The 230,969-nt window shown below is 47.6% G+C and overlaps 6 protein-coding genes and 1 pseudogene across 14 annotated transcripts in view; 3 read left to right on the top strand and 4 right to left on the bottom strand.

Annotated features, from left to right (window-relative positions):
- The first annotated feature begins 11,035 nt into the window (after positions 1–11,035).
- Positions 11,036–100,322, top strand: PNPLA6 (patatin like domain 6, lysophospholipase). 3 transcript variants are annotated; one of them, XM_079959143.1, is made up of 37 exons: positions 11,036–11,055; positions 23,499–23,580; positions 24,665–24,733; positions 26,218–26,305; positions 26,441–26,523; positions 28,199–28,293; positions 29,418–29,558; positions 31,066–31,225; positions 32,175–32,255; positions 34,025–34,153; positions 35,419–35,499; positions 36,173–36,323; positions 38,222–38,305; positions 38,420–38,526; positions 39,703–39,894; positions 42,809–42,886; positions 47,860–48,065; positions 58,756–58,887; positions 59,955–60,078; positions 61,427–61,540; positions 63,061–63,136; positions 63,216–63,356; positions 63,469–63,532; positions 64,518–64,686; positions 65,438–65,620; positions 67,814–67,932; positions 69,109–69,265; positions 71,474–71,590; positions 73,772–73,841; positions 77,622–77,738; positions 78,919–79,035; positions 83,920–84,068; positions 85,883–86,035; positions 92,688–92,804; positions 94,276–94,372; positions 94,944–95,059; positions 96,360–100,322. In XM_079959143.1, exons 1-37 carry the CDS (start codon positions 11,051–11,053, stop codon positions 96,435–96,437), a joined length of 4,242 nt encoding a protein of 1,413 aa, XP_079815269.1. In that variant the 5' UTR covers positions 11,036–11,050; the 3' UTR covers positions 96,438–100,322. The 3 variants fall into 3 exon arrangements, with proteins under 3 accessions (XP_079815269.1, XP_079815271.1, XP_079815270.1); XM_079959144.1 differs by lacking the exon at positions 11,036–11,055 and adding an exon at positions 19,159–19,596 and having other exon boundaries at positions 59,955–60,082; positions 61,431–61,540; XM_079959145.1 differs by lacking the exon at positions 77,622–77,738.
- Positions 100,323–100,445: 123 nt separating this feature from the next.
- On the top strand, positions 100,446–115,338 carry LOC307206463 (uncharacterized protein). 3 transcript variants are annotated; one of them, XM_079959763.1, is made up of 7 exons: positions 100,446–100,773; positions 104,969–105,073; positions 106,252–106,359; positions 108,037–108,099; positions 111,379–111,768; positions 113,177–113,274; positions 115,010–115,338. In XM_079959763.1, the coding sequence occupies exons 1-6, from the start codon at positions 100,692–100,694 to the stop codon at positions 113,260–113,262; spliced, it is 834 nt and encodes a 277-aa protein (XP_079815889.1). In that variant the 5' UTR covers positions 100,446–100,691; the 3' UTR covers positions 113,263–113,274; positions 115,010–115,338. The 3 variants fall into 3 exon arrangements, with proteins under 3 accessions (XP_079815889.1, XP_079815891.1, XP_079815890.1); XM_079959765.1 differs by lacking the exon at positions 108,037–108,099; XM_079959764.1 differs by lacking the exon at positions 113,177–113,274.
- Positions 115,339–116,400: 1,062 nt separating this feature from the next.
- Positions 116,401–143,172, bottom strand: SYDE1 (synapse defective Rho GTPase homolog 1). Its single transcript, XM_079959285.1, has 8 exons — positions 142,703–143,172; positions 137,484–138,197; positions 132,437–133,150; positions 130,647–130,864; positions 129,488–129,614; positions 127,791–127,948; positions 121,629–121,857; positions 116,401–120,340 (listed from the first exon to the last, which is right to left on the bottom strand). Exons 1-8 carry the CDS (start codon positions 142,791–142,793, stop codon positions 119,904–119,906), a joined length of 2,688 nt encoding a protein of 895 aa, XP_079815411.1. The 5' UTR covers positions 142,794–143,172; the 3' UTR covers positions 116,401–119,903.
- Positions 143,173–152,074: 8,902 nt separating this feature from the next.
- Positions 152,075–196,242, bottom strand: ILVBL (ilvB acetolactate synthase like). Of its 4 annotated transcripts, none has more exons than XM_079959424.1 (16): positions 196,223–196,242; positions 163,631–163,791; positions 162,553–162,754; positions 162,343–162,470; positions 161,973–162,111; positions 160,939–161,050; positions 160,442–160,541; positions 159,725–159,822; positions 159,254–159,390; positions 158,894–159,028; positions 158,582–158,696; positions 158,295–158,464; positions 157,425–157,495; positions 156,230–156,301; positions 155,311–155,416; positions 152,075–153,329 (listed from the first exon to the last, which is right to left on the bottom strand). In XM_079959424.1, the coding sequence occupies exons 2-16, from the start codon at positions 163,766–163,768 to the stop codon at positions 153,151–153,153; spliced, it is 1,902 nt and encodes a 633-aa protein (XP_079815550.1). In that variant the 5' UTR covers positions 163,769–163,791; positions 196,223–196,242; the 3' UTR covers positions 152,075–153,150. The 4 variants fall into 4 exon arrangements, with proteins under 4 accessions (XP_079815550.1, XP_079815549.1, XP_079815547.1 ...); XM_079959423.1 differs by lacking the exon at positions 196,223–196,242 and adding an exon at positions 169,730–169,863; XM_079959421.1 differs by lacking the exon at positions 196,223–196,242 and adding an exon at positions 169,194–169,336.
- Positions 164,225–168,113, bottom strand: LOC307206397 (phosphoglycerate kinase pseudogene; annotated as a pseudogene). Its single transcript has one exon. The product of its transcript is annotated as a phosphoglycerate kinase pseudogene (transcript).
- Positions 172,220–189,163, bottom strand: S1PR5 (sphingosine-1-phosphate receptor 5). Its single transcript, XM_079959666.1, has 2 exons — positions 188,525–189,163; positions 172,220–174,579 (listed from the first exon to the last, which is right to left on the bottom strand). Exon 2 carries the CDS (start codon positions 174,354–174,356, stop codon positions 173,196–173,198), a length of 1,161 nt encoding a protein of 386 aa, XP_079815792.1. The 5' UTR covers positions 174,357–174,579; positions 188,525–189,163; the 3' UTR covers positions 172,220–173,195.
- Positions 196,243–222,751: 26,509 nt separating the features above from the next.
- ATG4D (autophagy related 4D cysteine peptidase) overlaps positions 222,752–230,969 on the top strand; it is a 13,191-nt gene continuing 4,973 nt past the window's right edge. Inside the window, exons 1-7 of the mRNA XM_079959568.1 lie at positions 222,752–222,910; positions 224,714–225,015; positions 227,485–227,568; positions 228,729–228,902; positions 229,359–229,692; positions 230,660–230,724; positions 230,866–230,969. The exon at positions 230,866–230,969 is cut by the window's right edge and continues 45 nt beyond it. Coding sequence (XP_079815694.1) covers positions 224,796–225,015; positions 227,485–227,568; positions 228,729–228,902; positions 229,359–229,692; positions 230,660–230,724; positions 230,866–230,969 — 981 coding nt within the window. The 5' untranslated portion in view covers positions 222,752–222,910; positions 224,714–224,795. The remainder of the gene's footprint in view (positions 222,911–224,713; positions 225,016–227,484; positions 227,569–228,728; positions 228,903–229,358; positions 229,693–230,659; positions 230,725–230,865) is intronic.

Here is a 230,969-nt window from a genome sequence, read left to right as displayed (position 1 = left end):
TTATATCACCTATTTAACAGTTCTCCAAATTAATATTTCTAATACAGTGGTACCTCGGGTTACATACGCTTCAGGTTACAGACTCCGCTAACCCAGAAATAGTGCTTCAGGTTAAGAGCTTTGCTTCAGGATGAGAACAGAAATCGTGCTCCGGCGGCGCAGCGGCAGTGGGAGGCCGCATTAGCTAAAGTGGTGCTTCAGGTTCAGAACAGTTTCAGGTTAAGTATGGACCTCTGGAACAAATTAAGTACAAATTAAGTACTTAAGAACAAATTAAGTACTTAAGCTGAGGTACCACTGTACTATTAACTTCTTTCATTTACTAACTTCTTCTCCTTTATTAATATTGAAATCCATAATAATTATTAACACATATTCTTATTCTACCCCTAGGCCTATTTGTTACTTCCAAGAATTTCCTATTTATCTTATATTACAATATTCAGCTAAATCTTCTTTAAATTTCTTCCAGTCCTCTTGCGTCTCCTCTTCTTTCTGGTCGCGGATTCTTCCAGTCAGGTCGGCCAGCTGGGGTTCCTGGAGGCTTAGCCTTGACCCCCTTTTCTCTCTTGAAGAGGAAAAGTGAATGCAGAGCTGGCTTGAGTAGGAAGAGAGAGCCCAGATCTGCCAGAAGGTGATGCTGAAGCCGGAAGCTCCCTGGTTGGAAAGGTCTAGAAAAACGGGAGAGATTGCAGGGAGGAGAGGTTATCTGCATTTGTTGTGCCTGCACATGAGTGTTAATGCCCAATTTGGGCACATCCGTTTTTGCTTTGGCCATGCCTGGCACTGGCATGCAGCCCTCAGAGGATTGGTGCTGCCCTCCAGCTGAGAAAGATTAGCCACACCTGTTCTAAGTGGTGGGTGTGAGTGTGTAGACAGGATCTTCCCTTCCTTCTGCATCCCTTTGCAGAAGGGTCTGCAACAGCAACCTTATGAGGTCCTCCAAGGGTCTTCTGCTGGTTCCCTCACTGAGAGAAGCAAAGTTAGAGTGAACCAGGAGGAGGGCCTTCTCGGTAGTGGCACCCTCCCTGTGGAAAGCCCTCCCTTCAGATGTCGAGGAGATAACGAATTGTACAACTTTTAAAAGACATTTGAAGGCAGCCCAGTATCAGGAGGTTCTTAATGCTGGATGTTTTTACAGTGGTACCTTGGGTTACATACGCTTCAGGTTACATATGCTTCAGGTTACAGACTCCGCTAACCCAGAGATAGTACCTCGGGTTAAGAACTTTGCTTCAGGATGAGAACAGAAATTGTGCAGCGGTGGCGCAACAGCAGCAGGAGGCTCCATTAGCTAAAGAGGTGCTTCAGGTTAAGAGCAGACCTCCAGAACGAATTAAATACTTAACCCGAGGTACCACTCTATTATATTTTTAGATATGCTATGAGCTGCCCAGAGTGGCTGGGGAAACCCAGCCAGATGGGTGGGTGGTGATGATGATGATGATAATAATAATAATAATAATAATAATAATAATACTGCTTATTTTTCACCTGATGGCACAATCATCTACAATTAAAATAGTAGATTGCCATCTATGTAAAGAATTCCTCAGCTTTAAGAAATTGTTGGTGAACTAATTGACAAGTGTCCCTGCCCGTGTGAACATGAGCTGATTAGCTTTCTTCTTATTGAAGGTCTAAAAAATTCATGCTAAGTTTTTCCCTGGTCTGTTGCGCTGACAGGAACAGTGTGTTCATCAAACATGTGCTTTTTTGCATACAGATTTTTTCCCTTCCCCTGCTGGTTCTCCCTTGGGGTGATTTGGCGCCACATTAAAAAGCGGGGTAGGTTTTGCAGATTCTTTCTTGGCTTTTGTGAATTCTGGAGCTGCTGCAGCTTCTCAAGAACAGCAGAGGAAACCTCCTGATATGTTGGCCAGGGGGCTGAAATATAACGCATGTCCTCATCTTGAAGAGGGAGGGATAGAAGCACAAACATGGGTGTACTGTGGTGTCAAGGTTGGAACACCCATGCTGCCGGAAACCTCATAGCCCAAACCTGAATGCTGGTGGAAAGGTTGCTTTGATTAAAGAAGTTCGTTGGCACCATAAGGTCATGTGCCAGTTCCTGCCATCAAATACTAGGCAAGGGAGATAGGAGGAGCACATGGTGCAAGAGAAAGCAGACTAGAAGTCTGCCATGTGAAATTGTCTAATCTCAGTTAGCTTAGACTCTGGCTCCTATGAGGAGATTGCCCTTTCTGCTGCTGATAGCTTCAGGAGCAAAGAATCTCCACTCCTCTTTCTGTGAATTGCTTTCTGTGAGCTTGTCCCTGCGTGAATGTGCTCGAGACAAAAGCAATATATTATTATTAATAATAATAATAATAATAATAATAATAATTTATTTATTTATACCCCGCCCACCTGGCTGAGTTTCCCCAGCCACTCTGGGCGGCTTCCAATCAAGTGTTAAAAACAATACAGCATTAAATATTAAAAACTTCCCTAAACAGGGCTGCCTACAGATGTCTTTTATAGAAGATAGCTGCTTATTTCCTTCACATCTGAAGGGAGGGCGTTCCACAAGGCGGGCGCCACTACCGAGAAGGCCCTCTGCCTGGTTCCCTGTAACCTCACTTCTCTCAATGAGGGAACCGCCAGAAGGCCCTCGGCGCTGGATCTCAGTGTCTCGGCTGAACGATGGGGGTGGAGATTCCACCGCAGGGTTTGGCACAATTTACCACTTGCTTTCTCTTCGCCAAAGGAGGCTTTGCAGCCTCTTGGAAAATTCAGGGTGAGAGCAGTATGCAGTGTCTGCTGGGAACTGGCCTAAGAGCAAGCAGGAATTATTAAATGTGTTCCTCTACCTGTCGCTGTTTGTGCTGAAGTTCAGTCAGTCGGCTCAAACACGTTGCATTGACCCATAGCCTATCACAGTCTAAACTAAAACAGGAATGAATGCAACCAAAGGCATTATAAAATAAAATGGGTGGGTTGATATGGTGCGAGAAATGTAATGAAATCAATAAAAAGCAACTTAGTAAAATCTGGGAGTTGACCCAAAATGACCAAACCCAGCTCAGCCAGTAATTTAACTAGGCTTGAGTTTCCATCATACCAGTTCTTAATCTTAAGATTATTGGTAGCCATAATGAAACAAAAATAAAAATGAAACCATGTAAACACTCCGGCTTCTTCTACCTTGTGAAATTTGACTAGTTCTTTTGAAATGTGACTGTTCTTCTTGGTATCTTAATATCCTTAAAAGGCAGAATGTTCTGCTTGCGACACATATTTGCGAGATTAACGTATCGGCAAGATGCATCTCTGTAACGACTTGTGTCAGTGATTAATTGAATAATGGGGAAGATTCTTAGCCACATCTCAACCTCAATGGCGAGGGGGCATCCTGGCTGCAGTGCTTTTGAGAGCTGTGAGAAGGCATCAACTGGAACATAGCAAGAAAGTTCCTTTCTCCAACAGAACTTGCCAGTTCTCAGTAAGTAACCCTCTGGGCCTGTTCCATATTCTTAAAAAAAAGGGGGGGCAATGTCCTTCGTAGTTGTAATAGATGCATAGTCATTCTGCATAAACATTTGTACATCATTTGAACTTCTCAGCTAAGACAAGACCTCTCTGAGGGGAAAGTTCTCAGCAGCCAATTGTTTCAATGCCAGGAACAGCTGAGAAACTATTATTCTTGATGCTATAATTTAGCCAGACAATGCTGTCTCATCCCCCTACCTTTTGTCCAGTAATTACCAATGTGGCCAGTGTGGCGTTTGCCCATTCCTTGTGATTATGTTTGTACAGGGGGATGGCGATGTTTAATGTAGATTGACCAGTGAGAAAGCTAAGAGGCGGAACCTACCTGGCTTTGAGGCTCAGCCCAGCCCAGGGGTTTTGCCATGGGGAGATAGGAGAGTCAGAGTCGGACAGAACGAGTAAAAGACAAATATAGCGGTTGTGACAGAGTGAGAGACAGCGATGGAACTGAGAGAGAACAACGTGACAATGTGAGATAGTGCCACATCTAGTTAAGGGCGCGCATTTGAGAAACCGTTCTAAACATATTTAAAACTTGTTTGTTCTTCAATAAACTTTAATCTTCGTTATTGACTTTACAACGTGACAGAGACTCAGTATTTCACCAAAAGAAACCTGGTTGGTGGCAGCGGAAGAAGAAAGCAGTGGTGTACAGGTCAATAGTCCGTGAAACAACCGGGGGCTCTGTATGAACGCCACAGCCAGTGGCGGCAGCTAGACTGGTGACTGGGAGCGGCCGCTGAGACCATATAACACCAGTCTTGAAAGACCTACATTGGCTCCCAGTACATTTCCGAGCACAATTCAAAGTGTTGGTGCTGACGTTTAAAACCCTAAACGGCCTCGGTCCAGTATACCTGAAGGAGTGTCTCCACCCCTGTTGTTCTGCCCGGACACTGAGGTCCAGTGCCGAGGGCCTTCTGGCGGTTCCCTCGCTGCGAGAAGCCAAGTTACAGGGAACCAGGCAGAGGGCCTTCTCGGTAGTGGCACCTGCCCTGTGGAATGCCCTCCCATCAGATGTCTAAGAGAAAAACAACTACCAGACTTTTAGAAGACATCTGAAGGCAGCCTTGTTTAGGGAAGCTTTTAATGTTTAATAGATGATTGTTGTCAGCCGCCCGAGGTCCCAGCTCACAAAGGACCAACGCCAGTCCGTTGTTATATATAAAAGTCTTTATTGAAGTGCAGTTTCGATTTCAAAGCCGCGGCGCGCAGCTCTACGTCTTAAACTCTAGACCGCTGAAGCTCCGTCTGAATCTCCTCCCCCCAGACACCAGTTTAAGACTCTAGCCTTGCTCCACCTCTTCCTTTGCTCTTTCCTCCTCTGGGTCCGCCTGTCCGCTGGGGTCTTGCCCTTTCTAGACTCTTCTGACGCTGAGTCCCCTGAGTCTTCCCCCTGCCTCCGGCGGGCTTTAGGACCTGGTTCCCAATCCGGGTTTTCTGCTGTCCCGCGCGCCTGTACATTTGGACTTGGCGCGCGCGCCCAGCCGGCAACCTTTCTCCTGACCGTTACACTGCTCCTGTCACTGCTTCCCCCTTCGGGGGGGCTAGCTGGAACTGACTTCCCCTCCGTTCCCTCACTCTGCGATAGAGGCGTGGCCAGCCCTGACTCATCTTCTCTCCCTACTGGAGGAGACGCTGGCCCTGATACATGGGACTCTTCCCCCCCACTCCGCTCTGGTGGGGGAACTGGTCCTGATCTCCCGCTGCTGCTTTGGGAGTCCCCGCTGGCACCTTGTTTCTGGTGTGTCCCCCCTGGGACCCCCCTTGCCCTGGCCATCGGCGCCTCCCTCTGGGAATCTTCTGAATCGCTGGAGAAGCTCATGGAATCTCTCGGGCCACTGTCATACTCCCCTACGCTGCCCTCAGATTCTTCCCCTTCGCTCTCCGTTTCCTCTCTCCCCTGTGTCTCTGCTCCTGAGCCCCTGACAATTGTATTTTAATATTCTGTTGGAAGCCGCCCAGAGTGGCTGGGGAAACCCAGCCAGATGGGCGGGGTATAAATAATAGTAATAATAATTATTATTATTACCAGTGAGGCAAGGTGAGGCAACCGTGTCAGGCGGCAGGATCCACAGGGCCAGCAGATCTGTCCTGCAAGGAATGCATCGCCTGCTACCACAGTGGCAACGGTTTGGACTTCTTCCTTGGAGGCCTCCTTGGCTTCAGCCCTCCTATGCCACCTCTACAGTGGTCTCTCAAGAGGAGGAAATTGCAGGAGCTGCTCTCCTGTACCCACCCAGCATGATTCAGAGTGAGCCCCTTGCTCCCTGCACCATGGCAGCCTTTGATTCCCACGTCAACTGTCGGGTGAGGTTGATTTGATTCCTCCTCTTGTTCCCGACACAGATCTTCACCCTTCTTTCCTGGCAGGAGGGTGGGGAGTTATTTTGTGGTTTGCCTCAGGTGGCCAAATACCCTGGGCCAGCATGGATCAAAGGCAATAGCAGCATAAGAACATTTCGCACACTGTAACTTAACTGCAACCAGCTGCTGTCATGCTCCTGTATGTCTCACATGGTGTGGACCCAGGGGTCAGCAAAGTTTTTCAGCAGGGGGCCGGTTCACTGTCCTTCAGACCTTGTGGGGGGGCCGGACTATATTTTGAAAAATAATATGAACGAATTCCTATGCCCCACAAATACCCCAGAGATGCATTTTAAATAAAAGCACACATTCTACTCATGTAAAAACACCAAGCAGGCCCCACAAATAACCCAGAGATGCATTTTAAATAAAAGGACACATTCTACTCATGTAAAAATACGCTGATTCCCAGACCATCTATGGGCCGGACTGAGAAGGCAATTGGGCTGGATCCGGCCCCCGAGCCTTAGTTTGCCTACCCATGGTGTAGTCCAGTGGTTCTCAACCTGTGGGTCCCCAGATGTTGTTGGACTACAACTTCCATCATCTCTGAGCTCTGGCCTTGCTAGCTAGGGGTGATGGGAGTTGTAGTTCAACAACATCTGGGGACCCATAGGTTGAGAAAGGCTGGTGTAGACAGAACAGACTAACTCAAAAAAATGTGATATCCAGTCATGACTGTAGGTGGGGGGGGGGCAACCACCCCATCAAGAAAATAAAAATATTTAACTAAATGACCAACTGCATTGCAGACAACAGTTTTGCCCCCTTCAAGATAATGCTTGTTTCACCCCCGCCCCCCCCCCCCCCCAAATCCCATATGTCCAATATGGAGGTGTTCCAGAAGTACAGTGGTGCCCCGCAAGACGAACGCCTCGCAAGACGAAAAACCCGCTAGACGAAAGGGTTTTCCGTTTTTGGAGGCGCTTCGCTAAACGAATTTCTCTGTGGGGTTGCTTCGCAAGACGAAAAAATCTTGCGAGTTCCCGCTTTCCCCCCCGCTTTTTTACGCCCTTTGCCTAAGCGCTAAGCTGCTTATCAGCTGTTCCGCTGATAAGCCGCTTCTCAGCTGATCGCTAAAAGCCGCTAGACCGCTAATAGCGCTAATCCGCTAAGCTGTCAATGGGCTTGCTTCGCAAGACGAAAAAACCGCTAGACAAAGAAAATCGTGGAACGGATTAATTTCGTCTTGCGAAGCACCACTGTACCTTCCTTTTGGTGAATTGCACAGCAGCAGAAGGGGTCACTTCTCTGTCCCAGCTACCGAACGATTGTTTAATTGATATCATATAACAGTGATCCTCCCCTGAGAACCATTTGACACCCACCTCAGAAACTTCACAATGCTGGATCTAGACACATCGAAGAAGTGTTTCCGGAAAATGCGTTGTAAAATGGAAAGAAGCAGAAGTCCCAGCAAAGGAAGACTGGATACAAAAACTTATGGAATATGCAGAAATGGTGAAACTTGCCGGGGGGAAAAGGTCAAGACAACAAACTTTATAAAGGAAAGGAAATGGTTTATTGAATATTTATGAATAAATTGCAAACAGATAAGAACATTGGCAGGATTATTGTAATAACCTGCAGTTTCATACGAGTGTATATTTAAAGTACAGTCATACCTTGGTTCTTGAACACAGCAAACCCGGAAGTGAGTGTTCTGGTTTGTGAATGTTCTTTGAAACCCGAACATCTGATGTGGCTTCTATGGATTCCGATTGAGTGCAGGAAGCTCCTGCAGCCAATCGGAAGTCACGCCTTTGTTTTCAAACGTTTTCGGAAGTCGAACAGGCTTCTGGAACGGATTCCGTTCAAGAACCAAGGTACGACTGTAGTTGAACAAATGAGCAAATTTAAGTTAATCTGGATATGCAGAAGATGTTAAAAATAAATTTAAGGAACCGCAGAAAGAGGAGGAAGTCAGACTTTGAAATGTTAAAATGATTGTAAAATTAGTGACATATATAAATCTTAAAAGCATAAATAAAAAAGGGAATCCCGTTGTAAACTTTATATGAGAAATCGTGCTGGCAAAAACAGAACTCTGCAGCGCCATCTGGTGTCACAGTGTTGTAATCCACATATAGTAAGCGCCTTTTCTTTATCCATTGAGCTGACTCCTTTCTAGAGAGCTCAGCTGGTTAGAGCATGGGGCTGATAATGCCAAGTTTCCCGGTTTGTTCGACTGCATCTTCCTGCATTGCAGATGAAATAAAAAATTGAAGGTCATATATGTGTGTGTGTGTGTGTGTGTGTGTGTGTATGTGTGTGTGTGTTTTTATAAATGTACCAACAAAGCACGTACATAAATATACATGTCTGAAGCAGCACAGGAAAAGAGTCCTGAAACCATTTTGACTCCCAAACTGACCAAATGTTTTCTCTGCAAGGAGGGAGGGGGTGAGGGAACCTTCCCATTGTCTCGGAATTGGGAAATCACCATCTCAAAGGAATAGCCAGAAAAGGAAAGGCAATCAGATAAGGTATTCTCAGATAACCTGACAGACAGGAAAAACAACAACATTCAAATTTCTGTTGTAGACCACCTTTTCGGTGATGTTGGTATGATGTATGGAGGGGAATCTTGAGCTCCAGGGAAGGGAATTTAAAATGTCTATATAAGGGTAGGCACACCTTGACTCTGGGTTCTCCTCTTTTCCTGCATGTGATGGGAGCACCCTGTTGCAACAGATCAATAAAGATCAGGCTTAGGAGCTGCTTTGCTTCTCAATATTCTCTGGTTGGCCTCTGTTCTTTTCTCCTACCGATGGAAACCTACAAAGGACTCTACAGTATAAGGGTTCTTGTGTCCCCCATAAAGGAAAAAGCGCAGATTTTTGTTTATTACACAGGGGGTTGGACTAGATGAGCCTAAGGGTCCCTTCCAACTTTACAATTATCTTATTCTCAACTTTAGGCCAGAGGAAAAAGTAGATGGGCGGGGTATAAATGAATTATTATTATTAATAATAATTGATAATGCCAATTTGATTCCCTCCCCCCTTTTCTTTTTCCTCTCTCCTCCTGTGATGAGGCTGCATTTTAATATTTTACTGTTTCAATATTTTAATGTTGTATTTTAATCTTGTTTTTAAGTTGTATTCATTCAACTTGTTTTTATTATTGCTTGTTAGCCGCCCTGAGCCGGGTCTTGGCTGGGGAGGGCGGCCAAATAAAAATTATTATTATTATTATTATATAGACAACAAGCCCTAAGCACTGCAACCTTCCTTCCTAGGGGTGTGGCTCCTCCACCACCACCCCTTTCTAGACCCTTTTGTAACCCTTTCCCACAACCCTACAAAATCCGCTTCCTAGCCTCCCATGGCGTCTTTCCCGCAAAGGCGCTGCCTCTCTGCCCCTCGCAACATGGCGGCCGGCTGCCAGCTCGGCGGCGCGGCGCGATGATGTCATTGGCCAGGGCGCCGCAACCAGCCGGAGGCAGAGAGAGAGGCATGGGCTTCAAAGGGCCGCCCTGCAGATCGGAGCCGGCGGCGGGTAAGTCTTGAGCGGGTAACAGCAATGCGAGAGGGCGGGGGAAGAAAAAGAAAGGCTGGAGTCCAGCGCTGGGGTCCCGCTCGGTAACGTGCGAAGACATGAAGAGGCGGCAGTGGAGCCTCTGAGCATGCACAGAGTGCGCGCGCGTATTCCCCGCCACCCGCTCTTCCTTCAGCCAGAAACACCACGTCAAATATTTATTCGCGTGTTTATTGCACTTGTAGTCCAGCTTTTTCTCGGTGTACATACCCCCCCCCCCGCCCACAAACGTTCTTAGAAGTTGAAGGGACCACCAGGGTCATCTAGTCCAACCCCCTTTCGCCCCATCGCTGGAACCCATGACTCAGATCCATAGTCTCGTGCTCTACGGACTGAGCTACCCACCCCCTCCAGATTGAATCCCCACTACAGCCCTGGGAGGCCGAGAGATGAGGCAGTCAGTGGCTGGGCCAAGGTCACCCCAGGGAACTTCCTGGCCCAGTAGTGGGGATTTGAACCCTGGTCTCTCCCAGGGTCCTAGCCCGAAACTGTAACCCTGAGGCCACGCTGGCCCTTATATCTTGCGCCGAAAGGGGGAGAGCCTTTGAGCCTTGGTCCCTCTCCATTTGGGAATTTTTAAAACCCCATCCAGGCAGCAGCAGGGGGTTGAGGGAAGGCATGGACGAGCCGTCGCTTGGGCAGAAATGGGTGGGTGGACGGGCGGGCAGGGGCATTGCCTGGCATGAAGCCGCAGAGAGAAAGGCTGGGAGCAGGAGTTGTGCTGCAGACATTCAGGCACTGGGATGGAGACTGCTGTGTACCTGGAATTCTGGTTCATTTTGCTGCCCTCGTTTGTGGTAATAGAGCATAGCCTCCCTAACTGTGGCTCTGGGGTCAAAACCTTCCCCAGGCCTGGGTCATGCCAATGGAGCGTTGCTAAGAGATTGAGACCCGCTCTGGGTGAGGCTAAGGCCAGCCGGCCCCCTCCACGGCCTGGCTTGGCTGCTGCCCGGGTGGACCAGGTGCTGCCTGGAGCACAAAGGTGGCACATGCCCTTCTGGAGCTATCAGGTGGGCAGGGGGGCGTAGCTGAAGGCAAAAAAGGTGTGTCAGGAAAGACAGTGCCAAAGAGTCAGTAGACTCCTGCTGGGCTGGGGGGTCTGATGGCAGAGAGCGGGGCCGGCTGACTGTCCAGATGAGCGCCAGGACAGCTGCTCCCTTCACCCTCCCCCCATTAAGTGACCCGGGAAGGGGTCCAGCTGACCAATCCCAGCCTGCTGGTGGTCCTGCCCAGTTGGGTTGGTGCCATCCAATGAGGGCAGGGGGTGTTCAGTGGGGCCCTGCACAGGAGCCAATATTTCAAGCAGGCCGCATTGCCTGGCAACCTGGACCCCTTCCAGCAACACGTGCCCAGCCTAGGCTCAAGGTCATCTGTTTATCATCAGATGGGCACGAATTGGCTTTTGTTGGGGGCACAAAAGGGGCAGAGCGTGATGAAATCAGACTGTCCAAACAGGCCGTGAGAGGGTGGTATGTATGCAGTAAGTCAGTAATTTTTTAAACCCCAGCAAAACAGAAGCAGAGGAAGGAGGGAAGGTATGGAAGAGCCATTGCCTAGGCAGAAATGGGGGTGGGTGGGCAGGGGGATTGCCTGGCATGAAACCGCAGAGAGAAAGGCTGGACCCCCCAGCCAGGGAGTAGGAGTGATATAAATGCAGTAAGTAAATAAATACTCAGTGTCTTGTTTTCATTGGTAGGAAAATTAACATGCGCTTGCAGGGGGAGGCTGGTTCAGATTGACAACTCATGGAGCTGGCAATTAAACTTTACCCTGAGGACACTGTGGCTCAGCCTTTCGCTCCTCCCAGGGCCATCCTACTATCAGTCTTGGAGGACTTGCCAAGCAAAAAAACGGTTTCTCTTTAATTATGCCTTGGGCTCATTAACATTCCACGGCTTTTTAAATGTGTTTGCGTGATGGGGGAGGGGGTTACCGGTTGGTCTTTGTTTTGGTTCTTTTTTATTAGGTATTTTGTGTTCTCGCTTTGTATTTTCATGTTGTGAACTGCCCTGTGATCTTCAGATAAAAGGTGATATAATAATAATAATAATAATAATAATAATAATAATATAGTGGTACCTCGGGTTACATACGCTTCAGGTTACATACGCTTCAGGTTCCAGACTCTGCTAACTCAGAAATAGTACCTCGGGTTAAGAACTTTGCTTCAGGATGAGAACAGAAATCGTGCTCAGGCGGCGCGGCGGCAGCAGGAGGCCCCATTATCTAAAGTTGTGCTTCAGGTTAAGAACAGTTTCAGGTTAAGAACAGACCTCCGGAACGAATTAAGTACTTAGCCCGAGGTACCACTGTAGTTATTTGTTGATGATCAGGGGGTATATTATTATTTATTAATTAAATTTCTATAACACCTTTCACCCAAGGATCACAGGGCAGGGTGTGTGTGGGGGCATTTATATTTATATTTATTTATACAACTTTATTACGGGACGCAGGTGGCGCTGTGGGTTAAAGCCTCAGCGCCTAGGGCTTGCCGATCGAAAGGTCGGCGGTTCGAATCCCTGCGGCGGGGTGCGCTCCCGCTGCTCGGTCCCAGCGCCTGCCAACCTAGCAGTTCGAAAGCACCTCCGGGTGCAAGTAGATAAATAGGGACCGCTTACCAGCGGGAAGGTAAACGGCGTTTCCGTGTGCGGCTCTGGCTCGCCAGAGCAGCGATGTCGCGCTGGCCACGTGACCCGGAAGTGTCTCCAGACAGCGCTGGCCCCTGGCCTCTTAAGTGAGATGGGCGCACAACCCCAGAGTCTGTCAAGACTGGCCCGTACGGGCAGGGGTACCTTTACCTTTTTATACAACTTTATTACAAGACAGAAAGGCAGGAACTGGGGACCTGTGCTGAATGAGGAGAACTTCCTTGCCCTAATAGTACCCAGGGGCTATGTGCACAAACTGTCCCCACACTTATCGAGGTTTCCTTCTGTGTGAATGAGATCTAGAAGGCTGCCTTGGGGAATCTTTTTCAGGTATTCCATGCCTCCTCCTGCATACTGTGGTGAAATTGTTGCGGTGCTGGTTCATTATCTGACAGTTGTTTATTCCTAGGGTTGATCCGAAACATTTGTACAAATTGCACTGGCATGCATTTGCTCGTTTTCCACAATTTGTTCCTCTTCCACAAGTCCCAGTGAGGGGCAGTGGCAATAAAGCCTTTTGGTGTTCAAGAGTTTACCACGCATGGACTGCACACTTTGAAATGGGCTCTGCCATTATAAGGACAAAAGGGTGTTTTTCCTTTCTTTAAAGAAAGCTGAGATTTCTAGAATCCTTATTTCCATGCCTGACACTACATTATATGATAGATGTTTACGCTCCTGATTATAGAGTTGTAGAGCTGGAAGGGACCCTAGGTAAAGGTAAAGGTAAAGGTAAAGGTACCCCTGCCCGTACGGGCCAGTCTTGACAGACTCTGGGGTTGTGCGCCCATCTCACTTAAGAGGCCAGGGGCCAGCGCTGTCCGGAGACACTTCCGGGTCACGTGGCCAGCGTGACATCGCTGCTCTGGCGAGCCAGAGCCGCACACGGAAATGCCGTTTACCTTCCCGCTGGTAAGCGGTCCCTATTTATCTACTTGCACCCGGAGGTGCTTTCGAACTGCTAGGTTGGCAGGCGCTGGGACCGAGCAGCGGGAGCGCACCCCGCCGCAGGGATTCGAACCGCCGACCTTTCAATCGGCAAGTCCTAGGCGCTGAGGCTTTAACCCACAGCGCCACCTGCGTCCCCTGGAAGGGACCCTAAGGGTCATCTAATCCAAATTCAGGACAGGGACCCTGGCAGCTCTCCATCTAATTTAATGCAGCCCTCAGATTAAGGTCAAAAGCACCTTGTGAGCAATCAGTTCCTGAGCATTATATCTCTTCCTTTGCAGTCTTGCCAACTTTTGGACCTTGCCACATTCACTGCCAGTTTGGGGTCCACCTACTAGTGCAGGCATCCCCAACCTGCGGCCCTCCAGATGTTTTAGCCTACAACTCCCATGATCCCTAGCTAACAGGACCAGTGGTCAGCGGTGATGGGATATGTAGTCCAAAACATCTGGAGGGCCGAAGGTTGGGGATGCCTATACTAGTGGTATGTACAGCCTCTGCATGGAGTTGCCCAGGAGGGAATGCAGAAAATGTTGCCTACACTTCAATGAGGGGCAAATGAAGTTCTTCTGCTTGGGAAGGGTAGCCCATCTAGGAGAAGGAAAACTCTGACTCTAAACTTCTGCTGCTTTGTGGGATATCTTCGGGAAAAGAAAAGGAGTAAATTCCTAAACGCCTCGGTCCAGTATACCTGAAGGAGTGTCTCCACCTCCATCGTTCTGCCGGGACACAGAGGTCCAGCACCGAGGGCCTTCTGGCGGCTCCCTTGCTGCGAGAAGCCAAGTTACAGGGAACCAGGCAGAGGGCCTTCTCAGTAGTGGCACCTGCCCTGTGGAACGCCCTCCCACCAGATGTTAAAGAGAAAAATAACTACCAAACTTTTAGAAGACATCTGAAGGCAGCCCTGTTTAGGGAAGCTTTTAATGTTTAATAGGTTATTGTATTTTAGTGTTTTGTTGGAAGCCGTCCAGAGTGGCTGGGGAAACCCAGCCAGTTGGGCGGAGTATAAATAATAAATTATTATTATTATTATTATTATTATTATTATTATTACTACTACTACTACAAAAAATCTGGAGTGGAGTCCCTAAGACGGTTGGATGGTGCCTTGTACACCTCCTCCTGGCAACTCCTGCAGCCAAACTGGTGCCAAATGTATTGCTCTGCTTTCCTTTGGACTGAGGGCGGCGGTCTTGTCTGGACAGCCCAAGACCTCCAAACACACTGCCCAGACTTGCACCCCTTGGAGGTCACTTCAGTGCTTTTAACACAGCGGTTTGGCTTCACCCCCAGAGGCACACTCCATTGTCTCTCGAGGCAGACGGTTGCCACCACCTACAAAAGTGGCCTCCCTCCTCTCATGTGAACTTTCTGCACGAAGTAACCTGGGGTGGAGATGATGTTTGTTGGCAGGGATCTCCTGGGGCCTTCCTATCCCAGGAGCTCTTAAGATGTGGTGGCAACCTTCTAGCTCAGGCTTCCTCAAACTCGTCCCTCCAGCTGTTTTTAGCCTACAACTCCCATGATCCTTAGCTAGCAGGACCAGTGGTCAGGGATGATGGGAACTGTAGTCTCCAAACATCTGGAGGGCTGAGTTTGAGGAAGTCTGTCCTAGCTGGCCGTGCTCCTGCTGGTGCATTGTTGCCTAACAGCTTTGACACTCAAAGGAGTGCGAGAGATGGGGTCATTGCAGACTGTGCATCCTCTGGTCCCAATTCTCCCCTTTCCAGTGGGCCCTTTTGCAGGCTCAGAATTTCCAGGCCCCTTCATACATTACAAGAGCCAAGAGACGGACCCGAAAGAATAAACCAAAATCTATAAAGCTGGGGCCCTGAATCCTCTCTGTGCTTTGGGATTTTAAAAGCTGGCAAGTTTGCACTGATTCCAGCTCACCAGCTTTAGCCCAAGGTTGGTGTTCTCAAGTTCCTCTGATCAGCAAGTGCCGTCTGATAAGCAGGAATTGGCGTCCACAGTGATTGGATTTCTTTGCCAGAGGGTATTTAGGATTCCTTCTGCTTTTGCACAAAAAGAACAGAAAAATAGCTTTAGGACTTCATCCCGGTGTCAGTGTATGGCTGTGCAAGGGAAATTCCTTTCTCTAGCCCAGGGGTCAAGACCCTCAGGCTTTGTGTCCAGGCCTGCGTGAGGGCTTTTCAGGCCAGTCAGCACCAGCCTTGCTTGGGTGCTTTTGCCTGGCTGGAGTGTGTTCTTGTAACTGTGATTGTGCTTCTAGTTTCCTGTATGGAGAAGGGCAGGGCAGAGGCCAGTGTGATGAGCAGAGAAACCTCTGGCTTTCGTATGGCTAGAATGCAGCTCTTGCTTCACTGGTGAGAGTTCCATCCAGAGTATTGCCTCAGGAGGGAAGGCAGCCCTTGGGCCGGAAGATGTTTCCCTAAGCCTCCTCACATTCAAAGTGCTGGTTTTGGCCTATGAAGCCTTAAATGGCTCAGGACTGTAATACCTCAAGGACCACCTCTTTCCCTAGGAACCTACCCGGACCCTGAGATCAACTTCTGAGGCCCTCCTTTCTGTGCCTCCTCCACAAGAGGTCCGGAGGGTGGCAAAATGAGAACAGGGCCTTCTCTGCAGTGGCTCCCTGTCTGTGGAGTGCTCTCCTCAGGGAAGTTTGCCTGGCACCTTCATTATACACCTTTAGGCGCCAGGCAAAAACATTCCTTTTTAATCAGGCCTTTGGTTGACCTGATCAACATCCTATGCTCTTTTAAAATGCGGCTCTTTTTTAGGGGGGTGTTATTGAGTTATTGTTTTTATTTTATATAGTGTGATCTTTTCTGTGAACCACCCTGAGACCTCCGGGTATAGGGCAGTATATAAATTCAATCAACAAACAAACAAACAAACAAATCATTATACACCTTTAGGCGCCCGGCAAAAATGTTCCCGGTATAGGGCGTGGTGACCCACAGAAGCCAAGTGAAAGGCTCTGGCAGGTGCGTATGAGGGTGTTAGGACATGAGAGCTGCTGTTCCAGGCAAGAACTTACAGAACGAGTAACCCCGAGCTAAGCGCTTGTGAACTCACTTCGCCTCTGCTTTGTTTTGCACATTCAGCAGGCTGTGCGGGAGAGTCAACAAACAAGGTTCTTTGTCTTCCAACACACACCATCTTTCATCTTCCAACATACAACCCAGCAGTAGCAGGGTTTGCTTGTTCCCGCCGGAGAGAGAGAGAGGTGTGTGTTGGCTGCACTCCCAAACGCACTTACTAGAGAGTAAGCGCCACTGAACAGAGTAGGACTGACTTCTGAGTAAACATGCACTGTTGGCGATGTCCCTGAAGAGGCCAGGTTGACGCAGCCAGGACTTCTCTGGAAGGATAACTTCCTGAATTGTGTCAACAGCCCCTGAGGCTCCCATTTCCTCATCTTCCTTCTTGCTCCCCGCCCTGCTTCAGGAGCATGGCAAGCCACTGAATGCTTGAGAAAGCAAAGCCATGGCCATAGAGATCCCTGTGCATCTTTTGGCTTTTTGCTGTCTGGGTATGGGATTCGTGTGTGTGTGTGTGTGTGTGTGTGTGTGTTGCGGATGACTCTGGGGTTGCAGCGCTCATCTTGCTTTACTGGCCAAGGGAGCCAATGTTTGTCTGTAGACAGTTTTTCTGGGTCATGTGGCCAGCATGACTAAGCCACTTCTTGCAAAACCAGATCAGCGCACGGAAACGCCGTTTACCTTCCCACCGGAGCAGTACCTATTTATCTACTTTCACTTTGACGTGCTTTCAAGCTGCTAGGTTGGCAGGAGCTGGGACCGAACAACAGGAGCTCACCCCATCACGGGGATTCGAACCGCGGACCTTCCGATCGGCAAGCCCTAGTCTCAGTGGTTTATTGAAACATCCTTAAAATATCAATGACTTCCCTTCTTCGCTTTCCATTTTGCATACCATAAAACCCTGCATATTGTACATAAACCAAACCGTTCAGTACTCCATTTTGACATCCATCCAAACTTATTTACGCTGTTGAGTTTATCTTCATGCTGCCAACGTTTTCAAGTGTGCACAATTTCCCCCCATATATTCAATAAACATTTTCCAGTCTTAGGCTATGGGGTTCTAATCTGCAGTCAATCGCCGGGCAAAGAAAACAAAACAGCAGAGCTCGATTGTTCCTGGGTCTCCCTCTCAGTGGACTTTTGCCTTTAGCAGAACTGATTGGACGAGCTCCACCCTCGCCCATCCCAGATGAAAAGAGGATGACTGGATAAATGGTTGTGTTTGGCTTCCTCCCAGGACCTCTTAGCTGCCTCTCTGCCTGGCCCTCTGCCAAGTCAGACATTAACACGCTCACTGCAATCCATCAGTCCTTGCTGGTTCCAGGCTTCCTCTTGTTTGTGGCTACAGGGCAGCTGGTGTGTTTGCTCCATTGTTTTCCAAAATGGGTTTCCAGCGACTTGCCAGATGTGGGTCCTTCTGCCAGGGGTGTGTCCTGTGCCTGCCCCATTGAAGTGAGCAGGATTTGTAACGTTCTAAGCCACAGTAAGGCTCCGCAGCCTTTTAGTATCCCCCCAACTAGTCCTTGAAGCAGTTTGTCTGAGTCTTTGGTTTATTCTTTATCTCTTAGCATGACTGTCCCCTGAACTGGAAGGAGAGGTAAGCGCTGCCAGTGGAGTTGCCTGCCCCCCCCCCCCGGCTTTGTTTAATCCTGGTTATTTCTCACCAGGTTCCCCCATACCCCATCTGGGCTTATTTTGCCTCCTGCTAACTGTCAGACTTGGGTGCTGCTGGAGAACCAAATTGCTTCTCCCAGCCTTCTCCACATCTTCACTTTCCCTTAGGGAGGGGGTGTAGGTGGGAACGGGTATATCTTTGTGTTGTCCCACCTGAATCTGAGTCTCTGATCGGGAGAAAAAGGAGGGAGGGGTGTACACTGCTGCTTCCTGGCCAGAACAAATAGATTTCATATGGCAGGGTGAATGCTTTCTTATTTCACTTCAAATTGAGTTCATGCACTGCGTCTCTAAACTGACCACAAGCCATGTGTGGAAGTCTGCCACGATCTTAGGGAGGCAACTTCTCTTTTATTAATATAATTTTTAATTAAATTTTCTGTTTTACAATTTAGAATATTCATTTAAGCAACCTTAAAATATCGATGATTTCCCTTCATTTCTTTCCATGGTTCATTTTGCATAACATAAATCCCTGCACGTTTTACATAAAAGAAACCATTCAGTATTCCATTGTTACATCCACCAAAACTTATTTACACTGTTGAATTTATCTTAATGCTGCCAACATTTTCAAGTGTACACAATTTCCTCCCCATTTATTCAATAAACGTTTTCCAGTCTTCTTTAAATGTATGTTCTTCTTGTTCTCTTATTCTATATGTTTAGGTCCACAAGCTGCACATATTCCATCAGTTTAAGTTGCCATTTTTCTTTAGTTGGGACCTTGCTCGTTTTCCATTTTTGGGCTAACGAAACACGGGCCACAGTAATGGCATACATAAACAACCTTTTTTGACACATGGGAATAGGGAGACAACCTCTCTGCACTCATTAGCATAGGTGTGCATCCGCTGTCCAGAAAGAACTTATTGCATCCTGTTTTACACCACTTATGTTTTTTGCCCATTGTCTGTTTAATCCTGCAATATTACTTTATACTACCAGTCAGCAGTAGCTGGGTGGTGCCTCAGTCCTCTGCATTGTATGAGCCCCCACTGTTTTCAGTATGGCTTCCCCCTAGCCAAGCGTTCATAGACTTGCAGTCTAAATAGCAGTGGCCACATCCATGCTGAGTTAGATTTGTGTTGCTTTTACTATGTGGGTGGGGCATCATCGAGATTTCTGAAAAAATGAGCTGCTGCTTCTTGTCTGGCCCTCCGTGCCTGCGCTGAGCAAGTCCCAACAAACACCTGAAGGCAAGTTTGAGGATTCCCCATTCCTTAATGGTTATTCTTCCTATAATACGATTGTGGGTGGTTCCTGCACTACAATAGTAATTGTCTCCCACTTGGTGACATGGTCTATGGAAGCTGCATATTCATGCTTTGACCTTCCGGCAGAAGCTGGGCTCTGTATGAAACCCCTGTTTCGCACTGCCAGCTGAGGATGTTGTTTTCCTGTTGCCTCATCTGAGCAATGTGGTTTAACCCTTGGCTATTCCTGTGTCTTTCTGCTGCCTGAGGCTAGCGCAGCTACACTCCTTAGAGCTTCTGTCCACCTCCTCTGTCTCTTTTTGAGGCTGGCTCCAGAGGAGAAAAGAGGTTTCTGTGTGTCTTGGAGCAGGAGCAGTCTGCCGATGCTGCAATCCCTGGGCATGAAGCAACTGCGCCTCAGGCTCTCGCTATTGTGAAACATGCCAGAAGGAGAACATGACCCTGCTCTTGCACCGGGAAGCCGGCTAAAGACACAGTGCGCGACTTCTGCTGGCTGGCCTGTTGATCAGGGAAGAGGAGCAAGAATGGACCATTCCTGAAAGCTCAGCTTTAATGCAAAATCTACTGGGGGGGAGGCAAGTTCCCCACAAGTTGTGGTCAGGGGAACTGCCTGAGGAGCTTCTCTTGTAGGCTGGCTGCCTTGTCGAATACCAGTATTTGTTGTTTGTTTGCCTCCACGTCACAGGACAGGTAAGTGCTTTGTGTGTGTGCGTGCACATGTGCGCATCATGTTCCCCCAGAGTGGGAGAGCAGGGTTCTTATGTGACTGCTGAGGAAGGCACACTTGGTGACTATTGATCTCCAGATTCCTGTGGGTCAGTAGGCACATGGTGTTGGCTCCCACTGTGCAGCCCTCGCCACCTTGTCTTGTCTTTGTGGCTCTGTGCATTGTCTTATGTGGAGTCTTCTTCTTTGGCGATCCCTCGTAGCCTAGTAAGAGTGTCTTCCATAAACACAGTTTTAACAGTGAGTCTATAAGTGACTGTGGAGGCCAGTTCTGGATCCACATGTCCTTTCACAGTGGGGACATAGGTTTCCGGGCAGGAGTTGATCACAGTGAGGATTTGCCAAGTGTGCCTTCCTCTTGGCACGTTTCTCCCTTTCGTCCCAAGTTTGAGTGTCTTCAAAGTCCATGACACCTTTGGTAAAGGCTGTTTTCCAGTTGGAGCCCTCGCAGGCCAATGTTTCGCAGGCCAGTTGTCAGTGTCTATACTACATGTTTTTTAGCTTTGCCTAGAGTCTTTAAACCTCTTTTGTTGACCACCAGCATTACGCTTTCCACTTTTAAGTTCGGAATAGAGTAGCTGCTTTGGAAGACGATCTACATATATATGTGGCCACTGGTGTTACCTGAGCATTCAGGTGCAGGAGAACTCTGCAAATGGCAAATCCTCACCTTCACTGAGAAGGGCTTTAATACATTTGGAAGGGATTAGGTATCTGAAGAAGTGTGCGTGCATACGAAAGCTCATACCAATAACAAACTTAGTTGGTCTCTAAGGTGCTACTGGAAGGAATTTTTTTATTAGGTTTCATCTTGTTCATCTTCGTCTGGTCTAGGCTTACCGCCAACCAGTTCAAAACTTCTCCTGCCTCTTGGAGTTCAGAAGTTGGAAGCAAGAGGGTGGGTGCTCGGTGCTCGGTGTCAATCATACGCATCGTCCTGGGGGGGATGGGAGTTGCCTTTCCAGCCACATTCTGGGTCCCAGAATTTTAACGTAGACCAGGGGCCGGGAACACTGGCATTCCCGATGCCGTGAGTTGCCACCCGACATCAGCCCCAGCCAGCATGGTCAATGGCTAAGGATGGTGGAGGTTCAAGCCCGCAGGTTCTTCATCCCGACATAGGGATTGAAAAGCACAGGACCTGAGATGAAATCTTGTGGCTCCCTCTAACCCAGCAGCTATGGAGCAGAGCAGCAGCCTTTCGGCATCAGCTTCTGGAATCTACACTGGGTACCTTCGGAGCCACTTCAAAATGGTAGACTCTAGCCCCATACCTGAGGTCATTGGGATCAAAAGCCACCAAGCGGTCCAGGAGTATCCTGCTTTTTGCGTATTATCTGCACATGGCCTGTTTTGTCATTGCATTTTGAGTGGCAAGTTTTTATTTATACTTTTCAATTTTATACAATTTCATTAGTTTTACAATCAATTTAACATTTCAAAGTTTGACTTCCTTCCCCCTCTTTCTGCAGTTCCTTAAATTATTTTTTTAATATCTTCTGCATATCCAAATTCATTTAATTTGCTCATTTATTCATCTATTTTAAATATATACTCTTATAAAACTGCATGTTGTTACAATAATCCTGCCAATGTTCTTATCTGTTTACAATTTATCTGTAAATATTCAATAAACCATTTCCATTCTTTTATAAGAAGCTTGTTATCTTGATTTTTTGTTGTTCCAGTAAGTTTCATCATTTCCACATATTGCCTAAGTTTCTGTATCCATTCTTCCTTTACTGGGACTTCTGCTTCTTTCCACTTTGGGGCAAGTAGCATTCTTGCTGCTGTAGTAGCATACGTAAATAAATTTCTGTACAATTTAGGTAGTTTTGTCCATAAAAATACCAAAAGAAAGATTTCTGGGTTTTTGGGGGGTTTTAAATAAAACTTATCCTTTTCAATTCATTGTATATCATTTCCCAGGAAATGGGAAATTGAGTGGCAAGGACTCTGTTTGGTCATGTTGCTAGTGTGAAAGGAATGAGATGCTGGTGACAATTGAAATTTTAAAAATGTGAAATGGTGTTTCAGCTTTGAGAGGCCTCTCTTCCCAGTTCTTCCTCCTCAGTAGCCTCAGAATGGGAAGGAAGGGAACTGTCTTTCATAATAATATAATAATAATTTATTATTTATACCCCGCCCATCTGGCTGGGCTTCCCCAGCCACTCTGGAAAGCTTCCAACAAAATATTAAAATACAGTAATGCATCAAACATTAAAAGCTTCCCTAAACAGGACTGCCTTCAGATGTCTTTTTAAAGTCTGGTAGTTGTTGTTCTCTTTGACATCTGGTGGGAGGGCATTCCACAGGGTGGGTGCCACTACCGAGAAGGCCCTCTGCCTGGTTCCCTGTAACTTGGCTTCTCACAATGAGGGAACCGCAAGAAGGCCCTCAGCGCTGGACATCACATTCTGGATTAGTTGTAGTTAGTCATGCTGGCCACATGACCCGGAAGCTGTACGCTGGCTCCCTCGGCCAATAAAGGGAGATGAGCGTCGCAACTCCAGAGTCGGTCACAACTGGACCTAATGGTCAGGGGTACCTTTACCTTTTGCCTCCGCTAACATCCGCCTTGTCTAACGTCCATTCCGGCGAACGTCCGCAGCAAACCTGGAAGTACCAGAACGGGTTACTTCCAGGTTTGCCGCATGTGCAGAAGTGCTAAATCGCGCTACGTGCACGTGCGCAGGCATGGCGCTTTGCCCTGCGTCCTTTTCAGCTAGCGACCGGGGCTCCGGAATGGATCCTGGCCGCAAAACGAGGTACGACTGTATAGAAATTTATGTATACTACTGCAGCAACAAGAATGCTACTTGCCCAAAAGTGGAAAGAAGCAGAAGTCCCAGCAAAGGAAGAATGGATATGAAAACTTGTGGAATATGCAGAAATGGCGAAACTTACCAGAAGAGTAAGAAATCCAGACAACAAACCTTTTGTAAAAGAATGGAAATGGTTTATTGAATATCTACAGATCAATTGCAAACAGATAAGAACATTGGCAGGATTAATGTAATAACCTGCAGTTTTATATGAGTATATATTTGCAATAGATAAATAAGCAGAAGATATTGAAAAAATAAATTTAAGGAACTGCAGAAGAGAGGGGGAAGGAAGTCAAATTTTGAAATGTTAACTTGATTGTAAAACTAATGAAATGTATAAATTTGAAAAATATAAATAAAAAACCTTTTTTAAAAAATATAAATGTGTGAGCGGACTCTCACTCCAAACCCTGCCCCTCTGTTATGTGCTCAAATCTTCTCCAGAGAGATTTGGGGGAGCATAGGAGATGGGAGGATCAGGGGAAAGTCTCGTAGTACAAGCAGTTTTTTCACTTGTGCAAATGCTTCTTGGTGCTATGTTGAACACAGCCCAATGTTCCATAAAGAACAAATATTTTTGTAAATGATATTTCAATACTTCTTTGGCAAGGCATGCTTGCAGATCATTCAGAGGTTCATCATGCTCCCTATGAAACCATTCTTCTCTTAACGTAGAAAAACGACTCATCTTTCTCTCGTGAAAAGTTGGAGGTCATGAAACCAATTTTTTTACATATGTGTCGCCCATCATGACCCACAGGCTAGACAGAATATTGGCAACCTAAAATCAAGCCATATCCTTCTCTTGAAAGATCCCAGCCTAGAGGTTTGTAAAATAATGTCTTGGATGAATGAGGGTGTACAGAGGCTCTTACTCCCTGGAAAACCATAGTGGTGTCTGCCGTAGAACCACCACTATTGACAGGCCCACCTCGATTCCTCTCCCACTAACCGTACACGACTTGAAGCCCAGTTACATGAAAAACACACATTTTATATTGTCCTGGGTGCTATATAAAATTTCTCTCTTGTATGCAGGGTCCTTAATGCACTGGGCCTGGAAGCGAAATCGATAGCCGTCATGGGGCAGAGTGAATCAGAGCCACAGGAGGAGCAAGAGGTAACGCCAAGAACAGGCTAGAGCTGTTCTGCTTTCCCACCTGCAATTTGCCCATCCATCCTTTTTGCAGCTTTCCTTTATCCCTGTTAAGTTTCTGTTGCCGTACAGAGAAACAGCTTTGCTTCTAGACGGAGACGTTATTTTTGCTTGTTGGTTGGCTCTGTTATTTGAAGGCCTTGGGAATTAATGGGACCCTAGTTAATTAATTAATGGGATGCGGTTGGCACTGTGTGTTAAACCACAGAGCCTAGGGCTTGCTGATCAGAAGGTCGGTGGTTCGAATCCCTGCGACAGGGTGAGCTCCCGTTGCTTGGTCCCTGCTCCTGCCAACCTAGCAGTTCAAAAGCACACCAGTGCAAGTAGATAAATAGGTACTGCTCCGGCAGGAAGGTAAACAGCGTTTCTGTGCGCTGCTGTGGTTCACCAGAAGCGGCTTAGTCATGCTGGCCACATGACCCAGAAGCTGTACGCCAGCTCCCTAGGCCAGTAAAGCGAGATGAGCGCCGCAACACCAGAGTCGTCCGTATGTGGACCTAACCGTCAGGGGTCCCTTTACCTATTAGTATCTGTCAAAGGAACATTTCTTGTGTGAGCTGAATGGAAACTTGGGCATGACTGCTTGAAACATAATCTTTTTTATATAATAATTTTTATTAGTTTTCAATTATAGTCCAATAATAGCCTCATTATAACAATGCCAAATTATAATACAGTTACTAATACCAATCATTCAAATACCAAATTATATAATTTAGATGGCCCCCCCCATGTGCTAGAACTGATGGTGTGATGATTTTCTTTATTTCTGCGTTCCAAAATCTTATTAATTTCTGTTACATTCCAGTCAAAATAATAATTCCATATACAGCAACTGCAATATTAATAACATATTTGTGTTCACACATTAAATGATTTATGAAGCTACAAGTGAGGCACTCTAACTATATCCTTGAAACACCCGCCACAACCTGGCCTATACCCACTGCCCCAGGAAGCCCTCTAATCTCTTTCCCCCTCCTCTGTGTTGGAGTCCTCCATCCTTGATCCTGCCCTTCAGTGTCTGCTGTGTTCTCTCCCACTGCAGGATGCAACCCTGACCGCTGTACTTTCCAACGTCAAGCTCTTTGTGGCAGATCAGCTGCAGGCCAGCATGGTGAGTAGAAAGGGGACAGACACCACTTTTGGGGGGTCTGCCTCAGGGAGGTATGCGATGGGTGCTGCCACCTGTGGCACACCTGTACAAAACCACCTCCTAGCAGAGACACCAGGAAAGCTAGGTCTGTGTTTCCTGCTGCCAGGGACAGACACCTCTTTGCATGGGTGTCAAACTAAGTGGGGAAGGACACACACTGCTAGAGGGTGGGTTGTGTAATTCTGAGGAAAGGGATCTGTTTCTTCAGTCCTTCAGAAAGCAGATTCCGGGCTTCACCTCCCCACCTTATAAGGTGGATGTGGGAACTGTCACCATATTTGCTCTTGCACGATAAAAGCAAAGTGCCATGCCTTTGTTTGCTTGTTTTATCTTGCTTCTCTGAGCAAGTTGGTGACCCAACCATTAACGCCTAATCGAAGTCCAGTATAAAAGCAGCCAATAAAAATACCATAATCTCAGAGTAAGCCACTTGAAGCACCTCAGAAAACAGCCCTGGAATAAGCCAGATTTATTTATTTATTGAAATATTTTTTTATTTGATTTTACACATATAAAATTATAGCAATACAACCATACACATCAACGGTTGAGAGATTCCTCTGAATCTCTGGACTTCCCACCTTCCCCCTCCATGGATCCCATTATCAAACCTTCTCTACTACATCTTTTTCAATAGTCCATCTTTGGTAAAACTCCATTGTCTCCATAGTTCTTACTACATTACAAGTGTTATTGCAACCCTGCTAGTGTTTTCATCTGCTTACAGTGGTCTCCAAGATAAGGAATAAGCCAGATTTAAACACACTTCAATCAGCAACATCTATCACTGAGAATTCAAAGCCTGTCAAAGCAGTAGAGTCTCGGGTACCTTCCTATAAGCAGGATGAGAAGAAGATCTCTGAATGGGGGGGGGGGGGTGTCCCACAGTGTTGGCTTGCTATACACACAGCAGCTAGATTCTGTGTGCCGAGACGGGCGCCAGAGGCTTGTTTCATTGCATTTACCAGCAGCGTCAAGAAAACAGACTCGCCTCATTGGAGGCTAAAATTATGCCCGTTTAGTCACAAAATTATTATCCTGCTATTGCATTTTAAAGGCAGTAAAGAGGTTTGGACTGGTGAGCTTCGCAATCCGTGTGGCTTCCTAAGGCCAGTCGCATTCTGGCTCTCCAGGGCAGGTGGATGTTAAAAGCAATTATCTCACACACCCAAACCCACTTTACCTATAAATTCCAGTGATGGGCAAACCCCTGGGGCCACACCCACGACAGATAATTGACAGCTGCCTGTTCAAGGTTGGAATCTTCTATGCATCGACCTAGAACAGTAGAGCCTCTTGGGCTGTGTTTCTGCACAAAGGAACGGGGCTGTCCTGAGTGACTCCCACAGTAAAGTGAATCAACGGCCGGGCACAGAATGCCAGCCTGCCACTTTCCCAGCAGGCCATAACCCACACGTCAATTGGGCGCTAACCCTTCCCCACAGGTGCTGGGTGTCATGATAGGAGTCGGTCTCTCTGTGCTGCTTGTTGCCGCCTTGATCCTGGTGCTGATCCGCCGGTTCCGCCTTCAGAGTAAGTTCCTATGGGGCTGTGGGAAGTGGGCGCGCCATGCCAGTGGGCAGCTTTTTTGCCAAGGTGGGGCCGGGCCAGACCGGGCCTGCTGACCTGACCTGATCTTTGGTCTCCTCCTTCCTCCCTTCCCTGCAGAGGTCCAGGCCCAGGAACAACCCAAATATCGGTTTCGCAAGCGGGACAAAGTGTTGTTCTACGGGAGGAAGATAATGCGCAAGGTAATTGGAGGAAAGGGACAGGACCCACTTTTTGTGTGTGTGTGTGTGTGTGTGTGTGTGTGTGTGTGTGTGGCATGGAATGGTTGTGCTGGAGTGGTAGAACGACTTCTTTGAGATGAATTGGTTGACTTGGGAATGGGGAATTATGCGGCGTCTCAGCGAATGGCTTTTATGCATCCCAAAGCTCAGTTGGGGTTGGTCTGTCTGGGTCGGTCACCGTGACTCTGGCCCTTCTGCTATTGCTTATAATTTTTATTAAATTTTCTGTTTTCCAATTTATAGCCCCACCTTGGATCCTGAACGCCTTGCGAGTCAAACGTTTTGGCTCTCAAACGCCGCAAACCTGGAAGAGAGTGTTCCGGTTTGCAAACATTCTTTGGAACCCAAACATCGAACGGGGCTTCCGATTGGCTGCAGGAGCTTCCTGCGGCCAATCAGAAGCCGTGCCTTGGTTTCCGAATGTTTTGGAAGTCGAATGGACTTCAGGAACGGATTACGTTTGACTTCCAAGCTACGACTGTACTCATTTTTACATCCTTAAAATATCAGTGACTTCCCTTCTTCTCTTTCCATGGTTCATATTACATATCATAAATTCCTTCATATTTTACAGAAACGATACAATTCATTATTCCATTATTACACCCATCATAACTTATTTACATTGCTGAATTTATCTTAACGCTGTCAGCGTTTTCAACTGTACACTGTTATTTCCCATCTATTAAATAAACATTTTCCAATCTTCTCTAAACGCCTGTTCTTCTTGTTCTCTTATTCTATATGTTAAGTCTGCTAGCTGCTCGTACTCTGTCAACTAAAGTTGCCACTCTTCTTTGGTTGGGACCTTGCTCATTTTCCATTTTGGGGCTAACAAAACTCGTGCCACAGTAGTGGCTTATATAAATGACCCTTTTTGACAGCTAGGAATTTCAGTCTGCTTATTCAGGAAAATATCTTGGACAGTCAAGGCTTTGGCAGGTGTGGGAGTAGGGACTGTTGAGGGTGTTTGTGTGGCTGGGCCAGGATATTCCCTTCCTGTTGATATTTGTCATGTGGTTCCCAAGAGGAGAAGCTGATATGTAATTGTAATGGTTCTAGGGGTTGATTGTGCGTAAGTCGTCGCCACACCTGGCTGGGTTACCTGGGTGAACCCTTTCTGTCCGGACAGCCACTCACCCGTGGCTGCCTCAATCGCTGGCAGAATCCGTCAGTGGGCGTTTCTTGAACTTCTTCCAGCAAAGAAGCTCTTTGACGCCTAGTCTCCGCCTACTCTCCCTGCGCGGAAGTCTTCTGCGCAGGGAGGGTGTGGGCAGCGGAGGACCCGTGCTCTCCCCGCTGGTCTCCGGCGAGGAGTCATGGAGCCCCCTCGCCGATTCCCCCATCTGCCCCCCTTCTCCACTGGTGCTACACTGATTTCCTTCCCCAGCAGATGGGCTGCCTCTCTCCCTCCTGGGACGCTCTCCGGCATCCCTCTGGAGCCCTCCCTCCTCCTCTGGCTCCGATGGCAGTTCCCTGACAGTAATGCATGGCTCTTGGGAGGGTAACCTGCAGCCTTTGTTGAGGTGCCTTAATCCTGGCTAGTAAATGCGTAACAAAAGACCAGCAGCAGGTATATAGGGCTGGGTGGCTGCAGGGTTCCTCCTTCCACTTACCACATTTCCTTTCTTGCTAGGTTTCTCAATCCACTTCCTCTCTGGTTGACACCACCATGTCTGCTTCCCGTCCGCGCATGAAGAAGAAGCTCAAGATGTTGAACATTGCCAAAAAGTGAGTCGGTCAGCTAGAGCAGAAAGCATGCAAATGTCAGGGAAAGAGGCATAGGCAAACTCGGCTTTCCAGATGTTTTGGGACTACAGTTCCCATCATCCCTGACCACTGGCCCTGCTAGCTAGGGATCATGGCAGCCAAAAACATCTGGAGGGCTGAGTTTGCCTATGCCTGGTCTAGCTGCTGCATTCTGGATTATGTGTAGTTTCCAGGTCACCTTCAAAGGTAGCCCAACATAGAGCGCATTGCAGTATCCAAGCGGGAGATAACTAGAGCATGCACCACTCTGGTGAGACAGTCTGCAAGCAGGTAGGTAACCTGTACAAAGGCACAAATTGGGTCCTTCTTCGGACATGCCTCTGTATCCCTTCAAGTTCTGCATCTTTGCTCCCTTCACCTGTGAGGACTAGAAACTTGAAGAGAGATAGAGAGAGCATGCTTCATGAGCCTTGAAACTTGCAAAGTTGTTTATTCCTAAGTGGGCACAGTGAACTCGGGGCAGAATAGCGATATAGAAATGAAACAGAGGACCCGGTGTGAGGGAGGGAGTCAATCAGTGCCTCTTTCAGGCCTTTAAAACTGTGGAACGCCCTCCCATCAGATGTCAAGGAAATAAGCAGCTATCCTATTTTTAAAAGACATCTGAAGCCGGCCCTGTTTAGGGAAGTTTTTAATATGTAATGTTGTATTGTTTTAAACACTCAATTTGGAGCTGCCCAGAGTGGCTGGGGAAACTCAGCCAGATGGGCGGGGTATAAATAAAAAAATATTTTATATATATAGTCATACCTTGGGTTACAGATGCTTCAGGTTGTGTGTTTTCGCGTTGCGCACCACGCCGAACCCAGAAGTACCGGAACGGGTTGCTTCCGGATTTTGGTGCATGTGCAGAAGTGCTAAATCGCGATCCGCACGTGCGCAGATGTGGCGCTGCGGGTTGCGAACACTGCGAGTTGCAGATGTGCCTCCTGCATGGATCACATTCGCAACCCGAGCATCCACTGTAGAGGGAAGGAGGGAGTCTCTGTCTTTATTTGCAAGAACAAGAAGCTGGTTGGTTGGTTGGTTGGTTGGCTTCCTTCCATCCCTCTGAGGAACCTCCGCCTTTTCCTCCCTCCGCACAGGATCCTGCGTATCAAGAAGGAGCTGCCCACCCTTCAGCTGAAGGAGCCGCCCCCCTCTGTCCTGGAGGCTGATCTCACAGAGTTTGACGTGGCCAACTCTCACCTGCCCTCCGAAGTGCTCTACATGCTGAAGAATGTGCGGTACGTGCCGGGGTTTCAGGTTGTGACCTGGATAGGAGGTCAAGGGGGAAGCCGCAGGAAGTACCTGGGCAGCTGGCAGTGCCATGGAACAGAGCGTGCCTCTGCTTTGCCACAGAGTCAGGATCCTGTTGCCAGGCCACAACCCTTCACCAGAATGCAGGAAGCCAGATGATGATACAGTTAACAAAATTAATAAGAATATGATGGCGGTGGGGAAGGCGATGCTTTTGCATGCATGCTTCAAGCGGGAGAGAGGCCGTTTTTCAGCTTTTGCCAAAACGCTTCCCAATTTGAGGCTGCTGAACAGGCAACTTGGTGCCCTCCTCATATTGTGGACAACTCCCATCAGCCTCAGCCAGCAAGGGATTATGGGAGTTGTAGTCCGAAAAATCTGGAGGCCACCATCTTGGCTACCCCTGAAGTAACAGCTACATCTCCAGCTTTCAAGTTTCCCTGCATTGTTTTCCTTGGCGTAGATTTGAGCAGTGTCGGTTCCACACAACATTTGGGGCGGCCGTTTACTAGCTTCTGCCATTCTTCTTCTTGCTGTGTCTGATACTCTCAAGAGAATCCAACGAACTGGTTTTTAGAACAGTACACAGAAATGCCTGTCGGGGAAGGGAGGGAATTCAAGCAAATTGGATTGCTGTGTGTGGGGAATAACAAGAATTAATGTTCCGAACAAGTGGCCTTTGTGCACATTCACCACACCTCATAGAGGATGTGCATATAGCCTCACCCTGAAGAGGAAATTGTCCCTGGGGAACAGGTTGCTAAATCCTCTCCCCAGCTCCTTAGCTTTGCTGCTGCTAATGCTGTCCTTATGGGTTCTGCAGCCAGCCCAAGGCAAATAGCCAACATTGTTATTAGTATTAGTAGTAGTAGTAGTATATTACCCTATACCTGCAGATCTCAAGGTGGTTCTTAATGCAAAATCACAGTATAAAAACACAAAATATGTAATAAAAACAAAAACAACCCAATAATTCGCCTTGTCCACAACAAATTTTAAAACAAATTTCAAATCAGCCAGAGGCCTAGTTGAAGAGGCATGTTTTTGCCTGGTGTCTAAAGGTGTATAATGAAGGCGCCAGGCAAACTTCCCTGGGGAGAGCATTCCACAGACGGGAGCCACTGCAGAGAAGGCCCGTTCTCGTGTTGCCACCCTCTGGACCTCTCGTGAAGGAGGCGCACGACGAAGGGCCTCAGAAGTTGATCTCAGGGTCCTGGTAGGTTCATATGGAAAGAGGCGGTCCCTGAGGTATTGTGACCCTGAGCCATTTAAGGCTTTATAGGTCAAAACCGGCACTTTGAATTGGGCCCGGAAACTAATCGGTGGCCAGGGCAGTCAGACCGGTATCGGTGTAATATGCTCAAACCGTCTTGCTCCGATCAGCAACTGAATCCTGATGTTTCTGAACTAGCTGATGTTTCTGAACCCTCTTCAGGGACATGGCATGGTGCAAGGAGCGTGTTGTGGTGATGGCGCCCTTTTCCTTCCTCGCAGGGTGCTAGGCCACTTTGAGAAGCCTTTGTTCCTGGAGCTGTGCAAGCACATGACCTTCCAGCAGTGCCAGCAAGGCGAGTACGTTTTTCGCCCAGGTCAGCCCGACACCAGCATCTACGTGGTCCAAGATGGAAAGCTGGAGCTCTTCCTGTCTGAGCAGGTGAGGGCAGCGGGGAGCTCAGTTGGGCAACACCAGGAAACTCCATGGGGACGATTCCACAGCCGTGCATGGCTATGCGGCTCAGAGAGCAAGAGTTGGGCATGGCCTGGCGTTCATCGCGGCAAGGAACAAACAGAGCTGCACAAGACCCATTGGCACAGTTGCATGCAGCTCTCGTTCGTTTCAGTGGGGCTTGTGCAGGAGACCTTGATTGTGGTTCCTGCAAAGGATGACGTAGTCCCCTAGTTGGCTTTGAGCGCGGCTAGCCAATTGCAAATCTCTTTGTTTGGCTAAAGAAGGCAGAGTCCCTACCAGAAAAGAATGGCAGATTAAGTTGATGGAAAATGCCAAATTGGCAAAAATGACTGGAAGAATTAGAAATCGGGAAGACCAACATTTCAATAAGGAATGGGGAACATTTATCATTTATCTTAAAAACCATTGTAAACAGTTAAAATTGTTAGCCTGACTGCAATAACACTTGTACAGTTGTACCTTGGAAGTCGAACGGAGTCCGTTCGACTTCCGAAATGTTCGGAAAGCAAGGTGTGGCTTCCGTTTGGTTTCCAATTGCGCAGGTGCACCGGAAACAATAGCAGAAGCTGCACTGGACATTTGGCTTCCCAAAAAACATCCAAAAACCAGAACACTCACTTCTGGTTTTTGATCATTTGGGAGCCAGCATGTTCGACTCCCAAGGTGTTCGGGAGCCGAGGTACAACTGTAGTTTAATGTTGAATTTTGGACAGAATGGAGATGTAAAAGATTTGGATTATTATAAAAGATTCAGGAGGAAATGATTAACAATAGGACCCACAGAGGGGAGGAGGGAAGTCCAGGAGATTCCTTGGAGTCTTGTTATATATTGGATATGTGATTGTAAAACTTTGATTTGAAAACCAAATAAACAATTGTTTAAAAAATAAATAAATCTCTTTGTTTGATTCAGGATGGGAAAGAGACCCTTGTGAAGGAGGTCTTTCCGGGTGACAGCGTACACAGCCTCCTCAGCATCCTGGACGTCATCACGGTAGGATCCTTGTCCTCCTCAACTTGTTAGAATCCTAGATACGGAAGGGGCCTGCGGAGCCATCTACTCTGGCCCCTTCCTCCACGCAGGGTCTGCAATGCAGGATGCAACCACAGCATCCCAGACTTCCAGGGGAGGAGAGCCCACCCCTTCCTGAGGCAAGTCTGTTCCCCTGTCAGACAACTCTTGCGGTTACGCCTAAATCTGTTTCCTTGCCATTTCCACCATGTGGCTCAAGGCTCCACATTCTTCTAGTTGTGGGCTCCAGCCTCATTGCTCCTTCTGCCTCCTATGCCACTCCCTCCCCTGGCTTGCCCCACGGGATGAGCTAAAGGTAGGGACTGATCCCTAGGCTAGCAGCAGCCGAGGCACCATGATCTCTTCTGTGTCATGAAATTGGTGGAGCAGAAGGATCCAGATCTGTTTAAGTCCAGGGGTGCTGACCCATGAAGGTGCTGCAGCTGTTGCTAGGCTCCACCTCCCATTATCCATGTCCATTGGCTGTGCTGGCTAGGGTTGGAGTTGGAGTCCAACAACGCCCGGTGTTGGAGAGAGCTAGTGTGGTGTAGTGGTTAAGAGCGGTGGACTCGTAATCTGGTGAACCGGGTTCACTTCCCCGCTCCTCCACATGCAGCTGCTCTGTGACCTTGGGCCAATCACACTTCTTTGAAGTCTCTCAGCCCTACTCACCTCACAGAGTGTTTGTTGTGGGGAGAAATGGAAAGGAGAATGTTAGCCGCTTTGAGACTCCTTCGGGTAGTGATAAAGCGGGATATCAAATCCAAACTCTTCTTCTTCTCTTCTTCCCATCATCCATGACCATTGGCCGTGCTGGCTAGGGTTGGAGTTGGAGTCCAACAATGCTTGGTGGGCCCCCACAAGTTCCTCTCCCCCCTGCCACTTCCCCGTTTTAAGTGTCTGCCTGTTGATATTTTCACCCCCTCCCATTGCAAGAATCTCCTGATCTGATGTTTTGAGAAAGGAGGGGGCGGAAACTACTCTTCTCTTCTTCCGCTCCTGCCTGACTCTGTGTGTGGAGAGAGTCTTATCTATGTAGTGACTAGATGGCTGAGTGGGAGCTGTAACACTCATGCAAGCCAGTTCTTTATTTTGTAGTAAAGGTAAAGGTACCCCTGCCCGTACGGGCCAGTCTTGACAGACTCTGGGGTTGTGCGCCCATCTCACTTAAGAGGCCAGGGGCCAGCGCTGTCCGGAGACACTTCCGGGTCACGTGGCCAGCGTGACATCGCTGCTCTGGCGAGCCAGAGCTGCACACGGAAACGCCGTTTACCTTCCCGCTGGTAAGCGGTCCCTATTTATCTACTTGCACCCGGAGGTGCTTTCGAATTGCTAGGTTGGCAGGCGCTGGGACCGAGCAGCGGGAGCGCACCCCGCCGCAGGGATTCGAACCGCCGACCTTTCGATCGGCAAGCCCTAGGCGCTGAGGCTTAGTTATTCTTCACAGCTAGCTTCCATGTTATTTATACTCTGCTGAGTCTGAGTCTGAGTCACAATGCACAGTTGTGAGTCCAGTGCCCCGAGACCTGCTTTCCAGGATTGGAGGGTCTCTGAAAGTGCTCCAGTCGCCTAGCCCAGTTGGGGCAGAACCAGTTATTGAGCCCAGTCGCTGACATCGGTTGAAAGGCGTACTGATACTGCCTTCTGACAAAAAAGGCATGGTTGTCTAGGAAGATGGGCTCTTTGGAGCGGCGGGTGTGGGTCGAATCAGGGGCCAGCCTCCTGTTGTTCTAAGATTGGCTTCCCAACAGGGTCACCAACGCCCGTACCGGACAGTCTCTGCACGGGTAGCTGAGGACTCCACAGTCCTGCGTCTGCCAGTGGAAGCCTTCTCGGCTGTCTTTGAGAAGTACCCTGAGAGCCTGGTCCGGGTGGTGCAGGTGAGTGCCCTGTCCATTGCTTCACTGTCTCCAGAGTGGTCTCTCCCTCTCTGTCCCCCATCCTCCCCTCCCTTCTCTCTCTCTCTCTCTCTCTCTTTCTCTCTCTCTCCCTCTCTCTCTGTCTCCCCTTACTTCTGCGCCTCCACCATCTCTGTTCTCTATTTTCTGGCTTGCATGAGTGTTACAGCTCCCACTCAGCCAGGGACTGGGCAGAGGAGGGATGGTGGAGACCACCTCCCCAGATTGAGCAGGGAGGAGGAAAAGGAAGACCATTTAGATTTACAACACGGGTTTGCGGGAGGTCGCAGCTCAGAGGCAGATAAGAAGAAAAGCTGAGAAATAATGGAAGAGGAAGAGGAAGAGGCACCAAGGGGGTGACAGCCAACGGACACAGTGTCTTTAGAAAGCATTCCAGATCCTAGAACCTGACGAGCCTTGAAAGTAGGAGAGCAAAGAGCTCAAAGACAGAGGGAATGTAGAGGAGACTATGAGAATGATGAATGAGGAAGTGGGAGAGACGGGGTGGATATTCACTCGGGACAAGGCCATTATCCCAGAGGCTGGGTTCTATAGCTTCTCTCTGTAAATACTAATAAAAAACGGACGGTAAGAAACATTCCCTTGTCTTTGTACGTTCCTGGGCAACCAGCCGGGAGTTGCTGGCAGCAGACTGACACTGGTTCATGCATTTGGCCTGGCTTACATGTACAGCAGTTGACCTCCAGATCATGTTGTTGAGCATATTTCACATACTTGCCATGGGTGAGGGTTGAGCAGGGGTTTCTGGGATGTTTGTGTGTGTTTGTGTAAGTCATTGACTCTCCCCATGATTGGCAGAAGCAGGCCACGAGATGATGATGATGATGGAAAAAGAGGGCTCATCTCCCACTTGTCACAATCTTCAGAACACCGCATCTCTGAAAGTGTTCAGCCAAGGCATGCCCAGGAACTTAACAGCTGCTGGAGGCTTTTATCCTTTTTGGGAGGGGTTTCGTCTTCTAGGCATGCAAATGCCATTTGGATTTAGCCAATCCAAGGCAGAATTGTGCGGCTCAGTCTTTTTGATAAACCGAGCAGCTTCCAAGTCCTTGAAAGATGCGGTGGTGGTGAAGAGAGGTTTCTGAAACCTCCTCGCCAGTCCCTGCTATAGAGAACCCCACAAGCTATGATCAGACTGAAGCAACCCTCGGACTGAGAGAATTGAAAAGCTCCCTTTGCAAGGAAATTGTACAACTGACCTGCCCTTCTGCCTCTTTCCCTTTCAGATCATCATGGTGCGCCTTCAGAGAGTCACCTTCTTGGCTTTGCACAACTACCTTGGCTTGACCAATGAGCTTTTCAGCCACGTGAGTTCCTGTCCTACCCCATTCCACCTTCTCTCCCCCACCCTTGTCCGGCTGGAATCTGCTTTCAGAGTGGGAAGCAACCTTACCTTTCCCTTGAGCATGTGCAGAACGCATCGCACCTTCCCTCCGCTGTGTTAGGGGTTAGGGCTTCTAAGATAAGCAAAAGGCTTTGGTGGGCAGCATCTCTCCTCCACTACCACCCCCCTTCCCCCCCCCCCCCGCTTATGCAACAACAACAACAACATATTATTTGTACCCCGCCCATCTGGCTGGGTCTCCCCAGCCACTCTGGGCGGCTTCCAACAAAGATTAAAAATACATTAGAATGTCACACATTAAAAAATTCCCAGAACAGGGCTGCCTTCAGATGTCTTCTAAATGTCAGGTAATTGTTTATCTCTTTGAAATCTGATGGGAGGGCGTTCCACAGGGCGGGCGCCACTACCGAGAAGGCCCTCTGCCTGGTTCCCTGTAGCTTTGCTTCTTGCAATGAGGGAACCGCCAGAAGGCCCTCGGCGCTGGACCTCAGCATCCAGGCAGAACGATGTGGGTGGAGATGCTCCTTCAGGTATACTGGACCGAGGCCGTTTAGGGCTTCAAAGGTCAACACCAACACTTTGAATTGTGCTCGGAAACGTACTTGGACAAACATGACTGTGTTCTCCATCTCCAGGAGATGCAACCACTCCGGCTATTCCCCCAGTCGGGCCACACCTCTCGTACCAGCCCCGTCCGACACAGCAAGCGTGTCATTAGCGCCTCCTCCATCGAGGATGCCAAGGATAGCTCTGGAAGGCAGGGGGAAGCTTCCTCCAGGGACCAAGGTAAGGGAATTTAACCCGCGTACATCTGACTTATCCATGGGGAGGCTGTGGGTGGGTCCTCTGTTTCCAGAGAGCCTGGTGCTTTGCAGGCCCCAGCTACTAAACATTTAGCTCATCCCCACCTTGACCTTCAACTTCCCCAACGCAGATGAGGCAAGGGAGGTAAAAACAAAGGATTTAGCTGTCCGTTCCGGGGGAAGGAAATAAGGGCTGTTCTTGGAATCAAAACTGGAGCTCAGGGGAGACAAGCGTGGGTTGTCAGTTTTCTGAGCAGTCTGAGCCTGCCCTCTTGTCTACTGTGCCCCAGACAGCTGTATTTGACTCCTTCCGAGCAGGCAGAAATTTAAGCCGCTTCTCTTGGGTGCGCCAATGTTTGGGGCAGCAAAGAAGCTTGGCTTCTGCCTCCAGTGGCTTCCCCTCAATATGGCACCACAGGAGCTGGGAGGGAGGCTGAGATGCTACTGGCGGCCTCTGCAGGACTCTGTCCGAGTTACATAGCAGCCGGGAGAGCAGCACCCCACATTTTCTCAGCTGATTCTCCCCTCTTCGCTGTCCTTCCTCCTTTCCCTGCATAGCCTTGGCCTTGGCAGGTGTACGTATCTGTCAAGGCTAGAGCCAGATGATGGTCAGCGCTAAAAGAAGCAGATCTCTGTTTTCAGTGAGCTCTTTTCTCAAGGAAACGAACATACACTCAGCCTAGTGGTCTCAACAACACCTCCCAGTAGGTCTTGCCCCTATGGAGCAGTTGCCAGGACTGAAGGTATCTGCCAACCTTAAGGCTCCTCCTCTTCTAGGTGCTTCCCAAGCAGTCTCAAAATGCTTCTGCGCACCTCTGGCCTCTGCTCTGTTGCCATCATTATCCTGCGCATTCTTGGAGACCAGTGGAGAGGGGAGCTTGTCGCAGCAGGAGAGGGGAGACTCCCTGGAGTCTTCAGCAGCCTCTTGACTGCCCTCCTCTGCTTCAGCCTCGAAGTCTGAACTGCTCTCTGTCACAGGTTCTTCCTGCTCACTAAAGCCTATTGCCCCTTCGGCTTCTAACACCACCTCCCACCAAACTTCTCCCTCTGGCCGCTTCTCAGTATCCTGCCACCAATCCCCTGGCTCTGAGCCTTCCTCCTCTGGGTGTTCCCTTCATCCAGCCAGTCCCTGACAGTATCTGAGATGGTTATCCCTGGGCAGAAATGTCCCCGGGAATGATTTTGTGGCACATGTGTGTTTGGGGGGGTCTGGGTGTCCCTCTCATGGATGTGAGCATCCTGCTTGGACTACTGCCATGCTTTCTGCTTGGACTACTGCCATGCTTTCTTTGAAGGTGACCCGGAAACTACAATTAATCCAGAATGCGGTAGCTAGACTGGTGACTAGGAGTGGCCGCTGAGACCATACAAAACTGGTCCTGAAAAACCTACATTGGCTTCCAGTACGTTTCCGAGCACAAATCAAAGTATTGGTGCTGACCTTTCAAGCCCTAAATGGCCTCAGCCCAGTATACCTGAAGGATATCCCCATCGTTCAGCCCGGACACTGATGTCCAGCTCCGAGGGCCTTCTGGCCGTTCACTCACAGCGAGAAATGTACAGTGAACCAGGCAGAGGGCCTTCTCAGTAATGCTGCCCACCCTGTGGAACGCCCTCCTATCAGATGTCAAGGAAATAAACAACTATCTGACTTTTAGAAGACATCTGAAAGCAGCCCTGTTTAGGGAAGTTTTTAACGTTTGAAGTTTTATTCTGTTTTTCGTGTTCTGTTGGGAGCCACCCAGAGTGGCTTGGGAAACCCAGCCAGATGGGCGGGGTATAAATAAATAAATTTTATTTATTTATTTATTTATTTATTTACAACATGAGGTGCCCACGTTTCTCCTGGGCCTGGTGAGTGACAGTCTTTTATACTGCCAGGTGACCCATTGAAAGCAGGTCTGCTGGAACCTCCTGCTGCCCCGCTGCTGAGTCGCTGCATCTCCATGCCAGTTGATATCTCAGGTATGTGTCTCTCTCTCTCTGCCTTGACCACCTTCTGCCTTCCTGCGGAGATGCAGCATCCAAGGGCCTTGGACTCAGTCTGCTCCATTTCTCTGGTGTTCTTTCCTCACCCAGGGATCCAGAGGGGGCCCCGCTCAGACTTTGACATGGCCTACGAACGAGGCCGCATCTCAGTGTCCCTTCAAGAAGACAGCTCCGTCTCACTGGCTGGCTTCGCCCGGGTGAGTCTCTGGCCATTGGGATGCTGCTGCTGCTGCCCTAGATAGATACACAGCAAGGGAGGGAATAATAATAATAATAATTTATTTATTCATACATACATACAGTGGTGCCTCGCAAGACGAAATTAATCCGTTCTGTGAGGCTCTTCGTATAGCGGTTTTTTCGTCTTGCGATGCAAGCCCATTGACAGCTTAGCGGATTAGCGCTATTAGCGGTTTAGCGGCTTTTAGCGATCAGCTGTTAAGCGGCTTATCAGCGGATCAGCTGATAAGCGGCTTAGCGGCTTAGGAAAAGGGGGGGGGAAAGGGAAAAAACCCCGCAGGAACTCGCAAGACATTTTCGTCTTGCGAAGCAAGCCCATAGGGAAATTCGTTTTGCGAAGCACCTCCAAAACGGAAAACCCTTTCGTCTAGCGGGTTTTCCGTCTTGCGAGGCGTTCGTCTTGCGGGGCACCACTGTACATACATACATACCACACCCATCTGGCTGGGTTTCCCCAAGATGGAGCCTGTCAGGTGGTGATGTGTGGTTGTAGTCTCTCAGTCAGATGACTTCAGGTGAGAGGGAATTAGAGCTACCCTGCTTTTGTAAAAACTCTTGCATTGTTTTGTTTTTCTTATTGATTCAATAGCAACAACCAAAGTGCAAGCATATGACAAAAAGAAGCAAAGAATCAGAAATTTAAACCAGAAAGCGTCAGAGCCTAGAAGGGCAAAAGGAGAAATCGGGAAGACCAAATTTTTAACAAGGAATGGGGGGAAATTATCTTAAAAGCCATTGTAAACAGCTAAAATCATTAGCAGGATTGGAATGACACTTGTAGTTTATTTTTGGATATAATGGAGATGTAAAAGATTTGGATTATTCTAAAAGATGCAGGAGGAAATGGTTAATGAAAGAACCCACAGAGGGGAGGAGGGAAGTTCAGGAGAATCTTTGTAAGCTTGTTTTTATTTGGTTGTTGGATAATTGATTGTAAAACTTTAAATTGAAAAAGTAAAAAAAAAACCAAAACCAAGGTTCCAGTGTATTTATACAGTATATAAAAAAACGGGTTGTGCCTGGTGGAGATGGTGGGTTTTTTTCCTTTCCCTCTCATGGGAGCCTTCCTCTCCAGTAGCTTCTTGCCCCCTCTGCCGCCCACCCCGAGCTTACCTTGTCACCATCCTTGGCAGTCGACATCCCATGAGCCCCGGGAGCGGAAGTCTGTGACGGTGGAGGAGCAGCCGTCCGGGATCTACCACTACAACTACTGTGAGGATGACTCTGCAACGGGCGACTGCCCCTTCGGCCCCTACCAAGGATGCCAGACGAGCGCCATCTTTGAGGCTGCCAAGCGGGAGCTGGTCAAGCTCATGAAGATTGAGGTAGATGCCGTCTGGGATCCCTTACTTTTCATTCTGCATGGGAATTGGTTGTTTCACTGTACAATACAATACATACCTCTGGTTATGAACTTAATTCGTTCCGGAGGTCCGTTCTTAACCTGAAACCGTTCTTAACCTGAGGTACCACTTTAGCTAAAGGGGCCTGCCACGCCGCCGCCACACAATTTTTGTTCTTATCCTGAGGTAAAGTTCTTAACCTGAGGTACTACTTCCGAGTTAGCAGAGTCTGTAACCCTAAGTGTAACCCGAGGTGTTTGTAACCCGAGGTACCACTGTAAACCAATAATAGCCTCATTTTAACAATGCCAAATTATAATACAGTTCCTAATACCAATCTTTCAGATGCCAAATTATATCATTTAGCCCCCCCCCCCCCCCCGCGCATGCTAGAATTGATGGATGGATGATTTACTTTATTTCTGCATTCCAAAATCTTATTAATTTCAATTACACTCCGGTCAAAATGACAATCCCTTATACAACAACTGAAATATTAACGACTTACATTCGTATTGACACATTAAATCAGGGGGCAGCAAATTTTTCAGCAGGAGGCCAGTCCACTCAGACCTTGTGGGGGGCCGGACTATATTTTTTTGGGGGGGAGGGGAATGAACAAATTCCTATGCCCCACAAATAACCCAGATATGCACATTAAATAAAAGCACACATTTTACTCATGTAAAAACACCAGGCAGGCCACACAAATAACCTGGAGATGTGTTTTAAATAAAAAGACACATTCTATTCATGTAAAAACACGCTGATTCCTGGACCATTGTGGGCCGGATTTAGAAGGCATTTGGGCTGGATCTGGCCCCTGGGCCTACCCATGCATTAAATGATTTATAAAACTACAGGTGAGGCACTCAAACTGTATCCTTGTTTTTCCTGTGTGTGGCTATTATTCTGTCCGTGATGTTTCTTCCTGTCCTTGTAAAATATTATGCCTATCTTTTCCTGGTTGTTGCTGTACTCCATCACGCCTTGGGCAGAGCTAATATCTCATTGTTGTTTCAGAAATTCTCGATTGCTCTGTTTTCAAGGCCACATAAGAGGCTTCTGATCATTAGTGGCTAGTTTTGTGCCATTATGTCCCTGATTTCCAGTTGCTGGGGATCACAAGTAGTGAGCTCTCTCTACTTGTTTGTGCAGAGACTTTTAAATATATATTTCATATATATTTCAATGTTCATAGACTGAGGGTTTTTTGGGGGGGGGAATGCAGCAAGGCGTTATACAACATACAAAATTACATTAAAAGGAATTTTTAAAAATCAATCAAAACTGGTTAGGAAAAAGAACTTAAGGTTTCAAAGACTATGCATCTTTCCATCAATCAGTTGTTAATCCCACACTGTCTTCTTCCTACCTGTAAGAATTTGGTCGTGGATTTGTTGGCGGCAGGGCCCATTATTTAATCCTCCTTAATTGCGGAAACCTAAATTTCTGACATGCGGTTGAATCACTCCCACAAAATACCGACAGTCTGGAGTCACTCAAGAACCGTGACTGCAAAACTCATAAAAGCCTGATTGCGTAAAAGAATAATTACGTTCTGATCTACACATTAGTCTGGGAGGTGCCGATCAGGTCAATTTGCATTGAAATTAACAGAAATTAAATGCCCTGTAAATTACATAAACAATTGGGGTCAGGGCTTCTATCCAACTGCTTTAAGGTTCAGAGCCTCTTGAGGCCTGGAAAGGAGGTGAGTTTTGGTGCCTTGAGACAACTGCGGTTCCCAGGGTCTTTGAGGCGAGCCATGATAGCTAGACCGGTTCCGAATTAGTTTCATTTCTTGGGTTGATGTTTCTTTTACTATGCTTGGGTTGAGAGCCAGTGCAATGTTCACCTGTCACGATCAGGCCAGGGAATTTTCAAGAGTGCTGATTTCCTCACCTGGCCCAACAGGTTGTCTCCCTTCTGGGAGCTCAGCTACCCCACGTCTGCCGCTGCAGGAGCTGGGCTGTACATGGGCCTTGACATGCTGAGGACCTGGCTTCTTTGCTGCAGGATCGGTCACTGGCCTGGCTCCTTTTACCTTTCCCACCCCGACCTGGCCACAGTGATCCATGCGACGGTCACCTCCAGGCTTGACTACTGTAATTCGCTCTACGCGGGGCTGCCCTTGAAGCTGTCCCAGAAACTCCAGTGGGTGCAGAATGCTGCAGCGAGGCTCCTCACGGGGTCCCTGCCATGGGAGCATATTCACCCAGTGCTTTTCCAGCTGCACTGACTCCCGGTGGAGTACAGGGTCAGATTTAAGGTGCTGCTTTTGACCTTTAAAGCCCTTCACGGCCTAGGACCCTCGTACCTACGGGACTGCCTCACCCGGTATGCCCCACAGAGAGCCTCAAGGTCCATAAATAGCAACACCCTAGTGGTCCAGGGCCCTAAGGAAGTTAGATTGGCTTCAACCAGAGCCAGGGCCTTTTCAACACTGGCTCCGGCCTGGTGGAACGCTCTGCCTCATGAGACCAGGGCCCTGCGGGATCTGATTTCTTTCCGAAGGGCCTGTAAGACAGAGTTGTTCTGCCTGGCCTTTGGCTTGGAGCCAATTTGATTCCCTCCCCCTCTTTCTTTTTTCTTTTTCCTTTCTCCTCCTGTGATGAGGCTGCATTTTAATATTTTAATGTTTCAATATTTTAATGTTGTATTTTAATCTTGTTTTTATGTTGTATTCATTCAATGTGTTTTTATTATTGCTTGTTAGCCACCCTGAGCCCGGCCTTGGCTGGGGAGGGTGGGGTATAAATAAAAAATATTATGATTATTATTATTTTGCTCCACCAGGTGTTGGAGACCCTGGCTCCTCTTGCAGGGCTTGGACTACAGCCCTGATAGCACAACCTCGTCCCAGAATGCCCTCACCCTTCTTCTCTTTCCACAGGATTCCTCTTTGCTCAATAACCGGGTGTTGCTGCACCATGCCAAGGCTGGGACAGTCATCGCCCGCCAAGGAGATCAAGTAAGTTTTATGGGTGGCACCCGCAAAGTCGTCTGGCCCAGAGGAGGGAGGATGGGGTGCAGTGTTAAATACACACACACACACACACACACACACACACACACACACTGTGATGGCCTGGGATTCGGACTCAGATGCTGAACCTGAGGGATCCCAGCCTGCACAGGATTCCCCACCTCCAGAACCAGCTGAGCCGGGGCTGGGGCTTGAGCCTGAAGGGTCCTCACCTGTGCTGGATCCTCAGGTGCAGGTACCAGCTGAGTCTGCTCTGGCTCCTGAGGTGATGGAGGACCCATTGCCTGCAGGTGCTCCACTCTCAGCCCCATCAGAGGAAGGTGAGGTTGCCTCTGGGTCTGGTAACCCTCCAGCCTCTCCTGAGCTCCAGAGGCTCAGGGCAGAGAGGCGGAGGGAACTAAGTTCCCGCAGGAAGAGTGCTCGCCTCCAGGCCAGGAGAGGCGAGTCACCAGAGGATCGGGGACGCCCTATGCCTCAGGGCAGATAAAAGCCGGCCAGCCTCAGTCCCAAGTTGCGGGAGCAACATTGTTGGTTGTTAGTTCCTGCCTGAACCCTGTCCTGCTTTCCTGCCTGAGCTCTTGAGCCGCCCTGGCTTCCTGCTTGCAAGCCTGTTCCTGACTTCACCCGACTTCCTGCCCTGCACCCAGCTTCAGCTCATACAGACTGCCTTCATGTTGCACCTTTGACCACAGACCGGACTTGGACCTTGCCTCTCAAGTAACCCACAGGACCAACACACACAAACACACACACACACACACACACACACACACACACACACACACAGATATAGTGAGAGGATGCAATGATGAAGCACAGGAAAGAATTGGAAAGTGCACATTCCCCTCTCTTTGTCACCCTCTCTCTCATAAAATAGTTGCCTTTACCAGGAGACTACATCTAGTGCTGCCCCCCCCCCCCAATGTTTGATGGACATGTTTCTTAGAAATTCCTGCCTCCCCAAGCCTTTCTCCACACCCTCTGCTTCCTTTTATTATTGTTTAACTTTTTATTTATACTTTTCAAGTTTATACGTTTCACTTAATTTACAATCATTTTGACATTTCAAAACTTGACTTCTTTCCGCCTCTTTCTGTGGTTCCTTAAATTTATTTTTAATATCCTCTGCATAGCCAAATTAACTTAATTTCCTCATTTAGTAATCTTCTTTAAATATATACTCTTATAAAACTGCAGGTTATTACAGTAATCCTGCCAATGTTCTTAACTGTCTACAATTTATCTGTAAATATTCAATAGTCCATTTCCATTCTTTTATTTAAAAAATTGTTATCTTGATTTCTTATTTTTCCGGTAAGTTTCACCATTTATGCATATTCCGTAAGTTTTTGTATCCATTCTTCCTTTGCTGCGACTTCTGCTCTCTGGTTCCTTCAGCCTCGTTTTATATTATTGTAGGCCCTCGATTGTCTCTTGGATCTTTTTCAAGTTTTGGGCATCCATGGACAGGACAAGAAGTGATACTATGAAACTGTAGGCAGGCAAATTTAAGTTCAGCATTGGGAAGGGTTTCCAAGCTAAGCAGGGGGCAGGTCGCGTTGGAGCTGGTCAGGTTACCCAGAGGAGGCTGGAAAGGCATTGGAAGGTGTGGTTCTTAAGCACTCATAGGACTTGTGGTTGGATGTACCTTAAAAGACCTTTCTTCCCCATGGAGGGCCAGAAGGACCAAATATTGGATTGGGGAAACTAGCTAACATGTTTTAAAATGTTTTAAACGGTTTTAATTTTGGTTCTTCTGTTTTGTTTTTGTTGGGTTGAGGCTGGTTAAATGTTTAGTTGGGTTGGCGGTTATTTTAATTTGGGTATAACTGTAAACATTATTAGTATTATTAGTAATCTGTATAAGATATTCTGTTTTTTAGCGTTTAATGTTTTATTAAACATTTAGGCTTGACTACTGTAATTCGCTCTACGTGGGGCTGCCCTTGAAGCTGTCCCAGAAACTCCAGTGGGTGCAGAATGCTGCAGCGAGGCTCCTCACGGGGTCCCTGCCATGGGAGCATATTCACCCAGTGCTTTTCCAGCTGCACTGACTCCCGGTGGAGTACAGGGTCAGATTTAAGGTGCTGCTTTTGACCTTTAAAGCCCTTCACGGCCTAGGACCCTCATACCTACGGGACTGCCTCACCCGGTATGCCCCACAGAGAGCCTCAAGGTCCATAAATAGCAACACACTAGTGGTCCCGGGCCCTAAGGAAGTTAGATTGGCTTCAACCAGAGCCAGGGCCTTTTCAACACTGGCTCCGGCCTGGTGGAACGCTCTGCCTCATGAGACCAGGACCCTGCAGGATCTGATTTCTTTCCGCAGGGCCTGTAAGACAGAGTTGTTCCGCCTGGCCTTAGGCTTGGAGTCAGTTTGATTCCCTCCCCTTCTTTCTTTTTTCCTTTCTCCTCCTGTGATGAGGCTGCATTTTAATGTTTTAATGTTGCATTTTAATCTTGTTTTTAAGTTGTATTCATTCAACTTGTTTTTATTATTGGTTGTTAGCCGCCCTGAGCCTGGCTTTGGCTGGGGAGGGCGGGGTATAAATAAAACTACTTATTATTATTCTATTTTTATGTATGCTGTAAGCCACCCAGATGGGTGGGTATAAATATTATCATTATTATCATCATTATTTTTCTAATGCTGGGATGGACTCATTTGCAACCCATTGAACTAAATTGACTCACAGATAGCAATTAACACAATGAGATGGGCACTTGTGTACAGATTAACAAATCCTTGCACATCATAGTGGTCTAAGTTTATTGGGAGGTGAAAGGATTGAACCCAGAGCCTCAGGGTCCATGATTAGCACTTAACAAGCAAACCAGCTATGGAAGATACTAGGGAGTTGTAATATCATAGTAAAAAGGTAAAGGTACCCCTGCCCGTACGGGCCAGTCTTGACAGACTCTGGGGTTGTGCGCCCATCTCACTCAAGCGGCCGGGGGCCAGCGCTGTCCGGAGACACTTCCGGGTCACGTGGCCAGCGTGACAAAGCTGCATCTGGCAAACCAGCGCAGCACACGGAAACGCCGTTTACCTTCCCGCTAGTAAGCGGTCCCTATTTATCTACTTGCACCCGGGGGTGCTTTCGAACTGCTAGGTTGGCAGGCGCTGGGACCGAGCAGCGGGAGTGCACCCCGCTGCGGGGATTCGAACCGCCAACCTTTCGATCGGCAAGCCCTAGGCGCTGAGGCTTTTACCCACAGCGCCACCCGCGTCCCCCTGTAATATCATAATTCCCTGTAATTGATAGACAGACTACTAATGCTTAGTTACCAAGAACCTGGCCTTCTAACTTTGCCACCTGCCTGATGGCCTCCGAGTTTCAGCTCCAGTTATCTTTCTTGCTTCAGCTCATACAGAGACCAGGAACCGAAGACCCAATTGCCCTTTAGATCTGGTTCCTGGTATACCTCCCCATGGCCTCAGGCTCTTAGCACCAGCAAACACCCAAACACAGCAACAAGCAAATGGAACGAGTGTTTACAGGTAGTGAGTTGCATGAGTTACAGTGGTGCCTCGCAAGACGAAATTAATTCGTTCCGCGAGTCTCTTTGTCTTGCGAAGCACGGCTATTAGCAGCTTGCGGATTCGCACTATTAGTGGCTTAGCGGCTTAGAAAAAGGGGGGGAAAGGGGGGAAACTCGCAAGAACTCGCCCGACGTTTCGTCTTGCGAAGCAAGCCCATAGGGAAATTCCTCTTGCGAAGCACCTCAAAAGACGGAAAATTCTTTCGTCTAGCGAGTTTTTCGTCTTGCAAGGCATTCGTCTTGCGGGGCACCACTGTACTTGTTTTTCATCTTGCTGGAGGTTCCTCTCTGCCTTACATTTCTAATTCTGTGGTTTGCTGTTGCTCTGTGGAATTTAAAGCACAGACCTTTTTTTTTTTTACATTTTTTGTCATGGACTAGAAAAGGAGGGGAATAAATCTATCGGGAGAGGGCATGAGAACTGGAGCAAGAGAAAAGGAGCGGAATGCCAGGCTGGCTCCAAGAAGTATTTGTTGCCACCGTCAGAATGCCCGCTCTGGAATTTTGAAATCTTCAGCAGAAACTGCAAACGTGATTTCGGATTGTAAGGGGCAGAATGCGGCTTTAAAAAATGTATAAAATACTGTGCTTTTAACCGCACCTTAGGCCAACCACAATTTCTCTCACCACCAAAGGAACACAAGCGAATAGCTAAGAGAACGTGCTGACACATACATTAAGCAAAATAGAAATATCGCCTCCTGACCCCATCCCCACCCACCAAGACCCCCTCCACCTCTTTCCCCCTTTTTTCTACCTAATGTAACCCTAATGTCTCAAAAATTAAACTGACCTGTGGAAAATGTAACTTGAAAAAAGAGACATTGCGCATACCTTTGTAAACCAAGAAAACTTTTGTCAGGGAACTGCCATCGGAGCTAGAGGCAGAGGGAAGGCTCCAGAGGGATGCCGGAGAGGGTCCCAGTAGGGAGAGAGGCAGCCCATCTGCTGGGGAAGGAAAACAGTGTAACACCAGTGGAGAAGGGGGGCAGATGGGGGAATCGGAGAGGAGGCTCCAGGACTCTTCACCGGAGACCAGCGGGGAGAGCACGGGTCCTCCGCTGCCCACACCCTCCCTGCGCAGAAGACTTCCGCGCAGGGAGAGTAGGAGGAGACTTGGTGTCAAAGAACTTCTTTGCTGGAAGAAGTTCAAGAAACGCCCACTGACGGATTCTGCCAGCGACTGAGACAGCCACGAAGTGAAGGGCTGTCCAGACAGAAAGGGTTCAACCAGGTAACCTAGCCAGGAGTGGCGGCAACTTACGCACGAGCAACCCTAGAACCATTACAACTTTAATAAAATCTTTTGTTAAAAAAATAATACTGTGCTTTTTCTAGAGCTCTGCTGTTGGGTTCATGCTCCAAAGTGAGCCTGTTCCCTGGGGAGACACTGCTCACGCTGATCTCTCTTGCAGGATGTCAGTCTGCACTTTGTGCTTTGGGGCTGCCTGCACGTTTACCAGAGGATGATTGACAAGGCCGAAGACGTGTGCCTCTTCCTGACGCAGCCCGGAGAGATGGTGGGCCAGCTGGCCGTGCTTACTGGGGAGCCGCTCATCTTCACCATCAAGGCCAACCGCGACTGCACTTTCCTCAAGATCTCCAAGTCCGACTTCTACGAGTGAGTGGCACGTGAATGCGGTCATGGAACTCCAGTGTATACCGTATTTTTTGCTCTATAAGATGCACCAGACCATAAGGCGCACCTAGTTTTTGGAGGAGGAAAACAAGAAAAAAAATATTCTGAATCCCAGAAGCCAGGACAGCAAGAGGGATCGCAGCGCAGAAATCCCGCTTGCTGTCCTGGCTTATGGGATTCAGAATTTTTTTTTCTTGTTTTCCTGAAGGCTCCTGTTGTCCGGGAGAGGCTGTGCGCGGCTAAAGCTCCCCAAGAGCCGCGCTCCCTTTAAAGAGGGTGTGGAGTGTGTGTGTGGCTCATGTGGGCTTTTCCCCGAGGAGGGAGAAGCGCACACACGCTCCACGCGGTTCTTTAAAGGGAGCGCTGAGCAGAGCTTCCCGCCTGCATTTGCTCCATAAGATGCACACATACTTCCCCTTACTTTTTAGGAGGGGAAAAGTGCGTCTTATAGAGCGAAAAATACAGTAGTTAGCAGAGTACAAACTTAAACACATTGCAAGATTCCCCCAAAAATAGACCAGAGGCAATTGTATTGCATCCACCAGAGCTTTACTGCTACTGAAGGCAAATGAGCATAATGGTCACAAATCCAATACATTCAGGGTTGGCACTGTCCATAAGGAATCCACTTGCATTAGACTTAACCTACAGTAACTTATAATAAGACTAAGCCTTAACACTATCTATCTGCAGAACACCACACCAGAAGGAAAAGAGATAGAAAGAGAAAGTGAAACCCAGACGCCTTCTGCCTCTTATTATAGTCCGAACAACCACAAGCAACGCGCACCTAATAATGTATTAACAATAAATTTATAACATTATATTGTTTCTCAGTTCATAAACAACAAACATGTAAATGTGCATAATGATAGGAGTCCAATAATGTTCCATGAACAGAAATATTTGGTGTAGTCAGTGACTATCAAAGAATAATGAGATGGAGGCAAAAAGCCTTTCAACAGTCAATATCCTTCAAATATGCGGTGGTAAGTGCTCCAAATGTAGAAATACGGTATACCGAGAGCAGCAAAAGACAGTAGCAAACAGAACAGTTTTTCCTGGATAGATGAACTGTTTCAAAGATGATTCTTTATCAGCAAATAGATTGTCCATACAGGTACATCTAATAGCAATGGATCAACAATCACTTAAAAGTGTAGTAAGCTGATGGAACTCGACTCCTATAATTTGTGACTTTATGCATGTTTACATGTTTGTTGTTTATGAATTGTGGAACAATATAATGTTACAAATTTATTGTTAATACATTATTAGCTGCATGTTGCTTGTGGTTGTTCAGAGTTTTCTGTTTTGCAACACGGGATTTTCTTTGTTGTATACTCTTATTACAGTCAGCATGACCTTGACAGAAAGAGATAACAGGACCAGTTTAAGCCAGCTGTACTCAGCTTCTCTGAAGGAATAACCCAAACATGAGGAACCTTCTGCTTGTTTCTTTCACACAGAGAAGCTTCCAGAACCCTCGTGAATTAAGTAGAATAAGAAAGATCACACACATCAGATCAATACTTTCTGAACTAAGAAATGCAAACTGAGAAACACACATCTCCACCCATGCCTTGTGTGGTGGGATAATGAGCAGCTTGTGCGTTAAAGCTGGATCCCTCAGAGCTCACTCTGTGTAGTGAAACCCTGCCTGGAGAAGAGCCCTTGAGCATGGCTCCCTCAGTCGCTGGTAGAATCTGACAGTGGGCGTTTGCGGAAACGTTTCCAACATAAGAGCTGTTTCACAGACATGCGCCTCCTGGATTCCCTGCGTGACAGCTTCCGGCGGGGGGTGGGAGTCCTTATGGGCTGTTCTGATACCTCCTCGCTGTTCTCACTGGAAGTATCCCAGAGCCTCCCCTCCGACTCCCTTTCCTTTGGAGCTCCCGCACTCCCCCTACTGGTTCCCTCTTCTCCTGAAGAAGAGGCTCTCCTATTCTGCTGAAGCCTTCTCACCACCTGTCCTTCCGATGGCAGTTCCCTGACATCCACCTCCCCCCCAGGGCCCCCTTCACCCCCTCCCGCCTCTTCTCTTACTGGCGGCGAGGACGGAAATCCCTGGAAGGAACTCCCCTCATCCTCCGAGGATTCAAACACTTCTAACCACGGCCTACCGCCTCTTTCCCCCTCTTCCTCTCCTTCGTCGGAATCTGTTTCCACCTCCACTTCCGACTCTGGGAACCCTTCAAATTCCCCTTCCTCATCTGTAGTCCCGAAGTGCTCCCTCCTAAACCTTGCCACTGGTTGTGGTTTACTTGGGAAACGCCGATGAAACGTTTCTATTAAAATCTCGTCCTTGACTTCCTCTGCCGGTACCCATGCGTTTTCTGACTCTTCCTCCCCCTCCCATTCTACCAAGTATTCCACCTGATTCCCCTTCCACCTGGAATCAATGATCCCTGCCACATCCATGTTGCGTTCTCTCTCTTCTATGACGGGTGTCCGGGTGACCTCCCTCTCACGTTCCCCCCACTCACACCCCTCTCTGTAGGGCGACAGTAATGACCTGTGAAATACTGGGTGCAATTTCATGTGACTGGGCAATCGGAGTTTGAATGCTACTGGGTTGACCTGCTGTATGACCTCAAAGGGTCCCAATCGTTTGGGTCTCAATTTCTTACACCCTCCCTTGAACGGCAGTCCTTGGGTGGATAGCCACACCCGGTTACCCACCCTTATGGTTTCGCCTTCCCTCCTATTTCTGTCAGCTTGCTTCTTATATTCTTCTTTGGCTTTCTCTAAGTTGAGTTGGAGCTGACGGTGGATCGCTTCCATCTCTTCAACAAAATTTTCCGCTGCAGGTACACTCCACCTTCCCCCGCCCTCTCCTGGAAACGCCCGAGGATGACACCCATAATTGGCTAGAAAGGGACTCATCCCTGTGGACGCGTTCTCCGCGTTGTTGTAGGCAAATTCTGCCAGAGGTAACCAGTCCACCCAATCAGTTTCTCTGTCCTTTACATAACACCTCAGATATTGTTGCAAAACCCCGTTTGCCCTTTCTGCTTGCCCATTTGTTTCTGGGTGCCTGGCGGTGGAAAAACTTACCTCCACATGCAACATGCTCATTAGTTTCCTCCAGAACCTAGAAGTAAATTGTTTTCCTCTGTCGCTCAAAACCCTCAAGGGGGCGCCATGCAACCTGAAAATGTGCTCCACAAACAACCTTGCGGTTTCTTCCGCTGTCACTGCATGTGAACAAGCTATAAAGTGGCACATCTTAGTTAGTAGATCTACCACCACCATGACCGCGGTTTTCCCTTTGGATCTCGGTAGATCGGTCATGAAGTCTATGGATACCATCTCCCATGGCCTTTCTGGGGTGGGTAAGGGTTCCAATAACCCCGCTGGCGCCAACCTCTCTCCCTTTGCTCTTTGGCACCTGTCGCATCCCCTGACATACTCCCGCACGTCCTCCCGCACCTTGGGCCACCAAAACTCCCTGGTAACCAACCACATGGTTTTGTGCTGCCCGAAGTGCCCGGCCGTGGGGCTGTCATGCAACTGCTTAAGCACTCGCCCTCTTAGTTCCCCACCTGGTATGTAGAGCGCCCCTTTGTAATATAGTTTTCCGTTCTTTTCCTCAAACCCCCCTGCGTTTTCACCTGTCTCCCTGAGTTCCCTAAGTTTCTCTTGGGCATATTCATCGTTTTCAATACCCTCTACCAGTTCTCTTTGCCCCACCAATGCCGCCCCACAAACCCAGTGGTCCTCTGAGATGATATGTCTTTCTTCCGCCCCTCCTTCCCCCTCCAAGTACTCAGGTTTTCTGGAGAGAGCGTCCGCCCTGACATTCTCAGCCCCTGGCACGTAGCAAATCTCAAAATTGAACTTGGAGAACTCTTGCGCCCATCTTACTTGTCTCTGGTTCAACACTCGGGCTGTTCTCCAGTATTCTAGATTTTTGTGGTCTGTCCGTACTTGAACCTTGTGTTGCGCTCCAATCAACAGGTGTCTCCATCTCTTGAACGCTTCGTGGACAGCGAGTAATTCTCTGTCGTACACTGTATAATTCCTCTCAGACTTGTTCAATTTCCTCGAGAAGAAGGCACACGGCTTCCATTCCGACGTATTCGCTCCTGGCTGCAGAAGCACGGCCCCCACCGCTCTGTCAGACGCGTCGGTTTCCACCCTCATCGGCTGCTGCAGATCCACGTGTAAAAGTTGTTCTTCCGAAGCAAACGCCCTCTTTAAACTTTCGAAAGCTCGCTGCGCTTCTTCCGTCCAGACAAATTTCTTCTTACTGCTGAGACAATCCGTGATGGGGGCTGTTAAATGGGCGAAGTTCTTGATGAACTTCCGATAGAAGTTTCCGAACCCCAAAAACCTCTGCACATCTTTCTTAGTTTTCGGTGACCTCCATTCCAGCACTGCTTGCACCTTGCTAGGATCCATGGCCAGCCCCTTGTCCGACAACCGGTACCCAAGGAATTCCACCTCCCTGGCGTGAAACTGACACTTCTCCAGTTTCACCCACAGCTGGTTTTCTTGCAGTTTGCTCAGTACTTCTCTTACATCTCGCACATGCTGCTCTTCATCCTCTGAGTACACCAGCACATCGTCCAAGAACGCAGCGCAGTTCTTGTACAGCAATGGTCCTAGTACGTGATTAATAAATGATTGAAATACTGCGGAACCCGCCTGGAGGCCGAAAGGCATAACGCAGTACTCAAATGCCCCCAAGGGGGTGAACATAGTGGTTTTCCACTCATCTCCCTTTCTCATACGTATCAGGTTATACGCCCCCCTCAGGTCCAGCTTGGTAAAAATCTTCCCTTTTCTCACCCGGGTCAGAATGTCATCGATTCTGGGCATAGGGAAGGTCACGGGTTCGGACACTGCGTTTAGGGCCCTGAAATCCACAATTAATCTCGGTTTGTCCGAGTTTTTTTTGTCTACAAAGAACACTGGGCTACCCCCCACCGCTCGTGACTCCCTGATGAACCCACGCTTGAGGTTTTTGTCAATAAACTCCCTTAGCTCCTGCATCTCTCTGTCAGACATTGCATACACCTTGCCCACTGGCAATTGCGCTCCTGGAAGTAAGTTGATTTGGCAGTCAAAGGCTCTGTGCGGGGGTAGTTTATCTGCTTCCCTTTCGCTGAAGACGTCGGCAAAATCTGCATATTGTCGTGGTACCCTACCTTGTTCCATTGCTTCTATCTTTGCTAACGTGGCCTGAGTGCCTGCTTGGCCCCCTTTTTCTGTGCAGTGTCCCATACAATGTGCTGACCCAAAGGAAACCACTCTCTGATGCCATCCCACAAGCGGATCATGCAGCGCTAGCCAGCTCATCCCCAAAATGATGGGCGCTCCTCCCAACGTGGCTATATTAAACGCTATCCGTTCCGTGTGTCTTGCCACCCTCATTGTCATGGGGACCGTCTGCTGGTCTACTTCTCCCCCCAACAGCGCCCTCCCATCGATCGTGGTCACCTGCAGGGGATTTTTTAAAGGAATGGTTTGTATCTGATGGGCGGCTGCAAACTCCTTACTCATAAAGTTGCAGGAGCTGCCTGAGTCTAATAGCGCCTTCACTTTTAGTGGGTGTCCGTTTGCCAGCTCCAGCAATACCTCTATTACAAGAGCTGGTCTTGGGGGTTCTGGCGTGGGCACATTTACTGTTCCTTGGCCTGGCTGCTGTGCCCCGTCGGTGGCAGCCAGGCGTTGGCTTTTACTTGCTCCTTAGCTCCTTCTCCCTCCTCCCCAACAGCTCCCGCCATTCCTTGCCATTCCTTTCTTTGCGGACAAACTCTGGCAAAATGACCTGGCTGTTGGCAGAGAAAACATTTCTTGGCGCCTTTCCCCTCCTTCTGCCGCCCTTCACTGGGGTTTGAAATTGCGCGCGCGCGCGCGCTGTTCCGATTTCCATCGGCTCTGCTGGCAGAGAAGGCTGCTCTGGCATCTCTGGAATGCGGAAATCCCTCCAACGCTCCCCTTTCCCTTCCCGCTTCTCCAAGGCTCTGGCCTCCTGGCGTGACCCTATGGCCAGCGCAGATTTAGTCAGAAGGTCCATAGACTCCGCCCTGGGCCCCCGGGAAAGTTCGTCTTTCACTGCCGAAGATAGTCCTTCTTCGAACAGCATTTGTATCGGTTCCGCTGACAAATCCCATCCTAATTTATGGATCAACATGGTGAACTCAGTCCAGTACTCACGGACAGATCGGTTCCCTTGTTTACACGCCATTAACTGCCTGCGCGCCACTCCCTGCTCAATCTCGCTGGAAAACATCAGATCCATGGCGCGAAAAAACTTCCTTGTGTCCCTTAGGGCTTCATTATTGGCTGCCATTAGTGGCCTCACCCAATCCCGGGCTGTGCCTTCGAGATGCCCAATCACAAAACCAACCCTCGAATCCTCATCAGGAAAATCATCAAACTGCAGATTGAGGGCATATTGCATCTCTGTCCTGAAGGCTTGATAATTCCTGGGATCACCCCCAAACTTCTGCACCAGTCCTGGCACTTTCCTCGAGAGCTGGGCGGCTTTCCCCTTTTCTGCATCATGAGCCCTCCTCTCCTCCAGCCTCGCCGTTTGCAGAGCTAACTGTACCTCCAACATCCTGTACCTTTCTTCCAGGCTAGGACCGGCTGCAGCTGCTCCCCCATCTCCGCCTCCGGCTGGGTTGCTCATGATGCCTCTCTTTGCACAAGCTGCTTTCAGGGACTGTCAGATTGCTGTGGTGGGATAATGAGCAGCTTGTGCGTTAAAGCTGGATCCCTCAGAGCTCACTCTGTGTAGTGAAACCCTGCCTGGAGAAGAGCCCTTGAGCATGGCTCCCTCAGTCGCTGGTAGAATCTGACAGTGGGCGTTTGCGGAAACGTTTCCAACATAAGAGCTGTTTCACAGACATGCGCCTCCTGGATTCCCTGCGTGACAGCTTCCGGCGGGGGGTGGGAGTCCTTATGGGCTGTTCTGATACCTCCTCGCTGTTCTCACTGGAAGTATCCCAGAGCCTCCCCTCCGACTCCCTTTCCTTTGGAGCTCCCGCACTCCCCCTACTGGTTCCCTCTTCTCCTGAAGAAGAGGCTCTCCTATTCTGCTGAAGCCTTCTCACCACCTGTCCTTCCGATGGCAGTTCCCTGACACCTTGCTATGCGGTACCTGTTTTTCCCCACCTGCCCACCTGTCATTCCTCACTCCTGGACTCTTGATATTGTTCCTCAAGTCTTGCCTAGTTACTTCCGCTCTCTTCGCCTTTGCCATGCTTCCTCCTCTGCTATGTGATCCAGGGAGGGTCAGGTGGGCAGAATGAAAAGCCCAGATTCCATTCATTTCTTCATTCTGGTAATGTGGCTACAGTCCGGGGACAGGGGGAGGAGAGGGGCTTTCCTATCCTCCACCACTAAGGATTATTCATTCCTTTCTTGAGTAGCAAAGCAGCCACTGGAAATCTTTCACTTTTTCAGCGTGCTGGCTAATCTCTTTGAAAACAAAAGGATTGGCTGGGATGGTTGAAACTGGTACTATGACAGTCTCCATCTTTTTATTTTAATATTTATTATTCATTTACTTTATTTAGGGCAATGGAGTAAACTGGTTACTATATTTTTTTTAAAAAAATAACCAAATGTTGTTCTGCAAACTCAAGCGTACAGTAAAACCATCCGCTTAAGCCAGTAAAAGCCACACCAGTTAATTAAAAATAAATAAATAGATCTGATGATCATGAAGTACAAAAGGTAAAGATGAGCACAATGTCATGAAGTTCAAAAGGGAAAATTTATAACTTACCTTAGAGACCATTCAAAGAGTTAAAATTGTTAGCCGGATAGTAATAACACTTGCAATGTAGCAAGAATTATGGAAACAATGGAGATATTAAAATTTGGATTATTGTAAAAGATGCTGGAGAAAAGGATTAATAACGAGACCCGCAGAGGGGGAAGAGGGAAGTCCAGAGATTTGTGGGAATCTTGTATTTTTGGAAAGTGTTGTGGTATGACTGGAATTTTGCACATGTAAAATCAAATTTTTAAAAATTGAGGGGAAAAATAAAAGTTCAAAAGGGCAGATCAAAGTGTGCGATCATAAAATCATGATCTTTAAGGTGATAAAAGTTCAAAAGGACAGATCTTAAAGCACGATCATAAAATTATTATCCTTACAATCGTAATTAAGATCTTTGTGTTCAAAAGGGCAGGGCCCACCTTTAGCGGTCAGTAAAAGCCTGAGAGAAAAAACACGTCTAAAAGCCTGAGGAAAAAAACACATCTTCAAAAGAGTCCTGCTCCCCGTTTTTGGGGAGGGCTGTTCTGCTGCTAGTAGTGACTCAGTGCTGGTATGTGAATTGGCCCTTGCACTGAGCCCAGGCACTTTTCCAGCTAGCCTTGTACAGTGAACACTGGGACTTCCGGAGGCGGCGCCTCCGACAATGGCGGATTCCCTCTGACTCAGAGGGAGACAGCTCCACAGAAATCGGGCCTTACCGCTGCAGCGAAGCGGGGACCCTTTCGAAAACCACAGGCGGAAGAAGCCTGCGACCGTGGGACTCGGCGGGCACCGTTTGCGCCCCCCTGTTTGGCAAAGGAGCCCCACAAAGGGCTCCAGAGTGAGACGGGGGTTGGCGCGGTGCTGAGAGTCAATCACTACTTCTGCGGAGCGAAGCTGCACAGCTGAGGTCGGAGAGCGCTGTCCTTTTTCCTATGACAATTCGGATTTCAAACAACAACCCGTGAGTAGGACAATTGAAACTTGTGGATTAAAATTATACCTTTGAATTTGAGCCGAGACGGGAAGGTGCAAATAGGAAGTCCGCCTCCCATTCTTTGTATAAAGATCAAAGCAAAGACCTTACAAGCTAAAAGCCGTAAATTGACAGCATGGAATTTCCTGCTCTTTTAATCACCAAATCCCCCTAGACAGCAGGAGGAAAGGGGGAAAATAAATAGTGACTTTTTCAATCCTGCAGAGAGTAAGCTAAGAAAATAAGCCTTCGGGACGGAATGAAAGGAAAGAAACTGTTGGTGGTGCCTACAATTGGAATGCAGGAAAACTGACAGATAGATTTGGAAAAGGAAAAATAAGTCCAATGCTGCATTCTGCCTGTTTGTTTTATATTGAAAGGAAACAAAATATATGAAAATCGAAAGTAACTTTATTTTTCCTTGTTGGATACATTTCAAAAATGGATGCTAAAAAGTAACTACACCCCCTAGAGGAAGTCTGCCAGTGCTTTTGTTTTACTCTACAAAGAGAACATAGTAGCTGGGAAAATTAGATCGTGGGACCAGCTCCCTGACCTTGACAGAATGATTAGAGAGGAAGTTTTATCTGCCCTGGACAAAATATATGATGTGCTGCGACAGATGGATGAGAAAGTGTCTCTTATGAATCAAAAGATGGACTACATAACAGCTGCAGTCAGCAAGGAGGTGCCAATGGAAAATGCAGTTACAGAAACTGCACAACAATCTATCCAGGAAATTGATTCAGGGCAAGTGCAAGGGCAGAGAAAGATGGAAGAGGTTACGAACGCACCATACAAGACACAGAGTCTTCAAGTCCTACATGACCAGAAGCTGCAACACTGGGAGATGGAATTTGGAGGACACTGGTTAAATTGTGGACTTAAGAAAGCCACTATCTCTGGTGGGCCTGTGAAACAAGTGGAAGACTATTTTTGGAATAACTATCCTTTGGATTACAAACTAAATATTGGGGAGTGCAACACTGGGGAATGGGACAATTGGATAAAAGGAAATGAAGAATACTACTACATAGAACTCTCCAGAGACTGGCTCCCCAAAGAGAAAGAGAAGAAAATGCGAAAGAATCCAACAGGGAACAAGGATGTATGTAACTACAAACAGAAACATGAAAACCTGCAGAGGGGGCCTGGAAGTGACCCGAGAGCCTCAGATATTAGAACACCGGACTGACAAGGATTAAAGACTTAAGGACTGACATTATTTGGAACCAGGAAAAGGGACGTTGGAGAAGCCTAGAATGAGAAATGCTTTTTGTAACAAATTTATATTTATGGAATCAGTGTAATCCTAATGAAATATTAAGAGATGCTGGAAAGGAAGTAATTGGTTTTAGCAGAAAGGTTAAATATGGTTTAAATTTAAGAATTTTAAAGATTTGAGGACAAGATAAAACTAATGAAATTAACGCAAGAAAAAATGAAATGGTTTGAGTAATAAGGGGAAATAAGAATTTGTAAGAATGGTTTGATTATAAATGAAAATATGAGGTAATATTATATGGGGATATATAATTAAGGGCAAGACAAGAGGCTATGAATTTGCTGAAATAAATTTTTAAATGGAATACAAAGAGGGAGGTGAGAGGAAGTCAGGAAAATAAGTAAAAGAATGCTGAGAATTTGAAAGGAGAGATTTTTATTTTTATTTTTCTTATCTTTTTGCTTTTTGTGTGGAATTCTTGATTTTTGATTTTTGTAATTTTCCTTTGTTTTTTGTCTTTTGATGTCTATTCTCTTTTGTTATTTTGTGGTCCTTTTTTCTTGAGAAAACCTAATAAAATATTATTTTTTTAAAAAAAAAGTACAGTGAGCCCTGGCTGGCCTTTCCTGGGTCTCAGTCAGAAGTGCTTCCTGGGGCTGGCCCTGGAAATGCTGGGCTGGGTTGTGGGGGGAACCAAACTGGGGCAACTTCCTCTACCACTAACCTGCGATTCTTCCCCCCCCCCCCCCAGGATTATGCGGGAACAGCCCAGTGTGGTCCTGAGTGTGGCTCACACGGTAGCAGCTCGAATGTCTCCCTTTGTGCGCCAGATGGACTTTGCTATTGACTGGATGGCTGTGGAGGCTGGCCGGGCGCTTTACAGGTAAGGGGCAAGCACTGTTGCCACCCATGCCCAGCCTGTGCCCAGAACCCCCCATTTCTCCTTGGCGCAGGGCTCTGAAGTTATCCTCCCCACGGAGGATAAGTTTCTCGTCCTTTCCTGCTGCTTCAGTGCGGAGAGTGGATCAGGAGCTTCCAGGACATCACTGAAGGAGGACCCTCTTGCTAGGAAGCCCCAGTGGGTCCTCTCCCCCCCCCCATGCGCTCCATGTCACCATGTTCCCATCCAACCTCTCTCCAAACCACTCTCCAAACAGCCTCAGCCCAGTATACCTGAAGGAGCACCTCCACCCCCATTGCTCAGCCCTGAGGTCCAGCTCCAAGGGCCTTCTGCGCTCTACATGGGGCTACCTTTGAAGGTGACCTGGAAACTACAAGCTAATCCAGAATGCGGCAGCTAGACTGGAGACTGGGAGTGGCCGCCAAGACCACATAACACCGGTCTTGAAAGACCTACATTGGCTCCCAGTAAGTTTCCAAGCACAATTCAAAGTATTAGTGCTGACCTTTAAAGCCCTAAACAGCCTCGGTCCAGTATACCTGAAGGAGCGTGTCCACCCCCATTGTTCTGCCCAGACACTGAGGTCCAGCTCCGAGGACCTTCTAGCGGTTCCCTCCCTGCCAGAAGTGAGGTTACAGGGAACCAGGCAGAGGGCCTTCCCGGTAGTAGGGCCCACCCTGTGGAACACCCTCCCATCAGATGTCAATGAAATAAACAACTTTCTGACTTTTAGAAGACATCTGAAGGCAGCCCTGTTTAGGGAATTTCTTAATGTTTGATGTTTTATCGCATTATTATTATTATTCTGTTGGGAGCTGCCCAGAGTGGCTGAGGAAACCCAACCAGATGGGCAGAGTATAAATAATTTGTTGTTGTTGTTGTTGTTGTTGTTGTTGTTATTATTATTATTATTATTATTATTATTATTATTATATCTCTCTTTGGTGATGGCCTCTGCTGTCCCCTAAAGCCAGCCGTCGAAAGAGATGCCCTGCAGAGAGGGGGAGGGCAATTTGACCAGGGTTTCCTCCTCTTTCCATTTTTCCCAGGCAAGGCGATAGGTCCGACTGCACCTACATTGTGCTGAATGGCCGGCTGCGCTCCGTCATCCAGAAGGGCAACGGCAAGAAGGAGCTGGTTGGGGAATATGGCCGTGGAGACCTCATTGGAGTGGTGAGTCGCTATTAAGCGGAGGGTTGCAGAAGGGGGTCTTGGAGAGGAATGCTGGGCAGCTTGCCTGCTCTGTGTGTCTGGCTAAGTCCCCTCCAAGTCTGCAATTCTAAGTCATTGAATGGATGCTTCTGCTCCCAGGTACAGTCTCTCCCTCCCTCTCCCTCTCCTCCAACTTCCCCTATCAAATCAAAGGCATTGGTAACTTCTAGGGTTTACAAGCCATAACTGAGACCCAACTGTGCCCACTTGCTCCTCCCTCCTTGCAAAGTGTTGTGGTTTGGTTGGGCAGATAGTGAGCAGAAAATAAAAGTTCAAGGTGGGAAGTTGTCCAAGGGTGAAAGGCTCAGGGAGCAGACTGGAAAACAGAGTGATTCTACAAGTGATTCTACAAGTAGGGTTGAAGAGACCCCATTAATTGCCGACGGAGAATTTCACAGCACCACCAAACTGCGCTCTCCATCAGCGTGACCTCTGTACCAGCAGAACATTGGGACTTGCAGCAAATGTTAGATTCCTTGCAGATACAGATCCTCCTCTGAGTAGACCCGTGTAGTTGGTGAACCATCTGCAGCAACCTTGGGACCTGCTCAGGGGAGGTCTTGCTGGAACAGAGGCCTATTTCCTTGTAATTGTGACAAAGAGACCTACCCACCCAAGTTGGTCCCAAAGGTTGTTCTTGGGAGAGAGGGTACAGTGGCCCTAGCCTAGTCTTGGACACACACAGTGAGCATCTCTGCTTTTGCCCAGTCATGGCTCCTCCTAGATATCCGTCCTTCTGTGCCTGGAATGTAAATCATTAATGCCAACATATTATTTGTCAGGCACAGCTCTGACATCATCCATTTCATGCTAGGAATTCTGCTTAATGTGACCCCGATGTTAGAATTCCTGCTCCATGATTGCAGTCATGGGATTTTTGTCTTTCACATGACGGTATATGTTTTGGCTCCACAGAGTGGGAAGTGACGGAGACAGGATGTTTGTGTTACTGTGTTCCGTGAAGTGGGACTATTGTCCTTTGTCCTTTTTCTCTTTGCTGTCCGATGCTAGAGAGAGAGGGAGCCATGTTGCAGTGCTCCGTGTGTATTTACATGTAAATAAAGTAGATTAGCCAAAATGCTGAGTTGCTGAGGTTTGTCACACATGATGCACAAACTCTGTGGATCCCTAAGTGTGCCAGTGTCGGTTGGCATCAGTCACTGTGATGTTCAGGCTGAAGAAAGCTTATGAAGCTCCCAAATGATCGACCAGGAGGGAGGGAACATGTCAGTCGGGCATGTGTCTCTGCCAGGGTCCTACTTGAGTGTAGGCTGAACTCCTGACACCCCTGCCCCTCTTGCCCCTTCAGGTAGAAGCCCTGACTCACCAAGTCCGAGCCACCACTGTCCACGCTGTAAGGGACACAGAGCTGGCCAAGCTCCCAGAAGGGACCCTCAACAACATCAAGCGACGGTATCCTCAGGTGGGTGGCGAGGAATTCTGTGCTTAAGAAATACCAGATTCTGCCTTCAAAGTAAGTTATGCATGCCGGTTCACAAACAGGTCCCGAACTCGCATACTTTAATTTGTGCAACTGGTTTGAGGGTTTATTTCAGCATCATTTGTAATATGAAACTCCTGGCATAGTAAACATATGGGATAAGTGTTTGGGACAGAAGATGTGCCCAGGCAGAGTAGCTTTATAAACACTCAAAGTAAAGAGAGTAGTGGTAAAAGCGCGAGAGAGCAAAGCTTGGAGCCGTAACAAAGCACTTTTCTAACATCTACCACACCATTGTAAGCAGTTACTGCCCAAAATATGTATTAAAATTCCACGAGAATAAATGCACAACGCACAGAAAAAAGAGAGTTGACTTTCCTGGTGATTATAAAACAAATTAGCAATTTCTTTTTCTGCCTGCAAACTCTCTGGACAGTTTTTAATTGGGTGCTGGGCCCTCTGCTTGTTTCAAAATGAACTTAATCCCAAGTTTGTTGAATATGCCCAGAGATGTTGCTGAGACCCACACATCTGATTGATGAAGGCCGGCAAATCCTCATATTGCAGTTTCTCCTGGACTGCCGTGAACTTGCTGTGCCATGTGGCAGAAAGACCCTCTGAAACACACGCATATTGCATCGCCTTGGTGAGTGAGAGCAGCAACAAGAAGTTGCTACTTCACACTTAACATGATGCCTCCTACAAATATTATTATCAGGCTAGAGTCCATTATCCCATAAAGGGTAGCTGGAGAGAATCCTACCAAGGGGTACACTTTAGAATTGCTCTTTAGTGCCTGAGTGAAGCTGTAGCCAGAAGTGATGACATTCAGGGAGCTATTTTTAAAAATGTGTGCAGGAAGTTATTGTTTTATTTAGGACCTTGATGCGGGTGGTGCTGTGGTCTAAACCACTGAGCCTCTTGGGCTTGTGGGTCAGAAGGTTGGCAGTTCGAATCCCCACAAACGGTGTGAGCTCCCATTGCTCTGTCCCAGCTTCTGCCACCTAGCAGTTTGAAAGCACACCAGTGCAAGTAGATAAATAGGCACCACTGTGGCGGGAAGGTAAACAGCATTTCTGTGTGCTCTGGTTTCCGTCAGAGTGTCCCGTTGTCAGAAGCGGTTTAGTCATGCTGGCCACATGACCTGGAAAGCTTTCTGTGGACAAACGCTGGCTCCCTCAGCCTGAAAGCGAGATGAGTACCGCAACCCATAGTCGCCTTTGACTGGACTTAACCGTCCAGGGGTCCTTTACCTTTACCTTTTTTGTTTAGGGAAGACTAGAGGAAGGGCTGTCCTGTGAGCTTCAAGCAAGGAAGTGGCCCAGCCAGCCCCTTGCTCATAGTATATCCAATACCTGGCTCAGAGCCCCACATCAGATGAATGTGTGTGTTGCTCAGGAGCTGGCAACAACAGCTCATCCGGCATTCTGCTTAACCAGGCTGAGCATGCCAGAGATACTCGCTGGTTTCTGTGTTTTCTTGACTTCCTCTGCCTTAAACAGGTTGTCACTCGCCTTATACACCTACTGAGCCAGAAGATCTTGGGGAACTTGCAGCAGCTGCGTGGCCCTTTCCCAGGTAGGAGTGTGTAGAGAGTTCCATTTTCATTCATAGAATGCTTGGGCCAGCCACATGCTCACTGGGTCTCGTCCTCTAGGTTCTGGACTGGGCATGACCTCCAGCTCAGAGTTGACCAATCCAGCCAGCAACCTCTCCACGGTGGCCGTCCTCCCGGTGTGTGACGACGTTCCCATGGCAGCTTTCACCCTGGAACTCAAGCACGCCCTGAACGCCATTGGTGAGCCCAACTACAGCGCTCTCCTCTCTCGCTCTCACTCTCACTCTCTCTGTCTCCCGTTCCTTGGCCCTGGCTCCACCAGTCATGACCACTTTTCTTCTGGCTTTTTCAGGCCCAACTTTGCTTCTCACCAGTGACATCATCCGGGCCCGTCTTGGGGCCTCCGCCCTGGACAGGTAAGTTCTCTGTGTGCTCCTGTGTGCCCCTGCACAGGGTCTGAAGGCAGAATTGTCGTGATTGCCAGATTCTTCCAGGGGTTTAGAGGTTTTATTACATTTCCTGTTTTACAATTTCAAAAACTTATTTTACTTCCTTAAGATACCAATGATTTCCCTTCTTCTCTTTCCACGGTTCATTTTGCATATCACAAATCCCTGCGTATTTTACAAAAACTATACCATTCAATATTCCATTATTGCATCCATCAAAACTTGTTTACACTGTTGAATTTATCTTAATGCTGCCAGCGTTTTCAGCTGTACACAGTTATTTCCCATATATTAGGTTTTCTAGAAGCTCAGCAGTGGTGGTGTAGTGGGTAAGAGCCGTAGTCTCGTAATCTGGTGAACCGGGTTCGATTCCCCACTCCTCCACATGCAGCTGCTGGGTGACCTTGGGCTAGTCACACTTCTCTGAAGTCTCTCAGCCTCACTCACCTCATAGAGTGTTTGTTGTGGGAGAGGAAGGGAAAGGAGATTGTTAGCCGCTTTGAGACTCATTAGGGTAGTGATAAAGCGGGATATCAAATCCAAACTCTTCTTCAGCAGGGTGGGCACTTTGCGGGGTCAAGAGGGGATAGGAAGGAGAGAGGCAAAAGGTTGACTTCCCTAAATTTACTCTCCCACCTCCGTTCCTCACCTTGAGTACCACCTAGTGAGGAGGATACAGTGAGAACATGAACGGCTGTCCTTTTCTCCCCAATTATAATTAAACATTTTTCTTCTGGTTGAAATCGAATTCAAGCTTTCAATGTTAGAGAAGTCTTGTTTGTGCAAGTCTGAAAGCTTGCCTTTTATTTTTAATATCATTGTTGTAGCTTTTAAAACACATAGTTGAATACTGCTTGTCAACCACCTTGGTAGGGTTCACATCCTGAAAGGTGGGCTATAAAAAATGGCAGTAAATAAAAATAAATTTCCCATGTCCCCAAACACCCTCCAGCATCCATGAATACCGCCTGTCTGGCTGGCTGGCCCAGCAAGAGGACATCCATCGCATTGTGCTGTACCAGACCGACTGCACCCTGACCCCATGGACTGTGCGCTGCATCCGCCAAGCCGACTGCATCCTCATTGTGGGCCTCGGGGACCAGGAGCCCACCCTGGGCGAGGTGAGCAGGGTCTGGGAAGCGAGGTGTGCTCTGCTGGGATCGGAGGCCCGGGAGGGAGGGATCAGGGAGCCCTTGGCAGAGGCAAGAGGACGTACGTTGAAAATGTCTGTAAGAATCCAAGAAAATTACTATAAATTAGTTTGGAGATGGTATTTAACACCACTCAGATTAAATCAAATAAACAAAGGAATATTCAGTGTCATGTTGGAGGGGATGCCAGGATACAGGGAATTATGTTCACATTTGGTGGGGTTGTAAATCTGTACAATTTTTTGGGCAAAGGGTGTTTAAGGAGATAACAGAAATCACTGGGTTAAAGCTGAGTGAAAGTCCAGAGGTAGCATTGTTATCAATTTACGATGGGGTGGAAGGTTCGCGGGCTATGAAGGACTTGCTCACAAATTTATTGATGGCTGCACTGATTACGATAGCTAGGAAGGGGCAAGCAGAATATAAAATGGAAGAGTGGTATAAAGAGGTGTGGGATGTAGCTATTAATGATAAAGGTGGGGAATATGCAGGAGAAACGATTTTGAGGAGATATGGAGGGAGTTTGTAGACTTTGTACTGTTAAAACAGAAAGGGGTCTAACCATCGCAAGAGGCGTTGAAATATTGGGAGGTCGGATAGTTACAATGGAATGGCCTCGGGGGTGGGGTGCACATTTTTATTTTTATTTATTCATGATTATTACTTGATGATAAAAAGAGGACCTGCCCGCCGTGTCCTTCCTCTCTCTGCCTTTCCCCAGCTGGAGCAGATGCTGGAGAGCACGGCCGTCCGAGCCTTGAAACAGCTCATCCTCTTGCACCGAGAGGACGGCCCCAGCCCTGCCCGCACCGTGGAGTGGCTCAACATGCGCAGCTGGTGCTCGGGACACCTGCACATCAAATGCCCGCGTCGGGTCTTCTCCAGACGCAGCCCAAACAAGCTGGTACCAGCCAATTCCACTTTCCCATGTGTGTTCCCCACCCAAAAGCCTGTCCCTTCATCCCACTGCTCTCCCTGGCAAGGCTTAGTTGCCCGTTCTTAGGAGGATGTTACTGCCCTCCCCGAACCTATTTTGTTTGAGCTTAGCACCCTGGATCTCCATGTCTCCTTCCTCGCTAGAACCCCACTCGCCTTTGCATAGTGTTTCCCTTCACTCCAAGCCTCCTTCCCTCCCACACCTACCCCCTCCCCTGCTTATTTACCGTATTTTTCGCTCTATAAGACACACTTTTCCCCTCCTAAAAAGTAAGGGAAAATGTGTGTGCGTCTTACGGAGCGAATGCAGGCTGGAGGCTCTGCTTAGCGCTCCCTTTAAAGAGCCGCGTGGAGCGTGTGTGCGGTTCTCCCTCCTCGGGGAGAAGCCCCCAAGAGCTGCATACACTGCTGCGCTGCGATCCCGCTGGCTGTCCTGGCTTCTGGGATTCAGAATTATTTTTTTCTTGTTTTCCTCTTCCAAAAATTAGGTGCATCTGATGGTCTGGTGCATCTTATAGAGCAAAAAATACGGTATTTGTTTGTTGTCGCATTTGTACCCTGTCTTCTTCCCTCCAAGGAGCTCAAGGTGGCTTATGTGGTTCTCCCATTTAATCCTCGCGACAACCCTGTTGTTGGGGTGCGAGAGGCGGTGACTGTCCCAAGGCAGTGACGACATCAGATTTAGGATGCTGCGGGCAGTTCCACTGCACCGGGCGCCAAGCTAAAGGGCCCAAAACTGAGAGGAGCCATAATAGAGATTTATTTTATTTTATTTATTTATTTGTTGAATTTATATACTGCCCTATATCTGGAGGTCTCAGGGCGGTTCACAGAAAAGATCACACTATATAAAATAAAAACAATAACCTAATAACAACCCCCTAAAAAAGAGCCACATTTTAAAAGAGTGTAGAATGTTGATCGGGTCAACCAAAGGCCAGGTTAAAAAGGGAAATTTTGGCCTTGCGCCTAAAGGTGTATAATGAAGGCGCCAGGCGAACTTCCCGGGGGAGAGCATTCCACAGGCAGGGAGCCACTGCAGAGAAGGCCCCGTTCTCGTGCTGCCACCCTCCACACCTCTCAAGGAGGATGCACATGAAGGAAGGCCTCGTAAGATGATATCATGGTCTGGGTAGGTTCATATGGAAAGAGGCAGTCCTTGAGGTATTGTGACCCTGAGTCGTTTAAAGCTTTATAGGTCAAAACCGGCACTTCGAGTTGGGCCCAGATACTAATTGGTCGCCAGGGCAGTCAGATCAGGATCAGTGTTGTCAGGAAACTGCCATCGGAGCCAAGGGTGGTGGTAAGGCTCCCTAATGATGCTGGAGAGGGAACCAGCAAAGAGAGAGAGGAAGCTTCCTCTGGGGAAGGAGATAGACGTGACGCCAGGGAGAAAGGGGAGTCTGAGGGAGCTGCGGAGAGAAGGCTCCAGGACTCTTCCAGTGAAGCCAGCGGGGAGAGCACGGGACCTCCTCTGGGGACGCCCACTCTGCGCAGAAAGCTTTCGCGCAGAGAAGGCAGGCGTCGATTGGGTGTGAAAGAACTTCTATGTTGGAAGAAATTCAGGAAACGCCCACTGACGGATTCTTCCAGTGATTGAGACAGTCACGGTGTACTGACTGTCCAGCCTGGGGAAAGTTTTAACCAAACTACTCAGCTCGGAGCAGTTTGTGGCTTACGCACAAGCAACCCCAAACCCCATTACAGGTGTAATATGCTCAAACTGTCTTGCTCCGATGAGCAACTGAATTCTGCACTAGCTGAAGTTTCCGAACCGTCTTCAGAGGCAGCCCTACGTATAACGCATTTTTTTGGGGGGGGGTTGCCAAATTTTAGGCTTGCTCAAAGTTTACCAAAGTCCACCCCTGCCATTGAGCTTCATGGCCAAGTGCAGATTTGAACCCTAGTCTCCTAGGCTGACGCTCTAACCATTGCACAGCCCTACCTCTCAGCTCCTTAAATGGGAAAGTGTCCTTTGTTGTTTGGGCTCTGCTGCTAGGTGAGTGGACCTCCCTCCCCACCGGGTGCCTTTCTCTGGATGGGAAAAGTTGATGCCTTGAAGCAGGCAAACTCTCGAGGACTCCCCTTTACAGTCTCCTGCTTCTTGGGAGGCTGATGGAAGTAGCCCCCTTCCCCTCTTTTTCTGCTTCCCCCGTTGCAGAGGGAGATGTACGAGAAGGTCTTTGAGAAGAACGCCGATCGCCACAGCGACTTCTCCCGCCTGGCGAGAGTCCTCACGGGGAACACCATCGCTTTAGTGCTGGGGGGTGGCGGAGCCAGGTAATTTGCCCTCAAGCACTCGGGGAAGGTCTGAAAAATTTATACGATTTGAGGAGTAGCGAGGGTATTTTGGGAAATTATACGTGATGACATTTTTTTTTTAATTGTTTAAAATGAGTATATATTATTTAAAAAGCCTGAAGCGTTTTTGTTAGGTATTATTGGGGCAGAAATCCCCCCGAAAATTTTCAAGTTGTTTATGTACCGTATTTTTCGCCCTATAGGACACACTTTTTCCCCTCCAAAAATGATGGGGAAATGTGTGTGCGTCCTATGGGGCGAATGCAGGTTTTCGCTGAAGCCTGGAGAGCGAGAGGGGTCGGTGCGCACCGACCCCTCTCGCTCTCCAGGCTTCAGGAAGCTATCCGCAAGTCTTGCAAGCCCGGCGGGAGTTCCCGCGGGCTCGCAAGGCTTGCGGGCAGCAGCCTGCAGCCCAAAAGCTCGGGGGACAGCGGGGCTTCCCGCTGCTGCAGCACCGCCAGAGCACAATTTCTGTTCTCATCCTGAAGCAAAGTTCTTAACCTGAAGCACTATTTCTGGGTTAGCGGAGTCTGTAACTTGAAGCGTCTGTAACCTGAGGTACCACTGTACTTGAAGAAATATTATCACAGGATTTGAACTATGAGCAACTGAAGCAATTAGATTATAATTGTATGGTTATGATTAATAGCAGGTAGGGTACAGCAGAAGGGGAGAAACAACAACTCCATGGAAAATGAGGGTGGGAAGTCGACAAAAATAAGAGAAAAGGAGAAATTGTGTTTTGAGTGAATAAGTTTAAAATATTGAAACTTAATAAAACATAATTGGGGTGGGGCGAAAGGGAGGTCCGGAGGGTGCCCAAATGCAGCTTGCCTGGGTCCTGGGAAGGCAGCTATTTGCCCAGCACCCCTGCCCCGAAGAGGAGCCTAGCTTTTCCCCCGCCAAGCCTTTGGAGCCCACCTTTCTTCCACTCATGAAATGGGAGGTGGGATACCTTTGAGCAGCATGGCAGACCTTCCTTTGACCGTTCCCCGCCTCTGGAAGAAGAGGAGAGCCGTCCCGGTTCCCTTGGACTAGGGAGGAGCGAAGGAGGGGCCCAGACACTCTTGGAGCAGCCCAGGGCTGGGACATCGCGGCTGCCCTCGGTCTTTGCGCTCTGGCCTGCTTCAGGTGTGGCTCTTCCCTTCGCCGCAGGGGCTGTTCTCACATCGGTGTGATCAAGGCTATGGAGGAAGCTGGTCTCCCCATCGACCTGATTGGCGGCACCTCGATCGGCTCCTTCATCGGCGCCTTGTACGCGGAGGAGAGGAGCGCCGTGCGCACGAAGCAGCGAGCCAGGGAGTGGGCCAAAGTGAGCACGTATTGGAAGCGGCAGGGTTTGGAATGGGAGGGGAAACTCCAGCTGATTTGAGCCTGCCAAATTTCGGGAAACATAAGGACCTAGGAGGCTGCCTGACCAGTATTGCCTTCACTGCCTGGCCGTGGCTCGCCAAGGTTTCAGACGGGTGGCTTCCCAGTCCGAACCAAAGATCCCAGAGATTGGACCTGGGGCATTCTGCATGCAGTAAGTATCCAAACAAACCCCTGTGTTGCAAAGAGAACGTCAGCAGTGTCTAGGCAACACCATGACCATATGCATACATAATAGACAATCTTTATAGAATTCATTCAAACCATAAAAAGTTCAAAATGAAATCTTTAGTCTCAAAGAATGAATGTACGTAAATGAAAATATCAAATGCTGTGGAACAGTGCTCGTGTAATAATGTAGTCACTGCATTCATTCGAAATAAGATGGGTTTATGAAGCATTCTATAGCCACCCACCACGCTGACGAAGAATTCTACGAAACAGTAGTCAATATCCAGAATCACTGTTCAGTGTTGGACATCATATTTGTTGAATACACGAAGCTTCACAGCTTGTCTTTCATCGTACAAAGTTTGGCACCTCGCTTCATTTAAAGATTTTCAGAGGCTTTGAGACTAAAGATTTCATCTTGAACTTTTTATGGTTTGAGGGAATTCCATAAAGATTGTCTATTACGTATGTATATGGTCATCGTGTTGCCTAGACATTGTTGATGTTGGCCTTCTGCATGCAAGCAGGTGCCCTTCCGCAGAGCTACTGCGCTCCCCCAAGCTAAGAGAGGCATTCCAGTGTGCCTTGCAGGAGTTTCCACTTGGAGTCTTGCACGCCGGGTACATCCGCTTCTCTCTTGCATCCCTGGTTCTTGACTGAGGGCTCCTAGGTGGAGCTGGGACAGAGCAACGGGAGCTCATCCCATCGCAGGGATTCGAACAGCCGACCTTCTCATCAGCAAGCCCTAGAGGCTCAGTGGTTTAGAGCACAGAGCCACTGGCATCTCCCAGTTCGAAAGCATGCCAGTGCAAGTAGATAAATAGGTACCACAACGACGGGAAGGTAAACGGTGTTTCTGTGTACGCTGGCACTCATCCGAGTGTCCCGTTGTGCCAGAAGCGGTTTAGTCCTGCTGGCCACATGACCTGGAAAGCTGTCTGTGGATAAACACCGGCTCCCTTGGCCTGAAAGCGAGATGAGCGTTACAACCCCATAGTCACCTTTGACTGGACTTAACTGTCCAGGGATCCTTTAACCTTTTTTAGCCCTAAGTGGGTAGAAGGCAGTAGAGCTGGGCAATATTGCAATGCATTGTCTGAAACAGGTTTGAAGTTCAGATCGCAATGCCTACTTCAGATTTCTTGAGCTGGCGATACATCACGGCTCCCCAGCACAGGCAGGCAGGAGGGAAAGGCACGGTGCTGGTGGCGGCCGGGGAGCTGCAATGTACTGGCAGCTTAAATTGCCTGATCGCACATCTGCCTACACGTTTGATTCTCCCAAGCAAGTGGGCTACATCTTTTCTATGTTCACTCCTCCTGCAACCCACCGGGAGGAAAGAGCCAGCCCTGCTTGCTTTGCAAAGGCTAAGCAACAGACCAGCAGGCAGGCAGATGGAGCAGCTTCTCAGGCTCCCTCTGCCAAGGCCAGGACTGAGCTAGAGAGGGAGGGAGCAAGCAGGACCTCCTTCGCCCAAGCAAGCAGGCAATCTCCTTCCCTTTCTCCTGGTTGTTCCCTATCTCCCCAGCCCAGCCACTTTTCCAGCCTTTTCCAGTGTTATTTCAGACATCGTGATCTGTCGCTGTGTCACGATGGTTAGCCGGGAAAACCTCACAATGTTGAAAACCAAGTATCGCTCAGCCTTAGAAGGTAGTAAATAAAATGGGGGAGGGCCAACTGAATTCTTGAATGTTTACTGGAAGGACAGATTCAGAGTTTTAGATGAGGTGGGTTCTGTCTCCCTCATGCTTTTTAATCTGTGTACGCAACAACACTTTCTTCCCGAAAAGTTAGCATGAATGCAGAAGATGAAATAAGTTGAGAAATGAGAACACGTAAATGAAATTTGATAAAGCTATAAGAGGTAGTATGAGTGAGGAAGGAAGCCCATTGTTCTAGATTTGGTGAGGCTGAATCCTTTTTAAATTTTTCACCCATTTCTGTCTAACATCAAGACACTTTTCTGTCGCTTCTGCAGATCATGAATTCGGTGTTTGCCACAGTGCTGGACCTCACCTATCCCATAACTTCCATGTTCTCGGGCTCTGCCTTCAACACCAGCATTCACAAGGTGTTCCAGGACAAGCAGATTGAGGTATGCTCCCAGGGCCACCATGAGGGGTGCCTGTGCATGTCTCTTCCACTGCCATTTTGATCTGTATCATGGCAGCTTTGTGTCTGGCAAAGGGGCTGGGTCAGGGCCGGCTTGTGTGTGAGGCCAGGTGAGGCGGCTGCCTCGGGCAGCAGCATCCACAGAAGCAGCAGATCTGGCCTCCAAGGAACAAAATGCCCGCTGGTGTCTTGGCCTACCCTTTCCTGATGGCGAGGTTCTGCAAGCGCTTTTCCTTGAGAACATATCGGCAGGGTTCGGATCTGCGGTGTGGTGTGTTTTGCCCCCAGCACCGAAACATCCTGTGCTAACCCTTTTACTGCCAAAATGCAGGATGTTGAGATCTGGGGATTGCAGAATCCATAATTTTGGTGGTGCCTGCTTTGTGGCTCGTTCTCCTAATTACCACATGTGGAATTCTGGTTCTAGATGCAACATAAGATGTCTCTATAGTATATTTATTTTAAAAATGGGGTTTCAGAGTTTTTAGGGGGTTTTGAATGTTTTATGTAGAATTTCAATTTCATTGTTCTGTATGGGACAATGACAATAAAGATATTGTATGGAAGCTGCCGTGTTAAATGTCTGGAGCCACGTGCAGTAGAGATTCATTGGTTTACATCAGTGAGGATAAACCTGTGGGCCAGATGTGGCCTGCCAGACCACAGGAAGGAGCTCACCAACCCTGGCAGTGCTCTAACCCCCCAGCCCCCCCCCCCGGCTGATCTGAGCAGGAGATAAAGCCTTTCTGTTCTTTAAAGAGCAACTTCTAAAGGGCAATCAGCCCTCTTTATTGGGAGTTTACAAATCCCTCTGGCTGCCCTTTTCGAGAGAATCTATAAATAGCAGTCAGAAGGATCTGTTATCCCTGGTTTTAGCACTAAGCACCGCAACACTCGGTCTGGAGATTAACCTCAAAGAGCAGGCAGGAGGCTTTAAGGTAGCATTTCCTTCTGCCACCACCGAGAATGGACTTGAGCATGTGTGGAAATGCTGCTGTTTGCTTTTCACAAATCCTTCTATGCAAAGTAAAAGGCGAGGTTTTCCTGCAATTCCGCCCCAGTCCTGGAGGGAGGAGCACTGGGAATGCTCAGTACATGGTTTGTTTGTTTGTTTGTTTGTTTGTGTGTGTGTGTGTCTGTCTGTGAAAATGTATGTATGAGTGTGTCTTCTTTAGCGATCGCTTGTAGCCGAGTAAGATTGTCTTCCATGAACACAGTCTTAACAGTGAGTCCGTAAGTGACTATGGAGGCCAATTCTGGATCCACACGTCCTTCCACAGTGGGGACATAGATTTCCGGGCAGAAGTTGATCACAGTGAGGGTTTGCCAAGTGTCCCTTCCTCTTAGCACATTTTGACCTGAGTTCAAGTGTCTTCAAAGCCCATAACACCTTTGGTAAAGGCTGTTCTCCAACTGGAGCGCTCGCAGGCCAGTGTTTCCCAGTTGATGGGGTTTATACTACACTTTTTTAGATTTGCCTCGAGAGAGTCTTTAAACCTCTTTTGTTGACCACCAGCATTACACTTCCCATTTTTAAGTTCGGAAATAGAGTAGTTGCTTTGCAAGACGATAAACAGGCATCTGCAAAACATGACCAGTCCAACCAAGTTGATGTTGAAGAATCATTGCTTCGACACTGGTGATCTTTGCTTCTTCCAGTACACTGGCATTAGTTTGCGTGTCTTCCCCAGTGAGCATGAGTATGAGTGTGTACGCATATGTGTGTGGGTAAAAGAGCAAGATATTCTATGTCTGGTGGGTGTGCACTGCAAGTGAGTGTGTGTTAAAATACCCAGTGCATGTGTGGCATGTGAGTGTATCAGTATGCTGACCGCATCCCTTGCTGCACCCCTTGTAGGGCTGGCTGACCATTAAAGCAGCTGTCTGGCTGAAGAAAGGTTAGCCATCCCTTCTCTGCAAGGCTCTGCATGTTTCCCTTAAGGCTACCAGGAACAGAGCAAATCAAGTAGAGACAGCAATATACCTAAATTGTACCAGCTGCAGAATTTGACTGGTATAGAACTCGGGCGAGAGCAAGTGAGTTCACATGTGCAGGTCAGATGTGTCCTCTTGGCGGCTTTCCTCGCCACCCCCTCCTCAGAGCCCTTGAAGATGGGATTCCTGTGTATGTGATCACTGTCCCACTCTGCTGTGTCCAATGCAGGATCTGTGGCTCCCGTATTTTAACGTGACGACAGACATCACAGCTTCCGCCATGCGAGTCCACAAAGATGGTAAGTGTGCATTTCCTCTTCTGGCCCAGGGGGCTTGGGTTCGAAACACACACACTCACTCACCAGGCCCCTGAAGTTCAGCGACGGCCCATGATGTCCAAACACTTCTGGCCTTGAACCCCCCAATTGGAAGGAAATGTGGTTTCGGGAATGCCCTAGAGAGAGGCCCCTGGGGTGTTGGAGGTAATGAGACTGAAGGGGAAACGGGTGTCTCCAGAGAACCCTGGTTTCCTGCTCAAAATAGGTCTGTTGCACTGCTGTTGTTGTTCCAGGCCTCAGTTTTGGTTCTTGCCCGCATCCCCATTTGAGGATCGTAACACTCAATTCCTGGCACAGGAAGAGGTGTGGTGGTCCTACTGATGTACCTGTAGAGTCTCCTGCAAAATCCCAGGCCCCTCAGGTTGGGGGGTACAGATGTGAGGGCCTGTTGCTTGCCCAAGCGAGAGCCGACTGTGTCACCCTGCCCCTGAATACGCACAATTTTCTGTGGCAGATGCTTCCCTTCAGTTCTCAACGCCACTCAACGCCCCTTTCGCAGCCAAGACAAGGCGCCCTTCAGAGCAAAGCCTCGTTTAATGGGCAACATTTTGGGGAGGAGGGAAACCTTGCAAAGCCACAATAAAACATCTTGACATCATGACACCATGGCAGGAAGGGCCCATGGGGTGAATGAGATAGAGAGAGAAATAGATCTATAAAACAATGATAATTTGGGGAGGAGGGTCCTTGAGAGGGCCACACAAAAAATTGGAGGAGGCAGATGTGGCCCCCAGGCCCCCAGTTAACTTCCCTGCTTTAGAGAGAAGTTTCTTCTTTCCAAAGATCTTGGCCCAGGCCTTTATGGCCTCACACTTGTCTCTGGTCAAAGAGCTCCCACATTAGAGCAAGGCCCAAGTTTCTTTCTCTCTTAGCAGCACAATCTGGTGAGGTTAGGTCTTCAGCTTGCTGAAAGGCAAGCCAGGAGAAGCTGAGAAGACCTAGGTCGCCACCCAAATCTGGGGTGGCCCCTCAGGGTGGCTAGCCTTTCCTTAATATAGAAGACTTGGCCGGAGATGAGTCCTTTGCATCCTGCCTTTCTCTAGAGCAGTCTTTCTCAACCTGTGAGTCCCCAGATGTTGTTGAACTACAACTCCCATCACCCCTAGCTAGCAAGGCCAGAGCTCAGGGGTGATGGGAGTTGTAATCCAACAACATCTGGGGACCTACAGGTTGAGAACCGCTGCTCTGGAGGCAACTAGAGAAGGCCAAAAAGAACTAAGGTTGAACCTACTTCCCTTGGGTTGCAAAAAGGGGTGTTTTGGGGGGCGGGGAGACAGGGGTTTGTTGAGTCCTGGCATTCATTGGGTCCCATTCCTCCATCTCCAATGGCAGCGCTGGCAGAGTGGAGAGAGCACTCTGTGATCTGTTTCACCACGGCCTCCTCACTCTCCAGCCCAACCTTGCGGCCTGCTTTTCCTTGTAACCCTTCTGCTCTGCACTAAACTCACTAACTGTTGCCATATTTGCACCGGATTCCCATCTCTTGGGGGATCCAGAAGGCAAGCAGGGGCTAGAGCTCTCCTCTCCCAGCCTTCCCAAGGGGGGAGAGGTAGTGGGTGCCTGCAAGCTGCGTCCTGCCGGGGCAGAGAAGGGTGGGCAAGCGGTCTTAACGCCGTGAACTGCAATGAATGAATGAGCTTTGTAACCTGCTCCAGAAGGGGGATGGATCGTGTCTGGGGCAGAGAAGGGAGGCGGGGGGGGGTGTTGCCGTGTCCCCTCCGGGCCCCACTGTTGCAAACATCAGATCTCACCTGGGACATTGTCACAGCAGCCGTGCCTGTCTGCAGGGCAGGGGTACCGGGAGGCTATAACTGCCTGGCTTTCTTCATTCTCTGCCCACTTTTCTGTCCTTCCTAACACAGCTAACACCTTCTTCCCTATCCCCAGGTAGTCAGGCTGTGTGTGTGTGTGTGTGTGTGTGTGCATGTTCTCAGGTTACAGACGCTTCAGGTTACAGTCTCCGCTAACCCAGAAATAGTACCTCAGGTTAAGAACTTTGCTTCAGGATGAGAACAGAAATCATGCTCTGATGGCGCGGCGGCAGCGGGAGGCCCCATTAGCTAAAGTGGTGCTTCAGGTTAAGAACAGTTTCAGGTTAAGAACGGACCTCCAGAACAAATTAAGTTCTTAACCCAAAGTACCACTGTATATATCTTTTCATACCTAGGGAGTCGGATCTTCCAAACTAAGGTGGAGGAGGGGGCTTCATTGCAGATCCTGCCATCTGCAAGAGATTGGCTATAGAGCAGCGTTTCCCAAACTCCAGCTGTTTTTAGACCACAACTCCCATCATCCCTAGCTAGCAGGGTCAGTGGTCAGGGATGATGGGAATTGTAGTAATAAAAAAAAAATAGCTGGAGAGGAGACCCAAGTTTGGGAAACCCTGCAAAGGAAAGCTCGAGTGTGCTATGTTCTCTTCTTTGGGGGGCTGAAAATTCCAGTGTTTCCTATGAAGTGCTGCTCCTGGTAGCACCCTGCTCTCTTTTTTCTAGTCTGGGAGTGGGGAGCCAACCAAGGCAGGGCAAGTTATCTGCTGCTGCCTTAGACTTGCCAGCAATGGTGGTGGCAATCTGTCTGCATCATGTCAGCTGCCAAAGGACTCCAACACTTCTCTTTGCAAAGTCCCCTGGGAGAGTCTCCTACTGGACCCCCCCCCCCCATCCCACTGAAGGGGATGTCCCACCTCTCTCTGGTTGTTGTGTTGTTGGTTTAGTGGCCTTGTGTTTTCTTGAACTGTTTAGATGGTTCGTCACCCAGAGAACCCTGGTTAGGGCTGACTGTTAACCTCAAGAAACAAATCAATCTCATTGCAACCCCCATTCCATGCAACATAAGTTCCTCGTTGTTTTTGCCCTAATCCCGCTCATTGTGATCCAGGTAACTATGGTTGCTGCTCCATAGGCAGGGGCTCTCTGGTTTCCCAGTGATTTGGGATCCAGAACCAGCCTCCCTGTTTTGGAACTCTGCCATCTCTTGGCCATGATGGCTGCCCTGAAGACTCTGCCATATCCTTTACTCCAGCAATGGAGAGCTTCTGGCCCTCAGGCCTAATTTGGCCTGCTGTACCGTAGAGGTTGGGACGTGGGTGGCGCTGTGGGTCAAACCACAGAGCCTAGGACTTGCCAATCAGAAGGTCGGCGGTTCGAAACCAGAGCAGCACACAGAAATGCTGTTTACCTTCCCGCTGGAGCAGTACCTATTCATCTACTTGCACTTTGACATGCTTTTGAACTGCTAGATTGGCAGGAGCAGGGACCGAGCAACAAGAGCTCACCCCGTCACAGGGATTCAGACCGCCGACCTTTTGATCGGCAAGCCCTAGGCTCAGTGGTTTAGACCACAGCGCCACCCGTGTCCCTTCAGATGCTACTTGGAGCTTAAACAGGAGGAGAGGCCAGGAAACAAATTCAGTGACACGGCACAGCAGTGGGTAGGTGGCAGAGTTGTGCAAGAGATAGGAAGCACAGCTGCATTCCTAGAGGGCAGGATTTCAGCAAGAAGCCTGCTCTGTTTCGTGGCCTCTCACATCAAATGGATTGATGGATGCACAGCCTGGTCCTTCTCCAGTGAAGAAAGCCTTCCCAGAATCCTTTTCTCCACCCTCACTCCCCCACCACGTCCACGTTGTATTTCTGAAGCTTCTGTCATGATGTCATTTCCTGTCCTGTGCTCCTTCCCCTCTCCCTTCCCCTCCCCTCCCCTCTCTCCCTTTGATTGAATCTCCCGTCTTCCATCCGGCAGGGAGCGTGTGGCGCTACGTCCGAGCCAGTGCATCTTACACCCCCTATTTGCCTCCTCTCTGCGACCCCAAGGACAGTCACTTGCTTGTGGATGGCTGCTATGTTAACAATGTCCCAGGTCAGCATTGCGTTCGCCTCGCTACCTTGGCTGCTGGGCGCAGTGGGGATGGAGACAGTCAGTTGACTTGGGACACGCTTTTCACCCTTCTGAACTGCTGCCGCCGCCCTTCGTCTGCTACGACAAGCCTGTCTCCTGCCCACGGGCACCCTTTCCCCAGGCTGGTGGTTCTGCATGGCAAGGGAAGCTGGTGCACCGTGGAGGACAGTTCCCAATATGGGAAGGCGGGCCAAGATGGAAAGGGAACAGTTCTTCCCTACTGCTGCTGCTGGGCTTAGAAGGGGAGGCAAATTGGTACCGTATTTTTCGCTCTATAGGACGCACTTTGGGACGTGGGTGGCGCTGTGGGTAAAACCACAGTGCCTAGGACTTGCCAATCGTATGGTCGGCGATTCGAATCCCCGTGGCGGGGTGAGCTCCCATCCTTTGGTCCCAGCTCCTGCCCACCTAGCAGTTCGAAAGCACCCTTAAAAGTGCAAGTAGATAAATAGGTACCGCTTTATAGCGGTAAAAAATGAAGGGGAAATGTGTGTACGTCCTATGGAGCGCATGCAGGCTCCTTGGCTCCAGCGATATCAATGCGCAGCCTCCAAAGCGCAGAGGGAGAGTTCCCCCCATGCTCCGGAGGCTTCGTGTTACTTTCGCTGAAGCCGCCTGAACTCCCACTGCACTCCAGGGGCTTCAGGCAGCTATCCACAAGCCTTTGGAGCGCAGCAGGAGTTCCCACTGCACTCCGACGGCTTGTGGATAGCCGCCTGGAGAGTGAGAGGGGTTGGTGCACACCGATCCCTCTTGCTCTCCAGCCTTCGCTTCGCTGGAGAGGCGCTGCACAGTTTTCCCTCTCTGCACAGCACCCCTTCAGCGAAGCGGGAGGAGAAATGGAAGGGGCTCTGTTTCTCCTGCTGCTTCGCTGAAGGGGCGCTGAGCAGAGAGGGGGAGAATTATTTTTTCCTGTTCTCCCCCTCCTATGGTCCGGTGCATCCTATAGAGTGAAAAATACGGTAGGTTTGGGGCTGGAGGAGTTTGCCCTAAGATAGCCATGCAGAATTCTCCTGCCAGGGGAAAGGTGGCCTTGGGAGCCGTGCTGTGGGCCTCTTTCTCCATCCCTCTTCCGAAGGGCTCGTTGCTGCTCTGGGTTTCTCTCTCTTCTACTGATTGCATTTGTTCCCACATTGGTTAGGCTCGCTGTGGCGGTACGTGCGAGCTAGCATGACCCTTTCCGGGTACCTACCGCCACTCTGCGACCCCAAGGACGGCAATTTGCTGATGGACGGCGGCTACATCAACAACCTCCCAGGCAAGTATCAGCTGGTCACGGAGGAAAAGGAGCAGGGTTGCGGAAACCCCGCCTTGCCTCCCGACCCCATGAAACGTCTCATTTTCAGCAGCGGGCACACACCTTTAGCAGCCCTCACGAGGAGGACACGGGCTGGAATTGGGGAACCGACTAAAGCCCCGCCTTGCCATAAGTTATGGAAGTGAACAAACCGTAATGGCCTGGGAACTCTGTGTGTGCCTTATGATGGCTTCCGCTCACACAAAGGGATTCACCCTAATAAACTAGCATCTGCTGTTGGGAAGAGTATGCAGAAAAATTCAGCGCTGAATTCCACATCCCCTGAGCTGAGGGAGGGCAGGATGAGGCGGCCCAGGACTGCTTGCCTTTATTTATTTACTTACTGAAATTAAATACTGCCCTATACCCGGGGGGGGGGGGTCCCAGGGCGATTCACAGAATAAAGGGAGGTTCACAGAATAATGGGTATGCCGTGCCTCTGTGGCCAGAGGCAGCCGTACATCTGAATTCCATTTGCTTGGAATCACGAGCAGAGTTCTCTCACGCTTGAATCCTGCTTGCAGATTTCTAACAGGCCCCTGTGGCCATTTTGAGAGCAGGAGGCTGGACTGAGCTGGTCATCCAGGAGGCCCTTTTTATAGCGCAGTCATAAGAAGAGGAAGGCATCGTATGGTCACAGTTCATGCCTGCTGGTGACTTCATCTCCCGCAGGTCTCCTGCCTGCCCCGTCGCTCCTCAGTGTCAGTGAGGGGAGAAACCTGTGGGGGATTTCCAGTTTGAGCCCCTGTGGACTAAGGCCCACATGCTCATTTCTATTCATTCAGAGAGAGAGAGGAGAGGAATTGTTGAGTTAGGAGGGACCTCAAGCATCATCCAATCCAAGCCCCTGTAGTGCAGGAATCTCTGCTAAAGCATCCTTGACAGATGGCCAGCCAACGTCTGCTTAAAAACCTCTCTCCGGAGGAAGAGTGTTCCATTGTCAAGCAGCTCTTACCCTCAGAAACTTCTTCCTGAAGTTTAGTCAGAATCTCCTTTATTGCGACTTTAATAATAATAATAATAATAATAATAATAATAATAATAATAATAATAATACTGTGGTACCTCGGGTTACAGATGCTTCAGGTTACAGACTCCGCTAACCCAGAAATAGTACCTCGGGTTAAGAACTTTGCTTCAGGATGAGAACAGAAATCGCGTGGCGGCAGCAGGAGGCCCCATTAGCTAAAGTGGTACCTCAGGTTAAGAACAGTTTCAGGTTAAGAACGGACCTCCAGAACGAATTAAGTTCTTAACCCGAGGTACCACTGTAATAATAATAATAATAATTTTTTATTTATACCCCGCCCTGCCTGGTTTAAAAACCGGGCTCAGGGCGGCTAACAGCAAATATAAAACATTGACTAAAATGAGACTTAGAAACAGCATAAAATACAACATAAAATGCAGCATCAATATCAATAAAATTCAGGGGTGATTTTTTTTTTGGGGGGGGTGCCCAGTCAGTAGACATCAAATGATCACCAGGGCTAACTGGCCAAGTTGGTCCTATTAGTGCCAGTAAGGAGACCAGGGAAGAATTTAAATGTGGGATCCCAGAAAGGGTTTCTTCATAGAAAAGGAAAGGGAAAATGGAATAGAGGATCAGGCTAATTCAAATTGAAGGCCAGGCAGAATAGCTCTGTCTTACAGGCCCTGCGGAAGGAGATCAAGTCCTGCAGGGCCCTAGTCCCATGGGACAGAGCACCAGGTCGGAGCCGTCACTGAAGCCATTGGCTCGAGTCCTACCAGCTTTCTCCATCTTCAACGGGACAGCCCTTGAGATATTTGAAGATAGCTTTTAGCTCTCAGTTTCCTCTTTTCTCATCTTGTCCCACTGCTTCAGGTGGTTTGCTTCTCTGAATGAACAACAACTGTTTGTTTTTGTTTAAAAAATCATGTCACATCAGCGACAGGAGAAACTTCCAGCCATCATACAACCAAAAGGTCTGAAAGGGCTGAGAAAATACAAGGGGGTTTCACTCACACACAAAAAAACTCCAAGCAGAACAGCATTGGCACCAGCAGAGTCTCCCAGGGGAGCACATTCTAAATCTGGGGCACCACAACCAAGAAAGCCTTGTGCCAGATTGTTCATTTTACATTTCCAATACAATGTTTTCATTTTATCTCTGCAGCTAATTAGGACTAACATTTTTGTACACCATCCACCTATGAGCATCTCCTGTTCAAGTCCCATTCGGTGTTCCAGGAAAATGATGCCCCTACGCCAATCAGGATTTCTTTTTAAAAAGCGTTGGATGTCTCTTAGGAACTAATAGCCATGCCACAGAAAAATCCCTTTGGAGCCTTTGCACATCTCAGATTTGGGACACCTCAACCAGGAGGGCCCTATAATGAATTGCTAGGCATTGCCCATTGCTTTAAAAAAAAAAAACCAATCACAATCCTTGGCTATAATAGTGGAGGAATAAAACCCAGAACAAAACATGAGTCTTCCTCAAAAGCTGTCACACAGTTCAGAACAAAGAGGCTGCCTGATTATGGTCCCTCGTTCCCCTGTTCCAATTTTCTGATGCAAATTCTCCCCAATCACTCTGGAACTGTTGTTGATCACAGAGCAAAAAACATAGGGCACAAGATTATATATATATATATATATATATATATATATATATATATATATGGGACGCAGGTGGCGCTGTGGGTTAAAGCCTCAGCGCCTAGGGCTTGCCGATCGAAAGGTCGGCGGTTCGAATCCCTGCGGCGGGGTGCGCTCCCGCTGCTCGGTCCCAGCGCCTGCCAACCTAGCAGTTCGAAAGCACCTCCGGGTGCAAGTAGATAAATAGGGACCGCTTACCAGCGGGAAGGTAAACGGCGTTTCCGTGTGCGGCTCTGGCTCGCCAGAGCAGCGATGTCACGCTGGCCACGTGACCCGGAAGTGTCTCCGGACAGCGCTGGCCCCCGGCCTCTTAAGTGAGATGGGCACACAACCCCAGAGTCTGTCAAGACTGGCCCGTACGGGCAGGGGTACCTTTACCTTTATATATATATATATATATATATATATATATATATATATATATATATATGCCTTTATGTTTTCCCCTTTGTCACTGATGGGAGCCCAGGTGGGCAGGATTTTCAGTTGGGAAAGGGTTAAAAGAACCTTTCCACCTCAGTCTCAGTTCTTATCAGCCCTGTCTGAAAGCGTGACTACTTTTAGCAAAAGGAAGACGACGCTAGAAGATCAGTTGGTGACTCTTCCGCACTGCACTTAGTTTGGCTCTGAGCATTCACCAAACTATAATTCCCAGATTTCCTCCCAGGTTTGCACTGCAGGTGGACTTATGATGGGTTACTTCCTATTTCGCCCAATGCCTGCACTGCAAGAGGCAGGTATGTAACACGGTAGAAGGAAAATGTGGGCATCCTTTTGTTCTCAAGATCTTGTGCAGTAATGCCCACTCTGGAGCAACGGCTGGACCGCAAGGCAGCCCCTTCAAAAGTCGTTTCCCGTAGGCTACTGCATGTTGCTGGACATGTGTGTTTCTGCTTCTGGTCTATTGCTGAACTCTCTCTTAACACTTATCCTTTCCCAGCCTTTGTAAAATTCAGACTCGTGGTTTTTCTTCCTCTGATCAGTGGAGCTGACGCACACTTGTATTTTCTTCCTTTCGTATCTCAGGAAGGGCTGTTGATGTGTTCTGGGTCTTCTTTTATCTGTGTAGCCTTTGTCTGATCTTCCCCCTGCTCTGTTCCCCCATTCTCAGCCCCCCTCCAGATTTGTGATAACGAAATTGCAACCTCCCGAACGAGGTCATCTCAGTGCGGATTCTTCCCCCAAGCTGCCTTGGTTTTGTCCGATGCTTCTGTCCTTGCAGCCTTAGTTTTCTGTGCTTGCAGCACCTGATTGGCCTGATTGACTGGTGCTCAGCTGCAACCAGAGCTCTTGTGATGGCCGAGCAATAAAAAGCCATGTTCTGATACCAGAACAGATTATGCATTATTTCAATATATTCTGCTTCTGATGATTACACAGGAGTTGCAAAGAATCTCCCCCTCTAAAACATTTCCCTGTCCTTAGCCACTCAGCACCTTCAGAGATGTCACCATTCACTGCCCATGTGGTTGTTTTTCTAAATGTATTCAACACCATATGGGCTAGAAACATTTTAAAGAAAGTTCAGAATGCTGAATCCAATTCTATACTAGACATTAAACTCAGTGGATTGCCAGTTTAGACTTTTCTTCAAACCACATGTGAGCAAGATGTTGAATCCGAATCAGGACTTTTTAAAAGAAATGGTTGAAAACCATTTTGCAAACCTGATTAATGATTTAGCATCCCTGGATGTTAAATTTCAGGTTCTTTCATTTCCTAGAGCTTATAGGAAGGGAGTCTGGGTGAGGGGCTTGGCTCGGCTACCTTAACTGCCCCTCTGCAAGCTATGCTGCCGTCCCTCCAATTCAGGCAGGCCGGTAAGCTCAAGCTGTCTTGCTAAGCGAAGCCGAGGGAGACGTTGGCCTTGTTTTCTGGCTCGCTTTTCCCTTCTCCAAAAACCAATGGAGAAAAGAGATGGAGCTGTCTTGTGAGGCTGCTTAGCTACTGGCCCAAATTTTCGGCATCTTTAATAGCTGTGTGGCAAAAAAGAGATTTGGCAGGTGACTCCAGCGACTCTTCCATCCACTCACAGAGAGGTTTGAGATGAGAGAGATTCCCCTTCTGCAACTCAGGGTACCGGCAACGCTCTGCCCTCTCCCACCACAGCTCTCTGATATTGTTGTGATGCTCTTAGGCATCTCCTGTGGCCCATCCCTTCCGAAATCCAGGTTGCTTCCATCTCCCTGAGGCATCTCTCTCTCTCTCTCCTCTTGATGCAGCTGACATTGCCCGCAACATGGGAGCCAAGACGGTGATTGCCATCGATGTGGGTAGTCAGGATGAAACAGACCTGTGCAACTACGGAGACTGCCTGTCTGGTTGGTGGCTGCTTTGGAAGCGCCTCAACCCCTGGGCTGAAAAGGTCAAGGTAAGGCTACCCCACAACTTCCTGGTGAAGATTCCTGTCTGGGTGGGGCTCATTAGTTACCAATCTGTCACAACATTCTTCTTTCTAGGCTTTCAAAAGTTGTTGAATCTCTTGTTTGTTGTCTAGAAAGCACAAATCAAGAAGAAGTCCTCCCCCTTAGCATCGCTTCCAAGATAATAACTCTAATAATGCATTTTAGGACCTTTTCAAATATTGTTGGAGGGGTGGTCCTCTAAATGCGTAGATCTTTTCTTTGTGAGGAATCCAGTGACTTTTTTGCACAGGAATGCCAATGTAAATAGCGAAACATTAATAACTCACATTACTGCTTTTATATGTGGCGATATAGAACTAGATGATTAGGGACGCGGGTGGCGCTGTGGTCTAAACCACTGAGCCTCTTGGGCCTGTGGATCAGAAGGTTGGCGGTTCAAATCCCCACCACGGGTGAGCTCCCGTTGCTCTGTCCCAGCTCCTGCCAACGTAGCAGTTCGAAAGCACACCAGTGCAAGTAGGTAAATAGGTACCGCTGTGACAGGAAAGTAAACAGTGTTTCCGTGCGCTCTGGTTTCCGTCACGGTGTGACAGAATGTGGCAGCTAGACTGGTGACTGGGAGCGGCCACCGATTGGGTCTGCGTTGCTCCGGGACAGGAGGAAGGAAGTCGAATGACACCGAGTTGGTTCAAAGAAAGAGTTTATTCTGCTCTCCGGATAGCAGAAGGCACTTGCGTGATCAAGTCCACAGCAAGTCCAAAGAAATGACAAGTTTCATGCAGTATATATATCCACCAGGCACCTCTCTCGCTTCCCCAGCCACGTCAGCTTGTACACGCAGGTTGACATCACAGATGTTCCTGCTCCGACACTCTTAACCATAAAAAGGATTTCCTTCCTGCACTCCTGACCATAAAAGGATATTCCTGTTCCTACTCTTATCTTGGAGGCAGAGGTCACCATTTCTGAGAACACACTCTGGCATTATTCCCAGACGTGGGTCTGCGCATCTTTGTGGTCAGCACATAAGATAAGGCACACACGCATCATCCCTGCTGTACTGGAACTTGGCAAGGTCACTCATTGCCGCCACGGACTGATAAGGGAGAGAGCTTTATTCTTGTTATGGATTTGCTCAATGGCTCGAGTTTATGCATTTTAGCTAAGGAAAAATAGGGATTTTGGTGCAGTTTAAAACTGCCTGCACAGTCAGTTTTTGGGTTTTGGGAAACCCATTCCTTCAAGACCACATAACACCAGTCCTAAAAGACCTACATTGGCTCCCAGTACATTTCCAAGCACAAATCAAAGTGTTGGTGCTGACCTTTAAAACCCTAAACGGCCTCGGCCCAGTATACCTGAAGGATATCCCCATCGTTCAGCCCAGACACTAAGGTCCAGCGCTGATGGCCTTCTGGTGGTTCCCTCACTTTGAGAAGTGAAGTTACAGGGAACCAGGCAGAGGGCCTTCTCGGTAGTGGTGCCCGCCCTGTGGAAAACCCTCCCATCAGATGTCAAATAAATAAACAACTACCTGACTTAGGAAACATCTGAAGGCAGCCCTGTTTAGGGAAGTTTTTAATGTTTGGTGTTTATTGTGTTTTTAATATTCTGTGCCCAGAGTGGCTGGGGAAACCCAGCCAGATGGGTGGGGTATAAATAAATTATTATTGTTGTTACTATTATTATTATTATTCCTTGCACTACACAAGGTTTGGGGGGGGACAGGGAATTGGGAAATGGCCAGAGGGAAAACACACACACACACAGGCACCTTGTCTCTTTGTGGCCACAGAGTGCCTTTGCCCTTTCCTTCCAGGTGCCCGACATGGCTGAAATCCAGTCTCGCCTGGCCTATGTCTCTTGCGTGAGGCAGCTGGAGGTGGTGAAGAGCAGTTCGTACTGTGAGTACATCCGCCCTCCCATCGATCGCTTCAAAACCATGGACTTCGGCAAGTTTGATGAAATCTACGTGAGTCCTGGGACCCCAGCTGGGCCTGTAAACATCCTTAGATATCAGGAGGGTCGTCCAGTCATAATGGCTGCCAAGGGCAGGAGGACAGCCTCGTCCTGCTGACCCACAGAGCTGGAAGGGGCCAACTCTCTGATCAGGAGAGAGGGATAGTTACAGTGTTCCTGGCGAGAAATCTGTTCTTCCTTTTCGGAAGGCTAAACCTCTCCAGACCACGCATACCTCCTTAGGAGAGCAGTTGAGCCTTGGAAGGCATTCCCAGTGTTCAATCTAAGCCTGTTGTAAGCTGTGTTTTCACAGTGCTCAAATTCTTGAAAGAAAGAGATGTCAGGCCTCCTGGCCGCTGACAAAAGATTGGCAGCATCTCCAGTTGCCGGGTGGGGTGCAAATTAATCGCCAGCCCCGGAAATTGTGCTCATCTCCTTGAAACTCTTTTGGAGTCCTTTCATTTATTTATTTGGTTTTTCGAACTACAGTCTTACAATCACATAGCCAACATACACCAAACAAGATTCCTCGGAATCTCCTGGACTTCCCTCCTCCCCTTTGTGGGTCCTATTGCTAGTCATTTCCTCCTGCATCTTTTATAATACTCCACATCCTTTATATCTCCATTATATCCAAAATTCACCATTAAACTACAAGTGTTGTTCCAATCCTGCTAACATATTTAAGTGTTTATGTCAGGGAACTGCCATCGGAAGGACAGGTGGTGAGAAGGCTTCAGGAGAATAGGAGAGCCTTTTCTTCAGCAGAAGAGGGAACCAGTAGGGGGAGTGCGGGAGCTCCAAAGGAAAGGGAGTCGGAGGGGAGGCTCTGGGATACTTCCAGTGGGAACAGCGAGGAGGTATCGGAACAGCCCTTAAGGACTCCCACCCCCCGCCGGAAACTGTCACGGAGGGAATCCAGGAGGCGCATGTCTGTGAAACAGCTTTTATGTTGGAAACGCTTCCGCAAACGCCCACTGTCAGATTCTACCAGCGACTGAGGGAGCCATGCTCAAGGGCTCCTCTCAAGGCAGGGTTTCACTACACTGAGTGAGCTCTGAGGGATCGAGTTTCAACGCACAAGCAGCTCATTATCCCACCACAGCAATCTGACAGTCCCTGAAAGCAGCTTGTGCAAAGAGAGGCATCATGAGCAACCCAGCCGGAGCCGGAGATGGGGGAGCAGCTGCAGCCGGTCCTAGCCTGGAAGAAAGGTACAGGATGTTGGAGGTACAGTTAGCTCTGCAAACGGCGAGGTTGGAGGAGAGGAGGGCTCATGATGCAGAAAAGGGGAAAGCCGCCCAGCTCTCGAGGAAAGTGCCAGGACTGGTGCAGAAGTTTGGGGGTGATCCCAGGAATTATCAAGCCTTCAGGACTGAGATGCAATATGCCCTCAATCTGCAGTTTGATGATTTTCCTGATGAGGATTCGAGGGTTGCTTTTGTGATTGGGCATCTCGAAGGCCCGGCCAGAGATTGGGTGAGACCACTAATGGCAGCCAATAATGAAGCCCTAAGGGACACAAGGAAGTTTTTTCGCGCCATGGATCTGATGTTTTCCAGCGAGATTGAGCAGGGAGTGGCGCGCAGGCAGTTAATGGCGTGTAAACAAGGGAACCGATCTGTCCGTGAGTACTGGACTGAGTTCACCATGTTGATCCATAAATTAGGATGGGATTTGTCAGCGGAACCGATACAAATGCTGTTCGAAGAAGGACTATCTTCGGCAGTGAAAGACGAACTTTCCCGGGGGCCCAGGGCGGAGTCTATGGACCTTCTGACCAAATCAGCGCTGGCCATAGGCTCACGCCAGGAGGCCAGAGCCTTGGAGAAGCGGGAAGGGAAAGGGGAGCGTTGGAGGGATTTCCGCATTCCAGAGATGCCAGAGCAGCCTTCTCTGCCAGCAGAGCCGATGGAAATCGGAACAGCGCGCGCGCGCGCGCGCAATTTCAAACCCCAGTGAAGGGCGGAAGAAGGAGGGAAAAGGCGCCAAGAAATGTTTTCTCTGCCAACAGCCAGGTCATTTTGCCAGAGTATGTCCGCAAAGAAAGGAATGGCAAGGAATGGCGGGAGCTGTTGGGGAGGAGGGAGAAGGAGCTAAGGAGCAAGTAAAAGCCAACGCCTGGCTGCCACCGACGGGGCACAGCAGCCAGGCCAAGGAACAGTAAATGTGCCCACGCCAGAACCCCCAAGACCAGCTCTTGTAATAGAGGTATTGCTGGAGCTGGCAAACGGACACCCACTAAAAGTGAAGGCGTTACTAGACTCAGGCAGCTCCTGCAACTTTATGAGTAAGGAGTTTGCAGCCGCCCATCAGATACAAACCATTCCTTTAAAAAATCCCCTGCAGGTGACCACGATTGATGGGAGGGCGCTGTTGGGGGGAGAAGTAGACCAGCAGACTGTCCCCATGACAATGAGGGTGGCAAGACACACAGAACGGATAGCGTTTAATATAGCCACGTTGGGAGGAGCGCCCATCATTTTGGGGATGAGCTGGCTAGCGCTGCATGATCCGCTTGTGGGATGGCACCAGAGAGTGGTTTCCTTTGGGTCAGCACATTGTATGGGACACTGCACAGAAAAAGGGGGCCAAGTAGGCACTCAGGCCACGTTAGCAAAGATAGAAGCAATGGAACAAGGTAGGGTACCACGACAATATGCAGATTTTGCCGACGTCTTCAGCGAAAGGGAAGCAGATAAACTACCCCCGCACAGACCCTTTGACTGCCAAATCAACTTACTTCCAGGAGCGCAATTGCCAGTGGGCAAGGTGTATGCAATGTCTGACAGAGAGATGCAGGAGCTAAGGGAGTTTATTGACAAAAACCTCAAGCGTGGGTTCATCAGGGAGTCACGAGCGGTGGGGGGTAGTCCAGTGTTCTTTGTAGACAAAAAAAACTCGGACAAACCGAGATTAATTGTGGATTTCAGGGCCCTAAACGCAGTGTCCGAACCCGTGAGCTTCCCTATGCCCAGAATCGATGACATTCTGACCCGGGTGAGAAAAGGGAAGATTTTTACCAAGCTGGACCTGAGGGGGGCGTATAACCTGATACGTATGAGAAAGGGAGATGAGTGGAAAACCACTATGTTCACCCCCTTGGGGGCATTTGAGTACTGCGTTATGCCTTTCGGCCTCCAGGCGGGTTCAGCAGTATTTCAATCATTCATGAATCACGTACTAGGGCCATTGCTGTACAAGAACTGCGCTGCGTTCTTGGACGATGTACTGGTGTACTCGGAGGATGAAGAGCAGCATGTGCGAGATGTGCGAGAAGTACTGAGCAAACTGCAAGAAAACCAGCTGTGGGTGAAACTGGAGAAGTGTCAGTTTCACACCAGGGAGGTGGAATTCCTTGGGTACCGGTTGTCGGACAAGGGGCTGGCCATGGATCCTAGCAAGGTGCAAGCGGTGCTGGAATGGAGGCCACCGAAAACTAAGAAAGATGTGCAGAGGTTTTTGGGGTTCGGAAACTTCTATCGGAAGTTCATCAAGAACTTCGCCCATTTAACAGCCCCCATCACGGATTGTCTCAGCAGTAAGAAGAAATTTGTCTGGACGGAAGAAGCGCAGCGAGCTTTCGAAAGTTTAAAGAGGGCGTTTGCTTCGGAAGAACAACTCTTACACGTGGATCTGCAGCAGCCGATGAGGGTGGAAACCGACGCGTCTGACAGAGCGGTGGGGGCCGTGCTTCTGCAGCCAGGAGCGAATACGTCGGAATGGAGGCCGTGTGCCTTCTTCTCGAGGAAATTGAACAAGTCTGAGAGGAATTATACAGTGTACGACAGAGAATTACTCGCTGTCCACGAAGCGTTCAAGAGATGGAGACACCTGTTGATTGGAGCGCAACACAAGGTTCAAGTGCGGACAGACCACAAAAATCTAGAATACTGGAGAACAGCCCGAGTGTTGAACCAGAGACAAGTAAGATGGGCGCAAGAGTTCTCCAAGTTCAATTTTGAGATTCGCTACGTGCCAGGGGCTGAGAATGTCAGGGCGGACGCTCTCTCCAGAAAACCTGAGTACTTGGAGGGGGAAGGAGGGGCGGAAGAAAGACATATCATCTCAGAGGACCACTGGGTTTGTGGGGCGGCATTGGTGGGGCAAAGAGAACTGGTAGAGGGTATTGAAAACGATGAATATGCCCAAGAGAAACTTAGGGAACTCAGGGAGACAGGTGAGAACGCAGGGGGGTTTGAGGAAAAGAACGGAAAACTATATTACAAAGGGGCGCTCTACATACCAGGTGGGGAACTAAGAGGGCGGGTGCTTAAGCAGTTGCATGACAGTCCCACGGCGGGGCACTTCGGGCAGCACAAAACCATGTGGTTGGTTACCAGGGAGTTTTGGTGGCCCAAGGTGCGGGAGGACGTGCGGGAGTATGTCAGGGGATGCGACAGGTGCCAAAGAGCAAAGGGAGAGAGGTTGGCGCCAGCGGGGTTATTAGAACCCTTACCCACCCCAGAAAGGCCATGGGAGGTGGTATCCATAGACTTCATGACCGATCTACCGAGATCCAAAGGGAAAACCGCGGTCATGGTGGTGGTAGATCTACTAACTAAGATGTGCCACTTTATAGCTTGTTCACATGCAGTGACAGCGGAAGAAACCGCAAGGTTGTTTGTGGAGCACATTTTTAGGTTGCATGGCGCCCCCTTGAGGGTTTTGAGCGACAGAGGAAAACAATTTACTTCTAGGTTCTGGAGGAAACTAATGAGCATGTTGCATGTGGAGGTAAGTTTTTCCACCGCCAGACACCCAGAAACAAATGGGCAAGCAGAAAGGGCAAACGGGGTTTTGCAACAATATCTGAGGTGTTATGTAAAGGACAGAGAAACGGATTGGGTGGACTGGTTACCTCTGGCAGAATTTGCCTACAACAACGCGGAGAACGTGTCCACAGGGATGAGTCCCTTTCTAGCCAATTATGGGTGTCATCCTCGGGCGTTTCCAGGAGAGGGCGGGGGAAGGTGGAGTGTACCTGCAGCTGAAAATTTTGTTGAAGAGATGGAAGCGATCCACCGTCAGCTCCAACTCAACTTAGAGAAAGCCAAAGAAGAATATAAGAAGCAAGCTGACAGAAATAGGAGGGAAGGCGAAACCATAAGGGTGGGTAACCGGGTGTGGCTATCCACCCAAGGACTGCCGTTCAAGGGAGGGTGTAAGAAATTGAGACCCAAACGGTTGGGACCCTTTGAGGTCATACAGCAGGTCAACCCAGTAGCATTCAAACTCCGATTGCCCAGTCACATGAAATTGCACCCAGTGTTTCACAGGTCATTACTGTCGCCATACAGAGAGGGGTGTGAGTGGGGGGAACATGAGAGGGAGGTCACCCGGACACCCGTCATAGAAGAGAGAGAACGCAACATGGATGTGGCAGGGATCATTGATTCCAGGTGGAAGGGGAATCAGGTGGAATACTTGGTAGAATGGGAGGGGGAGGAAGAGTCAGAAAACGCATGGGTACCGGCAGAGGAAGTCAAAGACGAGATTTTAATAGAAACGTTTCATCGGCGTTTCCCAAGTAAACCACAACCGGTGGCAAGGTTTAGGAGGGAACACTTCGGGACCACAGATGAGGAAGGGGAATTTGAAGGGTTCCCAGAGTCGGGAGTGGAGGTGGAAACAGATTCCGACGAAGGAGAGGAAGAGGGGGAAAGAGGCGGTAGGCCGTGGTTAGAAGTGTTTGAATCCTCGGAGGATGAGGGGAGTTCCTTCCAGGGATTTCCGTCCTCGCCGCCAGTAAGAGAAGAGGCGGGAGGGGGTGAAGGGGGCCCTGGGGGGGAGGTGGATGTCAGGGAACTGCCATCGGAAGGACAGGTGGTGAGAAGGCTTCAGGAGAATAGGAGAGCCTTTTCTTCAGCAGAAGAGGGAACCAGTAGGGGGAGTGCGGGAGTCCAAAGGAAAGGGAGTCGGAGGGGAGGCTCTGGGATACTTCCAGTGGGAACAGCGAGGAGGTATCGGAACAGCCCTTAAGGACTCCCACCCCCCGCCGGAAACTGTCACGGAGGGAATCCAGGAGGCGCATGTCTGTGAAACAGCTTTTATGTTGGAAACGCTTCCGCAAACGCCCACTGTCAGATTCTACCAGCGACTGAGGGAGCCATGCTCAAGGGCTCCTCTCAAGGCAGGGTTTCACTACACTGAGTGAGCTCTGAGGGATCGAGTTTCAACGCACAAGCAGCTCATTATCCCACCACAGTTTACAATGGTTTTTAAGATAAATTATAAATTTCCCCCATTCTTTATTTAAAAATCTAAGTTAAGTTATAAATTTTCCCCATTCTTTATTAAAATTTTGGTCTTCCTGGTTTCTGATTCTTCCGGTTATTTAAGCCATTTCGGCATAATCCATCGATTTAATCTTCCATTCTTCTCTACAGTATTTGGGACTTTATCTTCTTTCCACCTCTGGGCCAATAACCTCCGAGTCCTTGGATGCTCTTTAAAGTTTCTTCACTGTTTTATATGACAAGGGACCCCCACCCCACCCACACGTTTGTTTCAAATTCTGTGTGATGTGTCATTTCTATGGCAACTGTAATCTCCAGTCAAAAGGTCTTGGGGTCTGCTGCAAAACCCCCAGAAGGAACCCTCTTGAAACTTCCCTATAAACCCAGGAAACTCTGAATTGACTTTCCTCTGCCCTTCTCCCATAGGACGTAGGGTACCAGCATGGGAAGGTGGTGTTTGACGGCTGGTGCCGTGGCGACATCATCGAAAAAATGGTGAAGGATCGGCATTCGGCAGACTTCTATGAGAGTAAACGCATGGATGTAAGTGTGGGCATGGGGGATTGGGGATTGGGAAGGAGCCAAAACAGCCCTCACCTGGGGCCCTTTTTGCTGGGCCCAGTTCTGGTTGCCTCGACTCAAAAAGGGTGCGGAAGAGCTGGAAAATTCAGGAAAGGGCAGCCGAGAAGTTTTTAATGTTTGATGTTTTATCATGTTTTTAATATTCTGTTGGGAGCCGCCCAGAGCAGCTGGAACAGAAGCCCCATGAAGGAAGGTTGCAGCGTTTGGGATTTTTCAGTTTAGGGAAAAGACGAGTCAGCGATTACACAATATAAGTTTGTAAAATGATACACAGTACAGTCATACCTTGGGTTGAAGTAGCTTCAGGATAAGTATTTTTGGGTTGTGTGCTGTGTGTGCACTCATGCATGCGCAGACAGTCAAAATGACGTCACACGCATGCACGGAAGCAGTGAATCGCAACCCACGCGAACGTGGGTTACATTCGCTTCTGGGTGAGGGCAGGGCTCCGGAATGGATCCCATTCGCATCCAGAGGTACCACTGTGCGGAGAAGGCGGATAGAGAAAAATTTCTCTCATAATTAATGCTCAAACTCGTGGACGTCAAATGAAGCCAAACGTTGGAAGATCCAGGACGGAGAAAAGAAAGGACTTCTTCATGCAGCATTTAGTTAAACTATGGAAATGATTCCCACAGGAGTCACTAATGGCCCCCAACATAGATGGCTTTAAAAGAGGATTAGGCCGATTCGTGGAGGAGAGGGCTGTCAGTGGCTACTTGCCAGGGTGGCTATGGTCTGCTCTCCACAGTTGGAGGCAATAAATGCTTCTGAATATCAGTGTATTCTTGTACTCAAGCCCTGCCTGTGGGTTTCCCACAAGCTACTGTGAGTATAGCATGCTGGACTCGATAGGCTGTCGGCCTGATCTGACAGGCTCTTCCTATAGACTTCAGTTCTTAGCTCCAGGCCCCGCTTTATGCAAAATAAGAAAGTGTCACTCAAAATATTGGACGTATGTAGGACCTTTTGTGACAGGGCAGAAAATAAATCCAAATATGTAAATAAACAAATATTCCCTACTGGAATGATTTGCTTTCAAACTAGGGGACGTTTTGCAGGCAGAACACCAACCACTCTGATGTTGTACCTGCTAATTACAGTTGTACTTTGGAAGTCAAACAGCTTAGTTCTCGAATGTTTTGTCTCCCGAATACCGCACCCCCGGAAGTGACTTGCGGTTTGCGAACTAATTTTGGAAGCCAAACATCTGACGGGACTTCCGTGGCTTCCAATTGGCTGCAGGAGCTTCCTGCAACCAATCGGAAACCGTGCTTTGGTTTCCAAATTTTTGGAAGTCGAACGGACTTCTGGAACGGATTCCGTTCCACTTCCAAGGTACGGCTGTACTGGCACACACAACTTCTCCTCCACCTCTGTGTTGTGCGAAGACAGTCTCAGCTGTTCTGGCAACTTCCTTTCCTTTCCTCAGGTACTGATGTGTCCCAGCGCAGGATTCACAGACCTGGCTGAGATTGTGTCCCGTATCGAGCCAGCCAAGAGCTACCTGTCAGACAGCTATGCCGATGGTGAGTACTTATCGCTTAGCAGGTTCAACTTAGTTCAGGTCCCGCTTTTAGCAATGGACTCGGGATGCTTCCAGCTGGAGATATTTGTGAGCAGAATGTGGCATGCCTGGCACCACAGTTCCCATGTACATCAAGTTAGCAAGTATATCTTTTAGAAAACATCTGAAGGCAGCCCTGTTTAGGGAAGCTTTTAATGTTGGATGCATTACTGTATTTTAATATTTTGTTGGAATCCGCCCAAAGTGGATGGGCGGGCTATAAATAAATAAATAATATTATTATTATTATTATTATTATTATTATTATTATTATTATACATCAAGTAACCAGTGGCAAGACTTAGCAAGGTTTGCTGGTGTTTGTTTTATCTCGCTCTTTCGTGCACGCAAGCGCGCACACACACACACAAATAGGATGTGTGAGCACACCTGGAAATTTACAAAAATCCCACACTAGGGGATTAGGAGCTGCGGTGGCAGCAGTGGGAGGTTGGGCTGTGGGAAGGGTACTGCTTTTTGTACAGCAACCAAAACCACAGCAATGAAGCTTCTTCTGTGTGCCTGCAAACCAGGGGAAGAGTCAGACTACTTGACTGAGTACGAGGACGAAGGAATGGACACCGTGCGAGAAGAAGAAGGGCAGGAGCTGCTCTTTGCCCCAGCAGAGCCGAATGCTGTCTTTGAAACAGTAAGTTGCCAAAGTACTCTGAGTATGTGAAAGTACTATGAAAATGTTCATCTGTAGCTATAGATAAACGAAATAGGTTTCCTCAGACTGTAAAGGCCAGCCTGTGCAGGGAAGCTAAATTCTAGCCTTGAATGCTAGAGGGGGACATAGCCTTCCTTTTCCTGGGTCAGGGGCATCCAAGGCTGCCCAACTGCTCATTTCTTGCTTGGGGCATCTTCACCAGCAAAACTGTCCTGCTGGTGCAGAGCATCTTTCAGGGCCTGGACAGAGGAGGAATGGTGGGGACTGACCCCTCCTCTTCCTGAACCTTCCCGAGAAGAGGAGGACAGTATAGATTTAGAACAGTGGTTTGCAGAAGCGCATAGTTCAGAGGCTGCAGTGGGGAGAAGCTGGGAAATATTGGGAGAGGAACAGCAGGAAGAAGAAGCAGACCAGGGGAGAGACAGCTGACAGACTCAGTGTCTTCAGAAAGCATGCCAGACCCCCTCCCCCCGCAAGGACCCAACATGCATTGAGAGTAGTGGAACAGAAAGCTCAGGGGCAGAAAGCACAGATCAACCGGCACAGGGATGACGTAGAATAGGAGAGACAGAGGGGTGGGGCTTTACTCCGAGCAACACCATTACTGCAATATAGAGACACTTTCCAAAGCCTCTCTCTGTGTTTACTGAATAAAGGACTTGGTAAGAACTCTTCTAGAGGGACGCGGGTGGCGCTGTGGGTTAAACCACAGAGCCTAGGACTTGCCGATCAGAAGGTCGGTGATTCGAATCCCCGCGACAGGGTGAGCTCCTGTTGCTCAGTCCCTGCTCCTGCCAACATAGCAGGTCGAAAGCACGTCAAAGTGCAAGTAGATAAGTAGGTACCACTCCGGCGGGAAGGTAAACAGCGTTTCTGTGCGCTCCTCTGGTTTGCCAGAAGCGGCTTCGTCATGCTGGCCACATGACCTGGAAGCTGTATGCCGGCTCCCTCGGCCAATAAAGCGAGATGAGCACCGCAACCCCAGAGTCGGCCACAACTGGACCTAATGGTCAGGGGTCCCTTTACCCTTTAAGAACTCTTCTTGTTGTCTACTCCTTGGCTGCCCACCGTGGGAGGGATCAGATTCCCTTGAAGCCTGACAGCATCCCACTGGTGCGTCTGCCATGATGGCAAGGTTTCTGTTCTCCTGCCAGATTGCCCCGCAGTTGCCATGCCTTTGATACCTGATCGTGTCCTGAATGTCACATCAAGTCAATGCCTCTCTGCGGTTCTCTTCCATAAACGCTGGTTTCACAGCAGCATTTCCCCCTTCTTTCAGGATGAGGAAAAGAGCCTACGATATCGCCGTGGAACTCATCAGGAAGCCGCTGCCCTTCCGACTACCCCCACCCCCTGAGAGGGGTGCTGCTACTTGAGCTAGAGAAACTGAGACCAAACCTTGCACTTGCCCTCCTGGAAGTTGCAGCAACGAGCCCTCCAGATCGAACCGTTTGTAACTTTTGCCGCCTGGCTGGCAGCCACACTGGCATCCCTGCAGGGCCCTGGTGTGCTCCTTGATCCTCTTGCACCACGCCAGAAGGTGACCCGCTGGACGGAACTGTAGACCTCCCAGCACAAACTGAAGGATGCTGCCAAGCAGATGTTGATCACAGTTACCTGCCCAAGTGTGGGGATGGAGCCGGCCACTCTGGCGCCCGGGTGCATTCAGGGTTCCTTGGCTGGACCGCTGCCTTTCTCCTCCAGCTTTCCCCTACTTGAAACAGCCCTGAAGTAGGCCGGAGAGTGGGGAAGGGGAGGAGAGGGCAGCATTTTACTTACACTACACTCCATTTTTAGGAAGGGGCCAGGGAAAAGACGTTGCAGATTCCTCCTGCATTGGCCTAGTACCACAAGGGACCGGTTTCGAATCCTGCCCGTCCCCAGGCAGTGCCCTTTTAGGCCAACCAGCTTAGGGAGGCATCTTGCACAGTGACCTGACAAAAGGAGGCTCTCTCCGATGCTGAGCGTTCCTAGTCAAAGCATTAACAGTTATGGAAGAACCACCGCCGTGAGTAGGGTACAGAAACATACCTTGTTCCTATGTTGACTTAACTTAATCCTGCTTTGAGCTGAGCCCTGACACTCCTTGGCATTTATGTTCCTAGCCTGCCTGAGGTTTCAGGCTGTGGCCACACAGACTGTTCTTTATTTTATATTTAAAAAGGGGGGAAAAAAGAAATGAATGAAAAACCCACTTTTTCTTTGCTTCGGATTTACAGGGAAGAAATACAGAGCTTATGTTTGGCGGGGAGGGGGGTGTTTATCATGCACTGTATTTATTTATTCCCTTTCCCCTTGGGATGCAAAAGTGCTGCCCGTGTGGTTCTCTGGCAGACCCTCATCCAGGCCTTGGCCAGACCCAGGCCTGCTCATCTGCATTCAAACCATACATATCCTGGGACCATAAAGTATTACAAGAAAGTTGCCCCCAAGATTGAGGGGCAAGTTGCCCCCAAGATTGAGGGGGCCTAGTGTGAATGGCTCCCCTAGATTTGGCATGCCTGCAAGGAAAACTCTGTGGGGGGTGGAGGGGGGAAGCACAGCGATTATCGCCTTCAAAGCCACCCTTCGAAGATCATGCAAAAGCATTCTGCAAAAAAGGAGCTTTCAAGGTAGGCAGCTGACAGGGAGGGCAATAGAAAGGGCAATTGATTTCTTATGCTGCTGACATCATCATCATCATTATTAGAATTAGAATTTATCTACCACCCTATACCTGAGGGTCTCAGGGTGGTTCACAGAATAAAATCAAGATATAAAACCACAAAATACCTAATAAAAACAACAACCCAAACCACATTTTTAAAGGGCGTAGGATGTAAATTGGATCAACCAAAGGCCTGCTTAAAAAGGAACGTTTTTGCCTGGTGCCTAAAGTTGTCTAATGAAGGCGCCAGGCGAACATTCCACAGATGGGGAGCCACTGCAGAGAAGGCCCTGTTGTCGTGTTGCCGACCTCTCAAGGAGGAGGCACACGAAGGAGGGCCTCGGAAGATGATCTCGGAGTCCGGGTAGGTTCATAAGGAAAGAGGCGGTCCTTGAGATATTGCAGTCCTGAGCTGCTTAGAAATGCATACTAGAAAAGCAATACCAGTGGGCAGTGGATATAAAGATCAGGCTGCCAGGTGGCAGGAATAGAGCCTGAAAAGGTTGGATGTCGAAGTTTGGCTCCAGCCTCTGGGATTCTGTGCTTGGATGGCACTTTGTGTATGTATTCCTGTGTGTGACTGATTGTCAGCAGTGCAGCCAGCTGGGAGGAAAGGGGGACAGGACACAGGGCTGGAGAAGTGATAAGAGGCACACGGCCACCGGGGCAGCTGGCTGTTTCCGCCACCTCTTCTGATTCTGGGCTTGACTTCTTGGCATCGGGCAAAAACCAGGCTGCTGATTAGACAGAGGCAGCTTCCTGTGCAGGCCCAAGACAGGGTGTGCAATGTGCTTTTCCTGCCCATCTTGTGCACCCAGGATCTTCCCTTCCGGCCTGGCACTCAAATAAACACTTAGCAGCCTCTCCCCCTATTGCTGACCCCCAACCTCTAGTGCAGGGGGTGGGTATCTAACATTTGTCTTTCCAGATGTCCCTGAACTACCATTTCCATTGTCCCTGACCATTGACCATGCAGGCCTGGGCTCCTGGGGTGGAAACGAGGGGGCTCATATGAGCCACCCCTACCCAGGAAGCAACATGGACTGATTTTTAAAAAATCCATTCATGTTGGATGTGTGCTGTATTGACGCAGATGAGTGACCCAGGTGAGTCTGTGGTTTCTCGGGGTGGCAGGTGAGATCTTCCTGCACCTTGCCTCCTCTCCTTGGCACATCTTTTTTGTCGATATCCTACAGGGCTCATCTGGGTGTTTCACAGGGCAGGTGCCACTACTGAGAAGGCCCTCTGCCTGGTTCCCTGTAACCTCACTTCTTGCAGTGAGAGAACTGCCAGAAGGCCCTCAGTGCTGGAGGCGCTCCTTCAGGTATACTGGGCCGAGGCCATTTAGGGCATGGGTAGGCAAACTAAGGCTCAGGGGCTGGGAATCAGCGTGTTTTTATATTTGTAGAATGTGTTCTTTTATTTAAACTGCATCTCTGGGTTATTTGTGGGGCATAGGAATTCGTTCTTTTTTCTTTTTTTCAAAATATAGTCAGGCCCCCCACAAGGTCTGAGGGACAGTGGACCGGCCCCCTGCTGAAAAAGTTTTCTGACCCCTGGTTTAGGGCTTTAAAGGTCAGCACAAACACTTTGTCCAATGTGATCAGCACAGCAGCAAATTGATAGGCAAACGTTTAATCCAAAGAAAACTGTTTTGCTGCCTGAGTGTGTTCCTCTTTGCCAGAAGGTTAAAAACATAACAAGACTTGACCGCCGAACTAATCCTCTGCCCGGACCTCTACAGCAGCTGGCACTGCATGGCTTCCAACTGGGAAAGGATGGTTGTCAACCCATAAAAGAGATTGCCTAGAACTATTGTATGCACCTGGGCATTTAATTGTTTACATTTCTATCCTAAGCTGCACTTAAAAATGGCAATGAATATCGTAAAATGGTAATGCACTCAGCTGCCATATATATCTCACAAAGGCAGAAATCTGTGCAGATTGCTGCTGTTATGCAGGTAGGATTCATCCACACGCCAGCAATTTCAGGTTTGGCATTCTTGTGCAATGAACCTGGTGCTGCTGCTGGAAAAGAACAACAACAGACTTCTACCGGTAAGAAAAGTGACTGGAAAATGCATTGGTCTAACAGTTGCTTGACACAATGTCTTTTAACCAAACCGGAAATAATTTCAATAAGCATCTGACATTGTGAACCCTTCCTGCAAACTTTGTGCAAGCAAATCAGTATGAACGCTCAAGAAACGCGTTGTCCGGAAGACGCCTAACAGTTCCAGTCCCAGCTTAAAAGCAAGCCCGTGTTCAAGATGGTTTAACAGTTTCAGAGAAAGCCTTTAGCTTTAAATTTCACGGAAAACATCCACCCTCATCCAGAGAGCCTTGTTTGCAGCAGTGAACTGCAAGGCTGCTGCATGCAAATATATCCCTTGCAAACAGAGATAGTGCCATAGGATGGAGTCATTTGGGAGGAAGGAAGCAGATTCACTCAGGGTTGAATGCAGATTAGGCAGGCCCATGAATAAACTGGGCTGATGTGAAGAAATGGACTTTTGCTGTGTGAGCTAAAACCATTCTGTGAAATGCTGATATGTGGTTATTGGCTGGTTGATAATACATTACCAAAAGTGTTCGTTTGGTTTTTTTGTTCTTTGCGTACATACACACACAACACCAAAAAAATAGGAAATTTTTAATTAAATTTGAAGCTCTGTCTGGGTTTCCTCTCTCAAGATCTCAGCTTTCGCCCATCAGATGGTGGCAGCCAGCATTTGCCCACCAAACAGCCACTGTCTAGTTTAGGGCACCATGGGAGAAGTCTCATTGGTTGCACTTTGCAGTGAGGACCTGAGAGCCATCCTTTGAATGCATCATTTCCTTCCTGGAAGCCAGCCATGGTCTTTGTGGCATCCTCCTGCTCCTTGCCTTTTGGCCCCGCAGTTCTCTGTTTATCAGCCTGCAAGCATCCTCTGTTGCGCTTTCCGAGGAGCCTTCTGCTGTGATGGCATCGTGGAAGGGACTCTACAGAAATGTTGACCTTGAGCTAGAAGACCCAAAGGCCCCTGAGCAGAGGAGCCAATCAGGTATGTGGCACAGAGTGAGGTACATTAGGTTAGCCATATTTATTTGTATGCTGTTGGTGGATTTTGGTCATTGTCTTGTTGGGCTGTGTATATGATAAAGGGGAGCCATACCGGGATGAAGGTGTCTTCTATTTGTCCCCATGTCAGTTTCAGTTAGGGACGCAGGTGGCGCTGTGGGTTAAAGCCTCAGCGCCTAGGACTTGCCGATCGAAAGGTCGGCGGTTCGAATCCCTGCGGCGGGGTGCGCTCCCGCTGCTCGGTCCCAGCGCCTGCCAACCTAGCAGTTCGAAAGCACCTCCGGGTGCAAGTAGATAAATAGGGACCGCTTACCAGCGGGAAGGTAAACGGCGTTTCCGTGTGCGGCTCTGGCTCGCCAGAGCAGCGATGTCACGCTGGCCACGTGACCCGGAAGTGTCTCCGGACAGCGCTGGCCCCTGGCCTCTTAAGTGAGATGGGCGCACAACCCCAGAGTCTGTCAAGACTGGCCCGTACGGGCAGGGGTACCTTTACCTTTACCTTTACAGTTTCAGTTTATTGGGTAATTTCTCTAGTAGGGCTGTTTCCCATACTATTTGGTACCATTGGTCCATGCTTACTCCTGACAGGTCTCTCCAGTGTCTGGTTATGATGCTTCTGGCTGCTGAAAGTAGGTGGGTTATGAGTTCTTTGTGGTGTAAATGGGCATTGCTGTCTTGGAGGATGTTTAGTAAGGCCAATTCTGGGGTAATTTCCACCCTACTCACACATGAAAACAAAGACCACCACAGCCAACCACAAATGAATAACCGCACCCTAGGCCAACCCTGACCTCTCTCACCACCAAAGGAACACAAGTGAACAGCAAAGAACCCGCAGAAGCAACGCTGACACCAAACCCTAAAGTAAAATAGAAACATCGCCGCCACCCCCATCTCCCCCCCACCTCTTTCCCCCTTTTCTTTCTAATGTCGCAACAAATGAAACTGATTTGTAAAAATGTTACATGGGGGGGGGAATACGAGAGAGAGAGGCATTGCACACACTTTTGTAAATCAAGAATATCTTTAATAAATAAACAGAATGAGGCGCATAGGAAAAGGGTCCATTGCTGAGGATTATTAGGAGATGGCAAGGGTCCTGGTGGAGCAATGCCAGAGTTGGTGATCTTACTCCTGCCTCCATTCCTAGCTCCCTACAGGATGCAGCTTCAACAAAGGCTGTTGTGTTTTTATCTCTCTCCCCACCCACCCACCCATCCCTTATTGTGCCCACTTATTTTCTCCAAACGGCACACAACTTCTGTAGGCATGGCAGACCCCTGATAATGGTCTAGTCCTAAAGCAGAGCTTTCCAAACTTTTTCATATCGGTGACACACTTTCTGGACATGCACCGTTTCATGACACGGGACCGTATTTTTCTGTGTATAAGATGAGGTTATTTTATTTAAAAATTATGCTAAAAATTTGGGGGGTCGTCTTATACATGGATAGTGGAGAGGTGAGACTGGCGTTTGGTGGCTGCCGGTAACAGGAGATTGTAAGCGGCGTTTTTGTGGGTGATTGGTGGGTGTGGCAAAGTCCACTGGCTATTGACTGCTGCAGCAAATGGGCGGGGTGATTGGCACTTGCTTTTGTTAGGGGGGTCTGATGATTGGTGGTTTCGTTGATGTGGTTGTGGCGGTCCTGTGGGTGAGTAATATTCCGCAAACCCTCCCCCCAAAAAAGCTCAACAACTCTGGGCACTCTCCCCCCATTTTCTCAGTTTGGAGTCCCACAAAAGAGGGGACGTCTTATACACGGGGGTGTGTTATACACAGGAAAATATGGCAATTCAGTTTTGTTGGCAAACAAGAGGTTAATTTAACCCCTTTCCAGCCCTGGGAGGATCGCAGGGAGCATTCGCACGACACACCTACACTAGCGACACACAGTTTGGAAAGCTTTGCCTCAAAAGGTTTATGGCTCCAGTTGGATTCAAAAATGTTTCTTTGTCCATGAAAGCCAACAACCACTCTTGCCCAATGGGTTAGGTTTTGGGATTCGGGTATCAATAGGCATCGTCTGCTTCCACACCAAAAGCAAAATGCTCCCAGGTTTCCAGGTTTCCAGAGAAGCCCAAAGCCTTGAAGGAGTTGGACAGGCAGCTGAAGCACAGCTGGCAAAACACGGAACCCACACTCCATTTTCCATGGCAGAGAAGTCTCTTGACTGCTCTAGGTAAAGGTAAAGGTACCCCTGCCCGTACGGGCCAGTCTTGACAGACTCTAGGGTTGTGCGCCCATCTCACTTAAGAGGCCGAGGGCCAGCGCTGTCCGGAGACACTTCCGGGTCACGTGGCCAGCGTGACAAAGCTGCATCTGGCGAGTCAGCGCAGCACACGGAAACGCCGTTTACCTTCCTGCCAGTAAGCAGTCCCTATTTATCTACTTGCACCCGGAGGTCCTTTCGAACTGCTAGGTTGGCAGGCGCTGGGACCGAGCAACGGGAGCGCACCCCGCTGCAGGGATTCGAACCGCCGACCTTTCGATCGGCAAGTCCTAGGCGCTGAGGTTTTACCCACAGCGCCACCTGCGTCCCTCTTGACTGCTCTACATTTGAATAAAATAAAAAAATTCCTTCCAGTAGCACCTTAAAGACCAACTAAGTTAGTTCTTGGTATGAGCTTTCGTGTGCATGCACACTTCTTCAGATACACTGAGAAGGTGAAAAATGGAGATTGAAGTGAAACCAGTAGGAGAACAAAATAAAAAAAAATTTCTTCCAGTAGCACCTTAAAGACCAACTAGGTTAGTACTTGGTATGAGCTTTCGTGTGCATGCACACTTCTTCAGATACACCTTTCACCTTTCAGATACACCTTTTTTTTATTTTGTTTTGACTATGGCAGACCAACACGGCTACCTATTTGTAACTGGAGCAGTAGGAGAACACTTCAATCTCCCAGGACATTCTATACAAGATCTCAAAGTAGCTGTTCTATTACAAAGGAATTTCAGAAATAGACTGGAAAGAGAAGCTGCTGAATTGCAACTTATTACCAAACTTAAAACCATGGAGAGACCTGGTCTGAACAAAGACATTGGATTCTTATCTCATTATACATGACAAAGCCATTTTTCACCTTCTCACCCCTTGCTTTTTCCTGTAAGACCTATTGCAGTCGTTAAGAGTCGTCAACGGGCTCATCACAGCTATCTGCCAATCACCCAATCCCACCACCCTTCTGAGTAATACCCCTCCCCACCTTCTCACTATATAGAAGGGTCTGGTGACTTCTGTTTCAGTGTATCTGAAGAAGTGTGCATGCACACGAAAGCTCATACCAAGAACTAACTTAGTTGGTCTTTAAGGTGCTACTGGAAGGAATTTTTTTTATTTTGTTTTGACTATGGCAGACCAACACGGCTACCTATCTGTAACTACATTTGAATGACACTGTTTGGCTGAAATAGCTGCAAAGCAGACACAGGGAGTGAGAGGGGTTTTAACTTAACGTGTAGCAAAAGCACAAAAAATTAAACGGATTAAACAATTCACGGTTTTTGCTTGGTTTGCATAATTTGCCCCCCCCCCATGGAATTTCAGCTTCCCTCTTCACACAAATGTTAGGTTAACTTGATGCAGAGTGCTTTTTTCAGTTAGTTAGTTTTTTGTACAGACCACGATAAAGTTCACTGTCAGACCCTCCAAACGTCCCTATTTTCCATGGACAGTTCCGGATTTACAGAATCTGCCCCGGTTTCTCATTTGATCCTGGAATGTCCCACTTTTCCTTAGGACATCCGTATTTTCATTGGTGAACTGAGTTATCTCTGACCCCAGAGCCATCTGAAGGCAGCCCTGTACAGGGAAGGGTTTTTTAATGTTTTATTATTATTTTTTATATGTTGGGAGCCGCCCAGAGTGGCTGGGGCAACCCAGTCAGATGGGTGGGGTATAAATAGTAAAATTATTATTATTATTATTAAGGAATAGGGTGTCCCATTTTTCATTGGAGAAATGTTGGAGGGTATCTTATTGAGGTTACAGGGACCACACTTACAGATGCATTTCCTTGTCCTTTTCCTTATCATGAAAAGACTGGTTCTGGCAGGGAGGTGAGTTTGTCAAGCACACCACCCACGATACGTGCACAACCTGGCTTGGCCAGATGACACCCCAAAATAGTGACAGTCTGGAAATGCCCTAACTTGGCTCCTGCTTTCCTCCATGCAGGCACCAAGGAGTACCCTGAGGAAGAGAGTGTCTATGAGCCCTTTGATGCTGTGGCCAGTTTGGAGGGCAAGCAAGCAGGACAGGTGGCTGCGCCATGGAGCCCAGGTATGTTTGGTCTGAGCTTCAGTGGGATCCTGGGGGGGGGGGCGGGTCTGGAGTTCACCCACAAGTCACCGTGTATTGCCCTGGGGCTGTTCTTTAGGCAGTGGACCATGGGGGGAAAGTCCCATTGGCAGTGAAGAATATTGGAGCCTCGTCACTAAGAAGGCCATGCAAAGGACCTCCATCTTTATTCCAGCCTGGGGAAGAAAAGATAAGAAAATAGAGAGTAGGAAATGGGAAGCCGCCTATATTGTGCAAGGCAGTGACGGCCAAACTTGGCCCTCCAGCTGTTTTGGGACAACAATTCCCATCATCCCTGACCACTGGTCCTGTTAGCTAGGGATGATGGGAGTTGTAGTCCCAAAACAGCTGGAGGGCCAAGTTTGTTTACAAAGCTATTGTACTACTAACCTTACTGTATGCTTGTGAAACATGGACCACTTGTAAAAGCCATTTCCAGCTCCTCGAAAGATTCCATCAACAGTGTCTCTGAAATATTTTACACGTACTTGGGAAGACAGGCAAACTAATGCCAGCGTACTGGAAGAAGCAAAGATTACCAGTGTCAAAGCAATGATTCTTCAACATCAACTTGGTTGGACTGGTCATGTTTTGCAGATGCCTGATTATTGTCTTCCAAAGCAACTACTCTATTCTGAACTTAAAAATGGAAAGCGTAATGCTGGTGGTCAACAAAAGAGGTTGAAAGACTCTCTCGAGGCAAATCTTTAAAAATGTAGTATAAACCCCGACAACTGGGAAACACTGGCCTGCAAGCGCTCCAATTGGAGAACAGCCTTTACCAAAGGTGTCATGGCCTTTGAAGACACTTGAACTCAGGACGGAAGGGACAAACGTGCTAAGAGGAAGGCATGCTTGGCAAACCCTCACTGTGATCAACTCCTGCCCGGGAACCTATGTGGAAGGTTGTTGTGGATCCAGAATTGGCCTTCACAGTCACTTACGGACTCACTGTTAAAACCTTGTTTATGGAAGACAATCTTACTCGGCTATGAGTGATGATGATGATGATGATGAAGAAGAAAGAATTATGTGATACCACAGGGATTGGTGCGGCAGGTGAGGGGAAGGTGGTGGCAGAGCGGAGGTGGAGAACAGGCAGAATGACTCTCTCTCTCCCTCCCTCTCTCTCTCTCTCCACCCCCACCCCTTTTTCTCAGCTGGGAAGCCATCTTGGACACGCAAAGTGGTTTTAGTAGCTGTTGCGGCTCTGCTGGCTACCTCGGTGTTCCTGAACGTGCTGCTGCTTGCGGTGGGAATTATGCGCTGTAAGTGATCTGCTGGGTCTCTAAAGGCTGCTGGGGTGCCAGGTAGGGGTTTGCCAGACTGATATACTTTTTTCCTGTATCATTCAGAAGACATGCATGGTCTCTGGATGTCTGCCTGGATTCTCAGCTGGGGAAAAGGCATAGTTTAGTGGTCGGGCGCATGCTTTGCATGTCATAGGTTCCTCCCAGGTTTCGCCCCTCACACCACCTCCATGTGGGGCTGACAAAGACCCCTGCCTGAAACCCCAAAAGGTTGCTGGCAGCTGGTGTAGACAATACCAAGGTAGGCTGTCAGTGGTCTAGGCCAGTGGTTCCCAACCTTTTTTTTGGCCATGCCCCACCTAAGCATCTCTAAAATCCTGATGCCCCCACCACTGTGACATATAATTCTTATTATTCAAAAAGTGAACTCCTATTCATGGGAGGAAGCCGAAAAGGCCATTAACTTGGTCTAAACAAGCTTCCAAATTGCCCCCCTTAAAAATCAAATTGCCCTCCTGTGGGGCATGTGGGAACCATGGGTCTAAGCTCGGTATACAGCAGGTTCCTCTGCTCCCCAAGGTGGAGCTTCATTCAAAGTGCATTATAGTCAATTGTACAACATTGAAGTGCATTGAAGCAGTGTGTGTGAGAGAGAGAGTGAGGAAGAGTTTAGGGAGAGTTAACTCTATGCAACGATTTTCCTGGCATACACTGATTTTAAAAAAATCAGCAACCAAGAAAGGGGGCACTAAAATGGTACAAAAAGTGATGGTTGACACTTTCAGATGTTAATTCCATATGGTCACAAGGTCAATGAGGCTTGGTGAGTACCACGCTCCCTTTTCAAGCCAGTGGTAGGATATCACTTTTAGGTAACGATGCTAAGACTGTGACACATGCACCCCGGGGCCTTCAAAGTTTCTTTTTTCACCAGTTGCTACTGTGAAGGTAGCCTCTGGGACTGATCCTTCAGCCAGCCTGTAATGATGATGATGATGATGATGATGATGATGATGATAGTAGTAATAATAATAATATTAATTAATTAATTAATTAATTAATTAATTAATTAATTAATTAATACCCCACCCATCTGGCTGTGTTTCATCACCCACTCTGGGCAGCTCCCAAGAGAATACAGTGGTACCTCTGGTTACGTACTTAATTCATTCTGGAGGTCCATTCTTAACCTGAAACCATTCTTAACCTGAGGTACCACTTTAGCATATGGGGCCTCCCGCTGCTGCCACTACGCCGCTGCCACACAATTTCTGTTCTCATCCTGAGGTAAAATTCTTAACCCGAGGTACTACTTCCAGGTTAGCGGAGGTGTAACCCGAAGTGTTTGTAACCCGAGGTGTTTGTAACCCGAGTACCACTGTATTAAAAACACAATAAAACACCAAACATTAAAAACTTCCCTAAACAGGGCTGCCTTCAGATGCCTTCTAAAAGTCAGATAGTTGTTTATTTCCTTGACATCTGATGGGAGGGCGTTCCACAGGGCAGGTGCCACTACCGAGAAGGCCCTCTGCCTGGTTCCCTGTAATCTCACTTTTCGCAGTGAGGGGACCGCCAGAAGGCCCTCGGTGCTGGACCTCAGGGGGTTGAGATACTCCTTCAGGTATACTGGGCCAAGGCCGTTTAGGGCTTTAAAGGTCAGCACCAACTTCTTCTTGTTGGCTCCCTGCACAGATTCTAAGATGTCTGCTGCTTTGGAGCAAGCGCGTGCTGAGAACAGGAAGCTCCAAGAGGCAGGTGAGTGTCTATGGGAGTTGTGGTGGACCTTGTGGAGGAGCTCAAGACCCCCTGGCTCTGCCCTCACTGCCCCAAGGCTGGAAGGTGGTGCTCAGCTCCACATTTCAGGCTAGGAGCATGAGTGGAGGTTTTCTGGAGAGCAGAATAAAAGTTCTGTCTTGGTACTTCTGGAAAGCTCTGCAGAACAGTGATGCGCTTGGCTGTGAAATATCTTTTACTTCTCGTTTGAAAATGATATACCTGCTGACAGCCAGCCTAGGTGGCTGACTGGAACCAGAGCCAGCCCACCCATGAGGCAGGGTGAAGCAGCTGCCTCAGGCGGCAGAAGTGGTGATGCAGGCAGGCCGGCAGAAGGCACCTTGGGTGGCAAAATGGGCTGGGCTGCTCCTGACTGGAACCAACAGGGGACCACTAATAAACAAGAGGGGAAAAGATGGGCTTGCTGAGGAGAATCCAGAAGTATGCAGATGTTTAAAGTGTCAAAATGGGTGGGAAATTAAAGACTCCAGGGAGGACCAAATAATTCTGTAAAGAATTATCTCTGCAATTCTCAGGTGCAGCGGGGAAGTCTATCCCATCATGAATGCTGAAGTAAGAGTCATCCGTCAGCCCAGTCAGCTTCTGGAAAGGGAAGGGTGCCATTTTGTCATTTGCCTCAGTCGGCAAAATGTTTTGGGCCAGCCCTATTTACCCCAATCACAAATCATTGTGTTTCTCAATTAAATGACCAGTTGTCTCAGTTAATATTAAACAGAAATTAGTCTCTTCAGTCCAACAGAGCTGCTTTTTACTGTCTCTGTCAGAAGCTCCATGTTCCAAAAACGCCTCTCGGGGTTGTTCCGTGTTTCTAGATGTTAGCAGGACTTTTCCTTCCGCCTGCTGGTGAGAGCTTCAGATCTCATGAGCTCCTTCAAACCAAACTATAATGACCTCCAGCTCAGTTTTGGAGCAGTTCAAACACCCCGACAGCTTGACCAGATTATCCATAGATGTATCTGGGACTGCTTTATTCAAATTCTAGACTAGATGCTCAGATGGAACATGGACAAGAGTCTAAGCTCTATTATGAAAGTAGGTTTCTATTCCACATAGTTGCAGTGAAGATAATAGTACTCACTAAATATTGTTTTAGTGGCAAGCACGTGGCTATTTTGCCAGAACCAAACACCTCTAGAGTAGTTGACAAGGAACTGTACGTTTCCTTACAGCCTCCCCATCTATCTCATCCTTCTCACTCTGCAGATCTATTGTTCTTTCGAAGGACTCCGTGCTTACATTCATTTTCCCCAGCTGGGAGTAGGGGAAAGAGGAAGCTCCCTTTGCAAAGCCACCTTGCACATTCCCTAGTCACTGGGGACCATTTGCCTGCAAAAGAGAGAATATCCCAACAGGGCATGTCATTTTAGGGGGTGAAACTTAATTTTTGCAATTTTTGTCAGCGAGGGGATGTTAAAAACATATTTTTGGGTGTGAGGAAATCAAATCTGCTATAATTTTTGTGACTGGACAACATTTAGCTTACCAAGTCTACATCTGAATAAGAAGCAAAATAACTGCTTTGAGAAAACCAAATAATTTAAATTTTTACCTTCTGAAAGTGTCAGGTAATATAAAATATGTATAACATATAAATCAAACTAATATAAATATATAACGTAACTGCAAGTACTTGGCAATCATTTTTAATGATTTTTATGCGATTTTACACACATTTTATTAACCAAGCAGAACTAAGTTATATCAGTTTAACCAAAATATCTTTTAGATTCCTGAGTCATTTTACAATTTTTTATCACCCCTCATTTTTTGGAATTGGAAAGTTGACAAATTTGAAATGCCCTGCTTCCCCGGGCTAGGATAGGATAATTTCCAGCAGTCCTATAAAAAATGGAGCGACCAGCTCAGCAAAACCCACTCCTACAATCACAGAATCACAGGTATGGTAAGGACCCCAAGACATCATCCAGTCCCAAGCCCTAACTCAGAATATTGCTAAGGAATATAGCAACATCTGAGCTGGCAATTAGTCCCAAACTTATTAGTTAGGTGCAAGATTAATAGCACAAAATCTCCAAGAATCATAGACTGGGTTTGAATGTTCTGGAAGATAGCTTCCCACAAAATTAGCACATTTTGTCATGCCCTCCTCAAACCAGTACATAGACGGGGAAAGGGGCTTCCTTCATTTTGGTTTTTGGACCACATTTCGAAGATAAAATTAAGCCCCGTATTTTTTTCTCATCATTACTCTCTGCCTACTAAAAATATTATAAAATATTGTCAGGGCCAGTCATTATTTTTGTCAAAATGTCTGTATTGTGTATTGGCCTTGCCGTACTTAAAAAACATATGTTTAATGTTAATTTAAAATGGCCATATTGAAATTGAAATGTTGGGTGAATTCTGAACATTTGCAGATGCTGTTCTAAATAGTCTTCACTGGCTACAGGGTTGCGGGTGGCGCTGTGGTCTAAACAACTGAGTCTCTTGGGCCTGCCAATCAGAAGGTCGGCAGTTCGAATCCCCACAAACGGTTTGAGCTCCCATTGCTGTCCCAGCTTCTGCCAACCTAGCAGTTCGAAAGCACGCCAGTGCAAGTAGATAAATAGGTACTGCTGTGGCGGGAAAGTAAACGGCTTTTCCATGTGCTCTGGCTTCCGTCAATGTGTCCTGTTGTGCCAGAAGTGGTTTAGTCCTGCTGGCCACATGACCTGGAAAGCTGTTTGTGGACAAACGCCTGCTCCCTTGGCCTGAAAGCGAGATGAGCGCCGCAATCCCATAGTTGCCTTGGACTGGACTCAACCATCCGGGGGTCCTTTTTACCTTTACCTTTTTACTGGCTATCAATGCCTAGCCTGGACTGTTGCTTTTTCTTGCACTTGATATGCAGTGGACGCTTGGGTTGCGAACATGATCCGTGCGGGATGCATGTTCGCAACCCGCGTCTGCGCATGCGCGGGTTGTGACTCGGCGCTTCTGCGCATGTGCAAAGCTTGATTTAGCGCTTCTGTGTATGCACGACCGCCGAAACCGGAAGGAACCTGTTCCGGTACTTCCAGGTTTCGGCGGTCCGCAACCCAAAAAACTCAACCTGAAGCGGCTGTAACCTGAGGTATGACTGTACTTTACTGTCTCAGTCCTGTTCTCTGGTAAGAAGCTGCAGAGACCTGACTCCATTTGTTCTCTCGTTCTCAGTCCCTTTCCTCCTCTTGTCCATTCACTCCCTGCCTGCCTCTGGCTGCCATTGTTCCTCCATGCTAACTCTGTTCCCCTTGCCAGTCCCCAGCTCCTTCTTGCTGTACAATGAGAACCGCAGCCATTGTGTGACGAGGAAGGAGCCCAACTCTCTCACACAAGCGCCCTGTGACCCTAGGAATTGGCTGCAGCATTTTCGGTGGTTCTCCAGAGGCGTCCTCCTTCACGTGGATTCACTGCTCTGCGTGGCAGCACCCAAGGCCAAAAGAAGGGAGACCGTCCATCTGGAACCCTGCAATGGGACGAACCCGCTCCAGCGGTGGGAATGCCGTGATCACGATCTGCTGGCCCTGGAGGGCAAGGATCTGTATTTCAACTACGGCAACAGTCTTGACCGGGTGGTGATGCTGTTTGACGGCAACGGGCCCTGGAGTCGCTGGCTTACCTACGGCACCCACCAAAACATCTGCAGCAGTGAGTCCTGGCAGAGTACCTCTCCCTTTCAGAGCCCAAGGCGGACGGCATGCCCTCCAGCATTTCTCCAATGAAAGTAGGTGGTGATTAAACCACAGAGCCTAGGACTTGCCGATCAGAAGGTCGGCGGTTCAAATCCCCGCGACGGGGTGAGCTCCCGTTGCTTGGTCCCTGCTCCTGCCAACCTAGCAGTTTGAAAGCACGACAAAATGCAAGTAGATAAATAGGTACTGCTCCGGCAGAAAGGTAAAAGACGTTTCTGTGCGCTGCTCTGGTTCGCCAGAAGTGGCTTAGTCATGCTGGCCACATGACCCGGAAGCTGTACGCCGGCTCCCTCGGCCAATAAAGCGAGATGAGCGCCGCAACCCCAGAGTCGGCCACGACTGGACCTAATGTTAGGGGTCCCTTTACCTTTTTATTCCATAATAATAATAACCCTTCTAACTGGGTTGCCCCAGTCACTCTGGGTGGCTTTCAACATATATAAAAGCACAATAAAACATGAAACATGGGAAAAAAACCTTCCGAATACAGGGCTGCCTTCAGATGTCTTCTGAAGGCCATGTAGTTACTTATCTCCTTGGCTCGGCGGTCGCATAACTCCATACCCTCCAATATTTCTCCAATGAAAATTGGGACATCCGAAGGGAAAGTGGGACATTCCAGGATTGAATCAGAAACTGGAACAGCTTCTGTAAATCCGGGACCGTCCCTGGAAAATAGGCACACTGGGAGGGTCTGAGGTGGGGATGAAAGCCCGTGCCAAAGGGCACATTGTCAAAGGCGAAGAGAACAATTTGGCTATGGAATGCTAAGAACTGACACCTAAATGTGCTGTTTGTGTCCTTCCTGTCCCGAGACATGTACCCCGGCTTGTGTACTGCAACCATTTCTGTCTGCAGGCACTCTGGCTCTCAAAAAGCTCAGCAAAGAAGGATGCTAAAACTCATCAGCATCTGTTTTGGGGTTGGCACGGCTCAGATAAACAGCTGCCCTGGACACAGAATTGACCTGCACCTCCATGGACAGCTATGAGTCCAAAAGGACTCCCAGGCTGCGCACCTGGTCCTTTAGGGGCACAGTTACCCCATTCAGGACCAGAGAGTTCCCCACACCTCCCTGCCCCCTGTCCCAAAACAGTACTTCTATCTTTTCAGGATTCAATCTCAATCTGTTAGCCGCCATCCGTCCTCCAACCACCTCCAGACACTCACACAGGACATTCACCACCTTCACTGGTTCTGATTTAAAAGAGAGGTAGAACTGGGTCTGTGTTATGAATGTGTTATAAACATGCACCACCAGATGGCGCTGTAGAGCACAAAACTTTTCTATGCAATTTTACATAGTATTTCCCCCCTTTATTATAACAATTTAATTTATGACTTGTTTTTTCCCCTGTGTGTAGATCCACCCTTGGTTTCCCTGACTTCTGCCCCACCAGTCCAAAGGGCCCTAAGCACCACTGGGCATGGAGGGCACCCTGTAGCATGAGAGGGAAGAAAGGTAGGCAACCTAGTCAAACCAAGTTTTTCTTCTTCCCAGCTTCCCAGTGCCGGATTTACCGGTACATATAAGTTAAACAAGCTATAGCTTAGGGCCCCACTCTATTGGGGCCCAAAAAAAATTTAAAGGAAAAAAACTGGACGTACATTTCCAAAATATAAGATAAGAAACAAATAAATAAAACCTATATACAGCAACAGTGTTTTGTGCTGTGTAGGCTCCTATGATGCAAGTAATGGGCCCCGCTCGCTAGCCTGCTCCCTAAAATATCAGTGGTTTGCTCATTTCTATATATAGGGTGCCTACATTCTGCTACAGTGGTGCCTCGCAAGACGAAAAGAATCCGTTCTGCGATTCTGTTCGTCTAGCAGTTTTTTCATCTTGCGAAGCAAGCCTCTTGACGGCTTAGCGGATTAGCGCTATTAGCGGCTTTTAGCCGCTTATCAGCTTAGCGGATAAGCAGATAAGCGGCTTAGCGGCTTAGAAAAAGGAGGGGGGAGGAAAAAAAAGTCGGAAAAACTCGCAAGACATTTTGTCTTGCAAAGCAAGCCCATAGGGAAATTCGTTTTGCGAAGCGCCTCCAAAACGGAAAACTATTTCGTCTAGCGGGTTTTTTGTCTTGCGAGGCATTCGTCTTGCGGGGCACCACTGTATTTATAATATAGTTTGCATCATATATTTACACCTATTATTAGTTCATGTTATAGTAAGTTTCTAGAGACTAGATTATGAGTCTTTGTAAACTGTGTTTCTAAAGGAACTTTTGTTATTGCCAAAATCATTTTAAGTTAGAGCTTAATCATTATTTCACTATTAATATAAAAAGGTAAAGGTAAAGGTACCCCTGCCCGTACGGGCCAGTCTTGACAGACTCTGGGGTTGTGTGCCCATCTCACTTAAGAGGCCAGGGGCCAGCGCTGTCCGGAGACACTTCCGGGTCACGTGGCCAGCGTGACATCACTGCTCTGGCCAGAGCCGCACACGGAAACGCCGTTTACCTTCCCGCTGGTAAGCGGTCCCTATTTATCTACTTGCACCCGGAGGTGCTTTCGAACTGCTAGGTTGGCAGGCGCTGGGACCGAGCAGCGGGAGCGCACCCCGCCGCAGGGATTCGAACTGCCGACCTTTCGATCGGCAAGCCCTAGGCGCTGAGGCTTTAACCCACAGCGCCACCTGCGTCCCACTTCACTATTAATATACTTCTTCTTAACTGTATTTTACTATTAATATATTTCTTAATTGTATTTCAGTTCAACAATTACCTACTTTGATAAAATACATATTTTGTTATGTGCAAATGGCTTTAGATACCTATTAGCTCCCTAAATGACCATATAGCATATATTCAAGACAAAAAACAGCGACCATTTGTTGTTGACAAACGGCAGCTGGACATATAAAGGGTCCCATTAACTTCAGTAGCTTAGGGCCTCATCAAACCTAAATCCAGCCCTGGTCCTGCTACCAAGTGGATATTTCTGGCTCCTCAAGCAAACAGTCCTGTAACGTTTGGGACTTTAAGTGGCCTGGTGTACTCCCTACACGGGCAGAGTGATATAGTGCTTGGTCATGGGCAGAAAAACGAGTTCTCAGGCTATTCCCCCCCCCCAAAAAAAAACCACAATGATTTCACTTGGTTAAACTATTTGACTTGTTGCTTTACTGAAACCTTAATAGTTTTGAGGAATCGTTGGGGTATCTGGTATGTGATGCTGTTTTGCTTGGGTTTTTGTAGCTCTTGGCAACAAAACGAGTCCAGTCATGGAGATATGAAGAATTGTGGCCTGATGGGAAACATCTGGATCTGTGACAGCTTCTGTTTGGTGAGGTGCAGTCGCCAACATTGCCATCCTGCCCTCAGCTTTTTCGGCACCACCAAAATCACTTCCCGGCTCACTTCCATCTCCTGAATGAGGGGTGCTAAAAATTTGTAACATGACTTGGGAATTTAAAATTTATTTGGGTAAAATTAGTATCTTTTATTGTGCGTAAAATTGCACAGAAATCTTTAAAAACGATTGCCCAGTACTTGCAATTGAATTAATATTATTTCTATCTATTATATATTGTTTTTATTGTTTCTTCTTATTTAGCATTACAGGACACTTTCAGAAGGTAAATTCTTTGGTTTTCCAAAACAGTTTATGTGCTTCTTCACCAGCTGTAGACTTTACCAAGCTAAATGTTGTCCAGTCGCAAAAATAAGATGATTGGAATTCCTCACACCCAAGAACATATTTTTAGGATTCCTCAATGAAGAAATCTGCTAAAATTAAATTTCACTCCCCCCCCCTAAAATGACACACCCTATTCTCTCAGTCAAAATGGAATGCAAAGAAAATGAAAGTTTTCAGGCAAAACAAGTTCTGAAGAAGTCTGGGAAATGAATGTGAACTTGCTTATTTTACTGAAACACGCTCAGTGTGCTGTTATTGTCTTGTTTGTTCTTCTTCTACAATCTGCACATAGCACAGCTTTATTTTATTGGTATGAAGCTTCAGAAATTTCTGAATCTAGGGATTTGTAAAATGTTTCATTTTGCTTATTTGCATGTCACCATCATCTGTGGGAATTGTGCTTTAGGACAGATCCTGTCCCCTGACTCAGCTACACAGCTGCAAATAAATCGTTTTAAATGTGCTGTAAAGTGCAATATACAAATGTGACACTAGATGGCGATGGTGAGCTATACAAAATTCAATGTATTTTTCAAAATGTTTTTTTGTAAAAGCATTTTCACAGCATTTTTTATATGCGTGTAGATTCCACTTCCATGACATCTAATATAAAGGATCAAAGTCATTATTTTGTGAATGCAAGTACACTTTTTCCCCACGTTTTGACCATCCGCACAATGGAATGGTAGCGATGTGTATTCTACCACATCACAGTGTGTGTGTGTGTTTACTTTTTAATTGGGTTAAGAAAGGAACACTGGACTTCCCTATTAGAGAATTAAGGGTTTTGTGGTATGGAGGTTGGGTGGTTTTATATTTAGTTCAGCCAAGTGCTGGAATGGCGGAAAACGACTGTTGTGCAAAACAGGATCGAGGCCCCAAGATACGTCATACGCACGTGAATACCATATGCATTCTCCCACACTGACGTAAACAAAAACAGCCAGACTTGTACATTCACAGATATTTAATTGTCCATAAGGACATACAAATATTTTTTTAAAAACGCCCACATCTTCCGTACCGCATTTCTTCATTAGGCTGGCTATGGCTTTGCACTCCCGAGTTGTAGAACGTGGTGTCCTATCAGCTGAAAACTGCATCGCAAAGGCAGCATTAAGGGGAAACGATGGAAACTGAAAAGGATGTGGAAATAACCAACACAGGTACACAGCATTCTGGGGATTGTGAAATGAAGTCCCGATTTCTCAGCTCGATTATGGCCTGGCACCCTAAGGGTCTAAAAATCTATTGCAGGGGACATATACTGCTGGCACGTATCTTCTGGCGTTATTTGGTCAAAGGAGCACATGAGCTGCTCTCACACCCCTCTGCAGTTCTGTGGCAGCTGCTGGCAAGGGAGGTGCCAACTGTATTGGCATCTCAGCAAGTGGGGAGGCGGGCACATGCTGGGGCTGCCTCAGTCACATGTAGTTAGGCCCTCTGAGACACACCTTGCCCCATGGCATGCTTGCCCCACTTGAATGTTAAAAGGTTTAACCAGGCCTATGGGGAGAGCATCTTGGCCTAGCCCAATATGGCGGACTAAGATGAAGCGAGTGGCGGCCATTCTCCACTGGAAAACTTCCTCCCGCTTTGAAAGGGAGGAGTTAGCCAACTAGCCGGTGCCGCAAAGGACCGCCGGAAGGTGAGATGCTTCCGAAAAAGGTGTGCTCAGGTAGAGTCAGACTCACACTACCTGTCACACAGGGGCACATCCCATGTTGAGGGGGGCGGAATCATTGGAAAAGGACTTGAACATAATACTGTCAATATCGCCGTGCCATTACAGAAGGCCTAAGGTGCAGCCACACTTGAAACACTGTGTAAAAAGTCCTGGCTGCCGTGCTTCAGAAAAGATATTGTAGAGCTGGGGGAAAGTTCAGGAAAAGGACAACCAGAATGAGCAAAGCCTCCACGAGGCTGCAACTTGGGAGGGGGGTGTATAAGACTGTGCATGGAGAAAATGGATGGGGGGGGTGTTCTCCCTTTCTTGTAATACAGTCGTACCTTGGAAACCAAACGGAATCCGTTCCAGAAGTCTGTTCGACTTCCAAAACGTTCGAAAACCGAAGCACGGTTTCTGATTGGCTGCAGGAAGCACCTGCAGCCAATCAGAAGCCACGGAAGCCCCGTCAGATGTTCGGGTTCCAAAAGAACGTTCGCCAACCGGAACAATCACTTCTGGGTTTGCGGTGTTCAGGAGCCAAAACATTCGACTTGCAAGGCGTTTGGGATCCAAGGTACGACTGAACTAGGAGCTGGGGCTACCCAACGAAGCTGACCATTAAAAGATTTGGGACAGACCAAAGTAAGTCTAGTGAATAGCTAATCGTGTGGAGCTTGTTTCCATAGGAGGTAGCGATGCCCACCCACCTTGGTGGCTTTCAAAGGATATTAGACAAATTAATGCAACATGAGGCTATCAATGGCTTCTATATCCATGAAGGCTACATTCTGGCTCCACCGCCAGAGGCAACAGGCCAGTCGCTGGGAATCACAGCCAGGGAGAGAGATGTTGTAACTCAGGTCCTCGTTGGCCACTGTGAGGGCAGGATGCTGACCTAAATGGGATAGTGGGCTGATCCTGCAAGGGCATGTTCTGATGCAAATGGGGCAGGGTTATTTGTTTTTCTGGCAAGGTGGCACCATTCTCCTTTTCTCCCATCCCATTTAGCAGCAGGCTATTTCTGCCTTTTAGCAGAAATTTAGCAGAGTCAGGGGCCGCTAATGATGCCGTAGAAAGGTCTTGGCACCGGAGGGGGAATCTCAGCTGCACAGCAATGCAGAACGAGAGGGAGGATCATACTGAAGCCCCTGTCACAGACAGGGCTGCGAGAATTTTCAGAGAAGGAACTGGGATCCCAGCCCTTGCACTTTTAGTGTCTTCCAGGGCAGAGGAACAGACTGGGTTTGGGGTTTCCTGCCTTGCCCCTCCCCCCAAGACTTGGGCATTTCATAGAGTTTAGCCTTTCACTTTCAGGTAGGGTTGCCATACATCCGGAATTACCCGGAATACTGTAGCCGCAAAGCAATGTCCGGGTGGAAATCGGCTAAATGTCTTGGAAAATCTGGACGTACGGCAGCTGATGTCGGCAGTGTCGTTTTTGCTCAGAAATAGCTCAAAAGCATCCAATTTTGCAAAGAAAAAAGCTCAATAACTTTTCTGCCTGGATTTTCACTTTTTGAAATATGGCAACCCTACTTTCAGGCAGGAAGAAAGTGAAAATGAACTGCCCACCCAGTTCCACAGTCAAAACAAAAGCTGCACCATTTTAAAAACCGTAAATTAGAATTAGGGGAACACGGTTAGGCCTGGCCTCAGCATGCAGACCCCTTGAACCAACTGGTCAGCCTCCTCACCCAGCAGCATAGCGTGGTTTGCTGGTGCCTGAAGCAGGGTGGGGTTCACCAGGGGGGTGAGGCATGGAGGGTGAATGGAGCCTGCTGCGCCAGCCTAGCCCTTGCCACCAACACTGCCAGAGTGCCCCCCTGCCTGCCCTCCTGCACAGTGGGGAGCCTGGCCAGCCAACGTGGCCCTGGGGCCATCTTGGAACCTCCAGGGGGCTATGACAAGCCAAATGTGCATCACCCTCTTAAAAAATGCACCCAGGGCCATCGCCCTGGCAGCCCCCCTTCCATACTATGCCCCTGCTCTCCCCTGCATTGATGCCTGCCTTTGCCCCCCACCCCAAACATATTTTCCGTGCTCCATTCAGCACCAGGTGACTTGGAGTTCTTGTTTTAATTTCCCAGAAAGCTCCAGTTTGATGCTCCTTCAGGGGCATTGTGGGAAATTGAAATGGAAGTTCTTGGCTGCCCAGACCACTGCCTCTGACAGATAAGCCCACCCAGAGAGGGCCTGCAGGACGCTTTGCCAAGGGCATCCCTCAAACCTGAGCTCAGGCACAAACTCGCAGAGGAGTTTGCCTTTGGCAAGCGACAGCTTCACAAACTTGGCTCCCATCTATAATAAAGGGAGGGTAATAATACTGACCCACCTTCGAGGGTTTGTTGGAAGTGCTCTGGATGATGAGGAGAAACGTGCTACTTAAATACTACCGGTTCAACGTTTATCAAGCAAAGAAAACAACATCTTGGTCAGCTCCTCTCTTCCTTGAAACCGCCGACACGCAGGAAAAAGAAACGCTTCCTTCCTGTCCCCGCACAATAAATTTCACGGTGGAAATTTAGGAGGTTGAAAGCGCTCTACAAACTGCACTCTGGTAGCCAGAGTCACAGCGAAAGCACCTCCCTTTGGGAAAAGACATACGAAAACAACAAAAGACGGACCACTTGGTTCGAAGTACCGTGATCCGAAAGAATACTGATAAGGAGGCAGGATCAACCACCTGAGCTTGGCTTGGTCACAGCCTGGCTGTCCAAAGGGCCCGGCAGAGGCGCACTCGGCCCTTCCTTAGGCCTCGCAATGTTCTGCCCCGAGAGAACGGCTCACAGGCAGACATTGATTTGCTTGGAAAGCTCTCGCTCCAGGTCCAAGATGAGGGCATCAAAGTCCTTCAGGTTGAGTCTCGCGCTGATGGGAGCCTCGGAGTCTTCCACCAAGGCGAAGTCTCCTACGAAGATGGCTCGGTTGTGGTGCGGCAGAGTCACCTCTCTGTTGTCCTCTTCGTTGTCGCTCTCGCTGCCAGCCACCTCGTCGTAGTCTGTGTCGCCGCCCGGCCTGGGCCCCGCCGAAAACTGCTGCTCACACACACTCCAGTCCCCAGCGTAGCGGTTGCTGGGAGGGCTTTCCAGGCCTCGAGGGCGGCTCCGAGCCACAACGGTGGTCTGCAACAGCGGCAGGTCCAAGGGAGGGCGGCAGTGGCGCTGGGGTGGCTTCATGGGCAGGGGGCACTCGCCCTCCTCTTCGGTTACCCTGCGTGGGGCTGAAGGGAAAGGGAAAGCAAGTTATGAAAACCAAATGCATCTGGTTCACTAAGGCCTGAGGCACAGGCCCTCCAAGTGTCCCTGTTTTCCAGGGACAGTTTTGGATTTATAGAAGCCATTCCAGTTTCTTTTATTTTCGGAGAGCCAGTGTGGTGTAGTGGTTAAGAGCAGTGGACTCGTAATCTGGTGAACTGGGTTTGCTTCCCTGCTCCTCCACATGCAGCTGATGGGTGACCTTGGGCCAGTCACACTTCTCTGAAGTCTCTCAGCCTCACTCACCTCACAGAGTGTTTGTTGTGGGGCAAGAAGGGAAAGGAGATTGTTAGCCGCTTTGAGACTCCTTAGGGTAGTGATAAAGTGGGATATCAAATCCAAACCCTAATTATTATTATTATTAATCATTTCTCTTTGATTTCACAAATATAAATTTATAGCCATACCAAATACACATCCATATAAAGAGATTACTCTGATTCTCAAGACCCCCCCATGCCCCCATGGGTCCTTTTGTCAACATTTTCAACTGCATATTATTTAGTAATCTATATTTTGTATCTATCCATATTGTCCATAGTACAGTGGTACCTCGGGTTAAGTACTTAATTCGTTCTGGAGGTCCGTTCTTAACCTGAAACTGTTCTTAACCTGAAGCACCACTTTAGCTAATGGGGCCTCCTGCTGCTGCTGCGCCGCCGGAGCAAGATTTCTGTTCTCATCCTGAAGCAAAGTTCTTAACCTGAGGTACTATTTCTAGGTTAGCGGAGTCTGTAACCTGAAGCGTATGTAACCCAAGGTACCACTGTATTTGTTACATTACAAGTGAGATTAAAATCCTGCTAATGTTTCAGAGTGGCTGGGGCAACCCAGTCAGATGGGCGACATATAAACAATAACATTACAGTCGTACCTTGGAAGTCAAACGGAATCCGTTTGGGAAGTCTGTTTGACTTCCCAAATGTTCGGAAGCTCCTGCAGCCAATCGGAAGCCATGGAAGCTGTGCCGGACATTCGGCTTCTGAAATTTGTTCGAAAACCGGAACACTCACTTCTGGGTTTCGATTGTTCGGGAACCAATTTGTTCAGGAGCCGATTTGTTCGGGAGCCAAGGTGTTTGAAATCCAAGGTACGACTGTACTATTATTATTAAATTATTATAACTGCAGCGTGAACGCTGGCAGGTGCCGGGCCCTCCATGTCACTGAAACCCAGAGCACCGCATGCCTCTAGCCAGCCCCTTCCTGGGCACCTGCCCTCTCTTGCCCACTGGCCTCCCCACTTGGCACTCACCTGGCCAGGCCTGCAGCAGGTAATGCAACACTTCGATGTGGTGCTTGAAGTCCATGGTGCTGGCAATGGTGCGGTGGTGGTGGCTGGGGCCACAGGGGCCCGGCCCCGCTGCTCCCTGGCTCAGCAACACAGGACCAAAACACACAGCCAGGTTCTGGGCGTTCATGCGGTTGAAGGCATGGAAAGCAGCAACCTGGCTGAGGTGATCCAACAGCATTGTCAGGGTGGCCTAGAAAATGGAAGAAGAGAAAATTGCCAAAATGTATAGAAAAAGTTCTAATAAGTGCTGGAAGTGCAAAGAGAAAGTTTTACCATATGTGGTGGAACTGTAAAGTAATCAAGAACTACTGGGAAATGGTTTGCAACGAAATGAAAAAGATGTTTAAAATAACGTTTGTTTAAAAAAAACCCAGAAGCTTTTTTGTTAGGCATAACAGGACAGGCCTTGCCAAAAGAGCGGAATAAGCTATTCATGTATGTCAGAACAGCGGCTAGGATTTCACTAGGGTTTAGTGGGCTATGCAGATGAGTTAACATTGTAGAAAAATGTTTACCTAGTCAAATAAAAGTGGTCTATTAAGGACTCTCCATTTTTGTGTCAAGTGTCCTGACAGTGCCACATCCCCTACTTTTGGGAAGGAGGTGAGTTGGAATTGCAATAGGAAGCCACTGGCATTCTGGCTAAGCAAGTAGCATGAACTCAAAAGATTTGTGCATGATGGGCAAATGGGTACCAGGCTCCAAGGGTTGGAGTGCCAGGACTGGGTCCTTGTTGTTCGTTTAATAAATGCACGAACCATTCCATTCAAAACAGTTATCTTCCTGCAGCAGCTAGTGCCATTTTGATGAACATCAAATATTGGAGGTCTTTCTATATATGGTGGTACCTTGTTTCGCAAACTTAATCCATTCCGGAAGTCCGTTCCAAAACCAAAGTGTTCCAAAACCAAGGCGTGCTTTCCCATAGAAAGTCATGCAAAACAGATTAATCTGTTCCAGACTTTTAAAAACAACACTTAAAACAACAATTTAACATGAATTCTACTATCTAACGACACCATGGATCCATAAAATGAAAGCCATAATCAATGTACTGTACTATAAAATAGGTAAGACAGTATTGTAGATGATAAAATTTAAAATTACATTTTTTTCTTACCTGCACTGATGATAGTCATTGTTTGGATGTGGGGCTTTTATCCATTTCCACAGTCATACAATGAGAAATTCATGAAACCAAATCTCACACCCCCCTTGACTTCCCCCAACCTCCTCTTCTGGTTCTTTAAATATTTGCTACTTCTGCTAATTTTGTTTACCTTGATTTTAAAATCTTTCTACTAATTGTTCTTCTAGTCTTATCATTTTTATACCATATCTTTCCCAATTGCATCTTACGATTTGTTGTTTTCCCAACTATTGCTTGTTGGGATTCAGAACTTATAGGGTTAAGATATTCTGAGTAATGCCTCACATTCTCACGTTTGGAAGGAGGGAGGAGCTTTATTCTCTGTTCTCTCTTTGTCTCTGAAAGAGAAGGCAGCCATGAATGCTAGCAGTCCAGGAGAATCTGAGAAATGCTGAGCTGTAAATATTTTGCTGCAATAAAGAACTGATAAATTTGGACACAGAGCTTGGTGTGTTTGGATCTAAGCAAGCAGCAACAGTTTTTTCCGCTGTGTTTTTTACTCTGCAAGGCGAAACCGGAGAGAAGAAGGTCGGCGCAGCTTGGCTAAGAAGTGTGCCGGACCGCAATAAACTGGGGCTAATTGGGGCCATAAAGCAATTAGCCAATTAAGATTGTATAACAGGTTATGGACTAATTACCGCTTGTAAAACTGTTGCTGAAAGTCTGCCGGTGTGCTTTGAAGTCAGCTTGGTCAGCTGGGAAGACGCTACCGAAGCGGAGGTCTGCGTTCTGTGTTTTTGCCTGATGCTGAGAGGCAGAAGAGCTGGGAAAGCAGCTGAAAAATCGGGTGCTGGAGAGCTGACTGGTTTTACGTGAGTAGCAGCTGGGGCCCCGGGGAAGAGGAGAGAATGGCAGACAGCCAGGTCCTTGAGGACGTTCCGCTTGAAAAGCTCACTTTAAGAAGTTGGGCAACCTGGTCCAGAAGAGTAAGGGGTTGGTTTCTGGTTACTGGGCTTTGGGATGTAAGCCAGAAGGAGCCACTACCCCTAAATCCAGTTCCTGAAGGGACAGACGTTGCAGGCTTTGAGGCTGCGTTGCCTGAAGATAGCCAGCAGAGAATGCAAAGAGAGCTTGCTATGCTGAAAGCATGCGTACACGCATCGCTCTTGCCTAGTTTGGAAGGCGTAAAGTCAGCAAGGGCTGCCTGGGAGGTGCTGAGAAGTTTGTGTGAAACTTCAGCAGGAGGCCAGGGCCCTGGAGAAGTCATGAAGAGCCTGGAAATGGCTGTAGCCCCAGTCCCTGAGGTGCAAGTCGGGGGGGCTGAGAATTCCAAAGGCAAGTTTCAAAAGTTTTCCACTGTGAGTGCTGAAGTGAAACGCAGTTTCAGCGAGGGCAGGGCTGGCACAGAGTGCTCTTCCGGAAGAAGGGGGGCCAGGCCAGCTGAAAGGAGCCCTGGGCAGTGTTTTTCCACTGGTGATCGTCGTCAGCCAAAGTCTGGAAAGCTGCGGAGAAGAGCTAGACGCTTCAAGGTCGGCCACCTGGACAAAGTGAAGATAAGGCCTAAAGAGTTGCGTGGGAACGCAGAGGCCAGTCCGGTCTCCAAGGCAACGGAGGAGGCTACTTCTACGGAAGCTGCCAAGGTCCTAAGCAAGGGGGAGTTGGTTGCCGAGACAACCAGAGAGAACAGCTGCAGAAGCCCAAAGAGAGGGGGCAGTGAGACGTTTGTTGCTATGGCGTTGTTTGAGAACAGCTCTGAGAGAGACAATGACTTATGCTTTGTAATCGACTCAGGAGCTCACCGCAATCTGATTCCAGAGACCCCTGCAGTCGAGATGTGGAATTGCACGGCAATTCCAGCTGGAAAAACTGTTCGGTTTGCAAATGGAGAAAAGAAAAATGTAACTAACGTTGCAAATGTCTTTTTTTCTGTTTTGCAGGAGCAGATGGAAGTTTGCATTGTGCCAGGAATGCAACACTGTATTTTATCTGTGCCTTATTTGTTGAAAAAGGGGTTTAAGGTTTGCTTTGAACACGATTTTTGTACAATCTCCAAAGGAGGGAAGCAACTGGTCAGAGTTGCAAAGGGGCAGAATGATCTCTTCACTCTTAAAACATCTCTGGAGGGTGAGGGGAAGGTTGAGAAAGCACAAGCCCTGCGTGCTACAGTTCCCACTCATGTTTCATGTGCTTGTGCTTGGCATAAGAAGACAGCTCATAGCTCTCTTGAAGAACTACAAGTGCTACCTGAGGTTAGCAAAGGCTGTAGAATTGAGGAATGTGCAAGAGTCCTAGATTGTCAGGCTTGCAGACAGGCAAAGGTAAAAGGGTGCAGTTACCCCAGGGTGGAGAGGGTAACCACAAAACCTTTTGATCTTGTGCACATAGATCTGTTGGGTCCCATGAAGGAACCAAGTTTGGGAGGGGCCAGGTTTCTGCTGACGCTGCAGGATGATTTTTCGCAGAACACCTGGACACATGGTCTCAAATCCAAGGAAGATGCAGCACAGCTGGTTAGAAGTTGGATTGAGGAGGTGGAACTAAGGTTCTCCACGATAGTGCAGGCAGTTGCTAGTGACAGAGGTACACGGTTTACTGGGTCTGCTTTGCAGAAGTTCTTTCACAAGAAAGGGATAAGTCACACAGTGACTTCTCCTCAACAGAGGGGGGTGGCAGAGCTCAGAAGTGAGGCTCTGGTTAAAGCTGCACAGGTGATGCTGTCAGATTCTGGGTTACCTCCAAGGTTTTGGATGGAGTCAATTAAATATGTGAGCTTCACCTGGAATCGGTCCTACAATTCAGTGGTAGGAGACACCCCGTTTTTCATGCTTCACGGGAGGAAACCTCAGGTTCACTTCCTCCGTGCGTTTGGGTCAATGGCCTCGGTGCCGGTGCCTGAAGCTTTGCGAGGGCCAGGTGGACCCAAGTTCCAGAAAATGATCTTCTGTGGGTATGAGCCAGCGGCTCGTGCATGGAGGTTTGCATACCCGTCAGGTGATCAGAGTAAGCTGCTGATCAGTAAACACGCTGAGTTCTATGAGCAGGATGAAAGGTCAAAGACTCCTGCCAGGCGTGATATTCTTTCAGAATGTCTTTCTGATTCAGAGCAGGAAGGTTCTGATGAGGAGGAAGGAGAGCCAGGGGCTGAGTCTGCTGATGACAATCAGCTCACTGACCAAAGTCAGGAGCAGGATGGGGCATCTCCACAAGTTGTAAAAAGAGAGCCCAAGAGTGAGCCTAGTTCTCCTGTGAGGGTAATGCAAAGGATTCGAAGACGCTTTAAGTCAGAGGGGGAATCCCGGGATGCAGAGGACACACCTGCTGACCACAGTGAGTCAGAGGAAGTGCCTGAGCTTGTGCCCAGGCGGTCCAGTCGCACAACGAAGGGTATTCCACCTGAGAGGTATCAGGCCACAGGTGCGTGGGTAAGTTTCGCACAGTGCGAATCTGAGAGTTGTGAGGATGTTCCACAGATGCCTGACAGGAATGCCAGGAGAGGGCGCAAGGCATTGGGGAAGGGATTGATCTCACAGAGGTCTGCAAAGGTACATCCACAGGTCTCGTCAGAATGCAAGGCAAGAGGGGGTGTTGGGATTCAGAACTTATAGGGTTAAGATATTCTGAGTAATGCCTCACATTCTGACGTTTGGAAGGAGGGAGGAGCTTTATTCTCTGTTCTCTCTTTGTCTCTGAAAGAGAAGGCAGCCATGAATGCTAGCAGTCCAGGAGAATCTGAGAAATGCTGAGCTGTAAATATTTTGCTGCAATAAAGAACTGATAAATTTGGACACAGAGCTTGGTGTGTTTGGATCTAAGCAAGCAGCAACAGTTTTTTCCGCTGTGTTTTTTACTCTGCAAGGCGAAACCGGAGAGAAGAAGGTCGGCGCAGCTTGGCTAAGAAGTGTGCCGGACCGCAATAAACTGGGGCTAATTGGGGCCATAAAGCAATTAGCCAATTAAGATTTTATAACATTGCTCCTTATACACTTTTTTCCTTAATTGTAAATGTTTACTCAAAGCCTGCTAGTGAGTCATAAATGGTTCCCATTCTTTTTAAAAGTCTTTATTGTCCTTGTCTCTGAGTTTTCCCGTAAGCTTCGCCATTTCAGCGTAGTCCATAAGTTTTGCTTGCCATTCTTCTTTCCTATCATCCTTTCATTTTTGGGCTGCTCCACAATAAATATGTGGCGAGGCTTTAGTGAGAACTAATTTGGCTCACCTTTTCCTTCTTATATGTGACAAGCCTATGCAGCACTGCACTCTCAGTGGTCTCCATGTTTTCCCCTCCCCTCTGTATTCTCATTTTATTTTTCTATTTGCATTTTTTTCACATTCATTACTCTTACTACATTTTGCATGTACTTATGTCAATAACTATTCTGTATAAAAAATGACGATGACAATAATAATGATGAGGATGCTTCTTTTCAAAACAACAACAGTGACAACAACCTGGGGGGAATTTGATGGGCCTGGTTCTGATGGGAAGGAAAGTCCGTTTCCTCCAATGGGGAGTCCAAAACTCCTTCAAGGGCCACATTGTGGTCAGCCTGTTGAGGCTACTACACTACTGGGTATAATGGGATGCAGGTGGCACTGTGGTCTAAACCACTGAGCCTCTTGGGCTTGCCGATCGGAAGGTCGGCGGTTCGAATCCCCGCAACAGGGTGAGCTCCCGTTGCTCTGTCCCAGCTCCTGCCAACCTAGCAGTTTGAAAGCATGCCAGTGCAAGTTGATAAATAGGTGGGAAGGTAAACAGCGTTTCTATGCACTCTGGTTTCTGTCACAGTGTCCCGTTGCGCCAGAAGCGGTTTAGTCCTGCTGGCCACATGACCCAGAAAGCTGTCTGTGGACAAACACCAGCTCCCTCGGCCTGAAAGCAAGTTGAGCGCCACAACCCCACAGTCGCCTTTGACTGGACTTAAACATCCAGGGGTCCTTTACCTTCACTTTTTTTTTTAGTACTGGGTGTGTCACCCTTGGCACAAACAGAGAGGCCTGGGCTCAGAAGAGCTGCCATTCTGGGGGGTCCTCACCTTCTCGGCTTCTGGCAGGCAATCTAGGAGAGCTGTCGTTGTCGTCTCTTTCGCCTCCTGCCCAGCCGCCCGATTGGACATGGCTTCCAGGACCACTTGGTACAGTGGGTCAGTGATGAGAGGTGTGGGGAGCTCACGCAAGTAATCTTTCAGGATTCCTGGGGGAGGGACAAGTGGGGAGGAGGAAAGGAGAAAATACCTCAGTCCATTTAACCATCACCACGGGTCCCCTCCCATACTCAGTCCTTACTAGAGAGGGCTCCTGTCATCATGGTACTGAGTAGTTCTTGCCACACCTTAAACTGCCCTATCCCATCATAAGGGACATTTTCAGGCAAAAGCTTCCTTCAAAGAGGGAGGACTGTGAGGGTGACGGATGCAAAGACTGAGGCACAGGGCCGGGGGGGGGGGGGAGGCAGGAGGGCTGGAAAGGGGCCAGGCCAGACCCCTTTATTGCTACAGACCTACACAGCTGCTCTTCCAGACGGAAACAGATGGACGATATGGTTTTGATTTATTTTTATTAAAACTATTTTTATATATGCATTTCACTGAGTTTCTTTTTTAAAAAAGTTTTTTATTCAAAATTAAAACAAGACTCATTATCCAAAAACCTATCATCCTTGTTTTCACCCCATTTTTCCTCCCTCCCCCCACCCTCCCACACAAACACCCCCCACCCACCCCCTGACTTCCCTCAGTTCCAGTCTTGGTTTCTCTGAGACTGCTGTTTTCTGCATGTTACAAAGTTGTATAGATCCTCAAACTATTTAGCTGATTATTATCAATAAAAAGTTTGTGAATGTTTATTCAAAACCTGCCAAAGAGTCCAGTTCACTTTGTTGTGTCTTCAAATACTTTGTAAAGGGTTCCCATTCATCTTTAAAGTTCCTGGCCCTCTGCTCATAATCTCTCAATCTCTCCCTCTCCCCCTGTGCTGGGGAGATTTTTACCCCACCTCTCACCTCACCATCTCTGGAGCTCCAGAGAGTGGAAGGAGAACCAGCAGGTGGAAATGGCAAGGTAGCAAAACCGTCGGAGAAACATAGAAACCGTCCAAAACGGGCAGGGTTGCTTGACACAGGGGGGCAGACGGCCGCAGGAGGTGGATGGGCTCCCCTTTGCTCGAAGCATTTAAGTAAAGCCTGGATGGCCACCGGTCAGGGATGACGTAGTTGCATCCTGCACTTCGGGGCTGGGCTGGATGACCTCCGAGTTCCTTTCCAATGGCTATGATTTGGAGCTTGCCTCCCCCTTCCCCTTCCCATGATCCGAACAATTGGCAGATTCCGCCTTCTCAGAAAAGCCCCGCCATACTCCAGGCCTGCCAACAGGCCACTTCTCCGACATCACATGTGCACAGCCCTCAGCCCTTGAGGTTCGGTCAGAAGTATTACGGGCTGCAGAAGACTGCGATACCCTGGAGGACTCCCTCATTGTCCCTTCAAAAACACCTGCCCCTCAGAAGTCAAAATGCATGCAAATAGGGAGCAAGGCAATTCCTAAAGGACCATTATTGACTTTGGAAGCAGTATAAAACCAGGAGTGCCTGCCAGCATTTCCAGCCAAGAGTAGATAGGAAGCACAGCTGCATAGATGTGTCTCTACCTTCCCCAAAGACTCCGCAAAGCAGCCAGGGTTTGGTTTCTGCAGGGCCCACAGGGAAGAATACGAAGCTGGGGGTCAAGGACACTGACCTGTAACAACATTGATGTCTGGATAGAGGTCCTCAGAGAGAACCACGGCAGTGCTGTCCCGCTCAAAAGCATCGCGCAACTCCTTTTTCACCGCCGCCGAGCCGCACAAGCGATACAGGCCCACAACCTACAAGCAGGACACAGCCGGTCACTTGGGCAAAAGGGCCCCCTCTCCAGAGGGCTGTTCCATAGGCCAGGTGACCTGGCTGCAGGAAAACCTGGGAGAGAGGGAGGAGGTCTGGCCCAAAACCTGAGGCCCATTGGCTTAAGGCATTTCCCTGGCAGGTTCAGTAGTGCATTAGGGCATGCTCAGTTTTTCATCTTTCAAATTCCAAATGTGAGCGGTGCTAAAAAGTTGTAACGTGACTTGGGAATCCAAAAGATATTTTGGTTAAATCAATTTAGTTTTATTTGGTCAACAAAATGTGTATCGAAGTACAATCGTACCTTGGATTTTGAAAAGCTTAGTTCCCAAATGTTTTGGCTCCTGAATGCTGCAAACCCGGAAGTGACTGTTCTGGTTTGCAAATTATTTTTGGAAGCCGAACGTCAGACAGGGCTTCCGCAGCTTCCGAATGGCTGCAGGAAGTTCCTGCAGCCAGTCAAAAGCCACGCTTTGGTTTCCGAACGCTTTGGAAGTTGAACGGACTTCTGAAATGGATTCCGTTTGACTTCCAAGGTATGACTGTGTTACAAAAGAGGGAGAAAAAAAACCTCCCTGTCCATTTTCTCCATGCACAATCTTATACACCCCCCACTCCCAAGGTACAACTGTACACAGAAATCATTAAAATTGCCCAATACTTGGAGTTATATTTTATATTAGTATTAGTATTATTTATAAATCATACTGTATTTTACATTAGCTGGCACTTTCAGAAGGTAAAATCAAAATCCTTCGGTTTTCCAAGAGCAGTTTATCTGCTTCTTAATCAAATGTAGACCTAGCAAGCTAAATGTTGTCCAATCACAAAAATAATAGATTTGATTTCCTTACACCCAAAAATGTATTTTTAAGACTCCTCACTGACAAAAAATTGCAAAGATTAGGTTTCACCCCCTTAATAGCCATGCCATGCCTTCTGGGAAGAGCCTAGTTCGAGTGGAGATGGGTGGATGGAGAGAAAGAGAGATAGAGAGATAGAGAGAGTGCATTTACCTTTAATCCCCGCTTCTCAATCTGGGCAACACACTTCTGGATCAGCAATGGCACTTTGATGGCAGCCCCTTCCCTCTCCACCAGCTGGCTCAGCTTCACTCCAAAGACTTGGGGCTCCTGTTGGTTGCTGGCTGGATCCCACTGGTCTACCAAGGTGAGTTTGATGTAGAGGAGGCCCTGTGGCTCCAGCTGCATGGCAAGCTGTTGGCTCCTGCAACCTGGAAGGAGGGGCAGCCGAGAGAGATGCTGTGAGGATGGCCTGGTCCCTCAACTCCACCCCACGCCCTTCCCCTTGGCAAAGCCACACTATCAGGTCAGCTCCGGTGACATCTGTCTTTGTCAAGTGACAACCATGGAAGAGGCCTGTCCGGGCACTTCAGCACCTTGGACAGAAAACAGGGTCTGTGCTCACATCTGGATCTGTCTTCACCCCCCTCTCCTGCCACAGAATCTTCCACCACTCCCCACCTGGTCATGTTTGGCCCAAACGTGGAGCTTCTGTGACCCAAGCTATTCATTCCCTCCGGCCAGCAAGGGGATCTCAGCCCACATACAGGGGCAACACATTACCTGGTCTGCCTTCACCAGTTCAAATCCACTCTTCCCCAAGCCCCAGAGCCAAGATGTCAGGCTTCGGGGAATCCTATCCCTCCCACGGTGGCAGCCAAGAAGCAGATAAACAAGACGAGTTCTTACCAAGTACATTATTCAATATTCACAGAGAGAGGCGAAGGAATGCAGTGTTGCTCTGAGTAAGTCTCACCCCCTCAGTTTCCCTTATCCTATGTCATCCCTGCTCCAGCTGATCTGTGCTTTCTGCCTCTGAGCTTTCTGTTCTACCACTCTCAATGCGCGCCAGATCCTGGGAGAAGCGGGGTCAGGAAGGCTTTCCAAAGACCCTGAGTCTGTCAGCTGTCTCTCCCCTGGTGCTTCTTCTTCTTCCTGCTGTTCCTCTCCCAATATTTCCCAGCTTCTCCCCTCTGCAGCCTTTGAACTATGCCCTTCCGCAAACCACGGTTCCCAATCTATACTGTCCTCCTGTTCTCAGGAAGGTTCAGGAGAAAGGGATGCAGTCCCCACCATTCCTCTTCAATCTAGCCCTGAATTTTCTTTTTCTGTTTTGTTATTTTCTTATTGTCCTTTTTTTGGTGGGGGGGGTATGCTGTCACTGTTGAAAATACAATGGATAGTTATTTGAAGGAATTATTTCACTGGCCTTTGTTGAGGATTCTGCTCTGCAGTATATCAATGCCCAGGGAGGTGCAGGTAATAATACAGTGGTACCTCGGGTTAAGTACTTAATTCGTTCCAGAGGTCTGTTCTTAACCTGAAACTGTTCTTAACCTGAAGCACCACCACCACTCAAACCTCTCTGCTTGCCCCCCTAGAAACAGACTTATCCACCTGCTGCTTAATAATAATAATAAATTATTTATTTATTTATACCCGCCCATCAGGCCAGGTTTCCTCAGCCACTCTGGGCGGCTCCCAACAGAATATTAAAAACATGATAAAACATCAAACATTAAAGATTTCCCTAAACAGAAAGAACCATTGTGATGTAGTGGTTAAAATGCTAGACATGGAAGACCAGGGTTGGATCCCACACTCAGCCGTGAAACTCACTGGGTGAACCTGGACCAGTCGCTGCCTCTCTGCCTGACCTACCTCACAGGGTTGTTGTGGGAGTTAAATAAGGAGACGGAAGAACCACACAAGCCACTTTGAGCTCCTTGGAGAAAAAAGGCTGGGTTTTCAATGGTGAGGGGTGGGAGAAGATAATAAATCACCTTGGAAAACATGGGGCAGAAGGATGGAGCCATGGCAGCAGACTCGGTTCTTGCCCACCGCAGGGTCACACGAGAAGACCACGACTTTGAGGAGCTGGGCGTCCTCAAGCTCCAGCTGGAAGGAATGGTTGAGACTGAGGAAGGCTGCTTGGCAAGGCAGCAGGGCCGTGCGGGCCTTGTTGACCGAGTCCACCTGTAGGACACAGAAGACCTCCTTCGCTTCAGCCTTGGGGGGCCTGAAGTCCTGCACCCCCAGAAGGTGGATGCTGACCAGGCCGGACAGGTGCGGCAGGCAGCCGGGCTGCTCGGCGAAGCTGTACGGTCGGAAGGACCCCCCTTCGAGACCCAGGCAGGCCTCAGGCTTCGCCAGGAGGTCTGGGGAGTCGCCGTCGCTCAGGTAGCCCCCTTTGCTGGCGGCCTTGGCCCGCGCCAGGGTCTGCCGGGAAGCCACGCTGCTGTCGAGGTGATAGCGGCTGATGACGTTGCCCGACTCCTTGGGAGAGGGGCCTCCGTCCGGCTCTCTGGTCCGGGAGCTGCGCAGGCTCAGCTTCCGCCTCAATTCCGGAAGCTTCTTCATCTTCATCGAGAGGCTGCGCACGGGGCCCGGGGACTTGGCCTTGGAGTGGCCCTTCTTGGGGGCACTGGGGCTCTGGGCCGCTGACACGGCGCCCGCAGCCCTCTCCTCAGGCTCCTCACTAGTGACTGCCGCTTTCCCTGCGGAGAGAAACTGTATAAGATAGGTCAAACCAAGTGCCACTCACCCAGTGGGTATCACCCCCGAGGCGGGGGAAAGAGTGGCAGCTGGGCTCTGGGGTTCTGTTCCGACTGGGGCTGGTGGAAGCCGTAGACCAAGACCCCTGGAGGGCACAACGCAGGCAAACTCTCCGTTACAACGGCACTGCAAAGAAGAATACGCCAAAGCCAAACAAAACGCACACTAGAGAACCCACAATTCAGCATCGCAAGACCATTTTCACGGGCAATGGTTATTATTGACAGGTGTATCAGCTGCTTCTCAATAAAGATTTGGTCAAAGAAATGCACAAATACAGTGGTGCCTTGGTACTCAAACGCCTTGGTTCCCAAACGCCAAAAACCCAGAAGTGTTCTGGTTTTTGAATGTTTTTCGGAAGCTGAACGTCCAATGCGGCTGTCGGCTATTGTTTCCGGGGCACCTGCACCAACCAGAAGCTGCGCCTTGGTTTTCAAACATTTCGGAAGTCAAATGGACTTCCGAAATGGATTAAGTTTGGCACTTTTGTTTTTGCTATTTATTTTGCATTTTTGCTTTTGAGGCTTTTTCAGTTAATTTGTTTTCGTGACTGTGTGGAACCCAGTTCAGCTACAGATAGATAGATAGATAGAGATAGAAAGATAGAGATAGATGATAGATAGATAGATAGATAGATAGATAGATAGATAGATAGATAGATAGATAGATAGATAGATAGATATAGATAGATGATAGATAGATAGATGGATAGATGGATAGATGATAGATAGATAGATAGATAGATAGATAGATAGATAGATAGATAGAAAAAAGCCCCCCATCCAAACAATGACTATCATCAGTGCAGGTAAGGGAAAAATAATAATTTTAATTTTTATCATCTACAATACTGTCTTATTTCTTCTATAGTACTGTACATTGCTTATTGCTTTCATTTTATGGATCAATGGCCTCGTTAGATAGTAATATTCATGTTAAATTGCTGTTTTAGGGGTTGTTTTTAAAAGTCTGGAATGGATTAATCCATTTTGCATGACTTTCTATGGAAAAGCGCGCCTTGGTTTTGGAACGCTTTGGTTTTGGAACAGACTTCCGGAACGGATTAAGTTTGCGAACCAAGGTACCACTGTAATCCAAACCAGAGACTCCCAAAACTTTTTGAGCCACCGCCCCCTTGATTCCATAAACTCATCCCCAGGGCCACCTCTGCTACCCCACAAGAAACATTATTCAGAAGAGAGGTCTACATGCACAATCCACTGTGGAATAAAGCAACACAATACAACAGCAACAACAAATTGCACATTTGTTCAAAATACGATCAAAACAAATTAATTCAGCAGAACTGAAGGAACCTGACGCAGTGGTCATTTCATTATAGATCATCTCCCAGAAGGTCTTAATCCTTGGGCACGTCCACCAAAGGTGAAAGAGTGTACCTTCGGTCTCTTTACATTTCCAACATTTATTATCAGGCAGATGATAGATTTTTGCAAGCTTGACTGGTGTCATGTACCACCTGTAAATCATTTTCATTATATTCTCTCTTAAGGCATTACATGCCGTAAACCTGTGGTCCATAACTGTTCCCAGTCAGCCATCATAATATTATGTCCAACGTCTTGTGCCCATTTAATCATAACAGATTTCACCGTTTCATCCTGAGTGTTCCATTTCAACAGCAAGTTGTACATTCTTGATAAGTTCTTAATTTTAGGATCTAGCAGTTCTGTTTCCAATTTTGATTTTTCCACCTGGAAGCCAATTTTTTTTGTCCAAATTATATGCCTCCATTATCTGGTAATAATGAAGCCAATCTCGCACTCTATTTTTTAATTTTTCAAAACTCTGCAATTTTAGTCTGTCTCCATCTTGTTCCAAAATTTCCCAATATTTCGGCCATTTGGCCTCCATATTGAGCTTTTTCTGAGCCTTCACTTCCATTGGTGACAGCCACCTTGGGGTTTTATTTTCAAGCAAGTCCTTATATCTTATCCAAACATTAAACAGTGCTTTACTGACAATATGGTTTTTAAATGCTTTATGTGCTTTGACCTTATCATACCACAAATATGCATGCCACCCAAATACGTTGTTAAAACCTTCTAAATCCAACACGTCAGCTTTTCGAAGTCTGATAGTCATTTACACCTCCAGTGCCCCCCCAATTAACCCCCCCTCCCCGCAGGAGGCAGTGCCAGTCACTCAGTGAGCCACTGATCTAAATGGACAATAAAGCAGCCTATTAAAATCTGCTTTAGACTGAGTTGGCCTGTAGTGCAATGGGTGCTGTAAGATGCAAACGGGCAGCTGCCAGGCTGGGACTGTGGGGAAGACGAGGGCAGAAGGGCAATGAGACATCAAGCCGAAAGGAAGGCTGGGAAGGGCCAGAGGGGCTGAGCAGCAAAGCCTTCCTGTTAAACCAGGGCATCCAAGAGCACTTCCACGTCAAAACCCTGATGTGAGATACGCGCAACGTCAGAGGAATAAAACTCACATGACGCCCCAAGGCAACCTGGCTTGCTGCCCTGGGACAGCTGTGCCAGAGGGGCAGTTAATTTGGCCCTGATGTTATTATTATTTTAATGTATTTTTATTAAAGATTTGTTTACAAAAGTACGTGCAATGTCTCCCTCCCTCTCTCTTTTTCTTCAAGTAACATTTTTTACAGATCAGTGTCATTTGTTGAGACATTAGAAAGAAGAAGGGGGAAAGGGGGGAGATGGGGGGTTGGGTGGCGATGTTTCTATTATACTTAAGATATGTGGGGTTTTGTGTCATTAACTTGGTCCTGATGATGAGAAAGGAGAAATGCCATAAGAATGGGGCTGGGAGGCCATGGAGCCAGGAGAGGGGATGGGGGGGAGAGGCGATGGGTGAAGCCCAGGGTGGATAAAAATCAATGATTTATATTTTTTTAATGGTTTTTTTATTTAAATAGGATTTTTAAAATGAAATGCTTTTGGAGGAAAAAATATTTCTAAAGATAGTTTTCTATTTAAGTTACATTATAGTCCAAAGGCTATTCATCAGGAAACAAGGATTTAAGTTTTTCATGTGTGCTAAAACTCAGTCTGAGTTTCTTTTTTAAATAATTGTTTAACCACATCAGTTAACGAAAAAGGTAAAAGGTATAGGACCCCTGGATGGTTAAGTCCAGTCAAATGCGACTATGGGGTTGCGGCTTGCAGGCCGAGGGAGCCAGCGTTTGTCCACAGACAGCTTTCCAGATCATGTGGCCAGCATGACTAAACCGCTTCTGGTGCAATGGAACACCGCGACGGAAATCAGAGCGCATGGAAACACCATTTACCTTCCCACCACAGCGGTACCTATTTATCTATTTGCACTGGCATGCTTTCAAACCGCCAACCTTCTGATCAGCAAGAGGCTCAGTGGTTTAAACCACAGCGCCAAATGATTGTTTTCCTCCTTCCAATAAAGTGCAGTTGTCTAAATATAAACAGTTAGCTTATTAAACCTCACAATAATTTCATAATGATCTCTCTATGTATTTCTAATAGTATAACCAAATCAGTAGTTTTTGATGTAACTGTAAAAACTACTCTGAAAATTTATTATTCCAAAAATGAAACCTTCATCTGGCTGTAAATATTAAGATTATACCAGCAAGAATGAGACTTTCTGTAAAAAAAAAAAAAAAAATCAATCAAGTCTTTACTGACTCGTGATTTAAATCAATTGGATTTAAATCAAATCCACCCTGGAGGCAGGGGAAAGGGGGAAATATGGAGAAGTGATGCTGTAAACCAAGGAGGGGGAACCTGTGGTCTTCCACAGGTTAAAGGTAAAAGTAAAGGGACCCCTGACCATTAGGTCCAGTCATGGCCGACTCTGGGGTTGAAGCGCTCATCTCGCTTTATTGGCCGAGGGAGCCGGCATACAGCTTCCGGGTTGTGGCCAGCATAACTAAGCCACTTCTGGCGAACCAGAGCAGCGCACAGAAACGCCGTTTACCTTCCCGCCAGAGCAGTACCTATTTATCTACTTGTACTTTGATGTGCTTTCGAACTGCTAGGTTGGCAGGAGCAGGGACCGAGCAAGGGGAGCTCACCCCATCGCGGGGATTCAAACGGCGACCTTCTGATCGGCAAGTCCTAGGCTCTGCGGTTTAACCCACAGCACCACCCGCGTCCCCTTCCACAGGTTGCTAGACTAGAACTCCCATTATCCCTGATCATTGGCCAATGCTTGCAGGCTCCGACGGGGGCTGGAATCTGACAACATCTGGCCACAGCTCTCCCACCCCTATGGTAAAAACGTGGGGATCGTTTTAGAAAAATGATCTCTCACCAAAGGCCCAGGACTGGTGGCTGCTGCTCGGCTCCTTCACTTGCTTCGCTGGCTTTGCATGGCTCGGCGAAGTCCGCACACCATCGCCACCTGCCTGCTGCGAGTCAGCCAGGTGGTGACCTTCGCCTGTAGCCTTGGCCTCCCTTGGCTTCCCCTTCCTGCTCCTGTTCTCAGCACCACTGCCCCACCTCTTGTCAAGGTTGGGGAGCTGAAGGTCTTCATCCTCCGGGATGGGATTGTACCAGATATCCCCTTCGCTGCTGCAGAGCGTGCTGGGCTCCTGCTCCGTACTGGAGCTGGCCGCAGGTTCTTCTGCCCCCTGGGTCTTCCCTGAGAGCACCCAGTGGCGGCTGCTCCTCTCCAGGCTCTGCAGGTAGGCCCCCTGGCTGCTGCACTTGGCACCAATACCGGAGGTGCGGGTCTCTGCTGGGCCGACCAATGGTTCAGCGGCGTCCTTGGGCCCAGTTGCCGCTGAGCCAATGTGGGGATGGCTCTCTGGGGACAGCGTTTCGCCAAGGTCAGCAGGTATCTGTGCAGCATTTGGAGAGCTCAGCTTCCTGCTGCGAGGGTCTTCCTGGCTGCTCCAAGCAAACTTGGCCCAGGTTTGCTTCCTCGACACGGAGACGGCGGGCCCTTTGGCGCGTCCATCACCCGGTGGGAGAAGCCCACACTCCGTGGGGGACTCCAAAGCTGATGGAGCCTCGGAAGGAGAATCTGTGGGGAACAGAAACAAGCATGTTGTGTTTGTGTGTGTGTGTGGTTGTACCACCCAAGTTCAGAACACACTGAATTTGTTGCATTAGAAGAAGAGAAGAGTTTGGATTTGATATCCCGCTTTATCACTACCTGAAAGTCTCAAAGCGGCTAACATTCTCCTTTCCCTTCCTCCCCCACAACAAACACTCTATGAGGTGAGTGAGGCTGAGAGACTTCAGAGAAGCGTGACTAGCCCAAAGTCACCCAGCAGCTGCATGTGGAGGAGCAGAGATGCGAACCCGGTTCACTAGATTACGAGTCCACCGCTCTTAACCACTACACCACACTGGCTAAACATTAGGCAAGGCCTTGTTGAACAATATGGTGGTTTGCAACTGGAAAGGAGCAGAGACTTGGCAAAGGAAGCTCTTAGGGAAGCTTTAGGTGCCAGCTATCCTGTTTGGGATGGAGCAGAACAGCTGGCCCGTGGACCAGGTGCAACAGACGGGGTCTCCTCATCTCCCCTTTTCAGGCTACCCCCCATGCAGACACAGGGCTGTTTTGAAGCCTATCTGCCACATGGGGGCATTTTCAGGGCGCTGAAACAGATGTCCCCATGCACTGTGACACCCTCCGCATACACAGACACATAGGAATTAGGCTTGAAAACAGCCTCACATTGGAGCTACCCAACAAGAAAGGGTTGTGCCAACTGAACTCTGGGTCTCTCTTCAAAGTCCACTATACTGGTACCTTGGTTCTCTAGTGTCTTGGTACTCAAACGCCTTGGTTCCCAAACTTGGTTTTTGAACATTTTTCGGAAGCCGAACGTCCCATGCGGCTGTCAGCTATTGTTTCCAGGGTGCCTGCACCAATCAGAATCTGTGCCTTGGTTTTCAAACATTTCGGAAGTCAAATGGACTTCCGGAACAGATTAAGTTTGGCTCCTTTGCTTTTGCTATTTATTCTGCATTTTTGTTTTTGAGGGTTTTTCAGTTAATTTGTTTTTGTGACTGTGTGGAAACCAGTTCAGCTACTGATGGATTGAGTGACTGCAGAAATGGGTTAAAGCCCTCCATCCAAACAATGACTATCATTCGTGCAGGTAAGAATTTTTTAATTAAACATCTACAATACTGCCTTATTTATTTTATAGTACAGTCCATTGATTATTGCTTTCATTTTATGGATCCATGGTCTCGTTAGATAGTAAAATTATTGTTAAATTGCTGTTTTGGGGGTAGTTTTTAAAAGTCTGGAACGGATTAATCCGTTTTGCATGACTTTCTATGGGAAAGCGTGCCTTGGTTTTGGAACACTTTGGTTTTGGAACGCACTTCCGGAACGGATTGAGAACCAAGGTACCACTGTACTCTGTTCCCTTCCAGCACTCAGCCTATCTCCACAGACTGATACTATTAAGGGATTCAGGGCTGCTGAGGCGACCTGGCTAATATGAACGAATGTTCCTAGGGATGAGCTCACTGAGACTTGAGTGCTTCTGTTTAAACTCTGGAGGAAACTTCTGAAACCATCCAGACAGCAAAGGAACCCCCAGCAGAAGAAAGCAGCAGGCACAAGCAGATTTCGGAGTACTGCATCCATGCTCTGGATAGAAGCAACTCACAGAAACCTTGGGTGAGGACCAATGGGGGGGGCAGAGGAAAGGTGGTGGGGGAAAGGGTCCTGGAGGGGTTGAAGCCCACTCCTACCCAGGCTTGGCCTGAAGACATGCAGCCAAGGCCTGCAATGCAGCTGAGGCCAGGAGGTCCCTCCCATCTCCCAGCTGCTCAGACCCGGTGCCAAGTTGGATTTCCTGTTGTTTACTGCGCAGTCCCCTCCCCGGCCAAGACACAGAGCTCCCTTTGTAGGTCCACGAGTAACTCGGCACACGAAGAGCTCCATTGATCAGGGAGCAGCCCAAGAACCAACATACAAGCCACAGAGAAGGCAGCTGAGGAGCAAAAGGGGACGTGGAAGGAGCAGCAAACGATCACAGAACACAAGACTCATAGAGTTAGAAGGGACTCTGAGGCTCACCTCATCCAACCCCTGCAATCCAGGAATATGAAGCTGTCCCACACGGGGATCGAACCTGCAACCCTGGCGTTATTAGCATCGTGCTCTGACCAAATGAGCTACCCTGGTGCTGCTTTGGGATGCGTTGCTCCCAGGAAATGCATTAGAGAACCTTATTTCATTTCATATAACCTTATATCTGAATACTTATTTCCCTCCCGAGTTTTTACCTGCCACTGAAAGACAAACTCAGATGCACAACTGGGAATAAGAAGGAGGCACTATATTATGCCACATAATCAACAACCCAAGGGAAAGATTCCAGGAAACCTACTTTTTTTATAAGAAAAAAATTAAAAATGATTATTATAGGGTGTTGGTTTTTTTAAAAAAAACAACCAGTTATTATTCAGCCCCTCAGTTCCATTAGAATTTTCAGGGAGGTTTTCGGTCATAAAATAAAACAATAAAAACATAAAACAATAAAAACATAAAACAACAGTACAAAGTTAGAAACAGCAATTAACTTAAAGGGGAAGGGAGAAATCGGCAACTATTACAAGCAGTTCAGAAAGAGATTCCCAGTGCCTGGGTCAGATTTTTGCCTGGCACTGAAAGGCTAGCAGACCCAGGACCAAGCAGAGTTCTGCAAGGATAGTGCCACTGCTGAAAATGCCTTTGCATCTCAGCCCTGCAAGTCTGATTGCTGCTCTCATTTTACAGGAGGAGTACTGAGGCTGAGAAAGTGTGGCTTCCCCCACGGGCTTTTCCAGAAAGAACGAGGTGAACTCAGATCTCCCAGAATTTTGAGCCCGTGGGACTGAATGTTGCAGGGATACCGAATGAAGGTTGTTCTCAATTGTATGGCTCGCCTAGAAAGCCAATTAAAGGAAACAGCAGCTGACATCTCCGGGGCTTGAATACCTGAATGGTACATTTCACACAGCCGTGGGCACATCGACTGCCAGGTGCAGGATTCTGCTTCTGCCAGGCAGTCACAAAAACGCATTTGTGGTGACAAAACTACACCATGGCCCAGCTAGATTGGCATCATGTGGTGACCAGCAGTTGCATGCACCATCCGCTCCCTGTCTGCCAGATGCTCACCTGGATTGGGGCTGCACAACTCTGTCCTTGGGCTAAAGACACGATACTTCAGGGACAAAGCACTTGTTGTATCCCCCAGGCTGCCTGGCCCTTGCCTGACTCGCCCACCTGCCCATTTTCTGCCTCCCCACCCCCTGCCCTCTAAGCTGCCACCTTGGGCCAGCCCCTCCACTTTGCTCATGGAATGTGCTACACAAGGCCAGCAGGACCACTGGGTAGAGGGAACCAAGCACCTCAGGCAGCAGTTGCTGAGGGGCAGCTCTGCCTCTTCTGCTGGAGGGCACACAAGCGGGTGTGCCAGGCGGTCTGTCCTGCACCCACTAAACCAGCCAGCAGCCCTCGGGGTGTGCCAGGGATACTGCTGCCATCCTAATGTCTGTACTGAAGATGGAATCAGCCCAGTCACCTTCAGAACATGGAACCAAGGAGGGGACCATCTTTTCCCCCATATAATTTCATTTTTATTTTGACAAAGTAATAATCATAAATAAATATGAATGTGCACCCCACTCCCAAGACCATTCCATGGTAACTATCCAACCTCCCAAAATTTCAACTCCTCTTGGGATGGTTTGGCCCCTTTCCATTTTAACAGTACAAATTCTACAACAAACACCTTCCTCAAAATCATTTCTCCGGCATATTCCCCGTCTTACCTTAATAGTGCAGCTTAATTTATCATTAATAGCTATATCTCACACCTCTTTATAACATTCTTCCATTTTATATTCACCTTGCCCCTTCCACTTCCTAGCTAGAACTCCTGCAGCTGTCAATAAATTTGCAGGTCCACCCCATCATAAATTGAGAATAATGCTACTTCTGGACTTTTGGTCAGCTTTAACCCAGCGATTTCTGTTACCTCCTTAAACACCCTTTGCCAATATATATATTTACACTCCCACCACATGTGAACATAATTCCTGGTTTCCCGGCACCCTCTCCTGGAGACCATCTTGCCCTTAGCCTCAGGCTGCAAAATGCCTTGGGCTGGCTCTGGCACTGCCAAGGCGATTGAGAAGTTGGCCGGCGAGTTTGTGACATGGGGGGGCCAAACTCTGACCAGGGCCTGTCAAGGTGGGATCTGGAGGGATCTGTGACCTGTTTTTTGGGTAGGTGGGGGATATCCCGGCAGAAGTGCCCCTCCACCTGGAGAGGAAAGAGCCCCCCGACAAGGAAAGACGGCACCCGCCGCCCATCCATCCTTGGCAGCTCCTTCCCCTCGCTTCCTTTTGCCTATTTTAGCAGCGACGGCAGAGGAAATGCCGGAGATGCCTTCTGGCCCCAGCCCTCCAGCGGACCCCCCGCCTCTCGCTGGCTGGCGCAGGGTGGGGTGGGCTCCCTGGCGGGGGGCGCACCCACCCCACCCCACCCCCGTCTCCCCGGGGCGCCCTTACCTGGCTCTTTGCGCTGCGCCGCCTTTTTGCGCCCCAGGCGCTCCTTGCCCCGCAGGCGGGAGAAAGTTTTCCGCAGCAGAGGCTGGGCCATCACTCGACGGGGCGGCGGCGGCGGCGGCGTCCTCCCCCCTCTTCCTCCGGCCCCGTCGCCCCGCCTCGCCCGGACCTCGCGCCGCGCTCGGCGGGAGCGAATTCCTCGGATGCCTGCCGAGCCCTGAGCTGCTCCGGTGGCCGCGACTCGGGGGAGGCGGAGAGGAGGGAGGAGGGCCGCCCGCCCGCCCGCCCGCCCCGTCGGACTCAGCCCGGAGCCCGCCCAGCCTGGAGGGTCGGCCAGGCCTCTTTTTCGGGCTTCTAGCCGCCCCGAGGAGCGGGCGAGGGGAAGCCACTTCCGCTGGCGTCCCGAGGGGCGCCCGGTTCCTTCCCAGGCTCCATGCGAGGCGGGAGGGTGGCCCGCCGTCCTGGGCCGGGGAGGAGGAGGAGGAGGAGAGGAGGGCGGTCGCAGGACTCAGGACCATCCCTCCGCCGCCCGCCAGCCCCGCTGCAGCCCACCCACAGTTGCAGAGGCAGCAGCGCCCAGTGGGCGGATCCAATCTGCCCTCGGAGAACGGCGGCGATCGCAGTCGCACCGCATGCCCGGAGCCCAAGCGGGACGGACGGGGCCGCCCGGGGCAAAGCGTGCCCAGCTGGCATCACCTCCGACCGTGCAGCTCGAAGGGGCTGTCGCGCCGGCTGCCCATCCGTCGGCTCACCCCCGGGCTCCCCGTCCGCTTGCTGCTTGGGCTGGCGCTTGTGGGTTTCTTCCGAGGGGCTGGTGCGATGCGACCGCCCGCAAGGGTAGATCTGCAGGCTAGATCCGGATGGGGCAGAGAATCCGCAGAGAAAAGTGTGGGGAGGGGGCAATGCTGGGGGGGGAGGCAGACGGGGAAGCGGAGAAAACTCACCCTGCAGACTGAAGGAGACACACAGAAGCAACTGGGCGGAGAAGTAATTTGTATGGTTTTAATAGATCAACAGATAGAAATAAAACTATCAATGTTTACTTATTTCACGTTTTCCCCCTCTATATTTAGTTCATATTTTAATCTGTAACTGGCTCTGAGCCCTGCCACCTAAAAAGGTGGCATATAATTAATTAGTTGTTGATATTATTATTATTATTATTATTATTATTATTATTATTAAAAATAAGATGACTTGTTCAAACAGGCACAACACTTTTTCCTTTACTTTTGCAAGCAACCCCAGGTATCTCCAAGTGCAACTGTATAATTTCGACTCGGCCACAGAAAATCTGCAGGGCAAATCCACACTTGTCTCAGTTCATATATACTTAGTGGATCATTTTCATGCCAGCAACACCCCTCGCAGAACACCTGGGTGGTGTGGGGACTTACCTACCACAAACATTACCCAAAGTGCAATGGATGAACACACCAGCATTGAAGGAGCCCACAATGTGGTGCCTTTCTCTGCCGGTTGTTCAGAGGCACAATTCTGGACTTCCGGTCGGCGCCAGCGCTTAATGGCGGTCCGAGCCTCGAGCTCCGAGGCAGGACTGCTCCGTTAGTTCGGGTCTTACCCGCTACGGCTAGCGGGGGACCCCTAAAATCACAGGCGCGGAGCCTGTGAACAAAGGAGATTCGGTGGGCACCCTTTGCGCCCCCCGGTACTGTGAGGGAGCCTTTTTAAAGGCTTCTGAGCGGCATCGGGGTAAGCGCGGTGCTGAGAGTCGTCACCCAGCTAGCGGAGTGAAGCCGCGTCGCCATGAGCGGAGAGCGCCGATTCCTTCCTGCAATTGGAATTTGACCACAACACCCGTGAGTAAGATTGGAAAAGTAACGGGACTTTAAAAAAAAAAAATTGGCTGAAAACGGGAAAGGCAAAAATTAAGGAAGTCTGCCTCCCCGGAACTGCAGAAGGAATAAAGCAACGAAATCAAGCTGCACTTAAAGGGAACCTTTCTAATTTTTTTAAGCTGTCAAACTGACATCGGACTTAAAACCTCCCCCCAGATTGGCAGATTGGCAGGAGAAGGGGGGAAGGGATTGGAACGTTGTTAATCTGCTGGAAAATTAATGGAAAATTAAGACCTTCCATTGCCAAATCCCCTGGGGTCGGGCTGCCCAAACAAGACACCGGGACGTGGACTGTCAAACTTTGAGAAGTGGGGACTTGTTTGCAAAAAAGTTATCGGACCTTAGATGTACTTTGCTGCATTTTGGCCACATAGAAAAATAGAGATATTACAATTTGGACATTGGAAACTTTTGGCTACTGTTATACTTCCTTGCTTCTTTGTTTTCTTCTAATTTAACAATGGAAGAAAGAGAGAGTTTTCAGAATGAAACAGGTTTGGAAATTACAAAAAGGGTAAAATACCTGGGGGTAAACTTAACATCCAAGAATGTGAACTTATTTAAGGATAATTATGAAAAATGTTGGTCAGAAGTTAAAAAGGATCTGGAAATATGGTCAAGGCTGAAACTTTCCTTGTTAGGCCGAATCGCTACTATTAAGATGAATGTATTGCCTAGAATGCTGTTTTTATTCCAGACGTTGCAGATTGTGGACAAGATGGACTGTTTCAAGAAGTGGCAGAAAGACATATCAAAATTTGTCTGGCAGGGCAAAAAGCCCAGAATTAAATTTAAGATTTTAACTGATGCAAAGGATAGAGGGGGGTTTGCCCTGCCGGACTTAAGACTTTATTATGAATCAGCAGCTTTCTGCTGGTTGAAACACTGGCTACTTCTTGAGAATACTGACATTTTGGATCTGGAAGGGTATGACAATAGTTTTGGTTGGCATGCATATTTATGGTATGACAAGGTAAAGGTGTATAAAAGTTTTAAAAACCATATTGTAAGGAAAGCATTGTACAACGTTTGGATTAGATACAAAGATTTGTTGGAAAGTAAAACCCCTAGGTGGGTGTCACCAATGGAAGCTAGGGAAGTAAAAAAGCTTAATATGGATTCTAAATGGCCAAAATATCATGAGATCATAGAATACGATGGTGAAAGGGTGAAACTTCAGAGTTATGAGAAACTAAAACCTAAGGTTCGAGACTGGTTGCATTACTATCAGATAAATGAGACGTTTAAACAGGACAGGAAAATAGGATTTCAGAAAGAGAAGTCAAAATTAGAAACAGAATTGTTGGAACCCAATACTAAGAATTTATCAAGAATGTATAACTTGCTGTTAAAATGGAATACACAGGATGAAACGGTGAAATCAGCTATGATCAAATGGGCACAAGATATAGGTCATGATATCATGTTTGCTGACTGGGAACAATTATGGACCACCGGTATTAAATTTACTGCATGTAATGCTTTAAAAGAAAATATTATGAAAATGATCTATCGGTGGTACATGACCCCAGTCAAGCTAGCAAAGATTTATCATTTGCCTAATAATAAGTGTTGGAAATGTAATGAGATTGAAGGCACTTTCTACCACCTTTGGTGGACCTGCCCAAAGGTTAAAGCTTTCTGGGAAATGATCTATAATGAAATTAAGAAGGTCCTTAAGTGGACTTTTCCTAAGAAACCAGAGGCTTTCCTTTTGGGTATGGTGGGCCAAGCGGTGTTAAGAAAGGATAGGACTTTCTTTATGTATGCCACTACAGCAGCAAGAATTCTACTGGCAAAGTATTGGAAGACGCAAGAATTACCTACTCTGGAAGAATGGCAAACAAAGGTGATTGATTTTATGGGACTGGCCGAGATGACGGGCAGAATCCGGGACCAGGGGAAAGAGACAGTGGAAGAGGACTGGAAGAATTTCAAAATATATCTTAAAAATAATTGTAAAATTGAGGAATGTTAAGATGTCAGGGGGTAAGAAGTAAAGAATTGCAGCAGTAAACAAAAAAAAAACTTAAGAAATATTTACGAAAAGGAATTAAGACAACGGACTTAAGGGTTGCTAAAGAATTATTAAACAAGGATGCAGGGATGGGGAGGTATGGGGAAGTCAAAGAAAAAAGGTTATGAACCGATGAGTATGAAGTTATATTGTGTTATATTGCTGCTTATTATCTGTGTGGAAAATTAATAAAAATTATTATAAAAAAAAAAACAAAAAAAAAAAAAAACAGAGGCACAATTCTGGTGTAGGAAATTCATGTTATGGACTCCACGTATGTACCCAAGATTTTTTTGCCTCCAGGTAAAGGTAAAGGGACCCCTTACCATTAGGTCCAGTCGTGACCGACTCTGGGGTTGCGGTGCTCATCTCGCTTTATTGGCCGAGGGAGCCAGCGTACAGCTTCCGGGTCATGTGGCCAGCATGACTAAGCCGCTTCTGGCAAACCAGAGCAGCGCACAGAAACACTGTTTACCTTCCCGCTGCAGTGATACCTATTTATCTACTTGCACTTTGACGTGCTTTCGAACTGCTAGGTTGGCAGGAGCAGGGACCAAGCAACAGGAGCTCACCCCCGTTGCGGTGATTCAAACTGCCGACCTTCTGATCGGCAAGTCCTAGGCTCTGTGGTTTAACCCACAGTGCCACCCGGGGCACACAAATGGGCAATTTGTGGCAGCATGGAGAAAACTCTGTATCTCCATGCCATTGCACAAGCTTCAGTCATACAACTGGTGTGGCAGAGTTAACTCTTTTCCATGGCAAAACCCTACAGCACACAAATTTCTTTCCTGGGATGGATGTTATGGAAAGTCCATGCTTTCCACTGATGCTCCCCCAAAAAAGCTCGGCTGATATGAAAAGTGAACCCATTACACATAATTCAGATGGCATCGATACTAACTGGGATCCAGTCATAGGAAAGCGACCACCACCACTGTTCTGGTAAACGTGAACTGGGCCACATGGTTCCTTCTGTAATAAAAAGCAAGTAAACGAACCTACACAAAGACCCACTGATATGCACTCTGGCCCACTTAGCTGCTCTGGGATGTGGCCAAACATTGCACACACCACAGCCATATTATCAGCACTCCACTCAGCAGTCATGAGAATTTTTGCAGGAATGATGCCCAGATTTGGCATGCAGCAACTGATGAGGCTGTGTTTGGGGGACATAATGGAAGTTTATAAAAAAAATTTATGCACCGTGTGGAGAAAGGAGATACTGTAGAAAGTTGTTCTCCCTCTCACTTTTCAAGCAGAGCGTCCTCCAAGGACTGCTGACAGGCAGGAGAGTCAAAATGATAGGCTTCTGGCTGGCATCTGTCTCAGGAGACAATGGAAGAGTGTGCCTTCAGGGCTGAAGTCAGACCTTTGCAGAGTTACAGCGCCTGCTATGGCTGCAGAGACCGATATGGGAGAGACATGTTTTGTTGCAGAAGAGGCAGTTGAAGGTATCTGGTTGTGCTGATGCAGATGCATTCTCTCTGCACTCCTCCCAGTGGCCATTCTTCCACTGCTCAGTGCTGCAGATACACAACCAGGTGCTGTGTTCATCTGCAAGGGATCCCCAGCTAGCAGGGTTAATGTTGCCAGCCTTCGTGTCACATCTGCAGACATCTTTGTAATGCAGAGTTGGTCTGCCAACAGGTCTGGTCCCCGTAGAGCACATCCTTGGGGGTCCTGACATCTTCCATACTGTGGACATGACCCAAGCCAACATTGACGCTACTGAGGAGTGCAAACAAGGCGGGAATGTGGGCTTGGGCAAGCACATCTTTGAGACTCTGGCTTGCATGTGATGCCCAAAATCTTCCTGACGCAGTGCATGTGGCATCACTCCTGGCAGATAATAATAATAAAATAACAACAACAACAACAACAACAACAACAACAACAAATTTCTTTATACCCTGCCCATCTGGCTGGGTTTCCCCAGCCACTCTGGGCGGCTTCCAAGAGAATATTAAAATACAATAATGTATTAAACATTAAAAGCTTCCCTAAACAGGGCTGCCTTCAGAGGTCTTCTAAAAGTCTGGTAGTTGTTTTGCTCTTTGACATCTGGTGGGAGGGCATTCCACAGGGCAGGTGCCACTACCGAGAAGGCACTCTGCCTGGTTCCCTGTAACTTAGCTTCTCGCAGTGAGGAAACCACCAGAAGGCCCTCGGCGCTGGACCTCAGTGTCCGGGCAGAATGATGGGGGTGGAGACGCTCCTTCAGGTATACTGGACCGAGGCCGTTTAGGGTTTTTAAGGTCAGCACCAACACTGTGAATTGTGCTCGGAAATGTACTAGGAGCCAGTGTAGGTCTTTCAAGACCGATGTTATGTGGTCTCGGTGGCCGCTCCCAATCACCAGTCTAGCAGCCGCATTCTGGATTAGTTGTAGTTTCCAGGTCACCTTCAAAGGTAGCCCCACATAGAGCGCATTGCAGTAGTCCAAGTGAGGGATAAGTTGTGCATGTCTCGCTACAGGAAAGCAGCATGTTCAACATGCAAACCTGCTAGACCTTCATTTTGGTACGCCTGTAATGAAATTCACAGCTACGAGATGGTGACTGTCATTAGTTTAAAGGGGAACTGGATAAATACATGCAGGAGAATCTGATAAATGGCTACTAGTCATGATGCTTATATATTACCTCCAGTATCAAAGGCAGCAAACTACTCCCAGTTGCAGGACAAGTTGTGTTCCTACAGGCTCTCTTGGAAGCATCGGCTTAACGACTAAAGGAAACAGAATGCAGGGCTAGACAGGTTGTTTGGGACCGATGGTAGGAATTGGATAAAGCCCACCTCGCCTCCTGCCAGCCTTTCTGCACCCACTCCACAAGGTGAAGCTAACAGACTGCAAGAATTAAGCAGAAGAATTCCTTTCCATGATTTGTACTATTAATACACATTAGCATATTTGCAGCTGCATCACACTGCTGGCTTCTGTTCGACTTTTCATCAACTACAATCTAAATATCCTCTTCACACGTATGACTGCCAAGCTATGTCTCCCACATCTTATAGCTATGCAGTTGTACATGCATACACAGAGAGCCAAATGCTAACAAGGCTAGGATTGTGCTACAATAAATATATTTGAACCTGTATAGACTAGCCACCAGGTGAACCTTAGCTCATGTTGCTTGTGGGCTAAGTTGCCTACCGCTGAAAAAATGTTTTGCTCTTTGCTGGGAAGACACTTGCGACTGACACATTTCACTTTTGATATGGGATAGATGTTTTTCAGAAAACACTATCTCCTGAACTCTCAGTGTGTTTTTTAATCACATAAACACCCCTGTGGCAAGCTTCCCTGCCCATTAGTAGGGAATGATCTTTCATGCATTTCCCTGAATTCGAGCCTCTGAGACAGTTTACACTTGCTTTTCACATTTCAACGGAATCTCCCTCTCTGGACATTAAAAGGTAAGTAGCTGTTTGTGCATGCTGTAATCTCACAATTATGAGAAACCAGCCAGAGGCCAGAAGGAAACATAAGTGCTTCCTACATTTCAACCAAATGCTCTCCATGGAGAACTAGCTGGTATAGCAGCAGCTGAGAATTGCCTCTTCATCCTCCTCAAAGACTGTATTTGCATGGAAACCAACCTCATAGCATTCAGAGGATTATAGACTCTCCTGGCACATTTCCATTACATTCTCTTGGCTTCAGTGTGTCTGGTTTGTGGCTGCCTCAGAGAGGTATTTTAATAGTACGTTTTGGCCTCTACCCAGCTGCTGCATGTGCATTAGCGCTGTAAAAAAATTCAACAATTGTACCAAACAGCTGTTCAGGGGGAAGGAAGCAGGGGGTGGGGGGAGAGAGGAGACAAATACACTAAGCCCCAGCACTCTGCCTCAGTAAATACTAGATCAGAAACCCCAGCATCATATTTTCATATTGATTCCATTGATTTGGAAGAACACTAAGCAAGTTACAGGATTCAATTCCCCTGCAACCAAGTCATTGGCGGGAAGAATTTCAGGGTTGTTATAGGTTGTTCTTGCTCTCTCCTTATCCCAGTAAGAGGACCTATTTGGAATTAAATTCTACTAAGTTTGACACTGTTTGCTTCTGAGTAAGCATACACAAGATCATTGCTGTAAGACAAATCCTTAATAATAATAATAATAATAATAATAATAATAATAATAATTTATTTATTATTTATACCCCCCCCCCCAATCTGGCTGGGTTTCCCCAGCCACTCTGGGCGGCTTCCAACAAAATATTAAAATACAATAGTCTATAGTTTATTGACCTCTAATGGGAGAGCATTCCACAGGGCGGGTGCCAGTAATGAGAAGGCCCTCTGCCTGGTTCCCTGTAACCTGGCTTCTCACAGCGAGGGAACTGTCAGAAGGCCCTCAGCACTCAACATCAGTGTCTGGGCAGAACGAAGGGGGTGGAGATGCTCTTTCAGGTATACTGGACCGAGGCCATTTAGGGCTTTAAATGTCAGCACCAACACTGTGAATTGTGCTCGGAAACGTACTAGGAGCCAGTGTTCAGGACCGGTGCTATGTGGTCTTGGCGGCCACTCCCAGTCACCAGTCTAGGAGCCGCATTCTGGATTAGTTGTAGTTTCCGGGTCACCTGCAAAGGTAGCCCCACGTAGAGCGCATTGCAGTAGTCCAAGCGGGAGATAACCAGAGCATGCACCACTCTGGTGAGACAGTCTGCGGGCAGGTAGGGTCTCAACCTGCGTACCAGATGGAGCTGATAAACAGCTGTCCTGGACACAGAATTGACCTGCACCTCCATGGACAGCTGGGAGTCCAAAATGACTCCCAGGCTGCGCACCAGGTCCTTTAGGGGCACAGTTACACCATTCAGGACTAGGGAGTCCTCCACACCTGCCCACCTCCTGTCCCCCCAAAACAATACTTCTGTCTTGTCAGGATTCAACCTCAATCTGTTAGCCACCATCCATCCTCCAACCGCCTCCAGACACTCACACAGGACCTTCACCGCCTTCACTGGTTCTGATTTGAAAGAGAGGTAGAGCTGGGTATCATCTGCATATTGATGGACACCCAGTCCAAACTCCCTGATGATCTCTCCCAGGGGCTGCATGTAGATGTTGCAGGGGGGAGAGGACAGAACCCTGAGGCACCCCACAAGTGAGAGATCAGGGGTCTGAACACTCATCCCCCACACCACTTTCTGAACACTGCCCAGAAGGAAGGAGCGGAACCACTGTATAACAGTGCCCCCAGCTCCCAGCCCCTCTAGACGGTCCAGAAGGATGTTATGGTTGATGGTATCAAAAGCCGCTGAGAGATCCAGCAGAACTAGGAAACAGCTCTCACCTTTGTCCCTAGCCCACCAGAGATCATTGACCAGTGCGACCAAGGCAGTTTCAGTCCTTTCCCAAGGACATGCAGGCATCAGGCCTGCCACATGTTCCAGAGAGATGGTGAGCACTTGTGAATTCACTGATGGAAGAACATCTCCCTAGCATTGATGCAAAGCTGGAACAGACAACACTCCAAAGGTAGCAAGAATTATATCCCTTTATTGTATGCACTGCAAAACGCTGCATTGTAGCTTCTGCAGGGACAGAGGCAAATATAGCCGTCCACAAAGTATTACTGGACACTCACTCATGTGTTGCCTGCTGCCCCCTCCCCTGAGAATGTTTGCCAAAGTGGCAGGGAAAATTAGACTTAAATAGATTTGGGGGTACAGCCTAAGAGAAAATTGACCACAGGACTAACACTGCCCTGTAACAGAACATGAGCAACTGCTGTGGCATTAAAGTAGTTGTGAGGATGGGACTAGGATTACAGGCCTATACGGCCCTAGGGAATGTAAGGTTGGGACTTAGAAACCTGTATTATCAGCTGAATTAGCATGGCTAGATGGTCACATGCACCAAAGATGCATGAGCAAAAGGACCCTTCTGAGGTCCAAGGTGGAAATCGAGGTCCTCATCTGTGGTGGGGTAGGGGGACGACAGAAAGGTATAGTTTCTGTTTCAAACCAAATAGTATAGATTCACTTTTGCACTTCCTTTGGGAATGGTAAGTATCTACCGGTGTTGAAAAGGGGTGCACCGATCAATTAATGTAATATGATTGGATTGTTAAATGCAAAACTTAATAAAAATTATTTAAAAAAGAAAAGAAAAAGGGTGCACCTAAATCCTCAGATGAAGGAATGGCAAACTAGAGAGGCGTGTGTTCTTTCGTCCCAACTATGGTTATTAATGTATTAGCTGCATCAATTAGTGAAGCCAACCTGTTAGACATAATAACCAAAAGGAACAAGTCAAAGTGATTCACGAAGAACTGCTTTGCTGCTCCCACTTCAGACAACAGCCATGGTGTGATGGGTGGAGGTGGAACACGAGCTAGTGCTTCAGCAGCAAAACAAGAGTTGGAAAGTGGAGGAAACCAGCTATCGGAAGAACTACCCCAAGGAAGCCCAATAAGGGAGGGCATGAGACCTCAGGACTGCCAAGGCCCCATCCCTTTGCTTGAGATCAATTCAGATGAACCATATCTTCCATGCAAAGCAGTCACTTTGCTGTCCAGCCAAATCCCACATACTTGTATCTGCAAGCTAAGCCCTACACAGAGATGGAGCCTTCACGGAAGTCTGTTTTCCCAATGAGGACGTTGAGAAGGACAGGGTGCCCTTGCCTGCATTCAGACTGTGCTGTCCTGATAAGTTCCTCCGTTTGATCCTCATTCTCGCGGTTGAGCAGGAAGCCTTTCCCTCCTAAGCCTTTTGCCACCACATGGTAATCTGCAAAGAAAAGCAGCACATGAGCAAGGAGGAAAAACACACGGAAGGGGAGATGGACTTTCTTCCTAAAATGAAAGGGGCTGGAGCTCAAGGCTGATGCTGCTGTCACTAGAAACCCTTCTGGATTTACCCTTCAACAAGGAGTATACAAAAGCTCTCTTCTACTTTTTATATCCCAGAGCATGTGACAGAACACTTCCAAGGTCAGGCAGTGGTTCACTCAAATTAATAAGCTAAGTTACCTACCCTGAGTTTCATGGGCTTGTGGCAGCTGACCTCCTTGCCTGCTCCTTCAGTTGGACTCAAAATTCCTGAATGCTAACAAAATGTGTGTCTCCTTTTCTTATCTCTTATCATTACAGAAAATATAAATTAGGCCTGTGATATTTTCCACTGGTTTTCTAAAGGCTTTCGCTTTTCATACACCCCCTTTTTATTGTAGTAACTGCGTTACGCAGGCTAGCAACTGCGTATTACAGGTGTAAATAGTTTGCAAATCATGCGGGTAAAAAAAGTAAAGGTAAAGGACCCCTGGACGGTTACGTCCAGTCAAATTTGACTATGGGATGCAGTGCTCATCTTCGCTTTCAGGCTAAAGGAGCTGGCGTTTGAACACAGACAGCTTTTCCAGGTCATGCGGGCAGCATGACTAAACCACAACGGGACACCGTGATGGAAGCCAGTGTGCATGGAAACGCCATTTACCTTCCCTCCGCAGCATGGCTATTTATCAACTTGCACTGGTATGCTTTTGAACTGCTAGGTTGGCAGGAGCTGGAACAAAGCAACGGGAGCTCACCCCATCGCGGGCATTCGAACCACCGACCTTACAATCGGAAAGCCCAAGAGACTCGGTGGTTTAGACTACAGCGCCACCCGCATCCCAATAAATCATTAAAATCATGCTGAACACAGATGAAGCAGCTAAGCCAGAAATCAGTAAAATTGCTTGTGAGTAAATTTAAAGAGTTTTATATTAAAACTGTTGATGTGGATATCTCCAAATCCAGCTTTTGGGAAAGGGATATACCAAGTTAAAACTAAGGCATGTGTCAATACTCTCTACTGGTCCAAATACACAATGGTTCAAATATGCATATATTTGGACCAATGCATGCATTCTGACTTTCAGTACAGTATAGGAATGAAGTTCATCTAGAGGTTAACTATTTATTTATGGCATTTTATATAAAATGTTCTCTGGAAAGCTCACACACAGAAATGGAAAATACAGTATTAAAAAAATAATCAATTTGCAGCATAAGAATTGTTGACAGATGAAACCAGTTATGCTGACATTTAAAGGTGATATCTTCATAGACATCTCATATGCCATTGTAAGCAATCGATGATGGGTTCTGTCTAGCTTGCACAGCAAAGAGGTTTAGGAACAGATATGTTTGATTAATATTCCCCCTGTATGATTGATCTTTTACCATAAGGATGCAACTGTGCAAATTTACTCACAAGTAACCCTAATGACAACCCTAATGTAGGCTATGAGAAAGTGTATCACATGGATGATTTGCAAACTAATTTACACTTGCAATAAGTTCAGCAGAAAAGCACATACATGCACTTTAAGTACAATGAACCACATTATACTGTGTTCTGTTCAAATGAGCCATGTTTGCCACTTGTTTGGCGGAGCTTAAACCCAGTTTTGAAAAGGGAGATAGTGGGGGCAGCCTGTGGATCTGAGGTGCAAGTGTGAAAGTCTAATCGGATTATGATCCGTTTAAATTCCAATTGGGTGTGCTCACAAGAGCGGAGCAATTGCATCTCTCTGACACAGAGCATGAGGGGGAATTGCCCTACAAGCAGAATTTGCTCTGTCCCAGAGGCCAGGCAAGACACTATCTTCCTGACCCTGCTTAAAAGAACAGCCAAGCCAAGCTTCTTTGCTTCAACTTTGCCAAGATCCACTTATGAATTTGTGTATAGGATGCCATATCCGGCACTAATAAGGCTGTTAACTCACCTAGATAATCCAGGCCGCAGGCTACATTGCTGCCAAGCATGGGAACTTGCTCCCGGGAAATCTGGCTCCAGCAAGCATCGTTCCCCACCAGGGCGATGACAGGTGTCTGACAGAGCAGAACAAAATGTTATAGACCTAAACAGGAATTAAGAAAGGGTACTCACAGTCTTCTACCCTACCTTTTTATATATTAGGATGAACAGTGACAAAAGGACAGTAAGAAATTATGGAGGAGGCCATTATCCAGAGCCCCTACTATGAGAGAGAAGGAAGAGAGACTATACTGCAATCTTGGATGTCAGAACTAAGCCCTCTCCACCTGTTGCCCAAATATGTAGAGAGAGGGAATTCTCTGTCATGTGGCTCACGCGCCCTATTCAGCCTGTTATCCTCATCTCTCCACACTACCTGAAACAGGAGAGCTGAGAAGGATGAAGAAACAGAAGCAAGAGGAAAGGAAGACCTGTCTATCTATCCTATTCCTGAGACATATTGGGGGTGGGGTGGGAGGACAGAAGGGGGGAAATATCTCTGCCAAAAAGCAAGGAGGCAGTCATTTATCACTCAGTCTTGCTCCAGCAGTCCTCCAGACAGGTTTTAGGAAATGCACAGGTTAACCTCTCCTGTGACTTGGGAGGGGGAAGTTGGGTAGAAAATGTGCCTGGCTGGATTTGCTGGCAGGCTACAATAGGTAACGGAAGAAGACACTTTGACTCTACTGTTGCCTCTCAAAGCAGCTCACCCCCAAAACTGGCTGCCAGACAAAATCTAGTTAAACAAGGTGATTCTGACCAGTGAAGTGATCTCTTGGCAAAGCTGCCAGCAGCCACAGCTTTCCAACTCTGACCATCTCCAGCTGCTTTCAATAACCCCACCCACAGATGCAGAGAGAACACAAATTGGGCAGAGCTAGGGTTACCTTGTGTCGCACAAAGGTGTCAAATTCCATGATGCTGAACCCAAGGGAGCCATCTCCATATATGATCCAGACCTGCCAAGGATTTTTTTATTAAAGAGTGAGTGAGAATAGATGCAGCAGCCAGTGAGGTGAAATGCAACATCACATGTTCTCATCACCCTATTGATTTTCCTACAAGTAAGCAACCATCACTGAGAAGGGCTTATCGATCAGAACCCTCCGAACTTGAAGCATAGGAATTCCTATTAAAAAAACTTCTAATTTGGCAGAATATTCAGATTATTTGATATGTATATGTATAATTTGGAATATTTAATGTGATTTGATTGGATCGTTAAAGTGGAAAATTTAATAAAAATGATTTTTTTAAAAAAGAGAAGGAGGGCTTATCAATCTGAAGAAGGGCCATATAAGCAAAAATTATTAATTATTGTTATTTATTACATTTGCATACCACCCTTCAAATGAAGACCTTACAGCAGCTCACAACATAAAAATACGAAATGAGAACACAAAATACATAATAAAACAAAAGCAAACCAAAAACCCCTTCCACAAACACATTTAAAAGGCCACATTTAAAAGGCTTGGTTACAGAGAAACGTTTTCACCTGGCGCCTAAATATATGTAATGAAGGCGCCAGGCGAGCCCCCCTGGGGAGAGCATTCTGCAAATGGGGGGCCACAGCAGAAAGGCCCATTCTTGTGTTGCCACCCTCTGGACCTCTCGTGGAGGAAGCACACGCTGAAGGGCCTCAGATGAAGATCATAGGATCCGTATCGGTTTATATAAGAGGCAGTCCTTGAGGGCTGGCTGATAGGACAACCGCAATTCCCCAAGTTGGAGGAGGGGCTGGCACACAGCACAGTCACTAACTGCCTGTGTCGTGTGACCCTTACCTGGCCTGCCCCCCTCCCCTGAACCACTGTGATTTGGGCTCCCCTTGTTCTCCCCAGTCCCTCTCTTCCCAGGCACACCTTTCAATTAAAAACAACAACAACCCAAATTTAAAAACACACAAATAAAAAAGCAGTTGAAAAAAATTAAATTGATTGGGGCAGTAATAAAAGGAACAAAACCCACTTTGCAATAACCCAATGGGGACTCAGGCAATCAGCCCAACTACCTCTTTGGGGCAACAGGAGTTGTTTAACCACAGCTTCTACCCTTGGCTTCCCAATACTGTGCACTAACCTCTGAGTCCGGCCTGCAGAGCTTGGCTCCCAGCGCAAAGCCTCCACCAACCCCTAAGGTCCCAAAGGCTCCTGAAACGAGCAAAAGTAGAAGAGCAGTGATTGAAGGAAGCCAGTAGGTTGCCTTGCTATCCCAGCAGCTCACAGGCTGACCCGTTCCTGCATTGATATCCTCTAGCTTTTTCAAAAGCAGAATTTGTTGGTTCGTTTTTTATTATATGGTTGTTATTAAACTTTGCTGGGATTAGTCACCTTGGGCATCTCAGACATGAGACAGAAAGGCTGAACGTTAATATTTTTCATAAACAAAGACAAGGAGCTGTGTGCCAAGAAAAGAAACACAAAATCCAAGCAGTCCTGATGATAAGAACTTGTTCCAGCTTTTTTTTTTTAAAAAAAAGGGGAGAGCCTCCTAAAGGAGGCAAGCAGAACTCTTAAAGGCATCTTAGGTCAATGCAAAACAATTCTTGAAGTTAGGAAACTCCTTCTGGTATTTTCCTCAATTTTAATTTCTGGAGGAAATTGCTCTTTCCAAAACCTTTTTAAAATTATGTTCTCCAGATGGTGCCTTCCACCATGGTTAATACAGGAAAGCAAAACAGCACAGCCTTCCTTAGACGTATCCATCCCACAGCCTCTATGAAAATGGGGTGGAGTGTCTATTCTACAAGGCTCATTTCTATGGAATTGTGAAATTGGATGTGTGTTTAGCAAAAAGACAGGTATCTGCTCAAAGGAAGGAGACATTTTTGCTGCTTCATATCGCAGCAGAACAGCAGTTCAGAAGCTGTAGATACCAGAATCAGCAAAATCAACCCCCCTACCCCCAGAATACATTACACTTCCCAACATCTCGCTAATGTCGTGTTACCTGGATCCAACCAGGTCAGTGGCCCCCTGGGCTTTACAATGTAGGCGGCACTTGCAACAAAGTCACCCCCGTCAGCAATCAACAAGCTGTCTTCAGGAAGCAAACTATCCAAATGGTGCAGCAGCTTCAGTGGGTTGAGGTGCTGCTCTGTCGGTTTTTCTGCCTTCTCCCTGGGGAGGAACATGGCCCACAGACTAATTCAAGACATGCCCAAGGCCAGCATTACTCTCCGAATATCAGTTATACAAGGACGAGAAAAAGGAACAGTGCACATATGTGTTTCTCACCTGTTTGCCTTCTCCTTTATGCGATCAACCGCCTTCAGGCCTGTTACCCAGTCCTGGGGACACGAATAGCCCTTCAACGCTTGGCTCAAGGACACCAGGAAGCAGGCAGCATCCCCTGTAGGAAAGGAGTTGCAGGAGGCCTGAAAAGCGCAAGGCTCTGACCAGGAAGGGATGCACAATGCAGCCAATGTATCCTCTTCCTCAGGGTCATTGACTTCACCGAGCCATGCCACGAAGCACATCCTCTCTCCCTCCAGCAATAGGGCCAGCCCCTCACAACCCCCATATTGCAGACCTTGGCAGGCCCCTCACCCTGAATGGCCACGGTGGGTTTCCACAACACATGTGCGTTCTTCAGCAGCTGCTCCCGGTTCCTGTTGACAGCAATGATTTTGCTGCGTTTACTTAGGATCCCCCCGAATGACAGACGAAAATCACAGACTGTGCCTAGAGAGCAGAACAGAAATTATGGGAATGAGACAAACTGCTTGCTTGCTTGCTTTCTATCTACCTACCTACCTACCTACCTATTTACCGCCCTTCATCACAAGATCTTAGGGCTGTTCACATATAACTAAAGACACCCATCACACACCCAAATAGGCCACCTACTTCCAGGCAGCCCCCCTTTAGCAACAGGTTAGCACTGGCAACTACAATGAGCATATCTACCTGCTAGAATGACCACATCTGCCTCCTTGAGTGCGTCACGCCGGTTTTGACGGATGTGCAGTGGGCTATTTTTCCCCAGCATGCCGCGAGCCATGCCTCCAAGAAAACATGGGATCCCCAGTTCTTCTAAGGTATCTCTGGAAGGATAGGAGGATCTCACTGCAGAGACTTCAGCAACAATGTTCCATTATTGGCCAGCAACATAACAGCTTTATCCGGCTGTGGCCCATAGCCTCAGTCCCCTCCAGAGCCCCAGCTTTACCCATTACACCAGACTCCTGCCCAACCCCAGTCCCAGTTCTCACGTCCTTACTGGTTTGGCTACCCCATCCCAGACTACTTCACCTAAGAAACGATGGCACTCCTCAGCTTTAGGGGTAGCCTCGCTAATGGCCGATACTGATTAGTGTGCCACAGACAAATGTAAATGGGATCCGAGGGGAGCCAAAATTGCAAGGTACCACCCCTCACCTGAGTATCTTTACTGGTGTTGGTGGTAGGGTCACCTGACTACCAAGGATGATGACTGGCTTCTTAGCTCGGCTGATGAGCTCCACACACTGTTGCACCTGCACAGAGGCATGCCCAGGTGAGGGTCAGTCTGAGAAAAATGACCAAGTTTTCAAAGCAACAACACAGCTATTACTGGGGGCGGGGGGAGGAGAGAGAATAGCTTCAAAAGAGGAAAACAGCAGCTCCTCACTGGGGTGGGGGGGACGGTGACTGTGAAAAGGCAGTAAATCTAGGACTTTACAGGTAAGAGGATGAAAGCTACATCATTCAGTTTCAATTTGCCCTCCTTTCCAGAGGAATAGTGAGTTGCCCTCTTTACAGAAGACAGTAAAGGCCAGAGGAAGTCAGAAGGTATAGGAAGTCATGAAACACAATAGGGATACATCTAAATTTGCAGTTATAACAGGGACAGTACAGATATAGCAGCAATTAAAATATATAAATTAGATCTTACTCACTAAAATATAACCTGAAGTTGTCATTTAAAACCTTAATCATGATGATATCAAAGCTTGTTCCCTATGTTTTATGGCAATCACACAGAATTTGGCCATAAAAGGAAGGTAATATTTGTCTGAAATGTAGGACTTAATTATAATTGAGAAGTAAGATGCTCCCAGCTCCACACATTAACTTTGCTAGTTCAGTTGGAGCTGGGACTCTATGGATTCTCACCTGTCCCTTTGAAGCCTTTGGCAAGTTCACTGGCAGAGGTGAAAGGTCCTGCATCTCCCATGCCCCGGCAAAGAGGTTCCCTATGTAACTGCGCAGATACCTGGGTGACAACAAAAAGAATGTGGTCTTGAAGGCCAAGATCTTGCCATGGTAGTGATGAGGAGGAGGCTGTAGCCTATACCACAGAAGGCAAGGTGTTAGTTTGCTACCCAAAGTATGAGCACCAACCAGCTACCAAGAAGCTCAAGGTCTTCATGGTGGCAATCTGTAAAATACAGCAGAAGAGCAAGAGAAATCTTCCTCCCCGATATAGAGGACCAGATCGAAGAATTGGGGCATCTTGTAATTAAGGAGCAGGTGAATCAGTTTAAAAAGAGGGGGGAGGGTAAGAGAGAGACCTATAAAATTCTCCAGGGCTCCATCACTAGGCCCTCCACAGAACCGCTCACCAGTTAATACCTTTGCTGATATGGGAGGGTGGAAGGCAGCTCACTCACCAGTTAACAATCTTTCCCAAAAGGCTTTTAGAAGTGAAGTTCTTGAAAATCTCTCTCTCTACTAGATGATAGGGATACAGGATATCCAAGGGGAACTCTACAAACACAGGCCCTACAAGACAAACAGGAAGTTCCATAACCACCTCAATCTGTAAAGAAAATCCCCGTTGGCAAGGAACTGTCCAAAGAAAAAAAATCTAGTTAGAAGCATGCACCGAGACCAACCCACTTGCTCACTCATGGACCTTGCAACCTTTTTTGGCACAAAACCGTGAACATCTTGAGCTCTACCGCCCACGTGGCAGCACCCTATTAGAAGGATCTCCCATATCAGAAGTGTCGGCCCTGGATTCCTGTATCCACCATTCCTCATCCATCAAAAAATAAGTGTCCTAGCATGCTCAGAAGAGAGCCACAGTGCTTCTCTAAAGTCAGCCTAGGAGTCTTTGAAACTCAGAGATACGGCTGCCGAAGCTGATAGTGGCCTATCAGTGAGCTCCAATGGGTCAAAATTGGCTTCATGTGAGGAGATAGGTTGACAAGTTCTACAAGTCCAGCATCAGAGTCAGGTGGGCAGGTAAGAGCCAATAAGATACTCGAAGAATAAGCTGTTATTCCCACACTCTCAGCCCTGAGATCTTGCACATGGGCATTTGACTTCAGGGGGTGAGGCTGGAAGAGATGCCTCCATGACAAAATACTGTTCTACTGTGGTGAAAGGATTTTGTTCCAAAGTGTAGGCAAATAGCCTACTGGGTGTTGAGAAAATTCAGAGAGAACTTTTTGCTCTTCCATTCACAGTAAAAAATACTGTAAATAGTAAAAAAAGAAAGAAAAGCCTGATATTTTTTATTCAAACCTAACCAACCTTTCAAGGCTTATTGGACAATAAAAGAAAGATATCTGTAGCCCACACTGAGCCCTTGAACTTTTATTACTTCCTTGGCTTAAGTACAAAAACAGCCAGAACCTAACAGCCACAATCCTGTGTGGGTGGAAGATACTTGTTGCAAGCCAACGGCACGGCAGCATACCTGGAGTGTCACACTGGGCAATGGCAATGGCCTTTCGCAACACAGGGGCAATCTCTCGGACAGACGTCACGGACGCACAGAATTTGCAGAGTGGTTTAAAGAGGGACAACTGATCAATGTCTTGGAGAGCTCCTCTGCCCTGGGGATGGAGAAAGGAGAAAGCTCGTTCACAATCCCACACAGCTGCAGCTCAATTGCCCTCAAAAATACACATGCAGAAAAATTGCCTGCTAAGCTGCTGCTGGGGAGAGTCAGTGTCAGTGAACACAGAAAGACCAAAGTCCTACTTAAATCAAACAGGAGCAGCATCAAGTTCTAGCTACTCTGTCACTGTCCTTTGATTCTAGGGCCACCAGACTGAGCAGCCTACCTTCTGCAATCTGGCTGTTGCCCCTCCAATCAACAACACAGGAGACTCTGCCATCTGGGCATTTTTCATAGCTGTCACAGTGTTAGTCACTCCTGGTCCTGCTGTCGTTACAGCAACTCCCACTGTTCCTGCAACAGAAAAATGCAGAGGCAAGTGTCACTTTGTGCTCCTCCCTCTTCAGCAAGCAACAAACGGGGAGAAATGTGGTACCTGATAGCCTGGCCACTGCATCTGCTGCAAATACAGCCGTTGCCTCATGCCTCGTGTCCACAACACGAATGCCCAGCTTCTCGCAAGCCACCAAAATGGGAGAGATATGTCCACCCGGCAGTGTGAACACAAAGCGCACACCATGGGCTTTCAGCACTTCTGCCACAGTTTCTCCACCATGCCGAGTGCTCTTGGTGTCCACCTGGAACAGACAAGTCTGTCTTTTGGTCCTGGCTTCCCATGAACAATGCAATAAAAGGTCAGGGGCTTAGAAACAAGGATGATGCTAGGCCTTCAGCTCCCGGTACCCAGTCCTACTGAAACTGCTTCTGATGCATAAATATTTAGCATTCGGTGTCCACAACCAATGAATTCTTCTCCCAGAAACAATACTCTTTTCAAGATGAGAAGCTGAGGTGCTCAAATGCAAAATCCACTCTCATCCTAAGTTTTGTGCACAGGAAACTGCTTGATGCAGAGTCAGACCGCTAGTCCAGGATTTTTCATAGGGTTTTTGCCTCAACCCTTCCTGAAAATGCCAGGGTTTGAACCTGCGACTTTTTTCCATGCAAAGCTCTACTGGTTAACTACAGTCCTTCCTCTACTACTTCTTACTGTGCCTTTGATACAGAGCCAATGGGACTGGGGCGCAGGAAAGCAAAGGGCATCGACAGGACTAACTGTTGTTTAACATCCGGATGTCTGGTGAAAGACACCTGCTGCGAACGTTTCACCACCAAGATCATCTGAACAGAAATCAATTAATACTGGGCCCCAAAAGCAATATAGTATACATCCTTGCAAAGGGAGGGTGGGAGACATAATTCCATTTTGGACCTAAGCTGTTCATAACCTGCCTACTCTCTCTTAAGGCCTTTGGCTCCCCTATAACAGAGATGGAGAACCTGTAGCCCTTCAAATGTTGTAGGACTCCAACCCCCACCAGCCCCAGCCAGCACAGTGAATATTGAAGGATGGAATTTGTAATCCAGCAGCATCCAGAGGGTTGTGGATTTCCAATCACTGCCCTATGGATAAAGAAGCCGCATCTAAAGGCAGTCACTGATTTATGCTTTACCTGATGCCACAGCTGATAGATGAGCCCCAGTTTGTGAGCTACCCCAAGAAGAGTCACTGTAAGGCTTCCCAGCAGCGCCAACAGCCATGTCGAGGAGCCTTCTAGAGCCGAGGCGGCAGCAGGCACGTCAGGATTCATTTGTGTCAGCTATAGATGCACTCCTGTCCCGAAAGGAAGACAAAACACAGAAGTACCATTCTGTAACTTGTTTGCCTCAGCTGCATGCCAGCAATGCTGTAGCAGTTCTATTCTGTAACACAAATACTTAGTTTATTTCTAGTTTTCTTGAGGTGACAGACAAGGGATTTTTTTAATCTAAAAAATGCAGGGCAAATTCTCTCAAACTGTGATTCAGTTTTATCTAACATACATAGTTATGCACCAAGAATTTGTAGCAGTTCAGTCTCTGGCAAGGCAGCAGAGACGGATGAAGGAAATGGCCTAGGCCAGGAGGCAGCGGCTTAGTGTCCACAGAAAGAGAAAGCCAGGTGGAGTTATTTTTAATAAAAATGAAAATTGGAAGAGAAAATATAGAAAGCCAGGAGCTTCAGAGATAAGAGAAACACGTTCACATGTTGCTTTGATTAACCTACCCAATCTTTGACCGCAGCCATCAGTTCTGTAACTTTGCAGCATGATTAGTGTGCAGGGAACTTCCTTGCTATCTAGCCAAAGCCCAGAAACGAGATGTGTACTTCTATTTACTGATGTCTTACTGGGCACTAGACCTGGACAATTTTTCAACATATCGTTCAAAACTGGTTATGAAGTCCACAGCACAATATGAGTTTCATAAAATGTTGTCCGTCAAGCATCGCGATTTTGAGAAAACTGTGTAGCCGGCTAGTATGTACTTCTTAGGGCTTCCGCTGCCTCCTGCAGGAGCAGTGAGAGACTGACACACAAGAGCAGGCATAGCCGAAGTCGCTACGATTCTTTTGATTGTGCAACTGCCTCTACAAACTCAAGTGACGATTATGAAAAAAGCTGGGAAAGCAGCAGCCAGCCAGCTTATCAGCCCTTATACTTCTTTTGATTTTGCAGAAAGCCCCGGTTCAGCAGTCTAGTAGCTGGTGGAACAAGTTGGTAGGTGCTGGTCTGGCCTGGCTCAGGGCTTCTTGCTGGGAGCCCTATTTCCCCTTCCTTACCGCCATGAAAAAAGAAACAGGTTGTTTTCTTCAGAGTAAGAACGAAAAACGTTGTCCTGTTTTTTAACTCTTTTTCTTTACTCCCATCTCCTCTTCTGCCTGCGTTTGTGTGCACATGCAAGAAGCCTTTCTTTAACCTCTCTGATGTCTTTACTACCCATCTGAGGGTGGAACGGGGAGCACCATTCCCCTTTTAAAATAAGAACAAAAAAACCAAGTTGCCCTGATGGCTCCGTTTATTCCCGTCTCCCCTTCCTCCTTCCCTTTGATAAAAAGGGAGAGAGATTGGTGGGATAGGGGCTTTTGGGGGCCCTTCTATGTCACAATATGAGGAAATGAAGGGGCGGAGATTTGACTGTTGCTGCTTTATGCTTAAATGGGAGATTAGGTGGTTGTTGTGAGGTGAGAATGATGGGGAGGGTGGGTGCTTGTTGTTAAGCAGAGCAAGCAAATGCGTGTCGTCAGAAATAAGCCCTGCTGAAAACATTTATTTAGAAGCTAACATTGCAGTTGACACCTGAATTTTCCCTCCACCTTGTGGTACTGTGCAAAGGTGAAAAGTAGCAGTAGCTAAACACGCTGTTGAGATTGAATGAAGGAATTTGCTTTGAGGTACTGACTACGAGTAGGGGAACTTGGCCTTGGTCAAAAGGCAAAAAAATATAAATATATCCACTCTAAATATCACAAAAACCATTTAACACTACAGTAGCTCAGGTGGAGCAACAGGGGACCAGTCAACATCAGGTAAACTGCAGACTCTACAAGACAAGAGCCATTTTAACATTGCTGTAAATCTTGCAGGTTACTTTATTTGACCCTGCTGCCAGTACAAATATAGAAGTGGTTACTTTAAAGGCTGTGCACAGGAACATGTCCAGGAGGCGCTCTTATTCATCCCATGATCTACTGCTAAACATTGCTCAGAGCAGCCACACCAGGAAGAACTTTACCTTCCAGGAATTCCAAGTCGGCACCAACCTCCAGTACTAACATGACTAACTTTCTCCTCGGTGCCCCATTTGGCGCATCATGTAGCAGTGTCTTCACCTCCAATGATGGTACCTTTGGATGTAACTTCCACAGCTTTATCCATCAAAGCTTTGGTTCCTTTGGAAAACTTGTCCCACTGACACTGACTGGATCGTTCCACCCAATCAGCTTGGCCCTGCCCACAGCTTCCACCAACAGCTTAATGCTTTCAGAACCACAATCCAAACCCATCCATCCATCAGGGACCCCAGAATCCACAGTGGCTTCTCCAATGTTAGCATTCTCATCAAATTTACCTGCAGTGATGAGGTCAACAGGCAAAGTGATGTGTACACAATTATTCTCTGCTTTTGCCATCAGGTCCTTGACTATTTTTTATCCTTCCTCATCATACAAAGAGTTGCCAATTTTCATGTTTTTGAGCACTTTAAGGAAGGTAAAAGCCATCCCACAATAGATAACCATCTCATTGACTTGATCCAGCATGTTTTTGAACAGCTGAATCTTATCCTGAACTTTAGCGCCTCCCAGGATTGTTGGGAAGGGCTGCTCTGGGTTCTCTAGAGCTTTTGCAAAATACTCCAGTTTTTTCTTCATCAGGAAACCAGCAGCTTTGTGAGGCAGATTGACACTGTGAGCTCTGTGTGCAGTTTCAAATGCATCATAGATATAAACATCTCCAAGTTTAGAAAGCAACACTCTGAAAGCATCCACCTTTGCAGAATTGGCCTTGATCTTGTTCTTGAAGTATCCTTTCCCTTTCCCTTGCCTTCCTCTTCCATGTGGAATCGGAAGTTTTCCAGAAGAAAGACTGAGCCAGTTGCGCAAGCAGCTTCCACATCTATACCCACACACTCATTCAGGAATGTGACATCCCTGCTTAGCAAAGCTCTGAGCTCTGCTGCTACTGGCTTCAGGGAGTATTTGTCAGGCATAGGAACCCCACCAGGCTGACCCAGGTGGCTCATCAGCACCACAGACTTGGCTCCATCGTCCAAGCAATGCTTAATGCTTAGGACAGCTGCCTTGATTCTTTGGTTGCTGGTTATTTTATGGTCCTTCATTGGAACATTGAAGTCAACCCGCATGACCATGAGCTTGCCCTTCACATCTGGACAGAGTAAGCTTGGTGGAGACAGATATTTCACAGCAGGAGCAAATGGACCGCAACCTCTTCCTTGTTCACCAGCAGCAAGAGCAGAAGTAAGTTTAGTTGAACTGAGTGGGGCTTACTCATGCATAGAATTGGAGCTGGCCCTCTGAGTGGGGAAGGAGATGCACTTGACACTAGCAAATTACATAAACTACTCGTAAATTAGTAGAAAACAGATTAAATTCTTAACCATATGCAAGTTTAATTAATATTCTTACTAAATCTACTACTTTTGTAAATTTGCCCCCAAAACTGCATAGAATATTAATATATTCTCCAGAAATATTTAATGGTTTAGTTGAAGCATGCTATCATTGAGTTAATTTTCATGTAATTATATGCATCAAGTTTAGAATCCTCCCCCCCCCCCGCCCCAGTATTTTCCCAGATTATTTGTGTTCACTATGACTCATTACTGTATTTTGGATTGTCCTGGACCTGAATACCACCATTTGGTATCCAAGCCCCAAACCAAAGTCCTGTTTGGATGCATTTTGGCTTGCCTGCTGATGAAAGTGATGATTTCATCAGTGTGTGGTGATTCAGACCCGCGACTTGGTAACAGTTGCCAAGACATTACCATGTTCACCTCTACGTAGCTCCATCTTATTTCAGATATCGTGATATATCAGTATATCTCAATGTTTAGCTGATGATATATTGTGATATTGAAAACCAGATATCGCCCAGCCCTACTGGGCATGCCTACACCTTTGCTATAAATGAAAATTATAAGTCATCGCTGATAGACAGCATCCACTCCACCATCCCCTTCCTTGATCCTTCCTCCCCACCTGTTGAGCAGCAGGTTTATCCCATCCCATTCTCACTCCATCACCACATATGCACACTGCTGCTCAACTGTGGAACTGTGTCGGAAGAAACCAGAAATAATGAAATCCCTGCACCAGATATATTAAATATTGTAGATTTGTTAAAAACATGGAGGCTGAATCATATACTAAATGGGGAGTAAGTCCTCTTGAACTAAAATGTGCTTAAGTAGACTTGCATAGAATTGTACTGCTGTGGAAGAGAGAGTCCTTCTGTTACTTCAGCAGTGCCATTTGCTCAATATGTCTACCACACAAGAGCCCCCGTTTTTCCACCCTATTTTTGTCTTAATTGAGTTTTGCACTTTTATTCCTGAAATTCTGTATTACGTACTAGGTAAACTGGTTTTATACAGATTTACCTTTCTACCACATTAGAACCCTACAGCATCCTCATACTTGTCCAAAATGTTGGTGCCAAAAATTCATGATTCAGTTTCTAAAGAATAAGGCAAAGAAAAGAACTAGGAGGATCTTACCAGAAGGTGAACCAACAAAACCAAAGCAGTTGTATCTGCAATCATAATGGTGAGTCCAGAGTACACTCAGGGAACTTTCTCCCTGATAGGATTTGTTCAGCAGCAATACTCAATCATTGCTTAATGTGGTTTAACCTTGGAACTAATTTAAATTAGTATCATTCCAAACAGATTCTTACTTAAATCTCAATATACGCCCACAGACCTCTGTTTTCCATGTACACCTTTGCACCCTAAAAAAAGCTTTGGGCAACCCAAATTCTGCACTCCACTTACCACAAGAGAGTCCCCTATGAGCTGTCTCAGCATCAGCTACAGCCCATAGCTTCATTTTAGCACAACTCACTAAATGGATGAATGAAACCCCTGTCTAATACATATGACTAAGGAAATGGCATTTCTTGTCCTTCTAGTCCCCATTTATAGATTTGTATTAATATACAAATATTAACCTTTTATCTCACTTTCTTTCCCTGGAGAGGAAGATCCTTCCCCTCCCTACCCCCAACCCCCCCTTCTTTGTCTCCAATCCACCTTTACTCCTCCTCTTAACGTGCAAAGAGGAAGGCACGTCTGGCAAACCCTCACCGTGATCAACTTCCACCCGGATACCTATGTCCCCACTATGGAAGGAGGTGTGGCTCCAGAATTGGCTCCACAGTCATTTACGGACTCACTATTGAGACCGTGTTCACGGAAGACAATCTTCCCCGGCTAAGAGTGATCGCCAAAGAAGAAGGTGGTGGGTAGGCGGGGTTGAGAGAGGCGACGACTGCCCGATCCCACCCCCACCCCCGTTGCACGAGCTCACCCGCCCAGCAAGCTTCCCCGCGGCTCCTGAGCGGTGAGGATTCGAACCCTGGTCCTAGCCCAGATCTCTAACCACTGCGCCGCACCACCGCTTCCCATCCCTGGCCGCCACCAAAGTTTGCCAAAGCGACCCCCCCCCAAACTTACAAAACGAGAGCGAAACGTCACCGCCACCGTCGGGAAGCCAGGAGAGAGTAGGGCCAGGATGGAAGGGGGAGAGGCAAGGCAGGCAGGCAGGCAGGCTGGAAGCGGCCCCGCCTTCGCCGTCGGGCCCGCCTTCCGCCAGGGAAGGGCTGCTGAGGGAGCGCCAGCCGCTTCTCTCTGCAGGCGACGGGACGGCGTGGCTCCGGCAAATTTTGCCTCAGGGCCAGGGCGGGGCACTGGGGCAGAGGCCGCATTCACACGAACACGTAACACGCAACCCGCCTCAGGCGCCCCTCGGGCCGGTGAAGGCCGCCAGAGAGGGAGGGGGAAGAAGAGGGCTCTGTGCGCGCGCATCCCCCCACCCACCCCCTCACGGGCTCGAGGCCTGGCTTCTAGGAAGCAGAAAACGGGCTGGCTCCTCCGCACAGACACGGGACTGCGCGTGCAGACGAGCGCTCCCCCCCCCCAAAAAAAATTCCCCCACTCCCTTTCCCCCCCCCCCACACACATATACACATACAGGCCCCGCCGGCTGTTACCTAGCAACCCGCGCCGTGTCACTGGGGGCGCGACGGCGTGACGTCACGCGGCGAGCGAACGATTCCTCGAGAGGGCGGTTGGCAGCGGGTGGCGATAGCCGCCAGGTTGCTTGTCCCAAGTCGCGACTCGTAGCAAAACGCAGTCTGTAATCCACGGAGGTTGAAAGGGAGGGAAATAGAGTAATGTTTGGGTAGAGATCTTCCGGGTTCGCATTTTTTTAATTCTCTCTGAAGAAGTGAGATGTATTTGTATTATATATATTTATATGAGCTTCTTTATTGCTTAACTGGTTGCACAAGCATTTACTATTATATTCAAGTTATTGTATATTTCTTCATCTTTATTTTTTTTAAAAAAAAATTCATTAAGAACATCCAAATAATATCAAAGCAAATCATAATTCAAGAAAAAAAACCCCAAATTACAATCCAAATTATTAATTATTAAATTTCAAACGGACTTTCCATATTCTAGACCTCTGAAGAATCATCTCACATAATTATATTTCTGCCTCCTTGTTGATCTCATAATTTCCACATTCCGATCTTAAACTCTCAAAGTCCCCAGTCCCTGGCTAATCAATTCTCAATCATGTATCCTTTCATCTGACAAGCACAGCTTTTTGTGTGTGTGTGTGTGTGTGTGTATGTTCCCTTGTCTGTTTGCTAGCGCAGCTTTTCTTTTACTGTTATCTTCCAGTCTGGGCTGTTGTCCAAGTCTGCCGTTTGAAGTTTTATGATCCCTAATTCCAGAGTTATGTTATTATGCATACTGTTTGCAAATATACCATATTTTTCGCTCTATAGGACGCACTGGACCATAGGACGTATCGAACCATAGGAGGGGGAGAACAAGGAGGAAAAATTCCCCCCCTCTGCTCAGCACCCCTTCAGCGAAGCGGCAGGAGAAACGGAGCCCCTTCCATTTCTCCTCCCGCTTCGCTGAAGGGGTGCTGCGCAGCTCTCCCTCTCTGCTGAAGCCAGGAGAGTCTTGCTCTCCCGGCTTCAGCTAAAGGAACCCGAAGCCTTTGGAGCGCAACGTGAGGTCCCAGTGCGCTCCAAAGGCTTCAGGGATAGCCAGCTGAAGCCTTTGGAGCGCAGCGGGAACTCGTGCTGTGCTCCAAAGGCTTCGGGTTCCTTTCACTGAAGCCAGGAGATTCTTGCTTATTTTATTCCAGAGCCTGTCCCATAACCCAGCTTGTACAAAAAGTGCCAGGGAGGACAGAGGAATACTATTTAAATCACCTCTTGTCCGACTAGAATTCGTATGTCACTAGAAATGTACCGTAAATTCCGGCGTATCAGACGACTTTTTAACCCGGGAAAAGAGGTTAAAAAGTCGGGGGTCGTCTTATACTCCGGGTATCCGCTCCCTGCTGCAGCACCTGGTGGCTCGGAAGCAGCAGAGGCGGCGGCAGGCTCTGCTCCACTCCAGGTGGCTTTCTCCCAGCGCAGAGGCCCCCCCTCCCGCTGCTGCTTCGGAAGCAGCTGGGCGGCAGGCTCCACTCCACGTCGGGAGGCTTTCTCCCGGCGCACAGCTGTCCAGCATATTAGGCAACTGGGCTTATAAGATGAACCCCCAAATTGCAGCTGCCGATTTGGGGGGTCGTCTAATATGCCCAATCACCTAATACGCCGGAATCTACGGTAGCTAGATTTTGTGCAACAGCCGTAAGTCAAAGAAAGCAAAAGAGTAAAGGTAAAGGTAAAGGTACCCCTGCCCGTACGGGCCAGTCTTGACAGACTCTGGGGTTGTGCGCCCATCTCACTTAAGAGGCCAGGGGCCAGCGCTGTCCGGAGACACTTCCGGGTCACGTGGCCAGCGTGACATCGCTGCTCTGGCGAGCCAGAGCCACACACGGAAACGCCGTTTACCTTCCCGCTGGTAAGCGGTCCCTATTTATCTACTTGCACCCGCAGGTGCTTTCGAACTGCTAGGTTGGCAGGCGCTGGGACCGAGCAGCGGGAGCGCACCCCGCCGCAGGGATTCGAACCGCCGACCTTTCGATCGGCAAGCCCTAGGCGCTGAGGCTTTAACCCACAGCGCCACCTGCGTCCCTGCAAAAGATTACACAGCTGCATAATGGCAGGTGCCATTTTGCAAGCAGTAACAGAGTGCTGGGGTGGGAGTGGGGCTTGCTAGGTCATTTCTGTTACAAACAAACAAACAAACAAACTTGCCCATCCTGGCAGAGTACCTTAGCATCACTAAGGATTTAGGCAAAAGAGAAGTGCTGCTTTTTTTTTGCATATTTCAGAGAGTCCAGCGAATGCTTTCTGACGTTTATCTCTTTAATAGTGGGTTGTAGTTTTATATACAAGGTTAGGATACCAGACTTGGAGGTTTCCTTCCTTCCTTTTTGCTGCATTCTGTGTGCCCCTTAAGCAAATGGAGGTGGAAGAAGAATGGGATATTTCTTCCTTAGTTCTTTGGGGTAGGAGATAGAACAGCCAAGACAACAACAGGGCAACTTACAACCATTCCATAGCCACTTAATGTGGCCCAAACCAGCAGGACAACTTTTTTTATTAAACAGCTTTATTTTTTGGGGGGGGGGCGGGATCGGTTTTGGGCCCAAAGAGACATAATTTAATGGCATCATCAACATAAGCTCACATACAAGGATATACAGTGCACTTGTATGTCTATCTAAAGACACTGAACTTTATACATGTACATGTAAACCTCCATTTCATGGGGGCTGGATTCCAGGCTAGGTTAGTCTCTGCCCTCAATAGCACTATAATGAATTAGATCTGTCTTTCCACCACTTTTTATCAGCATCATGAAGGACTAAGTGGTCAGTATGAAGGTATTAGGAGGACCAGCCCCTGGGGGTGGAGGCTGGGACATAGAAATGGGCAGGTTGGAGTGAGCACTGCAGAGAGATAAAACAGCACAAAGGTGGTGTTTTCCTTCAAAAAGAAGCCACTGACGTTCTCCAAAAGAGCTCTTGCCTATCTCTATCTTCATATCTCTCCAGGGCACTCAGTCTAGTTCTAGCAAGACCTTGGTGGAGGGAAGGGTTGTTTCTATGGGTTTGGGGGCCTTGATTTTGCACAGGAGCAACAAGGACTAGAAGGGTGGGCCTCCTGATCTTGTGATGAACTACTTTAGGCTACAGGGTAGAAGTAACTGGACTTTGTTATCATTCTAGGTGTTCAAGAAGATCCAGCCACTCAGGCTGCTTGGCCTAGCCACCAGGTTTCCAAATCAGTCTTTGCCTGGGCAAGAACCAGATTCGGTTCGGGTGCCAAGTACCAGGACACCCCTGGTTCCTTGTCTGCTCCTCAAGTCTCCTGGTTTACCTGCTAGCCCTGCCTAGGTTTCCTCCCAAGATCTGCCACAGCATTTTCCTTTAGGACCTAGTCCCACTCTGCTGGGACTTGGCCCCTCAGCCCCCTTCTTGACCCCTGGCTGCTCATACTGCACTACTGGCCCCTGGGGCAAGATAACCAAAGGTCTTCAGTAGACGGCCTTCAGCACCATTGCCTTGATGGCTTTGGGGGTGCTGTTCCCAAGTGACATGCTAACATTAGGCCCCTCATGCTGGTGCGATGAGCGCTCTGATTTGCTGGTGCTGCCCTCCAGTATGGGCAGACCAAAGCGCTTGGCACGGCTCTCCTCCGTGCCAGGAGTGACCACCAGCAGGCAGCATAGCAACTTGAGAATGGCCCGTCTCATGTCCTTACTGGTCAGGGTGTAAATGATGGGATTCAGGAGGGAGTTAATCATCGCCAGGCCCAGGAAATAGTCTGCTTTGTAGAGCACGCTGCAGGCCTGGGCCTGGCAGGCAACGTCCAACAACAGGAGGAGGAAGAGGGGTAGCCAGCAGGCGATGAAAGTGCCCACCACAATGGTCACCGTCTTCAGCAGGGCCATATACTTCTGGGACTTCTTGAGCATGCCTTTGCGGAGGCTGCCCAGCCGCTGCCCGTTGAACTTGACCATGCGGTAGATGCGGGCATAGAGCACCACAATGGAGACCAGGATGGCCAGGAAAACGGTGATGCAGAAGAGGACATAATGCTTAGAATAGAGGGGCAACACTGTGGAACACTCGGGGAGGTTTTCGATGCAGTTCCAGCCCAGGATCGGTAGCACCCCGAGCAATATGGAGGCCAGCCAGCTGGCCCCCACGAGAAGGAACATCCGCCCTTTCTTGTCCCCGTGGTAGAGTCTCATGCGGACCATTGTGACATGGCGCTCGATGGCAATTGCAAGGAGGCTGAGGACGGAGGCAGCCAGCGTGACAAAGACCCCGCCTTCCCGCAGAAACCACTGCACAGGGGTGAGCTTAAGGGTGTTGGGCCCGGACATGACAATATTGGCAGTGTAGGCCACGCCAGCAAGCAGGTCCGACAGGGTCAAGTTCCCAATCAGGTAGTACATGGGCAAATGAAACTTCTTGTTCCTCCAGATAGCCAGCAGGACCACGAGGTTCTCCACCACAATGAAGGCGCACACCACCAGGAACACAATGGCATCCGCCTTGAGACTGCCCTTGTATTTGCTGCCATGGAGCTTGCCTGTGTAGTTGTAGTGCAAAGAAATCACATTGTTGTTGTGGTACTCTCGGTAGATCTGGCCCAAAGAGCGTGGGATCTCCATGCTGGCAAATTCCATCCCACGAACACCTCTCCACCTTCAGTTTCATTGGTTCGCATAGCACGGCATAGTCCTTTCCATCATGCTGTGCCAGTCTTGCGCATGTCCCACACCGGAGAAGTTGGCATTTCACAAATGAGATTAATTTTCGTCAGTAGTTAACACGTCCACCGGTGGCCATTTTGGAGAAGCCATCACAGCATTAGCAGACTCTTTCCATTCTGACCAACCAAGTGGGAGCCTAGAAATTCAAGAGAAAGACTTGTGAGTGGAATGCTTGAAAAGCATGAAACCAACCCAGCTTTCCAGGCAGAAGCATAGTGTGGGGAGGACCAGGCAGGGACCCCCATCCTACCTGCCACTAGGGGCCTTGCGGCCATGCCCCTGGCCCCCTTGCTGAATGTCACAGTTGGGGGATGCACCCGCCATGGGCCACGTCTAGCCAGGCTCCTCCCTGTGTAGCCCCATGAACCCTCTGTGCCCCGCGCCGACCCAGAGGCAGCAGTGGCAAGGGTTGGGCTGGCATGGCAGGTTTCGTTTACCCTCCATGCCCAGCTCCTTGTCCTGCCTGATGCACATGTGTATGCACATGCGCAGCCTGAGCACCAGCGAATGATGCAGTGCCACTGTTTCCAGGTGATGCCCAGTGAATTGAAAAGGGTCTATCATAACAGAAGCTGGGCAATAGGAGTGAGTGCCTGGAGGCGGTTGGAGGATGGATGGCGTCTAATGGATTGAGGTTGAATCCTGACAAGACAGAAGTACTGTTTTGGGGGGACAGGGGGTGGGCTGGTGTGGAGGACTCCCTGGTCCTGAATAGGGTAACTGTGCCCCTGAAGGACCAGGTGCGCAGCCTGGGAGTCATTTTGGACTCACAGCTGTCCATGGAGGCGCAGGTCAATTCTATATCCAGGGCAGCTGTCTACCAACTCCACCTGGTACGCAGGCTGAGACCCTACCTGCCCGCGGACTGTCTCGCCAGAGTGGTGCATGCTCTAGTTATCTCCCGCTTGGACTACTGCAATGCGCTTTACGTAGGGCTACCTTTGAAGGTGACTCGGAAACTACAACTAATCCAGAATGCGGCAGCTAGACTGGTGACTGGGGGCGGCCGCCGAGACCACATAACACCGGTCTTGAAAGACCACATAACACCGGTCTTGAAAGACCACATAACACCGGTCTTGAAAGACCTACATTGGCTCCCAGTACGTTTCCGAGCACAATTCAAAGTACTGGTGTTGACCTTTAAAGCCCTAAACGGCCTCGGCCCAGTATACCTGAAGGAGTTCTGCCCGGACACTGAGGCCCAGCGCTGAGGGCCTTCTGGCAGTTCCCTCATTGCGAGAAGCAAAGCTACAGGGAACCAGGCAGAGGGCCTTCTCGGTAGTGGCACCTGCCCTGTGGAACGCCCTCCCATCAGATGTCAAAGCAATAAATAACTACCTGACATTCAGAAGACATCTTAAGGCAGCCCTGTTCAGGGAAGTTTTTAATCTGTGATATTTTAGTGTATTTTTGGTTTTTATGGAAGCCACCCAGAGTGGCTGGGGAAACCCAGCCAGATGGGCGGGGTATAAACAATAAATTATTATTATTATTATTATTATTATTATTATTATTATTATTATTATTAATCAAAGTCCATCTTGCCCCCCTACTGATCACAGATCTCCAGGATTTTCTGCCAGTGCCTTTTGTACACACAGCACAAGGTTTATGAGCTATATCAGGGGTTCCAGCAGTGGAGGAAGCCGCTCGGGCGCATGGGGAAGGGCGAGCCGGGGCAAGACACTCCACGGAGTCTCTGAGGAGTCTGTCTGCCTCCTCCCACTCGGCCGCCCTACAGCTGGGGGGGGGGGCAGCAGGTGGACAGTTTGGGCAGCATGGAGCCTGCGCACGCTTAAGCCACCACGTCACTCCCAGGAGAGACACGTGGCTCGGGTGTGCTGCAGGCCCCGTGGTGAGTGCTGCACAGCATTTTGTAACCTCTCCCCTTAGTGGTGACACCCGGGGCAACCCGCATCCACCACACACCCCTTCCTCCGCCCCTGGGGGGTTCCAGAACTGTAGCCTATGGGCCACCACTGATCCGCAAACTTCATTTAGGTGGCCCATGACATTTCTGTAAAAGCACCATAAAAAACCCATTCTAGCACAACACTTGACAGTTGCTACAGCAGGCAGAAAAATCATTATGTGGCCTGCCAAGATCCTCAGCAATTTTCAAGTAGAGGAAAATGTTTGAGGACCACTGAAGAAGTGACTCATTCTCGTAGTCCTTTGCCTGATGCAGGAAGGAAGCACAAGCCATGAGAAGCCTATGGCCTGGTCAAGGAGGCTCTTCCTCCGTTAAGAGGTTCCTGCTCATGCCCAGCTGAAGCAAATTCCTCCAAGCAATTCCTGCCTCCAAAAGCTAGCAAAGCAAAGTATATTTCAGTCTACTTTTGCTTTCTCCTTCATATGGAAACTCTTCTGCAAGCTAACCATTTCTTTCCTTCTTGGCTTATTTTACTGCTCCAGCTAAGGTTTGTTGGTTCTCTCTCTACAATGTTTCTTAAGTTCAGCTTTTAAAATCTATTAAACCTACTAAAAATCCTTATCTCAGCTCTCACTCTGTCTCACATTAGCTATTGCTTGCCAATCTTCCTATCTCCCAGTACATTTCTGAGCACAATTCAAAGTGTTGTAGCTGGCCTTGAAAGTCCTATACGACCTCGACCCAGGACATCATTGGTCAGCCCGGACACTGAAATCCAGTGCCAAGGGCCTTCTGGCAGTTTCCTCACTGCAAGAAGCAAAGTTATAAAGAACCAGGCGGAGGGCCTTCTTGCTAGTGGCACCCATCCTGTGGAATGCCCTCCCATCAGATGTCAAGGAGATAAGTAACTAAACAACCTTTAGCAGACATCTGAAGGCAGCCCTGTACAGGGGCGGAGGAAGGGGTGTGTGGTGGGGGCGATACGCCTCAGGTGTCACTACTGGGGGGGGGGGTGACAAAATGGCAGGCGGCACTCACCACGGGGCCTGCAGTGTGCCCGAGCCATGCATCTCTCCTGGGAGTGACGTGGTGGCTTGGGTGCTCACAGGCTCCACGCTGCCCCAAACGTTCCACCCACCGCCTACCCTTCAGTTGTAGGGCGGCTGAGTGGGAGGAAGCAGTCAGACTCCTCAGAGGCCCCCCACAGCATCCTGCCCCAGTTCACCCCACCCCACGGGCAGCTGGTTCCACCCCCCGTGGGTGCCTGGCCCTGGGCGCTGCCCCAGGCACCCAAACGGCTTGCTACACCACTGGCCCCGTATATATATATATATATATTTATAAAATTTTTATTGGATTTTCACATTTTATAAACACAGACACACACAGACAAAAACAACACATATAAGGTTTCATGTCCTTACTTTCCTAACCCCAGTTCTTGACCTCCCCCCACCCCCCCTTCATACATCCTAATTTAATTAAATTAACTCAGCAAGCTCATATCTCTCATCCTTTACATATTGTTGTTCTATAAGTATATTTTTTTTTTAAAAAAAATGCTTGATTCATATTACTTGGCCAAATTTTACTTATCCAATTTTCTTATAAATATTAAATCCTTTTCTAAGGTCGACCCAAATTCCTTCCACGAATTTCCCTTTTATCTTAAAAATAGGTCATAACAATCAAACACAAAGGTCATAAACATTTTTAAAATTCTTTCTCCCCCCCCCCCGCCCCGGTTTCTGTCCCTTCCCAAATGAATGTCCACAAGAACAGTTTTTAGCCTGGATTCCTCACATATGAGGCCTTCAAGTCTCTGTCAGTCTCTCTCTGCCGATTTTGTTGGTAGCCCTCTTTGTTGGTCATCGGGTCTCGAAGGAATTCTAGCTCAGTCTCATCAGATTTTCTTCCATCCAAAATACTTGGTAACAGCTGCTGCGAAAGATCAACTGATCTTCCATACTCAAAGAGGAAGCCCCAATCATATTTCTTGTTTCTTTTAAATTCAAGTATTCCAAGTGTTCCGGGGGCTTCCTCCCTCCTCTCTCGCATCTTTCGTAGATTTGTAATCCAAAAGTCTTCTTCTTTATGTTCTAACAATGTAGGCTTCTGGTTGGTACTCTCCATCTGTACATGCTCCACTCCTTGTTCCCTCTCCTCCTGTTCCAAAGTTATCTCTTCTAATTCAGCTGCAGATTTTTTCCCGGTCAAGTCCATTGTGCGTTCAGCAGAGTCACTTATTTTAGAATTCAAGGTTATAAGTTGTTTACTCATAACCGTAGTCTGCTCCTGCAAAATTCCCACGAGAAAGAACATTCTTTCTATCTCTGCCATTGTAGTGTTTCAATGTTTCCCCTAGGGGGATTCTGGTTACTTAATAGTCCTTTCCCAACAGTCTGTTACTTTGTTATTTCACTACTTTGTTCCCAACCTCTTTAATTCAAATGTAACAAATTTAGTCCAGAGAAGTGTTAAATAATAAGATTTTTAACTTTCACTGCCCGTTTGACAGCTCCTTTGACAGCTGTCAAACTCCTGTTCCTTTTTCTCCAGCTCACATACAGGACACTCCCGGGTCTAAAGGGGGGGGGGTGTGTGTTAAACAAAAGCTTCTAAAATTCCACTCTTACTCTCCAGCACAAATATTCTTCTGTCAAACTCATGAAAATATTATCTTTTAAAAAACACCAAAAAGAAAAAACTCTCCACCTTAGTTCTCCGATCCTTGCTTTAAATCTTCTGTAAGCAGGGGGGTGCGGACTTCCCTTTAGCACATCCCCCGATCGTGCCGAATTCAAAAGTAAAATTTTTAAAGTCCAAATTCCATTCTACTCACGGGTTAATTAAAGTCCGAATTTCAGGGAAGAAAGTCAGCGGTCTCCGGCCATGGCTCGCGGCTACGCTCCACTGCAGTAGCGGTCCACTCACAGCACCACGCCGCTCCCCGTACCCTCTCCGCAGCCTTTAAAAAGGCTCTTCGTGGGTCGGGGGGGCGCTTAAGGTGCCCGCCGAGTCACCAAGTCCGCAGGCTTCAGCGCCTGCGGTTTCTGAGGGTCCCCGCGTCGCCGTCGCGTTAGAACCCTTCTCCAGTGGAGCCGATTCCCTCCGGAGCTCGGAGGGAATCCGCCATTAACCAGATCGCGCTAACCCGGAAGGCCACTGGCCCCGTATAAAGGAGGTTTCAATGTTTGATATTTTATTATGCTTTTATATTTGTTGGAAGGCACCCAGAGTGGCTGAGGCAACCCAGTCGGATGGGCGGGGTACAAATAATGTCCCAGCTCCTATCATCTATGTCCAAACACCTTTGGCTTATTCCACTGCCCCCGCCAACTCCTTTCTTCACACTTTAATCCTATTAAAACTCTAACTTGCCGTCTTCTAACCATTGCATCTCCCTAACCACAGGCTTTTCAGCTCTCTTTTTACGAATGTGCCCTTTGACATTCACTTTGGTTGTCAGTATCTTTTTGTTTTAGGAATGACTGAGTCACTCGCTCCTCCTGCCTTGAAGCACAACTCATTTTGCCCCATTGTCCTGGTGACCTGAGTTTACATTTCCCCTCTCAGTTTGGAGGTAGCGAAGAACGTTGGTGTTTTGCAAGAATCCTGCTTGCTGGTTTCCCCATAAGCAGCTGGTTGGCCACACTGAGAACAGGATCAGACTACATGAGCCACTGCTCTGATCCAGCAAGCTTTTCTTACATTCTCACACTCTTATGCACAGTCCTAGGAGAGCAGTACACCTTTGCAAATACAACAGAGCTCCAAATGTCTCAAGCAAGGCTGCCGTTATTGGCCCACGAGTTACTAGCCCACCTGCTCACACCTAAAGAAATTAGTCATTTGTAGCACGTCAGTGGTCTAAAAACACTGGTATCCCAGTGTTTCCCTGCATAGAGGATATCCTTATTCACCACAGGCAATCGGCAGGTGGCTGTTTACAAGACCAGGGACAATTTTGGGAGCCAAGATTGTAAAACTAGGTTGTAGGAGAGAAAAAGAGAGCAAGAGAAGGGAAACAGCTCTGGTGAAAGGCCAGCTGCCTTTTGTATTGTGTTCTTTATATTGTAAGCCTGAGAGCAGGAATTGTCTTCTTTTTAATTGATCCGGGAGCCTTTTCAAACTGGAAATGGTTTAAATTAATACATTAATTTGACACAAACGTGAGCATCCGTCTTGTATGCAAGTTACAGATGTCCCTTTTAAAGGCTGAGTGAGGGTCTCACCAATTTAGCAGAGGGGTGAGACATGACCAGGGAACCACTTAGCACAATATCAGTCATATCGTCAAGATATCCTGCCATTTATGGGACTTGCCATTTTATACCGATGCAGTGCAGGATACTCAGAACCCGAGCATCCAGTTCCAAGGTGTTCCCAGTTTAATCCCTGCGGAACGGAGGTGGGAAAGAATCTTGAAAATGTTACGTGGACGCAATTCACACTCCACCTTCCCAATACAGCTACAGACATCACCAGTCCGTAAAGCGAAAAGAACTGAGAGAGCACTCTGATGAAAGGGTCATATAGAGCCAAGTTTGGAAAGGTTTGTTGCTGCTGCTTTTGCAACTTAAAAGACCTCTGAAAGTCAAGAGTACAGCAATGAGATAAAATAATTGCAATCAAGAAACTTTTTGTAATAAAGTCCTGTCCATCTGCCCAATTTCCTCCCCCTTCCCCTGCATTCCTAAGAATTCTGCTCTGCTCTGTTCAATATCTTGCCCCCCGCCCCCCGCCTCTCTCTCACACATACAACAATAGTCTTCTGCTGAGCACACAAAACATTCCAGACAGGCCCCCAAATGACCTCTCACACTCCGGAGAATGTATTGCATGCACACATACGCACACAGACACTTCATTGCCTTTAACGTAGTGTTATAAGAATTTTAAGGTCTCAAATACAGAATAAATATTCGTAAATGCACACATATCTAAATATATAACCCATGTGTCTGAAACAGTACAGAAGAGCAATCCTGAAGTCATTTTGACTCTCCCGATGGCCTCAAATATTCCTCTGTGGTAAGGGAGGCAAATGGCAAAAGCCTTCCCATGTCTTTCCGCTTATAAATCCTCTCTTAAGGGCATGTTTGTGCAAGAATAGGGTGAGCTTGTGACCTGGATTCAGGAATAACCATCACAAAAGAATGGCCAGGCTGCCTAAGTAATGTAATCAGCGACCATTATCAGGTATCCCAGGAGACCACCTCCTATGATGTATTTATGATGATTTTGGGGTGGTCTTTGGCTAAGGGAGTTTGGCAATGTCAAAAGTTTTTAAAGGTTCCTGCACGCTTTTGTTCAGGGTCTCTTCCTCCTTTACAACAGAAAAATAAAAATCTGCCTTGCTTTCCACTGGATCCTGCCTCCACCCATCCTTCTCTGACCGATCATGGACTTAGGGGACTTTGTTGCCTACCAGGCAGTATCTAAAAGAAACTCTGCCCTGCTGGTAAGACCGGGGTGTTTAAAAGCGAGTTGGTGGAGAAATGCGGGGAAAGCAGGGCTGTCTGGGACCATGAAGGACAACAGCCCTGGAAGAAACTTTGTAGAGAAGAGATGCATCATCCCCAAAGCATTCACACACTCTCTCTGTCACACCCGAACCTCTATCATCTGAACCTGAGCCAAGGCTTCATTAGAGAGACAGCCCACCATTATCCAGCCTCAGAACATCTTATCAGTTGTCAGGACTTGACCCTGAAGCATATGGCTAGAGCACCTTTGCGCATGTGTAGAGTTCCTTTTAGAAGTAGCTCTAGCATACCTCTGGCGAGAGCCTGTCAGCTAAAAAAACAAGCCCCAGGGTTTCTCATTTTGGAAATTAGGCACTGAGCCATGGAGCAGTCTCAATAACAAAAATAAAAATCTGTCCGCCTTGTCTGAACCAACAATCCCACACAAATACCCGGCCATTAGCAGCATCATTTAGGACAGGGTTGAAAGGTGACCTTTTCTTTCGAACTGCTGTTGTCTCCGTACTTAGTTTCTGAAATCCGGAACCCTTCATGCTCGCACACATTGTTCTGCATCGGGGAAACTTCACCCTCCCTTTTGACAAGTTCTTGCAAGCCTCACATGCACACTATCTCGGCTAGTTTCTCACAGTGCTCGCTCTGATGCCATCAATGGAACATCTACCCCTGGTGTCCTGGGGATTCCTACACCCACACAGCCAGAAATCGTCTCACTTTGAATTTCAGCTGGAAGAAACTTAATTGGCACAACAGCTTCCACAACCGTTACACTAATGAGCAAAAAAGTCCCCTGGCAGAGACTTCTTTTGCCCCTCCCTGCCACATAAAAGGCAGATAAGTTCCCAGGCTGTGTGCAGCAACCCTCCCCCCCCCCAAAAAAAAAAACAAAAAACCCAGCAGCATGCAAGCTTTTGTTTCCACTCTGCCTCGGCAGAGCTCTCTACAGCATGACTCTCAAAAGTAAGCAACTGATTCAAAGCAATTCAGAAAAGCAATACTCAACCTGCCTTCCAAATTCCAAATTTGAACAGCGAATCTACTCCCTAGGCTCAGTTGTCTTGTGCAGGGATGGCCAACGTTTTAACACTGAGGGTCTGGATTTCCTCCCTCTGCAAGCTGCTATGGGGGCAGAACCTCAGATAATGGCATCATCACCCCCCACCAGACTGAAGGAGCTTGCGAGCTGCTTCTCACCCAATCAAACTGGTGATAGATCTGGCCATTGCAATGACTTCTGGATTCCTACATTTCTCAGTTGAAATAGGTTCACTGCAGGTGAGGTGCAAAGCAGCAAGGCACGGTGATTTTCAGCCGGCGAGAGCTGCTCCCCACATCACTTTGGGAGGAGGTGGGCTGCTTCAAAAGCAACATGTGAGGAAGAGGTGCAAAATCTGCTCAGAAGGAGTTCGTGCAATCTTTCGTGATAATAATGCCCACTCACTTCATAAAGAGCTCATAACCCACCTACTTTCAGCAGCCAGGAACATCTTAGCCAGACACTGGAGAGACGTGTCAGGAATGAGCATGGACTGATGGTATCAAATAGCGTGGGAAAACATCCTTATTAGAAAAACTAACCAATAAACTGATACTGATACAGGGACAAATAGAAGAAGACACCTTCACCCTGGTATGGTTCCCCTTTATCACATACACAGCCCAACAAAACAATAATAAGAATCCACTGACAGCATACGAATCAATCTGGCTAACGTAATCCAAACACACACACACACACCCTACTCAGACACAAAAACAAAATCTGACTACAGACTACCAAAGACAGACAACCACACCCTAGGCCACCCCGAACCTCTTTCACCACCAAGGAATTACAACAAGTGAATAGTAAGAGAACCCACATGAGTGACACTGACACAAAACCCCACACATATACTAAGTATAAGAATAGACGCATTGCCACCCCACCCCACTCATTATCCCCCCTCTTTCCCCCTCTTTTCTTCCTAACCTAACACTGCATGCAACACTAATGTCTCACAACAAATGAAACTGATCAGTAGAAAACACAACTTGAAAAAAGAGACAATGCACATATTTTTCTAAACTAAAAAATCTGTAATAAAAATATATTAGAAGAGGAAGAGGAAGAAGAAGAAGGGGTTTGTGCATGCATATGGTGCTTCCCAATAGCTCATTCTTGGCTGCTTCTACAAAGCAACAATCAAGATAATACTGGTTGGATAGGGAAAGGAGTTGGATTAACCGGACAAAGTCTTTGATCCTCAATAGATTATGAATTGCAGGCTGTTTCTCAACACCACTTCTCCAGCAAAACTTTCTCAAGGAATGGTGCTGGTGAAGCCAAAAGCAGCACAGAATGTGCTGTTTCTCACCTAGAAGGCAATTCTCTTCTGCCAGAGCGACACAAGATCTTGCCATTCATTTTTGCAGTGGTACCTATTTATCTACTTGCACTGGTGTGCTTTCGAACTGCTAGGTTGGCAGGAGCTGGGACAGAGCAACGGGAGCTCACCCGTTGTGGGGATTTGAACCGCCGACCTTCTGATTGGCAAGCCCAAGAGTCTCAGTAGTTTAGACCACAGTGCCACCCACGCCCCCAAGGACTGTGGTGCCTCCAAGGCTCTGCACCCAGTACGACCAAACTGGTTGCTCTCCCCTAAATCCACCTCTGCCTTCCCTCCCCAAGGGGCCCCTGTCATTGTGGGTCTAGGTCAGCAGGCTTTTCCTAGTGCAGTCCACAAGTTCCATGCAACATTTGCAATGTGCTTTTTTTTTATCCCCAATCTATCAACCACTTGTTTTCAGAATGATTAGAGACATCTTGGAAGTTGGTCATGGAGATGAAGCATTCTTTCTTTCATTTTATCTGGTTATCCAAACACACACACACACACACTGCGGCTTGCCACTCACAGCTTCCCAATGCTAGGCAAAGCAGACATGGGTGTGTGATCATTGGGCATTGTGAGGGTCTGGGGCTTTCTTCCTCCATGTAGAGGAAGCAGAGTTTGTGAAATAACTCTCCCCACATTGGCCTCATGGAAGGGAGGGGGTGAGGCAGCAATGTAATCAATCTGAGGGTGATCCTCCTGTTCATAAGCCCAGAAACTGGGTTCAGGATGGGGTCATTTCTGAGGGATGAGAGACAAAGAAGTTTCAGAGAGGGGTGTGAGAGGAGCGACAAGAAGAGATTCCCAGGCTGGGAACTGTAACCTGCAAAGCCTGATGGCTTCAAACAGATCAACAGGCGCTCTCTGCTCAAAAGTACGGGGAAGATGCCCCACAGAACATCAACATTTGCAGTGATTTATGGAAAAAAGCTGCAAAGGCCAGGCTGTGAGGAATTGCCCTTGACTTTGCACAATTTTATATACAACGATTGAATGGGGGAGGGAGGGAGGGGGAGGGAACGCAATCGGTACACAAAACTACCACCCAGCAGTTAAATGCATGGAGCTATGGCAGACTCTCACCAAGTGCCATTAGTGATCACAAACTGAAAGTTGAAATGGGGAGGCACAGACCTACCATTGATCCCCCCCCCAAAAAAAATCAATTGTACAGTGTGTGCAGCTTAATTTGGCAGCATAGTACCCCTTTTGCATGTCTAGGATCCTAGGTTCATCTCCCATTGGGCTCTCAGGAAATAGCCAGGAATGCCTTTTGTGCAAAACCTTGGAGAGTCATAGCTAGCATTGGGCTAGTAGAAGGGGATATCTCTATGTCCTGATATCCTTAGACACTGGACATGGAAATTCAACCTATGGCTGCTACTCTTCTGCACTCATAATGTAATCCCAAGTGGGACTGACTTCCAAGAAACATGCTCAAAACTGGGATCCAGGCTAGCTGAGCCTTTTCACACCATCAGAGGGAGGTGCAACAGCTTCTCCACCCAAAGGTCAGTGAGGAACAACTGACCCAGATCCTGGCAGGACAGAAGCAGGGCATCACACTATATCATGGGTAGGCAAACTAAAGCCCGGGGACCGGATCCGGCCCAATAGCCTTCTCAGTCCAGCCTGCGGATGGTCCGGGAATCAGCATGTTTTTACATGAGTAGAATGTGCCCTTTTCTTTCAAATGCATCTCTGGGTTATTTGTGGGGCATAGGAATTCGTTCATTATTATTGTTATTATTTTTCAAAATATAGTCCGGCCCCCCACAAGGTCTGAGGAACAGTGGACCGGCCCCCTGCTGAAAAAGTTGGCTGACCCCTGCACTATATGATATGCACACACACACAGAGTCAATCATGGACAATGAAGGCCAAGATATTCAAGAGAAGCCGATGCCAGCCTCGCAATCAGGGACATAATCCCAGGCAGATTGATTCACCTGGCTTGGCAAACTTCTCCGTTTTGTCCCTACATACATTGAACATTGGTTGCCTGCCTTGCCATGCCCACAATGGAGCCTGAACTGGATGGGACATGCAAAGGCAGGGCAAAGAGAAGGCTGGATTTCCTGAGCTTGCAGGGCTGCTAGCAGGAAAGGCAGGCAGGCATTGGGAAGAGTTAAAGGCCCTTGCTCCTCCTCACCCTCTTCTCTCTGCTCTCCATTGTCCCCCTCCTGAAGCTGCTTTTCTCTTAGAGAATGAAAAAAAAAGAGCCCCTGCAGGAAAGCAGGTATGCTAGGAGGAGAGAAGGCAGAAGGGGACCGACTTCTTTTGCTTTCCCATCTGCTGGCTGCAACTCCCTCTCGATCTCAATTCCTGCAAATCTCTCTTCAAAGCTCTCCTCTCCCACGAAATCCATTTGCTGAATTTCCCAGTCCCTTCCCAACGGCATCTGTTTCCATTCTTCCCATGCTACACATTCTTTCTTTCCCCAGCTAACCGCTTATTCCTGACACTGTCCAACTTTATAGCCTGTAAGCTCAACGCAGCAGAGACCAATATTTCCCTCCCTTCTCCCTCCTTTTCTTTTTCTTTCACTTGTGCTGTGTAAAGCATAGCTGCAGGGGGTTGTGATCAGTTACCAGCAAACGTTAAACCTATAAGAGGGGGAAATGGTGTGTGTGTGGAGAGGACACCCCACTATCATTTTTCCCCAAACAGTTAAATGAGCTGTGCCTCAAGGTTGACCCCCACCCATTGCCCCACACTCCTAACCAGGAGATTTACTGCTCAGACTTATGTATATCTATACGGAAACAAAGCCGCATTGAGTTCCTTTGGCTTTAACTTCCAGATAAGCGTTTTTTGGACTGCAGCCTCACTGCCAGATTGCAGAGGACCCTTTCCCAGATAACCAGGGAAGTTTAAAGAAACACTTTTCCTATGATGTGTTTAAGATGAGGCTACTCTAAAAGAAGCCATCCTGGAACAGAAATGGAGCACTTCCGTTCAGAACTCATGATTCCAGATTCTGCATTGCTACCTTGGAGGTAGGTAATATTATTACACTGATGACCACCTTTTAAAGTGCCCAACCCGTGGAGAAGATGCCTCGCTTGCTCTCTCTTGGTTTTCCAGAAAATAGGGGATATTATTATTATTATTATTATTATTATTATTATTATTATTAAATTTCTATACTACCCTTCATCTGAGGATCACAGGGCAGTTTACAACATAAAAGCAGAAAAATACATAACCTAGGGTTACCAGACGTCCCCGGTTCCTGGGGACACTCCCCGGATTTGCAAATCTGTCCCCGGACAAATTCCGTCCCCAGAATGTCCCCATATTTTCAAATCTGTCCCCAGGAAACGTGGCAGCGGCAGCCTCAGCAGCCCGGAGCCAGCCTGGTAGCACAGTTGGCTCTGGCTGGCTTCAGGAGCTGCTTGCTGCCATGGTGCCTGCCATTTTTCCTCACTAGAAGTCCCCATATGATGTGTCTTGTGCGCATATGATGTGTCTTGTGGGATCTCCTACCCCCTTCCCCCCTTTGTTTTGACTGATCAGGGGAGGCTCGGGAGTCACAGGTGGACAGCCATTGCCCATTTTTTAAAAAACTCTGCGCATTTATGTTTCACAGGGTGCAAAAGAAGGCCTTTGCACCTTATACAATGTGCATGTAGAGTGGTACCTCGGGTTACAGACGCTTCAGGTTACAGACTCTGCTAACCCAGAAATAGTACCTCGGGTTAAGAACTTTGCTTCAGGATGAGAACAGAAATCGTGCTCCAGCGGCATGACGGCAGCAGGAGGCCCCACTAGCTAAAGTGGTGCTTCAGGTTAAGAACAGTTTCAGGTTAAGAATGGACCTCCAGAATGAACTAAGTTCTTAACCCGAGGTACCACTATATGCTTGGGTCCTGGGTCTTTTGCCTCATCATCCCCACTACTGACTCTCGTTGCTACTCAGCTTAAAAAAATAAAATTTAAAAAAGTGTCCCCGGATTCATTGAAAAAATCTGGTAACCATAACATAACCTAGTAAGAAAGAAAAATAATAAGCCCCCCACCCTGAAGCAGAATGTTGGGAAGTTCAGGACAGAGAAAAGAAAATACTTTTCAATTAAACTGTGGAACTCACTCCCACAAGAGGCGGAAAGCGTGGGTGGCTTGAAAAGGTTTAGGCAAATGCATGAAGGCTTTCGATGTTCTTGCTATCGCTGCTATTTACTAAATTTGGTTACAGCCTTTAATCTGAAGAACACAGGGTACCTAATGAAGAAAGAGCAAATCAAAACCAATAAACCTCCCTCCCACATACGGATTTAGAAGAACAAGGAATGCTAACCAGCCCAAGTCCTGGATTGTGAAAGGTTTTCCGTGACCTACCTGGCGGGGTTGTGGGAAGCGCAAGAAGGAGGCATGAGAATCCTGGGTTGTGCCCCTCAGAACCGCCGTGCAAGTTCTAGCTGGCGACCCTGCCCACGGGGAGCGCAACGCGTCCGCCCCGTCTAAGTCCTACTTGACTTGCTCTTCTTGCTGGTCTGTGACCGCCAGAAATGGCCGGCTACTACCCGAGTTGCTCTTGAGGCGGGACGGGGAGCCTCGGGAGTAGAAGCAGCAGCTTGCTCTCGTCCGTCGGCGCGCCCCCTGGGTCTTGGCTCCTGACCGCGCCCCGGAGAGGCGGCCCCGGCTGGGCTCCCTTGCGTTTTCTCCCCCAACCCAGAAGAGCTGCGGAAAACTTCGGGTCGCAGCAAGAGCTCCCCGTCCCCGCTGAGATTCGAGGGGGCGGCGGCCGCTGGCAGCACCTCCCGCTCCCACCAAGTCTAGGCGTGGAGCCGAGCGCCGACAGCTCGGGGCAGCCAGCAAGCTGCGGGTGGAGCCGAGACCCTCCGCGATCCGGGGTGGGGAAGAGAGAGCTGGCTGTGAGCCGCCGAGCGCTCCCACTCCGTCGGGTCGTCTGTCCCGGGCTTAGCGCTCGAGAGAGGCGCTCCCTCGCAGCTGCCCAAGGAGGGAAGCCTCTGCCTCCTTGGCGGGCCGGGCCGGGGCCAGCCGGGACACGTCTGATGCCGCGCAGGAATGGGCAGGCCGGGGACAAGGATCTGGTTCGAGGGCTTGGTCTGGGAGGGGGGCGGATGTTCAAGGCCGCCCGGATATCCCGGCCCCTGGTGCCACCGGCTGCAGCGAGGGACAGGTACTCTGCGCGCTCTCAGGGGCGCTCTTGCTATACCCCAGCTCGCGGGCTGGTTTCTGAGAGACAGACGGCTGAGCCTCTGGCCTAAGGGTTTGTCTCTTCTGGGACAGGGGTGCCAACTTGGATAAAATATTGGGGGAGTTGCAGGTAACCCCCGCCCTGCATAATCGATCACAGGACGCGGTGCATGCACACAATTTGAATGGCAATGCCCATCAACTGGGGGGGGGGAGGAGCTGGCCCCCTCAAATATTTTAGGGAGGGACATTGGCCCCTAGAAGTTAGCTCTTATGTTTTGGGATTAAATCCCTGCACTGCAGAGCTTAAATGTTTCAGGCAGGGTTCACATTTTCTGGGTCTCCGGGCCTCCACTCCCCACTCAAATCCCCTCTACCCTGCCAGAAGCCAAGCTCAGACCCTCTCCTTCCCAGAAGTAGCTGTGTTGGCCCAGGACACTTCACGCTGCACCTCCTTCTCAGGGGTACAGTATGAGTCAAGAGATCATTTGCACTGTTGCAGTGGGTGGTTTCCTGCATCACCCTGCAAGAGATCTCTTGGGGTGCAATGCTTCGTGGGCAGGCACATGGTAGCTTCCCTGGTGGCCGTTGGAAACATGGCTTCTCCAGGTGGTTTTGTGTAATTCAGGGCAGCTTAGCAAATGAATTCAGAATTCCCGGTGGGCAGCTGCCTGTGGTTGAATCACTAAAGCCCACTCCTTTCCCGGAACTGGCAATGGGAGAATGCAGAAGTCCTCTCCCTTCCCCCTAAAGAGCTGGGAATAATTATTAATAGGCTAGCAAGGAGGGTCATCAGTCCCAGGAGGCTGGTGAAATGTCTGGAGGAAGCCTTGCTCAACTCAGCGGTTAAGGGAAGAAAAGGCCACCGCTAGAGAAGGAAAAACATGGAAAGTTGGGAAGAAAGGCAAAAACCCTTGCAGCACAGGAGGCTGATGAAATGTTAATTCCTTCACTTGTGAGTATTTATGGCAGATATCCAAGGATCTCTTCAGCTTCAGGGTGTGGTGCCTGGCTAGAGGCACTCTCTGAATTACTAGTCAAAAGCCTCATGGATGATGCTGTTTCCAAAATGTTGTTCAGCGTAGGAAAGAACTAGCTATAAAAGCAGAGCTGAGTTGCTGCAGAATCTGCAATGTTATTTGGAACAGGAGATTGACTTTGTGATATCATGTTAATGCAACAGAACAGATCTGGGCAGGAGACTTTTTGGGCTTCATCCTCAAATCCTTTTTTTTTTTTTTAAACATGTGGTGCAAACCTATGCATATGTACTCAGAAGTAAGCCCTGCTGACTTCAAGGGGTTTTACTCCTTCTGGTTAAATGTGAAACCTTTAAAGAGAACCTGGGCTTAGAATTCTTTGATCCAGGTAACAAAAGCAGGTTTGCCATCCAAGCTGATGGCCTTCACACTAACAGGCACTGGGAATATTATACCATCCGAGGGAGCAATTACTTTGTGCAAGAAGCGTATTATGCCTGTTGCCATTTATCATCCTACAAGAAAGAAGATTCCACCTAAACATTAGGAAGAACTTCCTGACAGTAAGAGCTGTTCGACAGTGGAATTTGCTGCCAAGGAGTGTGGTGGAGTCTCCTTCTTTGGAGGTCTTTAAGCAGAGGCTTGACAACCATATGTCAGGAGTGCTCTGATGGTGTTTCCTGCTTGGCAGGGGGTTGGACTCGATGGCCCTTGTGGTCTCTTCCAACTCTATGATTCTATGATCCTCACCATGAAGTTGTAAGTTCTCTCCCAGGCCCGTTTTGACTTATGTGAGAACACGGGGAAGCAGGGACACCCCTGACTTGGATCTGTTTATTCATTTAGTTTCAGGTTGCATCCAACCAACTTCTCCTCGAAGCAGATCCGCTTAATTTCCATTAATTTCAGTGGGTCTGCTTTGAGTAGAACAAACACTGGGAAGGACCCTTTATTTATTTATCTGTGGGTTAAAACACAGAGCCTAGGGCTTGCCGATTAGAAGGTCGGCGGTTCGAATCCCTGCGACAGGGTGAGCTCCCATTTCTTGGTCCCTGCTCCTGCCAACCTAGCAGTTCGAAAGCACGTCAAAGTGCAAGTAGATAAATAGGTACCGCTCCGGTGGGAAGGTAAATGGCATTTCCGTGCGCTGCTGTGGTTCGCCAGAAGTGGCTTAGTCATGCTGGCCACATGACCCGGAAGCTGTACGCTGGCTCCCTCGGCCAATAAAGCGAGATGAGCGCCACAACCCCAGAGTCGGTCACGACTGGACCTCCAAGCCCTTTACCTTTACCTATATAAAAAGAATTATATGCCACCTTTTGGTAGTATAGCCCACCCAAGGCAGCTTACAGCATCATAAAAACAATGCAACATATTTACATTGGGATGTTCATAATGATTCAACATAACCCTCATCATTTTCAGGGTCAAACTGAAAAAGGCTATTGGACAAGCCTCTCTAGGAAGGAAGCATCATAAGCGACTGGATAGCTGGTATTTGCTCTGCATGGCAGGTGAACCTCAGGTGCTGTCCCTATGTTTCCAAGCGCATATCAGCTCTGCCCCACCTGGCAACCCCCTTCTGCTTAAACCCAGTTTCAGCCGGGGTTGGATGGGCTTTTGGTTTGTTCCCTGCAGTTGTGCCAGTCCTCAGTTTTCTCGGTGACTTTCAGTCCCCATTCCCAGTTCAGCGCTTAGGGATGGTCTGCTGCTTCCACACAGGCATTCCCTTGGCTTCCCTTGGGCATGGCGAACAATGCCCCATTGAGGCAGGCAGAGGGACCAGCAGCCATGCCTAATGCGGAGACAATAAAAGGCCAACTCCAATGCTGGGACCCACAAGCAACATGGGCTGGAGGACATGGCAGGATGTGGCTGAGAGCCACCCTGGGCTCCTCCTGTGGCCCAGCTCCTTAGCGGCTTTGAGAAGGCAGAAGACTTGAGCCACAGGCCCAGCAATGTGCTGGGTACTTGCTAGAAACACCCCCAAGACATATACAGATTTGCCCTGTGTTGGTTGCCTCTGTCCACATTCTGCATCTGCCAGAGGGGAGATACTGGGGGCAGGGCAGAGAAATTCAGTTTGACCTAATTTGCACTTCTCAAAGCAATACACAAACAAAAAAAGCAGTTATCCTTTGAAATTCACACCTGTCCAAACTTTGCAGTGCAGCTCGCCAATCACAAAATGTGCACAAAAATACAGTGGTACCTCAGGTTACAGATTCTTCAGATTACAGACGCTTAAGGTTACAGACTGTGCTAACCCAGGAATAGAATCTCGGGTTAAGAACTTTGCTTCAGGATGAGAACAGAAATCGCATGGTGGCAGTGGGAGGCCCCATTAGCTAAAGTGGTACCTCAGGTTAAGAACAGTTTCAGGTTAAGAACAGACCTCCAGAACGAATTAAGTTCTTAACCCGAGGTACCACTGAATGTACATTAGGAGAACGTGTGAAAATGCATATCTTGGTGAAACCACCTTAAAGGTGCATTGTATTAGGAGAAATGGCTTGCAAAGAATGTGGATATCAGGGGGAACAGCATATAAACATGTGTCGCAGGAGAAATGGGCACCACTATTCTGATGACTGTTTATAGCAAAATTTGCAGATGGCTGCAGAAATGTGACAAAGTGTGCTTAAGAGTGGGAAAATGAGAAACCAAAATTGACATATTCATCCATTCCAAGTAGCCATGTTAGCCCGTTGTGGCAAAAACAAAATGGTGTTTTGTAGCGCAGGATGCCTTTGGAGCGCATTTGAAGAACATTCTGTTGTGTATTGAGTCAAAGGATTTTATATCTGTATTATTATTGTCTGTATTGGCATTAGGGTAAAGTAACTGCCTTTACAGTTTGCAGGTGGCGCTGTGGGTAAAAGCCTCAGCGCCTAGGGCTTGCCGATCGAAAGGTCGGCGGTTCGAATCCCTGCGGCAGGGTGCGCTCCCGTTGTTCGGTCCCAGCGCCTGCCAACCTAGCAGTTCGAAAGCACCCCTGGGTGCAAGTAGATAAATAGGGACCGCTTACTAGCGGGAAGGTAAACGGCGTTTCCTTGTGCGGCTCTGGCTCTGGCTCTGGCTCTGGCCAGAGCAGCGATGTCACGCTGGCCACGTGACCCGGAAGTGTCTCCGGACAGCGCTGGCCCCCGGCCTCTTGAGTGAGATGGGCGCACCAACCCCAGAGTCTGGCAAGACTGGCCCGTACGGGCAGGGGTACCTTTACCTTTACCTTTAACTGCCTTTTGGTTCCAGAGGGTACAGCTACTATTGGTTCATTTAAGCTGCTGTATTTGGATCCTCTGTCTTATTGGTTTCCTCCAAAAGGCAGGACTGTGATTGCCTGATATTGTTCCCTCCAAAATGTATCCTTTCTAGCTAGTTCCCTGTCCTTATAAATGTAGCTCTCCCCTCCTCAGGCCTTAGTCTTGTTGCTTTAATAAAGAAGTGTTACTAGAGAACTGTCTCCAGCATATTATGTCAAGAGAGCTGAAATCACAAACCCCACGTCACAACACATTCTTTCCCTTGAAAAATTCTGGACACTGGAGTTTGTTAAATGTTGCTGGGAATTGTGAATCTGTGAGGAGTAAACAGCAGTGCCCAGAGTCCTTTGAAGGAAGGAACATACTTCAAATGTGCTTCAAATGTGCTACAGTGTGTGCACAGTCTACAACACGTATTATGACATCAACTCTCATGGACTTCATTCCATACCCTATAAGTCAAATAGTTTGGATCCCCCCAAAAAACCATCCCACAAATTATGCCAACCAATGCAGTTATGCAAGGATGTGTTGCAAAAGCTTACTCGATATTCATGGTTTATTTTGAACCATCCTTTGGGGTTTTGCAGAATTCGGGGCGTCTTGGTAGGAAGAGAGCTCTGGCTATGTTTGGGGTGATGTGTGACTAAAGTCATGAAGGAGGTTTGACTAAACCCTGGCAGCACCAGGCTGCTCTGACTCCTTTTGCAGGCACCAACTATACGAAGTGTATAGGGCCCTCTGGGACTCCAGATACAGCCTATTACCATCTGCCAAATTGTTCACACTTCAAATATTTCAGAGCCAGAAAGCCAGTGCCCTTAAAGCAGAGATGATCTGCCAGTGGCTAATAACTGGTGCCGTAGATTCCGGCTCTCTTTCGCAATCCCTTTTACATTGGCAAGACTTCAGTGCTTGCAAGTGCTTCAGTAACCATAAAGGTAAAAACAAAATTAAAAAATTCCTTCCAGTAGCACCTTAAAGACTAAGTTAGTTCTTGGTATGAGCTTTTGTGTGCATGCACACTTCTTCAGATATCTACTGGAAGGAATTTTTTTATTTTGTTTTGACTATGGCAGACCAACACGGCTACCTATCTGTAACATAAAGGTAAAGGGACCCCTGACCATTAGGTCCAGTTGTGGCCGACTCTGGGGTTGTGGCGCTTTACTGGCCGAGGGAGCCAGTGTACAGCTTCAGGTCATGTGGCAAACCAGAGCAGCGCACGGAAACGCCGTTTACCTTCCCGCCGGAGTGGTACCTATTTATCTACTTGCACTTTGACATGCTTTTGAACTGCTAGATTAGCAGGAGCATGGACCGAGCAACGGGAGCTCACCCCGTCAAGGGGAATTGAACCACCGACCTTCTGATCAGCAAGTCCTAGGCTTTGTGGTTTAACCCAAAGCGCCACCCACGTCCCTTATTCAGTAAGCATAATATTCAGTAAGCATAATAGACTGTAAAACCTGCAGCCGAAGTAAGGCTAGCAGCTCCACAAAACTTCTGTTTTAACACTCATGCAGTCAGATTCTGGAAGAAGGCACTTGCTGAGTGTGTACTTAAAATGCTGCGAGTGTTGGAAAAACAAACCCCCACCCCTCTTCTTCAGGCATCAACAGTGTTCCCTTGCGGGAAAAGGAAAGGTTTTCTAGATCCGAGCAATAATGGCACAATAATTGTCCATTTATGATGCAGTTATAATCACTCCCTGGAATGGCTCTTAGAAATGAATCCCTTGACTGACTGCAGACAGATTAATAAGAGCAACAGGGGAACTGCAAGACACCCAGAACAGAGGTGGTCCAGCCAAGATGTATGGCTTGGGTAGTCAGGAGAGGCCCAAGCCATTTTGCTGCCTGAGGCAAAGCACAGGATGGCGTGTTTCCCATTCTCTGCACACAAAATCTGACCAGACAGGTAGGTGGATCTTACTTCAGTGCTGTTGATGGAGCAGAGGCCTCCACCAGACCCTAGGGCAGCAAGCCAGCTTAGGAACTGCCCTGGTACACATTTCCAGCCACCTTCTGCCCCACAGAATTTGCCACCTGTGGCTGCTGCCTCACTCTGCCTCATGGACTACCCTGTTGGTCGTCCTCACAGCTGGGACACTAGAAGACGGTGTGTGGCGAAGAAAAGCAGACTCTTCAGTATACCTCTTCGTTCAGCTCAGACACCGAGGTCCACCTCTGAGGGGCTTCTGGCAGTTCCCTCACTGTGAAAAGTGATGTTACAGGGAACCAGGCACAGGGCCTTCTTGGTAGTGGTGCCCACCCTGTGGAACGCCCTTCCATCAGAGGTCAAGGAAATAAACAGCTATCTGACTTTTAGAAGACATCTGAAGGCAGCTCTGTTTAGGGAAGATTTAATGTTTGATGTTTTATCAGTTATTATTATTATTATTATTATTATTATTATTATTATTATTATTATTATTTCTGTTGGGAGCTGCCCAGAGTGGCTGGGGAAACCCAGCCAGATAGGTGGGGTATAAAATATTATCATCATCATCCCCCAAACCACCCCAGTGCTTGCTGTGGAAGCTGGTGGTTTCTGCTGCACAGCTTAATGTCTGCAACGCAGAGTAGCCATAATACTGAATGGGATTTCCATCTCTTCACCAGTCTACTCACTGCTGCAGAGCGAATGTTGCCGACATTTGCATACATGCTTCCGTTTTCAGCTTCCGGGTTGCAGTTGCTTTCCTTGACATTTGATTTGCCCCTGACAGAACTCCACAAGGCTAAGCGGTGCTGCTGATTCAAAATGGTCTTTCTGTCAGGAGCAATGCTGCCGCTTTCTGCATCCTACAGGCGCTGCCAAGGACCCTGCTGTGATTGGCCTGTTGCTGAACTGGTTCTGCTTGTCCCAATCCCCAGGGCAGCTTCCTCAGCTCGGTCCTCACCCGCTTTCTCATGCAAGCCTAGCCTGCAAGTTCAGACCAGCTCTTTGGTCCAGCCACACCCTTGCTTGGCACTGCCCCTAAGCTTACCTCTGCTCTCCCTCTTTGCAGCACCCACACCAAGGGAGCCTCCTAACTCCATGGTAGGTCATGTTAGCTCCAGCAAATTTGGGCTTCCTGGGCCTGCCAACCTAGAAGGCTGCTGGCAGCCTGCAAGACAATTAGCCAAGCTTAAGGAAATGATGTGTGTTAGCATTACCTTTGTCTGCGATGGAGCTTGCTCCCCACCTTCTCCTGTTCTGATGGTGTATCTCTCAGTGTATCAGTGCTTCTGCAGCCCACTAGAGGCATATAGGGATGCTTTGGGAATTTCTTGCTGGGTAGACATGTTACGGACCTCAGATGGAGATGCCAGGAAGAGCAGGACCGAGGGACCACCCGATGGGCTGTTGAGAGGAGGAGAAGACAGAAGGGGAATGGATCTTTGGGTGCTGTTGCTGCTGCTGCTGTTGCTCTCTGGAGAGGGGAAGTTTCTCAGCCTCCATTTAAAAAGGGCATCACATGTGGCTGTCCAACCAAACTAGTTTCCTCTTAATGAAATGGCCACAAAATGAACTTAAATTGCTCCGTTAATTAGCTGGGCCCTCCCTAAACAATTGAAGACTTCAAGAGGAGATGGTGAAGGTTCCCACACTATTCACAGCAGTGGTGATCTGTCCAGGCCCGTAGCAATTCCCCGCCCCCTTCCCTTTGCCTGCTAGAAGACACGATTCCTGGAGTAGGTGATGCTCAAACTGCTGCCTAGCCCTGGGATGAGGAGAAGGGAGGTCGGTGGACCACTGGATGGTCTCAGGGAGCTGCTGGCTATTAGGACCCATGGCAAGAATGTGAGACAAGGTGACACTTGGACCAGGCAAAACACATCGCTGTGTTTTTGAGCAAGAGTGTGCCCTCAGGAACACCAAGCACAGATCAGTTATACCTCTTCTTTTTAGATTTTTATTTATGGTTTTCAATTTTATACATTTCATTAATTTTGCAATCATTTTAACATTTCGAAACTCGACTTCCTTCCCCCTCTTTCTACGGTTCCTTAAATTAATTTTTTTATATTTTCAGCATATTCCAAATTAACTAAACCATTTATTCATCTCCATTAAATGTAACTCTTTCAATGTAGCTCTTAATAAAACTGCAGGTTATTACAATAATCCTTCCCATGTTCTTATCTGTTTACAGTTTGTTTGTAAATATTCAAGAAACCATTTCCATTCTTTTTTATATAAAATGTTTGTTATCTTGATTTCTTATTTTTTCTGGTAAGTTTCGCCATTTCTGCATATTCCATAAGTTTTTGCATCCATTCTTCTTTCGTCGGGACTCCTTCTTTCCATTTTTGGGCAAATAGCATTCTTGCCGCTGTAGTTGCATACATGAATAAATTTCTGTATAGTTCTGCCCCTACAATTCCCAAAAGAAAAGCTTCTGGTGATTAGTTCTACCTCTTAACTAGTTGTTACAGGATTCTGTGTGTGCTTCTTTTGTCAGTGTGAAATAAATCAGGGGACCATGGGAGTTGTAGTGAAAAGAGAAGAAAAGACTGGATGAAGAACCTTCTGAGCAAAAATATATAACAATATACTTTTTGGCAGATTACCCAAATTACTATTAAAAAAGGGGGGGGGGAGTAATAGAAAAAGGCCTCCTGTGTTTTATATACAAGATTCCGTTTTATCCAAGAAAGAGGATTTAAAAAAACAAAAACTTTTCTGTTTTCATGCATTCCACACCATAGTGTATGCTGAAGGAACCTTCCCACCATCAGCCTCCACATTCACATTTGAAATGAAATTGCCCCACATTGCAATAAATGTATCCTCCTTACTATATCCCCCTTAAGTTTATGGGAATTCTTCTCAAGCAAGGCTGTCTGCCAGACTTTCAAATACTAATAATGTAAATTATTCAGATCAAAGGTTTCAAAAATTTTGCCACAGATGCTCTTGACGCTGTCAAAAAAAAAAAAAAAAGGCAAGGTGAGTTCCTTACTTTTTCCAATTCTCTAACTCAGAGGTGGATTTATGGGAGCGCAACTGGGCACAGAGTCTCGGGGGCGCCTCAGGGAGTGCTGCAGCTATGAGAGAGAAGGGAAGCCAAGAGGTGGAAGGCACTGATTTTGGCACCACACAGGGCACTGCTGAAATTTGAGACCCCCAAGGTCCGCCACTGTCCATGTGACTCCAAAAATAGACATAGAAGAGCTAAATATGGAGAAGCCATGACTGTCTGTATCATTATTAAGGTGATTTCCTTAAATCCTAAAGTCTGCAACTTGAGGGCAGCTCCACCACATGTGTTTGTAGATGCCAACAGATTGGCAACCCCTTCAACAAAGGGCTGAGCTGCTTGGCTGTATAAATAAAAGTTGCCTCAGTGTTAAGTAGAAGAGCTTCGTTGTTGCTGACACAGCAGCAAAAAGAGGAAGAGAAGGAAGAAGGAAAGGAGAAAAAAAGACGATGAGGGTGACCCCCATAGGTCATGTAGCTCTCAAAGAGGAGAGCATATTATATCATTTTAAAGGATGATGAATGTAGTTGGCTGGCTGCTTGGCTGAGAGCTTTCTATCAGTACGCCAAGTGAGTATGTTTGGCTGCTTCAGATTCCTCTAGACATGTTTCCTTCTTCCCTTCTTTGGAAGCTGGGATAAATACACTTGCAAATTCAAGCTCTATTCCTAAAATTACAACTGAGTCTCTCTATGGAGAGAGCATGGGTAGGCAAACTAAGGCCCGGGGGCCGGATCCAGCCCAATTGCCTTCTCAATCTGGCCCGCGGATGGTCCAGGAATCAGCGTGTTTTTACGTGAGTAGAATGTGTCCTTTTATTTAAAATGCCTCTCTGGGTTATTTGTGGGGCATAGGAATTCGTTCATTTTTTTCTCTCCAAAATATAGTCCGACCCCCCCACAAGGTCTGAGGGACAGTGGACCGGCCCCTTGCTGAAAAAGTTTGCTGACCCCTGGGGAGAGAGGCATGACTTACTTTCCTGTTCCTATTTTGAACCCGTGTGTGTGTGTGTGTGTGTGTGTGTGTGTGTGAGAGAGAGAGAGAGAGAGAGAGAGAGAGATTTTCAAGCCCTGAAAAAGGCAACAACAAAAAAGCACAGGGAGACAACTTCAAGGAACAAAGGACGAATCTTTACTTCATCTGGTAATTTTATTAATGCTTATTTGCAGCTACCTTGAATGCTGACGATTTTATCACAGTAGAAGGAGAATGGCTAAGAGCTTTGTTCTCTCCTGGGAATGCAGCCTGGCACTGATTATGTCCTGGGAATGGGATGTTCCCACCCTGAAGCGGCCTTGGCTCCTGTGGTGCATCCCATTGGAGAAGGCTTGGTGGTGTGTTTGGGAGCAGGTCCAGAGCCCCAGGATACAGCAGGCAGGTTTCTCCACCGTCTTATTAGTCAAAATGTTTTTCTTTGTATGAAAACACTCTCATAATCCCATGATGCAACTCCTATAATCCCTCACCATGCTGCCTGGGGCTGATGAGAGTTATAGTCAAAAAAATCTGGAGGGCACCAGCTTGGTGAAGGCTGGTCTAAGGTAGGCTTGCCATATGTCCTCTTTTTCCAGGACACATCCTCTTTTTCAGGTCTGGTTGCTATATGTCCTATTTTTCCCCAGCTACACCCTCTTTTTCAGGATTAAAATTTCTGTCCAGGTAGATTTTTAAAATTTGGCAAAATGTCCAGGTTTTCTGTTTGTTTACAGTAACCCAATAATTTTTTTCTGGTGCATTAGACACAGATCTAAGGCACCTGACTAAGCTAGTCTGCAGCATAGAATCACAACAAAGCAGCATCTTAAACCAGCTACATATTGTATAAATCCCTTCTCTTGTGGCTGAACTAAAAGGATGCTGGCTCAGCTACAATATCTTGGATAAGGAGTCTGGGAGGGCAAGAGTTAACATGCCCCTGCCCTTAAGGAGAGTCCATATGTACATGTTAAACAGTTTAATAAATTGTTCTGTGCACAATTATGTTCACAAAGATGTGAACATGAGCCCAAATACTTTCATGTGGCAAGTCAGGGAGCAATATCTATTATTATTATTATTTTGTTGTTGAAAGTTAAGAACATTACTACTAGCAATATAACACAGTTTTTCTAGCCTACATATAGTAGGGGCATTTAAAATGAGAGTTGTCCTAGCGATCAGTAGATAAAAGTAAAAGGTAAAGGTAAAGGACCCCTGACAGTTAAGTCCAGTCGCGAACGACTCTGGCAGTGGCGTAGCGTGGGTTGTCAGCACCCGGGGCAAGGCAAGTAATTTGCGCCCCCTAACCCATGGATTTGCGCCCCCTAACCCATGGATTTGCGCCCCCTAACCCGTGGATTTGCCCTAACCCCAGATGTTGCGCCCAGTGCGGCCGGCCCCCCCTGCACCCCCCACGCTACGCCACTGGACTCTGGGGTTTCAGCGCTCATCTCGCTTTACTGGCTGAGGGAGCCAACGTTTGTCCGCAGACAGTTTTTCCGGGTCATGTGGCCAGCATGACTAAGCCGCTTCTGGCAAAACCAGAGCAGCTCACGGAAATGCCGTTTACCTTCCTTTCCTGCCAGAGTGATACCTATTTATCTACAGTGGTACCTCAGGTTAAGAACTTAATTTGTTCTGGAGGTTAACCTGAAGCACCACTTTAGCTAATGGGGCCTCCCGCTGCTGCCGCGCCACTGCCACCCAATTTCTGTTCTCAACCTGAAGCAAAGTTCTTAACCTGAGGTACTATTTCTGGGTTAGCGGAGTCTGTAACCTGAAGCATCTGTAACCTGAAGCATCTGTAACCTGAAGCATCTGTAACCCGAGGTACCACTGTAATTGCACTTTGCCGTGCTTTTGAACTGCTAGGTTGGCAGGAGCTGGGACTGAGCAACGGGAGCTCACGCCATTGCGGGGATTCAAACCGCTGACCTTTCGATTGGCAAGCCCTAGTCTCTGTGGTTTAGGCCACAGCATCCCCTGCGTCCCTAATTAAAAGTAGAAGTTGGCAAATGTGTCCTCTTTTTTGCTCTTCAAAATATGGCAATCCTAAATTTCACAGAAGACTGTAAAAGCAGGTTCCGACACACAAACACACCTCTGTGGTACATAACTAATGTATGCCTTTCACAAAGTTTGGAAGGCACGAGAATGCACAATTTTAATTCGCACCTGAAGGAAGATGGGCTGATATTTGTATCATCAGCTGGTATTACTCAGCATGTTTGCCGGGGAGTAAGCCCCTTTTAAATTTGGTGCCAATTGCTTCTGAGTAAAGCTTTCTAAGACTGTACTGCTTGAAGTTCCTGATTCAAATCTTTGTTTTCGCGGGAAATCATTGGGGGCTAGGTTGGCCACCTGTCCCCAGGAAAACAGGATCACCCCGTTTTTGAACATAAGTGTCCCCTATCCCATTTGGACTTCAGACAAGATGCCTTTTTTCCATAGTCAAGCTCAACCAGCCCCAAATGGTCACTGTTGGTGCGGCTGAGATGGAGCCTGGCCCAGCCTGAGCGACAATAGAGAGAAGGGGGCAAGAACGATCTTCTCCACTCTCTCCCTTATCCCCTCCTTCCTTCCCTCTCGCTAGTGCTCCACCTCAGGGAACCAGGCAGAGGGCCTTCTCGGTAGTGGCACCCGCCCTGTGGAACGCCCTCCCACCAGATGTCAAAGAGAACAACAACTACCAGACTTTTAGAAGACATCTGAAGGCAGCCCTGTTTAGAGAAGCTTTTAATGTTTGATGCAATATTGCATTTTAATATTTTGTTGAAAGCCGCCCAGAGTGGCTGGGGTAGCCCAGCCAGATGGGCGGGGCATAAAGAAATAAATAAATAATAATAATAATAATAATAATATTCTCCTCTGCCACCCTGACCTGACCTCTCCTCCTCCCTCCTCTCTCCTCCTTCTATGCACTCAAGTCTCTTCCAATGCCAAATGGGTGAGAGGCTGGCGCTATGGCTCAAGTCTCCCAAGGAAGCTGGCCATCTACCCCTAGCCCCTGCCCACCTATGTGAGTCAAGGGGGAAAGCAGGGCCAGGGTGGCAAGGGAGGTAGAAGGCTGAATGTGGGAGCCCCCCTCCACAAACGGGCGGGGGAGGTTTTGTTGTCATGAGAGTGCGTGTGCCCCCCATCCCCACCCACCCCAATCTGTCCTCCCCCCCCCCCCCCACTTGTTCCATATTTTGCCCTACCAAAGGTGGCAACCCTATTGGATGCCCTTTTGCAATGTTTGGGCAATTGTCCCATGCACACATTGGCCAGGTCATGTGCAATACGGGGATAATAATACTGGCCTACTTTACAGAGTCCGTGTAGAGATTACTGAGATAAATATCTCTGTAATCTCTACAACAGGCATAGGCAAACTCGGCCCTCCAGATGTTTTGGGACTACAACTCCCACCATCCCTAGCTAACAGGACCAGTGGTCAGGGATGATGGGAGTTGTAGTCCCAAAACATCTGGAGGGCCAAGTTTGCCTATGCCTGCTCTACAACAAAACTGTAAGCTAAGCCAGTATTATAATACATCAAATGACTTTCTTTGGCGATCACTCGTAACCGAGTAAGATTGTCTTCCATAAACACGGTTTTAACAATGAGTCTGTAAATGACTGTGGAGGCCAATTCTGGATCCACACATCCTTCCACAGTGGGGACATAGGTTTCCGGGCAGGAGTTGATCACAGGGTGGATTTGCCAAGTGTGCCTTCCTCTTAGCACGTTGCTCCCTTTCGTCCTGAGTTTGAGTGTCTTCAAAGCCCATGACACCTTTGGTAAAGGCTGTTCTCCAACTGGAGCACTCGCAGGCAAGTGTTTCCCAGTTGTGGGGGTTTATACTATATTTTTAAAAATTTGCCTTGAGACAGTCTTTAAACCTCTTTTGTTGACCACTAGCATTATGCTTTCCATTTTTAAGTTCGGAATAGAGTAGTTGCTTTGGAAGACGATAATCAGGGACCCGCAGAACATGACCAGTCCAACAAGGTTGATGTTGAAGAATCATTGCTTCGACACTGGTGATCTTTGCTTCTTCCAGTACACTGGTATTAGTTCGCCATATTTTGCCCAACCAAGGGTGGCAACCCTATTGGGTGCCCTTTTGCAATGTCAGGAGCCTTGGACAATTGTGTCATGCACACATTGGCCAGGTCATGTGCAATATGGGGATGATAATACTGGCCTACTTTACAGATTCCTTGTAAAGATTACTGAGATAAATATTTCTGTAATCTCTACAACCAATCTGTAAAGTAAGCCAGTATTATAATATATCAAATGTATGTATGTAGGTGGCGCTGTGGGTTAAAGCCTCAGTGCCTAGGGCCTGCCAATCGAAAGGTCGGCGGTTCGAATCCCTGCGGCGGGGTGCGCTCCCGCTGCTCGGTCCCAGCGCCTGCCAACCTAGCAGTTCGAAAGCACCTCCGGGTGCAAGTAGATAAATAGGGACCGCTTACCAGCGGGAAGGTAAACGGCGTTTCCGTGTGCGGCTCTGGCTCGCCAGATGCAGCTTTGTCACGCTGGCAACGTGACCCGGAAGTGTCTCCGGACAGCGCTGGCCCCTGGCCTCTTAAGTGAGATGGGCGCACAACCCCAGAGTCTGTCAAGACTGGCCCGTACGGGCAGGGGTACCTTTACCTTTACCTTTATGTATGTAGGAGTTGTAATCTTGTTTCTCTCTTCCCCACGCACTGCTCCTGGGTCAGCCTACTGGTTCAAACTCTTTTGCTTCTCTTTATACAGAGAACTAACACTTCAATAGTTCATCGCCCCGGCCCCCCTGCCTTCAAATATTGACCATTCATGAACCTCACTAGGGTCAGCGGTTCACTTGTTTTTTGGGCTTCTGTGTATCTTCTGAACAATGCTGGGAGTCTTGCAACAGAATCGTGCCACAATGCCATTCCCTCTACAGTTGATGCTGTCATATCAAATTGCAAAGTGTTTGAGGTTAACACGTGTAAAGTCCCAGCCTCCATTTATAGATTGCTGCAGCGTGAGAAATTATTTCCCACCTTTGTTACATCTCCAATATATTCTGCTTTCGAGACGCTTGCAAATTAGCCCACATCCGGTTACAGATAGAGCAATCAATGCTGTGGACCTTCTGGGTGTGACAGTGCATGTTAGGTGGCAATTTCCTAACCACGTGTGAATTTGCACTAAGCTTGGGGTTTTTTGTGTTTTTTTTGAGAAACACAAACACAGGCAGTGCCACTTAGTATTTTGCAAAATATGTACAGTTCTCTCTCTCTCTCTCTCTCTCTCTCTCTCTCTCTCTCTCTCTCTCTCTTTCTCCTCTACTCCTCAAGCATTTGCCTCTGGGTCAGGCTAATGATTCAAGACCCTCTTGCTATCTTTCCAAGAAACCTTACATGATTTCTTGGCTTAGCATTGCAATTCCCTGAGCTCTGTTTGCACTGCATGCAATTCTCCTAAAATTTGCTCCATGGCTGGTGCATCTGCATGTCAGCAAGAATCAATAAAGGAGTATGGCTGAAAATGGGATGTAATAACCAGAAACACAGACTAAAATAAGTGCGAGGTGCAAAGTGGGCAAGGGATAGTTATGTACTGCTCCTGATTCTGCTGAATGCACTCCATCTGCCCATCTGCCTGTGAGTGATGAGTGGAGGAGAGATGCAGCCCTACCCTGAGTAAATGGATCCATGCTTTCTACAACTTTGCCATGAATTGGAGCACCCAGCTAAGAGTTGCTGTGTCCTCAACAATGTGGGATGAGTTGCCAGGAACTTTGGGGGAAGAGAGCATCTGGAGAAGATTTTCAGGGGGGTACAGAGGGAGAAGGAATGGTAAACATCCAACCATTAACTTCCTCCAATGTTTACTCAGAAGTAAAGTGCCACAATGTTTAGCGGGCATGGAGCAGGTTACTCCTATTATGTTACGATTGCAGCCTAAATGAGGGAAGAACCTAAATCTCCCTTTCCCACAAGATGTGCAGTACAGACCAAGTTTGGCATAATATCCCCTCTGAAAGTATTCACAACCCCAAAGAGGAATATATATAATTTCAGTGTATTCAAAACCAGCAAATGTGCAATTTGCACCTTGCAAATTTTTATAGATGAAAAAGGAATCCATCCGATTTCATGCATATATGGTGATTCTGCAAGATTACAGTCTTAAGAAGGGTGTTGTGTATTCCCAAGATACCCAATAGTGATGAATTTAAAATATTTGTAGTGTTGGCTTCATTTGTGGGATATGAAACTTGTTAAAAACATTTTAGGTGCCAGGAGAATGTGTACAGTAGCAATTCTGAACCATCCATCTTTGAACTGATGCCTGGGAAAGATCTATCAGATTGCAGAAATAGGTAAAGATAACTAAAGAATAAGGAAAGGGGAAAATAAATTTATTGAAAGTATTGAAAAGCAAACAGGCTGATTCATTTGTTTTCTTTATTGTAAGAGTTCTGATTGTCCTACATCTGCATTGTAGTCTAGCAGTGTTTAAGCAAATTCTTCTTTTTCTTGTATAGGACAATGACAAAACCACAACTCTTTGTTTAAAACGGGAGCAGTTTGAAACATGCAGAAAAACCAGCTAAAAGTTTCGAGACATTTTAGGTCTGAAAGAACAGCAACTCAAATCCATCACTGACATTTTTAGAAAGGTGTCCCCACAAAATAAGTGGGGACAGTGATTAACAACTCGGAGACCCTTTATTCTTTGGAATGACCCCAAGGGGATGACTCCTTGTTGTTGGGGGTCACTGGAATAAAAAGTACATAACTCAGAATGACCTTCATGAGGTCTAAACCTCCACAATACCAGGCAGCATAAATGGTAGGAAGAGAGAATAGTAAAACTGTCTAGTGGTAAAATTTTCCCCAAACACAACATCAGCTTATGGAACTCACTGCCACAAGATTTTGTGATATCAACCTATTTAAAAAAGCAAACAAAAACTTTAGACTTTTTCTTTCTTTTTTGACACATAGGTGCATTTCAGCACCATAATGGCTGGAATAGTTTTCTTTTTTTTTTTTAAAGAAGGAAACAGGGAAAGGATTGAGAGTCACCGTTTGGTGCCAGTAATGAATTTTCGGTGCTGAATTTCAGAAACTGAATGCAGGTTATGAATGAAGATTTTCTTGTCCGTCCAGATTTCGACAAGTTTGGCAGCTACAGCACAGCAGATAGAAGGTACTCTTCAGTGTCTCTTTTTGTTTCTAATTCCCTCTCCATATTTTTTTTTTTTTTAAAGTTGAAAGTTCTCAGGTCCCTAAATGACACCACACATTTTGTGGCCTGCATTCTGAGTGTCAGCATTTCCCCATTCCAGCATTGCCTCACCTTGTGGTTACACCATCTTAGTCCAGTTTTGTTAATCTCAGCAAGCAGCTTCAGGAGTAACCTCCACATCTTATCACTTTCTTTGCTTAGACGCTACCTCATCTTAGAGTCCCAGAGTGAGAAACTATATTTTCTTAGCTCGTTTCATCTTTGCAACAGCTCTGAGGTATTTCCTATTTGAGCTCTCTGAGGTCTGAACTCAGGATTATCAGGTTTAAATTCAGCACTGTCTGACTCTCTGAAACTTCACACAAGCAGTGAGTTTCCTGAAGGACAGGCTTGCCAATTTTTTTCAGTCAACCACCTTTAGCAGTATGTGCGGACAGGGCCGGCCCACCCTCCGAGGGTCTTCTGCTGGTGAGAAGCAAAGTTACAGGGAACCAGGCAGAGGGCCTTCTTGGTAGTGGCACCCGCCCTGTAGAACGCCCTCCCAGCAGTTGTCAAGGAGATAAAGAATTACAGTGGTACCTCGGGTTAAGTACTTAATTCGTTCCAGTGGTCTGTTCTTAACCTGAAACAGTTCTTAACCTGAAGCACCACTTTAGCTAATGGGGCCTCCTGCTGCCGCCACGCCGCCAGAGCACAATTTCTGTTCTCATCCTGAAGCAAAGTTCTTAACCTGAAGCACTATTTCTGGGTTAGCGGAGTCTGTAACCTGAAGCATATGTAACCTGAAGCATATGTAGCCTGAGGTACCACTGTACACAACTTTTAGAAGACATCTGAAGGCAGCCCTGTATCAGGAGGTTTTTAATGCTTGGTGTTTTTATTATGTTTCTAGATATGCTGTAAGCCGCCCAGAGTGGCTGGGTAAACTCAGCAAGACAGATGGGGTATAAATACTACTACTACTATTATTATTATTATTATTATTATTATTATTATTATTAGACAGTGAGGTGAGGTGACCACCTCAGGCTGTGACAGAATCCATAGGGGTAGCAGACCCCAATGAAGATCTTTATTCCATCCTTGCTCCTGGTGTGGATCTTCGCTCACCCCTTCTTCCCTAGTGGGGAGGGGGCGCCATTTTGTGGTTCACCTCAGGTGCCAAAATGTGTGCCGGCATTAGTAGGTGATCACGTTTATTTTCAAAAGTTTCGCAGTCTGGGGTTGGCTAATGTTAAAAGGCACGAGAAAAGGCTGGGATTCTTTTGACCAGTTTACCCAAACCACTGAAGGACTTTCCTGTGAGGAATTATTCTTTGCTGGGGGGTTTTCAAGAAAAGACACAGCTACCTTCCTGGAACCTGAGACAACAGCTCCATATAACTGCTGTGGACCTCATATTTTCTAGGGACCATTGCACAGCTTGGTTCAGCAGAGAGGTCCAGCAGCAGTTAGCAAACAGCCTGCATTTTCATTACGGAGCTGCCTTTGTGTACATTAAGGGCAGGGGTTTGTGTGGTGGGTTGCCAGCTCCTAGGTGTGTTTGCATTTGAGAAAGAGATTTATTGCATACTTGTATCAGAGGGGAGTGAGAGGGTCTGCTTTGTGTTCTATTTTTTATTTGAGTGATTTTGGAGAAGGGAGAGCATGCCATAGCGCATAGTTTGCGGCACTCAGGATGACGACAGCAGGACTTTGCGTGCCTTTTCATCACTGCTGCCGACAGGGCTAAAAATGAGTGCTTGAGCAACTGACACACTAAACCCCCATCAGTTCACATCAAATTCAGAGAAACAGGATTTATTGGGACCGGGGAGAGAAATCTTCCCAGGCTGCATCTGTGCTACATTGAAGGCCGTCATGTGGGTCTTGGGTCAGGAAACAGAGAGTTTCCTACTGTGGATGTAACAGACCATATTTTTGGCTGCCCACTCAGTTGTTGTCCTTTTAGGGGCATCTTAGAAGATCTCTGGCCCCATGTGGAAGAAATTAAATAATGGTGCAAGATGAAATCCCAGATTGCCTCACAGATGCAGTCCCAGAATGCTTCACAGGCAGAAGCAGTAAAAGGTAAAGGGACCCCTGACCATTAGGTCCATCGTGACCAACTCTGGGGTTGTGGCGCTCATCTTGCTTTATTGGCTGAGGGAGCCGGCGTACAGCTTCCGGGTCATGTGGCCAGCATGACAAAGCCGCTTCTGGCGAACCAGAGCAGTGCACGGAAACGCCATTTACCTTCCCACCGGAGCAGTACCTATTTATCTACTTGCACTTTGACGTGCTTTCAAACTGCTAGGTTGGCAGGAGCAGGGACTGAGCAACGGGAGCTCACCCCATCACAGGGATTCGAACCGCTGACCTTCTGATTGGCAAGTCCTAGGCTCTGTGGTTTAACCCACAGTGCCATGCAAATAGGTGTCAAACCCAGGAGTCCTTTCCCATTTCTCAAAGCACCGCTCCTTTACAGAAAAGGAGGGAATATGTGCTTCCCATGGTTTCTCTCTGGGACTCCGAATAGAGATAATGGTTAGGGTTGCTGTATTTCAATAAGTAAAAACCAGGACACCCTCAAAGCAGTTGTGCTTCTCCCCCCTTTTTTTTTACAAGAATGCCCCCCAAAAGAAGAAGAAGCAATTTTTCAATTGACTTGCCTAAAATCCAGGACAAAGTGCCGCCTTTCAGAAATTCCACCCAGACGTCAATTCTGCCTTTGAAATCCTGGTAATGTCTGGGAAAATCTGGACGTATAGCAACCCTAAAAATGGGAAGAATACTTCCTCTCATATTCTGGCATTCCAGATCTCTCTCGGGACTGCCCAGGTTTGCTTCTTGCCCTGTCACATCACTACATTGGAGACACTGTGCGCCCCTTGAACGATCAGGAAACAGCACAATTCGGACCCTATTATGCCCCAGGTAACATCATCAGTGGTGTTTCAGGTTCTGAATTCCTACCCCAAAGTAAGGCACCAATCCCCTTTGCCTGCCGCTTTTGTGGCATTGGCTCCTCCTCCATTGCAAGTACTGTGGTACCTTGAGTTACAACCGCCTCAGGTTACAAACGCTTCAGGTTACAAACTCTGCTAACCGTGAAGAGTTACCTCGAGTTGAGAACTTTGCCCCAGGATGAGAACGGAAATCATGTGCCAGTGGTGCAGCAGCAGCAAGAGGCCCCATTAGCGAAAGCATGCCTCTAGTTAAGAACAGTTTCAGGTTAAGAACGGACCTCCAGAATGAATTAAGTTCGTAACTAGAGGTACCACTGTAATGGGAATGGCAGGCAGGGAGAGAAGGAAGGAAGGTTCTTTCCCTAACCCTTTCCTCCTTCCTCTTTTCATCATCTGCCTTCGCCTTTCACCTACTTTCTTGTCACAAAGCACACACACTCTCTTGCCAACCCCCATTCTTGGAAGATTGCTATTGTGAGCTGTGCCAGAGAACTTCCATTGAGGGCGAAGGCCCAGTTCATAACACTGGGGCAGTTTACAAATGTGTCATATTTGTATTTTGGATTAAGCAATTACAGGGTTCAGCGGGATCACTGGTGTGAACTGGCAAAGCACTATGGAGGCTTCTCTCTGCTTTTAAGCCCTTTGATGCAGCATTCCATCCTTGCCCTTTCTAAAATCAGCATCTGTTTCTCAGCTGCTTCGTGCAATGGTTTGTTAAGGGTTGTTGGGAATTGCAACTCTGTGAGAGGTAAACTGCAGTGCCCAAAATTATTTGAGGGAAGGACGATGCTAGTTTAAAAGTGTACACATCTTAATTCTCAGATTAGTTGCTTCCATTTAGTCTTGGCCTGGAGATTCCTGGTTTGGCTTGCCATTGCTGGTGGGCTTTTTAATTACAGTGGCACCTCGGGTTAAGAACTTAATTCATTCTGGAGGTCTGTTCTTAACCTGAAACTGTTCTTAACCTGAAGCACCACTTTAGCTAATGGGGCCTCCTGCTGCCGCCGCGCCGCTGAATCACGATTTCTGTTCTCATCCTGAAGCAAAGTTCTTAACCCGAGGTACTATTTCTGGGTTAACGGAGTCTGTAACCTGAAGTGTCTGTAACCTGAAGCGTATGTAACCCAAGGTACCACTGTGTGTACTTTTCTCTTTGTAGCCGGAGCTACATTATCATCATCGCAATTGTATTATCACAATAAAACAAATGAACAAAGACCAAGAAACTAATTAAAGGGCTCAAAGCTAAGTGAACTGAGACTTTTGCTGAACATGACTTCTGAGTAAACGCTTGTGTGGATCTTGCCCTTAGGCTTTGCAGGATTGTTATGGGGAATATAATGCCCAGTGGAACTATTGTTTGAGTTCTGCTTCTGTCAAGCAGTAAAATGCCCTGAGATGGAAGCAAACTATTTCAAATTCTGAACGTGACAACTGAATTTTGACTGATGCTGATTGGGAACCTGTGCCTTTCTCAGTCCCTGTGTCGTTTTCAGTAACTGGGTGGTTCAGTTTTGGATGCCAAGTGATGGCGTGCTAGTCTCCCATTTAAGGATGGATTGCCAATCATTGAATGGCTATGTTTGTATCCTCAACTGATGTGATAGTGTAGCACCCTGCTTGTGGTTAACGCTTAGCTGGAATGAAATATTCAACGCAGCAATAGAGAAATTAAAATAGTAATTTATTTGTCAGACAAATAAATATGAGGCACAGTGGTATATGGTTACCAAGCTTTGGCCTGGCCTCTTGCCATTCTGGCCAGCACTTATATTTCCTTAATCCAGCCCCCTTGCTCCTCCTGTGGCTGCCTCTGTCCAATCAGCCTGGTTGAAATTCCTATTGGCTGTTTGCTAGAACCAATCACAAAAGATACACCCATTTCCTCTTGTCCTTTTATGGGAAACAAAAAGCTATATATTCTTCTATCTATAAATGACAAATAAGTAGTAATATATCTTACATGTGTCTCAACAAGGAACCTTAATTACCAGCTCACCTTGCCCTATTGCCCTCCAAAACAGATGGTTAATCTTAAATTTTTATCTTAAACAGATGTCAAGGATCATCATTGAAATATCTCCTTCCTTGAAGGTCTTTTAAACAAAGGCCTGACAACCATATGTGTGATCTAATGATGTTTCCTGCTTGGCAAGGGGGGGCTGGGCTGGTGGCTGATGGCCCCTGTGATCTCTTCCAACTATATGAAATAAGAATCTAGCATAAGGATTTAACATTTCTTAGCTTCTAATTCCTTTGCATAATTACATTTAAGCCAATATATTTAATACATAACATAAATAACCTTTTAAAAGGAAAAGAAATCTTAAAAGGATCTCAGTTTAAGAAAGAAACAACTTTAGAAAAAGACTTCCCAAAATATTCTCTTCCTTTCTGCCAGCTAGATGCTTTTCCATTGCTCTTGACCTTTGAACCTTAGGAAAATATGGCTCAAGTTTAATGGGAGGCACATGGTTTTATTTTACTATTTACCCACTCTTAATTATGTTTATCTCTTTTTTTATCTTCTGTAATATGTAGGGTCAGTGTAACCTTGGCTGTCAGCCTGTAATTCCCTTTTTACGACTTTGAGAATTGTTTTCTGCTATAAATCAGGGGGCCCCCTTGTCTAGGAGGAGAAACATTTTGCCAAGGTTCTTAGGCAGCTGCTCTTCTGCCTGGCATGAACATTTGAAAATCTTTAAGCTCATTTTAAGATACAGGCCCTGATCAAAATATAAGCTTGATAAAAATGCAGGCTTATGATTAGATGCCTCAATAGTGATGAGAACCAGCAGCTCTCATAATTTCCTTTGTTTTTCTGTGATCTCTTCTTGAGGTACCTAATCTTAATTGCTTATAGTAATCTGTCCTTTTGATAAACCTGAAGGCAATTATTAAACTATGGCTCCAAAATATCTCATTAAAGACACATTAAACCCCCCAAAAATAATAACATACTAATCCCTAGCTTTCCTGATTCAACTTTAAAAGAAGTTGTTGCAACACTTCCAAACAAGGCTCAGAGTTATGTTTGGCAAGTAAGAGGTGCCACAAAGAACATCTCTCTGTCTATGAACTGTTGGAAGTGGGTTGCAGCTCAGTTTGCTGAGATATAGGGTTTGTAAGAGGTTAAGACAGACTGCATAGGACAGGCTTCCTCAACCTTGGCCCCCCAGATGTTTTGAGGCTACAATTCCCATCATCCCTGACCACTGATCCTGCTAGCTAGGGATCATGGGAATTGTAGGCCAAAAACATCTGGAGGGCAGAGATTGAGGAAGCCTGGAGTAGGAGACCTCCAGCTTCCTAGACTGTCTCAGTATATTTGATCTTGTGCTGTGCAGAATGGAAATCTCAGGTTGCATCACCCCCACTTCCACTCTCCCTCCTCTCTTTGGACCTCAACACAAGGTCATCCGGGATCTAGCTCTCCTGAGAACAAAGGGGGAAGTGTGGGTGCCTTTGTTTCTCCAACTACCGTATTTTTTGCACCATAACACTCACTTTTTTCCTCCTAGAAAGTAAGGGGAAATGTCTGTGCGTGTTATGGAGGGAATGCCTACGGGTGGCATGCCTACGGATTTTCCTCCTCTAAAAACTATGTGCGTGTTATGGTCGGGTGCATGTTATAGAGTGAAAAATACGGTAAGTTAGTTAGCTAGGCTAGGGATCTTCTCTATTCAAAATATCTATGTCCAGTAACGAAACCATCTTTCTTATTTTCCCATTAAAAGTCTCGCTGTGATTGCTTATTCCTCCAAGGTATTTCTCTACAGAAATTCAACCTTCTGTTGATGCACATAAAGTGGATATGCTGTCATGCACCTCCCTCTCCAAATGCATCATATAGCTTGAATAGGTAAGAAGATGCTATTGATAGCAAGGGGAAATAACAGAACAGGCAGGGACAGTTGGAGAACCTCCCATAGCTGATCCAGATGGGGAATAGACCTAACTCAGTGCAGATGGTGACAGCAGCCACGAAATTAAAAGACGCCTGCTTCTTGGGAGAAAAGCAATGACAAACCTAGACAGCATCTTAAAAAGTAGAAACATCAACTTGCCAACAAAGGTCCATATAGTAAAAGCTATGGTTTTCCCAGTAGTGATGTATGAAAGTGGGAGCTCGACCATAAAGAAGGCTGATCGCTGAAGAATTGATGCTTTTGAATTATGGTGCTGGAGGAGACTCTTGAGAGTGCCATGTACTGCAAGAAGATCAAACCTATCCATTCTTAAGAAAATCAGCCCTGAGTAGTCACTGGAAGGACAGATCGTGAAGCTGAGGCTCCAATACTTTGGCCACCTCATGAGAAGAGAAGACTCCCTGGAAAAGACCCTGATGTTGGGAAAGATGGAGGGCACAAGGAGAAGGGGACGACAGAGGATGAGATGGTTGGATAGTGTTCTCAAAGCTACCAGCATGAGTTTGACCAAACTGCGGGAGGCAGTGAAAGACAGAAGTGCCTGGTGTGCTCTGGTCCATGGGGTCACGAAGAGTCGGACACGACTAAACGACTAAACAACAACAAGTGGCAGAACATCTGGTTTGGCTGTAGAAGGTCCTGGTTTGATCCCTGGTATCTCCAGATACCCCTGGAAAAGACTCCCTGTCTGAAACGCTGGACAGTCAGTGTAGAGTCTATTGAGGGAGAGGAACCCAGCGGTCTCCTTTGGCAGAAGACAGCTTCCTTTGTAACTATCTCAGATGACTGCCCTCTCCCTTCCTTAAATTACAGTATTCAATGATGGATTTGGAAGCCAAAGTATTTCTCAGGGTTTGGGTTTGTTTTTGTTTTTGCTTAATTTCTTTCCCCAAGTTTTACTTATTTGGCAGAACAGTTAAGAGAGGCCAATGCAACAAGACCTTTCCAAGACTGCATGATGCGCCAAAATAAACAGGGCTGTGAGCCAGCAGGATGAAGCTTATGGAACAGAACCAAAAGCTCTGGACTGGGCAATGGGAACAAAGGCTTTTCCGCAGTGCAAGAGAATCAGCCTCAGCCGACAATCCCACTTCACTCCGCCCAGAAGTCTGAAGGGAATGGGAGGCAGCAATGTAATACAGACACCTGGTGGCTTGTGACACAACTTGGAGGGCAGAAGCCCGACAGCTGCTGCCACCAGAAAGATGGGGACAGAGAAACCGCTTTCTATTCCAATTAGAAAAGAAAAAAAATAGCAAGCAAAAAAAGGGATTATGGAAGGCAAAGGGGAACTGGAAGGGCCGGCCATTCAATTGCCTTATAGTTTTCTTCCTTTACAGTGGTTGAAAGGATTCCCTCTCTCCTCTTTCTTGTATCTGCCTTCCCAAAAACCTAGAGGTGGATAACACTACTTATGCAGGACTGCTGCAATGGCCTCAAACAACAAGGAACAAGACTCCAAAGACAAGAGCTGCCAAATGTGGAAATCTGGACAAAGTTGTTGAGCTTCTCCTCGGACATTTTGCCAATTCAGCAAAAATCCGCCCGGAAGCCATTTTGCACCCTGATTCCCAGACGTATGGCAGCCCTACCAAAGGCACCCCCAAAATGTTTTGCTTCATGAACCCACATTTCAAGACTTGCAGATCCTTTCCTAGATCTAGCCCTAGGCACATTAAAAAATAAATTACAGGAAAATGCGTTCCAAAGCTCATAATGTAAAATCCCAGAGGCAATTTGGGCTGCTCTATGGTGCCACCTGTTGCCACATGTTTATCACACAGTTATAAAAATATAATTGCAGGTAGGTAGCTGGTTGTTGATATTTCTTTCGGAATTAAGATTGCCGGAAGAAATATCAACAACCTCAGATATGCAGATGACACAACCTTGATGGCAGAAAGTGAGGAGGAATTAAAGAACCTTTTAATGAGGGTGAAAGAGAAGAGTGCAAAATATGGTCTGAAGCTCAACATAAAAAAAACGAAGATCATGGCCACTGGGCCCATCACCTCCTGGCAAATAGAAGGGGAAGAAATGGAGGCAGTGAGAGATTTTACTTTCTTGGGCTCCATGATCACTGCAGATGGTGACAGCAGCCACAAAATTAAAATACGCCTGCTTCTTGGGAGAAAAGCAATGACAAACCTAGACAGCATCTTAAAAAGCAGAGATATCACCTTGCTAACAAAGGTCTGTATAGTAAAAGCTATGGTTTTCCCAGTAGTGATGTATGAAAGTGGGAGCTCGACCATAAAGAAGGCTGATCGCCAAAGAATTGATGCTTTTGAATTATGGTGCTGGAGGAGACTCTTGAGAGTCCCATGTACTGCAAGAAGATCAAACCTATCCATTCTTAAGGAAATCAGCCCTGAGTGCTCACTGGAAGGACAGATCCTGAAGCTGAGGCTCCAATACTTTGGCCACCTCATGAGAAGAGAAGACTCCCTGGAAAAGACCCTGATGTTGGGAAAGATGGAGGGCACAAGGAGAAGGGGACGACAGAGGATGAGATGGTTGGACAGTGTTCTCGAAGCTACCAGCATGAGTTTGACCAAACTGCAGGAGGCAATGGAAGACAGGAGTGCCTGGCGTGCTCTGGTCCATGGGGTCACAAAGAGTCGGACATGACTAAACGACTAAACAACAACAACAGCCATGTTGGTTTGCTATATCTGAAGAAGTATGCATGCACACAAAAGCTCATACCAATAACTAACTTGGTTGGTCTCTAAGGTGCTACTGGAAGGATTTTAAAAATTTTGTTAAAAATATAATTGACAGTCTAGCTGAGTCCTGGGGACTCAAAATCAGAGTGTACAAACTGTGTAAGTGGATCTCAAGCATCCCAGCCTGCTTCCTTTTGAGATCCGTTCATATTCCCTTTAACTAGGAATGGATCTTGACTCTCCTGTACTTTTAAGAGGCAGAAATTGTACACACATGATACACATTCACAAAAGCAGATTCCCCCAGACTTCCATGAAACACAGCTTCAGAGTCCCTCTCTCATTCGTTCGCTCCGAAAAACTCTCAGATAGTTTCCTGGGGCCTTTGCTGTTTCTAAAACTCTGGGCTTAATTATAGTCTCCTACTTTCTGGCAGATGTCATCCTGTTTGTTTTGCTGGGCTCAATATCTGGCTGTAGCCATGATGGTATGAAAGCATTTCAGCCCTCTCATTTTTCATCTCTTATACCCTACCAAACCACATGCTGGGCAGAAAAAGAATTTTATGGCAAAACTTGATTCACACGATTGTGGGAGACAAACATTTCCAGAGCAAGGGATGGGGAAGGAAAAATATCAGAGGACCTCAGCAGATCGTTAGGTAACAGGACTGATTTAGAGTTGCAACATGTTTTACTGCCCTAAGAAATAATACTAACAATACCCCTCCTACTACTACTACTACTACTACTACTAATAATAATAATAATAGTAACAATATATTATTGTGCTCTTTTACTAAAAGCACTCAGAGAGGCATGTAGCATAATAATAAAGCCTGCATAATATCTATAAGAGTACAAGGAACAAACAATTTCTAAAAGCAATAGAAAAACAATTTTTGAATCCTGGCTGGAATGAGATGACCCAGTTTGTTTTGGAATGAATCATTTCAGTCCTCCAGAGAGGCTCACTTTCAACTGCATATGACTCAGAACCTGATAGATAACCGCAGACATTTTAGGACTTTGGGGCCCTCAAAGAATGGATACTGGGTGGGAAGTCTCTGGGTCAGGGACGACAACGAGTCCCCCACACTGAGGGGACCTGAGGTCACATGACATCACATACAAGTCATGCGCCCCTCTGCATGTTCCACCCCTGCCCAGTGGCAGCGGGCTGTGGGGGATGGCAGCCCCTTCAATAATGGGGGGCTCACCCCCCCTACCACAAATATTGAAGGAGCTGAAGCCCCTTCTGCCCCCTATAGTTGGCGCCCCTGCTGTGGCTCAATTCAGACTTTAGCTGAAGGACAGTCTTTTGCAGTGACTGCTACATGCATGAAGATGAGAGAAAACTGTTATGTGCTGAAGTTCTCAGCCTGGGGCAGCAGGGGGATACTGTAGATAGTTTTCACTCAGGTCCACATATGCAAATAAGGAATTGAAAGTGACGTTCAGTGATTGGATAGTTACAGAAAGTTGTTACTGTTGCTTTGTAGTTGAGCTCTATATAAGCAGGTTGGCCGAACCCTTCAGCCCAGTTCTTTTCTGGCCTGTGAATAAACAAGAGCTGTTTGAAGAATCGCTATGTCGTCTGATATGTTCACTCACAACTTAACAAAAACAAAGAGGGTCACAGGCGGAAAGAACACTGTCAGACCCGCTCAGAAATGAAATAAGCTGAAATTCCTTGAAACAGGACCCAAGTGCTTTACCAGGAAGGTCTGACTTGGGTTGCTATTGGCTGATGTTGAAGTCAGCGGATGTCTAACTAGAAAGCCCTTAGAGCTTTTTCTGTCTCTAAGACGTGTTGATACAAAGAAAGTGCAAGTAAGAAAAACAAGCAGATATTTAGAAAAGGTAATTACAACCGCCTGTCGATGAGGAAGCAAAGGAAGGGCTTAGCAGAGAACAAGTCTGTGCTCCCCTCAGATGCTATCAGGAAGTTATCCTGATAACAGGGTAGTGTTCAATTCCTCTCTACCAGCTAAGGATGCAGATTACATCTCTATAAAGCTGTCTAATTGGGACCAAGCCATATACAGCTATTTAGGACACAAATGACATGTCTCTGATCTTTCCCCCCACTGATATATATCTCTGTTTTAATTGTTTATCCAGCACTAATAGTTAGCTCTTCCAGGCTAACCTGTTCAGGAGACTTCACTGCCCTTCTGTGACGCAGAGCTTTCCCAGGCTTAGCAAGCAAAACCCAAGCAGTGTACCACTAAGAGGGCAAAAAAGGTAATGGCTGCTATAGCAATCCTATGCATATTTACTCGAGGATAAATCCTACCGAACTCAATGGGACTATACTATTAAAATGACTACCATTTACCCCTGTTCAAGCACCAAGAATTATCCTATTTTATACAGCCTATAGTATGTGTTATCGCCCCAGCTCTATTAATTATTTTCATTGCCATGATCCTACACTTTGTCAAAGGGAAACTCCCCACCGGAGTAGAAATCATATATCGAACAGATGGAAAGCTCTTCAATCTGAGCAGGCTGAAAGCAAAGAGTAAGGTTACCGTAACTTCCATCTTAGAGCTTCAGTATGCTGATGACAACGTACTGTGCACATGCTCAGAGGATGACTTCCAAACCATCCTAAATATCTTTGCAGAAGCTTATGAAAAGCTTGGCCTATCACTCAACATCCAAAAAACCAAAGTGCTGCACCAACAAGTACAAAATAACCCCTCTGCAGCGCCACAAATCCAACTCAATGGTGTAGCATTGGAAAATGTTGATCACTTCTCCTACCTAGGAAGTTATCTCTCCACAAGGGCCAACATTGATGCCAAAATCCAGCATTGCCTGAGCTCTGCGAGTGCAGCTTATTCCTGATTGAAGTGCAGAGTGTTTGAGGACCCGGAAATTTGCAGGGAAACCAAAATGCTTGTTTACAAAGCTATTGTACTACCAACCTTACTGTATGCTTGTGAAACATGGACCACTTATAAACGCCATCTCCAACTCCTCGAAAGATTCCATCAATGGTGTCTCCGGAAAATTTTACACATCACTTGGGAAGACAGGCAAACTAATATCAGTGTACTGGAAGAAGCAAATATCACCAGTTTTGAAGCAATGATTCTTCAACATCAACTTCGTTGGACTGGTTATGTTGTGTGGATGCCTGATGATCGTCTTCCAAAGCAACTACTCTATTCCGAACTTAAAAATGGAAATCATAATGCTGGTGGTCATCAAAAGAGCTTTAAAGACTGTCTCAAGGCAAATCTAAAAAAATGTAGTATAAACACTGACAACTGGGAAACACTGGCCTGCGAGTGCTCCAATTGGAGAACAGCTGTTACCAAAGGTGTCATGGGCTTTGAAGACACTCAAACTCAGGACGCAAGGGAGAAATGTGCTAGGAGGAAGGCACGCTTGGCAAATCCACACTGTGATCAACTCCTGCCCGGAAACCAATGCCTCACTGTGGAAGGGCGTGTGGATCCAGAATTGGCCTCCACAGTCACTTACGGACTCATTGTTAAAACTGTGTTTATGGAAGACAATCTTACTCAGCTATGAGTGATTGCCAAAGAAGAAAGAAACACAAGGAAGAATGAAATAAGCCATGGGGTGGGTTGGCTACCAAAAAGGCATAGTTGGCTTACTAGAACCCTGACAAGGAGCATCCTATACTGCAACATGTTGTTGCAGGTCCCACTTCTAAATCTGAATTGTTAATCAACTCTCAAATTCCCATCTTCTCTCTGAGATAAGAACACAGTATTTCAGCAACACGATGGCTGTGGTATTCTTACTGGGGACTTGTGCCTCAGTTCCACAATTTTGACTGTACAGTGGTACCTCGAGTTACATACGCTTCAGGTTACGTATGCTTCAGGTTACAGACTTGGCTAACCCAGAAATACTACCTCGGGTTAAGAACTTTGCTTCAGGATGAGAACAGAAATCGTACTCCGGCAGTGCGGTGGCAGCGGGAGGCCCCATTAGCTAAAGTGGTGTTTCAGGTTAAGAACAGTTTCAGGTTAAGAACGGACCTCCGGAACGAATTAAGTTCTTAACCTGAGGTACCACTGTACACTGACTGAACTACAAGAAATCAGTGACCGTATTCCCAGCAGAGGAAAGCCTTCTGACTTTGCATTGCAACCACAGTGTGATAGTCCCTCTTCTGGAAATACCGTAATGCAAGCCTGACCTCAGCTGTCCTTTTCGGGAAGCAAGAGGGAAGAACCAAAGGCCGTGTTCAGAACTTCCTTATCCAACCCCGACAGTGGAGCCAAGGATTTCATTTCCCTATTACTAAATTGAAGAACTCCGGTCATTGAGAAAGGGTTGAAGAGCTCCACACAGATTTCCCATTTACAGTTCATGGACTTTTCTGTGCACTGGCGAAAGCAATGATGTGTCCGAGGCTGGCTCTACCATTAGGCAGAGCGGGGCAGTTGCCTCAGGCAGCAGACGGAGGAGGGTGAAAGTAGCAGCATCAGGCAGATCCGCCTCCTGGCCATTCCCCTTGAGGCCTTCTTTGGCCATTCACCCCTGTTCCAGACATGAGCTTATGGTGTGCCACAGCCTGGGCCAGCCCCAGCCCCCATGCGAAAATATATACAGGCGTATCTTGGTTCTCAAACAGAATGCATTCTGGGAGTCCGTTCGACTCCTGGAACCGTTTGAAAACCAATGCACGGCTTCCAATTGGCTGCAGGAGTGTCCTGCAGCCAATCGGAAGCCACAGAAGGTGCGCTGGACGTTTGGCTTCCAAAAGTCTTTCGAAAACTGGAACACTCACTTCCGGGTTTCCGTCGTTCGGGAACTGATTTGTTTGGGAGCCAAGGGGTTTGAGGTATGACTGCAGAGAGAGAGAGGTTTCAAATTGAACAGGGTACACTGTGAGTCTGGTTTGTGTGTCTATTTCATCCTTTAGTGCAGCTGTCTCTCTGTCATGGAAGCATCAGCTTAGATTTCTGAAATGATATGTAATTGTTACGGTAAAATCTGGGTGCGAGGCTGCTCTGCCACCCAGTTCGTCGGACTAAGTCCGCGGGTCCCTGCGGAGGAAAATGAGCTCAGCTGGAGACAGGAGCAAGCTGCAGAAGATCCAAGTTTATTGCGCAACAGGTTCAAGGCGAGATTGAACAGCGAGAAAGGGGTGACATGAACTTTTGAAACTTCCCTCCATGTCCCAGAATACAGTGCAAAATACATCCCAGTTACATCATGAATACATTAAGAAGAGGTTGGGTTACACAGATTACATCATGAATACATTAAGAAGAGGTTGGGTTACACAGGATTAACATATGGAGGAGGGAGGTGGGAATATGCAGAGCTGGAGATATGCGCAGATAAGCACATCCTGAGTACCAGTGATGAGAAGACAATGGTCCATGTACTGGCATTGCCCGGAGGAAAGGCTTGGCAGAGTGATTTGACAGGATTAGGGTCTTGACACCTTGCTTGAGGGATTATGGAGGACAGGGGAGGTGTCATGGAGTCCTAGAGAAATTGAGCAAATTGGCACGTTGAGTTTCTATGAATTTTATAGATTTTAGTCCCTTTTGACATTGACAATTGGAAATAAATGGATATATTGTAGCGAAGAAGAAGGTGAAGAAGACATGCCCCCCCTTCCGTATCAGTAATGAAATGAAAAAGATGTTTAAAAGAACCTTTGCAAAAAATAAATAAATAAAAATCCAGAAGATTTTCTTTTGAAAATTATAGGGACAGAACTACCTAAAATGTATAGAAACTTATTCATGTATGGTACTACAGCAGCAAGAATGTTACTTGCCCCAAAATGGAAAGAAGCAGAAGTCCCAGCAAAAGAAGAATGGATACAAAAACTTATGGATATGCAGAAATGGTGCAACTTACAGGAAGAATAAAAAAATCAAGATAATAATTTTTAAATAAAAGAATCGAAATGTTTTATTAAATATTTACAGATAAATGATAAACAGATAAAAACATTGGCAGCATTTTTGCAATAACCAGCAGTTTCATAAGAGTATATATTTAAAGATGAATAAATGAGCAAATTAAGTTAATATGGATATGCAGATAATATTAAAAACAAATTTAAGGAACGGCAGAAAGTGGGGGAAGGAAGTCAAGTTTTGAAATGCTAAAATGATTGCAAAATTAGTGCAATGTATAAAATTAATGAAACATATAAACTTGAAAAGTATAAATAAATAAACTATATATATATATGATTTCTGAAATTGCAGGAGGTTAGTGGATCCCTTCCAATTCTATGATTTTTGCTCAACCTTGAGCCTCCCAAGATATTGTTGGACCCCTAGTCCTTCCCGCTAGGGATGATGGGAGTTGTAGTCTTGTGGTGGTGAGGCTCTCCAACGTTGAGCTTTTCCTCCTCTACATTTCTATCTCTAGGTTCGCCAAGGGGAGAGCAGCCACTTCCGGCAGCCGTCTGAGGGCGAAGGACCATTTCCGCCCGGACGTCGGGCGCTTCTCAGCTGCTTCCGGGGATCTAAGATGGCGGTGGCGCTGTCGCTGCCGCTCGCGGCCGAAGGGTCTCCCCAAGTCATGGCGGACTGAACGGCAGCGGCTCGCCCCGGGGAAACGGGCTACCTCGTCCCATGCCCACCCAGGTTGGGTGTGAGGGGGTCCGGGGGGAAGCGGGGCTCGCCTGGGCCGTGTGTCGCTGCAGGAGGGAGAGGGGAAGGTTTCCGTGGCGGTGGAATGGGCGCTGGTTGCTGGGGGCGAGCTGGGTTGCTAGGGCCGCGCTTGCTGGGTTGGGAGGGGGAGAGGGTCCCTCGGCCGCTCCCGCATCTGCGAGGACTCGGCCGCTTAGTGGGGCATCGCCTGCATTTGGGAGCTCCCTGCCTATGGAGATCAAGCAGGCGCCTTTCCCTTCACTCTTTCTGCGACGCCTGCCTGCTGAAATAATAATAATAATAATAATAATAATAAGATTTATACCTCGCCCATCTGGCCGGGTTTCCCCAGCCATTCAATATATAATAATAATAATAATAATAATAATAATAATAATAATAATAATATGATTTATACCTCGCCCATCTGGCCGGGTTTCCCCAGCCATTCTGGGCGGCTCCCAACAGAATATTAAAAGCACGATAAAACATTAGACATTAAAGACTTCCCAATACAGAAGAAGAAGAAGAGTTTGGATTTGATATCCCGCCTTTCACTCCCCTTCAGGAGTCTCAAAGCGGCTAACATTCTCCTTTTCCCTTCCTCCCCCACAACAAACACACTGTGAGGTGAGTGGGGCTGAGAGACTTCAAAGAAGTGTGACTGGCCCAAGGTCACCCAGCAGCTGCAGGTGGAGGAGCGGAGACTCGAACCCGGTTCCCCAGATTACAAGACTACCGCTCTTAACCACTACACCACACTGGTACACAGTGGTACCTCGGGTTACATACGCTTCAGGTTACAGAATCCGCTAACCCAGAAATAGTGCTTCAGGTTAAGAACTTTGCTTCAGGATGAGAACAGAAATTGTGCTCCAGCGGCCCCATTAGCTAAAGTGGTGCTTCAGGTTAAGAACGGACCTCCAGAACGAATTAAGTACTTAACCCGAGGTACCACTGTATATTGCTTGAAATATGGTGCCTTTCACTTTCTCCCCCCACCCTGTTGTTACTGGTTCAGAATATTGTATGCTGCTCTAAAAGGTTCAGCTGGGGAGATGGTGGTATGTCAGTCTCTGGACTGATAAAAACCATGATTTACACCAGGGGTAGGCAACCTAAGGCCCATGGACCGGATGCGGCCCAATCACCTCAATCCAGCCCGCGGACAATCCGGAATCAGCGTGTTTTTACATGAGTAGAATGTGTCCTTTTATTTAAAATGCATCTCTGGGTTATTTCTGGGGCATAGGAATTCGGTCATTCCTCCCCCCCCCCCAAAAAAAAAAGATATAGTCCAGCCCACCACATGGTCTGAGGGACAGTGGACCGGCCCACGGCTGAAAAAGGTTCTGACCCCTGGTTTACACAGCTTTCATTTAAAGGAGGCAGAGGGTGCTGGGTGGGTGGGGGGAGCTGTAGGATTTTCTCTGATTCCTTTCCACTCTCTTAGTCCAGTCTAAGACACAGTTGTTCTTAGTCCTGGTGCAAGAGATCCTTTAAACTGGAGATGCCAGGGATTCACAGCCATTGTTTGAAAAAGAGGCAGACTTTGGATGAATTCTCCCATTTGCTCTTTACAGCTTAGCGTCCCTTAAATGTTTTTCCTTGACACATCTCATACTGCTGACCATGAAGGTTTGAGTCAGACAGACAGACAGACAGAGCAGGAGGTGGGAGTAACACGAGTCTTGTTTGCAAATGTATTGATTTGTACTTTAAAATGTTTGGGGTCTTTGAGCTTCCTTAGTTGCTTTTTTAGTGAGATTCTCACCCTTGTTTCTGATGCTTCTGCAGTTCTGCTTCCCTGGCGAGGCACATGGAAGTTTCATCCCAACCCCCCACAGAAGACGCAGCCTGCACTGGTCCCAGTTGTTAAATGAATTCCGTGTCACCCACCTCAGTGCAGTACTTAAGCCAGGATGAGCTGCGCCACTCAGACGGAAGGCAACTCTTTAATCCCAGGTCCAGCAGTCAAGGGGGGAACTACCCAGGGCTCTTCCCCGGAGGGGGTGCCGCACGCAGCCAACATAGCGAGCCTGACGAAGTGGACAAGATCAAAAGCAAGCTCTTCTCTGTCTGGAACAATGTGAAATATGGTGAGTCAGACTTGCGGTTGTTGCATGGAAATTAAGGGAAATAATCCTTCTTCTGCTTAGTCCTCCACTTGACAAGTTTAAATAAATGTTTGTGCTTCCTTTAAGAGGGAAAACCCCACCAAAGGTGGCATACAATTAAATTACAGAATCGTACAATTATAACAAATATTTAATATTATAAAAATATTAAAAGCTAGAAAAAATGAAACATAAACTTCTAGCCCCAATATTCCAAAATATAGTAGCAGTTTCTGGTTTTAAGTCAGAACAAAAAGGGGGATAGTGGTTGGATTCTCTTTTTAAGCAATGCATCCTTATCTTAAAAAATGAACAATTGAAAATTGTTTATTGAGAAAGCTTTGTTAGCCACTAATCATCTATGTCTAGAATCTTAAACCAGAAATTAAACATGTATGCATCTCAATTGTGTTTTAATCAGGTTTTTAACTTAATGTTTAATTTATTTTATAAATATTTTAAATAGTTGTTTTGAACTAATTTTGTTTTGTTGTTTTTAAACCACTTTGAAGGTGTTTGTTTTTTTGCAATCAAGTGGTATATAATTTTTATGGAATCAAATACTAAATTGGCAGTGTGCTAGTTTTAGCCTACAGTGATATAGAAGGTATGGCTCTGGGAGTACTCAGTAAAATTATTAGCATTTGGCTTTGTATGATTTTGGGAGACCCAGGATATCCCCAGATTTCAGTGTCATAAGGCTTGTGGGTAGATGTTGTCTTTGAGAATCAAGATGGCCCCAAACTTCAAGACAATTTGTAGCCTGCACTATTGAGAGGCCTGATTCTCATGTTGGCCTTTGTCTTGTTGTGCCATGAAGTGACTTCCTTTATTTGGCACGACTTGTCGTGCCATGGAGTGACTTCCTTTGTTTGTGCTGCAAGAGCTCCTCTGAAATTCCTCCATATGTTGAGATCTGGAATTCTGCCATGTCCTCTGGGATATGGCAAATCTCCAGGTCTTGCAACAAAAGCATTCATTCATTGACAAAAGGCACTTTCATGCCAAGCTTACCCAAAATCCCTGTTAGATTTGGAGGCTGAGCACAGGCTTTTGATATGTCAGTATTTGTTTCTGAGAACAGCTGCCAAGTGTGTTTTTTACGAAAAGAGCAGAGAGCAAATGTGTGTAGGAGGCTTACACACCTTGAACAAATATGGCTAGCCTTACTGGTCATGGGGTGGGGAAGATAATACGATTTGGAGAGCAGGTTCTACTTCTGTTTTCTTGTCATCTTGTCATTAGCCTCTGCTGGGCTAATAAAGCTGTCACCTCTTGCATGCTTTTCTGGTTGGTTTGAGAACACCTCCCCTGCCAGCTTCTGCTTCTGCATTAGCTCCTTGAATCATGGCTGTGGAGAGTGAATGTGAGCACAGATCTATCTGGGTTGGTGAAAATGTCCTATTAAATTCTACTTACAACACTGATTGTGTGTTTTGTGTTTACAGATAAGGATTTCATATCTTACCCCATGGCATTTCAAAACTAATCCAAGAGGCAGGGGTGGGGTTGGAGAGATTTAGTTCTGCTTTCTTTTTGTGTAATGTTTAACTTGATTGCTTTATTCTGGCTGTGGGAGCAGAAATCCACCCTATCTTCCCTCCTTGTATTTTCTCCTGCACCAAGAGCACCTGCATTGTATGATTCCAGGTAGCTTCTCTTGTCAGGCTTGTCAGGAATGAACAGGGGCAATTTGGATGGGGTTGCTTTTAATCTGTAGTTGAGAGGCTGGAAAAAAATAAAACATTTATAGTGCTCTTTCTACACCTGAGCACTGAGCTTCAGCACATTGTAGAATTTCCCATTGCAAGCACATGCTGGTGAATACTTTATCTGTTCATTTAAGCATTTATAAACCACACTTCTGTAGTAGTAGTAGTAATAATAATTATAATTATAATTACTAGCCAGTGTTCACCATACAAAAGATACAATCATAAGAATGTCAATAAAGCATCAGTAAAAACTTCCATAAGTTGTGGTTGGTTAAAAGAAAATTCCCATTTCAAAGGCCTGTCTAAATAACACCAGGTGAGATTTAACAAAGTTGTTGCATGTGGAGAACGAGATCTGTTCATGCAGGCTATTCTTGGATAGATGCTCCCAACTACAGCCATGCATTCACATACGTGAAGACTGAAGTGAATGTGAGAACGCAAACTGCAATAAATAACATTTGGGGGGTGGCTTCTAGTGCATTGGTGAATGTTTATTGGTGGGTAAGCTCTATGGAAGGCAACGTCTTAAGCAGGAGTGTGCAGGGAAAGGTGTTCCCTATGCAGATTGTTATGCAGTCAGGGTGGGTGTGGGGAGTTCTGCCACTGGAGGCCACTGGTTAGGAAGCTAGGTCAAGCCTGGATCTCCATATGAACCCGCAGGAAGGAAGTGGAGGCCCAGTGTTGAATGCCACATGGCTTGTAACAAACCTACCTGCCTCCTTTTCCTCCCGAGGTTGGACGGTCAAGACCAAAACTAATTTCAGCAAGCTTTCCCCAGTCTACCTCTTTGGGCACATCTACCGCTTTGAACGTGAAGGTGAGTGGCTTGGGAGGCAGGGTGGAGGGGATTCCCAGAACTTGGGTTCATTTTTGTTTTGCAATGGTATTGTGCAGTTCCTTCATGCAACCTCTGCCTGCCTCTTCCTCTGACCCCCAACAAGACACTATTGATTTGGTGTAAAATCCCTCAGTCGATGACAATGGATGCATTTCTGAAAGAGGCTGCCAATCCTCTTAGCAGTGCAGGAGTACAGATAGGAGATGGCAAATTTGAAGATCAAGGCCAAGAAGTCCTTTCATGCCAGCCCTTTGTTGCTTTTCTCTCTCTGCCTCTTCTTTGTCTTGGATAGCCAAGGAGGAATTACAAGCTCATACCTGCCCTTTATTTCCTTAACGTTTGAGATGTAAAGCATTAATTCAGTTTGTTCTGATCCTTATTCATTTATCCTAACTACTTGGATCAGGCTTCCTCAACCTTGGCCCTCCAGGTGTTTTTGGCCTACAACTCCCATGATCCCTAGCTAGCAGGACCAGTGGTCAGGGATGATGGGAATTGTAGTCTCAAAACATCTGGAGGGCTGAGTTTGAGGAAGCCTGACTTAGATGAAGAGGATTATCTTGACAGTACAGCTAGAGAAAGGGGGTGGGGAACTGGATCTGCCAACAGATCCTTTGTGGGCCAGATTTGACAAGTGGACATGGTCACCCACCTGATGATCATCTGATGTCGCAATGACATTAGGGCAATGTTTCATTGGTCCAGCTGTTGTTGGACTACAGCTTCCATCATCCCTGACCACAGGTTTGTGAAAAACCGCGTTAGGGGACAGGTACTCTGAATTGTCGGGACTTGGTGAGAGCCCTGTTGGGAACTGGCTGACCGCCTGTAGCACAGCCAGCCTAGCCAGTGCACAATCAGGACTTTGGGACTCACATTTGTGCACTGGCAGCCACAGTTCCGCCTGCCCATAAGATGTTAGGTGCGGGGCAGGTGAGCATGGTTTGGGGAAAACAGCCTCAGAGGCCAAACTGAGACCTCTGCTGGTCCTGAACTTCCCTGTCCGTGAGCTAGAGGGTCTCCCTGTAAATATGGCTGGGGGCATTGTGATGCACAAAGGAAAAGTTCTGCCTCTGGGCTTGTTTGTGTGCTGCTGTTGGCCAGGCCTCTTCCTTACCGGTCTCTGTTCTGCCTTACAGAGGATGTGGAGTGCTTTCAGAAGGACTTTGCCTCACGCATCTGGCTAACCTACCGACGGGAATTTCAGCAGTTAGAAGGCACTATGTGGACCACTGACTGTGGCTGGGGCTGCATGCTGCGCAGTGGTCAGATGCTGCTGGCTCAGGGTCTCGTCGTCCATTTCCTTGGCAGAGGTGAGAGGCACAGCTCTGTGTGCGTCATGTCATGAGAGGATCCCTCTCGCCCACTCCTCCCCATTCCCCTGTCCCTTCTTAAAGCATGCATTCACGCATGCAGGTATCTGCAGTGTGCCCCAGAATCCCAGAGCATCCCAAAGAGCCATCTAGACTGAACAGCCCCTCCTCCCATTGCACCTGCCACCCCACCCCAAAATCGATAATTGAAGGAGAGTTGAGCAGTGGAAAAGTTTTTTGCAGGACAAGTAGCACTACGAGTTGTACATAGTTGATTTCACTTGCAAAGCCAAATGGCTCGGGCCATCCCAATCAAAATGTAGGCTATAATTATTTGCAGTCTTGAGCAAGTGAAACGGCTTTGCATTTGGGATGCTTCAATGTTTGGGTGGTTAATGGGAATGAAGGGTGCCCAAGTCCTTAGCTCGCTTTTTGGTTTTCTGTTCCGCTTTTCAGATTGGACCTGGTCAGATGCCCTTTATACCCCCAGTTTGGCGGAGATGGAGCCCATGAAAGCCACCCCTCTGCCCTGCCCCAGCACAGCTAACCTGCACCAGGTCCCACCTATCCCTACTGACAGGAGCAGGGGACCCTGGGAGCTGCAGGCCCCTAGGCGCGCCTGCAGTCCTGATGAACTGGAAAAAGAGCGTTACCACCGGAAGATTATCTCATGGTTTGCTGATCGGCCGCAAGCACCCTTTGGAATTCACCGTTTGGTTGAACTGGGGCACAGTTCAGGGAAGAAAGCAGGGGACTGGTATGGGCCTTCTATTGTAGCCCACATAATCAGGTGAGAGGTGATAAGACACAATAAATGATTTGACTTCCAGGAAATAAGTGGGGGTAGGGGTGTTCGATTTTGGCAAATTTTCACCAGGAATATTGGTGCAATGGGGTGGGGCAAATTGCCAGCTCTGATCAGGAGATCTATATTTGTTGTAAAAGCTCATTTTCCGTGTGTTTTTGCCAATTATTGCATGGCTGTGCTTAGTGCACAAGACAAATCAAGATGCTCGGCCAAGAATATTTAGTGTTTCGAGATTTGGCATTGCAAAGGCTTTCCAATCTACAGAACATCCAGAAATGGCCTGCCTCTGCCACCCCATTTTGACTGGGTTGTGGATCATCTCACTGCATATGGCATCAGGCGATTCAAAGTTTAAGCCATGAGAACAGGCAAAGGTTTTATCTTGTGAATGGGGCTATGAGACTACAGCGTTAAAATTAAGAGACAAGTCTTGGCCTGCTGCCAAGGATTGCAATCAAAGGATAATATGTGTCCCTCCAGAATGTTAAATTGTGTATTTCTGCACGGTGTGTGTATGTGGTCCTGACCCAGAAGTTTCAGCAAAAGGAACAGTTGGTCTTTTCTCCTTCCTTCCTTCCTTCCTTCCTTCCTTCCTTCTTTCCTTCTTGTGTTGATCCAGCAGTGTTTAGTCAGTGGGAGGGGCACAGATTCCAGCCTGCCTTCTGCCTTTGAGTCTTTAGCACTTTGGTGTTGTTGTTGTTGTTTGTATTGGGGGGGGGGGGCGTTGAGGGAATTTTGCCAAGCATCAAAAGCAAAGGAGCCCTGAAGCTGACAGACGGGCTGTTCTGCTGCTCCACTTCCTTTGCTGACCTCGGAAGCTAGAAATCTATAGCTTCTTCCTTTTGTCCTCAATCCTCTGGTGGTGGTCTTGCAGGGATGAGGCTGGCTGGAGAGTGGGGTCGGGAGGCAACGCTGTGTCCAACTGAAGTGCACCTTCTCCCCCCTGCAGGAAAGCAGTGGATTGCTGTTCGGAAGCAGGCAACCTGGCAGTGTATGTGTCTCAGGACTGCACAGGTAAAAGGAGCTGAAGGGGGGTGGGGGGTAAGCAGCCCTGCCTGTGGTTCATGAAGCACCTGGGAGGTCATAGCCCAGGTAGCTGGGCTGAGATCCCCTTGGCTGCAGGACCTGAATTCCTTGCTCTGCTGCTTCCCATAGTGTACAAAGATGATGTGGCAAACCTGGCCAATAGAAGCAAAGACAGGACTGCGTGGGACCCTGGCGCCGAATGGAAAGCAGTCATCATCCTGGTGCCCATGCGG

Source organism: Podarcis cretensis, assembly GCF_951804945.1.
Source record: "Podarcis cretensis genome assembly, chromosome: 17".
In the NCBI taxonomy this organism is placed as follows: Eukaryota; Metazoa; Chordata; class Lepidosauria; order Squamata; family Lacertidae; genus Podarcis; species Podarcis cretensis.
This window is presented reverse-complemented; position numbering and strand designations above follow the sequence as displayed.

Excerpts from the sequence above, each read along its gene's own strand:
- PNPLA6 (XM_079959143.1), top strand. Across the intron at positions 39,895-42,808 it reads TCAAGCTCATGAAGATTGAG|GATTCCTCTTTGCTCAATAA; the intron begins GTAGATGCCGTC and ends CTCTTTCCACAG. Across the intron at positions 58,888-59,954 it reads GCTGGCCGGGCGCTTTACAG|GCAAGGCGATAGGTCCGACT; the intron begins GTAAGGGGCAAG and ends CATTTTTCCCAG.
- LOC307206463 (XM_079959763.1), top strand. The coding sequence starts at position 100,692 with ATGGCATCGTGGAAGGGACTCTACAGAAATGTTGACCTTGAGCTAGAA. Across the intron at positions 106,360-108,036 it reads TGCGGTGGGAATTATGCGCT|ATTCTAAGATGTCTGCTGCT; the intron begins GTAAGTGATCTG and ends CTCCCTGCACAG. Across the intron at positions 111,769-113,176 it reads CCACCAAAACATCTGCAGCA|ATCCACCCTTGGTTTCCCTG; the intron begins GTGAGTCCTGGC and ends CCCTGTGTGTAG.
- SYDE1 (XM_079959285.1), bottom strand. The coding sequence starts at position 142,793 with ATGGCCCAGCCTCTGCTGCGGAAAACTTTCTCCCGCCTGCGGGGCAAG. Across the intron at positions 129,615-130,646 it reads TTGAGAAGCGGGGATTAAAG|GTTGTGGGCCTGTATCGCTT; the intron begins GTAAATGCACTC and ends TCCTGCTTGTAG. Across the intron at positions 127,949-129,487 it reads AGACATCAATGTTGTTACAG|GAATCCTGAAAGATTACTTG; the intron begins GTCAGTGTCCTT and ends TCCCTCCCCCAG.
- ILVBL (XM_079959424.1), bottom strand. The coding sequence starts at position 163,768 with ATGAATCCTGACGTGCCTGCTGCCGCCTCGGCTCTAGAAGGCTCCTCG. Across the intron at positions 162,112-162,342 it reads CAACAGCCAGATTGCAGAAG|GGCAGAGGAGCTCTCCAAGA; the intron begins GTAGGCTGCTCA and ends CTCCATCCCCAG. Across the intron at positions 161,051-161,972 it reads TGCCCAGTGTGACACTCCAG|GGCCTGTGTTTGTAGAGTTC; the intron begins GTATGCTGCCGT and ends TTTGTCTTGTAG.
- S1PR5 (XM_079959666.1), bottom strand. The coding sequence starts at position 174,356 with ATGGAATTTGCCAGCATGGAGATCCCACGCTCTTTGGGCCAGATCTAC.